General features: G+C 47.8%; 6 protein-coding genes and 1 pseudogene across 17 annotated transcripts in view; 5 read left to right on the forward strand and 2 right to left on the reverse strand.

Moving 5' to 3' along the window:
• The first annotated feature begins 1609 nt into the window (after positions 1 to 1609).
• Positions 1610 to 63318, forward strand: SVOP (SV2 related protein). The gene is made up of 16 exons (XM_010963558.3): positions 1610 to 1809; positions 15524 to 15684; positions 17888 to 17973; positions 19058 to 19156; positions 21864 to 21935; positions 30744 to 30868; positions 38968 to 39031; positions 40943 to 41068; positions 42920 to 43048; positions 45401 to 45474; positions 48490 to 48566; positions 52361 to 52468; positions 55039 to 55150; positions 56041 to 56122; positions 59409 to 59498; positions 60806 to 63318. Exons 1-16 carry the CDS (start codon positions 1775 to 1777, stop codon positions 61010 to 61012), a joined length of 1647 nt encoding a protein of 548 aa, XP_010961860.2. The 5' UTR covers positions 1610 to 1774; the 3' UTR covers positions 61013 to 63318.
• Positions 63319 to 65005: 1687 nt separating this feature from the next.
• On the reverse strand, positions 65006 to 80537 carry DAO (D-amino acid oxidase). Of its 4 annotated transcripts, XM_074356053.1 has the most exons (12): positions 80397 to 80465; positions 78820 to 78924; positions 76434 to 76636; positions 75232 to 75346; positions 73880 to 73956; positions 73174 to 73239; positions 71754 to 71808; positions 70399 to 70503; positions 69431 to 69513; positions 68147 to 68264; positions 67389 to 67487; positions 65006 to 66275 (listed from the first exon to the last, which is right to left on the reverse strand). In XM_074356053.1, the coding sequence occupies exons 3-12, from the start codon at positions 76625 to 76627 to the stop codon at positions 66144 to 66146; spliced, it is 1044 nt and encodes a 347-aa protein (XP_074212154.1). In that variant the 5' UTR covers positions 76628 to 76636; positions 78820 to 78924; positions 80397 to 80465; the 3' UTR covers positions 65006 to 66143. The 4 variants fall into 4 exon arrangements, with proteins under 4 accessions (XP_074212154.1, XP_010961856.1, XP_045379040.1 ...); XM_010963554.3 differs by lacking the exon at positions 78820 to 78924 and having other exon boundaries at positions 80397 to 80537; XM_045523084.2 differs by lacking the exon at positions 78820 to 78924 and having other exon boundaries at positions 80406 to 80514.
• An 11770-nt stretch (positions 80538 to 92307) lies between these two features.
• SSH1 (slingshot protein phosphatase 1) lies at positions 92308 to 150590 on the forward strand. Of its 5 annotated transcripts, XM_074356591.1 has the most exons (15): positions 92308 to 92507; positions 96897 to 96937; positions 119141 to 119244; positions 122714 to 122778; positions 123233 to 123354; positions 127266 to 127334; positions 128336 to 128401; positions 130933 to 131127; positions 132223 to 132316; positions 133027 to 133155; positions 135597 to 135643; positions 137131 to 137277; positions 138808 to 139008; positions 141001 to 141568; positions 144790 to 150590. In XM_074356591.1, exons 1-15 carry the CDS (start codon positions 92442 to 92444, stop codon positions 146038 to 146040), a joined length of 3165 nt encoding a protein of 1054 aa, XP_074212692.1. In that variant the 5' UTR covers positions 92308 to 92441; the 3' UTR covers positions 146041 to 150590. The 5 variants fall into 5 exon arrangements, with proteins under 5 accessions (XP_074212692.1, XP_010961922.2, XP_074212693.1 ...); XM_010963620.3 differs by lacking the exons at positions 92308 to 92507; positions 96897 to 96937 and adding an exon at positions 112793 to 115992; XM_074356592.1 differs by lacking the exons at positions 92308 to 92507; positions 96897 to 96937 and adding an exon at positions 116071 to 117306.
• On the reverse strand, positions 97237 to 98653 carry LOC105075660 (transmembrane protein 126A pseudogene; annotated as a pseudogene).
• A 26314-nt stretch (positions 150591 to 176904) lies between the features above and the next one.
• Positions 176905 to 244560, forward strand: CORO1C (coronin 1C). Of its 2 annotated transcripts, none has more exons than XM_074356657.1 (11): positions 176905 to 177038; positions 204080 to 204279; positions 222718 to 222840; positions 232626 to 232755; positions 235312 to 235493; positions 236658 to 236777; positions 237666 to 237770; positions 239712 to 239857; positions 241948 to 242005; positions 242109 to 242354; positions 243632 to 244560. In XM_074356657.1, the coding sequence occupies exons 2-11, from the start codon at positions 204085 to 204087 to the stop codon at positions 243749 to 243751; spliced, it is 1425 nt and encodes a 474-aa protein (XP_074212758.1). In that variant the 5' UTR covers positions 176905 to 177038; positions 204080 to 204084; the 3' UTR covers positions 243752 to 244560. The 2 variants fall into 2 exon arrangements, with proteins under 2 accessions (XP_074212758.1, XP_074212759.1); XM_074356658.1 differs by lacking the exon at positions 176905 to 177038 and adding an exon at positions 177241 to 177384.
• Positions 244561 to 256769: 12209 nt separating this feature from the next.
• SELPLG (selectin P ligand) lies at positions 256770 to 265964 on the forward strand. Of its 4 annotated transcripts, XM_074356082.1 has the most exons (4): positions 256794 to 256923; positions 258620 to 258725; positions 261597 to 261707; positions 264228 to 265964. In XM_074356082.1, exons 2-4 carry the CDS (start codon positions 258671 to 258673, stop codon positions 265460 to 265462), a joined length of 1401 nt encoding a protein of 466 aa, XP_074212183.1. In that variant the 5' UTR covers positions 256794 to 256923; positions 258620 to 258670; the 3' UTR covers positions 265463 to 265964. The 4 variants fall into 4 exon arrangements, with proteins under 4 accessions (XP_010961852.2, XP_074212183.1, XP_010961851.2 ...); XM_010963549.3 differs by lacking the exon at positions 261597 to 261707; XM_074356083.1 differs by lacking the exon at positions 258620 to 258725 and having other exon boundaries at positions 256798 to 256923.
• Positions 265965 to 279963: 13999 nt separating this feature from the next.
• The window catches only part of TMEM119 (transmembrane protein 119), a 6301-nt gene continuing 2465 nt past the window's right edge, over positions 279964 to 283799 (forward strand). Inside the window, exon 1 of the mRNA XM_074356072.1 lies at positions 279964 to 280087. The gene's annotated coding sequence lies outside the window, so the exon portion shown is untranslated. The remainder of the gene's footprint in view (positions 280088 to 283799) is intronic.

A 283799-nucleotide genomic window follows, 5' to 3' on the forward strand; every position in this document is an offset into this window, starting at 1 on the left:
ATGAGGGTTCCAATTTCTCCATATCCTCACCAACACTATTGTCTGTCTTTTTGAGTCTAGCCATTCTGGTGGGTGTGAAGTGGTATCTCATTGTGGTTTCGATTTGCATTTCCCTAATGACTAGTAACATTATGCATCTTTTCAATTGCATATTGGCTATTTATATAACTTTTTTGAAGAAATGCCTACTCATATCATTTGCCCATTTTTTAAACTGGGTTATTTGTCTTTTTATCATTGAGTTGTAAGAGTCCTTTACATATTTTGAATGTAAGTCTCTTATTCGTTATATGATTTTCAAATACTTTCTCTCATTCCGTGGGTTGTATTTTCACTTTCTTGATGGTATCATTTGCAGCATAAAAGCTTTTAACTTTGATATAGTCCAATGTATCTTTTTTTGTTGTTGTTGTTACTTCTGCTTTTCATGTTGTGTCTACAAAACCATTGCCTAACTTAAGGTCATGAAGAATTACTCCTATGAGTCTTATGCTTTTATCTAAGAGTTTTATAGTTTTAAATCTTGCACTTCAAAGTATTCTTGTAAACCTTTAGGCTACTCAAAACCCTCAGGCATCTTTATGTTGGATCTGGCTTGTGGTTGTAGAGTAACCGACTGTCAAAGTTTGCTTGGGACTCAGCACTGTCTAGGACATGGAACTTTCAGCATTAAAACTCAAGTCGGATACTTTACCAATAGACCTCCAACTTGCCAACTCTGATATAAATCATAATCCGTACTGTCCATGGCTTAAAATAGATAGTGAATCTCCTCATTTGAATGAAAGATGTTTGTTTTCAGTTTAATGAGCATTTATGAGTGCCCACAATGCAAAGCCCCAGGGTTGAGTGTAGTGGGGAATATTAAGTTCCAATTTCAGTGTCCATAAATAAAGTTTTATTGTTTCAGGCCCTTGGGGGCACATAAGCAAACCTTTATGGAGCTTAAGTTCTAAAGAGGAGCAGACATTCTAGTGGAAGGGGAATGGGGGAGTCATTGAGCTAGATGAAGAGGATTTTGAAGGAAGGGATTTGATTTTGTTAATCTTTGATTCCCCAGGACTGCAGAAATCACTCAACAACGCTTGTTGAATGAGTGAATGAATGATTTTGGCTTTCTCCTACTCAACGTATAGTTTTTTTCTTGATTCATTTCACAAGAGACCTTTAGCTCTGTGATGACAGCGTCATGTCTAACTTGTTCTCTGTCATATTCCCATTGCCTATTACAGTGCCTGGCACACAGTAGGTGCACAATAAACAATGTTTCAATGCATGAATACATTTAAATTTTTTCATTTCCTGCGTTTATAACAACAGCCTGGGTTTCAAGAATATTATGCTCGTAAGAACCTTAATGAATCCCTACAAATAAACATTTAGAGAGGCGTCGTCAACCAAAAGAGTGCTCACTGGTACCTGCAGAGCCATTTCCCAGGCTGGTGTGCCCTATAGGCACCCCAGTAAAACACCACCGGCCACAGAGAGCCTATAAATTCCTCTAACCAGAAGGGCTCTCCCCGCCCCCTCTCCCCGCGCAGCTTGCTCTGCCCTCCGCCTCCTCTTCTCCGCCCACTCTCGCCGCGGTCTCCTGGCGGCGGCGGCTTTGTCTCGTGGGCTGGTCCCTGGCGGCTCCCTCCCCCGAACAGCTGCCACCGAGGGAGGAAGCGGCGCGGGAGCTGTCCAGCACCCCGGTGCTGAAACCCCGAGCGCTCGTCATCCACCACCACCATGTAAGGGCCATGAAAAGGGCTCGTCCTGGCGCAGCGCGGACATGGAGGAGGACTTATTCCAGCTAAGGCAGCTGCCGTGAGTATCCTGGGGGCGAATGAGAGGCAGACAGGCGTTCCTTTAAAAAAATGAAAACCTGCAGGGGGGCATCTCTGCATGACTTCTTAAATTTAAAGAGAACTGTTTCAGAGAAGAGAATTAGGCCTGGAGGAGACAAGCCATTTTCCTACCCCACCAGCTCTGCCTCTGTATCTCTGACTCAGTTCGATTTTTCAGATCCGTCAGAATCTTATGGGGACATACCCGTGTTATGTTTTCTCTTTGAATTGCTCTCAATCCTAAAGGGATTTCGAGGTCTGTGTTTTAAGAAAGCGTTAGCTGCTGTTTTGAAATGTGGACTGAATTGATGGGTCCATGCAATGACATCGGTCCTTTCCAGTCCTTCTCCTATGCTGTGAAATCCCTAATTTTTTTTTTTTCTGCAAGGTCTTTTAGAACAGAATGATACTGATACTGCAAACTGGTTTCTAAAAAGCTGGGATTCCTTCCTAGAGAGGAGGCTTGGGCAAAGTCTTGTTTACGAAGTGTGTGAATGGAGAACTGTGCATCATCGCTGAAACCTTTTGCCTTCTTCTGAATGAAAGGCTATTGTAACAGCTAGCTAGAGTGAGACTCACTGTCAACCGCTATCCTTGGGAACTCAGGAATACACTTCTTAGAGGACTGGAATTTTTCAGGGATGTCAAATGTGCTCTGAAAATCTTGCGAGAATGCAATCAAGCAATGGAAAGGACAGGGGCCTTGTAGAGGAGCTTACACATTTCTCCCACCACAAGCTGATAGTGATTTTGTTAAGCAAATTCCAAGAATTGAGATGGGACATTAAAAAGAACATTAATGGGGATTTTTTGTTCTAATTTTTAGAAGCACTAGCCATTTGGATGGTAAAAGTAGACACCATTTGGAATTTTTGGAAAGGATACATTATTGTTAGAATGTGTGTATTTTCTTGACTTAATTTTTTTTTCTCTCTAAGCCACTGAGGCATTTTCCCTAGTGACTTTTAGTGTGACTGATACAGCTCTCTGAGGCTCTGAGTACTGAAGGATATTGTAATGTTTACTTCTCAATCAGTGTAAAATTAATTTTCATTAAAATGTTTAATTAATTAAATGTTTACTTTTAAGCTTTTATTAATTGATCAACAAATAGCATATCTTATGTAATACAGCATGTATTCTCACAAATGCTGAAGAATGATCAGCTATGCTATCTAGAGTTTGATCTATGACTACATAAAAATGTACAAATCTGAGTGCAAATCTCCCAAGGAAAACATACCACTTTCATTGAAAATAAATACCACATTCAAAAACCAACCTATTATCTCAAAATAAAAAATAACTCAGAAACTAAAATATGAAATATGAGACTCAGTACAAGAATGCAACACATTTTGGAACTGAAACTGAGATAAATTTTCAAATGATGTCAGAGCATGTAAACTTGGCAAATTATTCAAAGATTCATGTATACTTAATCTACATGAATATAGTGACAATTCTTTCCTTAATTAAAAGAGAGTAAGACTATTAAGAGGTTTTTACTTAAGTTTTTAAATTAATTTAGTTTTTATACAAGTCTATAATATATACATAGGGTAAATAAATTTCAAAAGGAAGCACAAGAATAAAAGTAAGTCTCCCTTCCCAAACCCCAGTGTAAATTTCTTGATTATTTTTTCTGATATTTTATACACATAAATAAATATAGTATCTATTACAGAGGACAAATTGTGTACTGGTTAAGAGCACTGGCTCTTGAGTAAGACAGACTTGGGTTCAAATCCTGATTCTGCTGCTTCCTGGCTGTGTTACTTTGAGCAAGTGACTTAACCTTTTTGAGACTCAGTTTCCCCAGCCATAAAATAGGAATCATAATAATATTTGATTCATAGGGTTACTGGGGAGATCAAATGAGACAACATATGCTAAATGCCTGGCAGATACAAAGAACTCAACATACGTTAACTATTATTCTTATTTCATCTGAAAAATAATTTATGAAAACAAAATATGTATGCTCCTCATGCTGGATGCCTCAAAAAATGTAGTCTCCAAAAGCCAAATTACATTTGAAGGATGTCAAAATTAACCATGAAACGTGCTGACCTCAATTTATTAAAAACAGTAAAATAAAATCAACAGCTGTGTGACTCTGAGTGGGTTACAAATCACGACTTGGGTATTTTTTAAGCCATGCTTTGTATGTATATTATTCAGAGATTGCTGGCAGCAGATTTCCTGAGAGCAATATGTTTTTTTTTTTAAAAAATCAGTGTGCCTTGCAGAGGATTGACAAAAGTGGACTTTGAAACAGGCTCAGTCCTGTGGGAAGCCAAGTGTTAATAGGTTATAAGCCACTAAGTAGTTTACAGGGTCAGGGGAGGGGGAAAGGAATGAGAGTGTCTAAGAAAATAGTCCTTTCTTGCATTTGGGGGCACCTTCACGCACCTCTAAGATGGATCATTTGAGACTACAGACAACCTCTGCCTTTCACCTGCTGTCCGCTCAGGCACAGCACCATACACAGGAGATTCAGGAGGCTGGGATTTTGTATCTAGTCTTGCCCTATTGTGTGACCTCGTGCAAGTCAGACTTTTCTGGGTTTCTCTTTTCTAGGATGATTTTTTGAAAGCAAGTTTTGCAGACTGCATTGACTGACTGATTCATTCATTCATTCAGCCATTTTCCCGGGCCCCATCCTAGGTAAAAGGGATTCTACAAAAATGAGATACATGGTCTTTGCCCTCAAGGAGCTCACAGTCTAAAGCTTCAATGGCCAGTACAGTGGTCACTGGTCACGTGTGGCTATTTAAATTTAAACTTGAACTATGTGATTTATGTATGAAATAATTTCTATAGTATAATATACAGTATGAAATATGATTTATAAATAAAATAGGTAATAATTGAAAAATCAGTTCCTTAGTTAACACTAGCTACATTTCAAGTGCTCAGTAGCTGTATGTGGTTAGTGGCTGCTGTACTGGTCAGCATAGGTCCAAAACATTCCCACAACTGCAGAAGGTTCTATTGGACAGCACTGGTCTGATGGGAGAGGTGGACATTGAACACATTATTGCACAGTAATTATGAGAATTGAATAAGGGCCACAAAGGACAAGCACAGGGTGTGACAAGACTAGTTCTAGATGGGGAGGGGACGACCAGAGAAGGCTTCCTTGAAGAAGTGACGTTGGAGCTGAACCCCCAGACATGCGTAGGAGCCAGCCAGGAAGAGAGATAGGCTGGAGCCTTTTAAACAAAGGGACTTATGCGGGGGGAAAAGCTCAAAATCAGGCCAGTGGAGCATAAGGGGTAAGTGGCTTGAGGGAAGGATGCAGAGGATGGCAGGGACTAGGTCAAACAGGACCCTGTAGTACGTAGACGAGAAATGGAAATCTCATCCTGTGTTTCCTCAGTCTACTCTGTCTCCTTTCTTACAAACTCTGTCTTTCAAGATTGAGTTTAAGTCCATCACCTCAATGAATCTTTTGACTTCTCCTGGGCTTAATCGGCAGCAGAGGTAAAAATGCGGGCTCTGAGTCAGGCAGATCTGGGTCCAATCTCCGGCTCTGCCATTTGCTACCTGGGTGGCCTTCGACCAGTGACTTCATCTCTCCAAGGTCGGAGGTTCATCTGTAAAGTCGGGATAATGGCAGAATCTGCACGGCAGGGCTGTTGTGAGGATCAGGGAGGTCATCACGGGGAAGCTCTCAGCACAGTGTCTGGCTCCACTTAAGGGCGCAATGAATGGTGCTGGTGTTATTGTCTTCCTCCACTTTGGACTTGTTTCCCTTGTCCTCCAACTTGTTCAGGCAGCAAAGCACCCAGAAGCCACAGTGTCCTTTTCTGAATCCTAATGGAAGCGCGTGTCCAGACTTGAACTCTTGATCCTTCCTCCTCCCTGCTCCTCCTTCAGCCTCACCTATCCCAGCTGATGGTACCTGCACCCGTCCCATTTGGGCCAAAAACTTTGGAGTCAGCTTCGACTCCTCTTTCCCTCATATTCCACTTCAATCCATCAGGAAATCCTTCTGGTCCTGTCTTTAAGTTGCATCCAGACTCCAACCACTTCTCTCCACTTCTGCTCCCATTCCTTGGTTCAGTTCCTCATCATCACTCACCTGAGTTGACTGCAGTGGTCATCTTGCTGGTCTCCGTGATCCCACTCTTGTCTCTCTGCAGCCCCTTCTCAACACAGCAGCCAGAGGGAGTCTTTAGAAGTCAGATCACATCCCTCCTCTGTTCAAACCCCTCCCAGGGCTCCCATCTCACATCATCTCTTCCACCCACTCATGCTGAGGCAGCCATTCTAGCCTCTTGTTGTCCCTCAAAACACGCCCGGTAGGCTTCTGCCTTGGGACCCACTGTTCCCTCTGCCTATAAAGCTCTTCCCCAAGGTATCTGTTTCACCTTTGTCAAGTCTCAAATGCCATCATCTACCAAAGCATACCTTGATCATCTCCTTAGAATTCCAGTCCTCTCTCACAGCCATTAGCCATAAATTAAAATAAAAGCTATTGGTGAGGATGTGAAGAAATTAGAATTTTTGTTTTTGTTTTTTTTTTGGGGGGGTGGGAATTAGGTTTATTTGTTTATTTATTTTTAGAAGAGGTACTGGGGACTGAACCCAGGACCTCGTGCATGCTAAGCACACACTCTATCACTGAGCTGTACCCTCCCCCTGAGAAATTAGAATTCTTATACACTGTTAGGGAAAATGCAAATTGGTGCAGCTTCCATGGAAAACAGTATGGCAGTTCTTCAAAAAATTAAAAATAGGATTGCCATATGATCCAGCATTTCCACTTCTGGGTGTATATCCACAAAAGAATAGAAAGCAGAGTCCTGGAGAGATATTTGTCCACCCACGTTCATAGCAGCATTATTTGCAATAGCCAAAAGGTAGAAGCCATCCAAGGGTCCCTCGCTGAGTGAGTGGATAAAGAAAATGTGGTTGATCCATACAATGGGATATTATTTAGCCTTAAAAAGGAAGGAAATCCTGACACATGCTACAACTTAGATTAACCTCGAGGACGTTATGCTAAGTGAAATAAGCCAGTCACCAAAGGACAACTCCTATATGATTCCATTTATATCAGGTTCCTAAAGTAGTTAAATTCATAGAGAGAGAAAACAGAATGACAGTTGCCAGGGACTGGGGGAGGGGGGTATGGGGATCTGTGTACACATCTGGGTGCAGAGTTTCAGTTCTGCAAGATGGAAAGTGTTCTGTGGATGGATAGTGGTGAGGGTTGCCCAACACTGTGAATGTACTTAATGCCACTGAACTTGGACTCTTAAAAATGGTTAAAATGGTTAAGCTTTATCTTACATGAAAAAAAAAAGGAAAAAAATTATCTTATGTGTATTTTTCCACAATTGAAAAAAATTGCAGCCCTCTTTTCCTTTTTTTCATACACTTAACCACCTTCCAACATACCGTGTAATTTATTTATTTATTGTTTTTAATGTTTATTTGTTTTTCTTTTTTTTTAAATGGAGGTACTGGGGATTGAACCCAGGACCTCTTGCATGCTAAGCACACACTCTACAACTGAGCTATACCCTCCCTGCCACTTATTTATTGTTGAGTATCTATCTTCAAGTACTAGTATGGAAGCTTCACGTGGCAGGGGTCTGATGTATCCCAGGGAAGTCTATCCTTCCTCCAATCATTCTTTATCTACTGTCCCACCGTATTTATTTCCGTCTCAGGATTCATTCATTTGCAAATGTATATTGATCTCTTTGATTACTTAGATATTAAACGTCTTCCCAACCAGGGCATCCACTTCAGAAGGGCAAGTGTGTTTTGTCCCCCTTTGTATCCCAACCCTCAGCACATCGTCAACACTCAATAAACACTTACTGAAATACTGAAGGATGGTGCCAGGCTCTTTGAGATGCTCTGTCTATTGACTCCTTTCATCTCCATGGCAACCCCGTGAAGTAGAAATTACCATCTCCATTCAGTCAGCAGGAAACTGAGACCCAGTGAGGCAAAGTAACCTAACCTCATAGCTACTAAATAATGTGGGCAGGGGATCCAAACCCCAATCAGTCTGTTTGCAGAGTTGAGCTCTTCTTTCTATGACCTCTCTTCATGCAGGACATTAAATACTCCCCAGTGGTAATCACAGTTAGGTATAAGCTTCCTTTTCAGTCTGATAGATACATGAACTTAGGGAATATAGGTCCAGAAGCTCAGATGAGAAGAGAAAAAAAATATATTCCTTATCTAAAATACCCTCATCAAGTCTCAGACCCTCATTTAGGTACCGAGTTGAATTACATGATGGTACAAGCAAGATCTTTAGGTTGACAGCTATTTCCTCAAGCTCTTCTCTTCCTTCAATAGCAAAATTATTTAAAATAAATGTTCCCTGCTATTTTGGTAAATTATATGCTATCTTTACACACAACAAATGCCAAGAAATTGAGAGCCAGCCCATTCTGAAACCCTCATCTATTTAACATATGCCACTGCTACTTTTCTTTTTCTTTCATATTACATCTTTTTTCCTTGGGAAATCTTGGCTCGTGTAGTTGGTAACTGTTTTTAGGAACCCAACTGATTCAAAATGCAGTCTGGTTATCTGAGTGTAATTTAATGTCAGAGGTCTCTCTTTATGTCGGTCTTAAAACAAGTTTTAATAAACAAGGAGCCCTGGCTTCTAGTGGATTGCCGGGGAAGGAATATGAACAGATCCTGGTTTAAAACTCCGGGGAGCTAAGCCATTTTCTCAAAAGTCGAATTTCACAAAGGTCAGTATACTCCACGCTCAAGGCAGAAAGGTGACTTGAACGAGGCTGGACTGGAGGGAAGTCAATATTTACTCAACGCCTGGCACTTTCCCGTTCATTAAGCTCAGTTAATCTTCTCAGTGATCGTGCAAGCCTGTTGTCATCCCGTTTCACAGATGAAAGTGTCTGTAACGTGCTTAGCACACGTTAATGATCAACAAGAGCTCTGTAAATAGTCATTATTGTAATTTATATTTATTCGTTGAGTAATAGATGGGCAGGTTAAAAAAATTCAAATATTATGAAATGAAAAAAAAATTTTAATGTCTTTCCCTCAAAACTTCCTGTTCCCATCCTGTCCTTCCCAGAAGCAACCAATCTTAGGCATTTTAGGTATCTGAATATTATTCGATTGTATGGATAGACTATAATTTGCTTATCCATTCATCCACTGATGGACACTTAAGTTGTTTCCATCTTTGGCTATCGTGATACAGGTGAACATAAATAAAAATTTTTGTAACGTTTTCTTTAGTGCGTGTGCCGTGCATCCATTTAGTGACGATCCATTTCGTCCAATGATGGTTTCTAGTTTTGCATTATCGCAGCAAAGCTGCAACATGCATGCTAGAACCAGAAGAGAATACCGCAGAGGGGCTGAGAGTGGGGACACTGAAGTCAGATGGCTTTGCCAAGGCCCAGCTTGGACACCTACTGTGTGACCTTGGACAAGCTCCCAGCCCCTCTGTGCTTGAATGTCCTCATCTGTAAAATGGGACTAAGGAAAATGAATAAGAGAATTGATGCAAAATGCAAACACTGGGCTGGATGCATGGGGAGTTGATAATCAATATCCTCCCTCATTGGGAGGGTGGATCATTAACTACCATGTCTGTAACTTCTGGATATATATTCCCCAAGTTCATGTATCTATCAGACTGAAAAGGAAGCTTATACCTAACTGTGATTATCACTGGGGATCATTTAATGTCCTGCACGTTGAATTCCCAGCACAACAATTCTGGGTAGGAACACAGGGCTCTTAAAATTCTGAAAGCTGTCACAGATTACCTTTTCCAAAGGTTGCGGTGGTCGCTGTTAATCACAGAAGGAAGTACAGAGCCCCGGATGGTCCTGGAGGAGAGGATGTGTTGAAAGGGAGGGTATGAGGCCATGTAGCCATTTCCTTCTGCGATGTGACCCTCAGAGTAAAGGGCGAGCCATCGACCTTCCCTTCACCCTGGAGAGGAATTGATAATGCACGTAAATGTTCATGTCCTTCCTTCGCCTAATAATTCTCTATATTTTTATCTTCTGCGAACACCTTGGGGGACTCTATGTTTTTGACTTTGGGGTTGCTTCTTGGGGCCAGGGAGTCCTCCTCCTTTGTTGCTCCCTCCCTGGAACCCACTTCACTCTGCCCCTTGGTGGGTTACAGAGGTGAAATGTCACATCCCGGCTACCCTCTCACTGTACCCAGTCTATTTGCAGCATTTCTCACAATGTGCCAGATGTCTATGCAGTGATATGTGTGTCCACATGTATTATATGTATCAACATTTCTTTATATTTATAAATATCATATATAAATTAATAAATAATAAAATATATAATTGTTTACATATCTAAATATATATTTATACATAACTTTATGTAAATATACTTATATATTTATGTGATTATATACAATTATATATAAATAAATATATAATTATGTATATGTGGATATATACATACAATTTTTCAATTGAGGTGTAGTTTATATACAATATTATATAAGTTTCAGGTGTACAACACTGTGATTCACAATTTTTAAAGCTTACACTGCACTTATAGTTATTACAAAATATTAGCTATATTCCTTGTGCTGTACAATATACCCTTGTTGCTCATTTATTTTATATCTTGTGGTTTATAGGTCTTTTTAAAAAATATTTAATGCCTTTTTTTTTTTTTGGTGGAGGGGAGGTAATTAGGTTTATTTATTTATTATTTTTAGAAGAGGTACTGGGGATTGAACCTGGGACCTTGTGCACGCTAAGCATGTGCTCCACCACCCACTTAAGCTATACCTTCCCCCGCTGTATAGCTCTTAATCCTATACCCCGATTTTGCCCCTCCCCCGTTTCCCCTCCCCACTGGTAGCCAGTGGTTTGCTTTGTCTGTCAGTGAGTCTATTTCTTTTTTGTTATATTCACTAGTTTGTTTCATTTTTTAGATTCCCCATGTAAGTGATAACATACAGTATTTATCTTTCTCTGTCTGACTTACTTCACTGAGAAGTACCATCCATGGCAGTGTTCAGGGTTGAGGGTTTTGGTGGTTTTTTGGGGGGAGAGGGATGGCAAAATACACATAACATAAAAGTTACCATTTTAACCATTTTTAAGAGTACAGCTTTACAGCATTAAGTACATTCACCTTGTTGTGCAACCATCATCACCATCCAGCTCCCGAACTTTCTCATCTTCCCAAACTGAAACTCTGTACCTAGTAAACACTGAAGTCCTTATTCCTTCCTCTCCCAGCCCCTAGTAACCACCATTCTACTTCCCGTCTCTATAAATCTGACTCATGCAGTATTTGTCTTTTGGTGACTGCCATATTTCACTTAGCATTGCATCTTCAAGGCTCTTCCATATTATAGCATGTGTCAGAATTTCCTTCCCCTCCTTTTAAAAAAAATTTTTTTTAATTGAAATATAGTCAGTTGACAGTGTTATGTTAATTTCTGGTGTCCAGCATAATGCTTCAGTCATACATATACATGCATATATTCCTTTTCATATTCTTTTTCATTATAGGTTACTACAAGGTACTGAATACGTTCCCCACCTTCCCTTCCTTTTTGAAGTTGGATGATATTCCATTGTATGTTTAGACCACATTTTGCTTATTGATGGACACTGGGGTTGTTTTCAGCTTTGCGCTACCGTGAATCGTGCTGCTGTGAACATGGGTGCACATTCACAATGTTGTACCAGCCTCACCTCTATCTAGTTCCAGAACATTTTACATCACCCTGAAAGGAAATTCTGGTCCCCTTAGGCAGTCAATCCCCGTTCCTCTTTCCCCAGCCCCTGGCAAACACTCATCTGCTTTCCGTCTCTATGAAGTTGCTTCCCATAGATGGAATCATACACATGTGACTCTCTGTGTCTGGCTCCTTTCACTCAGCATCATGTTTCAAGGTTCGTCTGTGCTGTAGCTTGTGACAGTGATTTGAGGACTTTTCACAGTGGTTGTGCTACAGACCGCTGGTACCAGCTCTAGAGAGAGCAGGTTGATTGGTAAATAGTCAGTCTCAGAGCCTGTTATTTAACCATTGAGAGATTAAAATTGGTCGTGGTGGGAGTATTTACCCACCGGATACTGGCAAATGTTACGTGTCAGCATGGGGGGTTTGTGTGAGATTCAGTTTGTAGGCATGTTGCTGGCTTTAGAGCAGCCTCTTAATCTCCACGAACATCTCCCCAAAGCTACCCCCAGGAAATACACACTCTGGATAACAAATGGTGCTTGCGTGCATGCTGGGCAAGTGTTGATTAAACGAAGCTCCAGATTCCCACTGTTCCCCAGGTTTCCAAGCCTAAAGCAGTCTGTCTCCCAGCTTTTGCTCCCCAGTGACATCTGCCTTCCACCTGCAAGGGATGCCCCAGCTCTGGACTGCAGGGGCGTTTGCCTGAGTCCTGTGTCACAGGGGGTCTGGGCTACTAGGGGGGAGGTGGGTAAGCTGCAGGCAACCAGCAGAGTCGGGGGCCCTGTCCCCCAGCATGACGGCTTCGTGATGAGGGATGGGGAAGGCGGGGACAGCAGAGTCTTTCTACTGCCTCTGACGCACTAAATCAGTCCCCGGATCAGCAAGAGCAGCAGCACCTGGGAACGTGTTAGAAATGCAAAATCTCAGTCTCTGATGGAGATGGAGGCCTTCTGAATCAGACCCCCTTGGAATGGGGCCCAGACTTCTGTGTTGTCCCAGCCCCTCATGGGTTTTGAGGCTCCATCCAGTTCAAGAACCCCTGCACAAACCTGCAGAGCTGTCTGCCAGGCTGGAACCGAGCTACGTCTTTTGATGCCTGCTCCAGATCACATCATTATCCGCTCTTTGGCAAACCCACCCATACAGGACAGCTGAGTTTGGGCTTCATTCATTCCCCAGACACACATGAATGCTCGGGAGAGGCACTGATGCTCAGTGATTGGGACCCAGGACTCTAATACCAGAGACAACCGGGCTGAAGCCTCAGTTCTTTCAAGCTGTGTCCATCAGCAGATGAATGGATAAATAAAATGTGGTCTATCCATACAGTGGGATATTATTCAGCCTTTAAAAAAGAAGGAAATACTGACACATGCTACAACATGACTGAACCTTGAGGACATGACGCTAAGTGAAATAAGCCAATCACAAAAAGACAAATACTGAATGATTCCACTTCCTTGAGATTTCTAGAGTAGTCAGATTCATAGAGACAGAAATCAGCATGGTGCTTTCCAGGGGCCGGTGGTGGGGGGGGAGTGTTTAATGGGTACTGAATTTCAGTTTGGGACGATGAAAAATCATGGAAATGGCTAGTTGTGATAGTTGCACAACGTTGTGAATATATGTGACGCCACAGAACTCTGCACTTAAACATGGGTGAAATGTTGAATTTTGGGTTATGTGTATTTTACCACTGTTGAAAAAAGAATCCCATTTGAGACTCTGCTTCTAAGGAATTCGATCTATGACCAAATTATTACACCCAACTTATAGACAAGGTAAACTGAGGCTCAGCGAGACTATAGGTGTATCTTATCCAGTGGGGACAGTAATGGTCTCCCTCTTTGATTTAATCCAGTGAGGGTTAAATCAAATAACAATGATTGTAAAGACTCCTGATCAAGGAAGTGTATTTCCTATGAAGATCTGAGAGATGGAGATTGAAAAGGAGGCACGGTGGCTTCGACTGAATTATGGTCAAATGTTGGTGATTTCATGTGGTTCAACCTAATAGTTGTATCTAGTCCTTCAGCTGGACTGTGGAAGTTTAGATATTTCTCTCATTGGTACCTATTTAATTTTAGATGCTTTAAACATTTCAAAATAAAATATTTTTATGGAGAAAAAAATGGAATAAATGGGCAGTAATGGAAGAATCTGAGTGGTTTCCCATCTTTGGCCAGAAACATAAGGTTTTGATCAGACAGAAGTGGGGTTGAAACCTGGCTCCATGCCTCTTTGGCTCCGTGACCACGGGTAAGTCCTGAGACTTCCGGAGCCTCAGTTTTCTTGTCTGTAAAATGGTGATAATAATGCCAACCTCACAGAGCTGTAGTGCAGACAGAGCGTATGGAAAACAACACCTAGAATGAGGCACAGAGCACTGGCTCGACACTGCTAGACAGTGGTGGTGATGGTGGGAGACGGGATGGAGTGTTAGATCTAAGCTTCGGATTTCCCAGGGGGTCTGCCTGCAAACTCTGTGTCCTGCCCCAACATTTCCAGCCCTTGACAACAGCTGGAGGTTTCCGAGCCGAGCCCTGCCACCCAATGGTGTTTCAGGTATTTACAAAACTTCTGTGATTTCATCTGTCTTTTCTCCAAATTCACAAGCAGGGAATCTTCCCCCAGGCTTCTGGAATCGGAAGATTTACCCTTCCTATGCCAGACCATCAGGTGTTCTTTGGTGAAATATATGGAATGACACGATAGTTGATTGGTAATGATGGTGAGGGTGATGATATCAATATTTTTTATGTAGGAATGTCTCCATTTTTAACTTTTAAAAACGATGCTCACATTTGCCCTCCAGTCCCTCATTAGCCCTCCGCCATTCACACCCATGTCACCACAGACTTCTTTTTTCAAAGCCCTGGTAGAAATGGGCGTTACTCATTCAGTATGGCTGTCCGCTGTGAGGGCAGGGACACATCTCTCCTGTCACTGCCATGACCCTGAAATCCACCACCGGGCTGGCAGTTAGCAGGAGTTTTGCATTTAGGGGTGAGGAAGTTGGAAGGAGACAGGTAATTTTGCCTGAGTCCCAGATGAAGAAGATGGTGCTCAGAAAAACCAAGGCGTTTCCCAGAGTCGCAAGAGACAGCCCAGTGTGAGGGAGTGTATTGCATGGAGAGCGGCGTCCATGGGGTCTCAAACTCAAATGTCTGCAGGGCCAGAAGAAGGGGGCCAAGGGAGAGGAACTCAGAGCAGGTGTAAAGATAAGTGGCAGGAGACCATCAGGGCGGAGGTTATTTGGAGAGAATGAGGGTGTCGTCGGCTCTGATTATGTGTCCCATCTATAGGGGGCACACAGCCCGAGTATAGCCACATTGGTCCCTTGTAGGAATGTGGGCCCTGATGGCCAGATATTCTATTTTTCTTTTCTTTTCTTTTTTTTTCAGTGGAGGTACTGGTGATTGAACCCAAGACTAGTGCATGCTAAGCATGCACTCTACCGCTGAGCTCTGCCTGCCCCCCAGATAGTCTATTTTTTTAAGAGACATCAGGAATCTGGATTTTTATGTGAATTGTCCTAATTAAAAAACTTTGGCATCCACTTTAAATTAAAAAAACAAAACAAAATTCCGTGGGCAACTTTTTGTGGGTATAAGATAACCCTTAGATGACCAAATTGTTAATTCCATAGGATACAGACTGAGTCTAAATTCTGAAACACACATGCTTCCAAACAGTATTTAGGTCTAGAACAAAAGTCTCCTCAGTCACAGAGCCTACCATGTGAATAGGGTTCTGCCTGGAATTGTGCAGTGTCCAACCTGTCCAACTGTATGTGGCAACCCTGATACATAACTCTTAAAGTTGTCACCCACCCGATGGTCCAACTCAGCAGAAATGCCAAGTTCTCCCTCCCCCACCACCCATTCAACTTTCCAGACCATAAGAGAAAGCTTTTCACCTGTCTTGGGCACAAGAGCTATAGTGCAAGGCCGTCAAGGAGTTCTAGCCATCATGACCAGATTTGCTCTGTCCTCTAGGGTGGTGAAATTCCGTCGCACAGGCGAGAGTGCAAGGTCAGAGGACGACACGGCTTCGGGAGAGCATGAGGTCCAGATTGAAGGGGTCCGTGCAGGCCTAGAGGCCGTCGAGCTGGATGATGGGGCGGCTGTGCCCAAGGAGTTTGCCAATCCCACTGACGGTGAGGGGTCCCTGTAGTTGGGGCATCAGCCCAGAGCACAGTCAGGGGCTCTGAGGTGCCAGGGTTGCCCCTCCAGGTGGCGTGCTCAGAGGGATCTTGTGAAGGGGCAGGGAGGAGGGCCTGGAGGACCCAAGGATGACACTGGAAGTTGGGACTGGACCTACATGGCTTTCTTCAGCCAGCAAGGTTACATCACAATCCCTGCCAGTCAACATTATTGAGTAACACTTGGCTGAGGACAGCAGCCACCATGATGATGATGGTGGCGATAGAGATGATGGTGGTGGTAATGATGATGGTGGTAGTGATGATGGTAATGCTGACAATGGTGGTGTTGACAATGGTGGTGATGACAATTGTGGTGGTGATGATGATGGTGATAATGATGATGATGAGGGGGTGGTGATGGTGGTGGTGATGATGATGGTGAGGGGGGTGGTGATGATGAGGGGGGGTAGTGATGATGATGGTGGTGATCGTGATGGTGGTGGTGATGATGATGGTGATGATGATGATGAGGGGGTGGTGATGGTGATGGTGGTGGTGATGATGAGGGGGTTGGTGATGATGGTGGTGGTGGTGATGGTGGTGGTGGTGATTGTGAAGATGAAAATAGTGATTAGAGCAGCTGACACAGGCTGAGAATTTTCTCTGTGCCAGGCACTGGTCTAAGCACTTTACGCATATCACACATGTAATCCTCACAACTGTTCCAACTGGAACTATTATGATCACCTTCTCCGTTTTGCAGGGGAGGACACTGAAGCACAGAAAGGTTAAATACACTGCCCAGGGTCACACAGCTAGAACTTAGCCAAGCTGGATTTACACCTAGGACATCTGGCCTCAGAGCCCATGCTCCTTACCCATGATCTTGTGCTCTCTCTGAACCGAGAGGGTCAAACAAGAGATTTGAGGCAGTCCTGGGGGACCTGATCTCCCCTCACCACCTGATGCTGATGGACGAAAACATTCCATGCATTCCTGAAAGGCCCCAGATTCCCAACTTGAGAGAGGATTAATGTCTTGAGCCCAAAGCCTGTTGTTGGCAGATCTAAGGAGGCAATGACTGGGGAGGGAGGGGAGGCAGAGGTTAGAAGCAGGAGCTGATCTGGACTCAACTCCCATATCTACAATATACCAGCTGCATTGACACCATGTCCTCCTCTGTAAAATGGGGCTAAGACTGAGCCTTAACTAACAGTTGTGATAGGGACTCAATGAGATAATGTCCGTCAAGCCCTGAGCGCAGTGCCTGATACACAGTATGCACTAAATAAACACACCATTATATTATTACTCTTACTTTCTTATTACTGATGTTGTTATAGGACTCATGCTGGTTAAATAAATTATTGGGGAAGCTGCATGAAGAATATACGAGAACTCTCTGTACTATCTTTGCAACTTTTCTGTAAATTGAAAATATCCCAGAATAAAAAGTTAACTGAAAAATGAAAGTACTAAAGGAGCGTGCTGGGTGGCCCTCCCATGAGCTGTGTCCGAGGATCTCATCAGCACTTGTCAAAATTAGGAAATTGACACGGATGGAACACTATTCGATAAACTCCAGACTTTATGCAGATTTCACCAGTTTTCCCAGCAGTGCTGTCGCAGGAACCAATCCAGCACACCACATTGTATTTAGCCTTTTAGGCTTTTTTCAAAACACTTATAAGCTTATAAATTATCTCCTTATTTTTTTTCTGAGCATACAAATAACATGTGTTTATTTGGAAAGTATCCAGATATGATCGACATGTACAAAAAAGTGAGGGCTATCCTCAAAGATGACCCTGTCGACAGTCTGCGGAAACTCAACCTTACTTCCCCTGGTCCATCTTGCTTTGTTTTCTAAAAATTAATTAACAAGGTATTGTTATACCTGCATTTTTTTTAACAGACGGGTTGCATTTCATCATGTGGGTATATAATATTTTATGTATAATTTATGAAATAATTTATTTAACCAATTCACTGTTAGACATTCTAGGTTGTCCAATTTTTCCTTTTGTAAAAACAATGGTGCAGTGGACTTTGTAGCAAGATAAACCTTCACACTCGTTGGGTGAGATCTAGAAGCAGAGTGTGTGCCTTTAAAGAGCTTGGCCAGGGATGTGCCCAGACGTCCCTCCCCACCACATCCTAGGACAACTGCTAAATGCCCTGACCCCTTCCTCCACTTTCCCCTTTTCCTTCCCAGATACTTTCATGGTGGAGGATGCGGTGGAAGCTATTGGATTTGGAAAATTTCAATGGAAGCTGTCTGTTCTCACCGGCTTGGCTTGGGCAAGTATTTCCGGGCTCCCCTTCACTCTCCAAGAAGCACCCTTGCTGCTCAACGCAACTGGGTTTCCATGGTTTACAAGGAAGGACACAGTACCCTCCACACAGATCCGTTGCTTTAATCAAGTTAATTTTGAGTGACCCTGGGTGAGAATGGTCTGCTTTCGGGGAGTTGGGCGTGGTTGGCAATTGTCCTCCAGGAGGAGTTAAAGCTTCTGGCGAATTAAGTGGTTCTCAACCCTTTGAGGCTCAGGACCACTAGGAGATGATGACATCATCTATGAGATTCACCTTTGAAAAATACGCACAGATCAAAATGTGCCTCCTGCTTCAAGGGCCTCGTGATCCCTGCCAAAATCCCCTAATGTACCCACGGCAAATAACGCATCTAAACTGTTGATACAACTGAAATGGATTTTTATGAATAGTGCGAGACTGCGATTTAAGTATGTATTTTTCCAAATAGATTGTCAATCCCCTGCCCCATCATTTTCCCCCCAGCAATTAGCAAAGCCTCCTTTATCGTCCACCACATTCCCACGGCCACATGAGTTTGCTTCTGGACTCTCGTTTCTGTTGCATTGCTCTGTCTGTTTAATCCTGTAAAGGTACCACAATGTTTAATGACTGGGACTTCCTAGTATGTTTTAATACATTAAAAGGTCACATTTATTAACTCTCCTGACAATTCTACGTGAACAATGACGTATGAACCAAAGACAAACTAGTCTTTAATTGAGCTTTAGGAAAAAAGATCACTGTCTCTCTACCTCTATAAAAACGCTTTTCTCAGATTTTCAAAATACAACATTTTCCCACTTCATTCAGGGAACACCCTTATTTTATTTCCACCACAGAAACATATACACACAAAGAATGTTACATGTCTAGTTGTCAGTTCCCGTGTTTGAATTCACTGTTTGAACCACTGAGGTTTTCAGCGTGTTGGATGTGTGGTAGGGCACTCGGCAGGAGGTGAAGAGGGATTTCCTACATGCTCGCTTGGGGTTGTGGAGTTGGTGAGGGGCCGGCCGTCCCCAGCACCGGGCAGCATCCTGGCCTCATTATGTGTGCTTTCTCCCTGCAGATGGCCGACGCCATGGAGATGATGATCCTGAGCATCCTGGCACCGCAGCTGCACTGCGAGTGGCGGCTCCCCAGCTGGCAGGTGGCGTTGCTGACCTCGGTAGGCAGACTGGCGGCAGCTCTCTCCTGTTATTGCACGGTTCTGGTCCCCCGGGGTGTACTGTAGGATGTCCCCCTCCTCCTGCTGCTGCCAAGGGCTCAGCAGAAGACAATTAAGCCCTGAATGGAAACGCCATGACCTCAGCTTGCCTTCTCCCCTCTCCACCTCACACATCTCGTTTGCAGCCAGATTTACCCCATCCAGGGGTTCCAACTACCTGGGGATCCCAGACATCCTGCTCATTGGCTGGGAGGTTGGAACCCACCTGAGCATATCAGTGAAACCTTATAAGTCTCGCTTTCCCAAAAAGGAGATGCCAGTTCCTCCCACGTGAAGGTGACGTGAGGATTGGAAACAACATAGCACCTCGCACACAGAATATGTTCAATACATGGTAGGAGCTGCTGCTCCCTGGAACTGAGGCTTGAAGGAGGGTGAGGCAGAACACTTAATTTTTGCCAGAGGTAGTTCAATGGTGATCTTCTAACAGGGAGGGGAATGGCCAGGCTGGATAAGAGGGTAATAATAATAATACTCACAAAAACTAACATTTATTGAGCATTTACTATGAAAATGGCTTTATATACATTGCTATAATATATGCATATATACATTGTGCTCTTTAAACCTCAGATAGGTACTATTATGAGCTGAGAAAAAAAATGAGCACAGAGAGGTTAATTCACTTAGGAAAGGTCACACAGCCTAGCTAGTGGCAGTTATTGCTAACTAGGAACACCTACCCGAATGCTGTTTTCTATGGATAATTGTTCTGGAATGGCCTGAGTGCCTCTGGCAACAAGACCTGGTCTGATATTAGCAAGAAGGTGATGCAGCTCAGGAACTTCACAAGCACATAGATCTGGAATTTTGTAGTTTAGTTACCTTGAGATGTGTGATCTTGACTGAGGCACTTTCTGGCTCTATTTCATCATCTGCATAATGAGAGTGATGACGCCTGTTTTTCTTCAGATGGTCAATTTGATTCAAAATAATAAAATGGGGGGTGCAGGGTATAGCTCAGTGGTAAAACCCATGCTTAGCATGCACAAGGTCCTGGGTTCAATCCCTAGTACCTCCGTTTAAAACAGAATAATAATAATAATAAAATGGAATTGGAATTTAGATGACTTGCCAAAGGATTTATAACTATGTCATTGGTATTCTTTTGAAGGCATCCTGGAGGGTAACCTCAGAACAATGCACTGTGATGTGCTCTTGAAGGACTGGGCAGTGACAAGTGAGGGTGGGGTGGTTGAGGAAGGGAACGCAGGGCAGGTGTTACGGAAACGACAGGCCAGTCAAGAAACAAGCACCACTCGGAGGGTTGGAGTACTCAGATGTATTACGCCGGCGGGCTCAGAGGGGCTTCTGCTCCAAAGCTCTGAGCACCTTCAAGATGTGCACATGAGGTTTTATAGGGTAAAGTACAAGTTTGGGGTATTCAGCCAATAGGCATGGAACAGCTTTAGCATCATTATCATCACAAAAGTGGAGGCGGGGAGGCAGCAAGCCAACATTCCAAAGCCAGATATGTATCTTTGAAAATCCAGCTGGCTAGCAAAAACACATAAACAGCAAACCAACACTAATTAACCTAGATTTACAAGTTAGTCTAGCAGAACTCAGATCAGTATTCCAATACTTAGATTTGTGAGTTATCTTGTTAAACCAGCCCAGCCTCTCCTTCACATTCCTAGACTTGTGAGTTATCTTGTTAGACCAGCCCAGCTTTTCCTTCACACAGGGAACAGGTGAGACCCCTAACCTGTTCTCTGGAAAGAGTCTATATGGAAATTGAGGACCTGGAAATTAATTCCTTTAAAATTATCCAAATCTGCTTCCCCCTTGGAACTCCTCAGTGTAACTAGCTAATTTGGAGCCTGCCACCTTAGGATGTGTCTGGAGAAATGCTTGTAGTTCCTCTTTGGGCTTCAGTTGCCTTATCTGTAAAATGGGCATAATAATGGCACCCACTCTTACCGGGTGGGCTGCTGTGAGTGTGCTCATTAGGTAAGACCAAAAGCATGCGGCATGGTATCCGGCACGTGGTGAGTGCCCTGCAAAGAATACGACTGTAATGAACGCTCAGGTCATCCTGTCTGGGTTGAAGACCTGTCTCCACCCTCACGTCTCTAGGATAATGAGCAGGTTTCTTAACCCTCCTAAGCCTCGAGCTACCCATCTACAAAATGGGTATGATCATTCATACCTCATCAGCTCTGTTCCAGGGTTAACAACGGAACAAGGACTTTGCCCAGCGCACAGTGAGCGCTCCATGAGTGCTTCCTCTTGCTGACACCTTACAGCTCCCATCCCAATTGCACGTCTTCTGTTTTCATATCCTCCAAACTGTACTTTGCAACCTTTAACATTTTTTTAAGCCATAGGGCAAGACATTTCTTGGGTTTGGTGAGAAATTGGTATAATACTAGCTCTTCAGCCACATGACCTCCCCTCTCTGAGTCTCCGTTCCTCCTCACTTGTGAAATGGGGATAATGGTAACACCTGCCCCATAGGATTGTTGTGAGGCTTAAACAGTAACACAAAGCGCAGAGCATGGTGTTTGCATCTGAACAAGATCTCAGTAAGCGTGGGTTCATTCTTATTACTAGAGTGTGACATCACGGGTTGGACTTGGCATTCCCTTTCCCTGCGGTGCTCTGTGTCACAGTCTAACAGAAACCGTCTTTCCTCCCCTCACAGGTGGTCTTTGTCGGCATGATGTCCAGCTCCACCCTCTGGGGGAACATCTCAGACCAGTATGGCAGGAAAACAGTAAGGCGACCTCTCCTGTGCATGTGTCCTCTGGGTCATCTCCGTGATGACCTTGACAAAGTAACAAAATTTACGCTGCTTGAGAACTTGGTAGGGGTCTAATTCTGAGCTGTGCTGACGGGCATAGAGAAGAGATTGCTCTGAGGCTGCAGACTCTTGAAATCTTACATTTCTAGTGAAGCCTAGGCATGTGCATTTCAGATCGTCGAAGATGCTGGTGGTGCCCACCCCAATCCCTTTGGTGCCCACCCCTCCTGGGATCACCACCTAAAGCAACTATTTGCACTAGATCCCCTCTCTCAAGGCTTTGGGGGAAGCCTAGCCTAAGATAGGACATGAAACAGGTTTGCAAACAAGAAGGAAGAAGGGAACTTACAGGTCTGTAATTGCATTGAGCATTCACTGTTTTATCTGTTTGTTACTTCGGGGCTTTGAGGGTCCCCTTTGTGTTTTACGTTGCTCTCAATTCCCTAGACTGCACCTGGGCTATTTGATTCTTTCCACGTGTGAAGCCATGGTCCTTCAAACTCTAAATGTGGGCCTTAAAGGAGACAAGATCTCTGTAGATCCAGGCAAGCTTTTGCTGGTTAAGTGCCCTATTCAGGAAGAGTCACTGTTCCAGTGGGGCACATTCTGAGCTATCGCACAACCTGACTGCTCTATTGTTCTTGGACTCTCCTCATCAGTCTTCAGTTTCTCCAGAGGCAGGATGGTGTAGTGGTTACATGCTTGGGCTCTAAAGTCCAGTGGACCTGGATTCAGTCCCGACTCTGCCACTCCTGGCTGTGTGACCTTGGGCGAGTGAATTGACCTCTCTGAGCATCAACTTTTTCACACGTAGAAAGAGGAAGATCACAGAATCTACACTGGAGGGTTAATTGAGATGAATCACTTGGGACAGTGCAAGGCACATCCTAGGCACAGGACACGTGAGCCGACGTTGCAATTATTGCATTTCTGACAAGTTCCCAGGTGATCCTGATGCGGCTGGTCTGGGGACCACAGTTTGAGAACCATTGGCTTAGACTAGTAAAAGCCTACTCCTGGATCCGGGGAGTGGGTAGATACCTAAACAACCTTAGAATTCTGTTAGGAAGGAAGAAGGAAGATATGGAGGCTGGGTAGGTAACAGGCGAGGTCCACAGCAATCAGCATGCCACGAAATAAAAGTAAAACAGTGCCTGGTACGGCAGGCATTGTACTAAGCAAGACAACACGCATGGGCTCATCCAACGGCCATAACAACCACTGAAGTAGGTACTACTTCAGCCTGATCTTGCAGAAGGGGAAACTGAGGCACAGAGAGTGTGTGCCTTGCCCGAGGCCACACAGTTTGTATGTCCCAGAGCCAGGTCTCGTCCCTTCTAACTCTACGTCCTTATTTTAACCGCAATGGTTGTGGCTGGACTCTGTAGGTGCTCAATACACGTATCTTGGCTCAGTGAATGAATGAGTGTTCAAACAGTGCTTTCCAGGAAGTAGACCCCAGCTGCAGCCCCTCCTCCTGAGAGATAGGAAACAACGTGGACCAACATTGACAACTAAAACCTCCAGGAAGTGGCTGGGACAGGGCCAGAGAAGGCAGGGTTGGGAAACTGACGGCAGCCATTGTAGCCCAGGGGATCTTGGTTGGTTTCAGGGGCTGGAGAGGTCAGTTGGAAAGACTCCCCAGTCACCCAAAGTGAATAGAAGTTGGATTACTTGGATCTTCAGATTGGCAGCCTTGTAGACTCTGCCCCCAACCACCCATTTCTTGTTTCTGGAGGGGATGAGTCACTGCTGTACTGACTTTCTGGTTGAAACAAAGAGCAGAGTGAGAGAGCTGGAAGGGAGGGAGGGAGAAAGGCAGGGAGGGAGGGAGAAAGGGAGGGAGGGAGGGAGGGAGAAAGGAAGGGAGGGATGGAGGGAGAAAGGAAGGGAGGGAGGGAGGGAGAAAGGGAGGGAGGGAGAAAGAAAGGAAGGGAGGGAGGGAGAAAGGAAGGGAGGGATGGAGGGAGAAAGGAGGGAGGGATGTAGGGAGAAAGGGGGGAGGGAGAAAGGAAGGGAGGGAGGGAGGGAGAAAGGAAAAGAGGGAGGGAGGGAGGGAGGGAAGCACCTCTTAACATAAAAAGGAGCCATGTCTTTGGTGGAGCTAGCAGCGTTTAAAGAAACTGTGAAACTGCAGCTGTCTGAGACTGGACCTCATTAATCATCAGATAATCAAAGGAAGCAGCTCTCATAGGGTCTCAGTGTGGCTTCTTCCTGAGCGAACTGTGCCGGGGTGGGTGGGCAACCCCTTCCTCTGTCTCTGGCTAAAAACATCTTATTATTTACTTGCCCTTGAGGCAAAGAGACAAATGCACAAAAAAAATGCGGGCACCCATAATAAGGAATTCTGCTGCGCCCTCAGTTCTGTTATCCAGTTGGTGAGCCTTGAAGCCATGAGGAACACAGCGGGGAAAGACATAAAAATACCTTAATTTGGGGCCTGTATCTGCAACTGTGTGTCTAAAGCAAGTCACTCCCCACGCATGGGCCTCAGGTTCCTTCTTTATAGTGAAGGAGGCTGAGGTGGGATTGGACACTAGCTGATATTAAGAGCTACCGTTTATTGAATTCCCCAAATGAAAGGGCAAGTGGGTTTTTGTCCCTTGGGTCTGTTCTAATCAGTTAGCAGGCACATGGATGTGAGGAGTCCGAAGGCCCAGTGGGACAGCACTGTGATCGATTAGTGATGTCTGCCACGGACACAGGCAGCAGGGTGGCCAGGTGAGCCTAGCACACTCCACGAGGAAGGGGGCTGAGGTGGCCCCAGGCACCAGACACAGCACCTGGCCTATCGCAGACACTCAATAAATATTTCTTGAGTGGCTGAGCTGGATGGATGAGGATAAAACCTCCCTGTTTCCAGTTCTGCAACTCTCGCATCTGGTCTCCAGACCAGCAACTGATTTTACTGATAAACGTTCTTTGTTTGCCCCAAAAGTCAACGAAGGTCGTTAGCTTAGGATCCTGACTCCCCTTGGAAGAGGATGTTATCCTGCCACCAAGGGCAGTCATTCTTACGGGGTTCCCAGGAGGTAGCCCTGTAGAACGTAGATGTCTTCGTGTTTATAATGGATCTCAGAAGAGAAAGCTATGGATTTTAAACAGATTCATACATGGGTGTTCAGCCATTAGTGAATCTTGTGAAGTCTAAAGACATTTAGGCACCTTCTAGAATAGTGGTTCTCAATGCAGAGGAGGTAGTGGGGAGGATGTTGCCTCAACTCCACCCAGGGGACACATAGCAATGTCTGGAGACATTTTTGGTTGTCATGACGACGGGGAGGGTTGCCACTGATATCTACTAAGTAGAGGTCAGAGATTCTGCTCGATAACCCGCAGGACAGAGGACAGTCCCCATCATGAAGAATGACCAGTTCCAATGTGTACCTAGTGCCAAGGCTGAGAAACTAGGAACCCAGAATAAACACACAGACCGTGCCAAGTTGCAGTATTGTGAACAGTGAGTTTTTCAGCCTCTTCCTCCATCAACAGGGATCACTCAATACTCATTTTGATACTTACCTAAGGGGTCGTTTGGACAAATGAAATATTAATACAGCACCATTGGTACAGCATGGGCTCTGAGGCCTGTCTGCTTGGGTTCAAATCCCAGCTTCTCCACTTAGGGGCTGCATGACCTTGGGCAAGTTACTCAACCTCTCTGTGCCTCAGTTTCCTCATCCGTAAATGGGATAACAATAGCCTTCCCCACGGGGCTGTTGTGAGGAGGAAATGACCTTTGTAAAGAAATGTTGGCACAGAGAACATGTTTCATCAGTTTCCTTTTTTTTTTTTTAATTATTGTTTTGGGGGAAGGTAATTAGGTTTATTTATTAATTTATTTTTAAAGAGGTACTGGGGATTGAACCCAGGACCTCAAGCATGCCAAGCATGCACTCTACCGCTAAGTTTTACCCTCCCCCTACAGTTTCCATTATTAATCCTATGATTCGCCAAGCTCATGGTGCCAACAAATGGCAATGCCAGTGTTAAAATGCAGGTGTGTATGGTGCCTGAGTTCACATCCTTCTTCCTGACTTTGGCTGCTGGGAGACATAACCGAATGATTTCCTAGAATTCAGTGGGTCAGTTGAACATTCATCCGCCCCAAACAGATGAAGCCTGGGGCGGGGGCTGCCTGCTCTCTTGACCAGCTTGCTAAATTCCACATCCAGTGTAAAGCTGGCATGGCCATGACTGGAGAGAGAGGGAGACAGCCCCCCTCCTCCTCCACCAGATTGCAGAGCCTCCTTCTCCCCAGCATGGAATTCTGGCTCCACCTTAGGGAGCGTGGATCCGGCTCTGATTATAAAGCCTCCCCAGATCCCCTCCAGGACCAGCAGTCGAGCCAGACAGCCGGCGAGCCTTGGCAAACTCCGAGAACCTCCTCTTAGCTCCTTGCTCTGCCTCGGCCCAGCTGCAAGGTTTCTGAGGACGTCCACTGCGTGACTTTGCAGGAGAATCACATAAGGGGTTAGGACTCAGCGGGCCACTGGGATTCCTACGAAAGTTTCTTCAGCCTGGGGACTTGTGGCAGCCCCGGAAGGGAAGGGCGCCAGTGGGTGTGCGGTCTTGCAGGGATGGAGATAAATGCATCCAGGTTCATAGCCTAGTCCCTCCCTCCCCCATCAAGCAACGTAAACTTGGGCAGATTGCTTTGCCTCGCTGAGCCTCAGTTTTCCTATCTGCAAAATAGGACTGACAACAGTAGGAGCTCAAAGGATTGTTGGGAGGATTAAATAAGAAAATGTATATGGGGGAGGGAACTAGAGTGCAAGATCCTGGGTTCAATCCCTAGTACCTCCATTAAAAAAAAAAAAGATGGAGGAGGGTATTGCTTAGTGATAGAGCATGTGCTTAGCATGCACGAGGTCCTGGGTTCAATCCTCGGTACCTCCATTAAAATAAATAAGTAAATAAATAAACTGAATTACCTCCCCCTCAAACAAAACCCAAAATGAACAAACAAAAAACACCAAAAACCTAAATAAATAAATAATATTTTTTAAAAAGGAGAAAACGTATATAATACACCTAGAACAGTATTCACTGATACGTGGATAGCCCAAGATCAATGGTAACTACTACTGGTTGGGACTCAAAAAAAAAAAAATTCGGAAAATGATCAGGTCACCATCTAGTTCAAAGGCTATATGTCCATGTTATCTCGAAGGGGGAGAAGGAGGTGGGTGGCAGGCACTTGACCTCTCATTCCAATATCTGAAAATCCTCGGATTTCCTTGCCCTGTGACTCTCTTCTTGGTACTTGAGCATCATTGGAGAGGTGCAGGGGGCTTGAGTCAGACAGCCCTGCAGGTGACTGAGCAACGCTCGTAGCAGTGAGGTCAGCACACTTCTTTGGGGTTGCCCGCCCGGCACCCAAGTGGCAGCAAGACTCTCTGCTTCTTGGAGCAGAAGCTTGGAGCCTTTCCAGGTGACAGGTTGCAAACTGCTGAGCCCTGAGCCAAATGAGGCCCCCAGGTGTGTTTCATTTAACCCCATGCAATGCTTCCTAGGGTTTTGAATCAGTTGCCTCCGTTTCAAAAGTGACATATTTTGCATCAAAATGAAAAGAGTTAAGGGTTTTTGAAAAGCTCAGTGCATGCGTGGATATTCTCTGCCAGAGGTAATGGGGAGCCATTGAAGGCCCTGGAGGAGGAGAGTGGCTCATTCCAAGTGTAGCTTTTAGGGTAGGGAATCTTGGCTTCAGTTTTGACTCTGCTGATCCTGAACAAATCGCTCACCTCCTTCGACCTTCCCTGTGCTGATTTGTAAAGTGGACCTGAAAATAACCACCTCTTCCCACAGGCCACTGTGAGGACCCAGTGTAAGGATGGGACAACAATTTTTAAAATGCAAATGAAAGTTCCATGAAGTCAGTGACTCTGGCTGTCACGTTTGCTAAGCACAGAACAAAGCCAAGTGCTTAGCAAACCGCAGGCCGTCAATAGGTGCATAGTAAATGGATGAATGAATGAATAACGTGTATTATTCAACTGGCAGGCACACAACAGGTGCTTGATACATGCATGGTGAACAAATGAATGAAGGGTACTTATCAGTACCTCTAGTGCCAGGCACACAACAGGTATTCAGTACATGTATATTGAATGAATGTATAATATATATCCATATCTCGAGTGTCTGGCATACTGCAGGCACTCAATACATGCATATTGTTGAATGAATAATTGATGAGCAAATTAATGAATTATAATGTCTATGTGTCTATCTCTAAAGCCTGGTATACAGGGGATGCTTAATGAATATTGGAGGAAGGAAGGACAGAGGGAGGAAGGCAGGGGAGGGAGGGGTAACAATCTAAAAGACAGAATGGATATTAGGCAGAATGACAAGTGTAGTTAATGAGAAGCTGGAAGGACATTTCTGCCGAGTCCCTGAGCAGTGGTTGGACGAGGTTTCCTGGAAGTGCTCATCCCTTTGCGATAGCCATGACAGTACTTCCAAATGGTTGCTGAGTCCTCATTTTCTGGGCAGCTGGAAAGCCCTGGCATCAGCGGGCAAATGCAGAGCCAGCTGCAGTCTGCTGTGACTGACAGGACAGGCATGGGGACACCCGGTGACCTCACCAGGATAACCCAGCTCCCAGGCAGCTTAGCTCCCATGCGCCAGTCTGGGCGCCCTCCTCTCTCCCCTCTCCTCCCCTGCTCTGTTTTCCTTCCTTCCTTTTATGGTCTCTGCTGCTAATGATGTCTGGTTTCTGATTCAAGACTCTTTGGGTTCCAAAGAAGAAAGCCCCTATTAAGTTAGCTTAAGCCAAAAAAAATAGGAACTCAGTATATATGTGGCTGGTACCAATTTCATAGCCACGGGTTTAGGGGAACAGAAAAGTTGCTTTGTTATTGCAATAGATCCAGAGCTTCCTAGACTTTAATAATTCCTCCCCTACCTGGTCTCTTATGTGCTTAATAATCTTTCTTTATATCAGCATGTTTTCCTTTAAAAAAAAATCTTAAATGCATGTTTTTGGAAAAGAAAACTTGACAAAGAGTCTCAAATGGGAAATCAATAGCAATTGCCCCTAAGTAGAAATCACTTGCAAAAATAAACACAATGAAAAACATTGTTATAGAATTCTAGCGGGTATGGTTGCCCCACTGCCCTCTCTGTTAAAGAGAAATTAGCAGGTGTTTAAAAGGTGGATATTTCCTCGTGGATATTATCAGCAGGATGAAAATTGAAAGGAAAAAGAAATCACTTTCTCACAAGGTGATGCAAAGTTATTTAAAATATTCTCTCACCTGAAATCATTTTCCAAAAGACCTGAAATCGTCTGGTAGACCTCCAAACTTCCTCTCTGGTCCCTTCTTCATTTTCACTTTAAAGCTGAAATTAGTATGTCTCACCTTCTCCCTGAAACATCTCTGGGTGGGCAGGCAGGAGGGTGAACTCTGGAGCTCTGGGAAGCGTGCTGCAGAGGGAGTGCTGCCAAGACCTCACGTGGCAGGTCTAAAATTCACATTAAATCTGCATTTTACTCCTGATACATTTGGTATTGGTTGTGATATAAAAACTATTTTTTAACTCCATTCGCCCTTGATTTTTTTTCTCAGTCTCTAAGGGTAATGAACACTCCAGGACTATGCACCATAGTTTTTCCTGCAGTATTGTATCCTAGGTGGTTCTCAACCCCATCAAATACAATGTCCCCTTTATTTAAAAAAAAATTATTAAATTTTTTATTGTGCCCCTCCTAATCCAGAAATAATTTCAAAGATAAAATAACCTAGCCACTTACACAATTAAAGAAAAAAAAAGAAATCAGAGGAGGAAAGATGTAGCTCAGTAGTAGAGTGCATGCTTAGCACGCACCAGATCCTGGATTCCATCCCTAGTACCTCCATTAAAAATGAATAAATAAACCTAATTACTCCCCCTCCCCAAAAAAGCAAACAAACAAGAAACCAAAACAAAATTAAAAACAAATAAACAAACAAAAAGAAATCAGTTATAATGCCCTAGCTAGGACATGAGGGAGAAATGTTTTAAAGGAGGTAATTAATAAAATAAGATTTACTTTCAATATGCAGATATTCACCCACAACTCTGCCTAGATACTAAAAGGAAGCCGTGAATATTTGCCCTGATGATAAATAAGTTTGGATTTAATGGAATCTCGCTGATGCTTCTTCTTTAGATCTGACATTTTGAAATAAGATTCAGATCAGTTTATTCATAGATACATATAGAAGCCCCATGAAGGAAACTGACGTGTTCCCTCAGTCACTCCAGTATCACATGGTATCACGGTTTTCTGAAATGATGAACAATTTTTTAAAATTCTGGATAAAACAAAGTGTGCCTTCCTTTAATTTCCCTAGAAGTTGCATTCCTGAAAAAATAGTGTATTCAAACTATACCCACCCCCCAAAATCCTGTTCATCTGTAAACTAGAGTGCAGGTCTGGATGCAGATAATCACAAACCGTGTTCAGGTGCACGGTGGTCCAGCGGGAAGTTTGATCTGAGTCAGTACAGGACACAGGATAAGTCTTGATTGGGTTTCATGCGCTATGGGACATCTAAATTTCCTGGGACCTGTCTATTAAATGCCAATCACTGGGGCAACCAAGAATGCCCCACAATTTCCCCAGACACCCCCTAGGGGTTGGCACCACCCACACAGAGAACCCCAGGCACCCCCTTGGCTGAGTGGGTTACCCTCTAACATGACCCTCTTGGCGACTTTAAACAGGTGCAGGGGGCGTGTGCCCTGGAGGTGCTGAGAAGCCCTGTGACTAGATGTCTTCCTTCTCCGCAGGGGCTGAAGATCAGCGTGCTCTGGACTCTGTACTACGGCATCCTCAGTGCTTTCGCACCCGTGTACAGCTGGATACTGGTGCTCCGGGGCCTGGTGGGCTTCGGAATCGGAGGGGTCCCCCAGTCGTAAGTAAATACCCAGCTCTGGCCACCCAGCCAGGCAGCAGGTCAGCTATGTTCATGGCCTCAGAGGGATGCAAAGATGGTGCCTACCCACACTAGGGCCTCTAGCCATGGTGTAGCCAGAGTATAGCATCATTGTCGGGATTGTAACAACGAACAGCCACCAAAGCAACACAAGAGCTGGAAGGTCATAGATGTAAAATAATAATAAAAATAACAGATCTAGCATTGATGGGACATTTATCTTTGACACAGCACAGCAGCTCCAGGATTTTGTGTCGTCAAATGATTGCAATCTCCATTTTACAGGTGAGGAAACTGAGGCTCAGAGGGTAAAATCATTTGTCCAAGCCACACAGAGTGCAGGTGGAACTAAGAAACTGACCTTGTCTACCTATAACATCTGTGTTCTTAACTGTCATGCTCTCTGCTCCTTCGTCCTTTCTCACCTGACCACGAATGAGACAGGGGATGGGGCTAATTACCTGTAAGTTACGTGTTATTTTGCTGTTGCTGATGTTCAGGTAGTGAGAGCAGCCGGACTTGCAGGAAGAAGTCACTGTCTCCTGGGAGACTGGGGAATTCTTTTTTTTCTTTTTTAAAGTGTAGTTGATTGACAATGTTAGTTTCAGGTGTCCATGTACATACATATATTTTTTTTTCAGACTCTTTTCCATTATAGCTTATTACAAGAAATTGAATATAGTTCCCTGTCCTATACCGTAGGTCCTTGTTGTTTATCTACTTTATACACAGTAGTGTGTATCTGTTCATCCCAAACTCCTAATTTATCCCGCCCCCTACTTTCCAACTGGGGAATTCTAAAACAGAGACTGGCAGATGGTGGCAGGTGGGCCGAATCTGACCTGCTCACTGGTTCTCTAAATAAAATTTTATTGATTGGGGGGGTGGGGGGTATAGCTCAGTGGTAGAGCACGTGCTTAGCATGCACGAGGTCCTGGGTTCAATCCCCAGTACTTCTGCTAAGTAAATAAATAAACATAATTACACCCCTACCAAAAAATGTTATTAGAAAACCACCACCCAATGCACTGACAGATTATCTATGTCTGTTTCCATGCTACAGCCATTGAGTTGGGTAGTCTTGGTAGAGAATCTCTGGCCTGCAAATCTGAAATATTTACTGTTGGGTTGTTTATGGGAAAAGAGAGTGGACCCCACCCTAAAGGATGATGATTAAAGGCAATATTTAGTGTTTTAATAATTAACAGTGGCAGGTGCTATTCTAAAGAGTTTGCCCAGATTATCTCCTCTACTTCAGATTTCCACCCCTACTTCCAGTGGGTCACAGGGAGTGATGGCAGTGAACACTGTTCCTACTTCAGCCCTTTGATTTCCACAACCATGTGTTCTTTCTACAGAGCACCATATAATGGTCATTGATTGAAGAATGTATTTGGGGCACTGGGGGAGGAAGTTAGGTTTATTTATTTATTTTTTTAAATGGAGATACTAGGAATTGAACCCAGGACCTCGTGCATGCTAAGCACGTGCTCTACCACTGAGCTATACTCTCCCCACTAAAGAGTGTATTGTGTCCTGGAAAACAGTGCCCTGTCCTCACAAGGCATCATCTCCAGGCTAATACCTCTGCAGGACCTACAAAAGGCTCTTCCATCTCTCAGGCCAGCAGCTCCAGGGTGGCATGTTATGTGAAAGGACCAGTGGATTCCATGGTCAGATGTTCACTGCCGCATCTCCTTTGTTTCATATCGGCTCCCTTGGTCCCATGCGCTGTGGGATCATGGGTCAATACATCAAATACTTTGAAAACCCTTGGCTAATAGTGCTGCCTGAAACCCTATGGGCAGGAAAGGCAAACCAATTCCCAGAAGATGTACCAGTTCTGTTCAAGTTGATTCACTGCTCCTTCCAAAATGGAAGATGTCCAATGTAAACAACTTGGTTTCATCCTGGGGGCTCCATGTTGGTCTCTGCTGCTGGCAGACTGGCTCTTTGGCAACAGAAATGGTGAGATTGGCTTTGGTGGGTGAGGACTAGGGTGTCGCACCGCAGCACCCCTGCCCTCCGAGGGTCAACAGTTCGGTAATTGACTTCTTGAGCTTCTGGAGTGTCAGGATTGCGGAGGGCTGGGAGAAGTGACCTCGAAGGAGAATGCTAATGCAGAAGCAGGGTGTTTAAATCCTGGGCTCTGAAACCAGGCTCCCTGGGTTCGAATCCTGGCTCTGTCACATAATAGCTGTGCATCCCTAGGCAAGTCACTAAGCCTTTCAACGCCATTTCCCCATCTCTAAAATGGGGATAATAGCATACCTACCTCACAGGTCTCTTAGAATATTAAATGGAAACACATATGAAGTGCCCAGGATAGCGTCCGGCAGGGCACTCAATATATGGTAGCATATGGTCTGCCAAAGTCTTTGACAAGAGGGTCAGGCGTCAGCGAGATGGACAATGGACTCGGTATGGAGGAAGGGAGATGTGACCACTTGGACGAATCACAGGAACAAATCCAGTCTCTTTCCGCCACTTTAAAGGCTGGAAGGACAGTGAGTGGCTTTCAGTTCAACTCAGTCCTTCCCTCCTGTTTTCGTTATCGATCTTCCAGGGCTGTGAAGAGTAGGCATTTGACTGGTACTCCTGGATCTGGGATGAGATTATAAACCACTGGAGCTTAAAGAAGAGGCCACTAAGCCAAGTCGATTAATCTGGGCTGGCAGGGGCTGTGGCCAATGTGGTCAGTCCACTGCTGCTGGCCCAATGCCAGGAATTCCTGCAGATACAGCCACTGCCCCATTCATGAGCCACTCATTGACGAGGGGACAGTTTTCCCCTTGTGGCTGGAAGGCGTGAGCTCACAGAAGTACACATTCAATTTCCTTCCCAGGGATGCCCAGGTAGACAGCAGCAGAACCAGCTTCTAAACAGCCACCTGGATTTTCTTTCCATATGAGGGAAGGGAAAGGAACCAGGTATTCAGAATGTCCCCAGTGATTCTTTTTTCTTTCTCTCTTATTTTTAAAAGGAGATTTTTGTGTATTATTATTAATGGGAAATTTTTTTTTATTGAAGTATAGTTGATTTACAATGTTTTAGTTTCCGGTGACAGAATATATTATTCTGTACATATATATTCTTTATATATACAGTTATGCATCTATATATTCTTTTTCATATTCTTTTTCATTATAGGTTATTACAGGGTATTGAATATAGTTCCCTGTGCTCTACAGCTGGACTTTGTTGTTTATCTATTTTATATACAGTAGTTAGTATCTGAAAATCCCAAACTCCTAATTTATTCCTCCCACACCACTTTGGTAACCATAAGTTTGTTTCCTATGTCTATGAGTCTCTTTCTGCTTTGTAAATAAGTTCAATGTGTCATTTGCACATATAAGTGATATCATATGATATTTGTCTTTCTGTCTGACGTATTTCACTTAGGATGATAATTTCTATGTCCATCCATGTTGCTACAAATGGCATTATTTCATTCTTTTGTATGGCTGAGTAGTATTCCATTGTATATATATACCACAACTTCTTTATCCAGTCATCTGTCGATGGATATTTAGATTGCTTCCATGTCTTGGCTATTGTATATAGTGCTGCCATGAACATTGGGGTGCATGTATCTTTTCGAGTTAGTTTTCTCCGGATATATGCCCAGGAGTGGGATTGCTCTGTTTTTAGGTTTTTAAGGAATCTCTGTACTGTTGTCCACAGTGGCTGCACCAAACTGCATTCCCACCGGCAGTGAAAGAGGGTTCCCTTCTCTCCACACCCTCTCCAGCATTTATCATTGGTGGACTTTTGAACGATGGCCATGCTGACCGGTGTGAGGTGATACCTCACTGTAGCTTTGCTTTGCCTTTGTCTGATAATTAGCAATATTGAGTATTTCTTCATGTGCCTGTTGGCCGTCTCCACGGTGACTCTTGTTCAAGACGGTGGCCTGCAAAGCACTGTGTTCCCCTCCCTCTTCCACATTTTCTGGAAATGACATAAAAGGCATAAAAAATAAAATAAATCTTACACAGTGCTGGAAAGCAAGAGAAAGGTGCCATTAGCTGAAGAGAAATTTCAAGGGACCTCTAGAAGATTGTAAGCAGATGGGATTCTAATGGCAGAGTAACTAGAGGAGAGAAAAAAACAGCTCCTAAAACCACAAAGGGAAGCGATCTTCAGGGAAAGAGGACAGGTCATCAGGGAAATAAAATGAAGGAAACAGGGCAGCTGGGAGGGCCTTTCCCCCTTTTTCTATGTCGTGAGGGTCCTCAAATTGCCTACCTGCCCCCACACCCCAAATGTCATGCCTCTCCATTTAGCTGTTCATCTGTTTAATGCCGCTGTAGACCTTCTGCCTGATAATTGAGCTATTACTACATTCCAGGCACCAGATCACGTGCTTTATACACTTGACCACTTAAAACCTCACCAAATCTTAAGACATAGATTTTATTACCTCAATTTCACAAGTGAGAAAACTGAAGCTTTAAAGAAGCCCCGTGTCTAAGGTCTCATAGTAAGTGGTTCAGATTTAAGCATCACTTGACCCTCCAAATGTGTTCTCTTAATGACTCCATTTGGTAGCTCTTTTGTCCGTGCAGAGGGCAAATAAAAACCACAAACAAAATTACAGAAGAAATATTTAGCCACTCAAGAGAATCGCTGGTTTCCCAGTACTTTCCCTCCAGCGATTTACATAAAAATAATTGTCTTAATTGTGCCATGCTCTTATCTAGTTATAAAAATGGCTCCCCTAAGTTCATGAATCAGAAACATTTAATTGAATATATCTTTTATGTAATTAAATAACTAAGAGTTTCCATTCATTTGGAAGGATTTTACCCAATTGTACCATCTCACAAAAATAAATGAATACTATCTTGCTGTATAGTTTTTAAAAGCTCAACAATCAGAAGTCCTTATAAAGGACTCTGAATTTTTAGTGTAAATTCAGATCATGTTATTTAAAACATTTTAACTGAGAAAAATGTCTTTCTTTCACTTTAATTGAGATGTAATTGACACTCAGTACTGTGTGCGTTTAAGGCATACAGTGTTAAGACTTGACTTGCGTATCTTGTAAATTGATTACCACAGTAAATTACAGCTACCGATCATCAATTCATATGCAAATTAATAAGGAACCCATCCATCTGCCCTAATTTTTGCCTAACTCCTTGTCTCCCACTATTTCCTCTTTCTTTTCCTCTTCCCTTCCAAAGTAGGGGTTCACACCGGTTCTTAGTAATAACAACAACATTAATAGTGATGATAATAGTAATGTCAGTGGAGTGCTTCCCAAGTGCAGGTGCCGTGCTAGGCCCTCTCTTCACACTACCTCATCCTGTCCATTGAACAAGCCTACTGCTCCCATTTTACAGATGATAAAACTGAGGCTCAGAGATCCTGAGTGACTTGCCTAAGGTCAGATGGTTATTCAGTGGAGTGTAGCGTTACCTTTTGCTTTGTAACAAACCACCCCAACACTCACGGCTTAAAACGACAACAATTTATTGAATTCATGATTTTGTAGTTCGGTGATTCAGTTGTTCTGGTCTTGACGAGGCTGACTCGTGTCTCTCGTCAGCTGGTGAGTTGGATGGGGACTGGCGACAGCTGAGTCATCTCTGTTCCACAAGCCTCTGATGCTCCAGCTGGCTAGCCGGGCCCCCAGGTCAGATGGCATCTGGGCAGGAGTCCAAGAGAACAAGCAGAAGCCACAGAGTCTCCTGAGGCCCAAGCTTGGAACTGGCACTCCTACAACATTCTCTTGATCAAAAGCAAGTCATGAGGCCAGATTCAAGGGATGGGGAAATGGACTCTGGATGGAGTGAGCAGCCAGCTCGCAGGCAGCACAACAGTGGGGCAACTTTTGCAAACCATTCCCCGCGTGGAGAGACTGGGTTCACACCCAGCTCTGCCTAAGGCCAGAGCACTTTTATCTGAACAAATACCATGAAAGTGTTCTGAGCTTTTAAAGTCCGGCTAAATCACTCATGTCCGCTGGGTCCCTGGTCCTGATTCAGAGATGATTCTGGGAATGTAGAACTGGTGGTTCTGGAAGGGTTCTGTTCCCTTTCATTGAAACAGGAAAGAGGAATCACACTTAGGAGGCCAAATAATTACATTTTCTGCCTCTGGGGTACATCAAGAAAGAACACACTTTAATCCAAGCAAGGGATCAAAAGTGGGTTGAATGTAACTTTATTTTTATCATTACAAACAATACATTTTTGTTTGAGAAAATTTAAAAAATGCAAATAGGCACCCCCCAAAATGATAATCACCTCTAATTGCATGTACTGCCTCACAAAAATATACCAAATACAGGTTGGCACCAGAGCAAATGGTTTATTTCCAGTAGAGAGTCTGTGTATTTCAGCAGAAATGCCACTTACCTGAGGGGCTGAGATGGACGCTGGCCTTCACTGGTATCCTATGGGTGTTTTAGCCGCTCTTAAAGAGGAATAGCCCAGGTGGCTGCCCCCCTGTTCCAAACGGAGATCACAGGTCACTTTTTCCAAGCAGTTGATCCAAATGGCAAATCTCTAATTGCCAAATGCTGTCAGTGCGATTATTTGCAATGGGAATTTATTTACAGCAGGAAAGCTGCTTCTTGGCATCGCTCATTTCATTGCTCATTCTTGTGGTCTTCAGTGTGATTGTAACAATCACCGTACTTTGGATGAAGATCAAATTGCTCATTTTCATAATGAACCACTATAAATAATGACCAAATGTGGGGCAAGCCAATTCCAGGAAAAGATGTTTCTTGTGGCATATGTTGCGAAAACGAGAAACTGAAAACAATCTAAGTAATCGTCAATAGGGTTACAGCTGTTAAAAATCATGTGGTAAATTAAAAAAAATAATAATAATGTGGTAGATCGAGATATATTACTATGGAAAGATTTCCAAACTGTCTTTTCGGAAGCAGACCATGACCCAGAGACTTAAGAGCAGGTAGTTTCCTCTGGGAGACGCTGCAGCACATTCTCCAACGTTCGAGGGATGAGGGAACTGTCATTGGTTGAGAGCTGCTCCTGGGAAGTTTAAATTCCTCGGTTGCTTCTGGTCTGCCACACAGGTTGGCGAAGCAAGCTTTAATGACCAGAGAAAACACTCAGGGAAGGGTTGCAGGTGCTGGCGATTGGAAGTTGGGCTGGCATGCCCAGAGTGGTAAGAGTTGGAACACTTATGTGGAAGGATCGCTGGCAGGATGCTGCATGTGTGAAGAAATGGAAGGAAGGAAGGGAGGGAGGAAGGGAGGGAGGAAGGAAGGAAGCTCTTCCTTACAGTGGAATGTCAACTTATAAATGTAGAAGGAGTTATGGAAATAATAAATACCATTTGCCATCAGAGTAGTGTTGATTCAGGCAGAAATAGTCAATGGATAGAAAGCTAAAACTGGTGATTAGAGGTTCTCCTGGGAGCAGGATATTGACATAATCTCTGAGTGTTCCCCCACAGAGTACTTAATCACAAATGGAAAATGATAACTTTAGGAGAGAACTATCTGTCAGACAACTTGATCTGGTGATGAAAGTTCATATCACCAGTGATGGAATGAGATGACATCGTGTCCCTGGTGTGAGAACCTGGAAAGAGTTCAGCATCATTTCTGTGGGGTTCCTGCCAAGAAGACATGGGCTGAGTCTGGTCACCAGGAGACGTCAGATGGACCCCGGATGAGGGGCACCCCACAGAATGAAAGGCCTCTAACTCCAAGTTGATTCAGGACTTGGGCGATAGGGAAAACCTGAGAAATGGTTCTAGATGGAAGTTACCCATACTCCCACCACTCTTTTTTCATGTCGATTCACTGGGTTGTGAGGAATGCTCAAGGATGGGTAGCTACTGAATGTAAGAATCATATGGGGAATTCGTTAAAAATGCAGATGCCCGGACGCCCCCCACCCGAGGGTCTGTTTCTGAAGGTCTAGGGTGGAGCCTGGGGATCTACATATTTAGCCATCATCCCCAGAAATCCTGATGTAAGTGGTCTACAGACTACCCTTGGGGGATATTGGCCAAGAAGTTCAGAAAACTGTAGCAATCTTCTCACTCAGTCCTGACCTTCACCTTCTTTCTGTCTTTTGCCTTCCCAGGGTGACCCTGTATGCTGAGTTCCTTCCCATGAAAGCCAGAGCTAAGTGTATTTTGCTGATTGAGGTAAGGAGGTTGGTCTGGGTTTCTGGAGAATACCCATTTTCTGAGCAGGAGGTTCCCAGGCGTCTTGAACCATAAGACATGGAAAAGGGAGCTTGGGGAAAATAACAGACTCAGTACACAAGGATTTGAATGGATCAGTTATGTTGATTTCAATATGGTGGTCTTGCAAAATGGATAAATTTTTCCATTGACAAGAATATTCAGTTTATCATCGCTTAAAAAAAAGAGGGAGGCAGGCAGGTAATATGTCCTTCTTGAAATAGCGTTTCTCTGAGACTTGGTGATGAGCAGTGTAGCTTGAGTGGACCAAACTCCTGCCCTTCACCCATATCATCACTCGTTACCTCTGTTTGCATCCAGACTCACCTGTGTCTCGTGTGAGATCTCGATTTGCGGCCACTTCTGTGGCCAATAGGCTGCCCTAAAACTCTCTTGGACCAGCCAGTCCCTTTCAAGCTCTCCCTCTGCCAGGGTCCTGTGACCCATTTTTCAACCATGATCCAGAAGGTCTCAGGGCAAATACATGACTGCCCAGTGGCCCTCCTCCATGCAGTGTTTATTTGTCCCTGCAGGACACTGAGGTCCACAGTGATGACTGTGATGCCACTCTGACCTCCCTAATCACCGTGACTATATTGACAATCTTGATCACGTTGACCCCACAGCCCAGCTTAACCATCCTGACTGCATCTACCCCTGACCAATCAGGGTGGTGGTCAGCAGGTCCACACTGGTTGTTTCATTATTGAAATGCGTCCGTGCCAGCTGATCCTGAACACTGATTGGCTCTCATTGCCTGACACCCTGTCCTTTCTAAGGACTCCCTAGAACTCCCCATGATCCAGCAGCTGAAGAGTTAACTCCTGGCACACAATCATGAAGGGGGGGAGTTGTGTGACCAATGTTCATTCTGATTGGTCAGTGCTATATGGTGTCCCTTCTGATTGGCCAGTGCTATAAGTTGTTAGACATTTTGACTGTCCCTCTGGTTGTCAGCAACTGGAAGGGACTGTGGTTCCTTTAAGAAAAAGGGGATTTAGGAAGGGTCTTGGGGCTCCCAAACTGGGAAGATGAAGGACGATGTTATGAAATGGACCATAGTTGTAGATTCAGGGTTGCAGCAGGAAACAGCGTACTCAAATTAGGATAATTTGAAGAGGGTTTCATAAAGGGACTATTTATAAAGACCCTGAAGGGGTAAAGGGAAGGAGTAATTAGCAGCCCAGAAAGAGAGAGAGAGAGAGAGAGACAGGGAGGGTGTGGATCAGCAAAGGCTGCTGGACAGGAGCTGTGACCTTCAGCTGAGGGATGCAGCCAGCCTGTCTCCACCCTGCAGAGAAAGAGCCAGAGGAATAGGCACCCCAATCTCTCCTCCTTCCCATCTCCTGTGGGGCTCCCCTTTGGCTGCACCCAATGTGAAGCCAGGGAACAGGGAGCCCGTTGATGCAGTCCATACAAAGAGCAAGGTGGAGAAGGATGAAGAGTGACACAGAGAAGCAGAAGCAGATATTCAGCCCTATGAGGGAGAGGCAATTCTGATAAAGGATACTGGGGCGCTACTGGGCAAAGGGGGTGGACGTCAGTACACGAAAGTCAATGTGTCCACTGCTGTACTGACCTCACACAGTTTGATCATATTGATCTCCTTAATCAGAGCTGCCACATTGCCCACTCCAGTGGGCACCATACAAATACTGTACAGTGGGCGGTACCCTCGGGAGATGGACAACATGGAGGCTCTGGTCCAACCATGTGGACCATAGTAAAAGTGATGGCCAGTCTGACTTTCCTGATCATGCCCCCCCCAAAGGACCCCTTACCCATGTGGATAACCTTGTCTACAATGATCCAGAACTTGCTCACTGTGTTGACCAATGCTGCCCATTACTGACCCCCATTCTCCTGTGCCAGGTGTTCTGGGCCATCGGGACAGTGTTCGAGGTCATCCTGGCTGTGTTCGTGATGCCCAGCCTGGGCTGGCGTTGGCTGCTCATCCTCTCGGCTGTCCCGCTCCTCCTCTTTGCTGTCCTGTGTTTTGTAGGTATCTTTGTTTACGAGATCTCAGCCTTTGCTAGTTGGTCTCCTGCCATTCACTATATTTTGGTAGGTAGAGTGAGGAGGAGGGCACCAAAGCCACCTCTTAAGATTATCGTTTTAATCAGGTAATGAGATAAAGGAACAGGGTCTGGTTTTGGCCCAATATGGGGTGTCTGGTTTTCTCCAGATTCTGCTGGGATGTTCTTTAGGGAGATAGCAAGAGGGTGGGGAGTACCTTGCCCACCCACTGAAGGATCTACACTTAAGGTGACTGTATTTGGAATAGTTGGGATTCTTACATTGCAAGTGACAAAAACCCAGTTCAGACTGGCTTGAGTGAAAGAGATACATGATAGAAAATTAAACATGGCTTCAGGCATGGCTGGGTCCAGGGGTTCAAATGCTCTCTCCATCTCAGCTCTGCATAAATTAACGCCCCTACACACACACACACACACACACACACACACAGAGTGAGATCAAACCATACACTTACCATTTCATGTGTAGACCACACTCATGAAATGCTTTCTAACCAGTGGGCCCCAAAATAGGCCTATGGGTGGAAGGATGGATCTCATCGATGGTAAATAACGTAATAATTTCTGGTAATGATAGTAGGTAGTAATAATTACAGAGTATAACATTGTAGCAGGCTCTGTACAGGCTCTTTACATGCATTATCATATTTATTCCTCCCAATAACCACGGGAGGTGGGACATGATGAACCCGATATTAGTTAGGATGATACCAGCTGCTATAACAAACAAAGCCTACACATTCAGTAACTTAACATGATAGGAGTTTATTTCTCACTCACATAAGAGCGCAGAATGGATGCTCCTTTTGGCAGGTGTGATTCCGGACCCAGGTTCCTTCCAGCTTGTAGCTCTGCCATTGTCCAGGGCTTTGGAGTCTTCTACACGCAGACTGAAGAAGGGCAGGTAGAGACAGCCAGGAATATTCGTCTCATATGCCATTGGTGAAAGCATGTCACATGGCCTCACTGGGATGCAAGGGGTGCTGGGAAATGTAGTTCCTGGCTGGGCAGCCATATCCGAGTACAACTCTATGCTATGGAAAGGGAGGCATGAATTTTAATGGACATGAGCAATCTCTGCTACAGTCTCATTTTACTAATGAGGCAACTGAGGCCCAGAGAGGTTGATTGACTTGTCAAAAGGCACACAGCAAATAAACAGCAGAACTTATTTGAACCAGATTTTCTGACTCCCAGCCTTACCTTCTGTTATTTCACAGATTGCTGTTGCTTTGTTTTATGAAGATATCTTTATCTAGTCACTTGGGGTTGGGCCTCTGTTAGGTCTAAAGGTCTTTCTGATTTCTTTCTGTCTCTTTGAGTTTGCAAGGTGATGCTGAACACAGGTGAGGTGTAGTTTCTTGAGAGATGATGATGATGGTGAGAGTGGTGGACTTTTATATTTTTTCCTTTTCTAGTGTCAGTCAATTTAATTCAGCCATCACCTGGAACTCAGCAGTACCAAATTATAGTCATAGCAATGGCAACAGTAACACCTCCATTAACCCATTCCAGGCACTGTGCTAAGCGCTTTGACTGGAATATCCCATTTGATCCTCTCAACAACCCTAAGAAGGGTGATCCATTATTATCCCCATTCTATGGATGAGGAAATGGAGGCACAGAGAGATCAAGTTATCGCTCAAGGTCACAGAGCACATAATCAATGGCAGTGCCAGGATTTGAAGCCAGTCTTCTGGCTCCGGAGCCTCCACTCTTTAGGACTCTACACACAGATAAGAGTGTATGTTTGGGACCGAGCATTCTGTTCTGCCCTAACTGGCCACATCTGGGTCTCCTGTCCCCATAGTGGCTGCCAGAGAGTGCAAGATATGATGTACTGTCCGGGAACCAGGAGAAGGCTATCGCCACCTTAAAGAGGATAGCCACAGAAAACGGAGCCCCCATGCCTCTGGGGAAACTCATCATCTCCAGACAGGTTGGTGACTGGCAGACTGATTCAATGCATGTCCCTGCATGCACTGGGGAGCGTGTGTACATGATGGGGGCGGGGGGTGTCCCCGTGCTTGTGGGTATACAGCGAGTGGCTGGGGCAGGGCGCCATTGACAGGACCTGCAAGGGGAATTTGGCAGCTGCAGTCTGTGTATTTTCACTTCCAAGTCCTTAAAGTGCCACTTGGAGAACTTAGCCAGTGACTAGAGAAATGGAATATAATGTCCCTTAATGGGTCCTGTAACTACTACTGCTTCAGTTTCATCTGTCAGCACCCATGAAGTCTGATTAGCAAATGTGATTGATTGTCAAAGGCTTGACAATAAAACCACATTAGAAAGTGCAGGGATAGGCTTAGATCCAAGGCGCCATACTGCGCCATCCTGCGTGCCCGTGTAGCCTGTCCGTAATGGATGGTGCATCGCTCCCCATGGCAACACCATCAGGGAATACGCTTCAGTGAGTATTTATGAGCACCTAGCACAGGTACAAATGGGAAGAAAGGAGCTGGATTAAAGGCAGCAGTTCCTGCCCTCAAGAATCATCCAAGCACCTTAGAGAAACATCACAAATGCACGTAAGCAAACAACAGACCCGACAAGGAAATAGTATTTCTGATTATTTCTATACTATGCAAAAAGAACTGAGTGGAATTTCATCTGATTGAGAGGTAGTGTTAGGCAGGGGTCTCACAACGTGGAAGCCAGGAGACCCCCGATCCACTTTGGGAGGCACAGTGGTGGGGTAGGGGGGCATCCCAAAGAACCTGGGGTGCAGAAGCCGCCTTTAGTTGCCTTTGCGGAGAGGCCACGTTCTCCTCCCTGCCTCCTGGTTGAAGTTGCTCCGGGTGGAGAAAGCACACAGTGGTTTGAAGTGTGTTTTGCGAAGTGAAAGTGTCAAACGTGGATGCTCCAGTTGTGGTCTTCACCTTGGAAGGGGGCTGCTGCTGTGGGGGGCCTCACTGTGTTTCAGAGTGCCCTGCTGTGGGCCCCTTTTTCTTTTAATGGAGGTGCTGGGGGATTGAACCCAGGACCTCCTGCAGGCGAAGCATGCACTCTAGCACTGTGCTATACCCCACTCCCAGCCCTGGGTTTTTGTTTTTTGGGGGGTTTTTTGATGGAGGTCATGCGGACAGGTGCATAGCTGATGCAGCCAGGGGCAGCCAAGCCCACAGAGAGAGAGCTCTCTCAGGTCCAGGAAGGCTCCAAGGAGGTGGTGAATCTCCCACCACCAAAAAGAGGAGAGAAGGGCTTTCCAGAAGCAGACCAGTTCTCCAAAAGCCAATTTTCCTGAACTGACTTGCCAGTGTAACCATTTACCAAAAACTTATTTTAAGGGTTATTCTTTTTGAATATATTTAGTAAATAGGAATATATTTTTCCCATGTATGTATGAATACATCTATTCCTCAATATATTCCCTCTAAAACTATATTAATGAATACATCCCTAAATATATCAATGAATGAATCCATTCTAAAATATATTCAATAACTACTAACATTCACGGTAAGCATATTAATGAGTATTGCTTTTTTTTTATTCACGAATATATTGAGGCGGGCGTGGGTAAGAGCTCAGTGGCAGAGCACGTGCTGAGCATGCCTGAGGTCCTAGGTTCAGTCCCCAGGACCTCCATTAAAAAAAAGGCTTGAAAAAGTTAAGAAACAAATAAATACATTACAAATATATTCTATTCACAAAGACAATATTCATAGATTAAACCACCTATAACCCATAATCTTAAAAAAAATTTTTTTAGCATGTTTAGATAAGTGAGCACTACTCAAATTGCTATGAAGAAAAATACATTCATTAAATATATTGAAGAAGAAGATAATCACAATCATAGAATATGTATATATTTTTAAACAGAACATTGCAAAGCAAAGATCTGGTAAGTTACTAAGTTATATAAAATCAGCAAATGGGTCATTTAGTTAATCGATCTTTTGGCAAGTGGGCTTTTGGCGAATTGATTTTCAGCACATTCATTTTGATCATCTTGACCAGCAGCTGGCTTTGGGTGGGGAAGGCATGAAATGGTCTGAGACATCTTGGACTAATTGTTTGCTCCCCGGGTCCATGGAATCGCCCAAGAGGGCTCAAAGGGGCCACACCGGAGGGGGTCTGCCTCCCGGCTCCAGGATTCCAGGTTGGAGTGGGGATGAGGTCTGTCTCCATCCTTCAGGAATCCCCTGGGTTCTCGGGTATTGAATGTCCAGCCCAGCAGAAATCCTGCCTCCCAGCCGCGGGTGTTCACTTGTCTCAGGCCACCAGCCGGTGTCCACACATCTGCAGGGGCGGAGAGTAAATGGCATTCTTTGTCTTGCAACAGGAAGACCGAGGCAAAATGAGGGACCTTTTCACACCCCATTTTAGATGGACGACCTTGTTGCTGTGGTTTATATGGTAAGAACCATTTGTTGATGCTTTGGTCCTCATCTGCGCCCTGTTTTGGGTTTTGTTCTAACTCGGAGCACAGAGAACTTTTCCATCTAGGGCAACATTTACAAAATTGAGCATCAATTTCCTGACTTCTGTGTTATGCAGAGATCGCCTGTACTATTATTTTCTTTGTCTTTTTCTTTAATGTGACTCACTTTTTACTCCGATAAATGTCTTTTCAAAGGGAACTTTGTATATCTGCTTTAAGGAAAATCTTTAATTGCAGGCCACAGATAGAAGTCGCTTTTAAAGATAAATATAGTCGATCCTCTCTAGCCACACATTTCACATCCAAGGATTCAACCAACTGCAGATGGAAAATATTCAGAAAGGGGGAAAAAATCTGAGAAGTTCTAAAAAGCAAAATTTGAATTTGCTGTGCATTGATGGCTATTTACATAACGTTTATATTGTAGTTACAACTCTTTACATAGTACTTACATTGTATTGGGTGTTCTAAGTAGTCTAGAGATGATCTGAAGTATATGAGAGGATGTGTGTAGGTTATATGCAAATACTATGTATGCCATCTTATATAAGGGACTTGAGCATCCAAGGATTTTGGTATTCACAGGGCACCCTGGAACTAACCCCCTACGGATACCAACGGATGCCAGTACAGTAACAAGTAGCTAGATTGATGATATGCCAAGGCACTGAGCTGCTGTGTTTAAGAGACTGGGAGAGAGAGGAGGTGTTAAGGACTCATTAGCACCTAAGTTAAGACTGAGATATGAAACTTAAAGGGATTTTTTTTTAATTGACGTATAGTTGATTCATAATATTGAGTTAGTCTCTGGTGCACAGCAAAGTGATTCAGTTACATATACATATATATTCCTTTTCATATTATTTTTCATTATAGGCTCTTACAAGTTATTGAAGCTAGTTGCCTGTGCTGTACAGTAGGACCTTGTTGTTTATCCATTCCGTATATAGTTGTTTGCACCTGCTAATCCCAGACTCCCAATTTATCCCTTCCCTGCCCCTTTCCCAAAAGGGAATTTTTTTTCCGCAATGAGATTTACTATCTTTGCTGTATCGGTCCCCTCTCCTCTCATATTACCATGGGGACCACCAGTGGTACAGGGCCCATATTTGGGGAACCACTGATTTGGTCAACTTGGGCATTCTTTTCACTTTCAGTTCTCATCTTGTTCCGCTTTTTCTTATAAAAGCAACCAGGGCGATGGCTGGAGTGCATCTGCCGAGAGTCATGACCTTACGAGCCACAACTAGTCACATTTCAGCCACGCTTTCAACTCTTTCTACCAAATTGTGTACACAGCATTAACAGTGTGCAAAACTGGCCCCGCTAAGGCTCTGTATTCTGTTTTGAACTTTTCCTGTTCACCTTCGAGCAGAGGTGCTAATCAGCAAGGGGAGGGTCCTCAAAGAGGTCGATTGCAGGCAAGGGGAAGGGAAAGCTTTGATAATAGGCAGCACCAGGCTCCACCTCTGCCCCTGCATTGTCCCTGAGACCTTAATCAACTCACCAAGCATCAATTAAACACCTGCTGTGTGCCCAGGACAAAGATGGAGTCTGCAGGATATTTTAAAAGATGAGGAAATAGAACTGAGAGTATCTGTCTTTGAGTGCATGTGATTCTGTTGAGCTGACACTTCTCGAATGCTAAGCAATTAATTAGAGGCTAATTTTAGAAGACTGTAGAAATCACTAGATTTGCTAGCATGTACCATCACCCAAGGAAGTTAATCATCAGCTTCTGATTATGACTGAGTTCTATGTAACTGTACTATAGGACGAGAATGTTCTGGCTCAGGCAACGGTCGAGAATTAATTAACTGTGTCATTCTGCTTTGAGATGCTCGTGAAGCCTGCAGACTCCACAGTTGACTGGGCACACAGCAGGCGTTTAATAAATGCCTGGTGACTTGATTCAGCTCTCAGGAATACCTGGGCAGAGCTGGAGCCCAGTTCTGCGCACAGGTTTCCACCCCCCACTATTCAAAAAGAGAGAAAGATTCTGGGGGGAGGGTACAGCTCAGGTGGTAGATTGCATGCTTAGCACGCACGAGGTCCTGGGTTCAATCTCCAGCACTTCCATTAAAAATAAATAGATAAATGATAAATAATAAAACTTAACTACTCTCCCTTGCCAAAAAAAAAGTTAAAAAAAGAAAAAAGTAGAGAAAGATTCCAGTGAAACCTTTCATATGCTGAAATGGCATAAAGCGAAGAAGTAATTACTGGAGGACATATCTTGCTAATAAAGGAAACAAAATAAATGGAGATAAACCACAGATGCTGGCAGACACAGTTCAGGGCTCTGGCAGCTTGGAGGCTGAGATGCTGAGATGCTGAGTGTAGTTCCCGGGGTAGGCGCTGGGTGGCGTCACTCTGGCTGCTTGGGGCCTTGCTTCCTCTACAAAATGAACACAATGCTATTTTCACTTTTCATCCTTTTTTAGTGAAAGTCGAAATCCTCTTCGGATTTCTTCCGGTTAGCGAAAAGACGTACTAATGTAGGGCTTCCTTAAAAAAAGAGAAGTGGAGTAAAGCAAACTTTCAAAAACTGGGGCATACCTAGGTTATCAAAGCTTTCCCTCGCTCTTCCCTATCCAGGTGGACCAGCTCAACCCAGAAGCCTTGGCGTCTGTTGACATGGGTCAACGATGACTGTTTTCAACAAAATTTTGGTCCCCCCATTTTTTCCCTCCTTTTGTCAGTTGAGTAAACAGCCTTGAGGGTGGCATGTCTGTGATATAGTGCTGTTCCTGATCTTTCACAGGACACAGGATCACTTCCTATGTCCTTTGTTTATCACATCACTGTGCTTTGTACCTGCCACCCTCCTGCCCAAGGGTCCAGGAAAGCCCCCAAAGGCCGAGTGTGGCCTGAGCCCAAGGACTAGTCTCTGCTGCCACTGTAGATGCACATCCTTCCCGAACGGATGGGGAACGGGGACTTTCATTCCTCCGATCACTTCCTTACCATTCTTGCATCCTTCCTGGCAGGTTTTCCAATGCGTTTTCTTACTACGGATTAGTTCTGCTCACCACTGAGCTCTTCCAGGCGGGAGATGTTTGCAGCAGTAAGTATCACTGCCCTTTACCAGTTAACGAGCCCCACTTCCAACGCACAAGGTCATGCACACACTCCCACCCCAGGTTCTGCCCTTCCAGAGCCTGGCCTTGCGCAAAGTCTGGTGAATTTATCCCCACCAACTCTAGGGGGAATGTTTCAGAAAAAAAATCTGTGTAGGAGAAAGCTGGGCTGCGGTTTCCAAGGTGCTGTGGTAGCAACCTGGACCATCTTGTCATGATGTTGCAGGGAAACAGATGTGGGGCATGAGGAGGGCTGTGTCCTAGGTCTCGGTTGAGCCCCTGGGATGTGGGTCCTTAGTCGCGCAGGAAAGAATTCAAGAGCGAGCCACAGTTGAGTGAAGGTAGATTTATTCAGAGAGATACATTGAAAGGCAAGAGAAAGGCCATGAGGTGTGGGGGTTGGGTGCTCAGATTAAAAGTAGGTACACACTCCATAGACAGAGTGTGGGCCGTCTCCGAAGAGGGAGAGAGAGGGGTGGCCCCGAGGCACCGTGTTACTGATTTTTATGGGCTCGGTGGCTTCATGTGCTAGTAAGTGGAAGGACTAGTCTAAGGGGAAGGGGCTGGGATTCCCAGGAAGTTGGCCATTGTCCTCTCTTTGACCTTTTGTGGCTAGCCTTGAGACTGCCATGGTGCCTGTGGGCGTGTTATTCACCATGTTGATATATCACAGTGAGCGTATAATGAAGCTCAAGACCTGCTAGAAGTTAAGTCTCTCATCATCTTGAGCCTCAAGGCCTCCTGGGGGTTGAATCTTACACCATTTTGATGTTAACTGCTGTAACATTTTTTGAATGGCTGTGCCCTGCCCCCTTCCTGTCTCATTGATAGAGGTGATATTATCATGGAGTCACATTTAATGTCCCCTAAAGGGCTCCATGAAGTACAGCACTGAGTTCTACAGCTGTGACTCCGGGTAGCAATCCTGATGTGTGCAGTAAGTCTGAGAACCAGACTGGAGCTCAATGCTGGCCACACGACAGAAACACCTGGGGGAGATTTTAAACCAGGGTTGCGACCTTTAAACAATACCCAGACCAATTTAACCCGCATCTTTGAGGGGTGGGGCCCCGACATTAGTGAGTTTTAAAAGGTCCCCCGGTAATTCTATTGTAAAACTGGAGGACTGAATAAAAAGCAAAGTCTATCTATGATGTCTGGGCTTTCAAAGCATTGTCTTTAAGAGGATCCCAGATTCCTAGCACTGAACTCAGGCTGGGGGATCAAGCGATCAAGTCCTTGCCTGTTGGCAGGATTTGTCCAATTCTCTTTTTCATGGTAAGCCTCTGTAATCTTAGTTAATAGTTTTGCTTATTGGTATAAGGATTTAACGAGATAGCAGAGTCATAGCTCACAGGGAAGGGGTGGGACAGACAGTCTTCAGTGAACTGCCCTGAGGAAGCATCTCAGTTGTAGATTCGAGGTTTGGTATTCATTGAGCCTAAATCATGCGCCCCGAACAGTGGACATGCTTAAGCAAAGCAGGGGGTCCAGTGGCATGTTATAAAGCAAGGGTTGGCAGAGTTTTTCTGTAAAGGGCCAGAGAGTAAATATTTTGGGCTTTGTGGACCAAAGGACTCTGCGCTTGTAGCAGAAAAGCAGTTGTGGACAAATATATAAACCAACAAGCCTTGCGTGTGTTCCAAGAAGACCTCTTTTATGACCACAAATTTGAATTTCATATCATTTTTATGTCCTGAAAGGTGGTTCTTCTTTTGATTTTAAAAATCATTTAAAAAAATGCAAGAAGCATCTTTAGCCTGCCGGCCTGGCAGAAATAGGCAGGAGACCAGATGTGGCCTGCAGGCAGCGGTTTTGCCAATCCGTGTTCAAAGTGCCCTCTGGGAGGGGAAGGGGGAACGGGAGAACTCAGCGGCAGAGTGGTTCAACCCCCAGTACAGTCCCTCCTTTAAAATAATTAAGTAAACATCAGGGAGCCTGGTTTCCAGCACCAAATCACTGTGAGACCTTGGGCAAGTCATTCATTCAATTCAATTGCAAAGAAATTCAGTTTCTACATGCCAGGTGCTGGTCTAGGTGTTTGATATAGCAGTGAAAACAAAACACAAATATCCCCACTCCATGAGTTTATATTTTTAGTGAGGGCAGAGAGAGAGAGAGAGAAAGAATAGCATAGTAAGTAAGGAAATTATACAGTCTGTTGAAAGGTGATAGGTACGTTAAAGGAAAAAATTTGAAGGTCAGATCATGCCTCTCCTACCAATATGAAATGAACACATATCAAAGGCTTTATTTTGTTTAACTCATCAATGAATGAATGAACTGGTTGTTAAGAACTGTGGAAAGTCTGAGATCTTACCTATTTGCCAGCTAACGAGCTAGCCTTTCCCAGTTTCCAGAGATGCTAGCGGAAGATGCGGCCTTCCTGGGTCAGAGACAAAGGACCGTTACTCACAGTAATAGCACTTGCTAGGGTATCAGCAGTTTCTGACACTTGTTCCTTGAGCCCCAATTCCTACTGGGCGATGTGAAGAGGGCAGGTGACACAAAAAGCAGGGGGTTGTGTTACAGTAGAGGAACCCTGAGCTTAGGGCACCCAGACCTTTTCTACCATATGCTAAGCCCGCCTGCTCCTTGTTCTGCAGAAAGATGCTGTATCTTCAAAGACCGTAAGCAAACCTGCCCTTTGCACCAAAGAGAAATCCTCCCTATCTTTCAATGCTGTTTGCTAAACTAAAATCCTTGAAAAGATAGTCCAGAACAAAAGTAGCCAGTGCTTCTGCTTACAAAACATGCGAAAAATGTGAGAGCTGCTTGGAGAATTATCTAACACCAGCAAGAGGTTACAACTGGTTCAAAGGAGAATTCAAAAAACACATGTATGTAGGAAATCAGAAAGGCTGAAATGGATTTACACCTAGAGGCAAAAGTCAGCTGTGTGCAGAAGGCAATAGTCAATTGCATCACCACCGGACACAATCTGCATTTTGATGGACAAGAATCATTTGCATTAGGATTACTGTGAAGAGTTGTAAACTAGCTTACAGATAATTGAAGATGAGAAAACCAATAAGGGTTCACCAGACAGGACATTTTGCCCATTTGAAAGTCCTTCACTCTGTTTCCTAACAAATGATATGGAGGGAAAAAAAGATAAAGCAGAGTAAGAGAGATCGGGAGTGTGGGGCACAGTAAGGGGCCATGGGTAGGTCAAAGTTTTACATGGGGTGGTCAGGGTGGCCTCAATGAGAAGGTGAGATTTAAAGAAAGGCTTGAAGGAGGTGAGAAAATTAGTCATGGGATATATAAAGTGCAGCTGAGGGAGAGAGCAGATGATGTAAGGTCCTGAGGCAGGAATGTGCCTTACTTCACAAAGGAACAGCGAGGAAAAGAGTGTGACTGGAGTAAAGTGAGCAGAGGGAGGGAGAGAGAAGGTGGGATCAGGGAAGTAATGGGGGCCAGATAATATAGGTGGGGGCACAGAAGCCACCCTAGAGTCTGTCTGCCACCAAAGCACCTAGTCTGTGCCATTTCTGGGCTAAGCACATTCATGTGCACAGCCTGGTTTCATTCCCTTGACCACCTTGCCCAGTGGTTTTATTAGCCCCAGTTTAGGAAGGAAACTGAGGCTCAGTGAGATGAAGCTGTAAGACCGCTGGGTAGGATTCACACCTGAGTCCGTCTCACTCCCGAGCCTGTGCTCCTTCGATGGCACCCCAGCCAAATCATCCTCAGGGAAGGAGGTGTGGGGGAGCGGGAGGGTGTGATTCAAGAGGGCGCATGGCTCTTCCTCCTTTTCTCTCTGTCTCTCACCTCCCAGTCTCCAGCCGGAAGAAGGCAGTAGAGGCAAAATGCAGCCTGGCCTGCGAGTATCTGAGCAAGGAGGATTACATGGACTTGCTGTGGACCACCCTCTCTGAGTTCCCAGGTGAGGGACCTGTGCAAGGTGGGGCTGGGGCAGGGCAGCCTGAGAGCATGGCATCCGCTCAGCTGATGGCTCTAGCTGGTGCCGCCTGGAAGCAAATCCCATTTCTAGGGGAAGCCAGGGATTTCTTTCCCCCAATCCTTAGCTACAAGTTGTCAAGGGGGTGACGTTTTACTCTACTGAAAAGCTAACACGTTAAGCTGCCCACTTTGGGGCATGCTGGCTGAAGACATGAGACCCCTGGGTCAGGGACAAAAGACTATTACCCCACAGCACAGCAAGCCACCTGAGTAGTACATTAGCTCTGGCTCCCCGTGCCCCCAAGTCCCATGGGGATGACGAGGAAGGGTCCCGGTGAATCTTACACATGCAGTGGATTTGCAACACAGCTGAGGCATCTCAGCCGAATCTTTTATAATAGGCAGCCAGAAACCTGTTTAGCCTTTGCTCCAGAGAGAATCATCTTTATTATATTGGAGAGTAAACAGACCGTCCCCAGGCTCTAAGAGGAGACGGTATCTCTACCTCCCAAGGCTGTTGGCTCTACAAACAACCTTGAAATGCTAGCGTAGAACAAAAGGGCAGCTAGTGCCTCTGCTCACAAGATGTGCAGGAATACAAGAGACCCATGGAGAATTGTTCCCCGACACCAGTCACGCTGGAAAGGATCAGTGGGATGTTAAAACTCCAAACCTGCACCTAAAGCAAAGGTGATCTTTTTCCTTTAAAAATAATAATTATTACAACAATCATCATATCTGGCATTTATCAAGTGCTTACTGTATGCATGCATGTATACTGTGCTGTGTATTTTGCAGATATGGTCTCTTTTAATCTTGTGAAGTAGTCTAATTATTTCCATTTTACATCTGAAGAAACTGAGCTTGGAGAGATGTAGCAAAAATTGTTCCTGCCTCTTGCAGCTGCCAATGTCTGCATCTCTGTGCCTGAGGGCTCTCTCAGGAGGAGTGGAAAGAGTCGGTGTCTAAAAGCAAGGTGGCTGCAAGTGCCAGGGAGTTAACACCTGGGAACAGCCTTCAAACAGTAACTGTGGGAGTTGGGGGTATAAATACCCCAGCTTCCTCACCCATCAGGGAGGAGAATTTAAGGTGCATGTTCCACACTGGCTCCCAGAGTCCTCCAGTGGAATTCAGCAGCAATTGCCCACAGTGGTAACTTGCTTGATATGCACCCTGATTAGTTGTTCCCCTTTTCTGTTTCACTTCTCCACTCTCCTACTGGTACCTTCTCAGATGACCTCCCAAGTAAACACCTTGCACTTGAACCCTTGTCACAGGGTCTACATCTGGTAAAACCCAACTAAGACAGTGAGTGTCCTACAGCTGACAGAGCTAGGACCTGTGTTCCTATCCCAGAGCCCAGAATCCACCCTTGTACTCCACTTCTGTCTTTCTTCTAAAACCCTTTCCCCATATAGTTTATCAGGTAACACTAAAGGTGTTCAACTCAGCATAACAGCCACCATTTCCACAATGTCAAGTGCTCACCATTTCCAGCCATGATTTTACCTTTCTGAAACTCAGATTCTTCTTCCTCATTTATTACACATATTCTTTTGTTGTTCTGTTCACTGATATACCCCAAGATCCTAGAACAGCCCCTGACACACAGTGTAGGCACTCAGTGTATTTATTGAATAAATGTGAAAAATGGGCTATTTGCATTTCTTTTAGAGGTTTTGTTTTGATGACTGAACAAGATAATAGATGTAAAAGTGCTTGGCCCAGATATGATTATTATTATTAAGCAATATGCTAAACCACCTCTACTGAGGTAGAGAGTTTTATTTTTATTTAGTCCTACTTTATCAGTAAAGAAATTGAGGTTCAGAGAAGGCCAGGGACTAACCTAAGACCACATGGCAAGTTAGAGGCAAGAATAGGCTTTATAACCCACATGTTTCTGACTCCCAGCCCAGGGATCTGCTACTTAGTTTTAGAGAATGCCCCTATTCAGGTCTCCTTGGTGCCTGTATTGGTTATCCATTGCTGTGTAACAAATTATCCCAAATTTTAGTGGCTTAAAACAACACATACTTAATTACAGTTTCCCAGGGTCAGGAGTCTGGGAGTGGCTTACTGGGTCCTCTGCTTCAGTGCATCTCACAAGGCTGCTATGGAGGTGTTGGCCCCGGGTCTGTGGTCTCATCTGAAAGCTCAAATAGGACAGGGCCTGTTTCAAACTCACTTCCCTGGTTGTTGATGGGATTCGATTCCACAAGGGTCGCTGAACCAAGGGCCTCAGTTCCCCATTGCCTATTGGCCAGAGGCCACCTTCCATTTCTTGCCAGGTGGCCTTCTCCATCAAGGCAAGCCCATGAGAAGAGCCAGGGAGAGAGAGAATGCCAACAAGACCCAAGTCAGTCATGTATTAAGTTCATCTCAGAACTGACATCTCATCATTTCTGCTGTGTTCTAGTCATTAGAAGCGGGTCATAAGGTCCAGCCCACCCTCAAGGGGAGGAGATTATACAGGGTGTGAATACCAGGAGGTGGGGGTCATTGGGGGCCACGTCAGACGCTGCCTCCCATGGCGCCCCTGCTCCCTTGCAGGTGTCCTTGTGACTCTCTGGATTATCGACCGCTTGGGCCGCAAGAAGACCATGGCCCTGTGCTTCGTCATTTTCTCCTTCTGCAGCCTCCTGCTGTTTATCTGTGTTGGAAGGTGGGTCGGGAATCAGCTCTCTCCAGCCAGCAGGCTAGTTTCTCCAGCTGTGGCCAGTGGCTCTTTGGGCCTGCAGGCTGTGGATGACATCCCCTGGGGTCACCCACCCCTCACTAGGACCGAGACTCTTGGCTGCCTCATAACTGATCAAAAGATCGGGCTCAATGGTGGGGTCTCTGATGAGGGTGGGGGTAGGAGGGCACTTGAGTCCAAGTTTTGCCCAAACACGACCACATTTAGACTTTGGGCGTCTTGTCCCAATGACGTCATGCGGATAACGCTTCAATTCCTCTATGGGTTTCTTCCCTGGCAATATTTCAGGGTCCTGTTTCTAACCCCCTTTATACATTCCTCTATTTTTCCCATCCATCAAGAGCTTTAGAACGTGCGATCGGCCTGTGCCTCTCTTGACCTCTGAAAGGCCCCAGAACAAACCACAGATGAGAAATCTGTAGAAGGTCTGGAGATACAGCTTAGATTCAGAAATGCTGACATCCAAAGACATGATGGGAACAGTGGAACAGAGGATTGGGGATCAGGATTACCCCAAAAACACTGAATAGAAGTTACTTTCCCCGAATCAGCTGCTTCCTGCCCCGACTGGGTCCTTTCTGGATTTGGGATTACTCATCCCACTTCTCCGCAAACTTGCCCCCTCTCTGGACACCACAGATATTTCCATCTCAGCCTGGAGCTTTGGAGAATGATGAACTTTTAAAAGCAGGCGTCTGGGGAGGGCACTGCATGCTGGCATGAACGTGAGTGGGGCGGAGGTAGCCGTTGCCCATTTTAGGATGTAAACTCCACCCCGGCAGATGAGACTTTGCTGAAACAAGCCGACAGAAAAAATACACCTGCTCATTTGATTTTTTTTTTTTTCCTTTCCCTAGAAACATGCTCACTCTGTTACTCTTCGTTGCAAGAGCCTTTATTTCTGGAGGTTTCCAAGCAGCCTATGTTTACACACCTGAGGTAGGATGGATGTCTGGGAGCGGTGGGGGCAGGGAGGGAGGAAGCTTTGCCGCCAGAAATACCCACCCACGGCTCCTTGGAATGAAATTTGTCCTGGAGCCTGAGTGGCGACTTTGAAGCCCTTCCAGGCTTTCCCCTCCTTTTTTTTTTTTTTAAATTGAAGTATATAGTCAGTTTACAATGTTGTGTCATTTTCTGGTGTAATTCAGGCTTTCTTTCAATCATTGTTTCCTGCTTATAAAAGCTTATGTTCAATGTACTAGTTCCCAGTATTCTAGAACTGTATTAAAACCCCCAAACCAAAGGGCCCTTTGTTCCACCCTCCTAGAGGCAAGCCTCTTGACTGGTTCAATGTGTCTTCTTCCAGATTTTTCCCAAGCAGACGCGAACGTATGTTAGTGCATGTATCAAATTGGGTATCGGAGCAACTGAGATGAGTTTAATAAAGGAGCTAATTACAAAGGTGTTGGGTAAGGCTTAGGGAAACCAGAAAGTGATGGAGCAGAGCCCCAGAGCTCACGAGGGGGTGGAGGTGGCTGGGGACATGGCTAACCCCCAAGGCCTGTGGGGTGAGCAGAGGGGGTGTTACAGGGTCCCAGAGGGAACTGTGCAGAGAAAAGCTGTGACCTTTAGCTGAGAGTCATATGGATCTACTTTGTTCTTTTTAACAGCTGCTATCCTGTACAATACTGTTCTGTATTACATGCACACTATATTATTATATAGAACTCTTTACTGTATAATATATATGGTATATATTATATACTGTACTTTATTACGCTATATAATATAATGTATCATACTATATATTATGTACTATATGATACTATATCCATATATATACTATGTATATTATATACTATACTTTACTACACTGTGTAACATAGTATGGGCAAATTATAATTTTCTAACAGTTCTCCTCTCAATGGATATTTGAATTGTTTTCAAACTTTTCACTATTACAGTGCAGAGGTAAACAGCTTAACATATTCCTGTGTGCTTCCTTTAGAATAAATAAGATGTGGAATTGCTGAGTTAAAGCCTGTGATAAACATTACAAACATTGAGAGAGCCTGCAAAAGTCATCCTCTAAAACGCTGCATGAATTTTGTACTCCACTCGACAGCGTCTGAGCCTTGTCCATTTTCCCACACTCAGAGATGGTAGATTATTCGTTTTGTATTTATTGTATTTTGTCTCATCTTATTTTAGAGAGGGGCAAAGGGAGGGAGAGAAGAGTATGTACCAGGTTGTGTGCCGGGGTCGGGGCTGTCTAGATCGTCTGTCATGCCCTCTGGTCTGGACAGCCCTCCAGAGCCCTCACTCTGAGTCATCGTCCTGAGCCCTCCTTCTTCCACCCCACCTTCCAGGCCCAGCACCAACTCTGCCTCCTCCAGGAAGCCCTCCTGGATCTTCCCTCTCCCCTGACTTCATTTCACCCCCAGCGTCTGTGCCCCTCTTTGGTATTTTTAGGCATGCCACATAACCTGTCCCCCAAGGAGACCCCTCCTAACACTTCCTGTAGGCAGGGCCTGGGTCTCCTACTCTCTGTCCCGTCTGGCCTAGTGTCCCCTCAACAAAGGCTTATGGATTGAGTGCTGGAGCCTCTCAGATGGCATCAGTTGAAACTAGAAAGCTGCCTGCCCTGTGAGGACTCGGAGGCCCCTGGTCTACAGCGCCATACACCAGGGCCCAGCATACTATGACCCGCAGGCCATATCCAGCCCAAAAGCTAAGAATGGTTTTTATGTTTTTAAATGGTTGAAAGCAAAATCAAAAGCACATTTCTTGACACGTGAAAAAGATATGAAATTCAAAGGTCAGTGTTCACTCACAGAGCTTTATGGGAACAGGCCACACCCCTTCACATGCTGCCATTGTCCACGACTGCTTTTGTGTTAAAGCGGCCGAGCTGAGTAGTTGCTGGAGATCATGTGTCTCGCAGAGCCCAAATTATTTACTCTCTGGCCCTTTAAGAGAAAGTCTGCTGACTCCTGACTTAAACTAATCCAGCTGGCTATTCCCAACAATGAAGAATTGGTTAAATAAATGATGATTGATCCAAAGGATAGAATTTTGTACAGCCAGTAAAAATCACGCTATTGTGGGGAGGGTAGAGCTCAGTGGTAGAGTGCGTCCTGGATTCAATCCCTACAAAAAATAAATAAGTAAATAAACCTAATTACCCCCCAAAAACAAACAAAAATCACACTATTGTAATATTACTGCATGGGTAGCTTTTCAGTTAACTTCTGAATCCTCCTAAATTCCCCTAATTGCCACTTTCTAGGCCCTAAAAAAATCTCAAAAGAGATCACTTTTTGCTAAAACTTCAATAAATGTCACTTCTCTATATAGTATATTTTCCTCATGTGCTTTAATTCATGGTTTAAACTGTAGGGGTGGAAAAAAGGAAATATTATTCAATTGTGTCATTTGGACTTAAGAAACTCCAGCTCTGACCATAATACTAGAAGAGTCTTTGTAAATTCTAAGATGCTAAGACTGATGACGCCAGTCCAATGTATTTTTAATGAAAGTAGAATAAAATATATTCTCCTAAAATGAAAAAAAAAAAAATCACGCTGTGGTAGAAGACAGAATCTGGACATGGGAAATGCCCGCCACCTTTTTCTAAGAGGAAAAAAAACAGTCTGCATGTATAGAAATAGCTAACAGATAAAGTTATATCACCTCTAGGATCTGCCTTCATATAATTTAGGAGGGGAAGGAAGTGAGAAAGGGTGATTGAAACAAACACGGGGGCTGGGGGATGGTATAGCTGAGTGGTAGAGGGTGTGCTTAGCGCCTACGGGTTCAATCCCCAGCACCCCGTAAATCAATTGATCGATCAAATTACCCCCCCTGAAAACAATTTTTGAAAAAGAAACAAACACAGGGTATTATGTTTGGTCCTGGAAGATTGGTTATAATTGTATTTTAGTCTGTGCTCGAAATTCTCTATGATGGAAACAAACAAAGAAACAGGAATCAATTACTTACTCATTTATCTGCTTGGACATAACCACCCAGGGCAGGCAGGACCCCCTTATGGGGTTCCCACCCCCAGCCTGGCCTCGTGCCCTCTTTCTCAGTTGAGTTTCCTCATCCCGTTTAGGGTGAGACTCTCCACCTGGCTCTCCCACCCCCCCTAACGGGATCACCAACACCTGAGGGGCTGAGACTGACTCAGGCCCGCCCACAGGGCTGATTCCCATCATTCCTGAGTCTGAGAGGTGGGAAGGGCCTGCTTTTTCTCGAGCCTTCTTTGGCGGCTGTGTTTCAGGTCTACCCCACGGCGACCCGAGCGCTGGGCCTGGGCACCTGCAGCGGCATGGCGAGGGTGGGCGCTCTCATCACCCCGTTCATTGCTCAGGTAGGTGTCACCCCCAATATGGGGCCGGTGGGGAGGTGTTGGGGGGGGTGACAAAAGCCAATGAGCGTGCCACACCATTACTATACCCCACCGAGCCTCTGCACTGCCCTCGGTGTGCATTATCTTAGCAACTCATCCTGGAGAGAAGCTGTATTACTTGCAAATGAGAAAACTGAGGCTCAGAGGAGTAAAGGGACTTGCCCAAGGTCACACAGCTGGGAAGCAGAGGAGCCGGGAATCAAACCCAATGATTTGGCTGAAAACAATTTGAATGAGAACAAACAAGCCACCATGCTTTCGTGGAAAATAAATATCCTGGTCCCCGCTTTCCGAGTTGGATAATTAGGTGCAGTTGCAGAATTTTATAGCTCATTGGGTCTTGACGCATTTCTATCCTTTGACAGGGGTTGGGGGAGGTTCTTACTATGAAATCTTTTTGCTTTTTTAATACCCATTTCCTTTTCTTATCGCCTTATTTTATTGAGTAAAAGTCGCACGACATAAAATGCACTGTTTTACTTACAGTGAATGATTCAGTGGCGTGAAGCGCGTTCACAACCTTGTCCAGCTGCCACCTCAATCTAGTTCCAAACCTCTTCCTCATCCCAAAATAAAACTCCGTATCCATTAAGCGGTCACTCCCCATCTCCCCATCCTCCAGCCCCTGGCAACCATCGGTCTGCATGCTGTCTGTATGAATTTTACCTCTTATGGGCATTTCGTGTAAATAAAATTGCAACACACGTTTTAGCCAAGTAGTTCCGTTCCGAGCCATTGCGTTTGGCCATTGTAGGTCCCTGTTCACTAGCACTGGTTGACAGCTTGCCATGTGCCTGCCTGGCGCCAAGTGATCCTGAGTTTAATAATAAGTATCCTCTCATTAGGAGGTGGCTTCTGCCCTTCTGCCCATGCGGCAGATGAGGAAATGAGGGTTAGCTCTGTGGCATAATTTGCCCCGGGGTCATAAAACCAGGAAGCCAGCTGGTGTACTGCTCTGGGAGAGAATGTTGTTATAAGGAGTACAGACTCCTGAGGCTGATGGGGTCTGCGTTCAAATCCCAGTCCCATCCTTAGTCCTTGTAAGAACTTGGGTATGCTACTTAACCCTCTTTAAGCCTCAGTTTTTCCCTCTGTAAGTTGGGGGTGGAGTAGGTAGCTCATACAGCTGTTGTAAGGATGAGGACTCCGTGGGACAGTGACAAAGAGGGCTTACAAGAGGGTCTGGCATTATCAATAGGATCTGAATGGTCAGTGGTGCCAGTGCTTCAGAAGCGATGCTCTCACCCGCATGCATCTCTCTTCCCCAGGTGATGTTGGAATCCTCCGTGTACCTGACGCTGGCAGTTTATAGTGGCTGCTGCCTCCTGGCTGCCCTGGCCTCCTGCTTTTTGCCCATCGAGACCAAAGGCCGCGGACTGCAGGAGTCCAGCCACCGGGAGTGGGGCCAGGAGATGGTCGGCCGAGGGACGCACGGCACAGGTGTCGCCAGGTCAAACTCAGGCTCTCAGGAGTAGTGACCAAGGGGGGGACTGAGGCTGTAGAGCGTGGGGAGCTGGTGGCGCCTGGCTGGGGCATCGACAGTCACTGCCGACACCAAGGACTCACCCAAGAGTACCACCTGGACCAGGGAGGCTTTTTGTCCAGACTCTGCTCATGTTTATTGAGATCCACCCGGGGATGGGGAGGCGATTGCTCTGGGGGGTTCTCTGTACACGTGGGGGAGGTTTGTTAATAACCTGTGGATCTGCATGGGACAACTGCCACATCGGGAGTGCCCAGTGATGCCGGTAGCCAGCCGGACACCAGCCAGGGTCAGTCGGTCACACCCTCGGTGAACGACCACCAAAAGATCTGTAGATACAATCCAGGCCCGGACCCCTGTGAGACCCGCTGCCCAGTAAGGTGACACCTGCCATCTACTATCTGGACCGGTTCTTAGGTTTCTTCTGCACGCCCAGCCCCAGGCTTTCTTCCTGGAAATGGCAGGTGACTTGGGTGTGGCCTGAGCAGCTTTTTCTTGGGTCTGAGAAACGCTCCCTTGGAAGGGGCCCCTCGGTTTGCCTCCCCAGGGTCTGAATAGTCCTGGCAGATGGACATGCCTTTGAACCTGAGCCACATGCCTCCAGCTGGCCCCCTCTGGGAGTGGCTGTCCCTGGCTCCGGGGAATCCCAGTGGGTCCATGGGGACAGCTGGGCTTGTACCCAATGACAACCTCAGAAAGCTGTTACCCCCAGGAACTGGGGATGGAGATGAAAACCAAGCCCACAGCCAAAGCAGGGGACTCCCCTGCGGAAGCAGTGAAGGCCAAGCCAGGGGCTACTTTTCCAGCCCCCTCCTTGGTCAGGCTGATTGGCAGCTCTCGGGGCAAGAAAACAGTTAACTCAGGTTTCAGCGCCTTGGATTTTGAGCGTGGCGGGTGGCCGAATGGACAGAGTAATGGAAAGACACTAAACCACCCACCCGCTCCCATCGGGGCCAGGGGACCGGAAGTCCTTCCTCCCTGGGATTCTCTGCAGGCCCTGCTGACCTGGCCTTTCAGCAGAGGCGGCTCCGGGGATTCCAGTAACAGGCCCCACAGCAGGGATGCCGTGGGTAGGGAGGAACGGGAGGGCCCAGATGTGTGAAACATGGACATTTTAAAAAGGAAGAGAAGGGAAGTCAACTGGGTTTGGGGGGTGACCTCAGAAGGAAAGGCTGACACCGTGTCTCAGCCAACAACATCCATCTCCAGGATCTGATTTCTGCAAGCCTTTTCCCCACCGTGGAGGCAGAGAAGGATGGAGGAAGCTACCAGATCCCATCAAAGGCCAAAGAAGACTGACCCTCTGCTCGGACATATCTGCTGGAAGTGAACACTGCGGGAAGCCAAATGTGTACGTTCATCTCTTATTAAAACATGTTGGTGATGGACCTCGCAGGGGTTGAAGTTTGTCTGTTTGTCCTAATGTCCTAATGACAGGTCCTAGCTTGACTGCAAATAATCCCACATCCCTGAGTATATGGGCTGCAGCCTCCTTGGCCTCAGGAGTCGGGGGGGCGGCTTGCCAGAACTTCCTCTCCCTGACACCCACGCTTCCTTGAACCCCGAGCGGCTAAAGCTCTAATTATTTCTGGTCTGCTGAGCTCTCCTGGGTAACACAGAATGTTTGCTTGTCTTTTTTGCCTTCCAGCTGGCCAGACACTGCCAGATGAGCAAGTCCACTGGCTTCACCCTCAAATAACCCGGAGGAGCTGGGGACCGCGGTCAGGAGAGGGTGCAGAAATGTTTTCCAGGGGCTGGAGTCAAAAGGCTCATGGTCGAGGGCTTTCTCTTCTTGAGAAAATGAAAGTTGAAAAATTCTTTGGCTTCTCACTTGCCTGCCCTTTTAGAAAATCGGTATTATTGAATGATCTGAGGGCCGCCACAAAAATTCCCCAAGCATCTGAAATGCACAAGCAGCAGACCTTTGTATCTAATTTTGAATTATCTAAAAGTTCCCCTTTCCATTAATGGAAATGTCATCTGTTTCTCTCAGTCTTAAGAAGGATTTTAGAAAAATGACCCAACACGTTTAATGTAGCCAGAGCCATGTGGTTTCCTTTTTCCCCTCACTTCAAGTATTCTCAGGAATCCGTAAATGAGATGTGTTGGCTGTGAGATAAGAGTGTCTTAGAGATGGCCTTTTAAGTGAATATGGATATTCATTATTTTTTAATAATGTTAAGCAACAGAGAGCCTTGAAAGATGACACCGAGAGTCTCCTTTGGTTACTACTAATAAAAATAAAAAGATTGGGATAACCTCGGGCTGCAAACAACAGTGAAACCAACCAATGGTAGCTTAGCCCATTAGAATATTAATTGTCCCTTTAACAACAAGCCCAAAGTCAGACAGTTCCAGGGAAGGTCAGCAGCTCAACAATATCAAGGACCCAGCTTCCTTTTGCTTTTCCTCTTCACCATCTTTTGACCCTGTGTGTGAAACCTCATGGTTGCAAGATGGCTGCCAAAGTGCCTGCCATCATGTTTATTTTCAAAGGAGGTTGAATGGGGAAGGAGCAGTCACAAAAGCTTTTCTCTCTAAAGGGTCTATTGGTTTTGGATGGAAAGGGAAGTCCTCCAGCAGATGGACCATTGCTTGGCATCGGGCAGACCTAGGTCACATGCCCATCCCAGCCTGAGTCCTCCCCTCCGGCTGGAGAAGGAAGGGCCTCCCTCCCACAGGATCGAGCAATACCCATAGCCTCTTGAACACAAAATTGGGGTTCTGTTAGCACAAAGAAGAAAGGCGATGACGGTGAGATGGGAGATGGTTGAGAGAAGCCCTTGACAGAGTTCTCCTCAAGGCTGTTTTAGGTGCAAGGAATAGAAATCATACTCAGACTAATTCAAAATAAGTACAGCTCTCTTACAAGGCTGGGAATAGCAGTTAATTCCTGGGATATGAATGTGCGAAATGGAGGTGTAAAGAGCAGCAGGACGAGGGGAGGACTGTGGCAGAGTAAGGGAGTCAAGCCTACTGCAAAGCCACAGTCATCAAGAGAGGGTGGTACTAGCATAAGGACTGATACGTAGATGAACAGAATAGAATAGAATTGAGTGTCCAAAAATAAACTCGTGCATTTATGGCCAACTGAATTTTGACCAAAGGGCCAAGATAATTCAACGAAGAAAGATAAACTTCTGTAAACTCAGCAAGCGGCCAAGAATTCGTGGAAAATTTGGTTGTAGATCGCCTTCAGGGAAGGAGGAGGAATGTTAGGTCAAGGGAAGTGAAGAAATCAAGCCAAATGTCACACATGCATACACATCTATGTGGACTGCGGAATTTCCCTACGCACCTTGCATTCTGAATTTTAGAACAGAATCAAGAGGAAATCACATTGCAAAGAGGTCCTTACTATTTTCGAAAGGGAGGGTCACTTTTTGTCTGAATGTGGACTTTCCTGGCTCTCTAAATTTTTTTCGAGTTCACCGTGTTGCCATTTAGGTTTCCTGCTGACAACTAAACTTGACTGGTAGGGGTCGTTGTCCCTGGAGAGTATGAGGTTGGGTAATCACCTTGGTCAAAAATTAAATGTTGTGTTTCATTCGAAGCACCAGGAAGCGCCCCCAGCTGCAACCTGGTGGGAGTCCCCCGGTATTGGTCCAAATGTGGCTGTGAGGAGGAGAGAGCTGGTTCTTTTCCAGTGTGTTTGCAGAAAGAGTTGGGGAGGAAGCCACCTGATTCCTTCATAACTGTATATTTCCCCCAACCCCCGCCACCCGCCCAGCCTGGAACCCAGTGTTGCATGGTGGTTGAAAGTAAGGCACTGGGATCACATAATTTCTTGCCCCAAATCTCCAGTCCACCCCTTCCCAGCTGTTGACCTCTGTTGCTTCTCTGTGCCTTGGTCTTCCCAGCTACGAAATGGGGATAATTAGCTACTTCATGAGAGGGTGGGGGTAGGTTGTAAGGATTAAATGAGTAATGTATGCAAGAGTTTAGCACTGGTACCCAGTTAGCATGCAACAAATTATAGCTGTCATGATAATTACAATCATTATTATTAGGACAGGAATTTTGAGATCTTGGACTGCTTCACCCCACTTAGATTAGTGCCAGCCAAAATCATGGCAGATGCTTCACAAAGAACCCATTGGTTGAAACGACATGGAAAGAAACAGACAGTAATGGCATGGACATAGATGGTGTGGGTCAACCAAGACCTCTTCACAGCACTTAGGGTGCCACTGGTCCCAGACACAGGAAGACTTCTCCAATCTGATCTTTCACAATAACCCCAGACAGATGAAAGTTCAACCTCAGAGGTGGAGGCAGATAATTAGGGATGAAGATGCTAAGGTGCCTACTGGGCTCATTCATAATCATCTGGAAGCCAGTCGGCCATCTCAGAGGGTTCCCGCCAAAAGATAAAGAAGATGTTACATCGACCCTCCATTGCCCTCTCAAGCATGGAGATGCTTGGTGAGTTTAGTTCTCTATGAAGGGGATCCTTGTGGGATCAGCCCTCCCGGGACCCCTTCTCAACGGTCACAGGGGCCACTCAGTGGGCAGCTGATGCCACTAGGAGTCCTGGATGTGGAAGAGACGTCACGTGTGGCTAGTTCAATGCCTCACCTCTTCTCCCTCCTCTACCTTCTGGTCCTACCTGTAACTTATCGTGATGAAATTGGTTACAGCGTTGCCTCAAGTGCATTCTGTGGTCATGGTGCTCTGGGCAAAAGGGTTTCCATAGCCAGATCTGTTTAGGAAGACCAGACTAAACAGCATAGGTTAGGTGTCTTTGCTGCAGGACTTTTCAGAGCCTTTAATGTGTTAGTGTGACTTGTCATCAGGTTTCTTAACCTCAACTATCCTCAGTTTTCTGCTCACCTCTTGGATTTTCTGAGCTTTCCTTCCTTCTGAGGACCCATAGGACCACAGCCTCCAGCTGTTCTTGGTAATGTCGGGCCCAGAGAGGGTGGAGAGACCTCAACCATCATAGGGGCCCCCAAGTAGAGCCAGACTCGCCTCCAGGAGTTGACCTTGTGTTTTCCACTCATCTTGGGCTTCTTGCGGAAAGGAGCCAGGATAGGGGTGGGGAGTAAGCAAAGGAGCACCTTGATTAGTTGGCCGAGGGGAGCAGGGGGTTTCGGTCAGGGGAGTGGTGGTCACTGGTGTCTTCAGAGGTGGGATGGTGGCATTTTGAGCAAACTCCTTTCTTCCAGGACTTTCCCAAAGAGCTTGGCCACCTCCAGGGCACAGCCCCAGTGGATGGTGAGCCCGTAGCCTCCATGGCCGTAGTTGTGGATGACCTGGGAGAGGCAAGAGAGAAGGTGGCTGGGTCTGCACTGGAAGACTCAGGAGCTTCCTAAAGAATCCTGGGCCAAGCCCAGTGGTACCAGAGCTCCTCTGGGTACCCTGGTGGGGATCCTGGGAACAGCAGTAAGGGGGGTGTTTGGGGAGCTGGAGGTCAATACCCTAGACTCCCCTTCTGCTTAGGAGATGGACTTGCGTTAAGTACTCAGCACAGGAAAAGTAGAATCATCTAGAACTTGAGGTCAGATATTTCCCCCTCATCCCAGCATCAAACTATCTGAAGTTCCCTAAATCCCCTTCCTGGTTCCCATCCAGCTGAACCTCCTGTGTTAATAGACAGCCCCTTCTCCCCACCTTGGGAGGGAAGAGCAGGGGCCACAGTATGGGTGGACTCTGGAGAGAGGCAAGACCCCAGGGACCTTTTTCAAAGCTGAAACCATCAGCAGGCAGTTAAACTCTGTATGTGACTCTCCCCCCAGCACCACCACACACACATATGACCTCTATATACACACATCACATACACAAAACTCCTCTATACACACACCTCACTATTTGACCAGAATAAGGGAGGAAAAGTGACCTAGACTCCTTCAGCCATTTCGATAAGCCCAATCCGTACCCTATGAGAGAGGACAAGAGAGGGGACTCCAGAGAGATGATGGGGCAGCCACAAAATGGACATCTGGGAAATGGCTTTGGACTCAAATTCAAACCACATCCCAGCCTTGGCCCTTGCCAGTGATCTGATTTAGCCAAGTGACTTCTACTTCTGGGAATCCCAGTTTGCTCATCTGAAGCATGGGGAGAATCTATCCCAAAGAGCTGTAGAGGAGATTCAATAAGGTCATTCACATCATAGACACAAAGCAGATGCTCAATAAATGCCCTCTTTCCTTCTACTGGACCAGAGGGTCTAGCAAATTGAGGTGTTTCCTTCTATATAACCTTGAGCAGGTCCGTTACTTTTACTGAGCCTCAGTTTCCCCATTTATAGAGGAGGGGATACCAGCCACTGCTGCTCCTGCCTGAGGTCAGACATGATGTTTCCCTGGAAATAACTGAGCCCTCTCAGGAGTCGGGAGAGTCTCCTTGCTAGGAGACCATACCTCTGTGTTTGAAGATCCAAAGTGAAGTTGTTCTCTTTCTAGTCGAACCTGGGGGCGTGCTGGCCGGAAGCCAGTCCATTCACCAACAATTTCTGCATCCTGGAAAGAAGAGTGTTAGTGATTCATATCTGAATTTTTTTTTCTAATGCCATTTTTAGGTGATAGAGAGATAGCTTTTGGAACCTCATTACCATCACCGCCGCCACCACCACCACCACCACCATCATCACAGTCACTTTTCTTAATGACCACTACACTCTCTACCGACATCCTTACTACCATCTCACTACCAATGCTATCAACTATCCCATCTTTATTGGCCACCAACACCACCAGCCACCACCATAATATCACCTCATCAAATCATTATCATCACCCTCCGTGTTTTCGTCACCGCCAACACCAACCACTACTTTCATCCCCACCCTTACCACCATTACTATCATCATCACCATTAGCAGGCAAATGTGAAAACTGAGATTTCTGCACCCAATACATCTGCTCCTTGTGAAGACAGATTAAGGTGTTTGGGAGATGCCACCTCAAGAGAAATCAATTCTGAGTCATGACCAGATAGGTTTCACCAGCTCACAGTAGGACTTCCCTGTACATGGTCAGATTCTAGTGTCTTCCACTGTCCCTTGTTGGAATTATTTTGCCCAATTACCCCAGTCATGATATCTTCCCATCCTCAAGTGTCCTTATGATCAAGCTGCCAGGATCCTGGTCTAGGGCACTGATGTCTCTCCCCACCTGACCTTCAGTGTGGGCTCCAATCTGCAGCAACCTTCCCAGATGGTGTTGTGGTCCTGGATATTGTTTGTCTCACTCCAGTTCCCCAGCTGGAAGATGCCTCCAAGAGTCACTGCCTGGATCCTAGATAAAAGTGAGCGGGATGACAGATGAGGGAAAATGAAGACTTTGAGATGAAGCGGGGCGGGGGATCATTGCTATGCTCACCCTTAACACCATGTCTACCTAAAACACTAAACATTGACATTACCATCCTTGCTAACAATACCATCAACATTACTGCAATAGATGTCATCATCCCCATCAACAGCCACCTCCACCATCACCACTAAGATCACTGTCCACATTGTCATTCCTTCTATGGACAACATGGTAATGACAGTTAACAACACTGTATTATACTCTTGAAAGTTGCTGAGAGTAGATCTTAAATGTTCTCCCCCCGACCCCCACCACCCCCACACATACAAACTGTGATTATATGAGTTGTTGGATGTGTTAACTAAATTTATGTGGTCATCATTTCACAGTATATACATATATCAAATCATGTCATATATCTTTTTTTTTTATCATGTTGTATATCTTAAATGTACACAATGTTATATATCAATTATATCTCAGTAAATCTGGGGAAATATTGTCATCTCCAACAACAACATTATCTTTACTACTGTCTTCCTTGCTACCATTAATATGTCATCACCATCGCCCTCACTCCCCATTTCCACCACCACCATTAGCATCACCATTGATACTGTCACCTCCACCACGCCACTAACATCGCCATTGAGACAGTCAGCACAGTCACACCATTAACATTGCCGTCTCTGCCAGCTCTGCCACGCTATCAACATCACCATTGATGGTGTCATCTCCAGTAGCACCAACTACCACCCCCACTCCCAGTCACTACCCTCATCCACACGGATCTCATCTACAACAATCCTATCTCTACTACCACCGCTATTCTGTCAATAGTTAGCATCGTCAGCTCCACCACCACCCCATTATTGCCACTCACAACACTGCTGGTCTCACTGCCTGATATCATATCAGCTACCTTTGTCTCTAGCATCACAAGTACTGTCACCCAAAAGCATGTTCAAGATAGAGCCGGGTTAAGGCTGAGTCCTGCTTTCCCAGAGATTTAATGGCTCAACCTCATTTAACAACATTGGAAGAACAAACCTGAAAAGACTAAGCAAGGGACCTGGGGCAGACAGTGGCGGTGCATAAAGAGGGCAGGAAGGTGCCCCCACGTCTGCCCTAGGATGTCAGATTTTTACCCCGGGATGATGTACGGGGACTTGTAGATGCCTCTCTCTGGGTCATGGGTGATGATGAAGTGCTTCATCCAAGGAGCATCCACCTGTGGATTGAGGATACAGAAGTTTCGTCAAGAGGGTTAGATCAGTGGGTTCCCCTCCCCTGCACCCCTCTATCACCAGATGTTCTGACAAGAGTGGCAAAGCTGATTCCTTAACCCTCCCAAGTCTGCACCTCCCTGCTTGCTTTTGCAGGAAGAGCTGCCCTAACTGAGAGCCACCCCTGCTTCCCAAAGCATCACACATTCTCATCCACAGAAAAGCTCAGCGTACGTGTGTAAACACACACACACACACACACACAAGAGCCCCCTCTCAGGAACACGCACCTATGAATGCACTCATGTACACTCAGTTTGGGCATACATGTAAGGCACACCCACAAATAGGCACACAGGAAGAGGTGGTGTGAAACGATGTATGAATCACGCAAGCTCTTAAACCAGGTTGCCTGGGTTATAATCCCAGTTCCATCACTTAACTGCGATGAGAACTTGTGCATGTTACTTAATTTCTCTGTGCCTCCGTTTCTCCATCTGTAAGATGGCAATAGTGAGATGATGGATAGTATTCATCTCAAAGGGTGACAGTAAGGGTCAAATTAATTAACACAACAAAGTGCTCAGGCTTGTGTCTGGCACTTAGTAGACACTCCATAAATGTCTGCTCTTTTGTGCGATACAGGCCTAGGCAGCTCCTACATATGGACAGACACACACACGATTTACTATTAAGAAGAACCCCGCCCAGAAGAAGAGCACATTTGGAAGGGTCGTTTGGTTCTTGTTTCTTTGACATGTCCGTTCCATGAAGGCTAGGGGGTTCCTCTAACAGATGTCCCCGATTCATCCTCCATCTCTGGAGATGAAATAAGCAGGCAGAAACAACCTTTCTATCAACAAAAGCTCATCCCTCACCTTCAGACTCACCTTAATGATCTGCCCCCGGCCTGGCTGCAGCAGGGGGTCTGGTTGCAACGCCCCAGCCCACACCCCAGTGCAGTTGATAATCACATCGGCGCCTCCTCTTGCCACCTGGTAAAACCAAGAGGGCATATGGGATGAGAGGAGGTGAGGACCCTAAAATCCCTTGCCTCCTCCTCCTACCCTGCAGCTCTCTGCTCTCTGTGGAGCAGCTGGGAGGAGGCTCAGTGAGGAAACCATGGGCCTGCCTCCAAATCTCCCTCTGCCGTTTACCCACGTTGTGACCTCAGAACTGTCCCATCACCTCCTTAAGGCTCAGCTTCCTTAGCTATAAAATGGGCCTGGTAATACTTGTTCATAGGCTGCTGGGAGGCTCCAGTGGGACTCTGCATGTAAAAGAGTTTGGAAAGGAGTAGTGCAGAAGAAGGAAACCTTCTTGGAAACTTCCAGAAGAAGTTAGAAAGGATGCAGAGATATTTTCTGCCCTCCTGCCGTCTCCTTTTTATTTCATTCTCTTGACTCCTACTCAGCCAAGACATCTGCGGAAGGCATGTTGGAAGCCCCAGCTCCGTGCATTGTATGGGATGTTCCACAGCTCAAGGATGTGGCATCAGGGGTACCAAACTCCCAGCCCAGCCCCCGTGCTCCTTCTACAGGTCAGTCCTGGGACGCACACACACCCATCACAAGGCATTGCTATTGTTCATGAGCCAGCGTTTGCCACACTGACTGTGAACCCCTTGAGGATGAGAGCTGTGTCTAAGTCAACTATGTATATCAAGTGCCCACCGGGGCTTGACCTAGAGTAGATGTTCATATATGTTAATGGCTGCAGGTGCCAAGCGTCTTCCATGTGCCGAGCACTGTTCTAAGGGCTGGGCTGGAGTGAAGTCATACAGCACAGCCCCCAGTACATAGACAGTGCCTGATGACGGTAGCTGCTAGCATCATCATTACTGGGGGTGGTGTTTCTCTGGAGGTAAGTCAGTTGAGGGCCTTGACTTTGTAGGAACATCAACTCAGATGTTGGTAAGAAGCAACCAAGTGTCAGGAACTTGGGGTCAGGTGCAGCTGACATTGAGAAGGGACAGCCAGCTCTCTGGCCCTAAAACTCACACATAGCCCCTAATGGCCACCGTGATCCCACTGTCTTTTTGCTCCTGCCACCAACATCGAGGCAGAATGCCTGAGTCCTTCTGAGATTTAAAAAAAGAAAAGGTCTAGAATCTGGAGCAGGACTCAAAGGGAACCTGGAAGCCTGAAAAGCACCCCCCCCAACCCTGCAACTGGAAGCAAAGGCCTCCCCTCTGCTCCTCTGTCCTACCTCCAGCTCCTCCAGCCCCTCTAGCCCTTCAGCTCACCTCCTCAAAAGACTCCACCTTCCGCAGGAAGAATTTCACTCCCCTCTCAGTTAACCTGGGATAATCAAAAACATTGAAAAGTCCAGTATTCAGTTCTCTGTCCCATCCTTCCAAGAGGATGGCCTGGGGGACATTTCCCAAAGAATCTTCTGTGGATGTTAGTCCCCCAGGATGCTCCTCGAGCATATGGCTGTACAGTCCAATGAGCTCATGAGCACCTTGAGGGACTAGTGGTCCATGAAATGTCTCTTGGGAAACCTGAGATGGTCCAAGCCCCTCACTGGGCAGATGGAGATGGAAGAAGGGCCTTTCTGAAGGTCATACAGTGAGTTGATGATGGAATTGGGACTCTTACTACCACCATGCTGATTTGTAATATCAAAGGGGATGAGATGCTGGGCGGAGGAAGGATGGGCTTGGACCAATGCCAAATGCTCTTTTGGAAGAAGCAGAGCATGAGGAAGGAAGTGGGCTGGACACACCCACACTTCCCCCTAAATTTCACAGAGGGAAAATATAGGTCACTATTATGAATATAATAGAAACATTAAAAGAACAGGAAGTAAACCATATACAAGCTGAAGCATAATCTCAGGATTATTTCATCTGCATGGTTTCCTCAAGGTAGAAAAACTGGGAGCATTCTTTTCTGGGTGAGACTGGACAGGAGTCATAAGTGTCCCAAAGTTAGGAGAAATAACCATGTTTTAATACAGTGGTTTCCAAACCTGGCTGATTATTATAATCCCTCAGAGAACCTCTTAAAATACAAATTTATGAGCCTCACTCCAGAGAATCTGATTCAGTAGATATAAAGTGGGGTCCTGAAATCTACATTTTAAATCCCAAGTCACTTGATAAAAGCCACTGTCCACTCCAGAGTTTTAAAAATCTTTATAAAATAATAATATGTAGGAAATATATGGAGTATTCCTTAATAGAAATATATGTGACTGTAAATACAAATGTATCTCTCAAGCTAATGTTTGCTAATTTAGAACACTACAAGATTCCTATCAACGTAAGAAACAAGACAGGGTCATCCACTATCATCTTTTAATTTTCTGGAGGTACTGGCCACAGCAGTTGGACAAGAAAAAAAATGAAGTTCAAAATAAAAGCCAACTTAGGTTTTGTAGATGATGTAAACATATCTGGAAAAATTAAGAGAATCTATCTAAAACTATTACACAAACATCACAGATTTTAGTGAGGCCAACAATAAATGCCACATGTAAAAAGTTCCCAGGTAGTTTCAACCAGGTGTGGGAACCATTGTCAGTGCACAGGGGTGATCAGGACCAAGGATAGTTCCCACCAGACTTAAAGGTTTTCACCATCATTTGGATTTGGTCAATATATCCACTATACCCCTGGTCCCTGGGAGGTGCTTTCCTCAAAGTGAAGCTGGAAATCTCACCTTTCAGTCAGCCACTGCAGATACCTCCTCCCCTCCAGAATCAGGCTTGTGTTGAACCAGCCATAGCTAGAATCACCATGAGCAAAAGGTAGGAATAAAGGATCAGAACCAGAGTAATATTTGAAGGCTATCAAATGCAGGTGGGAGTTGTCACATTCTTGGGCTTCACCAAAGGGGAGAGCAAGGACCACTGGGTGACATTCAAGGGGGAAGTGGTGTTCAGCTCAAAACAAGGAAACATTTTCTATCAGACAAAGCCATCCTGGCATTGCGATGTGCAAGTGGAGATTTAGGTGCATTTGTAGAGGGGATTCAGACATGGGATGAGGTGAGGAGAGGGCCAGAGAGGCATCAGGCTGTAGAGAAAGGAATAGAGGGGTTTGAGCTGGGTTGGAATCCCATTCTGATCAATTGGCTGTGTGACCTGAGCAAGTGACTTGGCCTCTCTGAAGCTCAATTTCCTCATCTACAAAATAGGATAGTGGTATGGAGCTTGAGATCCATCATCCTGTATGCCCTGCCTCCCTAGCCTAAGGTGCAGTTTGGGATGGTAGGCTCTCCAAAGGAGCTGGTTAGAGCAGTGAGAGACCAGGGTCCCAGGGCCTCTAGGACTGGGATGGAACAGAAAATTTGGTGCCTCCATCTTCTGGACAAGTCTATCTGAACTATGGGGCCTCAGCCCCTTCACCTGTACCAATACCCTTACCTATAATCGGGAAAGTTGTCCAGTTCTCTGGGAGTCAGCTTCCGAAATCCCAGAACTATGTCCTTCCAGTAAGGATCCTTTAGAGGAAGGAGAGAAGAAGGCACAGAGGTGGATGAACATGAATAAGAATGATATAACCAAAACCCACGTAATGTTTTCTGTGTGTAAGGCATTGTTCCAAGCATTTTACTTGTGCCAATCCATTTAATTTGCACAACAACCCATTGAGGTAGATACTATTTTTATTCCCATTTTACAGATGGATCTATTGAGGCTCACAGAGGTTAAGCAACTTGTCTAAGGTCATACAGCTAATAAATGGTGGAACTGAGATTTGAACCTACAGAGTTTGGCTTCAGAGTCCATGTTTTTAACCATGATGCTATATTAAGGGTAAGAACAAGGCTGCAGATAAGTAAGGCTGTCACAGGTAGGGAAGGAAAAATGGGGTGAGGATCACCAAGGGATAAGAATGGGAGATAACAGAATGTAGCTTCAGACAACCCGGGGGAAGATTTTGGCCTCGCCACTGACCACCTTGAATTCTCTGAGACTCAATTTTCTTGTCTGTATAATGGGGTTAATAATCACTCTTGGGGGGCTATAGCTGATGAAAGTAAGGCCCTTTGCATGTGCTAAACATTGGACAAATCTTGGAGAGCTGACATGGGGTTCTGGGCACCCCTAGACCACCCTTTCCAAGAAACCCGAGAACACTCCCGCTTGGCTCCGCCTTTCATAACACATTGGGCACCCTGTGGTCACAGACTGCCTGGGCTCAAATTCCAGCTCTGCCAATTAGAGCTTTGTGAGCTCAAGGAAGTCACTCCATTTCTCTGAGTCTCTTAGATTCTCATCTGCAAAAGGAGGACAATGATAGCCCTTAACTTTCCGATTATGATGAGAACTGAACGAATCGCTAGTTAAAAAGTAGTCAGGACAGGGCCTGGCACGTAATAAGCACTCAGAAGTCTGTGCCATGGTGAGTGTTTTAGTCCATCTTGATGGAAAGTCCTGGAAGCCCCAGGGGAGCAGGAAAACTTTTGGCTTCAGCATCAAGGGCGCACCACTATAGGATGTGTCTCAGTTTGACCTGTACCACTCAAAAAAGGGCTACACACACACACACACACATAAAAGGGGCTACCTCCCCCTGTTCATCAGAAGCTTCTTTGGTGTCTGCCAACTTAATAACAAAGTTGAAAACAAGCAAAAAAAAAAAAAATTTTAAGGAAAAATAAAATTTAAAAGAAATCTGTTTTGAATGCGGGAGTCTTTGCCTAAGAGGCTCAAAGGACTCCCCAGACTGGGGGCCCCAGCCCTGGTTTGTGGTCAAGGACCCTGTCACTCACCGGAACAGCTTCACGGAAGAGGTTGTAGCCTGAGACTAGGGCCAGGCCCATGTTTGCAGCATTGGGAGAATTGATGTGGCTCAGGAGATAGTTGAAGGTCTGCTGGTTCCAAAGCCTGGAAGGACGGTCCAGAGTCTAGGTCACCTAATTCCCTGGGCTGGATGAGAAATCTCTAAGGGTCGGCTTGTGTGGGGCTGTGAGTCGGTTGGTGGGATGTACCCAGATCCAGAAATCCACCACATTCACTCTGCAGTGTCCCAAATACTACGGCTCTCCCTACTCCCCAACTTTCCACCATTTCCCCACTCATAGGATAGAGAAGACCGGAAGCAAAGGATGTGCCATCACAGCCATTAGAAGCTCACATCTGGCTTGGGATCATGTAGCCGCTCATTTAAATAAAAGCTTTGACCTGCTTTGGGGACTGTGAGCCACGTAGTTCAGGCTCACTCTGGGCACCCCGACTGTAAGTGCCAGGGGCAGACATCACTTACTGCTTCCAAATGCTTCCTCTGCCTCCTGGGCACACAGCTCAACATTTCCCAGGCTCCCTTGCAGCTCAGGGTGGCCAGGTGGCTGCATCCTGGCCAACTGACCATAAAGATTCCACCCACGTGGTCTTCATGCTGTGCTCCTTCTGTGGACGCTGGCCCATGAGAATGGCAATGTTAGAAGCCACATAGGAGGATGGCAGAGCCACACGATGGAAGGAGCCCAGGCCCCTGAATTGCCACCCACTGATCAGGAATATTGGTTGTGGCATTGATGGGAGTGAGAATGAAACTTCTGTTCCAGCCATTATTCACTTGAAGGTTCCTTTTTTGCAGCAGCTGGTGGTTTCAAAACTAACAGAATGACCTCTGCAACTTCTTTGCTAAACCTGAATATCGATCCACCCATTTAGAGGTCTTCCTGATTGGCGGATGAATAGGGCTTCGGCAGCCAGCCACTTTAGGGGAGGAATGGACACAAAGTCTCTGTTTGTCAGGCACACATGGTGTCTCAACTTTTGGCCAAGATCAAGTGTAGCATTTATCTTGGCCACAGTAGGGACTTAATATTTATTACTATTTTCATCACAGCATGTCAGACCAGAGCCTCCATGAGGGGTTGTTCTTGGTGATGGGAACCCTGAGAGGGGACATCCTCCATGCAGACGCAGCCCCTCCAGCCCTGGACCACCCTCTGGGACCCTTACTCACGCCTCCTGGGGGTGGCTGGGATCGGAGATGTACGGCTGCCAGAGGCCAGCAGCCACATCGGTGCTAGTGAGCGGGGTAAAGCGGTCCGCGTAGACCTTCACATCCAGTGACTGCAGGACTGGGCGGTAGCGCTCATGGATGCAGAGGGCAGTGGACAGCCCGATGACACCTGCTCCGATCACCACCACGCGCATTGTGCCAGCCTGCAGGAAGGGAGGTTGGAGGCACACCATCATATCTTCATCATCACCACCATTGCCACATCCACTGGCGGCTTAGAAAATGCCAGACACTTGATCCTCTCAGTGACATGGGAAAATTGAAGCATGAGGAGGCAAAGCAATTTGCCCAAAGTCACACAGCTGGTGAGTGATGCGGCTTTCTCTGGGGAGCCTCCCTGAATGCCCTGTCCCCAGGCCAGGAAAATGCAAAGGACCTAGCAGAGTGCCTGGCCAGCTGTGGTCTAGTGGTTAGGGCTTCAAATCTCAGATCTCAGCTCTGCTGCCTGCTGGCCATTGACCTTGGGCAAGATGCTTCTCAAGCCTCAAATTCTTCTTCCAGAAAATGAGAAAAATAACTCATGCCTCAGAGAGTAGATGGGAGTTTTCACAAGATGGCAAATGTCAAAACTTAACAAACTGTCTTAACAGTACCAAAGCAGTGACTTACTGACATTTCTGGAGTGCCTGCCATGTGCCAGCCCCCGTGCTCAGTGCTTCCCATTTCATCTAAGTCTCCCAACATTCTTACAAGACAGGGGCTGGTGTTAGTGGCCCCATTCTACAGATGAGGAAACAAAGGCTCAGAGAGGTCAAGTAAGCTACCTGAAGTCACACAGCCAGTAAATATTATTGCTGCTGGGATTTAATTTTAATTCAAGTCAACTTGACATACACTAACTGCACACCTACTGTGTGCCACGCTGGCAGCTGGTGGATATAGCTGTGAGCATGTTGGACGCAATGCCTGGCCTCAGAACTCAGGTCTTCCAGGGCATCCCCTCCAGGCCGGCCTCAAGGTACTAGGCCGGCTGGGTCCTCAGAAGTTTCGAAGACATAGGAGATTTTGACCTTGAAGCAGCTTGGGCCCCGCACAGCAGGGACATATTCTGCCGGCTCCTGCTGAGGCAGAACAAGGGGACTTTTTGTGCCCGGAAGGGCCAAATTCAACTTTCCCTCCTCTCTGCACACAGCTCTCCTCCCACAGACCTCGCCTCCTGGCAACTGCAGCCTGTGGCCCTGAACGGCAGGACATTCTCAATACGGCCTAGTTTTGTAAAGGGGAACGCGGCTCCAGCCCACAAGAACTGGACTCCGTTGGGTTTTCAGCAGCCAAGTTGGAGATAAAACCCCCAAAGGGAAAAGCATCATTCCTCTGGGTGATTCTTCTTTCAGCTGCGAGCCTGGGCTTGGGTGCTGGGGCGGACCCTCTCAGGGACCCCCCACCTCTTCCTCCATCCTTTGCCTTGGGAGATGCAACCTCCTCAGCTGTACAATAGGGTTAACCCCATCTCATGGGGTCATCCTGGAGGTTAAATGACTAGCTTGGTGAAAGTTCTGGTACAGGGTCCAGCCTCTTGTAGTGGCCTCCTATCCCCCAGCACCTTGAAAATAGCAATGGAAAGAACATCGGATGTGGAAGAAGAGACACAGAAGTCAGACCTGGCTCGACTTCTGGCTTGCTGTGTGACCTTGGCCAAGTGACTTCCCTCTCTGGGCTTTCTGACTGTCTCTGTATAACCTCTGGAGACTTGACCACTTTTGGACACTGACAAGAAGAAGGCATGGATAGAGGGCTTCATTTTCCAAATTCCCTGTAATGAAGCCAGGAGGTGGTATGGCATGGGGAGGTGGCAGTAACAGCCCAGGTGGGGAGGGGGAGGGGGCAGACCTGCTCACACGCACAGTCTGGCTCTAGCACACGCCCGCTGTGTGACCCTGGGTAAGTCACTTAACTTGACTGAGCGAGAGAAAGAGCCTTCACATGATGCGTCTCTGATGACAAGGCTGGTCAGGCATGGCAAAACCTCTGATTAGGAGCAGTGGCTCGTGCCCGAGAAAAGAGCATGAGGGTAGAGGGGGAAAGAGACTCAGAGAAAGTTCTATAACCAACTGGCCAAGATCAAGAGGGATGTGTAACAGCGTGGGGCTCAGTTCCTCCAGCGTGTAAAATTCTAAAGATGCAAGACGGCATCGTGCAGAAGGGGAAATGGAGGCGCGGAGAAGCGGGACAGGTCTGCCCAAGTCACGTTTGTCATCAACGGATTTGCAGAGCCTTAGGGTTAAAGGGTTAAAAAGTCTCTGCGAAAGAAAAGACCTGATAACTAGTAACGTGGGGATAACAGCAGGAGCTGCTAGCGTTTCATCTCCTAGTAAGTGTCACTCACTGTGCTGAGAATCTGACACGCATCCTCTTCTTCAATCTTCTAACCATACTCGGGGATCTCATGATGCCCATTTCACAGATGAGGCAACTGAGGTTCAGACACCAACTGGTGAGAAGCAGAGCCCAGGCTAGCCTGCCTCCCAAGGCTGTGTGCTTACACACTGTGCTCTCCCACTGGCAAATCCCATGACTTGGCAAAAAAAAAAATAAATCAGATCAAGCAGATGAAGAGAAACAGCCAATGCTTCAGGGTCTCGCATTGAAAAAAATAAATAAATAAAATAAAATAAAATAAAATAAAATAAAATACAATAAAATACGAGTGTAGGAATTTTTAGTACGTTGCTGGTAGGCATAGAATTGAAAAGGAAAAATGTGTGTCCTAAGTCGATTATCTTAGTAAACTACATGAATCAAACTTGATACTGATTATATCAACTCTGTGTGTGTGTGTGTGTGTGTGTATTAAAATGCAATATAAATGCGTAAGGTTCTTATAAGAATCGGCAGCCAGACTGTAGGATCTGACAGACCCAGCCTCGGGTAAAATCATCCATGCATGCAGGGCATGAGCTCCTGGACTCGTGTGCACACCGGCGTTATCATCAACCATTCTCTTCTTGCTGACTTTTTTTTATTAGTGTTGCAGCTTTCTGTTTTACGCCATTACTCCAACCAAGCATGCTTGGAGTGTTGCATTCAGGAAGATGCATACAGCTGGGGCTATTACGTGTGTGTATGTGTAATTATAATGTCTACGTACACGTGGAGCAGGAAGGGAATTCTGGCCGTCTGCCACTTGCTAGACACATATAGATACAGTGCAGACGCCCTCTTACTTAATCCTCTCACCTGCTCTTAGAGGGTCTATAGATGTGAGACTGAGGTTCAGGGAGAGGAAGTCACTCCCCCAAAGTCACATAGCCAGTGTGCGACAGTGTGCCCATCTGGGCTCAGTTCTATTTGAGCTTTCTGCACTGTGCCATAGAACTATTTAGACAGCCGGCAATAAACTGGCAAATGACACTTTCTGCTTACTTTTCAGTCTTGGCATTTGTTTGCTTGTAACCTCCCTTCTCCCCAGAACGGAACTTGAGGCAGCTCACGTCTCTGATTGCTACATGCGTACAAAATAGGAAAGGCTTGTTTTTAAAAAGAAAATCAACAAGTCACAAGTGAGGCATTTGAATGAATATAATCAGCTTCTCCAGTTCCTCCGTGTGGCTAACTCTTACGAAGTTTCAGAATTGATCTTTAAAATGAAACATATTCTATAAATACTTGATAACCAGGCTATGAGTTCCCCACTCCCCAAAATAATAACAATTACCATCTATGGAGTACTAGCTTTGTGCCCAGTTCTGTGCTAAGCCGTTTATAGTCATTATCTCATTTGATACTCAGATTAGCCCTGTAAGAGATGAGTTATGAGCCCTGTCTTCCAGATGAAGAAACTGAGGCTTGGAGAGGTGAAGGTACTTACCTGTGGTCCGAGTGTCAGGTTCTAACGTGGACCTTCTCTGTTGACAATGGGAGGATGCTCAGATGTGCTGTGCCATCATCCCCACCCCCACTCACCTGGCGTACCAAATTTTTGAAGAAAAAAGGCAGTTGCTGTGGACCCAGGGTCCTATCTCCTGAAAGGAGGCTCCTGGTTCTAGGGCCTCCTGTCCTCAGCTGGGACTGAAGTGCAGGGTCAAAGTCTGGAGTTACAGACAGGGCAGCGAGGGGTGGGGCTGGCCCCAGGCCAGGCTGGGAGACCTCACCTCCCCTCGCTCCAGTCCCTGAAAAGTTGCCTGACTTTTCTGGCTGATCCCAAGTCCCTGTGGACAGGCCTCAGGGGAGGAAGGGAGGGACTGAGGGAGGGAGGATGGGTGTTCTTGGAGGGCTAATGGGCACAAGGAGGTCTGTCTCCTGGGCCAGCTGGAGAGGATTCTCTTTCTTTCCTCGTCCTGCTGCCACCCTGGGGGAGGGGAGGGTGGCTCCCTGAGCTACTGTGAGTCTGGCCGGCAGGGTGGGGGTGGACAGCCTGGAAGCCTCCGAGGGGAGGCCAGAGGTATAGGACAGGGGCTCCTGGGGTCAGCTGGCCAGACTAATGCCATTCTGGGATGTTGAGTGGATGAGGCCAAGGAGAGACGCAAGGCGATGCTTGTCTAGACCATAAGGATGTGTGGCTCTTTGCTCCTGTATCCCAGAGACACGAATGGCTGGATGCCAGATCCTTCCTCTGCTAGATTAGACCCGGAGCTATGATGTTAGAGCCCAGAGACCACCAGGCGCCTCACTGTGTGGATGGGGAGACTGTGGCTCAGAGAGAGGAACCAACCAGCCCTGGGTGAGGTATCTTTTGGGTCAGCCTCTAGCCCCCTACTTTTGACGTCATTAAATAAAAACGTGCAGATGACATAAGAAAATGCATGCAGAACACTTAGTGCGTAGTATTTTTCCTCAGTCATTTTAAAAAAAGATGGATGAACTCCACTTTTTACTTATTGCTTCCATTTTATTTGAATTTTTTTGCAATAGTCACATGTCATTTTTATATCCCATAACCTTAAGGAAATTCCTTATGCCTCTTATTCATCACGGGAACACTTAAAAGTTAACAAAAGTTAGCCAGATATCTTCACATTCCCCGCATTCTCTTTCTAGCAATGATTTCTGTATCCACTAAAGGTAAACATGTCAATTCTAAAACCCAGGAGCCCTTCTTTTATGTACATACCCATTAGGAATGAAGATATACATCAACCAAACGGCTTGTACAAGCACATTCCATAGCCCCAAGCCAGAAACAACCTAAATGTCCATCAGCTAGAGAATGGACAAACAAATTGTGATGTTGTCAAACAATTCACACCATAGAATATTATACGGCAATGAAAAAGGAAATATTGTCACCCACAATAACTGGGTGAATCTCACAGTCATTGTGTTGAGTGGAAGGAGACAGGCAGGGGGAGCCCAGACTGCATGCTTCCAATATAGGAAATCCAAGAAAAGGTCAAGCTAATCGATGGTGAAAGAAGCTATAGGAAGAATGATTACCTCTGGGGCACGAGGAAATTTTCTGGGATGCTGGAAACTTGCCCCTTCCTCTGGGTGATGGTTACAGAGCATATGCCTAGGTGAAAAGTCATCAAGCTGCCCTTTTAGGATTAAGATTAATGTACTTGACACAGTTAGAAAAAGTGGTTGGGGAGAGGGAGAAAGAATGAAAGAAAGAAGGAGGGAAGGAAGGGGGCAAGGAGGGAGGAAGTAAGGAGAGAGAAAGAGAAAGAGAAAAAGAGAGAACCTGCCATAATAACACAGCCTACAAGCCGAGGTCCAAATCTAAACCCAGGCGAGGGTTCCCAGATCTAGCAAATAAAAATACAGGATACCCGGGGAGGGTACAGTTCAGTGGTAGAGTGTGTGCTTAGCATGCACGAGGTCCTGGGTTCAATCCCCAGTACCTCGGTCGAAATGAATAAATAAATAAACCTAATTACCTCCCCCCTAAAACTAAAATAAAAAATTTAAAAATATACAGGATACCCGGTGTTATATCTGGTGAGCCTTACCCGGGCAGTCTGTGTCCAGAGCTGGAACCCTCAGCCACCACCACCCTGGAGAGCTTTACTGAGAGCTGAGAAGGACCCCGGGCACCCAGAACTCCAACACCACAGGGCCAGAGGTGGGCCAGGACTTCAGAGAGTCCTGTGCTGGGTGTAAAAAGAAAACTCAGTGCAGTATTTAACTTTAGAAAATGACGTGGGAGCGGGGTGACACCTATTGTTTCCATGATACAAACTATAGGAAGTCAAGTTCCATAGAATATTCTTGGCTTTTGGAATAAGTAGAAGATATCCCTCAGAAAGGGTGTGAGATTTTTATCTTAACCAGAAGGGAGTATGAGTTTTGGCTTCGGGGGGGGGAGGAAAAGTGTTGAGAAACTCTGACCTGGTTGAATCTGCCCATTTTACAGTTGGGTAAACTGAGGCCCAAAGAGAGGACAGGATGTGCCCTTAGTCCCACAGGGGTATGGGGCTTACTCAGTCTCTTGATCATAAGGACATTGAGAAACTACTCTGAAGTCCAAAGTTCACTGATCATAATAATGGGAGGCTGCAGAAGGCCTCCAAAGGACCTTTGGAAGCAACTTCTGTTTATTTGGCCCAAGCTATTGGACTTGATGATTTTTCTGACCCACCAGCTGGTTGATAACAACGTGACCTTCTAGCACCACTGAAATACACTCGAGCCAGGGTGAAAGGACCGTTGACTGGGAGATTTCTCTGCAGGAGGCAACACTCTGTAGGGGGCCAGGTGAAGTTAGAGAAGTTAAGAGAATAACCAGTTAACCCTCCCCCTACTCTTTCTCTCTTCGATTAAATTAGCTTTATTATAACTTTTCTAAGTACTAGCATCATTCTAACCTCTGTAAATTTATATAATACAGAAGGTAGGAAGGAGGAAGTAATAATCACCTGCCACCAATCCCACCACCAAGAAACAAGGGCCATTAACATTTTGGGTGAATATCCCCAAACATAACATAAACAGTGGGGAGGGAAATAGCTCAGTGCTAGAGCTGGGCATGCTTAGCATGCACAAGGTCCTGGGTTCAGTCCCCAGTACCTCCGTTAAAACAAAGCAAAACAAAATATAAACACATCCAGGTGATGTTATATGTGCTATTTTGACTCCCATTCTGTTCGTCACCGATATGGCACGTCCTGAACACCTTTCTGTACGACTGTAGAATGGTGGGTCCATTTCACACAGGATCCCTTTGGAGGTGGGTGTAACAATTTTTAAAGTCAATCCCTATGGTGACCATCCCTGTCACTTTTTTAATGGTACAAATATCCTAGATGCATTTTTTGGCGTATTTGTCTGTTTCCTTAGGTTCAACTCCTAAAAATGGAATCATGGTGCCGAAGAGTTTGTACATTTAAAATATTGATCCATTTTGCCAGACAGCCCTCCAGAAGGACTCTATCAGTTGACAAGTTTAAGGAGGTGCCAACTCCCCAGTGTCCACTCTGTACTTCCACCATCCTGAGATTGAGAGCCTCCTTAAATTTTGCAAACCTCCCTCACTGGCCCTACCCTAGCTCCAGCCCTGTTAATAAAACTGAAAATCTTTTCACACATTGATTGACTTTGAGATTTATTTCTTTATAAAGTGCCTTTTCCCCCCTTCTCATTTTCCTCTTGAAGTGTGTTGGCTACTTTTCTCATTAATTTGTAAGAACTCTATCTTTTGTTGCAAAGATTTCCCCCAATTTGTCTGTCATACAAAGGTTTTACAACTTTTTGGGAGTCAAATTTCTTTGCCTTTTTTTCCACTTTATGATTTTGGCATCCTTTCCCCTCTCTGCCCCCTATTATAAATTACTTACACAGATTTTCTAGAACTTTTGAGGGTTTTTGTTTTTTTTTTACATTTAAATACCTGATTCATTTGGAATTAATTTGGGAGAATGGAAGAGGGTAGGGATCCAGCTTGACCTACTAGCCAATGGCACCAAAACTGATGGTTGAATCACTCGCTTTTTCCCCCACTGATACCTTTGTGCTTTTATCATTCACTAAACTTTGCTGTGTATTTGGGTCTATTCCTGGAATCTCCATTGTTCTCTGTCTGTGGCTTTCTAAACCAGTGCCCATTCTGTTTTAATTTCTGCAGCTCTGTCACATGTTTTAATGTCTGGTAGAACAGATCACTTCTCTTTACCCTTCTTTTTTTGGTGGTTAGTGATTAAGGCCAGGGACTCTGGAGTCAGGCAGGCAGACTCAGCTGGTACCCTAACCATGCTCTCTCTACCTATGCGGTCTCAGGCTGGTACTTAAGGAAACCAGGGAACAATCAGGAAGCCACTTGGCAGGAGGTCCAAGAGTACACACTTTAGTGTCAAACATGCCTGAGGTCAACCCCAGCTTCACCCCTCACTGTCCCCAGAATCTCAGACAAGTCCCTTCTTGAAGTTTTATTTGTAGAATTTGGCATGGGGGAGGGACGCTAATAACATTTCCTTGCGATTGGAAAAATTCAGTAACTAGAGTCTTTGCCCTATTGTGGAATTAAGATGAAATCGTGATTGAAAAGGACAATGTATGTCCAATAAGTGTGTCGGAAAACAAAATTCAACTGAATAGAATTTTAAAGCTCTAACTGGCTTTAGTCAATGATCTATGAATTGGGTTGCATCCAGTCTAGCAGACAGAAAGGAGCTCCGAGGAGCTGTAAAAAGTGAAAGGCTTGCGTAGGCAGGAGGGAACAGAATAAGGACATTGTATTAGGCAAAAAAAAAAAAAAAAAAAAAAAAAACAGATTGGATATTGCAAGGTTACGCTCCTTTAGGGGATGGCAGAGGTCTAGATAACCTAATGAAAGTTGATCAGGTGATTCCTGGGTAACTGGTTTAAGATTCCATCCCTGGGAAAAATAAAATCATAATTAAGGCTCGGTTTAGTGACATGGGGCTTAGCATAAGTGACTCCATTCAGGGTCTGTTGTCCTGCTTTTAATAATTATCATTTCATTCAGTTATCTCTAATCAAGACCCCTCCCACCCAAAAACCTCAGGTGGGACTTTCCAAGGGGATTTCATTGAATTTAATTTAGAGTGATTGATAATTCTACTATAAAGAGTCTTCCCATGCAAAAACAAATTCTCTCCATCTCACCATTATATCTTCTCTTTTGTTCTTTGTAAGAGTTTTATAACTCTTCACATTTTTCTTCCAAAACTGGGATCCTCCAGACATATAGTGTTTGGTGACCTGCTTTATTTCCCACCCCCTCCCAGAACCTATACATGGGCCCTGGTGTTACTGAAAAATCAGCCTCGGCAACCCAAAAAGCAAATTCAAACTCAGAGGCCAAGTTTTGGAAGCAAGGAGCAGCTTTGTTGCTTTGCCCAGCAAAGCGAGTCACAGCAGACTAATGCCTTAAAGACTGAGAGCCCATCTTGGGGTTGGAGCCTTGAGGTTTTATAGAAAAACTGAGTGGAACAGAAAAGGTGATCACCATCAGGGCATTTTACAGGGCGCTCCATTTCTCTTAACCTCAATGAATCTTTAGGAGGAAGTCCGGAGGGTCTGTCCAATCTTCTGAGATTATCAGCCTGTTTTATCCTTCCTGGAGCGTAGCCTCTGGCTTAAAGTTATTCTCGGTAAAGAATGAATCAGACAACAGTTTTGCTTCAGGGAAGTCAGCTTGTTTGCTTTATACTCCTTCACTGGGGTCTGATCAGCCTGGGTTCAAATCTTAGCTGTGCTCTGAGCCTCAGTTCCAACAATCAAGGAAATGATAATATTAGGTGTATTGGCTTCCTAGGGCTGCTGTCACAAAGTACCACAAACCAAGTGGTTTAAAACCACAGAAACTTGTTGTCTCACAGTTCTGGAGGCCGGACGTCCAAAATCAAGCTGTTGGCAAGGTTGGTTCCTTCTGAGGGCTGTGAAAATCTGTTCAGTGCTTCTCTCCTAGTTCCTGGTGATTCGCTGGCCATGTGAAGTGCGTTTGGCTTGCGGCAGCATAACTCCACTGTTCACATCTCTGAGTCTAAATTTCCCCTTTTTGTAAAGACACAGTCATTTGGATTAGGACCCACCCTAATGGTTGGGCCCACTGACGTCTTTCAAAGTCCAACGACCCCCCATTTCCGGGCTCTTCGGAAGCCTGCCTTTGATCCCTCAACAGATCAAGTGCATTCTTTACTGGGCGTGTTTCCCCTAACAAACTAACAGCCCTAGGGAATGCCTAATCTCACAATAGCTCGGGCTCAGGCTGGCTTGGTTCAGCCCACCTTATCAGAGTCACAAACCCCACTGCCCTTCACGGACCCTAAACCTCTTGCCTCACCTATAACCAATCAGACACTTGCACATTAGCTGGTCAGGCACCTTGTGAAACACACCACACAGGCACCTCTTGTCTGTGTGGCCCACTGTTGCCCATGACAATGTACCCTAATAAATCCTTTCTCTTCCCATACTTTCTGTCTGGTAAATTCTTTTACGAACACACATGCGTCACTCTGTCACTGACAGGCCTCGCGGGCATTATGTCCCACAACACTAATCTCCTCATCTTAAACTTGATTATCTGCACAGTCCCTGTTTCCAAATAATGTCACATTTGCAGGTCCTGGGGGGGTTAGGACTTCAACATCTTTGGGAAGAACGCAGATCAACCCACTGAGCCAGGAGGGCAGGGAGCAGGGCACAACCACGAAAAGAATGACACAGTAATTAGCACCAAGATGGCGGAAGATTCAACTCCCAATGGGAAGTTTCCTCCCAAAAAGGTGGAAGATTTGACTTCCAGTAGACCTTGCCCTTCCTTATATGCTTATTGTAATATATTAGCGTGCTAAGTGGCACTCCCTCAGGCTCCGTAAAAGATCAAAAAGTGGGCGGTAGCCCAATTCCTGGGAATCCCCGTCCCTTCTCCAAAGTAGTTGGAATGATCCTCCCACAGTAGCATATGAAGTTACTGAGCCCACAAAAAATGGTAACCCCGCACCTCGTGGCCGGCACTCTGTCTATGGGGTGTGTATCTCTCTGAATAAATCTACCTTCACTCCACTGTTGCTACCTCTTGAATTCTTTCCTGTGGGAAGCCACAGACCTTCACTTGTCGGGGAGCATCCCAGGGCCTCAGCTGAGATCTGGGACACAGCCATCCTCTCGCACCCCACTTGCCTGTATCACCATGGCATTGGGTAACCGTAAAGATCTAACTGGCTTTATTGAATAATTCATAAACCGGTAGCATCCCAGCTAGCAAGGAGAAGAGAGCTCTAAGGAGCTGTACAAAATGAAAGGCCTTCATAGGCAGAAGTGGGGAGAGGATTGTTTCAGGCTTAAGTAACTTACAGATGGGCGACAGAAGGGGGTTATGTGGCAAATTGCCTCTTGGGTGCTAACCAGAAAATTCCAGACTGACCAGTTAAGACTACATTCCCCAGGGAGGTTGCAACTGCAATTAGGTTAGGTCTCAAGTCTTAAGTTTGCTGATGTGGGTCTTAGCGCAAGCGACTCCATTTGGGGTCTGTTGTTTCTTTTCTAACACAGTGTATGAGTAGTTTCGTTTTTAGATTCATTTTCTATGGTGGCTGCAATCAAGTACCAGAAATGCAGTGACTTACGACAACAGGAACTTAATCACTTGTAGTTCTGGAGGTCAGAAGTGTAAAATCAAGGTGACGGTGTTCTTTCTGGAGACTATGAGAGGGGAGTTCACTCCCTTGCCTTCTGCTTCTAGAGGCCACCGCATCCCTTGGCTCACAGCCTTCTTCGCATCACTCCAGCCTCTTGCTTGTGTTTTCACATCTCCTACTTCTCATTCTGATCCTTCTGCCTCCTTCTTACAAAGACCCTTGGGTTTATATCAGGCCCACCTAGATAATCCAGGATAATCTCCCCATCTCAACACCCTTAATTTAATCATACCTGCAAAGTCCTTCTTACCACCAGGAAACACAGTCACCAGTTCCTAGCATTGAAACATGGACATCTTTGTGAGACCCTTATTCTGTCTACCAGACCTCTACTACCTCTAAATTGCAAATTAGTTGGTCTAAAAAGGGAACTATCTGTAGAGTTCTCTTCCCATCTCCCAGAGGGGAGAAATTGCCTTTTGTCTGAGTTCCACAGTATATAAAAAAAAATGTGTCCAAATGCCAGTGTCACCACTCCCTAGCTATGTGACCTTGGGTGTGTAACTAAACCACTCTGCATCTACTTCCTCAGCCATGAAATGAGAACCACACCAATGTGGTGAGAAATAAATGAAGATGCTCAACCCAGGAGGGAGCAGAGGGGCTGCAGAAGCACAGATAAGGGGCGCCTCATCCAGCCTCGGGTCAGGGAAGGCTTCCTGGAGGAGGTGGCCCTAGAGCCAGAGTTGGGGAACATTCACATGTGAATAAACCCAAGTTCCCAACACGTTTGCAAGTCACTTTGCCTACCACCTAGCAGACAGCAAATAACTCAATAACTTGCTCTTTTTTAATAGTTGCAAAACTGAGCTGAGACTGCAAGGACAAGGTCAAAGATAATTAGATAAATTACAAAGAAAAAATAATGATGGTGACACAGAATGGAAAGGGCTCTACCAGATGCAAGAAAACTTTGGAGCTGCCTCTTACAGCTGGTTCCCCTCCTCCACTCCTTGGGGTTTCCTGTAGCCTACAGACCAGGGGGTTCTCTCTTCTCTTTTTGCCTCCCCACCCCGCCTTGCAGGCCACAAAGCAAGCCCACAGGGTGTTTTCACAGAAGGGGTTAGAATGATCAAAATTTTAAATAAAGACAGGGTCAAATCAAGACGGGATCAGGAAAAGTGCCTTGTTGTGCTGCATCGGAGGCCAAGGCACTAGAAAAAAATCAGTAATATACGGAACTCATAGTTATTTAAAATGTTGACATTTTGTTCATTGCAGGTGTTTTGCATAACTTTTGATTCTTTAAAATACAGTCCTCTTGGTTACTGGGGTTTCTGTTGTTGGTGTATTTTTGGTGGCCCCCTTACATTTTGTGCCCTCACCCTGGTCCCAGACCAGCTCCTGAGGTTTTTCTTAGAAACTATGTGACAAGGCAGAGCCATAGCTGTGACAACACTGAGGGACACTTGCTATGTGTCTGGGGTAGAAGGGGGGAGAGCTATGAAATTCTGGGAAGGATGCTGCATCCAGCCTAGGGGACAGGGAGAGCTCTTTGGAGGTGGTATCTGGCAAGAGTAAATTGTGAGAGGAAGAGGCCCCTCAGCTATAAGAGGAAGTGAGAAGGGGAGGGGAGGCCCTCTGGACAGTGGGGGTGAGTAGAAAGGTGAGTAGGGCCAGGGTAGGGGAATTAGGGCTTGCTGCTCTCTGGGAGGCAGGATCAGAGCTTGGTACAGATTTCTTGATGAATTGGAGAGGACCAGTAAGGAGGCCTTGGCATTTGTACAGGGAGCGGTTCTCAAACTGCAGTCCCCAGACCTGGACCGTCAGTGTCACTAGGGCCTGATTAGAAATGCAAAATTTCTAGCCTCCTTGAAAACTGCGAGAATCAGAAACTCTGGAGGGTGGGCCTTCAAGTCTGCGTTGACTCCAGGGGATTCTCAAACCTTACATTTGAGAACCACCAGCCTAAGGTTCTCAACCATAAAACCCCACACCCCTTTTGCAGCTAGCTTGTGATGATGACTTCACTAACCAGCAACAAATACATAGATAATAAAGGTGACCTCCAAGCATAATCTGAAAAAAAACCCCAAAATCTTTAGTGCCCTAACATACAAGAATTCATCACAATGAAACAAACATCCATTTCATTATGTAAAATCTTGGGCACAAGGAGGACACAGGGAAGTCTCAGAAGTGTGTCTCGTTTTTTGTTTTTTTGTTTTTAAATTTAAGTATGGTTGATTTACAACGTTCTGTTGAAGTGTGTCTGTTTTTTAAAAACTGTTTTGACCATTCTAGGTCCTTTGTGTTTCTATATGCATTTTATTTTCATTTTTAAAAATTTATTTACTTATTTATTTATCCCTTAGCAGAGGCACTGGGGATTGAACCCAGGACTTCATGCACACTGCCAAGCACGTGCTCTACCAATGAGCTATACCCTCTACCTTCTGTGTGTCTGTTCTTAATAAATGAGTTCGGCTTTGACAAGTAAGATATTCACTAGTCAACTAAATACTGCCTGTAATTTTGTCTTATACTTGACATTTTAAAATAAGTGCTGAAAAAGTACAGGAGTCTGTCCACCACGAGCCCAGCTATAGATGCCGGCGTGTTGGGTTGACTTCTCCAGTATTACGAGTAGTGTTTCCCTCTATAAACCCTTTTTCCCAAATGATGAACAGCTCCTGACAAAGCTCTCACACAATGCAAAGTATATCCATCGCTCTATTTGAACATAGTTGCATTTCTGAAAATTCAGCAGAAAAAGACTTTATGCTGATGTGTAAAAATGGAGTTAGGTTCTGGCTGCAGATAATTATGAACGTTTTTTTCACCCACACAGGAGTCTGATGAAATGGAGCAATTTTTCTTGGTGGGGGGGAAAGGGGCACTGTCCAGTGCGTTGCAGGATTTTTAGCATTCCTGGCTTCTGTCCTCTAAATCCCCAAAACGCCAATAGCTCTCCCCTCCTCATCTGCATGAGAACCAAAAATATTCCCACAAATTAAAAAAACAAAACCCAAACCCTACAACACTCTGTAACGCTCCATAGGGGCTGTGGTGGCCCCATTGAGAACCACCTTTGAGATGAAGGATGCTGAGGGAATATGCAGATGGTCCCAGTCCCTGGATCTGGGGTAAGGGGGAGGGATCCAGGAGGCTGCCTAGGTTGCTGGTTGGACAGTAAGATGGATAGTGGAGCCCTTGGCTGAGATGGGGAGCAGGGCTGGACCAGTAAATCTGTGGATGCTTGTACAATGAGCGTGTGGAGACAGAGGTGAGGGAGGGGATCTGGATGAAAGTGAAGATTTCCATTAGGGAGTCAAGCCAGTACCACCTTCTTAGTATCTTACTCCAGGTCCCTCTCTCCATACCCATATCAGTCACGTCCCCTCAGGACGACAGCAGCAGCCGGTGCCTGGTCTCCCTTCACCCCTCTACCCCGTCGTCCATTCTCCAGGCGGCAGCCAGAGCTTTCTAGAGGGCACTCCGACTCTCACCACTTTCCCTCTCCTCCATCCCTAGGATCCGGTTTCTGACGGACAACCTCCCCAGCCAGTTTCCGGGCCTTTGTGCAGGCCCTCCCCCACCCCCTCCCTAGAGCAGTATCCTCTCCCTTCACCCGTTAATCCTGCTCATCTGTTAGTCCTCAGAGCAAATGCCCCTTTTTCTAAGAAGCGCTCCTTGACTTCCCAAGGAGTTGGCTGGATTTCTGGACGCATATAAGAAATTCACTTTAAAAAACTGGCAACATACTTTTTAAAATGTGCCTGGTAATTTGATTCACCTCTATGGAATCCCTGAAAAGAGGGCCTAATCTGTGTTGCTCTCTGTTGGATACTCCATGCCCGGCACTTAGTAGGTCCTAAATAAATATTTCATAAAGAATGAATGAAGGAAGGAATTTGTGCAGACTGCCTGTTGGGGTTCAGGGCGCAGGCACCAGGAGGTTTTTATTTCCCGGTCCCTGTGCCTCCCCGCCCGGCGCATTCCAGGCGGCAGGGCCTCCGAGTCTCAGTTTCCCCTCCTGCGCAGGGGTTGGGCCTCCGGGACCGACTCACTAGCCAGCGCACGCGCTCCCGGTCCCTAGGCTGGAGGTTCGGGGGCGCGGGCTGGGCGCCGGGAGCCGAGCGCGCGCACCGGGCGCGCGGGGGACGTGACTGGCCGGCCCGGGCTTCCCGCGCCGCGCACGCGCGCCGCCCCTCGCCCCGCCCCGGCCGCTCCCCCCCTCCGCGCCCCCCTCTCCCCGCGCTCAGGCCCGGCGCGCGCCGGCGCGGGAGGCGGGGGGCGGGGGCGGCGGCGGACGCCTAGGGGGAGGGGCGGGCCCGGCCCGGCTCGGCCCGGCCGCCCGCGCGCGGCTCCTGGAGCGCCCCGGGCCCGGCCCGGGCGGCAGTGGCGGCGGCGGCGGCGGCGGCTCTCGTCCGAGGCCTCGGTGGCGCCCGTGCGCCGCGCCGCAGCCATGGCCCTGGTGACCCTGCAGCGCTCGCCCACGCCCAGCGCCGCCTCCTCCGCCAGCAACAGCGAGGTGAGCCCCGGGCCCGCGGCCCCGGCCCTGCCCAGCCGCCGCCGCCGCCGCTCCAGGCCTGGGCCGCGAGTGCGGGGCGATGGGTGCCGGGGCAGCTTCAAGGGGTCCCTGGTCTGCGGGGTCCCCGCTGGACGACCCCGCCTGGGCAGCCGGACTGGGGTGACTGTGCAGGAGGCTGTGTGCCGGTGTGAGGGGGTGTGACCCCCGGGTGGGGGTGACTGCATGAGGCTGTGTGTGTGACAGGGACCCCCGTCGGGGCGGGGTGACTGTGCGGGATACTGGGATGTGGGATCCGGACTCCTGATTGGGTGACTGTGTGTGAGATGCCGGTTCTGAGATGCTCCTGTGGCTGCTCTAGTCCCTTCCCCTGTGTGCTGGGCTGTGTGTGTGCTGGGCCGTGTGCCTGTCCCTGTGTGTGACTCTTTGGCCTGTCTGCTGGGAACCGTGCCTGAGTGATGCTGTGGGAGAGGCACCGGGGTGCCCGTGTGAATGTGTGAGATTGTTTCCCCAACCGCATGCCCCTGGAGTTCTGGCTCTGGGCGTTAGTGGCTGTGCCTCTCAGGGGTCCATGTCAGTGTGTGACAGTGGCCGAATGAGCTCAGACTCAGCCCCTGTGACTATGTGTCTTACATGTGCAGCTGAGTCTGGGTTTTTCCTTTTTGTGCTGTAGTTCCCGGCTGCATGTTTATGTGTATCTGGCTGTGTGCCTGAGGTCGATTCTAGGGTTTCTGCGTTTGCACGAATGCTTTCTGGTGCTGAGAGTGCCTCCATGCGGGTTTCTGTGGGTCTGCGTGCGACCTGGCCTGTGTGGGGCCGGCTCTTCTGTGCTCTTGGGTCAACTGGGGAATTGGTCCTTCGAGTGCACAGTTGGGCTGGACTGCGCTAGTCTGGGCCTGAGGCCTCTGAGCAGGAGAACCGGTTAAGGCCTCTGGTCTAAACTCACATGCATGGCCAGGCCGAGTGTTGACCTGCAGACGCAGCAGCTGGAGGAGGAGATGGGGAACTGTTTAGAGAAGGGAAAGGAGGTTGGAGGAGGGGCCCTGCAGACCCAGGAAGTGGCCCCGCCAGCATCAGGGCAATTCAAGCCCCTTCTCCTTGGAGGAAGTTAAGTGATAACACGGAGAGGTTTGTGTGTGTCTGGGGGAGAGGAGGACCTGTCTGGGGTTTAGCAGCCCTGTCTGTCCTGCCGGCTCCTGGTGGGGCAGCTCGTGGGCCTGTTTTGCTGGGACTGGCAGGGACATTCTCCGAGTGGCTGCAAGGTTGAACCTCACAACCCCTTCCTCTCCAGGAGAGGCCGTTAATGAGTTACCTTGCCTGCAAATGGATGATTCCAACAGCCTGTCCTCTGCATGGTGGCCAGCAGCCTGCAGCTGGGAAGTTAGGCTGCAGTAGCTTCTCCTCCCCCCAGAAATATCTCTTCTCCCACATCATTCCTACTCTACTGCCTTGCAGTTAACAGTACTTCCCTGCATTAATCTCACGGTCCTTTCTCAGAAATGATGTAAGGTGAGTGAAAAGTTAAGCTGCAGGAAGGGGTTAGACAGAGAGCCTCTCGGCCTAGGTCTCTGATTCTAAACCCCACTCGTTGCCTCCGTTACCTTACACCTGATCTATTCCTGCCTTAGACACATTGTAAAATTTTATTTTGTTATTTTATTTTCTAGCTGAGAGATAATTCACATCCCATACATCCACCGTTTTAAAGTACGCAGCTCAGTGGGTTTTAGGATGTGCACAAAGTTGGGCAGTCGTCACCGTGAATTCCAGAACATTTTCATCACCCCAAAAAGAAACCTCACCCCTTAGCCATCCATCACCCACAGCCTCCCTCCCACCCATCCCTGCCCTGCTCTCACCAACTCTAGGCAACCACTAATGTGTTTTCTGTCTCTGTGGGTTTGCCTGTTCTGGGCATTTCATATAAGTGGAATCAGACACTGTGTGGCCTTTCGTGTCAGGCTTATTTCACTCAGCATCATGTTTCCAAGGCCCAGCTGTGTTGTGGCACGTGTTAGTACTTCATTCCCTTTTATGGCCAAGTAATATTCCACTCTATGGATTTTTTTTTTTGGGGGGGGGTGACATTGGGGTTGTTTCCACTGGATACATTTTAAATTATTATATAAAGTATTATTTTCACCAGGTGCCAGTGACCTGCTACATACAGAATAAAACTCAACCAGCTTTTATTTGACCCAAGTAAGTCAGCGGCATTAGTGGCCCAGGGAATGAGCGGAGGCTGGGATGTTCCTGAGAAGGTGGGGCTTTCTTCCAGGTGGGGTGAGGCATGAAGATGCAAGAAGGAACGGAGAGGGCAGGTGTGTGCACACAGAGTCAGGAAACGTGGGCCAGGCCGGCTCCGCCTCTGGTCTCGCCTTCCTCGGGTTGCTTCTCTCTGGGGCTCAGCTCCTCCGAAAGGGCTGGCTTCCCTCTTACGTGTGTTCTTGGGCATCTGTAGCTTTCTTCTCTGGAATCACTGACCTTCCATTGCCCTTCATCCTGAGACTCTCTGTGAGCAAGAATTAAATGGTTTTGAAGTCTGTATCCTCAGATCACTTCCTCACTCCTTGAAATGTGTCCCCTTCATTGAGTCAGAGACACTCAGGGCATTTCTTTTCCTTTCCCAGCCCGTGGTCCTGCTGTACCACTTGGGCAGTTGAGGGAAGTCACAGCCTGACCTGCCCAACAGTGCTTCCCTCCCTTTTAATTTTGTACACCTCCCCACCTGTCCATTCTAAATTATTTCATTTAGGTCATTTTACTGTTAGCCTATCGCATTCTTTTGTGAGAACAGGCAGAGAGCCCAAGAATAGATAAATCAATAAGTTTCAGGAATGGGTTGTAACACTGTGATTTTTGACAAACGTTCGAGGTGACTCATTTTTTGTGGGCAGCCCTCCAGTCCTTTTTGGGGGGGTTGGATCAGGGTTTCTTAACCTCAGCATTGCTGACATGGGGGCCAGCAAGTCCTCTGTTGTGGGTGTCCTGTCTTGAGTCTTGGAGGAGGTAGAGCTGCACGCTGACCTCTGTGCACTGGATGCCAGGAGCACCCTCCCAACATCGCCTGGTTCCTGTGGTTGTGCGAGTTGTACTGTGTGTGTTTCACGTTGGGAACGAAGTCGGGGGCCCTGTGGTCAGCAGAGCCTTCCCTGGTTTTTCCAATTCTCCTTCAGCGTGGGTTAGGGAGCGTGAGAACTGTCTGATTATTCCCCAGTGTCTTCCTCTGCACAGTATGATGCCCACGTTATCTTTCTACAGCACAGGAATTCCAGGACCCTCTGCTGGACGCAATCCTTGGTGAAGTTAACACTCTGGCGAGTGTCCCTGCTGCCCAGACCCCTACCTGCATTATCTCCCTACCCTCTACCCCCCCCCCCAACCTCCGGCTTCTGTCTGGTTTCTGTCCTCAGTCAGCCTTACATCTCTCCCAGCTGTCACTGCTTTCCAGGTTTCCCATTCAGTGGGCTCCTCCGTGGAACGTACCAAACATGCCAAATATCAGCCATGTGTAGTTTTTTTTTTGGAGAGGGTTGAATTTGGAGGGCTGTTTTCTTCTCATTTGAGTTTTCTCCTTGAAAAATAAAATTGCAGTCAAAGCTTAAATCATGGTTACTTTTGGAGTAACCCTTTGGCCTTGTAACTTTTGGAAAATATTAAATGTCCCTTTCTTTCATGTATATAAATAAACCAATAGCCTCAAAAATTTTATATTAAACTTTTTTTTAAAAATGGAGGTCCTGGGGATTGAACTCAGGACCTTGTGCGTGCTGGGCATGCACTCTACCACTGAGCTATACCCTCCCCTCCTCTATTAAACTTTTAAGCCTTTCTGAGTACCATCAAGAGCTTTCGAGACCCACAGACACCCTGATCCTGGCCACCTTCCATTATCAAAAGAATGGTGGGTTTTTTTGTTTTTTGTTTTTTTAAACTTGCGTGTTGTGGCTTAAAGCGGTGTTGATCACTCAGCTGGTGCTGAGCTTCACAGAGGAAACAGACTCTCTTAAGACGTTGCCCCCCCCCCCGAAAAAAAAGGGAAACAGGATAAGCTCCAAAGCAACCTTGGAAAATAGAAAACTCGGGGCTGAACGAGCCTGTGGAGTGACAGTGCCAGGTAGGAACACCCTGTTAACAGGCATCGAGCTGCAATTCCGGGGAAAACGTGTGGGGCAACATCAGGAAACCTGAATATTCCTCCAAGGAAATTACTCAAAGGAACAGCAGAGCAGGCCTGGGAAGGAACGGGTGCGGCTTTTTAGAAGGAGCCAGGTTTCCTGGACATCTGTATCTTTTTTCAGACACCAGAGCAGAAAATGTGAGCCTTGTGTCTGAGGCTTGTTGATAGCGGTGTCTGAGCTGTGACATCCTTTCTCTCTTCTTTCTCTGCAGTTGGAGGCTGGCAGCGATGAGGAACGCAAGTTAAACCTCAGGTAAGCAGACTGAGAGCGTTCATTCTGAAGTCTTTCTCCCAAGCAGGTAGGAAATACTCTTGTTCCTTTCCTAAAGGGAGAAGCCTCGAGAAAGAGAACACCGGCTTTTTAGTAGGGCCTTCAAAATGGTACAGAACACAGAGACAAAAAGAACGGCTTTAAAAATGATACAAACCTTTAACCATAAGCAGCTTTGCTAACATTATGCAATGTTTAGACGAGAAGGAAAATCACTGCCAGTATTCCAACCACCCTGGCTTTACCGTGATGAGTATGTTGGTATCCTTCCTTCCAGATTTTACCTCTGCTTAAAAAAAAAAATCATTATAATTGGCTATCACTTTCCCATCCTGCAGCAAGCACACTGCTGATTTGAAACATTCACCCCCTTTTTTTTTAACAATTTTATTTTTGTGTATGCATTTGCTTAACAATCACTGAATTTCTCGGCTGGGTTTGGGTAACTGAAGGGCCTTTATAAGTACTTTATATTGTCTAGACCCAAGGTATGCTGCAAACCCAGTCTGGAGCAAAATGGGAAATAACATCTTTCTAAAGACAGGCTTAGAAATTCTAACCCAGTAATTTAAGATGTTTCCTTTCTCTGGCAGCAGGACTGAGTTATACCTGGCTGCTAGGCCACCATTCACAGGTATAGCCAAGAAAGCAGGGTACAGACCACCAAAAATAAGACCAACTAATCCACCTCATGTGATGGTACAAGTTTCACATTGCAGATCACCTGTATTCAAAGGTAAACTTACAAAACCTTTGTAAGATATGTGTGCTGTCAAAAATGGGATCACTGCCATTGGTAATCCAGCAGCTATACGAGCCTGTGTCACATGTAAGATGTGTCGAAAAAGACTATTTGCTAGTAGGCCACAGAGAGCAGCACTAAGTCCAAAATATGTTGATCCATTTTCAAGCAGATTCCTGTCTGCTTCTGGAAGTTGGTTAATTTTTCTGGTTATGATATCAATTAAGTTTTCCTTGATAGTATCATCTGGTTCATGATTTTCCATCTTGAGCCTTAAATTAAAAGATCATTTTTCAATAACGTGGATCTTAACACTCTGCTCCCAGCAGGCGCTGCCTCCTCGGTCTTCCTCCGCCACACGGGGGCTCACTCCAACCTTTGCTCCCTTTTGTTTATTAATTCAGGGTGTGTGTGTGTGTGTGCATGCGTGCGCGTGCTGGTGAGAAATCTTTAGGTGTGCTCATTTGAAAGGCTCCCCTAGTTGTCCTCAGTTACTGTACTCACAAGCAGGTGCATTTTTATTTGCCAAAAATTAGGTGTTTTGTTGGTTTACAGAAGATTTAGCCCTTCACTGGATAATGTATTCTTCTGCACCAGGAAGCCAGTCTCAAACTCTGACTCTTAGAGTTTAAAAAAGTAAACAGAATTTCAAAGGTGCAGTTTTGGTTTTTTTTTTTTTTTTAATGTCTGCTTCATCTTGGGAGGTTTGAGGAAAATTAACTGGAAAAGGAAACAGGTGTTGAGAAACTGGGGTCATTACCGAGAGCGGGGTGTTCTCCTGGTTCCACTCACATGCAGAAGCGGTGGGCCTCTGCCTCACCCATCTTTGAAGTTGTCTGTGTGTTTGAGGGAAGGGAGGGAGAACAGTCACTTTTATCGTGGCACCGTTATTTCCAAAGCTCACGTGTGTCGGGAAATAACAGCCTGCGGAAGTCAAAGAGATGTCTTCTTACAGTTGCCGGGGCTTTGTTTTCACGGTTTGCTGGAGGGAGGACCAGCGGCAGTGACACGTGTACTGGTCAACCCCGGGGGGTTTTGGTTGCTCAGGGTTCCGAGGCTGGAATCAACCGGACTCCCAAGTGGGGGCAGTAATGGGCCGTGTTGTAGATGAGTTTGGCTCTCCAGGTGGAGGCAGGGAGGGGGAGAAGTGGAGGTCGGCTCTTGGAGACTGTTGGGGTAGGGAGAGCTGGGAGGAGGGCTTGCTGACCGCCTTGGCGGGGCGGGGGGAGGGTCGTCCCTGCGCCCTGAGCTTCTCTCTAGCCCTTACCAGAAGTTGGACTCTCTTCTCCCCCTCAAGCTCATCCCTTTCTTTCGGGACTCTTGCCCGAGAGGTAGTATTTAGTTCTTTCTTAGCTAGTCTTTGGGGCAAAGAACTATGTTTTGTTTTGTTTTATTCCAATTGCCCTTCCTTGGCTGACAGCATAGTGTTTTGAATTGTTTCCATTAATAAAGAACTTACAAATAGCAGTACTAGGAAAATGTGTATGTGCTGCTGGCCAGTCAAAGGCCCCTTTCTCTGCACAGTTTGGCGCTGGAGAGGACCTTACAGAGGGAAGGAAAGTGGCGTGGCAGCAGCTCTCCGTGTTGCCAAGTTGAATCCTCACAGCAGCCCTATGAGGGGGTATTCCCCCAGTTCACAGGGGAGGAACGTGAGGCCCAAGGTTGCACTCAAAGCTGAGCCTTGGTGCCCTGTAACGCCTGAGGATATCATGTGACGCCGCCTCTCTGGGGACCAGTTGGGTGGCTCAGCTGAACAGCTGTCTTGGACGTACAGGTGTGGGGACTTGCTCAGGTCGCCCAGGTAACGGTTAGAGGCAGCACCGGGGCTGGAACCCAGGACCCCTGCTAACCTGTGGTGGTGCCTTGCCTCCCAGGACGTCATACCACCCTGATGACCACCATGAGTCCCATCCCTCCCAGCAGGTCCCCAGCGCCACCGTGAACCCCGAGAGACCCAGGCTGGAGTCGGGGATCTGGGCTCATCCTTGCAGGCACCCCTTTCATTGAGTCACCTTGATGTCCACTCCTTGTTTTAGGCAGAGGGCACCAGCCTGCTTTCCAACCTGCTCACCAAACAGCGCAGGTTCTGGTGTCCTGGTTTAAGTGTTGACTGAAACTCGTTCACCTCCACGTGTAGATTTCCATTTTCAGCCCTGTGCTTTCTGAGTTTCTCCAAGAGAGAAACTCTTGGAAGGGTCGGTCTTTTGTTTTTCTTTTCTTTTTTTTTGCTCCTCTGAGGGGAAGGAGAGTTGGGGAGAGATTTCTCTTTCCTTCATGTTGATCCTGAAGATAAAAGGACCTGATTTGGGTGCTGGGGAAGGAGAAGAAGTGGGGCCAGTAGGCTGTTCGTCTCTCCTCTTCTCGCCCCTCTGTTTACCGTTAATTGATAGTTTCATCTTTTGGGTCCTCTGAGAAGTTATCTTGGACTCGCCCAGAGCCAGTAAATTGCTGTGTCCGTGGATTGGGTCTTTTTTAATTGAAGTATAGTTGATTTACAATGTTGTGCTGGTTCCAGGTGTACAGCATTTTGATCCAGTTATATATGTATGTGCTTTTTCATATTCTTTATCAATATAGGTTATTACAAGATACTGAATATAGTTTGCTGTGCTAAGCAGTGAGACCTTGTCGTTTTCCTGTGGTTCGGATCTTCTATCTCACCTGTGCTCTTCCTCCCTGGTGCCCCCTGGTGGCATCATCTGTCAGGTCCTTGTACCTCCCCTGTTCCACTGAGGGGCCACCCATCAACCCTTCCCTCTGTGCCCACTGTCAGGGACACCAGTCTGGAAGTGCCCCATGCTTCTACCTCCTGGTCCCCACGCTCTTTTCCTCCTTCACCCTTGTTGCTGGCCTTGCCTCTCACACACGTGCTGTTTCTCAGTCCCACCCCCTGCTCCCTGACCATCCTGTTTCTCTAAGCCAGTTCCTTGTCCAGTTGGCTGCAGTCCTCATGGCCAGCTCAGCGTGCTCCCACCCCAAACTTTTGTGGCCTCCCTCTCCTCGGCAGGTGGCTCTCGGTCTCTCTGTGTGCCGGGTGCCCTGCCACCCACTGCCTTCCTTGGCAGGTCCCTGTGCTCTTGTCCCTAACTGATAGGGTCTTAGTTCTCTGCCTGCACGCAGCACTTCCACAGTTTAAAGTATTGACTTTGTTTTGATTCTGCGTTTAATTGCATTCGTGTAAGAGAAAGAGCAAGGCGTAGAGGAAAGACGTGGGATGTGGAGTCAGGCAGATGTAGGTTGGAAAACTGGCTCCTGCCCTGGTAGCCGGGTTCTTTTACTTCTGGGAGTTACTGTGCCTCTGTGGGTCTCCGTTGTTCTGTCTGTAAAATGGATAAAACGGCAGCCTTTCGGGGTTGGCAAGCAGGTTGTGGGGACTCCTTGCACAGAACCAGGTTCACGATGGGCTATGCTTGGTCTTCAGAAGAGGGGGTTCCTATTAGTGTTGGTTTCATGGCCCAGGAGTAGAGGGTCCGGCTCCCTGCAGGTGCTGCATCTAGTGCGTCGGGCTGGACCAGCCCTGGGAGGACCACTCCCGTGGATGCCCTGTGAAGTGGACCAGCCTTCATCCTCTACCTGGCGACATCCCTGTAAGATGTAAATAGGAATGCATCCTTTGCAGACCCAGTGCTGTAATCTAGATGGTTTCTCTGAAGGCCTTCTGGGAGACCTCTTGAGAACTGATCACCGCCTGCCCAGAGGGAAGCTGAGTGGTGCAGAGCAATGTAGATCAGTCCTCACTCCCCTCTCCCCTGCTCTCCGGGAGTGCAGACTGCAGCAGTCCCCTTTGGGAAGCCATGCTGTTCAGACTGTGGGAATCGGTAAGCAGATGGCCCCGCTGGCAGCGGCTCCTGGCTCCCTTGCTGTCCTGGGAGCTGCCTCAGTCTGGCATGAGACATTAAGTGGTTGTGTGCCAGGCAGATCCCTGGGGAGAGAATATGGTTGCGTTGCTTCCAGAGTGTGACTCAGGAGTGAATATTTTGTTTTGTTTTGTTTTTTTATCCAGTGTTTCCAAGTCAAGCACGTGAAAATGTTCATTAGTGTTCTTTTAATTTCTTTGCTTGCCTACCCAAGCAGCAGGATTTTGTCTTCTCTGTTTATCTGGTTTCCATGGTAAACTGTGGACTTACCCCTCTGCCTTTCCCTCTACCCTCCCTCTGCCTTCTGGTCTTGACCTAGAATTCCCTAGACCCGATCTCCAGATAACCTTCTGAAATGTGGTTGTGACTTCTTTCCTTCTCGACAGCGTCAGGGTGGAGTGGGGATTGGTGTGCCCTTACTCTGCAGACCACATTTTCCCAACTCCATTCAGAACCTCTTCTTCACCCTTAGGGGTTCTTCTCTGCCTTTCTTTCCAGTTTCCTAGCCTACACTTGACTATTCGTTTTGAGAGTCTGTCCGGTTAAGTCCAGCCAAGAGATGTCGAGCACCTGCCATATCAGGCTGTGTGCAGCAGCCTGCTGTGTCAGTTACCTACTGCTGCGTAACAAGCTACCACAAGCTCAGTGGTCCAAAATGATACACAGTTATTACCTTGCAGCTCCTGTGGGCCAGGAATCCAACACAGTTGAGCTGGGTCTTCTGCTGGGGGTCTCTTGTGACTGCAGTCAAGGTGTTGGCCTGGGATGGGGTCTCATCAGCGGCATGGGCCCTCGTCCAAGCTCACACTGGTTCTTGGCAGAGTGCACTGTCTTGCAGCTGAGGAGCCATGGCTGGCAACTTGCTTCTTTGAGGCCAACAGGAGAATCTGCTGCTACAGACAGTCTTGTGTTTGAATGCCGTCGGTGGGGGGACATCCCATCCCCTTTGCCTCAGGGTATAACGTAATGAAGGGAGCACCTCTCCCATCTGGTTCTCGGGCCCCCCATACTCAGCATAGGGGGCTCACCCAGGGCGCCCGTACCAGGGGCCGGGGTCTTGGGCCATCTCACCATCTGCCCACCAGTCTCAGTCCGTGTGAGTTCTTGAGATGCCCCATTCTAAAGCAGAGAAAACAGCAAACGAGTAGGGTTCCGTTTGGTGTTACAGACATGTCTGATGTAGAGGTGATGCCGGCTGGAGGGGTGTTGGGTCCTGTGAGAAGAGGCCAGGAGCCCCAGGAGCCTGCAGACGTGGCCAGAGACTGTCCATTCACTCCTCTCAGCACCCGCATGCTCGTCCACACCCGGAGGCTTGGCGTCTCTTGCGTTCGTCCCCACGTTGCATATTTGGCCTCTGAAATATCACCTCTGTTGACCCGTAGACCTTTTCTTCCCATGAGTTTGGCCTTGGGGACGGGTAGGTCTGGGTTTGGCTTCCACTTCTGTCGCCTGTCGCCTCACCTGGCTGTCACATGACCTTGGACAGACCTCACTTACCAACAGCCAAAATTATCTGCGGCTGACAGTGTTGCTGTCGGAGTTAAACGTGATCTCTTCTCCCGTCGTAGACAGTTCTCAAGTGCCCTGCTGGTACCTCCTTCAGCTCACTTCCCTGTAGCCGCTTCTCCCGAGTCTTTCTCTTTTTTCCCCCACCAGGCATTTGTCTCTCCTTAGTGTTTCCCTTGGGCTTGGGACTTTTTTGTAGCATTTACCGAAGTACATAAATGATCCCCACTAGGAGGACCAGCTGTATACTTTGTGGAACTCGGTGCAAAATGAAAATAGTGCAGCCCGTTTTTATAGAGTCATCTGCTGATGGGCACTGAGGTTGCTTCCATGTCTTGGCCATTGTGAATAGTGCTGCCATGAACACTGGGGTGCACGTGTCTTTTCAAATTAGAGTCTCCTCCGGTCCCAGGGGTGGGATTGCTGTGTGGCATGTGGTCATACGGTAGTTCGATTTTTAGTTTTTTGAGGAACCTCCAGACTGTCCTCTATAGTGGCTGCACCGAATTACATTCCCGCCAGCAGGGTAGGCGGGTCCCCCTTTCTCCACACCCTCTCCAGCATGTATTATTTGTAGATGTCTTGATGATGGCCGTTCTGATCGGTGTGAGGTGATACCTCATTATAGTTTGGATTTGCATTTCTCTGAGAATTAGCGATGTTGAGCATCTTTTCATGTGCCCGTTGGCCATCTGTATGTCTTCTTTGGAGGAATGTCTATTTAGGTCTTCTGTCCATTTTTTGATTGGGTTGTTTTTTGTTGTTGTTATTGTTACTGAGTTGTATGAACTGTCTATATATTTTGGAGTTTAACTCCTTGTCTGTCACATGACTTGCAGATACGTTCTCCCAGTCCATAGGTTGTCTTTCATTTTGTTTATGGTTTCCTTTGCTGTGCAGAAGCTTATAAGTTTGATTAGATCCCATCTGATTATTTTTCCTTTTATTTATTCTGCCTTGGGAGATTGACCTAAGGAAATATTATTATAATTTATGTCAAAGAATGTTTTGCCTATATTCTCTTCTAAGAGATTTATGGTGTCATGTCTTATATTTAAGTCTTTAAGCTATTTTGAGTTTATTTTTGTGCATGGAGTGAGGGAGTGTATTGATTGATTTACATGCTGCTGTCCTGTTTTCCCAGCACCACTTGCCGAAGGGACTATCTTTTCTCCGTTGCATATTTTTGCCCGCTTTGTCAAAGGTTAATTGACCGTAGGTGTGTAGATTTATTTCTGAGCTCTCTATTCTGTTCCATTGATCCATATGTCTGATTTTGTGCCAATCCATGCAGTTTTGATTACTGTAGCTCTATAGTATTGTCTGAAGTCTGGGAGGTTTATGACTCTGGTTTTGTTCTTTTTCCTCAGGATTGCTTTGGTGATTCTGGGTCTTTCGTGGCTCCACGTAAATTTTGGGATTACTTGTTCTAGTTCTCTGAAAAATGTCATAGGTAATTTGATAGGGGTTGCATTAAATCTGTAGGAATTGGGGTAGTATGGCCATGTTAACAATATTAGTTCTTGTAATCCAAGAGCAGGGGCTATCTTCCCATTTCTTTGTAATCACTTTGAGTTTCCTTTATCGGTGTTTTATAGTTACCGTGTAGGTCTTTCACATCCTTGGTTAGGTTTATTTCTAAGGTTTTTTTTTGGTGCAGTTTTAAGCAGGATTGTTTTCTTAACTTTCTCTTTCTGGTATATTATTGTTAGTGTAGGAGCCCCTTTTTAAAAAAATAGATTAAGATTTTCAGTGGAGTGTTAACCCAGCTCGGGGCCCTTCTGAACATGGGGCCGTGAGCCACTGCCCAGGGTGCCTGCCCACGCTGAGGACAGAGCCTTCCTGGCCTCTCCCCGCACGGTGCCTGGTGTGCATTGGATGGACTGTCGAGGTCTCATAAACTGAATTTTCCAAGCTCTGTTCCACTTTGAGGAACTCAGTGAAAGGAAGGGAAGGACGGAGAGATTTTTCCTGCGATTTCCCCCTGCAGCTTGGCGGCCCAGGCACGGTGAGACCACCTCAGTACCCCATCCGAATCTCCTCATGAGCCTGGTCTTTACTGAGTGCTTACCACGTGCCAGGCACCATTCTAGGAGCCGGGAATGTAGCAGTGAGCAAACGCAGAAACCACTACCCTTGTGGCTGACACCCTGCTGGGGAAGGCAAGACCGTAAGATGAGCGGGTACGTTAACAGCGTGTGAGCAGGTGCAAAGGACAAAAAGTAAACCAGCGAGCCCCTCGGACAGGCTCTGCTTGGTGAGTGGCCTCAGGTGTGTTCTTTCACGTAGTCTGTGCACAGATCCTGCAAGGATGGCACCAGGTCTGTTCCCATTCCCTGGATGGGAAGACAGAGCCTCTGAGAGGTCCCCAGCCTCATTCTGCTTCGCAGCCGCCTCTGCAGCCCTCCTCCCGGCTCCTCCCAGAGGGCCCGTGGCTTCGCCGTCCAAGCTTGCAGCCTGAGCCTCAGAGGCCCTACCGCCGTTGGTGAGCTTTAGGCCAGGCCTGCCTCCTGACCCCCGCACCCCACTTAGACGGACAGTTGCAGTCAACGCCCCTTCCTGCATACCCAGGGACAACAGTACCAGCTCATTTACTGGGGGCCTGTGGGTACAGGCACTGGGATTCGTGCACCTGGGCACGTTTTTGTCATCACCATGACCCTCCAGAGCAGGTGTCTGCCTCATTGTGGGGCACTGTCCTTCTGAGGGGCCCGAGCCAGGGTTTAAACATGGGTCACTGGGACTTAGAAACCTGTGTCCCTTCCTTTCTGCTCCAGTCCTTCCCAGGGGACCTGTGAGCTTGTGTTCAGCTCATCCCTTGCTGTCTGCCCCCCCCCACCCTCCCTGCGCTCCCCCATGGCTTTATAGGCAGCTGGTGCATGAACTTTCAACATCCTGGGGCCGCCGTCCTGTTTTGCTATCCCTTATCGGTTTAACTCAGGGATTATTCCTGGCAGTTTGTTGGAACATTTGATTTTAAAATCAGAATATGCCTTCAGGATGAGTTAACTATTTTTTGTTGGTGTTGGAAAACTCACCCCAGAGCAGGGACATGTGAGGACAGAAGTGAAGAGTTAATTTGATTCTGTTGGAACGTAATTAAACTTATTAAGGTTAACTTAAAATGAATTTTGCTCAGAGTCTAGTAGGTTTCATTAAACTTTCCAAATACCAGTACTTAGACTTCAAAAGATTGCCCCGAGGCCCTGGTCTCATTCTTCCTGTGTACTTAGCACACCAGGGGAGCATGTGTGCACACCAAGAATGCTCGTGCGAGCTCTTTCTTCAAAGGCGACAGGGGTACCCGTGAGCACCCTCGTGGTAAGTGGAGCAGAGCTATGGGAGGGGGTCAGAAGCCCAGGTTCTGTCCTGAGATGTGTCATCTGCTGTGCCGCCTTAGATCAGGGCTCTGGGCCCCCACTTCCTTCTTTGTAAAGAGATCGGGTTGTGGCTCCCAAATCCAGGAATGAGAGTCCTCACCCCGTCAGACTAGTTCTGTGTGCATTGTTACCACTTCTCATCATTCCCTGTAGATCTGTAACAGACTATCCAGAGTCTCTCCCTTATTCTGGTGCAGAGAGCAAGGTCAGACTGTGTGGGGGGCGTCTCGCCGAGTCACCCTGAGATGGCGAGAAGTGGTGTGGCCTCCGAGAGGAAGTGGACCCTCTGCTCAGACCCACTTCCCCTCAGCGAGCGTGGGGCCAGGCACGCTTCGCCCGAGGAGCAGGGCCACACGCAGGGAGAGGCCGTCTAGAAAGAAGGGACTCCCGCCTTGCAAGGTGGTCTTTGGCATATGTTGTGCTGCAGTCAGGTCTTTGGATTTGGACAGCTTGTTAGGACATTCCTAAGACTAGGAGGACATTCACAGGCCTCTTTCTGCTTTGAGGAAGGCTGCACGAAGAAAACAGGATTAATCAAAATAGGATTAATCAGAGGCAGGAGGAGCCACTTTGAGGGTGAGCTGAGTGATTGGGCGGGGTGGGGTGGAGGGCCAGGACTGGAGTCTGGCCTGCGAGGCTCCCACTCTGGGGCGTGGTGAGCACTGGTGATGGTTCGCTCGCAGAGGTGAAATGCTGATGGGAAAACTTGCCCTGCGGCGTGGGGGTGAGTCTCAGTGATGCGGGAGACGTCCATGTAAATTACTGAGACCTGCGGGTGGGCTGTGCCTGGACGAGCAGGGCCTCTGCATCCAGTCCATACCGCACCCCATGATTGTGACTGTGACCTCGGGCCAGCCACCGGGCCTCCCCAAACCAGGAAAAGTCCTCAATTCAGGGTGCTTTGGTGAGGCTGAGAGGGAGTCTCATGCCGTGAGTAAGTGTCTGGTCCTCGCCCAGGACATGGCAGGTACTCTTGTTCGTGGTGAGGAGCGAGAGTCCCTTCTGCTGCCTTCCTGACCGTCTTCCCCTTTGGAGAGGGATTCCAGACCAGCGACCAAAATGTCGACACATGGATCCCAAGGGAAAAAACAGCCAATGCTTGACCTATTTCCCTCCAAGTTACACTGAGCCTGGTACTAGACTTCTGTCTGGGAAGCACCATGTCTTGTGTGATTTATTTATTTTATTTTACTTTTTTACAGATTTTTAAAATATTTTCTTTTTCCTCCCCTTGAATGGCTACTTCTGAAGCTCGTTTTAAAAAGACTTTGTTTCAAAGAAGGAAATTCTGGGACTCTCCATGCTGGGGGCCGCCCTGCGCTAGAGTGATTCCCGGTCAGCCTCAGCACGTCCTTGCCAAGATCACTCAAGGTGCGATTCCCCATGTTGGGACCCAGTAAGAATCCCACAAGGGAGGATTGGTGTGGTTTGGAAAGAGGCAGGCAGGCTGCCGTCTCTGGAAGTCGCTTGTCACTTCCTCCCAGAGGTCCAGGCCCGGTGTTCTGCATGGCGTCTGATCAGGTGGAAGTTGGGAGTGGCTATTTGGGTCTGGAATGGAGGCCACTGAACCACGTGATGAGAGGGTTCCCCAAGCCCTGTGCACCCCCGTGCAAGTCCCACCACCTGCACGTGGTGGGAGGGAGAAGTGTCCCATGAAGCCACCTGGTAACCGAGGCAGTTTTTTTTAGTTATTTGCTTCTGCAATTCAGCCAGTGTAAATTTGGTGCCTCTATCTGTGTTGGGTTCTGGGCGGAATGCTGGGAATTTGGGGGATTCCATGTTAAGTAAAAAAAGAATTCTTACCCTCCAGAGGTAACATGTGCGTGCTGTGCCTACCATATAACTCTGTCCAAAAGGGATTTGAAACAGTCTATAAAACTTATAGAAAACAATAGAATTTAAAATTGGAAAAGTGGGACATGGAGAACATAGGGGAAAATAAGATGAAGTCGGGGAAGGTTTGTATGTCGCATGCATGGCATAGCATTGGTATAGTTGCTGGAGTTTGACTACACATCTGACTTTGAGCTTCCTAGGAGTCAAAGCAAAGAGAGAAACAAGATCAGTTGCATGATTCATGGTGTCCTTAAAATTCCTGGTAGATGCCGTGGGTGGGTGTTTTTGAGGAGACCCAGTGTGATGGGCGGACGAGCAGGTTGTCTTAGGTTTGGGCCTGCAGCCCACAGGGGGAGCTGATGCTGTGGCCAATTAACCTGAGTATTTTGTGGTCTTGAGAGGTGAAGTCAGCGGCAGCGCTTGGTGCCAACACTGCCGGCCGCCCCAGCCGTTGCAAACAGGATGCTGAGTCACATCCTGACGGCCTGCCGCATCCTGACTTCGCATGCCTGTCACAATGGGAGGCTCGCCCGGGCAGGTCGGCCCCCTGCTTTTCCAAAAGTGTGGTCTCAGAGCAGGAAAACGCTAAAATTAGGTCTTACGTGGGCCGGGGCTGTGTGTGTGGAAAGCCTTCAAAATCGGGACACACATAGACCGAGAAGGACCAGGAGAGTGGAGTTTCCCATCATCCTCCACTGCCTCACCCTCACGCACAAAGTGAGGCTGCCGCTGTTCTGGAAACACAGAGGGAGGTGGTCCTAAGGCAAGGAGAGATCTTGGGTGGTGAGGGTGAGAGTGTCCAGGAGAGGGAAGGGGAAAGCCACAACGTGTGCCAGTGATGATGTTGAGTTAAGTGGGTCTTAAGCGTTTATCACTGGCCAATGAAGAAAAATTTCAAGGAGTGCTTTGCCAAAATCCATTTAAGTGGAATTTTAAAAAAGTAATTTGAATACAGGCAAGGAGGTTCTACAGAGGGGGCCATTGACCCTTGACCCTGACACATCACTACCACCTGATCCTCATCCCAGCAAGATCCTTCATAGTAAAGGACCCAGGTCAGGATCACCTGCTGCGTGTACTTGTCCTGTGTCCCAAGTCTCCTTCAGTCTGAGACATCCTTAGACTTTCTTTGACTCTCGTGATCTGGACACTTTTGAAGGGACAGTCTCATCATTTTGTAGAAAGTCCATCACTTTGGGTTTGTCTTATGTTCCCTTGTGATTAGATTTGGGTTGTGCAATGCTGTCCTCATCAGATCCCACCAGGTGGCAGATGACTTCGATGTGTCCCATCACCAGTGATGGTCACTGTTGTCATCAGGTGGGTTTTGCCTGGCTTCTTTGCTGCACAATTATTCTTTTCCCTTCTATCATTAAGAAGTGTTTCTTGGGGGAGGGTATGGCTCAGTGGTAGAGCACCCGCTTAGCGTGCCTGAGGTCCTGGGTTCCATCCCCAGTACCTCCATTAAAAATAAACAAACCTAATTACCTTCCCCCGCCTAAAAAAAAAAGTGTTTCTTGAGGGGTACTTTGAAATAAGGTCAGTATCCTTTCTCCCTCAGTTTTTCTGTTTATTTATATCTGTGTGGACTCAGGTTTGTCTGCTTCGTGCAGCGGTTCATAGTCTGTTAATTATATTCTTGACTTCAAGATTCAAATTGTCCCCAGTTTGGCCAGTGGGGATCTCATTCAAGCTGGCTTCCCTGTCCCTGGATGTGTCCACATTAAGCACTGCCTCATTTTCTGACACCAGATGGCAGACCTCATCGCATACTTTCCTAACCCCATCTCTGGAATCTATCATTTCTCCACGGAGCCCTAGTTCTTTTTAGTTGGAGACTGGAATTTTGAAACCAAGGCGGGTGGTGATCATCTGGCAATGCATGGAAACAGCAAATTGCTCTGTTGTGTGCCTGAAACTAACAGTGTTGTAGGTCAGTTTCAATTTTTAAAGAATTTAAATGAGGTGTTTACCAAGCAATTTAACCCAGGTGAACAATAATTGGAAGGAATGATTGATCGATGGGACTAGAAGCTGTGCAGGACCTAAAAATCTGACAGCTGAATGCAGAGCTTGGGAAGTGTGCTGTCCTGTATCATAGCTGCTAGCCGCACGTGGCTAATTCAGGTTTAATTAAAATGAAATAAAGTGACAAATTCAGCTCATCGGTCACACTCACCACATTTATTTCAGGTGTTCAGAACATAGGCCCCTGTGGCTAGTGGATGCCATATTGGATGGTGAAGGTGGAGAGTCCTTTGTCCTGGACAGCACTGCCCCTCAGGGACACTGAGTACCCATCACAGAGCCGGGCACACAGTGAGTGGGTGTTGCCTGGCTTACGGGGATGGGGGACCAGGAAGGAAGGGGCACTCTGGAAACAGCAGGACTTGGTGACTCTTGAATATGGGAGGGGACTACATCCCAAAGACAGGGCTAAGAACCTGGGACAATTGAGACAATCAGTCTGTTCTTGGAATTTTTGACTTGTTGCAAAAATATTTCCTTCATGTGCCTGTTGTTTCTGGCAGGCTAGATTGTCGTGGCTGCCATCATATCTCTTGTACAAGGCAGGCAGCCTTCCTCCCTCTGCCTCCACGAAGAGGGCTTCGGTCCTGGTGTACCAGCTGTACAGCGTCCAGGTATACCAGCTGTACAGAGGGAGACGGCACTGGCTCCAGCTCCTCAGCTGGGGCCTGAAGGTCAAGGATCTCCTAAGGTGTGTGGAGCCATGTCAAGGCATGGGATTTGCTGGCTTATTTATGCAGGGAGTGAGTGTGAATCCTGCTTTTGCAGGCTTGCTGGTGCTTTCAGCTGGTTGCTCCCACCCGTCGGTGTGAAGGAGAGCTGGGTAGCTGGCTCCAGAGAATGCCTCTGACTGTCCGAAATACTTCTGGACATTCCTTCTCTCTGAGCGAAGCCTACGCCTTCTAGCCAAACAATACATGCCCCAGCAGCACAGACGTTTGTAATGAGCCCCGCCAGCATTTCTTGCCCGTGACCCCGTTCCCTGAGTCTCACGTCCTGCAGAGCTGGAATTTCCCCGTTCTCAGCATTATGTGTGGAGGGGAGTGCTGGTGGGGCTCCGGCCGATAGGCCTGTCAGGTGAGTTGTTTGTTTGCTGAGGCCCGGAGGACAGTGTTTGGGATAAGGCCTTGCTGAATCAGCCTGTAAAGCACAAAATTAAAATAAGAAGGCCTTGGTACAGCTTGGGGTCTTTGGACCTTGTGACCTCAAATTCAAAATGAGGGATGCACCCATGGGAGAGCAGTGGAGAGAGTTTCCCGTCTCCACTGAGACTGCTGAGCTGCTGAGCTGCTGAGCTGACTCCAGATAGTAAGTCTTCGCTCTCCTTTCCATCCTTATCAGAACCAGGAGTGGGGTTTTGAATCCCCCTCAGCCATCACCAGTGGCGGTTTTGAGGTAGACCTGCATCCGTCCAGCTTTACCTGCTGCTTCTGGTCCCGCAAGTCAGACCATCCTATCCTCTGACCTCAGGATTCTGGAGGGAGAGCCCTGAACTTGGAGCCTGTCCATCCTGTCCTGCCCCTTATTAGCCAAGTGACCACAGACACACCATTTATCTTTGTTTCGGTTCTTCCATCCAAAGAGTGGAGTTGTAAGAATTAAGTGAAGAAACGTAGGGGCAAGCTGTCTGTCAGTTATAAAGCTCCATTCAGATTAGAGGTACCATTGACTTATTTAAAACAACACTCATTGAGTGCCTATGGGGCACCAGGCATTTGGGTGCCAAGAACTTATGGCTCAACCACAAGCCCAAGGTTTGGTGCTCAGCTCTCACATTCTGAAACTTGAGCATTAGTTCACCCAAGGATGAGCGAGCTCTGAGGAATCAACTCCTATTAACCAGACTTATAAGGAACTGACTTATAAACCCAAATAGACATTGATAAATTGCCAGTGGGGCCTCTTACAACAGAGACCAAATCCTCCTGTTTGCTGTAGAGTACACGTACATAATCTTCCTACTCTCCTGCTCACCGTTCTCTTTGTCTCTGTTTACTGGTCCTTCAAGGCCCAGCTTGGTGGGGTTTCTTTCAGGGGGATCTCCCTGGACCCCCAGGCCAGGCTGGGCATCTCTCCTGAGTGTGTCTCTGTGTGTGTGCATCTCCGGTACCCTGTACCCTCCTGCATCTTGGGGCCTGCTGCGTTACCCTGCATCACTGCCCTGTGTCTGTAATGTTGCTCCAGGGCAGAAACCGGGTCTGTTTTGTTTCTGAATCCCCAGGGCTTAGCATTGACCCGGCGCGGTGGAGGCACAGTCAGTATTTGTTAACCTAAATGAAATTACTGGAACATCCTCTTGGGAGTGTTCATGGGCACCACCTTTTCTGTAGTGACAGCTTTACGTGCATTCCATTTTTTTTTCCCTAGAGTTATCGTCAGGTCCACTGGACCAACCACAGTCTACTCAGTAATCACTGTGCAGATTGAAGATTAATTCTGTCCATGCAAGAGTCGTTCAGTTCGTTTCAACCAGTCCAGTCAGTTTGGACCCTTTTTAGAACCTATAATATAGGCTGATATTCTCTGTGGGTTTTTTCTTCTCTCTCTTTTTTGTGAGATGTAGTGTCAGAAATCCTAACATCATAACCAGTTAAGTAACTTCCTGTTTCCTCATCTGTAAAATGAGTATAATAGTGCCTACTCAGTCCACATTGAAGAGTTTTGTGACGAGCACGTGGGCTGACAGTAACCAGAGTGCTTTGTCAGCAGTGGAACTTAGCAGAGGTATCGCTGTCACCCCCTATTGTTGTAACTCAGGGCTGCCTTTCAAGGGCAGGAACACCTGTGAGTCTGAAAGTCTTTGGTAGAAGATGGGCCCGTGCAGTTACCTGCTAACCGGCTTTGCTGCTTCCAAGGAGGGTATTGGTTTTTTTTTTTTTTTTTTGACCCAACCTGACCTCCTGTCATTGCACCTAATTCTGTTAATTTCCTTCCAAGGGATCGCGTGTTTTTATTGTTGTCTTTCACCAGCAAAAACATTTATCGTGTACCTACTGTGTGTAAGGTATCCTTGTGAAGGCCACGAGGGGAGCCAGTTTTCTCTGTGTCTTCTGTCATTGTTAAGTTCAGGGCTTCTTAACAATAACTGGGCATCAGAAGCACTTGTGGAACTTTTCAAAAAGCAGATGCTCAAGACTCATTGCCGACCCTCCAAGTTAGTATCGGCCGACGTGAGACCTGGGCATGAATATGTTTTAGGAGTCTTGTAGGTTCTTCAGATGTATAGCCAGTTGGAGATGAGGGGCGTCAGCATAGTATTCTGTAGCGTGATGTTTCTGCACCTCGTATTTCCCTTTCCCGAGGAGTTATGTTTCTAAGTGGCACAGCACACACCCAAACTGCCCCGACATATACCCATCCTTTAAAGAGGATCAGATCATTATCTTTGCCCTGTCGACGCTTGGGCAGGCTTGGCTTAGCACGGTCCTCCTTAGTCTGCAAATAACTTGGCTGTTAGATTGAATGAACAGAATCTTGTAAGTGAATATCACAAAATGTGTATAAATAGACGATCCATTAGAACCCAGAAACAGGGATTCCCAGACCAGTGTATTTTCTTTTCTTTTTTTAGAGGGCAGGCAGTATTTAAAATTTCATTTCAAAGTCCTGGCAGCCACTCATAAACGTTAGGAATGTGATGATGACATTTTATTTTATTTGTTTCTTTTTTAATTGAAGTAGAGTTGATTTACTACGTTGTGTTAGTTTCTGGTGTACAGCAGAGTAATTTGATTATACATTTGTATATTCTCTTTCATATTCTTTTCCATTATAGGTTATTACAAGCTATTGAATATAGTTCCCTGTGCTGTACAGTAGGGCCTTGTTTATTCATTCTGTGTGTAGTAGTTTGTATCTGCTGATCTCAGACTGCCAATTTATCTCCCCCCACCACTGTTTTCTTAAACTTTGATGTGCACTAGAGTCACTAAGGGAGTTTGTTAAAAAGGAGGTTCCCTGGGATGCTCTTAGGAGCTGGACTGGCTTCCTTCATTTGTCAGGGAGAGGGAAGAAGGCCTTCCCCGCAGGGCTGGGGAGTTCGATGCTGTGGCATGGCTGAGAGCCCGGTCCCGCCTCTGCCACGGGGCCGGTGCTCGGTCAGCAGCGGAGCTGTCGGTGAGAAGCAGCTCCTTGACCAGCGTGGCTGTGCCGCTCCAAGAACTAACCCCCGGGCGTCCCGTTCAGTCCAGAAAGACCGAGTGATGTGTCCTGTTCCTTAACTGATGGTGGCAGTGGGCGGGTGGTGGCGGTGGTCCCCCCAGCCCTCTGCTTGTCCCCAGGGCTCACGCCAGGGCTTCTCCTCCTGAGCGTGTCTCACTGCATCCTTCCTTCTCTCTGTCCTGTGCATGATGCATTCGCACTCTGGGACGAAGGACCGAGGACGGGGCCGTGTCCCTACTTCTCAGCCGTCAGGGTGGGCACGGGCAGAGGTGGCCGCAGGGTCTCCTCTCTCAATTTTACTCTGGACGGGCAGGGGCGAGTCCATCCCAGGGGTTAAGGAGGGGGGCGTCGGCCCGAGATGGGGGTCTTGTCCCATCTCGTACAGACCACACTCCTGTGACTGTAGTTTGCTCAGCTGCAATATAAGAATATTTGTAGTATGTGTTTCACTTAATCCTCTTATGGGGATTAATCAGTCATTTGGGAGCTGGAGGAACCTTCCAGACGAGGCCCTCCCAGAAGTCTCCTCAGTGCCCCTCTCTTCACAGAATGTTCCAGAACCCACCAGTTAGTCGCTCTCTCTGCCCTCTTCTGAACCCTACAGGGTTCCTCTCTTAGGGTTCTCATCCCATCCTGCCCTGCGTGATGGTTAGTAGCATCCTTAGTTTATTTCATCTGCAGAAAGAATCATGAAAGCACAGCCTGCTCTCAGCTTGGTGGGTTTCGGGGTGGGTTCTGGGGCCTTGTCCCAGGTCCTCCCAGTCCTGCACCTGCTTCCCCTCAGCAGCCCGCCCTGGGGCCCTTGCATGAGGTTCTCAGTGCACCTTCCGTGTGTGTGCACACTCGCACAAGGTTCCCTCTACCTGGAGTGCCATCCCCCGCCCAACCTCAGATTTGCCTCCTCGGGGGGCGATTAGCATGACAGAAACATTTCCAGAATGTAACTGTGCTTCTGAAAATACCGAATAACCGTGGCAGCTGCCCACGGTCACTGTTGGGTGAATGGATGGTGATTTGAAAGAAATAGAAATCGTTCAGTATGTCGATTTGAACAAGAATGGGGTTCTCGTTGCTCGGGGCTGGTTACTGGGCCGCCAGCTGTTTCTCCTCGCAATTTCTAATACACACCCTATTGCCTGTTCCTGGGGCCTACAGAAAAGCCGTAGGAGGAAAGTGATTAGAGGAACTTCAGCTGTTTTGCTCCCTCTGAATGGCCCCCTTTCATCGGGATATGCAAGCACAAGGGCCTTTTTAAACCCACGTATCGGGGGAAGACAAGAGTTCCACCAGAGCCGTTTGCTGTCCGGGTGGGCACGCCACCCGGAGGAGGGCACATCCCCGCTGGAGGGCTCCAGCCTCTTTCTCAAACTTTCCTCCTTCTCTGGAGGGCAGGCGTGGAAGGCAGGAGCCGGGGGCCGTTCAAGATGTGACCACGGCAGTCATGGACCTTTTCTGCTTGACTGATTTCTGCATCTCCCTCCGGCCAGCTCACTACTTCTGCTCTTCAGAGGTTCCCAGGCCAAATTCGTATGTATCGCCACCCGCAGTTTCTCTTTGCCTCCCGGGTGTGGGTTTCCAGGTGACACTGGCTGTTTCTGCTCTGAGGGCTGGGGTTTTCTTGAGGATCCTGTCTGTCTGCAGTGCCCTGTAGAAGTGACAGTCGTGGGTCATCTGAAACGGCCGTCACCCGAATCTGAGGCATGTCTGTTCTGCAGAGATAAAAGTGGTGAGGACGGGAGTGATGGGGGGCAGGGGCTGACCTTGTTCTTAATCCCCCGTCACGATTTTTCCTGAAGCGACAATTGTGGAAAACATTTGCGTTTTGTTTGCCTGGGTTAGACCTTCTGGCATCTCGGTGGCTCTCTTTGGGACACCAGCATCTTTGGGGAGAAGGCTGATTTGGTTGTTGCTGGGATGGGTGGTTTGTGGGTTGGTTCCCTTGGCCCAAGAACCTAGTAAAGTACCAGTGCCATCCCCGAAGTGGATTTATAAAGACCTTCCTTCCCCCGCGGGGTTTTCGTGAGACCCCAATGCGTTGAGTTCCCGTACCTCTCAGTATCAGAAGCCTGGCAAAGAGAACCCCCTGGAGCCCTGGCAGCAGGAGAGAGTGTTCACATTGGCTGCCCAGAGGGCACATGGGGCTCTGGACCCAGAGTGAGCTCAGAACAGAGGAAACAGGCTCACCAAGAGTGTCTGCGTCTTGTTTTCATCAATCCCATGACTGCCGCGCTCTGGTCGCTTGGCCCCAAGTCATTGAGCACTGTTACCCTGCTGCTGGATTCGTCTCCCCAGACGCAGGGCCATCCCATGGGCCTGGGATACCGTGCTGTCTGGGCTTCCCCGCAGCGTCAGATCTGGTCCTTTACAGTAAACGACTTCGGGAGGGGGCACAGAGGCAGTGTTCCCAGGCCCCCGCCCACACTGCCCCCGACTTCGTGTGTAGCCTAGAGGCTCTGATTCTGCGTCAGCCTCAGGAACACCAAGGAACTCTGACCTTGGAAGTGATCACAGGGTAAAACCAGCCTATCCCTTTGCATTGTTCCCTTTTTGTTTCTCCCCCAAAGGAAGTGTAAGGGAAACCAGGGGGGATTTTTGCCCGTGATTTCCAAGGCAAAGGTCACCCCCGTTAGTGGCTGGCTGTTTCCAGAGGGCTCGGGTTTCTGGTCGGTATGGATTTGTTTTTTCCCTTTTTTTTTTTTTTTTTCAAACTCAAACAAAAAGAGGTTGACGATGCTTTGCAAAAGGTTTTTTTCCCCCAGCTGCTTCGATGAACTCAATGTCGTTTGTAGTTTCATGAATTCTTGGGATCCCTTGGGCAGCTCTCTCCAGTGGCGATAAGTAGTAAGTGATCTGTGTGTGTCTAAAACAGCATAGTTCAAAAAACAGACTCGGCTGTAAGATTTTAAGGAAGGGGTGGGTGATATGTTTAGGGGTAGAAAAGCGTTGGGTGATTCTGCAGTTTGCTGAAAGTAGACAGCCTGGATTTTCAATGGGCCAGTGGATGCTAAGGAGCTTTCTGCCTCCCGTGGGTGAGTGCAACTCAGAGAAAAAAGATGCTTTTCATTTTCCCCATTATTTATCATCCTGGGCTCCTTGGCACTTGAAATTTGCCGCACAGATACACGGTTCACAGAGTGGAAAGGATGGCTTGGCAGAACTCATACAATAAGAGATGAAGAAGTGCTGGTCGGACGTCAGGTGTCCGTGTGGGGAGCAGATAAAACTGGTCGTCAGTGATTCAAAGGCGGATCTAAAACCTCATTAGTTGACATTTGAACCGTCATGATGTTTTACCCTGAGAATTCAACCAGAAAAGTGAACAGATTTTTATTGTAGACTCAGTAGTAGAGAAGATAACCGGTTTTTCTGATTCCAGGAGCTGCTGACTTAAATGCTAGTCCACGTGGTGAGTTTTCTTAGCCCTAGAGTTAGATTTTTTTTTTTAGACTCAGCTGAGTTTTTTTTATTGCAAGATGAGAACATTTTAGCTACTAACATTAGCTGTCGGGGCAGAGGTGACCTTGCTGTTTTATATTACAGAAAACATCCTTGTCTGTCAGAAATTGATTTGTTTTCTATTTTAAAAAAAAGGGGGGGGCTGCTTTTTCTTAGAGATTTTCCCTTCAAATCATTATCTGTTCATTGGTTGCTCGAGAGAGTGAATGAACACTCTGCCTCTCTATCGTTCTATCATTTGAACTTTGATCTTCTTTCCACAAAATTAATAAAAATGAAATGTCTTTTCCTGGATAAGGTGTAGTACCTGTTTTATATTACTTCAGAAATTAAAAAATCATTTACAAAAGCTAATATGTGCTCAAGAGAGTAAATTGGGAAGAGGCTAAGAAGTAGAAAGAAGATAATTAGAGGTGATACAACCCTTCAAAAAACTGTGAATAATCTCGGTATGTCTTATGGGCAGTTTTCAGAGTTGATGATATTTTTAAATAATTGGTAGTAGTTCATAGCTAATACAGTTTCTCAATTTATAGGGCCTTAATTTCTACATAAACTAAAGATTTTTTTGATAGCCAAATTGTGAAAATGAAAATTTTCTCGTAATTTTTAAATTATAGGTTGGATATACATGTTATTGCTAGTTAAAAAATAACAAAGGTTCATTCTGCTGAGAAATTGATTGATTTCCTGAGGTTTGCCACAGCAACCCTGACCGAGTTATTGGTCAGCAGCCACCCACTCTTCTTAAGTTGCAAATAGTGAACGTGTAATTTCATCTTCCTTCTGTAAAGGGAAGACACCAAGAAGCAGTGAGATTTGGTTAAGGGTTCAGAGACTTAGAAACAAAGAGCAAGAGTATGAAAAATTCACAGTGGGAACCACCCTCTCCTCAGCAGAGAGCTGGTCTCTGTTTCTGGAAGATGTTGTGTTACAGGGAGGTCCCTTCACAGTGTCCTGCAGGATGGGGCTCTTGGCTCTGGAGGAGCCCACACGGACCCTGGCGTGTTTTCATTCGAAGCGTTAGTTTATCGCAGACTCCCCGGGCTTGTTTGTTGCAGAGGTGTGGGGAGAGTACCGTGTGAATTTCCCATGAAAGCTCTTTGATCCACCATTTGCATTTTCCATGCCACTCCCCCGCTTTTCCTTTGCAGCCCGTCTATGCCTGTTTTCCTCTGAACGCCCGCCTAACTGTGCTCTGGTTTTTGTTCTTCCCCAGCTTAAGTGAGAGCTTTTTCATGGTGAAAGGAGCGGCCCTCTTCTTACAACAGGGGAGCAGCCCTCAAGGCCAGCGAAGTCTTCAGCATCCCCACAAGCATGCAGGTGATGGCTCTAAATTGACGCTCTAACCCTGGGACTTGTTTTCTGTGCAACAGAGGAACCTTCCGTGACTGGTGGTGAGCACCCTGCTGGTTTTCAAGGCCAGAGAAAGTAGTGGAGCCCAGGTTTGTCATGACAGGTGCAGGTCAAGGCTCTTTTCTTGAGCAGGCAGGCCACACGTGTTTTCCCAATAGTGCTGGGAGCGCGTGGCCCTTGGACCACGTGTGTCTGTGTGAGAAGGTCAGAAGCGCTCTGTTCAGATGTAAAGATCTCCTACTCTGTTCACTACAGACTTTCAGTTACAGGATGACTTTCTAACAAATGCACCAGAACGCCTTAGAGCCAGCTGTTGTGCCCTGGAAAATAACCACCTTGGGGTGCTGTATACCTAGTCTGTCATTTCTCCGAGCATTTGGAAGACTCATTTGGGGAATTTCTTTGCGAGCCCTGGGCAGGTACCGGAGTAGGAAGTCTTTATTCTTGAATGGTGGATTTGGGTTTTGGAAGTAGACAGAGGTGATAAAGTGGAGATCAAACCGAGTATTCATGGAGGTCCAAAAGCAAACAAACAAGAGATGCCTACACAGTAATAAGACAGGTTTTCTTAGATGACTTGACTCTGAAACTGAAGGCTGTTTGGAAAGAGGAAGCTCCTGCGTACAAGTGCATCTTTGTAGTTGGTGGGTCGCCTTTCCGGGCATTTCTTGGACAGGCAGCCCAGGTCTGAATAGGAGCTGGAAAGGCCTCTGACTCAGAACAACAGGTCAAAGCAACTAGCAGTTGGGGCCAGGTTTTTTTTGTTACTTTGGTCATCTTGTTTGTCTAACCTTAAGTCATCCAGACTCATGTTGGATCTGAGTGCCTAGGTTAGAATTTCCTATCTTACAGTTCATAGCAAACACCAAGACTCAATCAGTATTTTCACATACTGATACTTATCAAGATTTGGGTCTGTTTTAAGCTAAGAAAATAATCATCCTGCACCAGGAGGCAGTGCATTTTATGGAAAGAATATTTGCTTTGGAGCCAGATAGACCTGGCTTCTGAACCCAGTTCAGCAACTTTACTGAGAACCTTCACCGTCAACTTCCAAGCCTCAGTTTCCTAGTCTTGACAATGGGCATCACATGCCCCCTAATCTTTATAATGGGCATCAAATATTGGTACCGCTGACAGTGTGGAATTTAAAATTTACGTGCAGAGCATACCTACCTCCTCACAGGTGCTCAGCGCGTGGTAGCTATAATTATTGCTGCGGTGTCTTCCTGTACAATAAAGCTATAAACAGCAAACTTGCATTTGCCAATGGTTCTGCCCTGCTAGGAATTTAACTGTTGTTTGTGTCTTAACTGTAACACATACAGCACCACCAGTGCTCACCTCTGTTATTAAGTGTACAATGACTCCTTCCTCTAATTCAGAGTGTTGTCCTATGGTGTGCGAGCTTGGGGAAGTGATTGCAAAGCCATTCTGTAAGAACCCTGTGTCCCGCTGGTCCACGCATCTCTGGAGCACACGCAAGAGTAGGAAGGAAGACACTGGTGTGTGGGCTTTTCTGCCTCTGGGGTCTGGAATGGCCGGTGAGCTCAGAAAGGCAGGGGGGCTGCCGACCATCCACAGATGCTCAGTAAACAACCCTGGGGCAGGCACACCCTGGATTCCATGTCAGGTCCCCTGGGTGACCCAGAGTCCCCAAAGTCAGTACCGTGCCGAGCTGAGTACAGTTGAGGGTTAAGTCTGTCCGTGTAGAAGTGATTCTGTTCACGTCAGCCAGTCCAGTCAGGCTGAGACTCTTTCCTTCCAGGGCCTGCCCGTACTGTAGGCTCAGACTGCCTGCTTCCTTGTGCAAGTGCAGACTGCTTCAACTCGCAGAGCCTGTCTGTGGATGCCAGGCCGGGGCGGGGATTTTCTCTCTGTCAGCAATTCCACGTCTCAGCTGACAGTCCCACTGAAAGGGGTCTGTCTGTGTGGGAAACGTCTCTTTCACTGAGCCACTCATCAGACAAGGGGCTTATTTTTGCTTTTATCTCTGTGCTGCCTCTGTGACTCGGGAGTGGATGGTGGTGGGGCCCGGGTGAACCAAGAACCAGCCACGGGGGCTGTGCCCTCCTGACAGTGGAGACAGGACAGGTGAGGGCGCTGTAAGGTACAAGAAGGGAACAGGTTGCTCCATGTCCTGCTTTAATGCGAACCGTCACCTCCAAGTCATCCCCTGTAGGACGTGAAGCCAGTGTAGGTGTTTTCCACTGTGGGATCCTGTGTGAGGGTAGACAGCAGGGCATGTTCCTAACGACCTGGTTCCTTTTTGAGGCCAGAAATGCAGTTTGGGCATCATATGTCAATCTCCCCTAAAATTAAAAAGCTCCTTTTGCAAAAGGAACAAATCCAATATACTGATCCCTCTAGAGTTGTAATTGTGATCTGTAGGGTAATTTAAAAAAAAAAAGATAATTCTGTTCGAGGTGTGGCACAAATTGAAATGAACACAGATTTTCCATGAGTCACTTGTAACTTGCACTTTCTTCTAGACCAGCATTTGACAAATGAATCTTTTTTTCAGAAAGAAACCCATGCAGATGTTTTAAAAATAGATATAAGCTAGGAAAAAAAGGTGGCATTAGAACCACCCTTGCTGCTTGCTAACTTTGAAGCTCAGTTCCGGGGGCCCCTCTGCCCGGGACACGCAGCCCTTCTCTGGATAGGTTGATCCCTCGTGGCTGTGGAAACTCACCGCCGCTGAGAAACTCACCTCCCCTCCCTCCAGCACAGAGGCACCCCTGGGACCCTGGGGCTGCTCAGAGAAGTTCAGAAGCCGACTCCGGATTCCTGCCTCTTTTAAATAACCAAGGGGAACCCCCAAAAAAGAGTACACAATTTTTAGCAAGAAAAAAATGACAGATTGTTGTTTATGTCTTTGGGTACCCAGCGCGTACCTTCTCTCCGTAGGGTCACTGGGACACTTCCCTGCCTGGTGATAGAGGTCACTGCTTTCTCTTACGGGAAATGCAGATGAGTTTAAAGTGGGAAAAAATGACACCCAGCCCTTTTTGTTTCAGACCGACCCTTAGCAAATCCCTTTTTTCAGCCACGTCTGTAATTTCTGCTGCCCCACCATGCAAAGTCACGTTTGCTTGGATTTAATAACATTTTTTTCCTGCCTTGTCTGTGTTTTTCAGATTTTGTATTAAAAAAAAAAAAACAAAAAAAACCCCGTGTTGCAATTATTTCAGAAAATAAAAGCAACTTTTAAAAACCTGGCAGTAAACTGTGTATCTGACTCATCCTCATCATGTAATGTTCAGGAACAGAGTAAAAGAAATCGAGACTTTAAGTTTTTGTGATGTTTCTCTCACAGGTAGAGGAATTTTAACCTCTGTGTCTTCTTCCAGACCCTTAAAATCAGCCTCTCCTAGGCTTCTGCCTAGAAGGTAGGTGGGTGACCTCTTTAAAACTTTCTTCATCCATCCAACAGGGGACTTGCCTCAACATCTTCAAGTAATGATCAACCTTCTGCGCTGTGAAGATAGAATCAAGCTGGTAAGAAGAGACGAGAGTGGCAAGTTTTAATTTTTCATTGTGAAATTTGGCAGGGGATTACTCATGAGCAAGGGGTTGGGGGTGACTGGGGCCGGGGGAGAGCTCTTACGTTACAGCAGATTCTCCCGAACTGTTTACAAAAGCTGGAGCTCAGTCTGCTCCTCAGAACCCAGGAGGTGCAGAGAAAGGGTGTATCGGGTCTCTGCGTCCATCTGTGCTAAGTTGGAGTCGTCATTCCCTGGATCTTATTTGTTCTCCCATTTAGCAGACTTTGGGAGTTGCTCTGAGCCAGGCACTGTCCCTCGTGCTGGGGATGTAAACGAGACTTAAGAATTTCATGTTAATTCCTAAACTCTCAGGGGAAAGTTAAAAACAAAAGTCTTTGGTGTCCGTTTGGTGAAGGAAGGGGCCGCCACCTGGGAGGGCAGGCGGTGAGAGCATGTCTGCTGTCTAGGCCGTGCGCTTGGAGAGTGCCTGGGCGGAGCGGGTGCGGTACATGGTGGTGGTGGACAGCAGCGGGCGCCAGGACACGGAGGAGAGTATCTTGCTGGGAGTCGACTTTTCCAGTAAGGAAAGGTGAGTCTGCTGGGACAGTGGTTCCCTTCTGCGACGGGGACAGGAGTCACGGCTGGGAAAAGGTTTCCGGGGCTCCGTATCCATGGAGGTGACGATGGGATGGATGACAGTCGAGCGCTGGGAATTGTGGGGCACACGGTCTCAGCTCCTGCGTGCGGGTGTGTGCTAGATCAGTCTCTGCTCAGGGTCTGCTAGAGGGTAGAGCAGTTAACACCACGCTTAGAGGTTTACCCCTGGGTCCTATCTGGGGTACTCTAGAGGAAAGCACCTTAACCAGGAGGGCTTCCTGAAGGAGGTGACATCTGTAGTGAACACCCCAGGACACGCAGGAGCCAGCCCGGTAAAGCAGGAAGGACGCCCTCCAGGCAGACAGCTCATACAGCATGTGATTGACAGGCGTTCTCTCAATCGTCTTGTGCAGTGTTAACATCCCCTGGATTCCCAAGTGCTTATTGATGGCTCTTGGGTCAGAGACTCGAAGAGAGGTTTGGAATTTCCCAGTAACTGGGGGCCGTGTTCTATCATAGACTATTATGTGTGTGAAGCCAAGGTGAACGACTCTCTTACAGTCGAGGGTAACATAATGTGTGAGATCATTGCAGAGCCTGAAACTAGATTAAAGTGGACTCCCTGTGTCCGTCATTCATTCATTCATCTGCTCATCCATTAAGCAGACCGTTCATTTGCATTCTCTGGGGTCTGCAGCAGTAGGCTCGGCCCAGGTGAGCAGAGAACCAGCGGTACCCACGGTTAGTTCTCGGCCTCAGAGAGCCTGTAAGCTCAGGGAGGGGGTGCATCTGGAGAGCATTTTGGGCAGAACCGACAGCAAAAAGCAAAAGCCATGGAGGCGATGCACAACGTGGCCGCCGTGCAGTATCATCTTGCTTCTGCAAGAGGGCTGGTGTTGGTCACATGCTGTGACCAAGCTCCATGGCTTGTGACAAGTAAATGACCTGAAAGGGAGGGCGTTTCTTCTATGCACTCCTTCCCCGTCCGTAAGAGCATTCTGAGCAGATTTTCTGCCGCACGCTTGGGGAGGTAAGTGCGAGCTGGCACGTGTGGCCTTCGACTGGTGCAGAAGTCTGGGTCGGGAAGAACATGTAGCCAGGACATGCCTTGGGAGGTGAGCTCTGAAGGGCCCCTGGGAGACCAGGGGGCTCCGTGCTGTGGGTTGGGGTGCCTCAGGCAGGTGCTCTCAGAAACGGCCAGAGCTCCGTCTGTCTGGTTGTGAGGCAGAGGCATTTGGCACTCCACAGCTCTGCGGTTATGTTTGTTCTCCGAATGCTTAGCCCGGCTTTCTGAAGTCCTACCGGGGCAGGGACCGGCCTCGATGTGTGTGATCCATCCCAGTCGTACTTACTGGCCCTGAGCTGAGATCTGCCTCCCTGCAGGATGTGCCCTTTGACTCAGCCTCGTGGAAGGCTGACCCTCTTCCCCGTCAACTCTCTGGCTTCCGTCGGAGAGCACAGTGCAATGAACCCGATCTTTATAAACATCTCGCTTGACCCTTTCCTCCCGCCATGGGGTTGGCGGCCCTAACTTGCACTGTACAAATGAGGACTCAGAAGCCCAGGATGTTGGAGTGGTTATACGAAGGCTGTCCTTCCTGGTAGCAGAGCCGGGACTCAGAATCGGGCTTTTATTGTAGACCTGTGGTATAGACCACTGATTCCTCTCCCAATCACCACCCTGCTGCAGCCGCCTCCTTCACCCACTTGTTCACTGGGCTACTCGCAGCTTCGCCGTATGTGCGTGTGTCTGCACTTCCTGTGTGCCGGGTATGGGGGGCCACATCCGTGGGAGAGACCTGGCCTCTGCTCCCTCCGGGCTCACAGTCTGAAGGTCATGGATGAACCGTTGGACCCGCACACACACTCCAAGGTCATTCTTGACCAGCTGGAGTACACGGGCCTGTGTGCCCCTCCTCACCCGCCTTTGCCACCCCCAGGCACCCAGCTTTGGTTCTCAACACCTCCCCTCTCCCTGGGTCCCCTCGCCTCCTCTGCATGCTCTTCTCTCAGGCCAGTGTCCCCTCCACTGTCCCAGCCCAAGCCATGGTCCGAGTGTGGGCGCCAACCCCAAAGCCAGTGCCGGTCTCCTGTGTTTGGGGAGGTGGGTCAAGGGGCTTTTTGGTTCAGGTTCGGGGACACCCTGGGTGCTGGGAGCATGTCCTCCACTTGTTAGTGTTTTGCAGCCCGTGAAGGACAGGACTGTCTCCTGCCCGCACCTCTGGCCCCGACACAGGCCCTGCTGGCTTCTCTGTCTGTGCTGTGCTGACCCCGGCAACATGGGACTGCTTTCTTCCCCTCCCGCTTTATCCTTTGAGGTCATTCCTCCCCTGAAAAGACCCAGTCCTCCTGACCACGTGTCCCATCCCTGCCTCCCACTTCTGTAAACCCACAGGCCCTCCTTCGTTGTAGAAATTCTACCATCAGTCAGAATTGGCAGAGCGGTTAAGTCGCGTAGGGTCTGTGCTCTTGACTCTGGGTGGAGACCCTGAGCGGAAGTCTTTCTCCCATGGGCTTCTGCCCCCTGCGTGTGGCTCACTGGACTCTTCCCCGTCTCTGCGCTAAACGGGGGTTTAGGTGCCGCCCTGGTTTCAGAAGGACAGTTTCATCTCTGCCCGCGGCCTGGGCCTCCGGCTCCCAGTCTGTGCTCCTTGTAGGTCTCAGTGCTGTTTTCTGTCCTCATTCTCAGTCCCTGGCGGGGGTCCTTGGTGCTGGAAGTTCCCAGGTCTGCCCACACTTTCCCAGGGAACCCCCTTCCCTGGGCTTTCTGCACGTCAGTCTTGGGCTCTGAGGGGCCCCCTCCTCGCCTCTCGCCAGCACAACACAGCCAGGTAACCCCAGCAGCTCTGAGCCTCAGTGCACATTTGATTTTGCAGCTCTACAAAGGAAATATAATTAGCCCATCAAGAATGGGTAGGACTGCAGGGTGGGACCTGACAATCTGCCCAACGCAACAGGCTTAGCTTGGTTTGACCCAAAGGGCTTGAAGCGACCTTCCACACAGATGCAGAAGCAGAGGGTGGGGAAGTTCCCCCGTGGCTGCTCTGGAGGAAGAGTGGGTTCTGTGCGCTCCAGAGCCGCCGGTGCGCACAGCCGCACGTGGGTAACCTGGGCTCCCTGGGGGCTGTTAGGTGGTAGCAGAGATGGCGGCTCAGGATCCCTGAGGTCGTTGGAGCTGGCCTTGGCAGTGACAGCTGTTTCTCACAAGCAGACTTTTTCAAATGCCTGAGCAGTTTTCATTGTGATCCGAGGAGACCCTCTGATAAAGCATTTTCTTTCCCTCTGTGTTTTCCCGTGGCACCAGGCTGGTATCATTTCACTGTGAGGATGCATGAAACAAAAGCAGGTTAAGCTAGTCTTTAAAATAGCAGCTGCATGGAAGGTCCAGAGACAGAGGTGCAGAAGTGAGCTCCAGTCGTGGTGTTGGCAGTCTCCCCTCCCCCGTCACCCCAGGATGGGAGGCTGGGGGTGGCCACCGCTGCCTGGGGTGCGTCTGGCCCCGTGCCAGGGGTGTGCCAGCCGTCAGCACTTCACCCCCCTACAGTGCGGGCATGTGGTCAACCGGTTGCTCCCGGTGTCCGAGAACCGCAGCGGGGACCTGGTGTTAGTGGAGCTGCGTCCACACCAGGATGGTGGGGGTCAGAGGACCATGTGACTGTCTCCACGCGGAGGTCACAGGTAACTCCCTGTAGTGGGACCATACTGACCCACATCTTCTGGAATTTAATGTCGAGCGGTCCCTACAGATAGCCTTCGAGCTTCTCCCAGAGACACACACCTAGGCAGCCGGACCCAGGCCAGTGGTGGTTCCCCCATGAGCTGGACAGGCTGGACAGAGACCAAGGACAGGGAGGTCACGTGTGGGCAGGTGGCCCCCTAACTCTCCTCTTTCCTCCCGTGTAGCAAAAGCTGTACCATCGGGATGGTTCTCCGACTGTGGAGTGATACAAAAATCCACCTCGACGGAGATGGGTAAGGAGATCTCCTCAAAGGCTTCTTTCGCTGTCGGCTTTGAAACACAAGTTGGTTTGGGCATCATTGGATGATCATTAACAGCAGAATCACGTGTGTGGCTTGTTTATCACATCAGGAGAAACCACACTGCCCTCCCAGGAGCCACGACAGGAAGGGTACCTCTGGGATATGATAGGAGGGAGTTTGGGTTATGCAGTGTCAGCGCAGACATTTTACGGGACCTCTGCTACCTTACGAAGTTCGAGAGCAGCAGGAAGCAGACGTTCACGCATTTGTCTGGGTTAGTTAGAGGGGTCTTCGCTCTGTGCCCTCCAGGGGCCGGTCCCTCAAGTGACAACACAGGAAATGATGACTGTGGCCCAGCAGGAGCTCAGGGTCCCTAAGGGCTGTAGAGGGGGAGCCCTCCTGCTGGGCCTGGGCAGCCAGACCAGGGCCAGCAGGCCGTCCGGGTTCCACAGGTGTTCACTCCCCAGGGGGGATCACGCAGGTACTGTTGTGAGCGGAAAGAAGCCAGGTAGGAAATTATCTCTACGTGAGGTTCCAGCAGTTTGCCTTGTGGATAGACCCAGGAGGGGAAAATAATTTGATTTACTAAAGACGTGGGACTGTGGTTATATTTTTCTTTTTGAACTTTTTTTGTCTTCCATTAATGTATTTTTAACATAACTATAAAAAACACAGATGGAGTTGATGGGGCCGGAAGTGGGTGGGACGGTCTCAGGCTGACAGTGTCCAGTGCTGATGTTGCCTCGCATCCTTTGCTGGGGTTTCAGTTTTTGGCTGACTTTGCATTGCTGGGTTAAAAACAAGTCTTCTGGGTTTGAAAACCTATCTTTTTTTTTTTTTTTTTTTTTGTGGCCTGTAGTCCCTCATCAGACAGCGTGAGACACACTTGTCCTCAGAGTGTCCACGGTGGGTCTGCCCCCACTGTCTGGCAGTGATGTGGTCAGAAGGTCTGGCTTCTCACCACATCGCTGTCTTTTGTTTTTCATTCTCAGTGGATTCAGTGTCAGCACAGCAGGAAGGATGCACGTCTTCAAGCCCGTGTCTGTCCAGGCCATGTGGTAAGTGTGGTTTTAGGGACTCCTGACTCCCGAGAAGTATGTTGCTAGCTGACCACACAAATAGAAAAACCCCCCTTCTACTTAGAAGCACATTTAGATATGTTTGTTTTGTGTGCATGGCAAAATATACATAATGTGAAATTTACCGCTTTAAGCATTTTTAAACGTACGTTTCAGTGATGTTAAAAGTACATTCAGTGTTGTGTCCACCACCACTGTCCATTTCCAGAACTTTTTCGTCAGTCTGGACAGAAACCCTGTACTCGTTAAAAAAAATAACTCTCCATTGCCTCTCCCCCAGGCCCCTGGTCACCTTTGTTCTGCTCCCTCTGTATGAATTGGCCTGTTCTAGGTACCTCGTCTAAGTGGGAATCACACAGTATTTGTTCTTTTCCGTCTGGCTTCTTTCACGTAGCATCCTGCTTTCAGGCTTCCTCCATGCTGTAGGACTTCATTTCTTTTAAAGCTGAATGATAATTCACTACACGGGCGTACTACTTTTGTTCGTCCATTCATCTCTTGATGAACATTTGTGTTTTTTCCGCCTTTCGGCAGCTGTGAGTAGAACTCTGTGAAACGTTGGAGAACAAAATCTGTTTGAGTCCCCTGCTTTCAGTTCTTTTGGAGTCTATACCTACAGGTGGAATTCCTCCATCAGATGGTAATTCTGTTTAACTTTTTGAGGAACCGTCAAACCGTTTTCCACAGCAGCTGCCCCATTTTACATTCCCACCAGGAAGACACAGGGGTTCCAGTTCCTCCACATCCTAGTCAACACTTACTATTCTGTGGGGTTTTGTTTTTGTTTTTTGTTTTTCAGGAAAAACCATCCTGATGGGTGTCAAGTGGTATCTCATGGTTTTATTTCCCCAACTAATTAACCTTCAGCACCTTTTCATGTGCTTATTGGCCATTTGTATATCTTCTTTGGAGAAATGTCTGTTCAGGTCCTTTGGCCAGCTTTTGATTGGGTGGTATGTCCAGTCCTGCTGACAGAATGGCATTTGGACATAAATTCACTTCCTCCTTGTCCCAGGCACACAGCAGGCGCTCGGTTTGCTCCATGAAGCATCTGGGGAGGCATAAAACGGACATAATTCTTGTCCTCATGAGGTTTAAAGTCGGTGGAGGGAGGTGGCCACAAACACACGAGTGAAGTCACATGTACAGAGGGTCAGGTGCCAGGCTGTGGGATACATGGTGCAGGGTGCAGGGGCCCGGGTAGGGTAGGGCCTCCCTGGATACCTGTGTGGGGGTGAGGCAGCTGCGGGTGAAGTCAGTCAGCTTCCAGACCTTCCCCCACCCTGACACACGTCTTAGAGCGCCCTGGTCCTTGGAGGGCCGCGCTGACCACTCCTGCAGCAGACTCAACACAACAGTCCCTCTTGAATAATCTAGAAAAGACTCGGGAGAAAGCTAGTGGCGTCTGATGAGAAGGAGTCTGCCCAGTGTTTCAGAGTAAGTCCTCCTTTCTCCAGGACAGTGAAAGTAATGCCGAATTCTCCCATGGGCCACAGGTTAACACTGTAGCTTTGTTTTTGCCTCTTCTGTTCCTGCAGTCGATCCAGGATCACTTGGGGGGGAAATCATGAACTCATCAGTTTCTGGGTGCCCCAGATGTTTCTCTGTGTCCCTGAATAATGTGTTATCTCTTTCTCTACAGGCACGTTAAAAACAAGCCCATGTGTTTTTCTTAAAACTTCAGAACCAGAACTAAATTTAGTAAATATTCAGCTCCAGTTTCTTCCGTCCACCGGCCTAGAGATAGGACAGATGTGGGCCTTTGGGGAAAGTGGTGTGGGTCACCGCGGTTTTTACACCCCTGGTGAGCTGTTCTCTGAAAGCTCCCTCCATCCAGGGCCCCACTCGCCCACCCTTCGGTGACACCCGAGTCACCCCTTTCCCTGAGAATTGCTCAGCCTGTATTTTTTGTAAAAAGAAGTGAGAAAAGGATAATTGACTGTTACCATGTATGTTTTCTATATTGTTTTTTCTGCCCCACTCTGCCTTTCCAAACCTTTTCTTTCGTTAGTTCCAGTATTAAAATGAGTTTCTAGAGCTGATTTCCTTAGAAAATGTAAGCACCGAAGCTGTTAGGACCGTGATGGGAGGGGGCTAGACATGAAGTTCCTGAGAACGCAGCCAGGTAGCTCCGCTGCGTGTTGAGGACTCTCTCCTTCCCGCTTCTGGGCTAGAGTGCGGTTCCTATGTCCAAGGTACCCACCAGCCCAGGAGTGCATCTCAGCTCTGGAGTTCATCGGTGGGCGTGAAATGCCCTGGGAACTGGCCTGGCTGGGAGAGTTAGGAAGTGTGTCGGGGACGGTGACAGGTGTTCTCGCTGCTCTTGGGGTCACTGGCTGTGTCCCAGAGACCCACTGTCTCCCCGACGTAACCTCACGTGTAAAAGCGACTCTGGCCCCCAGGCCTTTCTGAACTGCACCCCCGCGCCCTGGGTTGAGCCCTCTGTCCAGGGGGGAAGCCCAGCTCTCCTCGTGCGTCCCCGGGCCTGACCCTCTGCCCCCTCACCCCAGGTCTGCCCTGCAGGTCCTCCACAAGGCCTGCGAGGTGGCACGAAGGCACAACTACTTCCCCGGGGGTGTGGCGCTCATCTGGGCCACCTACTACGAGAGCTGCATCAGCTCCGAGCAGAGCTGCATCAATGAGTGGAACGCCATGCAGGACCTGGAGTCCACACGGCCTGACTCCCCGGCGCTGTTTGTGGACAAGTGAGTGCGGGTGTCCCGGCTGGCGCCTCGTCCCCCACCCCACCCAGTGCCCCAGCCCCCAGCCCCCACGTCGTCCACCTCTCCAAAACTGGCATTTCCTATGGGCTCCTCACCTGCAGCCCGTGGGTATCTCTCGCTGGGGGAAGGGTCTATAATCACCCCCCACCCTTTAAAATCATAGACAGATTCAAGTGTGAATGCATTTCTGGGGAGTGGCCCAGTGACGTCCGTTAGATTCCCGACGGAACGTGTGGCCCGTGTCCTTCCCGGCTCTTAGATGGTGCTCTGGCCCCTCCTCCTCAGGTTGCCAAAGACTTGGTTTCCAAAGCCTCTTCCTCCACTCTTAGGGTAGGATGGATGCGACGTCTGGTTCCTTGGACCCCAGAACACAGCTACACCCGCACAGGCCAAGGGCAGCCATCCCAGAGGCAGCCAAGCCTCACGTGGCCTGAGGTCACACTCTGATCATCTAAGTGTAGTGCCAGGAGGCAAAAGCGACTCTGCCCTTCTCTCCTGGTTAAGACCCTCCTGCCCCAGGGCGTCGTGTTCCTCTAGGACACTGCGTGTAAAAGGGCTGTGGGCAGAGGGGAGCCACCCTAATGAGAGGGGCCCGGAAGTCACATTGTATGAGGCCTCCGAGAAATTACCAGAGGGTTGGAGAGGACGTCTGACCTTGGACACTTGAAGGGGCATCACGTGGAGGAAGGATTAGCCTGGCCTGTGTGGCCCCAGGGTCGGAACCAGGCTGATGTGTACACGTTGCAGGGAAACACACAGATTTTGGTTCCATGTAAGAAGGACGCAGTGAGGTCCTCAGCAGAGACTGGAGGGCCCAGGGGTGTGGGGGTGTCACAGGGCAGTTCCAGAATCCTGTCTCAAGAGCCTGAGGCCCTGCAGACCTGCACGGGGACTGCGCTTCCCAACCGCCCTTTGCCCCTCTGGTGGCCCCTGGGGGACTTCACTGTCCCTCTTCCCTTCTCACTGAGAACGCGCCCAAGCGACGTGCCATGTAGCGTGGGAGCGGCTGGTGTTTCTGTAGGTGCCTGCCTCAGGCTTCCATGGTTCTGCGCTTTCCTGATTGGGCTTTCTCTCCAGGCCGACCGAAGGGGAAAGGACCGAGCGCCTCATCAAAGCCAAGCTCCGGAGCATCATGATGAGTCAGGACCTGGAGAACGTGACTTCCAAAGAAGTAAGAGAGCTCTTCCCTGCTTGGCCGGCCAGAGGCCGCGGGCATCCCAGTGTCCTGTCGCCCTGAGCTCACCTGAAGTTGGGTAGACCTAAGAGGTCAAAATTGCCATTTTAAAAAGTCATATACAATCTTTTTATTAATTAGTGCAAGTGAAAAAAAAAATCCTACTGTGAAACCTAAAACAAGATGAAACTTCCTTTTAATGTTTCTCTCGAGCACTTTTTTTTCTTTCTGTTGCGTTTTGTCCCAGGAATTCAATGAATTATAATAACGGCTTAAACTAAGTCGATCTAAGAGGTCGAAATTACCATTTTAAAAAGTCATATACAGTCTTTTTATTAATTAAAAGACACAATAAATCCTATTGTGATACCTTCCAAAGCAAGAGGAGGCTGATTTTAGGTTTTCATGGTGATAGATTTGATCACTGTAAAAGCATCAATGCTTTCAGCGCAGTAGATCCCATGAGAATCAGATTCCTTCTTTGAAATAACAAACGTCCCCCGATCAGATTCAGCCTGAGGCAGAGTAGCCTGCATCCCATGCGTGTGTGTTGGCGTGTCTGATGCATGTGTGCTTACTCTGGAGGGGAAAAAAACCCAATGAAATACCTATTTTGAGAACAGCCACAGTTCATGTTGTGACTTGACTTCTCTGGAGGAACTGTTTGCTTTAACAAGTCCCCTTTCCTAATATTTCCCGCTCCTCAGATCCGTAACGAATTAGAGAAACAGATGAACTGTAACTTGAAAGAGTTCAAGGAATTCATAGACAACGAGATGCTCCTCATCTTGGGACAGATGGACAAGCCCTCCCTTATCTTCGACCATCTCTATCTCGTAAGAGGCGCAGCGCACAACTGGGTCTGGTTTGGGGAACGGAGATCAGATCTTGATTCGTTTGGAGTTTGCAGCAAGTCATAGATGGGGAGAAACTTACGTTACTGGAGCCTCCGTCCTGACTTTTACAGGAACTCCCCTACTGACCCCTTTCTCTGGCCTGTGGCCTACGGGCTTGCTCTGAGCCAGATGTTTGAGCTGCGGCTCCTGGCTGAGCCGTGGGGAGTGGTTGGAAAGCTCTTTGGCACAGTCAGCTGGCCGCCTTCTTCAGACGTGCACCACCCTCTGCCTTCTTCAGTCACTAACACAGAAACCCCCTCCAGATGGTCCGCAGGCTTAAAAAAAAAAAAAACCCTGTTACTAAAGGGCATGCTTGCACCTAAGCCCGGAATTGTGCCTGGGCCAGGAGAGGAGGCAGACTCAGCCCCAACACCTGAGACGCAGCATTGTCCCCTCCCCAACCCCTGCTCCCAGAACCCGTGGAGCAAACAGGCCCTGCTCATACGGCTACTGCGTCCTGCGTTCTCCCTCTTCACCTCCATCCCTGGTAGATCTCCACAGAAGGCATCTGGCAAATTTTCAGAGTCAGAGGGACCCTAGGGGAAGGCACGTTACTCCAGGTAGTCAGGCAGCATGCCGTGATGAAAGTCAGACCCGCCCGGCCGGGGCCCCCTCCCCAGCCTGACCAGCATGCCCCCGGGAGCGAGTCTCTGGGCCTGTTTCTCCCTTCGTCCTGAACCGTCAGGGGATGAGTGTGAGGATCAGTTAATACATGTTTAAAGCACCGAGTGCTGTTTCTGTAAGCACTCGTAAATGGTAACCATCCTTAGAGCAGAAATCACACTTCCTTGGGAAAGTTCAGGAAGTGTATTTGCTGCTGGGGGCGTGAACGGTTTGTGTTTTCTGCCTGTAGGAAGTAATTACCTATTCCCCAGGTGTGTATGTCTTGATATATATTTAATACATTACATTTATAAATATATAATAGATAAACATATATTTATAAGTGTCTGTATAATGTATTTATGTATATCCATCTATATGCACATTTAATATATAGATATTTAAATGTATATAGATGTGTGAATTTGAAGCCTCAGTCTTGAAAGCTGTCGGGCACCCCTGGGCCCTCTCCCGTCTTCTCTCTGGGAGGGTGACTGCTTCTCCTGGTGGACCCAGCACGGAAGGCACCTCCGGCCTGTCTCTCCACTAGGTGGTGATCACGGCAAGAGGGTGCTCACAGCCTTAGTGGAGCTTTTGTTATTTTTTCGGTGTGGTTTGATGCTTTATGTCACTTTTTCCATGAGAGATACTAAAGGAATTTTTATGTTTGAGCCTCTCCCTCCAGTACGAAAATCCAGCTAGTGCCCACGCACCGCCACCTCCCTGGGGCCCCTGCCGCCCCTGCCACCCCTGCCTCCGGAGGGGTCCACCCTCTTGGGAAAGGAAGTTTATAGGGAGACTCCAAGAGGGAACTTCTGCTTTTTGTGACTCTATGTCGATTGGATTTCCTAAGAGCAGAGAGTTGTTTTTCCCCTGCTCAGAAAGGGAGGGTTTGTTTTTTCAAATACTGTTTTTAAAGTTTGAAGTTAAAACGTGTTATGGAAAGTTAGGAAACAGAAGTCTAAAGAAGAAAATTAAAAGCATTCCAATTTCACAGATCTAGAGGTAGTCACTGTTAACCCTTTGGGAGACATTTATTTTTCTATCTTCGGGGTTTTCTTTTATTTTAATGTGTTCGTAGCTGCTTTAAAAAAGAAAGAGAAAGAAAAGGAAAGAACCATCCTGTTAGTTGACAGTTTTTTGTCCTGCTTTAAAAAATTCTTTTTCATGATATGATATTGCCCTGTGTCATTAAATATCCCCCAAAGCTAAGATTTGTTTTGATGGCCCCCTCGTATGGACCCATCATCACTTATGTTGCTAATTTCTTCTGGTCGGACCTTTGGGTTGTTCCTGCTGTTTTGTTATTATAAATAATCGTAAATACCCTTGCACAAAATTCTGGATGTTTCCTTAGGGTAGCTCTTCAAAAGTGGAATTTCTAGGTCAGAGGGTGGGAACTTTTTAAATATTGCCAAAATACCTCCCAGAAGAGGTAGGTCGAGTCCCACTCTAGTTAGTTGTACGTGGAAGCACCCTGTCCCGAGTGGGTGTTCAGAGGTCGCTGCCTCTGGTGACAGGACACTGCCGGAGTCTTAGGAAATAGAGCGGTGAGAGGAGGGCAGAGTTTCCCCGACCGGCTTTTTCCCGGTTCCGCTGACGATGCCACAAACACCTCAGGAACCTGCTTGGATAACGGCCTCTTTCAGTTTTCTGTCCTATGAGGCCAGGGGCCCGTGAAATACCCGCCTGTCAGGGCCAGGGCACACTGTATATCCCGCAAGCAGCTCTGAGCTGACGTGTGACACTCACGGGGGTTTGTGTGATCTGTCCCCCAGGGCTCTGAATGGAATGCATCCAATCTGGAGGAACTGCAGGGCTCAGGGTGAGTCTGCTCCCCTTGTCTTCCCTTGTCCTTCCAGGCGGCTCAGAAACCCTCAGCTCAGCCGTCGGGGTCGGGTTGAGGCTGAGCCCTGGTGCTGCCCGCCCGGCCACCCCCACCCCAGTCTCCAGATCAGGCTGCCGGCCTGATTTGCATGGCTAAACAGAGTGCTTCAGAATGCCACCTCCTGAATAACTCACGGGTTTTAGATTTTACTGGGGTTTGGGATGGTGGGTGTCACAGAGAGTGTTTCTAAGCCACCCTCAAATGGCACAGGATAGCCTGGGTGCAGCTGGAGCCATGAGCCCCCTCCCACTGCCCAGGTGAGATGCTGAGAGCCCCGGTGTGGACACACTTCCCTGTGGGCCACTCAGCAGCCCTGCTCCCCGGACCACTCCTGGTTCTATCTGAGCTTGTACTTTTGAGCCTGGTGGGAATCTTGCAGCTCAATACTCAGTGTTGGCTGGAAGCATATGCCTGTCTTGGTCTGAGAAATACTCAGCAGCAGAAATGAAAAATGTTTAAACCTAGACCTTCAAGAACAGATGTCTGGACATTTTTTTTAAAAACAACACAACCACAAAATCACCATCCTGTGGGTCTGACATGATGGCGTTTTTTGAATTACTGCATTTAAAAGTCAAGACTAAACAAATCTGAAAATGTATCTTTAGAACTACTGGTTAAGATACGTTCTTTCAACAGAAAGTGATCTAAAGTTGTAGGGTGATTCTGTCTCTGCTTTCTACCTTTCTGGGAATAAATAAATGATTTTAAAGGTTTTTCTTTTTTTTCAAAGCATTTGTACGTATTCTCTTGTGAAATCTATTTGAGATGTTTTCAAACTCGTGAAATTATTTTGGTCTTCCTGGAATGTAAGTATTAAGTTTAGAGAGCTATAGAACCTGGGTTTAGCTAGGTTAGCAGACCCTCCCAACTGCTTATTTATTTATAGCCTCCCTTGCTTCAAGAAGGATTTAAGGCACTTCCCAAGGACATAAACAATGGACGGATATATTCAGCTTTTTAACTATTTAAAATTGGAGACTTTGGGTGTTTTTTTTTTTTTTTTTTCAATTTTTTTTCCCAAAGCTTCTGTATCCCCATAATAGTTTTTTTCCCAAAGTTTCTGTATCCCCATAGAATTTTGAAACTTTAAGAGTTTAAAAATGTGTTTAAGTAACACATATGTCTACTTCCCAGAATTAACATGGCTTAGCATTGCTTTGGACTGAATTTTCTTTTTATAAGTTTTTAATACAGAAATTTGTTTTTTACTGTAAATATTATATATTCTCATCAAATAGAAAGCATTTAGAAGATACCAAAAAAAAAAAAAAATCCACAACGAAGGAAAAACAAAAGTCCCACCATAGAAACACACAACCTTTATTAGTATTTAATGTTTTCTCTGTGAGGTTTCTTGTTCTTTTTTTGGTCAGTCCTCATTCTGATTCTCCAAATTTGTTCTTTATTTTTTCTCATTGCAGTGTTGACTACATTTTAAATGTCACTAGAGAAATAGATAATTTTTTCCCTGGCTTATTTGCCTATCATAACATCCGAGTCTACGATGAAGAGACCACAGACCTCCTCGCCCACTGGAACGAGGCGTACCACTTTATCAACAAAGCAAAGTAAGTGAGCAGAGAAGCCGAAGAAACCAGGCTGAGGAAGAAGCAGACTGGCAGGCACAGGGTGGGCAGACACTAATGGCGGTCCCAGACACAGCTGCCTCCTGGCTGGTGGGGCCTGTGAGCTCTGATAGGCCTCTGGTTTTAGACCACAGACCCCCAGGCTCTGAAGGGGCCCGGTCGTCCATCTCCAGGGGGTCCCGAGTGAGCTCATTCTCACCCACCTGTCATGCATCTGACCCTCTGTTTCATAGGCAGCACTGGCCCAGGCCTGGCTCCTGTACCAAGTGGACACTTAGGAGCTCTGCCCACGGGGAGTCACTGAGCCAGCGCAGGGAAGAGGGGAGTGGGTCGTACGAGACTCAGGGCACCTTTGGGGCTGCTTCCCTGGAGAAATCTACCCAGGCAGCTGCCCTGAGCTGTGGCCCACCTCCACCAGTGTTGGTGCGACTTCTGTGTGTGTGTAAAATGGGGTAGACCATCAGCAGTCCCCACCGCCCCGAGGCTGTCACCCATCTTCTGTCCTTACCTTATTCTCTCCCACAGAACAACTCTGTCTTACTGAAGTCAGGACCAGAAAGACACAGCCCCACTCCTGCTGTGCACCCGTCTAGGTCAGAGCTTCACCACGTAGGACCCAATCTGAGTTCCCTTGGGTTCCCGGGAGATGGACTCTAGCAGTCAAAAAAAAAACACACAAAAAAAAACCCCACTGAAATTTGAGGATGAATTTTAAGCCCAGAGTATAAGAAATGAGCCTGCTCTCCCCATCACAGGTGGGCTGCCTCTGATGTAAACCAGCAGGCTGGCCGGCCTACCTTCCATACAAATAAAGTTTCACAGGTGCAGCCCTCCAGCCTGGTGGCCCCCCTGCATTTTTGAGCAGGCAGTATCTAGGGAAATGCTGTTCCCGGCCTTGTCGTGCCTGGTCAGGCAGCCCCGCCAGGGCCGCCACCGCCTCTTTACAAAAAGTCGATCAGCCCCATCTATTTCCTTTGGCTCCCTTCACTCGTGGCTAAGTCGGCTGCCACCGCGGTCCTCATGCCAGCTCCGAAGACCTCTGTCTCCCAAAGGCCCTGCGGCTTTCAGCTCACTGACCCCACGTTTCCTCAGTAACCCATTCCCTGTCTCCATCTGCTCTAAAGCAGCTGAGTAGCTTTTGTGGTTACCCCTTCCTCTGCCCGGTTGCTTCCCGCCAAAAGGGGGCTCTGGTCTTCTGACCTATCCCAGCCATGTGGGGGGACTCCCCCTTTGTCCCTAAGGCGGCCTGACTGGGGAGCGCTCTCCTTGCAAAACTTGGCCAGGCCAGGATGGATTTATCTCAGTTTCCCATTGTGTGAGAATTGATTTTGCAGTGGAGTTATTTCCTTTTGAGGGTGTATGGACGCCTGCTGCATAAACACCAGGACCTCGGACGGTTTGGGCAATAAGATAACTTCAGGGTTTTTAAAAAAAATCTGTTGCTCCAGACCTGAGAGACTGCGGTTGCGTAAGGTTTGGCGCTCTCCCCCCACCCCGCCCCCGCCGCTGCAGGAGGAACCGGTCCAAGTGCCTGGTGCACTGTAAGATGGGCGTGAGCCGCTCGGCCTCCACGGTCATAGCCTATGCCATGAAGGAGTTCGGCTGGCCCCTGGAGAAGGCGTACAACTATGTGAAGGAGAAACGCAGTGTCACGCGCCCCAACGCCGGCTTTATGAGGCAGCTGTCTGAGTACGAAGGCATCCTGGACGCCAGGTGGGTGACTGTCTGCACAGAAGAATTGGCAGAGCTGAGTCCCAGGAGCCCGGCCGGCGTCCAAGCGAGCTCCCGCCGGGCCTGGCAGCGGCTTCCGCAGCCAAAAATCCCCACCTCTCAGAGGTGGAGGGAGCCAGTTTGAGAAAAACAACTATTGTTTGGGGTTTGATTAGTGGTTTCCAGGAGGGATCTGTTTTGATTGTGTTGGCACACGCATAAAGCTACTCTGCAGCCAGAGGGAACGGTGCATGGCTTCCCATCCAAGGCACGACTCCGCATGCCGCTCCGGCCGTGGCTGTCCATTTCCCAAGCGTCTGCTGTGTGCCCAGCCCCGGGCCAGGCTTCACCGCAGGGCCGTTCCAAGGACTGCAGACGCAGACCCGGCCCCACCACCGATGAGCTGGCAGCTTCTCCCCCAGCCTCAGTCTTCTAAGTTAAGAACCAGTAACCCCGACTAAGGATGTTGTGAAATTTCCATGAGTACCATTCAGATGCTTCACTGGTCCCATCTCGAAGTAAATGATGACAGAGCTTCTTTCTGTGTCTCTGCCTTCCCCCCACTGCCAGGGAAAAGGTCTGCAAAGGACTGGTAATTCCCCCATTTATAGGGGAGTGAGGAACTGTCGCTGGAGGTTAACGTGCCCGACGTCACATAGCCAGTGAGGGGGTGAGGAGGGAGGAGGGGTGGAACACACGCCTGGGTTTCTCAGCCTCCAGGGCTCCAGTGCAGGGATGTCTCCAGGGGATCCCAGGCAGATCCCTCCTGGACTCCGGGACTCACTCTCTCCCTGTTCCTTTTCTGTTCTGAGACCTCCCTAGATTTTTTCTGGTGGGTGGTATTAAGCCACAGGCTAAGCCCACTGGCTTCTTGGCCACGTTTGAGGAAACAGGAGTGTCCTGAGGGGCTGGAGAACAGCTCTGGACATCTCTGAATGCCTTCACTGTCAGTCAAGAGCAACTGGGCAGATAGGCAGGCAGGCAGGGCCGAGTGGGAAGGAGACGGGGAAGGGGAGGAGGTCCGGGGAGGGGGAAGCAGGGAGGACAGCCTGCTCCCCCCTCCCTTAGCCCTTCAGTCACTTGCTGCCATCAGGGGTTTGCAGCCTAACCAGGGGTTTCAAGGCCAGGTTCACAGCAGCACAGCATTGACCTTGAATTACAGCTCCATCCGAGGGCCCTCTTGGCCTTCCCTGGAGGATGCACACAACTCAGATGGCAGAGAATGACCCTGATACTCCCTCGTTGAAGAACATCAGCAAATCCTTAGCTTGCACATCCTTTTAAACTACCTCTCTCTCCTCTTAGCCCTCACCACCCCATGATGTTGGTGATTCTCTAAGGTTCACAGAGGTGACTCATTTACCTTGTCACTATAAGCTCCCCTTTTTTATCCCTTACATTTAAAAAAATGTATTATAAGAACAATACCACACACAGTATTAGAAGACATAGTTTCAAAACTGACCTGTAATCTCTCTGATCTTCACAAATATTTCCCATTTTCTGGCACCATCCCAACTTTATTCAGGTGCAGTATGTGTTTTCGTGGTCACATTACTGTTGGATAAACCTTTACCGGCGCTCTGCTTTGATCCAGGTTGCTTCCTATGTCAGAGTAGGAGGGGGTTCTTATTTTTCTTTGACAGATGGGGAAGCAGAGAGGGGACGTAAGTGGTGTGACCAGGTTCACCAGGTGAGCTGGGACACTAGGACTGTGACAGGATCTCAGGTCCAGACTCTCTTTGTGTGTCTGCCACGTCATCACGGGACAAAGCCGTTTACGGTTTCTCATTCGGGGATGACTTAGGGTCCTAGGGCCATTTCATCCTTGAGTTTCTTGGGGACAAACGAACAGAGAGAGGCTTTACCTAGGTGACCCTGGGGTCCACCTGCACCTCGGGCTGCCCCTTGATGGCTCCCCGCCCAGCCCTCTTCCCAGGACCACCCCAGGGCACTGGCCTCTGCTGACCTTCCTCCGCCCTCCTTCCCCCTCAGCAAACAGCGGCACAACAAGCTCTGGCGCCAGCAGCCCGACAGCTGCCTCCAGCAGCCCGTGGATGACCCTGCGGGGCCCGGGGACTTCCTGCCGGACACCCTGGACGACACCCCGGAAGCCCAGCTGCCCTGCCTGGACGATGCTGCCCAGCCTGGGTTCCCGGGCGGTGGGGCCCCGGAGGGACCTGCTCTCCCCTGCTGTTTCCGGCGACTCTCGGACCCCCTCCTCCCCTCCCCCGGTGACGAGACCGGCGGCATGGTCCACCTGGAAGACCTGGAGAGGGATGCCCTGTTGGAGGAGGTCACTCAGCCGGCAGAAGAGTGCAAGCCAGCCAGACGTCCCCAGGAAGGTCCTGGACTCTGCGAGAAGGAAGCGAAAAAGCAGCTAGAGTTCGGAAGCCCCCCGGGGGCCAGGGGCGACACCTCCCCGCAGGTGGACGAGATGGAGCGGGAAGAGGCCCTGGGAGCAGGGAGGTGGGGGCAGCCCGCAACCCAGCTTGATAACCTGCTCAACCGGGAAAACCTAAATAACAACAACAGCAAGAGGAGCTGTCCCGACGACTTCGAGGTAGGCACTCCCCAACCCATGCCATCTCGGGCTCCGCCCCCGCCCCGCCCCGCCCCTCTGCCGGCCCCGCCCCCGCCCCACCACTGCCGGCTCCGCTGGGGGGGGGGGGCAGGGACCCACGTGGAACAGCGGTCATGCCCACGTGCCCTCTTCACCCCGGCGCCTCATTTGTGTCTTAGGCAGGGCTTGGAAGTCCTTTTTTCTTTTTTGTTATGTAAAATGGAAAGCAACTTATCACCCAGCTTCAGCCTTTACCAGTAGTACGCGGCTGTTTTTTATTTGGTCACACCCCATCCAGTTCCCCGCACCCTGGATTATCCTGAAACGAATCAAATACAAGATTTATCATTTCCATCCTAGATGCTTCCGTATGTAATATAACCACAGTACCATTGCCACCTTGAAGAAATTGTTTTTGATGGAGGGAGGTAATTAGGTTATTTACGTATTTTAATGGAGGCGCTGGGGATTGAACCCAGGACCTCGTGCGTGCTAAGCATACACTCTACCACTGAGCTATACCCTCCCGCCACCATCTTGAAGAAATTGATTGTGATTCCCTAACATCATCAAATATCTAGTCTTGCAATTCGGATTCTAATGCTTAACTCCATCGGCCCCCTGTAGCTGTCATATTTAGTGGATTCTCTGCAACAGGACTTCACCTTCCCTCTGGCGCTTGCTTGGAAAATCAGGAATTCCTCCAGCCTTTTTCCTCCTCCAAGTGGCCCCAGAGTGGAGACTGGTTTGGGGGAGGGGTGTGCCCTGTTACCTGGTCTTGAGTTCTGCCCTCGCTCTGCTGCTGGCTGGCCCCACCAGGGACAGAGAGCTTCATTCCCCCTGGCCTCACCGCCCAGCTCCCCCGACAGCGGTGATTCTCCAATGAGAGCACTTGGAGGCTGACAGGTGCGTTCCCATGCACAGAGAGTTGGCCACGCTCATGTTATAATGCAAATGAGACAGGGAAGTTAGCTCCCCCATGCTCCAAATCATGGAGCGAGTTCCAAACTGAACATTAATTACTCACGAATTTCCTCCACTGTTCACTCTCCCTTTAAAGAGCAAATACCCATTAAGACAGACAATATAAAACCTCTCTGTCCAGGACAGTGGTGCCTCGGTTAGTCCGAAATGGCGTGGTGGTGAGTCATAGAAGGAGGAACACGAGAGAACTTGGATGAGAAGATGGATGCAGGGCCCAGCCTTCCTGTCCTGGCTGGAGTCTGGGTGGGTGATGTCATCTAGGGACAAGGACCTAGAGACAAGCGTTCATTCATGTTTGTTGACTCTGAGGCCTGGTTGGTGGGGGGGGGGGGGGGACAGCCGTGAGCTGACTCAGCACACAGGGTCTTCTGGGGAGCTGGATGGTGAACACTTAAGGATGTCATGGAGAAAAGCCCTTGGTGCTTGGTGTGATGATGCAGGTGAACCTTGGAGTGGAGGACAGTAAGGAAGGGATGGGGTGAGAAGGAGCTGGACGGGCAGAGCCAGGTGGAGAGTCTTCTGGGACCCAGGCCCCTGAGGGCGGACAGCTTGGCGTGGTTCAGGGGCAGTGGTCTGAGGTGCAGTTGGACAGGTGGCCAGGCCCACGTGGGGCCTCGGGACATGATGACAGGGCCCTGCACATGGCTCTGGGGGTGCTGGGAAGCACAGGAGGGCATTAGGCAGCAGATATGAGGCCCTTCTGGCTGTGGGCTGCAGGCAGGCTTGACAGGGTGAGTTGGAAACCAGGAACCTGAGATGGGGGTGGCTCAGAGGATGAGGCGAGGACTGAACTACACAGCCCAGGAGGCGTTCAGAGTCAGAGCCCTGCTGCTGAGCTGTCCAACCCTCTGGGAAGGATGTGCCCTCTCTTTCTGGGCACTTTGCACAGTTCCCTGGTCATGTCCACAGTGGACAGCAGGCCCTTGGAGGGCAGGGACTGTCTTGCAGCCCCTGTGCCTAATACAAGGCCTGGCACAGGACAGACACTCCCTAAGCATGAGTCGAAGGAATGAATTCCCTTCTACCCTGTCGCCCCGTGAGCTCCGAAAGGTGCTCTCAAATCTCCCACCGTGGCAGATTTTACCACATTCTAGAACATTAGGTTTTAGAAGAAATGAGCACATGGGCTCTTGGGTCAGAGCTTCAGGAACATGTCTGTGTTCAGGCTTCACCATGGGGGTGACCAGGTCTCACTGGCTGAGCCAGAAGCCAGCCCCAGAAATCCTGAGTAGGAGAGGCTCCTGTAGGAGACCCGGCCTCCCCCCTCTGCCCCACCATGTACTCTCCGCACACCCCTCTGCAACCTTAAGGAATCAGGGCTGAGTTTCCTCTTGACTCCTCTAGGACGGAACCAGCCCTGACTTCTTGGGTTGTGGGGACCTCAGTCTGCCACACAGGATGGCATGAGTCCCTGAAGTGACAGAGGGGCAGGGAGAAACCTTTTGCCAAGAAAGCTCAGTTTTCAACCAGCTTAGGAATCTGACAGCTGAACAACTCTCTTCGAGGGGAGAGAGTCACTCCCTTGCCTCCTCTTCTGCCTTTCTCAGCCGGGTCTTGGCTCAGGAGAGCAGCGCTGGCGCCTGTCACTGGTTGGGTCAGGGAGGACGGGATGGAGACTCCCACATGGAGTTCACGTCGATCCCTAGTGACCAGGGGCAGGGGTTTTCCTTGGGAAGCAATGCATACGTGCTTCCCACTGGTGTCTAAAACCCTCCTCCGCTTGGCGTCTTCATCAGGACTGTAGCACCCTGTGTGGGGCTGTGTTAGGGTCTCTCCCAAACCGTCTTGCCCTCTGTTACCTGTCCGTGAAGACCACAGCCAGATGGTGGTTCCTTGGAGCCACGGTACGTTCGTGCCAGACTCCGGGCCCTTTCACAGTCACTCTGCCAGAAACATTATTTCACTTAATTCTCAACGATACCGCAAGGGCAGAGTTCCCCCGATTCCAGGTGAGGCCAAGGCTCCGGATATGGTGCAGGTGGCAGAGATGGGGTTGAGAAGGGAGGCCCTTGGAGGCCCTGCTCCTGGCCGCCTGGCCGAAGGTTTATCCAGGCTCTTGGGCTGATAGCTTCCAGGAAGTTTGGTTTAGATCCCTAACCTGCATTAGTGACAGTCCAGTGGGGTCAGAGAGGTCTCTGTTCTGACACCAACTGAAGTGACAGCCTTGTCCCCAGCCCTGCCTCCCACCCCAGTCTTCAGCTTGTGTTGTGCCCTCACGATGTTCTTGTCCCTTTCAGCACGATGCTATCTTTGGGATCCTTAACAAAGTGAAGCCTTCCTACCAATCCTGCGCTGAATGCATGTACCCTCCAGCCAGCGGGAATCCCGAGGCCTTCGGGGAGCGATGCAAGAACCCTGGAGCTCCCGCCATCTGCACCCAGCCCGCCTTCCTGCCCCCCCTCACATCTTCCCCCGTGGCCCACGTGCCCAGCAGGCCCCGCGCTTTGGAGAAATTGTCCTCTGGTCCAGTTGAAACCCCCCCATTCCTGCCACCAGCTGGCTCAAGGAGGCCAGACACCGGTGGCCCTGGGGCCGGGGCTGCCCCCGAGCTGCCAGCTAGCCTTTTGGAACCTTCCAGAGAGACTCAAAAAGTCCTGCCAAAGTCCCTCCTTCTGAAGAATTCTCACTGTGATAGGAACCCCCCCAGCACAGAAGTAGCCAAGGAAGAATCTCCACCCAGGAAAGATCTGAAGCCGGCCAAGGACCTGCGGCGCCTGTTCAGTAAGGAATCCGCGAAGCCGACGACCAGCAGCTACCTGATGCAGCACCAGGAGTCCATCCTCCAGCTGCAGAAGGCGGGCTTGGTCCGCAAGCACACCAAAGAACTAGAGAGGATGAAGGGCGCGCCCTTGGACCCGGCGGTTCCCCTCAGGGACGGCCCCGCCTGCAGGCTGGAGGCCAGCATCCCCGAAGAGAACCAGGACCTGGCTCCTGTCCCTCCAGTGGGGGCCCTGGCCCTGCCCGGCCAGGCGGGGGTCAATGAGAAGTCTGAGGCCAGCCCTCTGCCAGACGGAGCCCTGCTGAAGAGCCCCACGCCCTTCCTCTGCCGCCCGGACCACACCAGCCACTTCTCGAAAGACTTTCTGAAGACCATCTGCTACACCCCCACCTCGTCCTCCATGAGCTCCAACCTGACCCGGAGCTCCAGCAGCGACAGCATCCACAGCGTCCGTGGGAAGCCCGGGCTGGTGAAGCAGCGGACGCAGGAGATCGAGACCCGGCTCCGGCTGGCGGGCCTCACCGTCTCGTCCCCACTCAAGCGCTCGCACTCGCTGGCCAAGCTCGGGAGCCTCAACCTCTCCACCGAGGACCTGTCCGGCGAGGCCGACGCGTCCACCATCGCCAACCCCCAGGACGCCAGGCTGAGCGAGTCTCCCTTCTGGCGTGAGTCCCAGGCTGCCCCACGGGACCCAGCCGCCACCTCCACACTGTCAGGGAAACCTGCCCCAGGAAACTTGAAAAGCCCTTCATGGACGAGCAAGAGCTGACCCACCCGCCTTTTGCTGCGTTTGGACTCCACGTGGTCCCTCCCTTAGCATCCCTGTGGATCTGCGTCCGCCCCTTACATCTTAATTTCCCTTCACCAGTTGGCTTTCTCCTCCCTTTTCCTCTCCTCTGGCTGCAGAGGGGAAAGGCGAAACAAAAGTCACCAACATCCAGCACAAGAAGAAAGGGGCACATTGGTTGTGTGGCCTGGGAGAAACCAAAGCTGTCGGCCAGTAGACTCCGTCCGACCCCAGACCGGGTGTTTCGAAGCAGGCTCATGTTTTAAGAAGAGCATCGATGGATATGCACACACAACAAGATACTCCATGCACAACCTGCAGAGGAAGGGCCCTGTTCTGGCTCAGTCAGGCCCCCGGGGGAAACTCTCGGATGGCAGTAGAAGTCCTACCTCTCTTCCTGCTGTGCTTTTTACTTTTAAAATCGAGTAATGACCAAGGCTCATTCCAGGGGAAAATACTGTGTCTGAAAAGGTGTTTCCAAAAGAGAACTTTCTGTTTTTGTTCTGGGGACCCCAAGAAGTGTTAAGACTCTTACATCAACAGCGCCAAGCGCTGCTCGTTAAAAGTGACATGAAGGTGTGGAGTGTGGTCGTCGGACCGACTTTGGGGCGTGCGGGGGTCCTGGGTGCGGTTGAATTCCCTGTCCTGGTGTGGTGTTACAGCTGAGTGATGCGTGTCGGGCCAGCCCTGGGGTGAGGTGGGGGGAAGTGTGTGTGGTGTCCTCAGTTGTCGCTAAAGGTCAGATTTCAGTTGCCCCCCATCTGGGGAGAAGGACCCACATAGTACTGAGTCTCACCTGCGGATCCGGATGTGGTTGTGTTGATTTCCAAGGCGCTCGAGTGTCCGGTGGGGCCGGTAGTTCGGAGACGTGGGTCGCCCTGCCAGGAGCCCCGGCACTCACTCACATTAGATCACGTCTGCTTGTGTCTGGGGAGGAAAAGGAGATTCCAGCAGCAGCTCCCCAGGGATGGGAGCCTGGCGGAAAGCTTCACAGATGTTTGCAGCCGCCCCTTCCTGCTTCCTGTTTCTCGGGAGCGTTTCCCAGAGGACAGTGTGCAGTCCCACCTGGCTCTGCGGGGAGCCCCTCCAAGAATCGGGTGAGCTCTGCAGGTCATGTGGCCACAGGCTCTGGGCTTGAGTTGGGGGACTCCTATGTCAGCTGGCAGGACAGGGTGTTAAGATACTTTGGAGAGGGAGAGGAGGCTTGGTGAGGTTTAAGTCAGGGCACAGCAAACCACAGTGCGTGGCCCCCGGAGCGAAGGTGGTTTTTTACATTTTTAACGGGTTATTAAAAAATTTAACAAATAGATGACAGGGAATTGGCAGCTTGCAAAGCCTAAGATATTTTACTGTCCAGCCCTTTATAGAAAATGCTGGCCGAGCCCTGGTTTTACTTAACAACACAGGGCTGCCCGAGGCCCTCCAGGAAGAAAGCGGGCAAGTCGGAAAGCCTCTCTGCTGCTTCCACACCTTAGGCCAAACCCTCCCCTGCCCACCTCCCAGCCCTGGCCAGCCCAGCCCCAACGTCTCTCCTGTGCTGGGGGAGTGGGGCTGTGCACGTGGAGGGGCGCCGCCGGCCGAGGCTTTCCTGCAGTTTCAGCTTGCCCTCTGGTGAGCCAGCCGGATTAATTCAGTGAAGCTAGACAGCCTTCCAGGGCCAGCCAGATCCTGAAAATGGGTGAGTCACTGTCGCAAGCTGGTCAGAACGAGGCCCCTAAGAGCAGCCCAGGCAGGGTCTTCAGGAACAAGGCTAGTTCGTCAGTATTTCAACTAGTGGGTAGAGTTTTTGCAAAATCTCTCTGGAAATTTTTTCTCCTTCTTTTTTTTTATTTTTCACTTTAAGTATGTTATTTTACTTTATAGGAATTTGTTTTCCCACCGCTGTCAATTGAAATCTGACCTTAAAAGGTGATTATCCACTTATTCCTGAAAACCCAGTCAGGTTTCCCCCTCTCTCTCAGCCAACAAGAACCATAGTCTCAAAAAAATACATCAGATTCAATGTCTTGCCGAATTAAATTTCACGTGGTGGGTCAATTTTTGTATCAAAATAATCCTTTAGGTTTGGTGATGGCAGGCTTCTGTTGGTTTTGTTTGTTTGTTTGTTTGACCATGCCTGTGTATGAGAGATGTATTTTTGAAAAGCCGAATTTTGAAAGCCATAATTTTTCACATCCAGTTAAGGGTGGGAGGAGGATTATGAATAAGAGTGGGTCTTTGGCTTTTGGCAAACTTCTCCATTCACTTTCGGAAGCTTACTACACCAACCTCTAAACAGACCAAGGCCCAGGGCCCCGTCCTTGGAGCACAAGGAAGCACTCCTCGTGGGGGACTCTCTAGCCTGCAGAAAAGGATGGAGGTTTTTCTCTGAGACCCAGGTCAGCTGCATGTAAACCTATAGGAGATCACTGTTTTAAATGTTAATACTGACAAGACACGAGCATTGTACCAACCCGGGGGCACCTTGGCAAAGACAAATTCATGCTGGTCTCTGAGAAGAAAGTTTGCACTATAAACTGCCCCATCTTGACCAGTGCTTCGTCTGTAATCTTAGCAGACGGGGGACATTCCGAAGGAGAGTGGCAGGGGTTTATGCTGTGAAAGTCATTGATTCCGGTGACTGCCGTCTTCATGGAATGCCCTTGTCAAATCAGACGAGAACAAAAACTTTCTCAATCAGCGCCATACTCTGAATTCAGGTGCATTTCATCTGCCAACTCAGCTCTCCCTCATTTTCACTCTAGTTCGTAGGGCACGCCAAAACTAAATGGAGCTTTTCTAGGGCTTCCTCTTGCATGGACACAGGGGGCTCTGCTTGCCCAGTTTTGTTGAGTCTGAGCAGGGAACTGGTTACAGAGAGGTGGGGAGACGGCGCTGTCCTCTGGTGATGAGTCCCAGTTCTTTGTCTCGAAGCTTCTTGTGGGCCTTGGAGCAATGTGCATCACCGCATGAGCATCTTAAGAACAAGGCTCTTGCTCTCGGCCTTCCCTGCCTCCTCGGTCTCATTGCGGATGGGCACCCGTGCCGACCCCCCGGGCTGCCAGACAGCTCTCTGCTGGGTAGTGGCACCCTGTCCATCAGGCAGGCAGATTACCCACCAGGTGCTCACAGGTGGCTGTCTAACTCCCTTCTGCTCCATTCCACCCTCTCCAGCTAAAAGGCATTTGTTCCAGCCCTTTCTAAAGCCTTTTCCTTCCTGGATAAGCCCAGAGGATGGAGACAGAGCTGCCACAGAATTATCATCAGGACAACCCTATATGCGGGCACTCGGCCCAGGCCCCATCCCTGAAGGTTGATGGATCCCACCCAGCAGGGCTTCCTCTGACCCACGTGGTGCATGAAGGCAACCCTTCACCTCTGGCAGGGGAGCTCGGCTGGTCAGGAGACTTGTGACAGCCGGGTCACCTGCTCTAGTCCTCCCCCTGCAGCATCTCGCCACCTCGGCCTGCCGGACCAAGGTGGTTAGGGATCCCCGTGCTCAGCTACCCTAATTGCTAATCTGCTGTGCCATTGAGCACCTATGTGTAGGAGTTCACTCTGCATATATAAATATACATATATATATTTGACTGTATATACATCACTTGAATCAAAGCATCACATGCACGCATGCTGTGTCCCCCGAGCTATGAAGCCAATCGCCTTGAATGGTCTGGAGCAGCACTGGGCTGCGCTGCCCCCAGTGGATCTGGACGTGACCGCCTTGTCTCTGTCCTGTGGTCGGTGCTGCAGCCCCAGCTCCTGTCAGTGTCTCAGGCAGGAGTCTTTAGAACCAGACCACCAGTCCTCTGCTGTCCTTTCTGCGTGAGAAGGTGGCTGCTCCCTCCCTCCTTTCCGACACTGTAATTATTTTACAATCGAGTGCCTTAATAATAGTTTACAAATACTGTGTATTTATGGGAAACTGTTAAGCTCTCACGTTCTGTGATTGGATGCTTTGCTTGTCAGTGGTGGTTGGCGTGGGGGCCGGAGGTGGCCGTGCCCCACGGCCGGGCCGGGAGCATGCTGGACCGGCGCTGGCTCAGCCGTGTCCCGCAGGAGTGAGGGAAGTCCGGAAGCGGCTTGCTGGCCAGCTGGGGGTTGGCGCAGCCCAGCCCCTCCCCTGCTCCCCTATCGCACACTTGTACTCCTGTCCAGTAGAGTTTTTATGACCACCAAGGCCACCCTGTTTTCCTCCCCATTGGAGTCCTGAGCTCTTTGCGACAAAATGCAGGTACAGACCGCCCCCCCGCCCCAAAATCAGGAGCTCCACGAGGCGGCCTGCCCTCTGGTTTTCAGAAGCTGCCAGTGGGTTCCACTGTGTTGCGTTAGGATATCAGTAATTTTTTTATTATATTGTTTTTCTTCTTGGTTTTTTTTATATTATATATTTAAAAGGCAGTGTCTTTTGTACTGTGAAGTTGCAGTAGAAGATGCAGAATGCACTTTTTTTTTTTTTACTTCTGTTGGTGTGTACTGTATATATATATAGTCTGTGTGCTTCTCGTGATGAAAATAAACTTTTTCTTTATAAATGCCTGATGACTTCTGAACTTGTGCCAAAAAGAGGCCTCTTCAGTCCTCCCTGGGAGAGTCGGGCGCATCTTTGTCATCGTGATGGCCGGTTTTGAGTGAGCACCTGGGCCCCGTGCTAAAGACTCGGACAGGTGAGACCAAAGGAAGAACCAGGGGAAGGGTGGTTGGCTCCTGCAGGAATCGTCTCTGTTCCTCCTAATCTTGCCAGTAAAGGAGCAAGCCTGCTTGTGTGTGGTCATTTGTATACCAGAAAAAAACTCATCCACCAGGGTGGGGCTTGGACTTGGGGTTACGTCTCTTTCTGCAGAAGCAGGAAATGTAAAGCTGAGTTGTGCTCAAGGGAACCACCTTCACTGCTCGCAGCACAGCCCATGGGAGAGGGGACGGTGGGGGCTAATCACGGCTAATGGCCGAGGCAGGAACCCCAGGGAATCCCAGGCGCTGGACCCATCTCGCGCTCAGGTCCCAGTCCATGAAGGTCAGAGCTTCTGGCGGCTCTCCTTCCTCCCTTGGTGACCAGCGAAGCCAGGCTGCTTCCAGCAGAAAACCCTGTCTTCTTGGAGTTCCGTGAGTTGTGTGTCAAGGTGTGTAGTTGGGGCAGAGAGCGTGGGGACTCCCCGCCCCTCCTCACCACCTTTGGATGCGACGGGTCATGTCGACTCACCACGTGGGCGAGCGCTGACTGTCCACCACAAATTCCTCAATCTGGAAAATACTTCATTTAATTCACCTCGACTAGTCCTGCCCCTCCCCTGGACTCCCAGGTGGAGACTGGTGGATAAACCGGAATGCAAAGTTTTCTTTCACTTTACAACCAGAGTTATAACTGTCAAGCAGAGCAGATTACTCTCATTTGCCAATTAGCACACTGAGTCCTTCTAGGAAAATCTACACGAGAAGCCAAATCAGGGTTAGGAATTGCTTATTCAGTAGGAAATGGAAGCAAAAGGTTAGCGGGGTGATTCTGACGGTTGGTGCTCTCAGGCTGTAACGCAGCCCTCCGTCTAAGATGTTTCTGGAACTGAGGGTCATGGTTCGGGACACTTCCTTGGCAAGGCTGGAGACACACCTGACAGATTGTCTTCAGGCTCCAAAGGTGAATCAGAGCCTGAGGCTGGGGTCCAGCACTCTTTCCCGTGGATTCCCTGGGAATTCTGATGGCCTGGCCTGGGTTTAGAAACCATCGAAGTAAGAATGGGATGCAGTTGAGTGAGTAGGCTTTCCCTTTGCTAGTCACAGTCACATTCCACACATGCTTTCCGGAGACAACACCCACCCTCATCGCCCTACCGGAATATGGGTGTTCCCAGAACCGGTCAGATACACTTTTACTCTGGCCCTGGGAGCACATTTCTGATTTCAATCTCAGAGTAGCAATTCTGAGGTTGAGTGTGAGCCCAGGTCTCACCTCCCCCAGGGGAAGTGGTTTTGCAGGGGAGGAGCTGCAAGGCCCTCTTGGCGAGATGCTTGGAAGAGGCTCCAGAAGGCAGAACTCGGAGGGTGACTTGGCCTTTGAGAAGGATTCACTTCTTGGTAGGGAAGCTCTTTCCAGAGATATCCACCAACAGCGTACCAAGTGAGCCCTGCCCAGGAAACCCCGCCCACCCATCCCTGTGCCCCGACACGAGGGAGCAGAACTATTGAGCCTTCCTTGTACCCAGCACTTTAAAGAATCCCCTTGAATCCTCCAGAGGCCCTGTTGACGTAGTCCTCAGTTTACAGTTGAAGAATCAGTCCTTGCAGAGTGTAAGCCGTTTGCTCAAGGTTACATCTAAAAAGTGGTGAAGCTGAGAGGTACTGCTTCTTCCCCACCTGACGCCCTCTGAGATGCCCCCCCCATTCCAGAATTGGAAAGGAGCAAGCTGAAGTTGCATCTGATCTCCCTTTAGGTACCAGCAAGAAGATATTCAAGTCAGAAATGTAGCCTCCAGCCCCTGGGAAATTGACCCACTTCGTGCTCCAAAGCCTGTCTGGGCGGCACAAGGTGTGTTTCCTTCCCCCAAATCGAATTCACTATATTTTGCCTTTAAAGGGAAATTGCTCATGCATCCTGCAAAGGGTCCCATTTCAGCCTGTAATTCCTTTCTTTGGAAACTGTTTCAGCAAGTAAAGTGGCAGCATTTGCATGAGCGGAACTCCCAGCACAGAAAAGGATGCACGGGAATCTGATGCTTAGAGACAGATTCTCCCAGGAACAGTTGGAGGTGCAGAGCTCCCTCTGGTTTTGATATTGGATATCACAAGGACAGCGCTACCTACCTCATGGGGCCAATAATTTGAGAATTAGCTGATAATGTGTGTCAACCTCTTCTGCCTGGCACCAGCGTCCTTGCTGAGTTAGTGGTGGGTGTTAACTTGATACTGGTGGGAGGGATGGAGGGCAGGGAGGGGAGACGGTAAACTACACTGAGCATTTACTACTTGAGTGTTTCATGTATATTACTGCATTGATCCTTACGCAGATGTGACCTTGTTTTACAAATGAAGAGGTGGAAGCTCAGAGAGGTTAGGTCACCCAGGTCAGGGTCACACAGCCAGGAAGGGACAGAAGCCTGGGATGCCTGACTCCAAATTCATACACTTTCTACCCCACCATCTTCTCCCCAAAGAAGATAGCCCTTACTTTGTGCAAAGCTTAGCTCATAGTAGTCCCTCAATAAATATTGGATGAAAGTAAATGAATGAAATTTATGCTGTGAAAAATGAGTCCCAAATTTCATTCACCAAGTCTTGGAAAGTTTGGGGACAGCCATGACTGCCTAAATCATGTTCTTCCAGGACAGGGACGTGTCTCAGTCACCTCTGGGGCCCCAGCACACTGGGCTTGGCACACTGGACTGAACCCCAGGTCAACACCAGGCATTTGCTACGCATGAATCAACGAATCCTGGGTTTTTAGAGTCCAGGAGCATCTGAAAGTTCATCCAGACCAGAAGCCTTTATAACATCCATCCATTCGGCATCCTCCCGCATTCATGGTGCTCCTGCCTCGTGTCAGCCCCTGGGGACAAAGGAGCCCATCTGGTTCACCCCTGGGGGGCCTGGCAGAAAGCCCATCTGTGAAAGTCAGGAAGGAAACACAGCACCTGCCAACGGCAATGAGGTTAGGTGAGTGGGATTCGAGGTGGATGTTTTTCCTTTCGTCTATTCCAAAATCTCTGCAGTGGGACTGTTACTTTTATACCTAAAAAGGAAAATGTAAAGATTTAATAAAAAGATACTTTGTATGGAATGAAAATCTGTACCCCAAGCTCCCCAAGCTTGTGGTTCTAGGGAATTCAGCACAGCATTTGGGGCAAGTGGTGTCTCTTCTCCCCTCTGTTCCAGGGACTCCCTGGAACAGAGATTGCTCTCAGATTGCTGCACCTCAGGGGTGCAGGCGGGGCTCGCCATCCTGGTCCACGAGCATCTCTGGGCTGCCTGTGCCCAGCCTCTGAGCCCGCGGGGGCTGGCTTCACGGGCAGCTGCACGGGACTCTGCACCTTAAAGCGCCCTGCGATCGGTCTGATGCTCTGCTGTCGCCGTCTTTACTTCTCTAAGGAGGGCCAGGCCTTTTCATTTCCCACTGGGCCCTGCCAATTATGCAGCCAGTCCTGGCAGTGTCACCACGCGTCGGAGCAAGACAGCCCAGGGTCTTGCGCCCTAACTTACCCACTTTGTGACCCCCGGAGCACTGACTTAACCTCTCTGTGCCTCCCTCTTCTCATCGGAGAAATAGGAGTGACCTCGTAGTGCTGTTATACAGGTTAGCACTGTGTCATAAGCACAAAGTGATGTTATCTGCTGGGTGTAGATGCTATTTGCTGTGTGAAACACTTAGCACAGGTCCTCCCTCCCCGGGTAGCCGCTGTAATCGTGGGAAAGACAGTGATCGGTCGCCTACAGACCAGCCCTGTTGATGGGCAGCTCCTCTTCCCACGCCGCTTCCGCAGCATCCTCGGGAGGGCAGAGGGACGCAAGCTCCCTGGAGGAGGGGCTTGGCAGGATGTTCACATGCATCCCCCGCCCTCCTCCCCTGCCGTTGACCCCTCGGAGGACACCGGCTCTGCCTTCTCCTGGTACAAACACCATTTGTCCCCGACCTGGACCCAAGTGGTTCTTCCCAACAAGCCTTTGGGGAGGGGAACGGTTGTGGGCGGCCTGTGAGCGTGGGCTTGTCCCTGCTGCAACCCAGAGGCACATCCTGTGCTGGCGTTGCCATGGCACAGCCAAACATCTGCCACAACAGACGCTGGGGCCGGAGGCTGGGCATCCCTCCACACACACAGTCACACACACAGACACACATGCACGAACGCACACCCAAATGCAGGCACACACACGCACACATGCAAGCTGGCCTTCCAGGACAGATTTCCCAGAGGGAGGAGTTCCCAATTCTCAACTTTCGTCCTGGAGGTCCTGGAGAATAGCCCTGGCAGGACTGGGCGGTCCTGAATTCTCATCCTGGTCTAGCTCACAGCCGGGCTCCCAGAGCCGCCCTCCGCCCCAGCCGTTCCCGCAATGGAATTCGCTTTCCTGGTTGTTAGTATTGTCACCACCCCCGCCCCGCCCCATTAGAAAGTAAACCGCTACCGTCATTGTAGCACGATCACATGATGTAGCGGGGTGACAATAGCTGCACTCGTGGCATCAGAGCCAGCGCTGTGCTGCGCACCTCTCATTAAAAACACACACGCACGCAGTGCCAGAAACAGCGCCTGACCCACGGCACGTGCTGTACATGTGTTTAAATAAAACAGTCGTTAAAATGGTCTGATTCCATCTGGCCGTGCAGGTATCAGAAACACATTTTCTAGAGGAGGAAATGGAGGCTGAGAGCTGACACCACCTGGCAAAGGTCACATAATGAGTGCCCGACAGATGTGAACCCGGGTCCCACCGACACTAGAGCTTTAAGCCCAGAATCTTACACACACACACACACCCCCCACAATGCCCCACCCTTTGCTGCCTCTCTTAGTTCTTGAACGTCTCCCAGGGTCCTTTCCTCTCCTCAGACCATAGGCCCCCAGCCCTGACCTCAGTCCAGCTGAAGGCCCCAGGGGTCCAGCTGAGGTCGCAGATGTGGCCCTAGACTCCCTGTAACCACTCCCTGCCTTTGGGGATTCTTTTCATTGGTTTGCTCTGTGTCCCCAGGCTCCCAGGGTCTCGACACTGTCCCTTCCAGGGCCTAGACCTTGGTGGCATTTCACCTCTCCCCTCCCTGCCTACTTCCTCTGCCCTGCAGTGGGGGCTCGGTGGGGACCATAATGTTAGTGCCAACAGGTGACATTTATTGAGCCACATGGGACAAGGTGGGCTTTGTTATCACCATTTTCCAGTGGAAGAGACTCAGAAGTTAGATGACTTTTGGGCCAGGTGGTAGACACAACTCCAGAGCCAACTCCAGGAAGCCCTCCTTGGCAGCACCTCCTCCAGCACCAATTCTGGAAGAGATGGCTCATCAGTCTGGGTACGCCATGGGCACACTCGAGACCATGAACCCCAGAGGGCAGGGCCTGGGGCACGTTAATTGTGGTCCTTCCTGTGCCCGCACCTGACATTGTAGGTGCTCAGTAAATATCTGTTGAATGTATAAACAAACAAATGAATGAATGATGGAGCTGATCTCTTTTTCCCTCTCCAGCCAGGAGAAGTTTGGGAGAATCAGGGTTGAGTTTGAATCATTCCTCTGCCACTTCCTGGCTGTGCGACTTTGGAGCAGTTACCTAACCTCTCTGAGCCTCTGTTTCCCTCTGTGGGGAGGGTTAGAGATGACCTACAATGACTGCACATAGGAGATGCTCAATAAACAGCACTATAGAGAGACAGTTTGGGCCCGAAATCAGGCTGCGAGGGTTCAAATTGCAGCTCGCAGACCAAAACAGACCAGCTGTGTGACCTCGGACAAATCACTCGCCTTCTCTAGACCTCATTTTCCAGATATGTGTCTTGGGAATGATAACAGCACCCACAGCTCAGCTGTGGTGAGACTGAAGGGACATAGTAAGTTTCCTATAGTAAGTCCCCCTAAACAGGGGCTAGTGTGATGAGGATGAGCTCTTCGAAGGCAGGGAGGGCTCCCATTTCTGCCACCCGCTTCTGAGACCCCACTCAGTGCTGGACACACAGTAGGTGCTTGGATGGCTGAAGGAACTGAATCTCATTTCAGTTCTGTTGGGCTACAGACCCAGAGAGCCAGTGCCAGCTCCTGGACGCTCTCCCCTCCCAAGCCTACCCTCCTGTGTTTTTCCATCTCATTTCCCGAAGAGGTGGAGACAGAGCCCTGGCCCTGCCACTGCCTTTGTGCTGAGCCTGGAGGTGGTGGGGTGGCAGCTGCTCCTCCAAGGAGCATGTCTCAGTGGAGGCTGGGAAGGAGGTGGGTGGGGGTGTTGGAGGGGGAGCAGAAGCCCCTCCGAAGCCCAGCTTTCCCAGGGGCCCAGGCTCCTCAGACAGGAGAATGGGGCTTCAAGCCCAGCATCCCTGCTCCTAGCTGTGTGACTGTGGACATGTCACCCCACCTCTCTGAGCCTCCTTTCCTTCTTTCCTTCCCCCCAGATGGGGAAACTGAGGCCCAGAGAGGGCCAGTGACTTGTCCAAGGTCCCAGAGCCTACATCTTGCTGGTTGCAGCTCTGGCCTTAGCCATTTTCCCTGCTCGACCCCCAGATAACCAGCAGGGCTGGGTCTCTGGGTAGACCAGGCGGGGTACACCTGGGCTGAGGGGGTGAGCTGGGCAGGGTGGAGGACAGCATCAACAGGAACAGCCTCCCTTGCTGAGGGCCTTACTTGTTTTCTCATTAAATCCAGAAAAAGTTATGAAAGCGCTATTATTGTCATCCCCATTTTACAGATGAGGACTGAGGCTTAGGCGCAGTCACTCACTCAAAACACACGGTGGTGGGAGGAAGGGCCTTGACCCTAGTCCCAGATCTGTTTGTTGAAGAAAGGAAAGAACAGAGGACAATCGACGGACGCCGAGTTCTGTGGTTTGCGGAGTTCAGTCGCCTCCCCACCCTGGGAAGAGAGTTTGTGGGGAGACATATCAGCAGGGTCTCGGGTTGGGGTGTTAGAAGCTACCAAAATATGGGGAGCAGGAAGCCCTGTCACCCTTACCCTCCTCCTGCCGGGGTCCCAGAAGCCTCCCAAGGGTGGCAAATGGGCAAATGGGCGCCCAGAAGGCTGCCACAGCCCCAGGGGGCGGGCGGGGCGGGGGTGGGGAAGAGGTGGGGGCGGAGCGCTGCCCCGCCGCCCCACCCATGGGGTGTGGCCTACGCAGCTCCGCCCAGGCCCACGCAGGCGCCCACCCGGCCTCCTTCCCGGGACTCCCGGGACTCGCCCGGCCCTTCGTGCGCAGACCCGCGGGGCATGCGCGCTGCCTGTGCCTCCCAGAGCACCTGCTGCACGGCCCCCAGCGTGTCCCGCAGGGGACACAGGGAAGCCTCTCAGCCTCTGATTCCCCCAGGGAGGACCCGCTAGTACCAGGGTGCGACAGGTAGAAGGCAGAACCCTCTGACCCAAAACGGTGAGCACCGGTCACCCTGGGCACCTGCTCCTAATTCCACACAGAGGCCCCGTCTAGACCAACGGGGTCTGGTAGTCAATCCATTTTTTCTGGTTCTGGCTCCAGGGTGCGGCCCCGACACTCTTCCTCCTTTGGGGGTAAACGAACCACAAAAGCGATAAACAAGGACCACAATTCCCAAGAGGGGATAATTTAGCCAGAAAGAACAAGGGCTGCCGCTCTTTTACTGCTGGTATTTCCAAACTTACTACACACGTGTCCTGTCGTCACCCATGGCGAATATGGTGTCCTGTGCACCTGCCGTGGTATAAACCTGACAACGGTCACCATCTTCTCATTGTGGGCCCTACACTTTGCTAAGCGTTTAAATGTGATCTCGTTAAACCTCACAGCCCCCATGAGAGGTAGGTCCTTATTATGCTACCCTTTTGAAGGTGAGGGAAGAGAGGCACAGAGAGACAGTGACTTGCCTGAGGTCACACAGCACGTCTTTGGCAGAGATGGAAATCAAAACGGGGTCTGTTTGTTGCCAAAATCTGTACTCATCTGCCAAGCTGCTTCATCTGTGTTCAGACTATAGCAGGAGGACTTCTTTCTCCCTGGCTCGCAGACTGAGGCAGAGGAAGAGCTGTCATCCAACTCTCCAACCCTGTCAGCCTCTTCTCCCTTAGGGATGTCATTGTCCCAGGTTCTGGGACAGCACTCGGTTTGATCTGCAGGGACACTGGGAGAAACCTGTATTTGCATCCACTAAAAGCTTCTTGAGATCCAGGAGCCTTAGGGAAAGGACAGGTGGGGCCATAGATTTCTTCCAGAATCTGCCTGGTTTTCTTTGCAATCCTTGGATGATTAATGGGGTGGGGTGGGGGTGGGGGGTCAGAAAGAAAAATGGCTGGTCATTTTCCACTGAAGTGGTGGAGGGGAAGGGGACAGGGGATTGACATCTGTTTGTAATTAACAAGAGGAGGAGTGTCTCGTGGCCCTTCCTTGCCCTGAGTCCTGGAGGACCTCAGTGTCCTAATCAGTGTAGGTGACAGAGCAGATTAGAGACTTGGTTGACCCCTGACATTTAGCTGGGCAGTCAGTCTACTACTGCAAGCTGGCTGCTGAACCTCTGTTTGGAAAGACAGCCAGTGAAGGGGATGTCTCAGCCACCCGGGCACTCGGAAACCAAAGTGCTCAGCTTCAGTTTTCTGGAATGTTGAGAAGAAAGAACCCAGTAGGATGGGTTTATCAATGAAGCGCCAGCTTCCTTCCTCCTTCATTCGATCTCACACTGGGGCACCGTGCACCTCAATTTTCTACCCATACTACTCAAGCACGTGCCTGCCCCCAGAAGTAACCATCGCTCAAAGTGGGAGGATGTCTTCCCAGTTTTTCTCAGGGCATCTGCATGTGTATAATCGTTCCGTTGTGTGGCGCTGCTGGAGTTGACTCAGCCAATCTCACGCAGAAGGACGCACAGGTGGTTCCCAGTTTCGTGCTATTGTTAACAACACGGTGATGAACATTTTTGTGCCTGTAGCATTTGTAGCACCTGCTGTCTTTTCTTAGCCCTGATTAGCAGAAATGGTAGCCTGGTTCCAAGGGAGCCCCCAGCCATCCTCACCTCCTAATACTTACTCCCTTATTTATATTACCTTCTATAATGAATTAGGGCTGGCCCTGATTGGACGGACGTGACAGTGTGTGACTTTCAGGGTTGAATTATAAAAGGCATTGCAGCCTCTGTCTTGGTCTCTGGAATCTCTCAATCTGGGGATGCCAACAGCCAAACTCAAACAGACCTGAGGAGGAACTGAAGCCTCCCACCAACAGGCAACTTGTCGATCACACGGTGGGGGGGCAACTTGCGAATGGGAGCGGTGTCTCAGGCAAGCCTTCTGCAGGCTGCAGGCCTCGCTTTCATCGCATTGCAGGCTCACGAGAAGCCCTGAGCCCAAACCATGCGGTGAGACTGCTTCCAAATTCCCAGCCTACAAGAGATGATAAACGATTTTGCTGTTTTAAGCCAGTACGTTCTGGGTGATTCGTTTCACCGCTGTAGGTAACTAATATCCTGAACCAAAGACCAGAGCATTCCTAAGATTCATGATGGAGAATGCCGTTTTTTTTCTTTCCTTTTTATATTCCCAGATGGTCAGTGCTTCCTTTGACATGTAACTGACCTGATGGTCTAAAATGACCTCTTGATAGGAGTTCCTATCAGCCCTGGGGATGCAGAGTGTATTTGGCAAGCCCCGTATGTGACCAACAGCCCTTTCCACGCTGGTCCCACATGCAGATTGGTTTTTGATTTGTGGCCGTGAGCCGTTCCAGGGAGAGGTGTTCACAGCTTGTTTTCTGTGCCCAGCAAAACCAGCTCATGGTCCGAGCCGGGCAGCAGAGAGAGCCCAGTCTTTTGTCAACTCATTGCTTCTTTCTTTCTCTGGATTCTCAAAAGCTTTTTAAGGAATGTAAGCAAAAACATCCGGCTTTCAAAGGAATATTTTATCAGAGGCCGTACAACCAGAGTAAGGGTTGTCATGAACAGGTCCTCTTCTATTTCTCTGGCTCATGTGCTCAAAAGATCCCCTACATGACACCCAGACCTGGGGAACCTGCATGGGCACTTGGAGAAATACCAAAGGGCTCTGCTCCTTCAGTCATTAATATGTTCAGTAAATATTTATTTAGCATTTCAGACGCTGTTGAGAAAATTCAAAGGACTGTAAATCATGGTTTTGGTGCTCGAAGTTGTTCATGGAGGCAGCACATGGAGTAACAAGCCCATAGATGTAGTTAGTACTGCGTTCAGATCCCAGCTGTCCTGTCTACAAGCTGTGTGACCTTGGACCAGTTTCTGCACCTCTCTGAACATCAGTTTCCTCTACTAAAAGGAGAGGATAATAACAGTATCCATCTATCTGCAATAGGATTAAATGAGCTATGCCTATGAAATGATTAGTACTGAAACCAGAGCACGGCGTCTGTTCACAACTGCTGACTTTATTACTGTCAGTAGTGAGGGGTCCCACAGTGCCTTGAATGAGCCCACATCACAAAATAAGGCAGACTCATTTTTTTCAAATTGAAGCTTAGTTGATTTTTAATGGTGTGTTAGTTTCTCGTGTACAACATAGTGTTCCGTTAAACATTTATATACATTATTTTTCATCTTCTTTTTCATTATAGGTTATTATAAGCTAGTGAATATAGTTCCCTGTGCTATACAGTAGGACCTTGTTGTTTATCTCTTTTGTATATAATAGTTTGTACCTGATAATCCAAACTCCTAATTTATCCCTCCCCACCTTCCCCTTTTAGTAACCGTAAGTTTGTTTTCCACATCTATGAGTCTGTTTCCGTTTTTTTGTTTTTTGGGTTTTGTTTGTATTTTTTAATATAGTCAGTTTATAATGTTGTGTCAGTTTCTGGTGTACAGCATAATGTTTACTCATATATATACATACATATATTTGTTTTCATTGTAGGTTACTACAAGATACTGAATATAGTTCCCTGTGCTGTACAGAAGAAGCTTGTTGTTTACCTGTTTTATATAGTAGTTAGTATCTGCAAATTTTGAACTCCTAGTTTATCCCTTCTCATCCCTTTGCCCCTGGCCTCGTAACAGTAAGTTTATTTTGTATGTCTGTGAGTCTGTTTCTGTTTTATAAATAAGTTCATTTGTGTCTTTTTGTTTCTGTTTTGTAATAAGTTCATTTGTGTCATTTTTTTTAGATTCTACATGTAAGTGATATCATATGGTATTTTTCTTTCTCTTTCTGGCTTATTTCATGTACTCTGATAATCTCTAGGTCCATCCATATTGCTTCAAATGGCATTATTTGATTCTTTTTTATGGCTGAATAGTATTCCACTGTATATATATAAAATACATCTTCTTTATCCAGTCACCTGTCAGGCAACATTTAAGCTCCTTCCATGTCTTGGCTATTGGATATAGTGCTGATATGAACATTGGGGTGCATTTATCTTTTCAAATTATAGTTTTCTCCAGATATATGCTCAGGAGTGGGATTGCTGGATCATAGGGTAACTCTGTTTTTAGTTTCTTAAGAAATCTCCATACTGTTTTCCATAGTGGCTGTACTAAATCACATTCCCACCAACAGGGCAGGAGGGTTCCCTTTTCTCCACACCCTCTCTAGCATTTATCGTTTGTAGACTTTTTGATGATGGCCATTCTGACCAGTGTGAGGTGATACTTCATTGTAGTTTTGATTTGCATTTCTCTGATAATTAGCGATATTGAGCATCTTTTCATCTGCCTGTTGGCCATCTCTGTGTCTTCATTGGAGAAATGAAGACAGACTCATATATGAATCCCGACTGTGTGCTGTGGATCAAAGACTTGCTCTGCTCTGAGCCTCAGTTTCTCCATCTGTACAATAGGTCTAATCATTGTACCTTGCTGGGTTGTTGTGCAGATTAAATAAGGCAACATGTGCATGTGGATACTCAGCACAGAGGAGACCTATCATATATGGTAGCTGTTTCTGCCAGGAAAGATGATCAGAAAAGCACATAATTGTAATACAGTGTAACAAATGTGTTAACAAGTTCTTTCCCTTGGATTTCCAGGGCTAGGTGTGGATTTTGGAGAAACCATCCTGCAATCCATTTATGTAGTTGGGACCTTAAAGAGCAAGTCCTCATTTGACTTTGGGGCAGGAACTCTGGCTGCAGAGGCAGGACCCTGTGTGGTGGGCAGAAGTTCCAGATGGTCCTGGAACTTCCAGGAGCAATGGGGTTGTTATTAGCATCCGTCAGACCAGGGGCCACAGTTCGGCTCACCATCAGCTTAGCTAAGTGAAATGAATCAGTGCAGTGACCTCTCTGAAGTCCCAGTGTCTTCACCCCTAAAAAAGTGTTAATGATGACAGCTGGCGTGCACTGGGTGTCAGACCTTGTTTTAAGTACTTTATATTCATTAACTCACTTTGTCCTCATAACAGCCCCAAAGTAGCCACTGTTATCACACCCCCATTTTACAGATGGGGAAGGCGTGGCACAGGGATGTTAGATCATTTGCTAGTAAACGGTCCAGCCAGGATTTAAATCCAGGCAGTCTGAGTCCTCAGCCAGTGCCCTGAACTTTTTAATCTGTATCCTTATATCCACATGATGGCATTTGGGGGAGGAGAAAATTAGATGACCCGTGTACAGTTCTGTACCCAGACTTTACACAGTGACAGAGGTTGTGCTCTGTAAAGGGAGCTTCTGGGTAGTTTTTGCTGTTTTATTCCATCTTCTGCAAGGAAAGTGTTTTTTTCATTCCTACTTATTTAGAGAGTTCATACATCATCCCCCTGCCCCCAGTGCTGGCCATCAGATACCCAGAGCAGGTGGCCAGGACACAGAGGGGACTGGTGAATATTTGAGGGTCCCCCAGTGAATGGTGGGCTCTCAAAGAGCCTGCATCCTCTAGCTCACAATGTGGGTCTCCACCCCATGCACCAGGCTGGACATATCTCTCCAGAGCTTCTGAGCAGCAGATTACAGGTCTTCCAGGTTAATGAGGCTAAAGGCATGACCCAGGTTTCCCAGTGGGCCACTGAACTGAGAAATTGAGCCCAGCCCTCTCTCCGGCAGCTGTCTTCTCAATAACTGGCCCTGCATCAGAGGGCTGCAGATGTCAGAAAGGGCCTCACTGCATGGTGTAGGGGAAAGAGACTGAGTGTTGGCTCTGTAGCTCTGGCAAGCCTTGTTGAGCCTCAATTTCTTGGTCCAGAAAGTGGGAGGATAAGGGCTATGTATCAGTTACCTACTGCTGTGTAACAAACCACCCCAAAGTGTTAGTGGCCTAAAACAATATATATTATTTAGCTCACCATTCTGGGGACTGGCTTGGCTGTGGGTTTGCTCTGCATCTGTAATCAGATGGGAGGTTGGCTCATGGCTGGATCACCTAGGATGTCCCCACTCATATGTCTGGTGGGTGGTGGCGGCTGGCTGGGGTGATGAGGTGCTACTGGGCCATGGACTGTCATCATCCAGCAGGATAGCCCAGGCTTTTTCACATGGTAGATGGGATCCAAGTACAGCGAAAAAGCATAATCTCTGCCCACACACGGTTTTCAAGTCTTTGCATGTGTGCATGTTTGTTCATGTGCCGTTGGCTAAGGCCAGTCGCCTGGTCAAGGCCAGAGTCAGGGTGAAGGGCAGCCCTATAGGGCATGGATGGATAAAGGAGAATAATTCATGGCTGATTTTACAATCCACCAGAGTGGCCCTGGCCGAGGTATTGGGAAGAACAGAGGAAAAATGATAGGATTCTGAATAGTAATTAAGAGAATAGAAATCACTTCTTGGCATGTCGCAGGGGCTCAAAACATGTTGAATGAACAGTTTTTCCAATTGAGGGAACTGTGGTTCAGAGAGCCTGATAACTTACCTAGAGTCACACAGCCAGTTAGGGCTCTGAACCCAGTGCTGTCTGATTCCAAAGCTCACGTTCATAGCTGCCTCTTCTGCTGCTTTTTCCCAACACCTGTAGTTCATTCAGTTCAAACATAAGGAGGGACTCATAAAAGCCTCTATCTGGATTACAAACCCAGTTTCTCCCCACCCACCTTGAAGGTCTGGCCTCATCTGCAAGAAGCCTGCGGACTATTGCTGCCTGGCACAAAGTAGAAACCAGAAAGCATTTGTTTGAATAAAAGCTATGGCCACCTATTCCCGGAAGAATTTCTGCATCCCGCAGACGCGGAGGGAGAGCTACTTAGACGCCCACGTCACACATAGTTCCTTCCTGCTACTAGCAATTTGGGTGGCGGGAGCGTCTGTGTTTCAGAGCATCCGTTCTCCCAGCTCAGTTTCCCTTTGGGAAAAGCCATTTTCTCGCCTCTCAGAAGAGGAGGTGCACTTCCTTGGGGAGACAGCAGATGATCTGACACTCAACTCGTCTGCTAGAAAAGGTAGCCGCTGATGGAGGCTGCGATCAAAACCCGTAAAAGGAAAAGTGGACAAACTCCAAACCACCTGACCGAGGGACTCTGGTGGCCTTGAGGTCTCCGGTCTGGTGTGGTTTCTGTCGGCACGTTCGGGGTTCCTGATTCTGCAGGAGAGCGCGGTGTCCTTGAAGTCCCACGTGCGGCCCTGGCCCTGGAGAGTGGGAGCATGGGGGCTGGGCGAGTGATTTCTTTACTTTAGTTTCTATCTGAAAGTTTCCATAATTAAAAAAAAAATCCCAAATAGTAGTAATAAACTATAATGAAAAAGAACATATATATGTATAACCGAATCACTATGTTGTACACCAGAAACTAACACAACTTTGTAAATCAAATATACTTCAGTAAGGTGTGGAGGGAATTGCTCAGTGGTAGGGCACGTGCCTAGCATGCATGAGGTTCTGGGTTCAATCCCCAGTACCTCCATTAAAATAAATAATTACCTCCCCCACCAAAAAAAATGTATATTTCAATAAAAATCAAACAAAAATAACTCAGCAATTTGGGTGCAGGGGGTGGGAGACAGCAGGTTCTAAAGTCAGAAATGCCATGTGATTCTTTTTTTTTGGCGGGGGGTGTAATTAGGTTAATTTGTTTATTTTTAATGGAGGTCCTGGGGATTGAACCCAGGGCCTCATGCATGCTAAGCATGAACTCTGCCACTGAGCTCTGCTCTCCCCTTGTGATGTGATTCTTGATTCTGCAAGATCTGGTTATGTCATCTGAAGTTCCTTCCCCCTACAAAGCCTCAGTTCCTCCTTCTGTAAAATGGGCGTGTAATAGGCTATATCTCCTAGGATGGCTGTGAGGATGAAATAAGCTCTTTCCTGTGAAGCCCTTCACCCACCTAGACTTAATAAGACTCCTTATATCTGAGCCAGGGTTTCTCAGCTGACCCCTGGGGCCTAAGCCTCTTTTGGTGTGGGATGGGATGGAGGTTGGCCTGGGTTTTGCAGGATATTAAGCAACATCCGTGGTCTACACACTAGATGCCAGTAGCACCTTCTTAGTTGTGACAACCAAAAATGTCTCCAGACATTGGCAGATGTCTCCTTGCAGGGAGGTGGGGAGCAAAATTGCCCCCCTGGTCCTAAGTCTTTACTGTTGTTTCTCATGAACGATGCTCCCCTTTCCCTGTGAGGCTGAGGCATCTGATTTGCCAGGGCAGCGCGGGTCCAGTTTAGCTCTGGCAGCTGCAGCCCGCGCTGCTGTGGATGGCAGAGTTGCAAGGTTTATTACCTCAATGATGAGGTTTATGTGGATGAGTGAGCACTTTGTGTGCCAAGATCCATGTTTAAATTTTGAAAAATCTTCACAGGAGCGTTGTCTGTCTGGTCATTCTTCTAGCTGTGGTTCTGCTGAGGTTGTGAAAGGTGCTGGGGTCTGGCTCGAACACCTTGAATTTATAGAATGCCTTCTCCCCCTTTCAAAAAGATAATTTCCCCCCCCCCCAAATTTTATACTGTTGCATGCCCTTTGCAAAAGAAGTAGAAAATACAGCACAGGAAGTGTAAAAAGGAAACTCACCCATAACTGGAATCCTGTCACTCAGAGATAATTTCAATTACAGTGTGTGTGTACGCATGTGTTTTATAAAACTGGGACGTGCTGTTTTCCAACCTGCCTTTTTCATCTCCCAGCACATCCGGAACATTTCTACATATTGTTAAGCACCAAATATTCTTCCATAAAATTATTTTCTTTTTCCTGCTTAAAAACCTCCTGTGGCTCCCAGTGGCCTGGGAATAGTCAGGCTTCACAAGGGGAAAAGGATGTGTCCACACTCCATGGTTCATGTTGTCCAGCTGTTACCAGGACATGTGGAGACTGGAGACCACAGACCCCAAGAAAGGAGACGGCCGTGGTTGGGTTCCGGAAGTGACTTTTGGCTGCTGTGCATTCTCCCCAGTGCCTACCCCACTCTGTTTTTCTGATCAGATCCCTCATTCAGAGCATTCTGTCCAGTTCCTACCCTGGAATGTTTTGACCCATTTCCTCTCATTGTTTCCATCGAAGGTCTGTTTCCCTAGCAAATGGGGGTGTGCTAAACATCTTTCCACATATACAGTGGATCCTCATTTTTCATGGACACCGTATTTGCAAATTCAATTCATCATTAAAATTTATTTGTGACCCCCAGAGCCATTTCTGCAGTCCCTTTGTAGTCATTTGTGGGCGTGCTTATGCACAGAGCGGTAACAAATTTGAGTCACCCAGTGCGTACATCGCCAGCTGGGGTTGAACGGGACGATGCTCTAGCTTCTTATTTGAACTCGTACTGTGAACAAGTATCCTTTCACGGTATGTTGAGTGCCACATTTTTAGCATTTGTGTGTTCTGGCGTGCTTTTGCTACTTCACATGGCCCCCAAGTGTAGTGATAAAGTGCTGTCTAGGGTTCCTAAGCCCAGGAAGGCCGTATGGAGAAAATATATGTGTTAGATTAGCTTCATTCAGACATGAGTTATAGTGCTATTGGCTATGCATTCAGTGTTAATGAATCAAATATATATATTTATGTTTATATATATATATATATATGTCATCAGTGTATATATTAAATAAAGTGTCTTTAAACAGAAACACACACAAAACCAGGTTATATATTGGTTGGTTGATGAAAATGTGACCACAGGCCTGCAGGAACCTAACCCTGTGCTTCCTCTAGGAGCCATGATTCAGTATTTGTTAATTCAGTGTTTGTGGTGACTTTATAGGATATAGCTACAGTGAATAATGAGAATTGATTGTATCTTTGCATGTGACCAGGACTGTTGCCTTAGGATAAATCTCTGAGAATGGAATTACTGAGCCGAAGCAGAATACCTCTTCTGTGGTCTTTTGAGTTTGTATCAGTTAGCACTTGCTATGTAACAAATGTTTGTTTCCTTCTCTGTAAAAGGGGGATTTTAAAAAGCCATATTATTTTTCATCAGCTTAGTGTGAGGATTCATTGAGTTAGTGCCTGTCAAGTTGGTAACACTGGGCCTGGTAAGCAGTAAGTGCTTAATAAGTACAAGCTCCATCATAGCGTTTGTTTGTAGTAAAGCTATGTGGCAGGTAACTCTGACAAACATAATCATAGGTTAGTGTTATTTCTCCCTGCTGAGAGCTGAGGAAACTGAAGCCCAGGGAGGTAACGTGACTTGTTCAAGATCTCAGGGCCAGGAAGGGGCAGGGCCAGTCATTACATCAGGGATTCTACCATCAGCTCAATCCAGCATGGCTGTCATGCATGGACTCAACCTCCAGCACATGCCAGGCCCTAAGCCAAGCATGCGACTTGCATTTTTCTCATGGATGCTCCCAGAACACCAGTAGGTGGTGTCAGAGAAGGCTGAGTTAGGGAGCAGGGACTTACATCTCCATCACGTGGTCATGAGGCCCTCCCCTTGTTGGTGTCAGTGGAGACCATGGGAGGAGTCTGGATTTCCACCCCCACCTGACGGAAATGACAAGCCCCTGTCTCCGTCCTCTACGGTGGGGTCAGAGGAGGCATAATAGAGAGTCAGGACTTTCACCCCTGTCTGCCAATATATTCTTATGCTGTCAGAAGAGGATACATGGGAATGATTGATTTCTGAAGCAAAAATGGTAACAGCGTCTGATATGGTTCTAAATGTATACAGAGGAAATCTTTAAGACAATTATATTGTAAACAAAAGGGACATTTTTGTTTATAAGCTTCTCTTGAACTGGTAAAATGATGACACCATTAGACTGTGACAATAGCCATAGATGCCAATAGATTCAGATAGATAGGCTTATCTAGTCTGTATTTGTAATGCAGTACTTAGAGCAACCACTAAAAGAGCTGTGCAAAGAGATACAGTCAAAAACACTGCAGATAAATCAAAATGGAACTCTAAATAAAAAGTTCAAGTAACCCACAAGAAAGCAGGAAAAAGAAAACAGAAAAAGGAAAAAGAGAACAAGCACAAAACAAAATGTCAGACTGAAGCTCAAACATATCAATAATTACCCTAAATGTAAGTGGTCTAAATACACCAATTAAAAGACAAGAGATTGGCAGAGTGGATTAAAAAATATGAACTAAGTATATGCAATCTATAGGAAGTACTTCAAATATGCTGATATAAGCAAGTTGAAAGTAGAAGGGAGGGGAAAAGATGTATCATGGAAACATTAAGCAAAAAAATGGAGGAGTGGCTATGTTAATATTAGATAAAGTAGATTTCAGAGCAAAAAAAATTGCCAGAGAGACACATTCTAAAATGATAAAAGGGCAATCCACCAAGAAGACCTAACAATCCTAAACATACATACACTGAACAACAGGGCTGCAGAATCTGTGAAGCAAAAACTGATAGAACTGAAAGGAGAAACAGACAAATCCATCATTACAGTTTAAGATTTCAACACTCCTCTCTCGAAGACTGGAAGAACAACTTGGCAGAAAATCAGCAAGGATGCCATCAACCAACAGGATCTGAGCACCATTTACAGAACACTCCGCTGAACAACAATGGAATACACGTTCTTTTCAACTGCCCACGGAACATATGCCAAGGTAGACTATTTCTTGGGCCATAAAACAAAGAGGACATCACAAGGGAAATTTAAAAATACATTGCACTGAATGAAAATGACAATGTAAGATCAAAATTTGTGGCACACAGCTAAAGCTGTGCCAAGAGGAAAATTTATAGCACTAAAATGCATATATTAGAAAAGAAGAAAAGTCTCACTTTAGTAATCTAAGCTCCCACTTCGAGAACCTAGAACAAGAAGAGCAAAATAAACCCAAGACAAACAGAAAGAAGGAAATAATAAAGATAAGAACACAAATTAATGAAACTGAAATCAGGAAAACAATAGAGTAAATCAATGAAACAAAGAGCAGTTAATTGAAAAGATCAGTACAGTTGACAAATCTCTAAGACTGACTAACAAAAAAAAGGGAAAGAAAAAATAAGGTACAAATTACCGTATGAGGAATGAAACAGGAGCTATCACTAAAGACTCTGTAGACATCAGAAAATTCTACAAAAAACTCTACATGCATATATTTGTCAATTTAAGTGAAACGGACCAATTCCTTAAAAAAACACAAACTATTAAAACTCAATATGGAAAAGATAAATTGAATACCCATTTAACTATTAAAGAAATTTAATTTGTAATTCCCTAGAAAGAAATCTCTAGGTCTAGATGGTTTCCCTGGACAAGCCTACCAAACATTTAAAGAATTAACAGTCCATACAGTCTATCCCAGAAAATAGAAGGGGAGAAAACACATCCCAGCTCCTTACTTTGATATCACAACTGGACAAAGACAGTACGAAAAAGGGAAAACTACAGACCACTATCCCTTATTAGTTTAGAAGCGAAAATGTTTAATGATGCATTAGCAAATAGAATTCAATATATAAAAAGAATTATACATCATGACCTTGAGGGCTTTATGCCAGGGATGCAAAGCTGGCTCAGAATTCAAAAATCAATCACGATAATTCACCATATTCACATGATCATATCATTGATGTAGAAAAAGTATTTAACAATATACAACATGCATTCATGATAAAAATTCTTAAAAAATAGGAAATAAATAGAAAAATAAAGGAAAAATAGAAAAATAAAGGGATGAATGGGAACTTCCACAACCTGATCAGGAGCATCCACAAAAAAATCTGTCACATTATCGTTAATGATGAAAGACTGGATGATTCCCCACCATTAGGTGGGGAACAAGGCAAGGATGTTTGCTCTCACTACTTAATAAATACAGTGCTGGAGGTTCTAGCCAGTGCAATAAGGCAAGAAAAGGAAATAAAAGGAATACAGATCAGAAAGAAAGAAAGAAAATTATCCTTATTTACAGATGACCTGATTGTTCACATAAATCCCAATGACTCTATAAAACACCTCTTAGAACTAATAAGTAGGTTCAGCAGAGTTGCAGGATACAAGATAAACATACAAACAAGCAAACATACTAGCAATGAATTCATGGGCACCAAAATTTAAAAATATAATTCTATTTACAATTGCTAAAAAAATTACTTAGGTGTAAATCTAACAAAACATGTACAGGACTTGTATACTGCAACTTCATAGCACAGAAATCAAAAAGAATCTTTCAAAGAAGATCTAAACAGATACAAGATGTTCATGGATTGGAAGACAGCATAATAAAGCTGGCATTTCCACCCAAACTGATATTCAGGTTTAACACAATTCCTACAAAATCCTAGGAAGATTTTTTTGCAGATACAGATAAGATTATTTTAAAATTTATGTGGAAAGGCAAAGAAGCTAGAATAGCTAAAACGACTTTTAAAAAGAAAAATAAAGTGGAAGAAACATTCTACCCAATTCCAAGTTTTCGTATATAGCTATAGTAATCACAAGTGCATGGTAATGGCAGAAGATAGATATATAGATCAATGCAATGGGATAGAGAACCCAGAAATAGACCCACATAAATCTACCCAACTAATTTTTGACAAAAATATGAAATTAATTCAATGGAGAAAAGAGAGCCTTTTCAATAAATGATACTGGAGCAATTGCAGACAAATATATGCACCTCAACCTAAAGTCTCAAACTTCACACAAAAATTAATTCAACGTGGATCCCAGACTTAGATGTGAAATGTTAAACTATAAAACTTTTAGTAAAAGCATAGGAGAAAATCTTTGGGATATATGTAAAGGCTTCTTAGATCTAATACCAAAACTATGATTTCCTAAAAGGAAACAGTGATAAATTGGACTTCATCAAAATTGAAAACATTTTTTTTTGTGTGAAAGATTCTATTAAGAGGATTAAAAAAATAACAGCTACAGACTAGGAGAAAATATTTGCAAACCACATATTCAGCAAAGGACTAGCATGTAGTGTGTGTGTGTACACACACTCGACAATAAAAAAACAGTCTTTAAAAAATGGCAGAAGACATGAAGAGATATACAGATCGCAAATATACACATGAAAAGATTTTCAACATCCTTAGCCAGTAGGGAAATGCAATAAAACCACAGTGATGTATCACTATATGCCTATCAGAAAGGCTAAAATTAAAAATAGGCACATCACCAAATGCTGGTGAAAATGTGGAGAAACTGGATCCCTTATAGATTGCTGGTGGGTAGGGATGTAACACGCTGTGGTCACTTTGGAGAAGAGTTTGGCGGTTGTTTAAAATACTCATCATACAACTACAGCCATACTTCATTTTCTTGTGCTTCACTTTATTGCAGTTTTTACAAACTGAAGGTTTGTGGCAACCTTGCATTGAGCAAGTCTCTGGTGACATTCTTCCAATAGCATTTGTTCACTTCATGTCTCTGTGTCACTTTTTGGTAATTCTTGCAGTATTTCAAGCATTTCATCATCTTTGTTATGGTGATCTGTGATCAGTGATCTTTGATGTGACTATTGCAAAAAGATTGTTAGTTGTTGAAGGCTCAGATATGCTTAGCATTTTTTAGCAATAAAGTATTTTTAAATTAAGGTATGCACATTGTTTTTTAGACATAATGCTATTATTGTACATTTAACAGATCATAGTACAGTGTAAACATAATTTTATATGCACTGGGAAACCCAAAAGTTCATGTGACTCATCTTATTGCGGTATTTTCTTTGTTGTGGTGGTGGTGGTGGTCTGGAACTGAACCCACAATATCGCTGAGGTCTGCCTGTATCATATGACCGAGCAATTGTATCCCTGGGCATTTTTCGTAGAAAAATGAGGGCTTATGTTCACACAAAAACCTGTACATGAATGTGTACAACATTCACAGATGTTTTATTCATACTAAACTGCCCCAAACTGGAAACAACCCAGATGTCCTTCAGTGAGTGAAGGGTTAAACTAACTCTGCTGTCTCTATGGAATACTACTTAACAATCATGAGGAACAAAAGAAAAATGAAAAGATAACAACAACAAAAAAGAAAGAAACAAACATTTACCAACCTGGATGCATCTCCAGAGATTTACACTGAGTGAAAAAAGCCAATCCCCAAAGGTTGCACACTATATGATTTCATTTTTCATTCTTGAAATGACAAAATTACAGAAATTGAGAACAGATGAATAGTTGCCTGAGGTTTAGGAGGGGATGGGGGCAAGAGGGAAGTGGGTATGGCTATAAAAGGGCAATGTGAGGAGTCCTTGTGGTGATGGAAATGTTCTGTGTCTAGACTGTGTCAAGATACCAATATCTAGGGTGTGATATTGTACTACAGTTTTGCAAGCTGTTACGTCTGGGGGAAACTGGACAAGGATACACGAGCACTCTTTGTATAATTTCTTATTTTTGCATCTGAACCTACAGTTATCTCAAAATCAAACATTTGATTAAACAAAAAAAGGCGTCCCGTCTGTAGCCAATCAATCTTTTCAAGTTCCTATTTTGCAGAAAGAAGCACTCAAAAGCAGTGAGAATCAAGGTTAATCAATGTCAGGTGAATCTGAATATTCCCTGATCTTTGTCCTCTTCTGTTACTCCATCAGAGGTCTTGCCTACTGAGATTACGCCAGGAATCTGAGATTACTTCCTGTCTCTCATTTAATTAATATTGTCATTTGTTAAGGCTTCCACGGGGCTAATCCACTCTGCTTCCGTGTTGCCTTGGCAACCTAAGACTAAGGTCTCCATTTGCTACTCAGAGAAGCTAAAACATGATTTGCTCAGGAGCTTCCAAATGCAGGTCCCACGATGCTTTCTTCTTCATTCATGAGCTGGCTTTTGTATTATGTGGGATATGGAATCACTCTTCCTTTTCCTGATCATTAAATTCCTCTTCATTTCACATCTATGTTTTAAGGCTACTTCAGAAATCACCAGCTTTTGAGAGCAGGAAAAGACTCTCAAATCCAGTATCTTACCTGGACCTGAATCTCTCCATTTAGGGCCAGCTTGGACAGAACCAAGGTTTCCTTCGGGCTCTTGATGGGGTTGCTGTGGATTCAAGAGCAGTGGGATGATGGGGGGTTTCTCCCAGCAAGGAGCTGGACAAGTTTCTGGCTGCTTCTGTGTGTAGCAGCTCTCTGATGATGACCACATTTGGGGCAGGTGTGGGGTGGGCTGGTGAGGTGGCATTGCTCTGGCTTCAGATGCTTTCTGTGGAAGGATCACCTCCCCCACCCTAGGGGTAAAACTGGAAGGCAAAGGCCTTGGGGTGTTCCTCAGTGTATTCCATGGCTGCTGTATGGTGGTGACATCTCCGCAGGGTGGTGGGTAGAATTGGTGTCCTCGGAAGTTTTTCTTCTAATTTTACCATTTAAAGAACTGAGAGATGGAAATCAACATGTTTTCTTTTCTTGTTGTTGTTAACTGAAGTATAGTTAGTTACAATGTGTCAGTTTTGGTGTGCAGCATAATGTTTCAGTCATACATATACATACATAATCGTTTTTGTATTTTCATTATAGGTTACTACAAGATATTGAGTATAGTTCCCTGTTCTATACAGAAGAAATTTTTTAAAATCTATTTTATATATACTAGTTAATATTTGCAAATGTCAAATTCCCAGTTTATCCCTTCCCACTCCCCCCTTCCCCAGTAACCATAAAACATGCTTTCAATACCTACTGTATCCCAGACACAGTGCTGGGTGATTTGCCCTTCCTTAACTCATTGAGTCTAAACTCCTGAATCTTCAAAACCACTCTCGGAAGTAAGCATTTAGATGAACTGCATTGTATAGTGGAGAAGAGTAGAGATCAGAGAGGGGAAGTGACTTGCCCAAGGTCACACAATGGGTAAGAAGTGGAGCCTGAATTTAAAACCAAGTCTGTCAGAATTCAAAGTCTTTTTTTTCTATTCTGTCAAGCTGCCAGAGAGACATTTTATTTATTTTTATTCATTTATTTTTTCCAGAGAGACATTTTAGTGTTTCCTGTAATGACTAGCTGGCTAAGAGTGTAGAGTCTGCCGTTAGAGGGATGTGGGTTTTATCATTAGCTCCTCCTGGTTCAAGCTGTATGGCCCTGGGCAAGTAATTTAACTTCTCATTTTATTCACTTTTCTAGACAGGGATTAAGAATTGTTTTTATGAGCATAGGATTCTCAAAGGGATTTCAAGAGACTTTGCGCTTAGAGCACCCAGCACCTAGCATCTATAAGCAGTGGAAAATGTTAGCAGTAATCTATTTCCCAAGAGTAAACCAGCTTGGTTCCCGGCTCCATCTCAAAGCACTTTGTCAACCTTAATTATCCCCAAACCACTCAGAACTCACTGCAGTCAATGCCCTGATTTCATTAAAGAGAGGAATCATCATAGCCAATCTTCTTTATTATTTTTTTGTACATCAGCAAATTCCTGGCGCTGCCCTAGGTCCCTCATCACCTTTATCTCACTTAAGTGAAGTGAGTGGCAAAGTCTGGCTGCAAAAAGGGCCTTCAGTCCCTCCTCTTAGCAGTGGCTGCTCGAAAGAAAGCAAAGTGAAACTCAGCCCTCCATCCTATTGAGATACAGCGGTAGCAGCAACAGGTAGGTACCATTTGCTGAGAGCTTATGCCAAGTCAGGCACTCTGCTCAGTGCATTACTCACCGTGAGTTCATGGACTCCTTCCCAAGGTGGGTCTGCTGATATCCCTATTTTTCTAATAAAGAAATGGAGGTTTGAGAGGAGTAAAATTTGCTGTGATAGCTGTTTTGGTTCAGGTGGACCTTGATTTACATAACACATATTTCTAAGGCTGATGTTTAAAATGAAAAATTCCGCCTGTGAATTGCAAAGATGCCTTACTTTGGGAGGTAAAAAGCCCTAATCCATCAGCACGTCTGCTTTGGTAATTCAGTTCATCAGGCCCAGTTTCCCCAAACCTTGGCATTTCAGTGCTTGGTATTTGAGAAAGAATCTCTAGCTATAAAGAGGACAACATCACCCTACAGATCAGGAAATTCAGGTCTAGAGAGATGAAGGGAACTGCCCCAGGACACGCAGTCCGACAGCAGCAGAGACAGACTCAGTCCTGGGCTTTTAGGACTGGGCCGCCCAGTTATTAAGTGAGGGTCTCTGGCCAGAAAAAGGAAAGGAAGGACTCTGTATCCTTCCTTTCGTCACCTGCGAAATGGGGTCAAGACAGCCCTCCTGCGTAGTGGTGGGGGATATGTGGGTGTGGCCCAGCCCAGGGGCCGCCACCTTGTGCTAGCAAGGTGACAATGTATAGTGGAAGGACGATCTTAGCCTCCAGAGTCCCCAGAAGTGGTAGTGGGAGGGTGTAAAGGGAGCAGAGGCGGAGCTTCGGGAGCCAGAGGCGGGGATTCGAGAATTCTGGGCGGGGCTTGGAGTTTTAAAGCGGTTAGATGACACCGGGCGGGGCTGGCAACGCAGCGAATAGGGTTGCTGGCCCCTGGGCGGGGCTTCTAGAAGTTGGGGCAGGGTTTGTGACGCCAAAGGGCCAGTTCTGAAGTAATGGGAGGGGAGCTGAGCTTAGGGAGCCGGGAGGCTGGTGAAGGGTTTGGATGGGGCTGTGGGCGGGGTTCAGAGGAACTGATGTTCCAGGTTGAAGGGACTCGGGGGGAATTTTTGAGGAGCCAGAGGATGTGGTCCTGCAGAGCCAAGCAGGTCAGTGGGCGGAGCTCTAAGGACGCCGCTCCCGGTTTGGAGGAGCAGTGGGTGTGGCTCGGAGGCGCCTGTGGGCGGTGGCCCTCCGGCCTCTCAGATGACTAGTAGGCGGTGCGTGCGCTTGGGCACCGCCTTTCCCCGCGGCCCACCTGCATCCCTCAGCGCGACCAGAGGAGGCGCTAGGGAGATTGAGGCGTGGAACGCAGGGTGAGAAGCGGGCTTCCCCTCCCGGAAGTGGGCGTGGCGCGCCGCAGCCCCGCGGCCCCGGTTGGGCGCGGCGCGGCGCGGGGGCGGGGCCTGCGTGCGGCGGCAGGGGTGGCGGCGGCTGTCCGCGCCCCTCCCCCGCGAGGCTCTCAGTGCCAGGCGGGAGGCGGTAGCGGTTGGAAGGTTCGCCGGGCTTTGCGGCGGGGACTTCGGCGGCGGCGGCGCCTCAGGCACCTCGGCCCTGGTGAGCAGCGCGCGCCGGGCGGGGCCGCTGGGGAGCGAGCCGGGCGGGCGGGCGGACCTGTCCTTTCCGCATGTGCCGGCGCCTGCTGACAGGAGCCGGCAGGGCGTGGGGCAGGGCCGGGTGGAGGGGACACAGGCGCGCGGGGCGCGGATCCTTGAGCCGGCAGGGGGGCCGCCCTGGCCGCTGTGCAGGGGGGCAGGGGTCGGGGCTGCTGCCGGAGGCTTGGGATACGGTGGGAAAGGGGAGTTGAGGACCGAACCGCTTGGCCTGGCGACAGTGAACCCGGGTCCCTGTGGGAGGAGGCTGCCCAGGGGAGACTTGTAGGGGCCGGAGCCTTCCTTTCAGGGTGAGGAGCCGAGTGGGGACGGGCTGCCCGGGGAAGGTTTTCGGGGGTCGGGGATCCGCCTGGTTGGGTGGGGTCCGGGGTGGGGAGGGGCTTCTAGAGGCTCGGGGAGCAGAGCCCGAGGGCGCCAGGCCTGAGGGAGGGGCTTGAGCCGCCCTGGGGAGCGAGTGGGTGGGGGGTGGTCAGGGGCCGGGCTCACGTGGGTCTGGGGCGAGCTGGGCCCTGCTTGGTGGGGGCGGGTGGCGAGGGCGGCGGCCTGGCCTGGGGGTTGCCTGTTTTGGGTTGCGAGGCCGGCTCTGGGCCCTAAAGAGCTGGGCTAGGGGTCGGGAAGGGCGGGGCAGGGCTGGAGCTGGAGGCTATGGGCGGGGGTGTCTTGGGAGGAGGATGAGCCCGGCTTTGGGAGCGGAGGGGTGGGACTGGCGGGGCGGGGGTCGAGGGGTTGGGAGAGGAAGAACGAGGCCGGCACGCTGCTGAGTCGGGGGCCTGGAGCGTCAGCGTGAACTGGGGGATTCATCAGAGATACGCTCCCCAGTAACGGAGCAGCTGGCGAGGGACGCAGTCGAAAGGAGCGAGGTGCAGGTGGGGCTCCGCTGCGCCTAAATGACTGAGGATGAGGTCAGATATGGAAGGTGGAAATGCAGGAACCGAGCCCTCCCGCCTGTCCACACAGGCGCGCACACACCAGCTCTCCATCCCTCAAAAAATTTGAATGTGTTGAGGGAAGTGGCAGGCTGCGGGAGAGCCGAGAAGAAAGGGGCTTCCTCTTGGGAGGGAGGCGCTGGCCCTGCCGTCCTTTTTTGGGAGTGTTCAAAGGGTTTTGATCGCTGGAAAAGGAAACGTAGGCTTTACTGCATCGTGGTTTAGAATCACATCCTATATTTGGCCTTAATGTAGGCTGTCCTTGTTTTGCGGTGTCTGAAGTCCTTGCTCTACATGTTGCAAATGTGGGATTCAGTGTGAGAAGCAAATTGCAAGTTGCTCGTCTCCCCCAGGATACCGAGATACAAAGGCCTTTCTTTCCTGTAAGAATTTAAACAGAATTGAACGTCGTGCGTGTTTGTAAACTGGTCCTGGGTGGCGAATGTATTTACTTTTGGAAATAGTTATCACAAAATATTAGGCCCTCTCACCGCAGCCTTCCTGCCTGGGATTATGTTCTAAAACAGGACTTGTAGGGCTCTTCGTCACTCTATATAATAATGCGTTTCATTGTCTTTATCTGGCAGAACTCTTCTGACACCAGGGCCTGCTAGAATAGACAGAAACATAATTTAAGTATGAGCAGTTGCTTTGTACCGTCTGTTCAGTTGTGAAGGCAAATAGATACCTGTTTATTACTTCACTTGCTCCAATAAAACTGAAGAAATGGGAAAAAGTCTATTTTGGACTTGATTCTGTATATAGCAGAAAACTAAGGAAACTAAATTTTTTTTGGCTTGGGAGGTACATTTCAGATTCGAAATGTTTGGATATGAAGCCTATTGGGTCTGAGAGGTTGTATAAATAAATAGTGGGGGAGAGTGAAATAAACCTGGGAATTGTGTTGTGATTTAGGCCTTAGTGCAGTGTTCTGTTGTGGGTCTTAGTCATGCGTACTGAGGATTGATGAACCCAGAAGATGCCTTTTCTGTTTTTGATTATTTGTGGAAGGTATGTTAAAGCCTGATGGATCCTAATAGACACATACCAATGAGCTATTACTGCACACAGTATTGAATTTTTCATGATCATTTGTTACTTTGCCTGCAGATTGTATTAATCACCAGTTATGTCTACTACTTTATATATAATTTGGCATTAGATTCAGGACTGACAAATAGGACTTTCTGTGTGTGCTACTTTATTAGTATTACTTTTGAATCGAGGTATAATTGACATGTAACATTATATTAGTTTCAGGTATATAACATAATAATTTGATGTTTGTATATACTGTGAAATGATCCCCACAGTCAATCTAGTTACCATCCGTCACCATACAGAGTTACAATTTTTTTTTCTTTAAGGTGAGAACTTTTAAGATTTAGTCTCTTGGCAACTTTTTTTTTTTTTTTTTCAGGGGAGAGATAATTAGGTTTATTTACTTAGTTCTTTGATGGAGGTACTGGGCATTGAATCCAGGACCTTGTGCATGCTAAGCATGCACTCTACCACTGAGCTATACCCTCCCCCTTCTTGACAACTTTCAAACATGCGCTATATGATTATTGATTATCATCACCATGCTTTCCTTACTTCCCATGACATATTTATTTAATAACTGGAGGTTTGTACTTTCTTACTCTCTTCACCCATGACAAATAGCACTTTTAAGATTCTTGGATATTTTTTGGTTTAAGTTTTATGCTTAACACATCTATCACTTGAGGTTCACTCTGACCACAGGGAGAGTCACTTTAAGACCTATGAAATGGGATGTTCAAAAGGATAAATGATCAGTTCTTAGTTATGTCACTGAGGATATGCAAATTCAGTTCTGTATGATGGCAGATGATTTCTTCATACTTTGATTTGTCACAAACAGTGCTTTAGAAGCGTGATATTAACTAGGCTGTTTTGCCTTTAACTTCTTTTTCAGAGGCGGAACGGTAATAAATTTGGGTGTCACTTTCATATGCAGGGTATGAATCCATGTTTTCCTTTTGATAACTTCCCTGTGTTATCCTATTCCTGAGTTATGAAAACTCTTTTCTGACACTTGTGAGTATGTCTTTTTAAACGAAAGATGCCTTTTCTCTATTAAAACGTGGAAATCCTCATGAATATTTCACTATGACCTAGTACCTAGAATGTTAAGTAATAGAATCTCTCTGGGTTTTCATTGCCCTAGTTCAGATCCTTTAAAATGAGTGAACAAGATTCTGTGCTCCTTTTGAGAGCTTATTTTGTATTTCAGTAGCACATAATGGAATCTTTTTTGTTTTATAACCACTTTATTGAGATATAATTCACATACTGTACAAGTCACTCATTTAAAGTGTAGAATTCAGTGATTTTTTTAGTATGTTCACAGAGTTGAGCAGTCATCACCACAATTTTAGGACATTTTCATCAGCTGCAAAAGAAACCCCATGCCTATTAACAGCCATCCCTCCACCCCCAGTTCTCCAGCCCCTGCCCTAGGCAACCACTAATCTACTTTTTGTCTCTATTGATTTCCCAGTTTTGGACATTTCAATGGTATCATACAGTATGTGGTCTTTTGTGTCTGTCTTTCATTACACGTAATGTTTTCAAGGTTTGTCTATGTTGTAGCATGTATTAGTACTTCATTCTTTTTTTAATGGTTGAAAAAATACTCCATTGTATGAATAGACCACATTTTGGTTATCCATTCATCAGCTGATGGGCATTTGGGTGTTTCTCCTTTTTGGCTATTATGAATAATGCTGTTATGAACATTTGTGTCCAAGTTTCTGTGTGGATATGTTTTCCTTGGGAATTGCTGGGTCATATTGGTTACTCTGTGTTTAACTGTTAGAGGAACTGACAGACTTTCCAAAGCAGCTGCACCATTTTACAGTCCCACCGGCAGTGTATAAAGGTTTCAGTTTCTCTACATCCTTGCCAACACTTGTTATTCCCTGACTTTTTGATTCTAGCCATCCTAGTGTGTGTGAAGTGGTATCTCATTGTGGTTTTGATTTGCATTTCCCTGATGGCCAGTGATGTCCAGCATCTTCTCAAGTGATCAGTGGACATTTGTCTGTTTTCTTTGGAGAAATCTCTGTTTAGATGCTTTACTCATTTTTAAATTGGGTTATCTTTCTGTTGTGAGTTATTTATATATTCCAAATACAAGTGCCTTCTCAGAGAGATGATTTGCAAAAATTTCCTCCATCTCTGTGAGTTGTCTTTTCACTTTGCTGATGGTGTCCTTTGAAGTACAAAAGTTTTAATTTTGGTGAAGTCCAGTTCATGTGTAACGGAGTCAGAATTGATGATGAGTTAGAAATTATTTAGACCTTAATTCACATCGTCATCAATATTTTGATTGTATAAATTAAAAGCCAAATGTGGAAGGATTAGGGAAGAATTTGAATTAGGTCTAGATCAGAAAAGGTTCTTCAGGGAGCGTGTTATTCTCTGTTTGAATCCTCTGGTGGTCTCCCACCTCATGGGCTGTGGCTCAAGTTCAGACTTCTTAATGTGGTTTGTGGATCAGGACGGCTCTGATTTCAGCCTCCCTCATCTCGCACTGCTCCTCCTGCCATGTTTTCATATCCGTTGCCACGCCCTGAAACTTCCAGTCTTCAGATCTTCTTGTGATGTGCTTCCTACCCCGCTTTCTTTCCACCTGGTGAATCCCACGTGTCCTTTGGGATCCTCCATGAAACCTTCCTCATCCTCGCTGGCACACGTTGCCCCTGCCCTCGTGCATTCATCACTCCTCTCTGCTGCAGGGAGCTGCGTCTAAATTGGCGCTTACTGCCCGAAAGGCACCTTCGCATAGAAGGCAGAATGTGAGAGAGAAATTCACGTGGAAGGCAGGCAGAGATTCTCTTGCTCACAGAGCCTACTGGATATTTGCTGAATGAAGGCTTGTTTATTGAAGTTAACTAGAAAGATCCTGAGGTCAGTGGGTTTCTCTGGTTAGTCTTTACACCTGTGCTGCCTGTGTTAAAATAACATGAAGTACAGGGGTGATTTTTCTCTCTTTCTGATACCGAAGTCCAGCCCTTAAAAATTGCTCAGATGTAATCCGAGAGTTTGAAACATTTTCCTAAGGGCAGAACATTATCATCCAGGTTCTTTCCCCCCTAATAAACAGTGATGACTTGTGCATGGCCTTCTCAGCAGGGCAGATGGCCAGGGAACACATTTGGTTTGGTATGATTTAGCCACACCAAAGGCATTGGGCCAGCCCTGATGGTGCTCAGTCAGTCAGCGCTGGAACTACCCCTGTGCACTCGAGGTGCTGGGTGTAAACCGGGTGTTAAGGGTGCATGCTTCCTTCCTTCTCATTCTTTTGTTCATGCTCTTGCTTCTCTCTAAGCATCTGATTAATACTTGTAAATACTCCGCTTAGCATCGTCTGAGAATTGGAAGAAACCAGTTGGCCATTTGGGGTACTTCCTTTTTTTGTGTTCACTGAAGTGGCTGGATTGTGGCAAGGTAGTTAAGAAGAAAAATGAATTTCAGGTTTCTTCTTTGTATCATTAGGCTCAGTGAGAGCTGCCTGTGCCTGATGTAGTTTCTTGCTCTAAGAGTCTGGTCTTTCGAGAGACTGAGGCAGTGAAGGGTGCAGGCCTTTAGAGCCAGACCGAGCTGGGTTTCACCCTTGGCTCCCTTTTTAACAGCTGTGGCTTTGTCGATTACGCTGCCTCCCTGAGCCTCAGTTTCCTCTTGTGTAACATGGAGATCCTCATGGTGCCTTGCTGGGGTTTGAGTGGACACTGAATACATTTGTGTTCCCTCCGTTGTCACTCTTTTTTTTTTTTTTTTTTAAATGGAACCCAGGACCCTGAACATGCCAAGCGTGCACTCTGCCACTGAGCTGTTTCCCTCCCCCTCTGTCTTCACTCTTAAATGTATGTCTGTTAATGAATGGAACTGGGGAGAATCAAATAGAGTAAGTTTAACACATTTTATTTCTGATGTTAAGCTATTACTGTGTGTATGCCCACTCCTACCTCACCATTTAGAGTTTGAATCAAAGTTGAATCATTAGAGAGGAAAAAAGGGTCTAATTTTAGGATAGGAAGGTGGTGTTAGACATGAGGCTGTCCAGATGAACTGGAGATGTCTGTTCAGACAAGCTTCTCTTCTTTAGGGCTTATGCTTGTATTCTGTCTGTCTATTTTAGGGGAAACAGCTTAGTCCATGGCAAAAGATTGATCTTTGGGGAGTTTGGAAGGCAACTGCTGCTGTGTGAGGGGCTCCTGGGATGGGGTGTGGTGGGAGTGGCAGCGTTGTGCCGAAGCATAACAGTCTGGGTGAGAAAAGAGCCTCGTAGTTTCCTGGGAAGTTAGGTTAGGCCTGTCATTTGTATCTTACATAAATAACAAAAATCGTTCCTCTTGTTTGCCAGAGTAAAGAGAAATCCAGTTAATGCACAGGATCGGACTGAGGCAGGGAAACTGGACTGTACCTGGGAGTAGGAAGGCTTGTGTTTTGTATGTCTGAGGGTGGTAATTTCACAGTATGCATTTCCCCTGTCTTGGGTCATGCAATTATCTACATTTCTTTTTGAAAATTTACTAATAACGGACCATACTTGTAGCACCAGTATCCCCGCCTTTTTAAGAATAGATGATGTTGGGAGCTGAGAGATTATTTCTCGGTGCCAGAGGTCCTCACTCCTGACTGCCGGTGAGGATCAGCTGTGGACCTTGGTGGGTCCAGCTGCCTGGGCTCCAGCTCCTTGTGACTTTGAATCACAGCTGGAGCGGAAAATAAACCAGTGGACCGGTTTAGTCCTCCTCTTACAGACGAGGGGACTGTGGTCACGGCACTTGAGGGACTTGCCCAAGATCAGGAACTTGACTATGCCTTCCCCCTGCCCCCCACCTCCTTCCATGGGTAGTAGTTGAATTCATTTTTACAGTTGGTGGTGTGGATTTATACTATAGTGTGGGTTTTGGTTTTTGTTTGTTTGTTTGTTTTTGGACAGTATGAACCTGATGTGCTTTCCCTGATTTTCAGTCCTTGACCCAATGCAGCGGTTCCCTCCTAAACTTCCACCATGGTCTTTTGCCAGATTTACAGCGGAGCCTACTCACTGTTTATCCTTTGAGTTCATCATCGCAGTTGGTGGTTAATACCAATGTTCCCCCCACCACCTCACATCTTCAGATTGTGCATATATTAAACTCTGAAGCTGGGTCCAGATTTTTAGGGTTTTTTTTTTTATGCAGTTTTGGGAAACTTGAAAATACACGGACTCTTGGGTCCAAGTCTTCAGTGGATTAGATTTCCTAGTTTTAGTGTAAAGTTCCTTGTATTTTATTGATCCCTTTCTGCTTCCTCGATCCTGTAAGCTGACCATTAGTATGCAGTCATCGTAAGGATTTATCTCAGATGTTTCGGAGGCCAATTAGTATTGCAAAGGTCAGCAGCGTCAGGCCATCTGTATGTGAAAACGCTAATTTTGACAGGGGCAACACATGTCCAGTGCTGGAACTACAGATGGGCGTAATGAACACCGCTAGGATTAGCAGGGGTTGGCCGTTACTTCACAGTGTGGTCATTCTGTCTCTGGGGAGCCAAAATCCACTGGGAATCTGGGCACATGGCAGTTTGGTGTAAGAGCCCTTTTCCCTCATTGTGCACTTGGAGGTGTGTCCCCGTGTTCTGACAGCTGCAGAAGTCTTCATTCTGGATGAAGAAGCCGTAGCTTTCCAGCTTTGTGAGAGGCCGAAAACACGTGGGAAAGGAAGTGTTGGGAGAGTGAAGCCTTTGAGGGTGTATTTTCCATCCTTGACATTGCCGGGGTTCTTGGCAAAATTCACAAGCTCCCCCACTGAAGGACAAATGTTTACTCGCCATTATTTGCTTACTTCATATGAAAGATACTTAAATTCCTTTTCATAATGGTCAAGCATTCTTTTCTAGTTAAAGGCTCTAATTCCTTTCATTCTTGGGAACTTAAAGAATTGAGGCTGATTCATGAATATAAAAATTCAAATGCTGCCTGAGCAGTGACTGAGAAACACATGTAAGCTTGAGCTATCATCTCCCTTAAGCAGAAGGATTTATTAGGAGACTAGTCACTTTACAAGCTAGATGGTGAATTAATTTTGCGGTTAGTGGTGTCTTTAGCTTAACATTGTCATCCTAGTTTTTCTTGGCAAGCAAGCAAGAGGCCAGAGCCAACAAGTGCTGGCCACAGCTCTTTGGGTGATTTAATAAGATGCAAGTTGTCTGTTTTAGAAATAGAGTAACTGTCCCTTAGGCGCTGTCTCTGATAGGAACCACTGTTGCTTTACAGTGTCACAGAGGAAAAGAGAAGTTGGAAGTCTTTTTTTTTTTTTTTTTTTACTCTGAGACTTCCCTGATCTTACGCAGTATGGAGATGTCTTGCAGGCACTAGGCTGGGATTACATTGTCAAGTGGAACAAATGATACATCTTCCCTGCAAAGGACAGTTGTGAGTCACATGGTTCTCTAAAAGTGAATGGTTGAGAGCCCAGATGCAGCTTCTGTTTCGGAGGCAGTGTGTACATTCAGTCCCCACCCCAGGACTGGCTTGTGTTCCAAAATCTCAGTTACTTGGAACTCAGAAGGCATTTTGGGTATAGATTTAGTGTTACAGTGGTGGGTAAGTTCCCAGCCTAGACTGAAGAAATCTGTTTAATTCACTGCACAGCTTTTTAAACTGTTGATGATACTAGCCAAGTCCTGGATCTTGGGAGCTGGGAGTCATGTGAGAAAGAAGGAACCGTGCTCCGCCCCAGATGCCTCTCTGTGCAGGCTGCGTGGCACCAAGCAGCCTCTGGCCACAGCCATCCTCCTTAACTTCATCCTCCTCTCTTAACTGGAAGCTTCCACTCCCCTGGTTAAGCTGATCTCCCTTAAATGGTAGTCACCAAGCAGATGGTTCCAGCTCGTTTCTACTAACGTGCTCCTGGACAGCCACGGTTACTTCTATACCGCTGCTGTTAAGCGCTAGGCTGGCAGTGGGCTTCATTTGTAGCATCTTATTTCACTCATGTCTTACCCCTTTCAGACACACAGTATTAATAATTCTACAAAGGCGGTTCCTTATTGATAAGCATCACCTCTCTGAAATTTTGGCATGCAGTCAGTGTAACAAGGTTTCAGGGGGAAAGTTGAGGGAAGAGGAAAGATAGGAGGCCAGCCCTGGTACCTGGAATGGGGAAGGAGCCTGGCTGCTTTAGAAAGGTTCTTCCTGTTATCTGTGAAACAGTGAATCTGCTCGGCTATTTTCTTTTCTTTCTTTATTTTTTTAAATTTTTTTGGGGGGTGGGTATTAGGTTATTTATTTGTTTGTTTTTTAATAGAGTTACTGCGGATCGAACCTAGGACCTTGTGCATACTAAGCACAGGCTCTACTACTGAGCTGTACCCTCTCCATGCTTGGCTGTTTTGAAAATACTCATAATCTCTTTTGGGAACCGTGGCTTAAAAGGGTCCTAGGTTTTAGCAGTGACTTGGTTTCTGTGACCTTTGAGAAGTAGATCAGGGCAGGGTGATGGGTGTAAGTTGGGGCAGCTTGTATGCCCTAACTCTGTGCTGGTCTCCATGTGTATTTCTGTTCCCTTATAAACTCTTACCAAAAAGCTCCTTTCCTTGAACAGGGGGAAATCATTTATCTTTCCTTTTTGTTACCGCCTCTTTGAAGGGTTTGGATTATCTGGTTTCCAAGAATGTCTCAGTCAAACTTTTTGATGCTAAGTGTCTTAAGGATTAGGGACTTGATTTTTTCAGTGCAGTTAGAAAAAGTCTTATTTACAAAGTGTTAATGGTGGGTTTCATTTTAAAAAAAAGAAGTATAGTTGATTTACAGTGTTGTGTTTCAAGTGTGCAGAGTGATTCAGTTATACATGCTTATGTACATATATATTTTTCAGATTTTTTTCTATTATCAGTTATTACAAGATGTTGAACATATAGTTCCCTGTGCTGCACAGTAGGTCCTCGTTTATCAAGGCTCGATGTTTTGTTTTACTTTAAAAATGTGCAGTAGTTTAAAAAAATATGTTATAAGCTTCCTCCAGCCCTCAAATATATAATTCTTGATGCTGGATTCTCTGTGTGGGGATTGAGTTCCATGAGAGTTGAGAGGCCAGGGCGTTGGAGAGTCAGCGTCTGTGGTACACAGGGTTGAGTCCCTGACTGGGGATTATGAAATAGCACCGGGCTGACTCAGAGCAGGTATAGTTGGGGAAGAGGAGTGTGAAATGGGTAGGAGAGATGGCCCAGGTTGTGGACGGTCACCGTAACAGAACATGCGTTATGTGATGCATTTGAGTAAGACGTAAATGTGGTTTCGATGCAGAGTTATAAAGGTAGATGAAAGTGAAATCGTGGGTGTTGCTAATGGTGTTGATTTCTGTGCTAATATTAGTTACATTTTGGGTTAAATGAGTAGAGATTTTTAAAATTAATGCAAGTATGGAATGATCCTTTCCCAGATTGTAAACGTGAACACTACTAGTGCCACTATATTCCACGTTTCTTGAAGGCAGAGACAGTCTGAGCTTTTCTGTGCCTTCGTTTTCCAGCACTCTGCCTGGCGCACAGCAGATGCTCCATAGATGTCAGCTGGGTAACTGAATTCCAGTTTTACATGACACACTCATGATAGTGATTGTTAGACTTTTTATTTTCCTAGAAGATGAAAGGAATAAAGGAAATTTCCTACAGGTGTAGGACTGCTGATTGTAAACATTTGCTTATTAAATTATCTTACGATAAGCTACCATCATTATCATTTAAATCAATGTGTTAGCATACACACATTTATTGAAACATGAATCTGTAAAGCAAAATTTTGGAGTTCTGGTTACTTAAAGCATGAATTCTGATGAAAAACAGGGTGACATCACATATCGCTACTTTATTGCAAATTTCCTTAACTAACTTCTTGAATAAATTGAAAATATTGGTAGCGTGGAGTTCTTAGGGCTTTGCTTTGTGGGCTGGTTAGCAACTTTGACTTTAGAAAGAATCCATGAAGTAACAGCTTCATGGAAGTATGCCTTCAATTTGAGAATTTCTGTCAAAAATATGAGAACCCTCATTTGTATGAAGATGAGGACTTAAAGTTAGGGCAGCCACTGAAAAGAACCGAGTTTCCCTTTCTTCTCTTTCTCCCTGCTCGAGTTTCTTACCCTTTAGTGCATGGACTGACTGTAAAGTGTGCACACATAGTGGATCCTGAGGGGCCCCAGGCCCAGCCCCAGGGGAATCACAGGGCAGGTCTCAGCTCATTTTAGTGGTTCCTGGATCTCCAAGGATGTACTGTGCTTGGATTCAGTTGCCTTGAGAAATTGACCAGAACTGAGTATGTTAAGATAGGGCGAATTGGGCACCATTTCAACTGTTGAATCATTTCAGAGTTCATTTGTGCAATATTAAAATTTGAAAATCAGTAGGCTTTGGTTTATATATATATTAGTAATACGTGATCACAAAAAAAGAATTGTTCTGTAGTTGTGTTTTTGTGTTGTTTCTGGAGGTTTTTAGAGATTACTACAAACCATAAATGTAGTTTGCTATAAATGTAGTGTTTTAGAAGAGTACTGTTAGGAATAGGAAGCCCCGTGATCTTTGTGCTAGCCTTCTTACCCAGAATGCTTAGAAAAGAATTCTTCTTGCTTTCATTTGAGACGTGGAATTTCTCTTTTAGTTACTATTATGAAGTCCAGTTAATTTAACATAAAGGATTCAGGATTGAGTTTTTCAAATCTTCATGCAGTTTGGAAGGAAAATGGATTGGGGGTGGTTAGGGTTTCAGTTTTACCAGCTAAGGTTGGTAAAAGCTTCTAGTAATAGAGAAGTCACTCCCAAAATACTTAGTCCAAGTGTTTTCCTCGTGAAAGTGGGCTTTGTCTCCACTTCGCCAGAGGTATTTTCATTTTTTTTGGTGAAAAGAGGTGTGGTATTTTCCTCCTAAAGAGCTGAGACCTTTGGAAGGTGTCATGTGGAGGTGAAGTGTTTATTTGGTAGTTAAGTCCATTCTCCCCAGTGATGTTACATTCTTACAGTTTCTTGTGCTCTGTTGTAGGTATTGATACTCTGTTTTTTGTCCCCCCTCCGTTTAGAAGAGAGGTGTGTTGATAAGGAAATAGTTTGTAATTTTACCAAAAAGGGTCAAAATGATTTGTCTGAAGTGGCAGTAAGATTTCAAGAGGTACCGGCGCACCTCATTTTACTGTGCTTCACAGATGTTGGTTTGTTTGGTTTTTTTCACGAATGGAAGGTTTGTGGCAACCCTGCAAGTCCAGCAGGTCTGTCAGTGCCATTTTTTCCAACATTTGCTCATGTCTTGTCTGTCATATTTTGGTAATTCTCACAATATTCCCAGCTTTTCCATTATATTTGGTACAGTGATCAGTGATCTTTGATGTTACTGTTGCAGTTGTTTTGGGGCGTCACGAGCTACACCCATAGAAGATGATGAACTTAACCAGTATGTGTTTCCTGACTGCTCCGCCGTCAGGCCATTCCCCTCTCGCTCTCCCTCTCCTCGGGCCTCCCTCTTCCCTGGGACACAATAGTATTGAAATTAGTCCAATTAACAACCCTCCAATGACTTCTCTAAGTGTTCAAGTGAAAGGAAGAGTCTTATGTATCTCACTTTAAATAAAAAGCTAGAAATGATTAAGCGTAATGAGGAAGGCATGTTGAAAACTGAGACAGGCTGAAAGCTAGGCTTCTTGGGCCAGTTAGCCAACTTGTGAAGGCAAAGGGAAAGTTCTTGAAGGAAGTTAAAAGTGCTCCTCCAGTGAACACACGGACGATAAGAAAGCAGTGCAGCCTTAATGCTGAGATGGAGAAAGTGTGAGTGGTCTGGAGAGAAGATCAAGCCAGCCCCAGCATTCCCTTAAGCCAGAGCCTGATCCAGAGCCAGGCCCAACTCTCTCTCATTCCATGAAGGCTGAGAGAGGTGAGGAAGCTGCAGAAGAAAAGTTTGAAGCCAGCAGAGGTTGGTTTATGAGGCTGAAGGAAAACAGAGGTGTCTCCGTAACATGAAAGTGTGAGGTAGAACAGCCAGTGTGGGTGTAGAGGCTGCAGCAAGTCGTCCAGAAGGTCCAGCTCACATCACTCAGGGAGGTGCTGCTGCACTAGGGGACAGATCTGCGTAGACGAAACAGCCTGATGTTGGAAGAAGATGCCATCTAGGGCTTTGATAGTTAGGAGAAGTCAATGCCTGGCTTCAAAGCCTCCAAGGACAGGCTGACTCTCTTGTTGGGGACTAATGCAGCTGGTGACTTAAAGTTGAAGCCAGTGCTCATTTATCATTCTGAAGATCCTGGAGCCATTAAGAATTATGCTAAATTCACTCTGCCTGTGCTCTGTAAATGGACCCACAGAGCCTGGATGACAGCACGTCTGCTTACAACGTGGTTTACTGAACGTTTAAAGCCCACTGTTGAGACCTACTGCTTAGGAGGAAAGATTCCTTTCAAAATAACACCGCTTGTTGATAATGTGCCTGGTTGCTTTAGAGCTCCGATGTCAACGTCTGCTGACATTCATGGTGTTTTCATGCCTGCTAACACAACATCCATTCCGCAGCAAGTCGTTTCAACCTTCAAGTCTTATTACTTAAGAAATCCATTCTGTAAGGCTGTAGCTGACTTAGATGGTGATTCCTCTGATGGGTCTGGGCAAAGTCCATTAAAGACCTTCTGGGCAGAATTCACCATTCTAGATGCCACTAAGACCGCTCATGATTCATGAGAAGAGGTCAGAATATTAACTTTTAACAGGAGTTTGGAAGAAGTTAATTCCAGCCGTCAGGGATGACTTTAGGGGAGGGAGTGACTGCAGATGTGATGGAAATAGCAAGAGATGGAATTAGAGCTGGAGCCTGAAGGTGTGGCTGAACAGCTGCCGTCTCATGGTAGAACTTGAATGGATGAGGAGCTGCTTCTTACGGGTGAGCAAAGAAGGTGGTCTCTTGAGGTGGAATCTACTAGTGAAGATGCTACGAAGATGGTTGAAGTGACGACAGAGGATTTAGACTATCACATAATTTCATGGATAAAGCCACACCAGGGCTTGAGAGGATCGACTCCAATTTTAAAAGAAGTTCCACTGTGGGTAAAATGCTATCACTGCGTGCTACAGAGAAATCTTTCATGAAAGGAAGAGTCAGTCTATATGGCAGTTTGTTGTTGTCTTATTTTAAGAAATTGCCACAGCCACCCCAGTCTTCAGCAGCCACCACCCTGATCAGTCAGCAGCCACCGCCATCAAGGCGGGGCCCTCCACCAGCAGAAGAGCACGGCTCACTGAGATTCAGACGGTTGTTGACTTTTTTTTTTTTTTTAGCAATAAAATATTTTTTGAAATAAGATATATACTTTTTTTAGGCATAATGCTGTTGCACACTTAATAGACTTCTATATAGTGTAAACATAACTTTTGTATGCACTGGGAAACCAAAAAATTCATGTGAGCCACTTCATTTTGATTATTTACTTTCCGACAGTGGTCTGGAACCGACCCTGCAGCATCTTGGAGCTCTGTGTGCCTGTATACTTCCCTGTGTCTACAGGATATCTGAAAATTCTGAAAACATAGGGAGAGTTTTATTTTAAACAGTGTTAGTTTCATTTTCAGATAGCCTATTCAATATGTTTACCTTCACACTCTGGGCTCTCTGGCTCTCTGAGCACACTACCTTAATTTTTAAAGCTGCAGATCCAGTTATTAATCTGAAAAGGCACAATAAGTAATTTAAATATTTCTCTCATGTTTTTGTGGTCCGAGGTTACCTTTTCAGACACCATACTTGTAAAGAGAAGGCTCTTTGGAGCTGCTCCCAAGAGGTGGTCCTTCACCCTGGTTATTGACTCCCTGCCCCTGTGTACTTCTGCATCCCAGCCTTGGTCCCGGCAGCACAGTAACACGTGTGTGAATATCTGATTGTGGTGTCTCCTCCTGGAGAGACTGTAAGCTCCATGAGAGCCGGGGCATCTCCTAGCTCACCGTTGCATCTGCAATGTCTTAGCATCAAGCCAGGTGCATGGTCAAAGCTCAATAAATAGTTGTTGAATAAATGAACGAGGAATGAATGGGATTAAAGACCTACTCAGCATTCACAGTTGAGCATGTGTGCGTCTTGAATTGTGTGTGCTTTTTGGGATGTGGACTGGATCCTGGTGAAAGAAACATTTTTGTGCAGATTTGTAGGCTTTAGATGAATACATTTAATCATAATTTAAATTAATAATATGACCCAGAAATAATTGATTTTAGTTTTCCCATTTTATAGATGAAGAAACAAACATAGGACCAAAATGATTTAGTGGTTAGGTGACTGTCAGGATAAGCTGGTGTCTTGTATCCAAGCCAGAGGTATTCCTACTCTACCTCCCCTTGAAACACCGTCAGCAGTATGTTTATTTAATCACTGCTTGCCCAGGGTATAGGGTATTAAAAAGCAAAGACTAAAATTTTTCCATTGAGGGTGATTACTTTGTTTTTTTGAGATGGCTTGTTTTGCCTGTGTCTAGCCTTATGAGGGTCTTCATAAAAATGCCTTTTAAAAAGACGTGAAAAGATCTGGGCGTCCAGTAATTTCGTTTCCCAGCGCATTGCCAGAGAATTATTAAAATTTTATTCCAAGAGAAACTCCATCTGCCTAAGTGGTGGAAACCGACTTAGCGAGTTTGAACAGTCATATACTGTGTGCTTTTCCTCCAGTTGTTGATAAGAAAAGTAGGCCATCAGTATAGAAAGAGTATTTTGAAACACATTCATCATTAATTTTTTAGTGAGATTGCTGGGTCAATCGTGTCTGTAAAAGTTCTGCAGTTGGGATGAGAACTCTTGGGATTAATTTGGCTCTTTGAAGAGCGAGGCGGAGTTAAGCGTCTGTGTCTCCCGTGGGGCACTTTAGGGAGCCGCCTGCCGGCTCGGGTGACTTTTGGTTCCACGGTGAGCTCTGGGCAGGCGGTGCCTGCTGCTCTCTGCCATGGTGGTTTCTTCAGCAGTGCTTTTTCAAAGCTCCAGGGACGGGTCGAGTGGATGTGTTTATAAAGGTGCTGGTGATAAGCAGAAAATTGGGAGCAACAACAGACTGTAAACATGTCATCCTTGCACTTGATCTTGGGGAGAATCTGCTCTTACTTTGATAACATAATAAAAAGAATTTTGCCATTGAAGAGCTGGAGATGACCCCTAAAAATCTCATGTTTTAGTAACTGAAGTTTACGTCATGGCATTCTTATTTACTTTAAGGGAGTTACAGGCCCTGTTAGGGCACCTTTTACTTGGTAAAGGGTCTCTCTTTATAAAAGTGTGAGAGACTTAATTTGAGGATTTGGGGGTTTTGTATTTAGGATCTTTGTTGCTGTTTTGCTGTTCATGTCATGTTAATTTCTTTTTTTTTTTTCATCACAGCCTTGGTGAGTATAACTGACAGACACAATTGTAAGATGTTTAACGTGTATGTGGTGGTGATTTGGTTTATGTACAGAGCTTGTTTCACTGCTTGTCAGACTGCATCTTTACCAGTCATTTTCATCGCTGCACAGTCCACTGCGAAGCATCTGTGAGTGCTTATGGGGACATCAAGTGTCCCCCACCTCTCTTTGTAACAAGTTCCTAAAAGGAGTACCAAACTGTACAGTGTAAAAGCAGGTGTTCTTTTCTTAGAAAGCTTTAGAAAGTATACCGCCGTTCATTGTACGTCACCTTTTAGGCATTGTTCTTGATTTGTAGGTTTCCAGCTTCTTACGTGTGTCCTGTCGATCTCTTCTCTTGGACAGTGGAGCACACAGTCCTCTGGCTGAAGCCCAAGGGTTTTCAGTTAGAAGCAAAGATTTGTTTCCTTTGCTCTGTTGTTTGTCTCAGGATATTTGAATGCTCACAGCCCGTTTCTGTAATTTTTAAAAAATTTTTTCAGTTTTTATTTATTTATTTTTTTGGTTGGGGGAAGTAATCAGGTTTATTTATTTGTTTATTTTTAATGGAGGGACTGGGGATTGAACCCAGGACCTTGTGCATGCTAGGCATGCACTCTACCACTGAGCTATACCCTCCCCACCCCGTTTCTTTATTTTATCAAGTGTGAGCCAAGTGCAGCTGCATATTTAAAAATGGCACCAACAGGCCAGGGGAAGGGTGAGCAGTGGAGGCAGCAGCCCTGGAAAGAGCTTTGGGAGGCATCCATGGCTGACGTGGGAAGGCAGATTGGCTGTGTGATGGGCAGTTTATCTCTGGAAAAGTATGAAAGTTCACGGGGTGAGAAGTTTAACTGCCCTGTACTTTGTGGTCCGAGGTCATCGTCTCTCTCTCCAAAGTCCTTTATCTTTGGGTGAGTCACACAGTGTCTCTGGGCTGAAGATGAAAGGCCTGGATCTGATGGCCCTTCCCATTGTGGGCTCCTGTGAGGACCCAGCCTGGACGCCTCTTGGTAGGTCTTGGTTTTCGTTCCAAGAAATGTTTAGAAACCAAACTGATAATGGGTTCTTGAATTGAAACAAAGTGCATTTTTAGATAGTATGCCTGATTCTTGGCATTTTACCTGATCCCTGGGGAGGGTAATGGGGTGAAATTGTTTGGAAGGCTATAAAACAGTGTGAGTTTTCCCCCTTTATTTTCCCCATTCTTGGTGTCATGATAAATTGAAGCAACCTGAAGACCATTCCATACTTACAGTCAGCTGTTTTAAGTGGTCAGCAGTTTTGCTAAAAAAGAATTTCCAACACCTCAGTGTCATCAGTGGAGAGCAGACCGCTCAGCCACCGCTGCTGTGGACCACGCCTGTTGTGTGTCTGACTGCCACACTTGTGCTTTAGGTAAAGCACACTGTCGCATGTGGTCTTTTTTCCTTTCTTTTTAAAATAACTTCTACTGAAGTAGGTGAATTAGGCATATATTTTCTTGAGTGTCTCATAGAAGAATCTGTTAAGGAATTGGATGCAGTGAAAATGATTGGTCAGGTGAACTCTTGAAGTGTCACTGGTGGGTTTTGTTTAAGAAAATTTAGAAGAGCTCAGCCGTCTCATATCCAGAAATGATGAATGTTGAATTTTTGTGTTTAATCAGAGTACCTCCCATATTTGCTTTGGGGATCAGCTTCCCTGTGAATGTGTACTTTACATAGGCTTTCATAATACATTTCCAGCTTAAAAGGAACTTTTAACTGTTGGCAGTGCCATTTAAATAGCTGGTTTGGGGACATTTGTTTCCTCCTCTACTATCCTTGCCACTTTCTATTAAATAACACATCTGATCTCTCCCGTATTAAATAAAAAGTGTCTGCTGTAAAAGCAGCAACTCAGAGGGAATGTGTTCTTTCCCCTTTGGGACATTCTGGAGTCTTCCTGCGGTTGCTGCTGGTGAGGGCGCATTCTCAGCCTGCTGAGCGCTTGGGTGACTGACGCCTCGGAATGGTCTCAGCACATGTGCCGAGCAGGATTTTGCTTCTCATACGGGTTTTCCTGTATGTGTTCCGAGCAGGATGTGTTTCCTTTCATATGAACCATAGAAGTGCATCTGCTGGAATCTTTAAACAGATAACTTCTCAATAAACAGGAAAATGTCAAAATTGCGGTCATTTTTTATGAGATTGATGGAAGTAGACAGAATAGAGAAAATGTAGTAACATTTACTCAGGTGTTTTGAATGTGTTTTATTTGATGCTGTTACAGTATTAGAAACACCCTGCCTTGTCTACATTTTTTTCCTCCTAATGCCCATTTCTTGTATGGCCTGTGAAATACATTTTCTACGTATGACTTAGTAGCCAGTACCACGAGAAGCGTGCCTTTACACTCTCCTACAGGTTGAGAATTATCAACTGACTGTAAGAGGAAAGTTTTATTCTGTGAATGATGTTTACCAAACTTTCCTGTGACGCTTATAAAATAAGTCTTAAACCATAGAGGTAGACTTTATTTTTATAGCTTGTTCTTGGTTAAGGTGTTTACCTGTAAAGAAAATTTTAATCTTTTTTTTTTTTGATGCCTTAGATGAGCTGTTAAATATTGTGCGTATTGGTAGTCAGCTTTTAGATTTTCTTTATTTGAAGCTAAGAGCAGGAATATTTTATATGCTAATTAGAAATTAACATGAGAATGTACATTGGTGCAACCACTATGGAAAATAGTATGGATGTTCCTTAAAAAATTAAAAATAGGACTACCATATGATCCAGCAGTTCCTCTTGTGAGTATTTATCCAAATGAACCTAAATCACTATCTTGTAAAGATATCTGCTCCCCCCATGTTCACTGCAGTATTATTTACAGTAGCCAAGATAGTGGAAACAACCTAAGTGGCCATCAGCAGATAAATGGAAAAGAAAATGTGGTACAGTGGAATATTATCCAGCCATAAAAAGGAAAATCCTGCCATTTGTGACAACATGGATGGATCTTGAGGGCATTATGCTAAGTCAGAGAAAGACAAACACTATTTGTCACTTACATGTTGAATCTTCAAAAAAGAAAACAAAACCAAAGCAAAACAAGGCCCAAACTCAGGGAAGCAGCACAGATTGGTGGTTGCCAGAGATGGTGGGTAGGGGGGAGGGTGAAATGGGTGAAGGAGTCAAAAAGTACAAGCTTCTAGTTACAAGATAAATAGTCCCGGGGATATAATTTACAGCATATTGACTATAAAAAAGAAATTTCAGAGAAATTTACTATGATGGCTGCTGGACAATCAAGACTCTACTCTTAATCCTTGTGCTTGGCCTTCAGTGTCACCTGGAAATTTGGGCAGAGGACACATGTGTCAGTGTTTCTAAAATAGAAGTTTCACCAAATCCCAGAGAGTGTTTCACGATTGGGTCTGCACTCAACCTGCTCTCACATTGTCTTTCAAAGATATGTCAGTTTTTATTACAATGAAAACCATTCTAGAATAGTCCTAGTCTTACTGGAAATATGGATGGAATGATAAATTGCATATTTTAAGGCCTTGGATAAGGTTTGTAATTCCCAACATTTTGTGGAAATTAAAAACCACGTTGCATTTTCTTCTATCTAAAGTAAGTTTATTTTGAAATTTGTAAACATTTCCTTGGTTTGCCTAGTAAATGACTTATCACTACATTGTCTCCCTCCTATGACCACGAGGGTCCTTTATTACTGCAATAATTGCAAAGAAAAGGCCGTGCAGTTTTAAGAACTGGTACTTGAAAGACCTAATAAGCAGACCGCTTCTCCAAGGTTGAACTCAGACAAGACGTTTAAAATAGTATTTCCTTGGACTTCTGGCTGTGTATTAGTTCAGGATTCCTTCATTTATTCTTTTTTAATATAACTGAACATTAGATTTCTTTACAAAATGCTTTAGTTTTGGGGGGCATGTAATTTGGTTGAAGATATTGAATAAAAGAACTCCTAAGTTTGATGAAATGACAATTTGGAAATTTATCACTGAACATTAAAAAAAATTGGTGAAACACTGATACCATTTGATAATGCAGGCATCTTTCTTGAGAGGAGGAGATTTTTCTGTTTGAGATAGTTTTTTGTTTGTTTGTTTTGGTTTTTTTTTTTTTTTTTTTTTGGAAATTAAAGTGTAGTACATACCATGCTGAGGTGGGACAGCATAAGACTTTGTAAAGGTTCCTTGATAACTGATGCTAGTTCATAAACCGGAAAATTATGCTTTTGGCTCATAATCAGTAGGAAATTGATTTGGGTCTTCCCTTTGGGTGGGGAAACCTATTAGTAGGCTCTTAGATGATAATTGCTGGCATAAATTTATTGGACAGTGCTTACTGTGCTTCAGATTCTATGCTAGGCACTTGTTAAAGAAACAGCTTTATTGAGATATAATTCACATGCCATACAACTCACCTACTTAAAGTGTACAGTTCAATGGTTTTTAGTGTATTCACAGATACATGCAACTGTCACCACAACTGGAGAATATTTTCATCACTTCAAAGAGAAACCCTATACTCTTAAGCTGTAATGTCCTATTCCCCTGCACCCCCACCCCCACACAAGCAACCACTAATTTACTTTGTGTCTATAGATTTGCCTATTCTGGACTTTCATATGAATGGGAATCATAATATGTACTTTTGTAATTTGCTTCTTTCACTTAGCGTAGTATTTTCAAGGTTCATCCAAGTTGTAGCACGTATTAGTAAGTATTCCTTTTTATTGCCAAATAATATTCCACTTTGTGGGTGTATCACATTCTGTTTTTCCATTCATCCAATAGATACCCAACATATGGGTTGTTTTCACCCTTTGGCTATTGTGAATATGCTGCTATGAAAATTCGTGTATTTGTCTGAATACCTGTTTTCAGTTCTTTTGGGTATATTCCTAGTTGTGGAATTTCTGGGTCATGTCATAACTCTATGTTTAATCATTTCAGAACTGCCAGACTGTGTTCCAGAGCAGCTACACCATTTTACATTCCCACTACCAGTGTATGAGGGTTCTGATTTCTCTGCATCCTTGCCAGCACTTGTTATTCTCTGGCCTGATTCTAGCCATCCTAGTGGGTATTTCATTGTGATTTGGATTTACATTTCTCCAGTGACTGAAGATGTCCAGCATGTTTTCATGTGCTTATTGGGCATTTGTATATCTGTTTTGGAAAGACACCTGTTCAAGTCCTTTGCTCATTTTTAAACTGGATTGTTTGTCTTTTTATTATTGAGTTATAGGAATTCTTTGGAATTTGGAGTTATAGGAGTTACAGGAAACCAGATATATGTTTTGCAAAAATTTTGTCCCATTCTGTGGGTTGTCTTTTCACTTTCTTGCTGGTAACTTTTGAATCTGTACGAGGGTTTGTAATTTTGATGAAGTTCAATGTATATATGTATATACTTTCCATTTTGTTGCTTGTGCTTTTGGTGTCATACCTAAGAATTCTTTGCCAGATCCAAAGTCATGAAGATTTACTTCTGTGTTTTCTTCTAAGAGTTTTAGTCTTTGATCCATTTTGAGTTAATTATCTTATATGATGTGAGGTTGGGGTACAGCTTCTTTTGTATGTGGCTATCCTGTGGTCCCTGCACCATTTGTTGCAAAGACTCTTTTTGCCCCCCATTGAATAGTTTTGGTACCCTTGTCAAAAATCACTTGACAAAAGATGTGTGAATTTATATCTGGACTTTCAGTTCTAGTCCATTGATTTATATGTCTATCCTTGTTCTGACACCTCACTTTCTTGATTTCCATTGCCTTGTAGTAAGTTTTGCAACCAAGAGTATGAATCTTCCTAATTTGTTATTTTTTCAAGGTTATTTTGCCTATTTTGGGGTCCCTTGCAATTGCATATGAATTTTAGAATAAGTTTGTCAGTTTCTACAAAATTATCTGGAAATCTGATAGGAATTGCATTAACTCTGGACCTCAGTTTGGGCAGTATTGCCATCTTCATTTTAAGCCTTTTGATCAATGAACATGGGATGTCTTTCTGTTTAACACGTTGATCGCCACATCACCCAAATCTGGGTGACAATTGTGTTTCCTCAGGGGTCTCCTCACCCAGATATGGGCGATGCTTTCCTTCATCCAATCATGCAGAATTTATTCCAAATTTATTCTATACAGAATAATGACATCCCAAGAAGAAATAAAACTGTAAAGAGTTTGAAAATTGAAAATAAGAAAAGAATTTTTTTAACAATTCCAATTATACTGGAAAAACAAACAGATTAAGTATAAGCACATGTATTGTTAGTGTATCACATTGCAGTGAAGTGTGAATTTGGTCCCTGCAGGAAACAACCGATCCACCGTGAGCAATCAGCGTGTTAATTGTGTCTTCTTTAATTTCTTTCAGCAATGTTTTGAAGTTTTTAGTATACATGTCTTTCACCTTCTTGCTTAGGTTTGTTCCTAAGTTTTTTATTCTTTTTGATGCCATTGTAAGTGGAATTGTTTTCTTAATGTCACTTTCAGATAGTTTGTTATGAGTGTACAGAAATACAGTTGATTCTTGTATATTGGTCTCTTACCCTGGATCCCTGTTGAACTTGTTTATCAGTGTTAATAAATTTTTAGTAGATTCCTTAGGATTTTCTATGTGTAAATCAAGTCATCTGCATTCAGAGATAGTTTTACTTCTTCCTCTCCAATGTAAATACTTTTTCTTTTTTTGTCTGATTGCCCTGGCTAGAACTGGTAGAACATTGATAAATAGAAATGGCAAGAGTAGACATCCTTGTCTGATACCTAGTGTCAGGGAGAAAGCGTCTTTCACCACTGAATATTGCTTTAAAAATCAGTTTGAAGAAGTTGCCTTCTATTCCTAGTTTGTTGAGTGTTTTTATCCTGAAAGGGTGTTGGATTTTGTCATATACTTTTTCTGTGAGATAGTCATGTGATTTTTGATTTTTGTTTGATTGATGTATGTTACATTAATTGGTTTTCAGATGTCATACCAACCTTGCATTGTGGAATAAGTCCCACTTGGTCATGATATATGATCTTCTTCAGATGTTGCTAAATTTGGTCTGCCAGAATTTTGTTGAGGACTTTTGCATCTATATTCATAAAAGATACTAGTCTGGTTTTCTTGTGCTGTGTTTGTTTGATCTTGGTATCATAGTAATACTGGTCTCATAAAATTTGTTTGGAAATATTCCCTTTTTTGTAAGAATTTGTTAAGAATTCATATTCATTTTTTAAATATTTGGTAGACTTCAGCATTGAGGGCATCTGGACCTGGGCTTTGTCAGGTTATGTCTTTAATTCTTATTAATAGCTATCATTACCTTCATCTTATAGATGAGGAAACTGAGGCTCAGGAAGATTAGTGGCAGAGCTGGGATTTGAATCCGGATTACCTTATGTCAAGTACTAGGATGCTAACAACAGCTGGCATTTATTGTGCAGTTAGTTGTTTCTGACCATCCAGGGTACTTTAACAAAATAATCGGGTACAATCCCATCAGCAGGTGCTCATTTAGTGATCTCTTCAGATTTATATGTATTGTACCCATTTCCAGATAGAGAACCTGACATTTAAGAAGTCAGTGACTCGCCCTGGTGAACCATGGCCTAGAAGTCAATGGTACACTGTGCTCCTCACTCACAAGGCTGTCTGACTCTCAGTTGCTTTTCTCTATTGTGTGGAGAAGTAGCCGTGCCACGTGTGGACAGCAGAGCCCAGATCAGGTTTGACCTTGGATTTGAATGGCCTGGCCCAGTCAGCACAGCACTGCGAGCCCTGGCTTTTCTCTCTCTCTGCTCCGTAGCTAACAGTGTGCTCCATGGTTGTAGCGAAAGAACCTGTATATCACTGACTTCATGTAGTTGGGATGGAAGCATGTTTAGCATATGTCACTACGTACAACAGGGAAGTGACTTTGAAAGGTATTTTAGTGTGTGAGCCAGCCAGCAGATTTGTGTGATAGCTATCAATGAAGACGTGCAAAAGTACTTATTTATATTAATGTTCACATTATTGGTGAGATTATATGGTATTCTAGTCTATTTGGGTGAAGAGGAAAAAAAAATCTTGATTTTTCAAGGTAGAGGCTTCCTCAAATATCCATTCTCATTGAATAGTGAGGCACACACACACAAAAGGCTGGCCTGATGGTGCCTGTGTGCGCTGGGGGGCTGGCTGAGGGCCGTGAGGGCTGACCTCCTGCAGGGTGGGGCAGGTGCTGTCTTGGCCTGGCAGCCAGTGTCCTGGGAGCCCCCGGAACGAGGGGCTGGAGGCGCCACCGTACAGAACCAGGTTGTCAGCGTGGCACCTGCTCGTACCTGCGCTCACCTGTGCTGGTGTCCCGTCCAGGTCATGCTGCGTGGCCTCCTGGGGCAAGTGGGGGGCGGGCCTCAGATTGTGCAGCACTGGAGGGGCAGGGCTGGGTGTCTGGCTGCCCCTGATGAGGCTTTTAGACAGTTTTCTCTGCAGCCCTTCTCCCATATCCCTGTCTTTGGAGACACAGCTTCCTTTCTGAGCGCTCGGCGGTTTCACAGTGGGCCTGGCGTCCTTTTGTGAGCCTCCCCTCCCGAGACTCAGCTGAATGGAGGAACCCCCACGTCAGTCAGTTACACGTGCACGACAGCCTCCCATCTTCTGCGGTTTCATTGTCACCTTTGCTCTCTTGTGGGCTCCTTTCCAGTGTCCTTTCTCTTGTCCTTTGGTGTTTATACCTGCTTTTATTCCTTTACTGTCATTTTATTAGGACTTCAGGAAAGAGTAGAGGTCAGTGCCATTTCTGTTTCTTTTGTAAATTACCTCTTCATGTCCTCTGTGTAATTTCCTATTGGGATTTTCATGTTTGGACTCTAAGAACTTCATGTATGAAGGGTATTAACTCTTGGACAGATGGTGCAGTTCTCCCTTCTTCTGCGTTAACTGACTTCTAAAACGCTTGCTGGAAGGTGATGGCAGGGATTCCAGCCTCTGCTGACTTGTGCAGATGGCCGGGTAGGGAGGTGGATCCTGAGACCAGCCGGTGGTGCGCTGGCTGTTGTGTGGATGTGCTTTTCTTTTGGTTTTCATCACCTCATGGACGCTGTCTCATCTCCTCCAGCTTGAGCAGTGTTCAGCTGTTTCACAGATGAGGGAACCTGGCCAAGGGGAAGCGAATTGTTTGCCATCTCCTCTCCCGAGTCCTCTGTGTCTGGTCCCGGTGGTCAGCTGGAGAGGGCCGGCAGCCGCGGGCTGAGGAACACACGTCCTCACCGGCCCGCCGAGGCTTTGTAGCCTCGGCCCAGCCACATGCCCTAGGCTTGGAGAGAGGCCACTTTTGCACATGCCTCAAAAGGGTAGGAGGAGGTGCTGGCAAAACTGACTTCTCTCCTTCTGCACTTAGCAGTGGGCCCAGAGCCACAAAGAAGAGAGTTCGGGGGAAGCAGTTAGCAGCAGCCCGACACGTGTCACCTGCTTGGCCTGATTGGACAGGTGTTAGCTCTCCTCTATCCTTGGGGATCAGGGGACTGATTTTCAGCTGAGTTGTGAAGGTTTGACCGTGTTCCGTTTCCTCCTGTGTTTTTGGGTGCCTTCTGTCCTCACTAGCATGAACAGTGTGTCCTGCGTTAGCAGACGGGAGAATCGCATCGCCGTGTAGCCGGGGAAGCTGCAGTCAGGTGGGGCCTGCTGAGCCTAAAGCCTGACGCTCTCAGTGCGCATGTCTGGTGGACAACCTAGTGGAGTTTGGAGTCAGGGACGACCCCTGACAAAGCCCAGGAACACTAGCTTGGTGTCACTTCCTGTCCCCTAGGTCTTCTGGTTTGCTTGGGAAGCGGCTGTGGTGAGTGATCACTTCTGACATGAAAACTCATCCCAGTTTTGTTCCCCTCCCTGAGTTTTCCTTTTCCTCTGTGTCACTGCTAGCGCCATGATCACTCCAGGCCTTTCTCAGGCCCAGCTCACTGGCACAGCTGCTTCCCTAGCCCCTCGCTCTTAGTGTCTAAAATTTCTGTTACTCTTTTCCAAGACCTGACTTTTGACCCATGAGCTCCCTTTAGTGAGCCTCCTAGTAGCAGTCAGCTCTGGGGGTTTGGTTCTGAGTTGCTCTGATCATCCTGCCCACGTTGGAAGGCTCTCGAAGACAAGGGTGGTTTGCTTGTGTTGAATTCTCCACTGCACAGAGTTGGTCTGGTGGAAACCCTCGTGAGCAGGCACCATTCTCAGACACCAGAGTGCTGATGTCTGGGGAAAATGCTCAAGAACGGAAAAATTACCTTGGCAGACGGAGAAGAAAGCCACTGTGTCATGTTTGGGGAGGGGGGGTGGTTTCTTCAGCTTCAGATCCAGCAAATAACTTCATATCTATAAAAGGGGAGGGTCAGAGTGGATTATTTTTCCATTTCCACCCGACTACTTTTCCTTCATTCTTTACCTTTATCTTTTGAAATTAAAACGGATGCACTGTTTCTGGATCTTAAATTAGGAATTTTTCATTTCTTTGTCATTCCCTCCGTGACGCATTTTGCAGCTTTCTCTGGGTATGTGCTGCTAAAGGAAATTCGGATTTGCCATTTGGCTATTTTTTAGGCGAGCAGACAGGATGCCATACCATTCTGCTTTCTTCTGCTTGGAGCGTTTTGTTTGTAAAAGTAAAACTTTCCCCTCTGTGCATGAGTTCAACATAATTTTTGTTCATCCACAGACACAATGAGGCGAGTGGTACGACAGAGCAAGTTTCGGCATGTATTTGGACAAGCGGTGAAAAACGACCAGTGTTACGACGACATCCGGGTTTCTCGAGTGACCTGGGACAGTTCCTTCTGCGCTGTCAACCCCAGATTTGTTGCCATAATCATAGAAGCGAGCGGGGGAGGAGCGTTCCTTGTGCTCCCTTTACACAAGGTGAGTCATCTGACTTTCCATCCTGTGGAACACCCCCTGGTAATCGCTGCTTGTTCCATGATAAATTGATTTTGGAGATTGATAGTTCACCGAGAATTGTGTGATTGCTGGGACCATTAGACTGATGTAATTGAAGTTAAGTTCCACATGCTTTACTAACCGCATCCGTCTCTTTCTGACAGAGAATCATTAAACAGAATGGTGAACTCTGTTCTGGGCGTGCCCTCTATGGATGAAAAAGTCTTTTAATGATGCTGTGCACATGGGCAGGCACAGGAATTTTATGATTTGGCTAGTAGTCACCCACTTTTCATAAATGTTTTTCCAAAAAGCGTAATTTTAAAAACAGTTATATTTTTTAATGAGCAGAAATGTTAAAGATTATAAGATGATCTCTTTTGTCTGTGAAGTCATGAGGACTGAGACTTTCTGTTTTTCTTTGTGTCTGTTTTTGAATGGTAAATGGGATGAGAGCTCAAGAGAATGTCCCCAAACAATGCAGATTTCAAGTCTGGGCAGTAGCAAGTTTCAGCCTAGGATCTAAGCTGTGTTAACAAGCAGTGGAAATAAAAGGATCTTTACTGAAAGTGTTTCCGTGTGACCTTCAGCCTTGGTGGGCTTCCTAGTTCTCCCTTCTCCTGACTTGATCCTTCCAGATAGACCCTCTCCAGTGTGGGGGAGAAGATAGGAGATTTGTGATTTTTCTGACCGTTCTTGAAAATGGTAGATGAAAACCTGCAGTAGCTTTAACAGGAAAGCCCAGAATTGCAAACAACAGTGGTGGTGGGGTGGGGGACACTGACGAGAGAGAGACTGGAACGAGTCACTTTCTAGTTAGTGTTTAGGAGGAAAATAAGTTGAGTGAGTCCTGAGCCCGAGTGATGAGGGCCCGGTGCCGACGAGGATGCAGTGTTGGATCACGTTACAGCTGTTTCCACTCTGCTGAGAACGGTGGGTCTTCCCGAGTTCTCGCCGTGCGTGTTAGGGCATGTCTCATCATAATGGACCATGGGATTCTCAAAGTGGTTACAGTAATGTGGATTTCTGTCAAGGTACTGTTTCCTATTGCATTTTGGTGTTTTTTCCTTGTGAAAACTTCCAGTTCTCTTAAACTTTTCACTCTCTCAGATGCTCGTGACGGACTTGTTTTCTTTGTACATCGGATTTGTACGTCAGTGGCTGAATTGATGTGATATTACACAATAGGACCATCTCACGACAGAAATAGGAAGTGGATGCCTTTGGGTAATGAACTTAATATGTGTTTCCAAATGTACCCGCCTATGGCACAGTTGTTGATTATATTTTAAAGGAGGAACTTTTCACTACATTGAAATTAAAATTTCTAGTCAGATACTTTTATTTTTCTGGAGAAGATTGCTGTTTAGTGGCAAATAACACATTACACTGTTCTAGCTCTACTTACCTGGTTTTGGAGCGGGCGGTTTGAATTTAAGGCTAGTTGCATTTGGTCTCCACGACTTTTTGGTTGATTTGTTCAGCAAGAGCTTGGAGCACTGCAAACTGGACTTTACAGTGGTGGGTTTCATGGTGGCCAGCTGAGAAACTGCCTCAGCTTGTCAGCCAGGATCGGGCACAGAAGCACCATCATCTCTTTCGGAGTTAAAGAGCGATAAATTTAAGGCATTTTTTTGCTTCAAAAAAATGGATCAAGCCAATTAAGAAACCCAAAATAAACTGCCGAATGGCTAATCTTCTGATTTCAGACAGTTCTCTTCCAAAGGCTCCACATCCCCAAAAGGCCCTGTGAGTCCTTTTTTACTTTTAGAAACCAGGGAAACAGAGTTCCATTTATTACCATTTCAGGGAGACCTGTATGCAGTTCCTAAGCTAATTGGATCCTTTTTTTTTTCTTTTACTGCAGGTACTGGGGATTGAACCCAGGACCTCGTGCATGCTAAGCGTGTGCTCTACCACTGAGCTAACTGGATCTTATGCTTTGGTTTCCCCTTGCATTAAGTGGCCTACAGCTAATACGTAGATTTGGTGTTTTGTTCTTTAATTAGTGTGTAGGAATTAGGACAGGATAAGTTGCTTCAGAAATTATCATGTTTGAACAAAGTATTGGTTTTCGGAGGAGCCTGCAGGGTCTCTCCCAGGCTTATAATTCATTCTGTGTGGCTTTGTTCCTTGAATGTTAATTTTTGTTGGAGGAGGTGACAATGACATCAGCCCAGTGGCAGCCATTGGAAATAAGGTCAGTACTTGGGGTTGTTGACTTTTATAATTGACAGTTTCACCCTTACTCTGAGGGATTTTCGGGTATTAAAGTGTGTGTGTTGAGCTCTTAGGGTTAGTGTGGTGGCGAGGAAAGAACACAGGTCTGGGAGCCGGGGATTCAGTCCTGACTGGGTCACTGGCTTGTGGTGGGACCTGAATGTGTCACTCTGTCCTGCTCTTCTGTTTCTCTGTCTGTAACATGAGGGGCTGCATATAAAAGTGATTTTTTGCCTTGGCAATTCTAGGTGATCTCAGAAGTACTTTGCCTCTCCTGTGGTTCTCAGTTTCAGCATGATTTCTAGTGCAACCCAAAACTCAGCAAAGGAAACACTGTTGTTCCCTTTTTCCCCTCCCTGGTGCCAGCACATAACTTTGGGAAGTAGATGCCTTTTTACTTGTGGCTGCGTTTCCGCCAAGGCTGAGCCTAGCAAAGTGGTCTGTGGCCCCTGTAGACAGTTCTGTGTCTCGGGAGCTCCTGTGGCATCCGCTGTGGTGGCAGCGCCTAGCTAGGTACCCTGGAGTGTCAGGTTGCACCCCTGTTTTCTTTTCTTCCTAAGGCCCTGTCCCTTGACTACCTAGGCTGCTGGAAAATAGAACTATGTTCCATGTTGTCAGGAAACCTACATTTCTTCCTGCTTTATAGGGCTGACTGCCCTCTTGATACCTCTTTCCTTATAACTTTGGTATAATAATGAATATTTGAATAAGGATCGTAAGTTTTACGTTTTTACAGATGCTATCTCACTGTTTATACAATACAAAGTCTTCATTGTTCGTTGATGGTTCACATGCAGTCGGTTGGTTTGATCATCTGTAAGCTGAGTGTCTGCTGGGTGCAGGCATCTCTGCCCTCCAGGGGCACCGCGTCTCGTTTTCACTGTGCTCACTCTCCTAATCCCCAGAAGCTTGCTGGTACTTCGTCTCCCCATTAGAAGTGCAGCCTTGAGAAATATGTTGGGGACCCTGAGTACCTAGTGAACCCAGTAATCCTAATACAGGACTTTGCCCCGGAGAAGAGGTCCTACAACTTCAGTGTCTTGGCAGCTATGAAATTGTTTTATAATGAGGTGCTGCTTCTGTTTAAAAGCAAAGAAGAACCCAGGGAGGGGATAGCTCAAGTGGTAGAGCGCATGCTTAGCAAGCATGGGGTCCTGAGTTCAACCCCCAGAACCTCCTCTAAAAATAAATAAACCTAATTACTCCCCCCCACCAAAATAAAATAATTAATACAATAATTAATAAATAAAATATTTTTTAAAAAGTGAAGAACCAAATTCCCACATAGAACATGAAGTGATGCTGGAAATGCAGACTGCAGAAAGTGATGCTCTAGGTATGTTTTCGGCTTCTGTGTGTGTTGATAGCAGTCCGGGATTTCTCTAAACGTGAACTTTAGGAGATGGGTATGGTGTTTAATAACTATCTCAGAGACTTCTGGTAATGTTCCCTCCCACCGCCCCACCTTCTTTTCCTGGCTTTAGTCAGCCAGGTTGGTTTTGGTGATGCTTTGGAGGCTTTCTGTACATATTAATATTGAATATGTGTGAATTTTTTTTTTTTTTGAAATACAGTTTACAATGTTGTGTCAATTTCTGGTGTACAGCACAGTGCTTCAGTCATATAGGAACATACATATATTTGTTTTCATATTCTTTTTCACCATAAGTTACTACGAGATATTGAATATAGTTCCCTGAGCTATACTAAATATGTGTGTATGATTTTAAGATATATTGTGACTTTTTCTGCAAGGCTCCCATTTGAAACATGACCTTCCATGAATTTCTCTTCAAAGCTAGTTAGCGCCAGCAGTAAATAGGATTTACTGCAACCTCATGAGGCTTGTGGTTAGATTCTGGGAGAGTCGTGGTCTCTGTCTTCCAGGACTTATAAATGGAAAGAGTAGTAGAGACAAACGCATTAGAACACGTACGCAGCAAGAGGTAGGCTTAGGGATGAGTATATGTTTATTTAAGCATATGGATTATAAGGGTTCTGTTTGGGAGGTTCTGTTAGAGAAAATGGGGTGTCACTGGAAGAGGAATAGGGAAAGTGCTGAGCCCCGAGGTGGGGCGACTGAGATTAGCACACCTGATTCAGGAGTTCTTTTGTAATGCTCCCACAAGCCGGGGCACACCGCTCTGTCATGACTTTTCAAGGTGTGGCTTAGTACATTTTCTTATTCTTTGGTCTTTTGGAGGATGAATAATCGCAGTCTTGCCTAGCAGAAATTGGCTTTGTAATTCTGGCTGTAAGGGTTTCCCCCTACAACCGAACAAGGTACCTTGTCATGGGCACACAGGTCTCGGCCCCCGTGCCCTCCACCACGCGGGCACAAACAAGTGTCGCCATGCTCGTGGTGTGGGGCTGAGCGTTCCCAGCCCCGCTGTGGACCACGGAGGCGCATACCAAGGGCAGCATCTGCGGGTGGGCGCATGCACGTGCCTGCCTGGATGCGCTGAAACTTCAGATCACAGTGGCCCTGGGTTCAGCGGTTCAGGGAATTGGTTAGAATTCTGTGCTCTTGAGCTCTTAACACCCACTTGGGTTGGAAATTGGAGGCTCCTGTCTTCCGTAATCTCTTTTTCCCTTCCTCTCTTGAGTGCTCTTACTTGGGAGTACTGGAGTGATGGCTAATTTCATCTTCCCGATAATTACCTCGGAGAGCCGCTCTGCTCTGGGCCATGACGGGGCAGGTGTGGCCAGGTCTCTCTTACCCTTTTGGGTCACTGTCTCCTCTCCTTCTTGGTGTAGCTGTGCAGTGCCTTCTCATACACAATTATGTTTCTCACTTAGATTTTGGATACTGTGTGTGGGAATGTTTGGGATCTTGCTTTATTTATGTCTGTGAACTATCCTTTCAACTCATTTTGCTTTCTCAACTAGGGTTTTGTGAAAGCATTCAGCGCTACAGAAAATCATGTCAGTGAATATTTTCTTAGTTCTCTTAAGGAGGGGGACATAGCTATGCCTTCTAGATGCATGGGAAATTAATTCATCACGTACAGTAGCTGCCAGAACTCAGGTTGAGAGTGTTTTTTGGTCATATTTATTGAGAAAGAAATCTTGATTCATTTCAGTCAGTATTCTAAGTGCTGTTTCTTACTGTTCAGTGTCCAGCTTAGATTTTACCTCTGATTCATTAAGACAGTGGAAGTCATCCTTTGGATTCCCTTTAGCTGCTTGTCTCATGCCTCCAGTAGCACAGGCTGCATGATCACATTGTGATACAGTTATTTTCTTAGCTGTGTAACAGATCAAGGCAGAGTGGTTGGAATTACATGCTTTTGATCTCTTGACATTCACTTGAATGGAGGGTGCAAACTGGATGGCTGTTTGTATGGTAGCCCTTGATTAAGGTTCTGCAAGATCTTGCCTTGCTCTTAGGGTGGCAGCCTCCAAGACGGCCTCCTGTGGTTCTGACCTCCTTGTATTCATGCCGTTGTGTGGTTCCCTCCCACATTAACTAGGGCTGACCTGTGTAACCACTAATATGGAGGAAATGATGAAGTGTGGCTTCTGAGACTTGGTCATAAAAGCATATTGGCTTCCACTTTGCTTCTATTTGGAGCCTCCATGTTGTGAGGACAGCTCTGTGGAGAGGTCCATGGGGTCCATGCTCCAGTAGTCAGCAGGAACTTACCGACCGCGTGAGTGTGCCGTCTTGAAGGGGGATCCCGTGGTCCTGGCTGACACCCTGACTAGCCAGAAACACCCAGATAAGCTGCTCTTGATCTTCTGACCCACAGAGACTGAGTGAGATAAGAAATGTTTATTGTTTTGGGTAGCTAAGTTGTGGGGTGACTTATGAAGCAGCAGTTGATAACTAAAACATGTATAGTTGACCTTTGAATGACACAGGGGTTAGGGGCGCAGACCCCCACACAATCAACAGTCCGTGTGTGAGTTTACTGTTGGCCCTCTGTATCCGTGGTTCTGCGTTCTTGGATTCAACCAGCCTCTGACCCTGTACTGCTTATTTATTGGAAGAAATTTGCACTTAGTTCAAACCTGTGTTATTCTAGGGTCCACTGTATTCTCAGATTATAGTGCCTGATTTGTAATGCTAGATCACACAATGCATAAATAAATAATTCAAACCCGATTCTAACCTAAATTGTAACCTAAAAGGCCTTTGGGTACTTTTAAGCACCCTTTCCACCTCTCCTTAAAAAAAAAATTTTTTTTATATAAATAGATAAATACATGTAGATATATAACATTCTTTAATAAATCTTAAGTGAATAATCGAAGATTCAGTATAGTAGCAAGAGAAAGTTACGTTGTACAGCAGGGTTTGGTTATCCTGTGTTCTATGATATTGTCATATAACCTAAAAATGTGTTACAAGGTTAGAGTCATGGTCGTCTATGTAACTTCAAATTATGTTATTGATTTTTGAGGGAAAGTCTGGAATCTTAACGTTGATGTTGGGACCAAAGTGATTTTTATTTTCTTCTTCATAATTAATGACCTGTACTTTACTCAAAATATTTTACAATGAATTTATTACATGTAAAGATTATTTTTGAGAAGTATCATCAGTAATATTACCAGAGCACATATAAAGGGCTAATTGTTGCTGAAGTAAAATCTAAAACAGTACTTTAAAAAATCCTGTCCATTCATTTACATCTTAAGACGTTTGAGCTCCTGCTCTGTGCCAGCAGCTGTGTTTGGAGTCTTCCTCTTTAAAAGCTTTGCTAACAGTTGACCTTGATCTCCTCAATAGGGAGTTTTGTCTGCTAAGCTCCTCTGGCACAGCGATGAGAGATGGGTTCTAAGATGAGAGATGGGTTCTAACGGAGGCTCATGTCAAGGAAGACACTGGGGAGAAGGTTCTATAGGAAGTTGGGTTTCTCCGGCATGTAGGAGCCAGGGGTGAAAAGCAGAGGAGGAGCCCAGCCGGCTCACTAAACCGATGGGTTAGAAGAGGGGCTCTGTTCCCAGGAGGGCGCAGGATGTGGTGGGAACCGCGCCGCCTCCCGACCCCTGGACCCCTGGGTCTTGGAAAGGGCTCATTTGGTGTTGGAGAAACAAAATGTGTGGCTGGACGGGGACTAGGAGGAGCTGAAGGACAGCTTTTTGGTAGAAGAGACACATACTTCTTGGCTCTTTTTTTTCCTTCACCTCCAGAGGTAAATAGTGCGGAATTGGTGTTTTCCTTCACCGTTATGTGGAGAAGAACAGGATAAGCACTGCTCTTCAGGATTATTGTTAAAACTGGATCCACATAGAGTCTCTCTGCTGTTTCATCGTCAGGAAAAGGCAGTCACTTCGTGTCATATTCGTAAAAATGAGACTCCACAGTGACATCAGAATGTGCTTGGAGGGTCCCCTTCATAAACAGTGTCGGTTTTTGCAGGTGGGGGTTTGCCGTCAGAGCCCTGTTATCCAGTCACAGGAGTGGACTGAGTGGTCGCCCAGAGCTGTGGGGTCCTTCGTGGATTAGAACCTAGGCCTCTGAGTCTTTATTTGATTTGTATGTGTATATTTTTGATTAATATTTTTTCCCTGAGTGTAAAAGTTTTTTGTTTTTTGTTTTTTTAATCGAAACTGTGGTCTAACTGACACTTAATCCTTCGCATTCTTTCTCTGGGATTAGAAGGCTTAATAACAAAAACACTGGCTTGTCCAGGCTCTGATTCTGGCAGCTTGGAGAATTGTCTTTAAGGTTTGGAAAGTCCTTGGTCCCTGCCGCGCCTTGCGAGGAGACAGTGAGAAGGATGGAGGCTCAGCGGCTCACGACGCTGGGGCCTCCTGTGAGTGGCTGGCTCTGCAGCTGGGCCTTCTCTCGCGGACTCGTTCAGAAGAAATGGCAGCCTCCCGACCGTGCTTTTCTCCAACCCCCAGGCACTGCCAGCACCTGCCGGAGCTGCATTGGCTGCGCCTCCCCCTTACTGTACGCTGCTGACAGGCAGTTTCCCTTCCCACAGATAGTGCTGCCCCATTTTGGGCAAGGGTGTCAAGGCCAGTAGCCTTGGTACAGATGTGGATGTTTAGCGCAGGGTAGCTTTGGGGTGATGGGCAGCGGCTTTTATTCAGTGCCAGTGTCCCGGAGTGCCCTGGGACGCCCATTCCCTCCCTCCTGAAATAGATGCTGTCTGCTGCCCAAGCACCTTAGCTGTCCATTGTATGGGCCGTGAAAGGCTGGGAGGCAGGGGGGCGATGGTGGAGGATGCAGGGGAGGGCACCAGGTGCAGAACAATGACTCCCAAATTATGTCACGAGCTGAGCTGCCAGCCCCACGAGCACTGCTCGGCCTCATTACCACATGAAGTGCCACAGAAGGGCCTTTTCATTTTCTCCCCAGACTGTTTTCCCCAGTCTTACTGGGGGTGGGCTGGGGAGGGGGACACCCTCCTCACTCACCCCTAGTTAACAATGGAGCACAAAGTCCCGGCAGAAGGAACCTCACAATGTACCCTGGGGCTATTTTTGATTACAGTGAGAGGCTGTGACTCAGAGTGTGCCCTGGCAGATGACGGCTCCCCCCGCCCCCCCCCCCCCCCGCCCTTCCCCTCCCCCGCCCCTGGAGATGAGCAGGCAGCCTGTCCTTTGTGCGTTTCCTTGGCCGGCCTCTCCCGCTGCTGCAGTTCACTGATGTGTCCACAGCAGCCGGCCCACAGGCCTGACAGGGCTCTGACAGTGGTTTTTACCATATATGGCCATCAGAGCTCTGGGCTGTCAGCCGGCCAGGATAATTTCCTTCCTCTGCTTTGATTGGCTGCATGGCGGCTCAGAGAATGGTGGGGTCTGGGAGTGTGTGCTGAAGGGAAGCCACTGAGTCAAGTGCAAAGAACGTTTAACTCTTTCCTGGTTTTCTGGAGCGTGAGTCCGAGCTGAGCACACAGGCAGGTACTGCTGGCAAAAGCCCTCTGTGTATAAACATGCTGACACCCCAAGTAGGGGAAAGCGGCAAAGAGCAGGTTTCTGAGTACTAGTTACTGTAAAATAGACTCAAGCTTCAGTGGACAAATTTCTGCTGCCCTAGTTTGTCCAGGAGCCTGTTTATGACCATAAGTAGTAAACGTTCTGCTCTCGCCAGGTTGGGTACCTTGCTAGTTAGGGGTGGGGCCTGGGCTGAGTCCAGGGAAGGCAGAGCCAGGAGGACAAGTGATGGAGCACAGGTTGGCTTGCTCAGAGGAGCGGGGACTTGGGTTTCCATTCTGGCTGAGCTTTTAAGTCCTGGGTAAGTGATACGGGCTACTGAATTGGGTCTCTACACTGGTCCTCCTGCTTGTTTACAGCCATTGCAAGATGTGAGCTGCCTCGGCCATACATCCCAAGGCATTAACCTAACAACACAACAACAAAAAACAGACTTGTAATATTTTTCTGTTTTTCATCCCCACTACAGACAGGGAGGGTGGGTTTTGGTTCTGAGGCCTGTGGGTAGAGCAGTGCAGAGCTGAGATTGGAAGGGGTAACCTTGGAGCTCCCTTGTCATTCATGGTGAGTCCCATGGGCAGCGTCTCCAGTGTCACTGGAGATGACCCTCAGTGCAAGGGGCTAGGCAGCAGTCACTCTCCTTTCTGATTTGGGTACTGAATGCTTTGTTTTAATTTCCTGTATTTGCATTTACATTAATAGTTCTTTTGCTTTCCAGCTTTTCCCTTCAAGCAGAATTTTATTTTGACTAGGTTATACCTCATCTTGGGTTCCTAGTTTTTGTTTGTTCTCAGACCAGACGGATCATGTGGAATTACTTGTCTGCAATGATGAGGTTTCTGCTTTGTAAATGTTTTGTTAAGTCAGGAAGTTAGGAAATAGAGCCTCTCCATTCGCTGTTGCATATTTAGGCATGATTGAATAAGGGAATGCCAACTCTTCCACTTTTTTGCTTTCTGATAATAAAATACCCATAGTTTTATAGTAGCTTTTTCAAGTTCTTAATAGACTTTTTAAATGGTCTATTCAATATTAAACCCAGCTTTTAGAGAGGAACTGTGATGCCGAAATGGTTGGCTTGGTGTTTTCTCTTGTGCCCATAAAGACTGTTCCCTTTCGCCCCCAGGCAGCTCAGGGCCCTGCACAGCCACATTGCCTCTGCCTGGCAGCTTTGGTTGCTAGCCTGCTTTACAGGCCCGGGTAACTCAATCTGTATGTCCTGTTCCAGGGCGCCTCCTCTTACCCTCAAGGGTGGCGTTTCTGGTTCCCTTAAAGTAAAACCTCCTCAGAATGTTTTATTCTTGGGTCACGAGCTGTCACTGTCAGTGACCGGCCTGTCAACAGGTCCTGTATTGTGTGCATCAGTCTTCTGGTCTGCTGCAGGAGTCACGATAGCTCCTCCCCGTGGAGGAACAGGGCCTTCAGAGGTTTCAACAGAACATGTATCCACATAAATAATACTGTTCCAAGAAGCAGGAAGTTGGGGGAAAAAAGGAAAACCCACTTCAATAGATATCCTTTTCAGGCTCCTTTGAACTCTGCACAATGTGAATGGAGCCCTTATGCCTGGGCTGCAAACTTTTCCTTTGCTTCCAAGCACGTGTTTGACTTACCCATTCTTCTTGCTGAGAGTTCAAGAATTTTCAGGCCAGTAATAAATTATTATCCATGCCTTTGAAAAGATCTTTTAATGTACGGACAGTATGATAAGTTGTTGAACTTTGGGCACGTAAGGTGATTTTGATCAGCATTTTTTCCTACAATGAAAATGTGTCTGAATAGAAAGTAGGCATGAACAGTCTGGAAAATCTTTGTTCCTTGAGTCAGAATGGGGTGGGGGGCGGTTTGGGCCTTACATCTAAGGGTAGTGTAGCCATTCTGGATAATAATCATAGGTTATAATAGTGGATTATAAGGTGACTAGATAATGAGAAGACTACAGATTAGAAGTTTGGAAAAAAGTTCTGGGAGCTGCCTGTGCTGGACTAGCTAAGGGAGACGGCATAGCCAGCAGAACGCAGCTCCCGGAACAGTTTACGAGTATGTGATTGAACTCCAGAGTGTACACTAGAAAGACATTGTGCGTGGGATACCTTGAGCATCTTAAACGGAAATATATGATTTTGGCTGATGAAATTAACGGGTGTCACCTTTTGACACCTTGGGAGTTTGAACTTTGTGGAATCATATGTTAGTCGGGAGGAGAAAGCCTGCCAGGTAAGTGTTAACATGGCTTTAACCAAATTTTACTTTTGGAAGAAACTGGTAATCATTAGACTGTTCCTGCTCAGCACCAGTTTGGTAGCCTCTTCAGCCTAATACTGAGCAGGCTAATGTGTAGATCAAACAAGTATCGTGTGAGGGCTCGGACATCCATTAAGAATAACCATTCGGATGATCTTTTATACAATGTGTAGGTCATGTTGGAAGCATCCCACTGTTGTATTTTGAGAGTGTGGGAGGGTGAAAATGTCTGCGGGTACACCCACAAATACACCATGAGCTCCTTGAAAAACACATCCCATAAATGCTGGAGAGGGTGTGGAGAAAAGGGAACCCTCCTACATTGTTGGTGGGAAGGTAGTCTGGCCCAGCCATTATGGAACACAGTATTGAGATTCCTCAAAAAACTAAAAATAGACTTACCATATGATCTAGCAACCCCACTCCTGAGCATATACCTGGAGCAAATTCTAATTCAAAAAGATACATGTACCCCTGTGTTCATAGCAGCAGTATATACAATAGCCAAGACAAAGAAGCAACCTAAATGTCCATCGACAGGTGACTGGATAAAGAAGCTGTGGTGTATTTATACAATGGAATACTACTCAGCTATAAAAAATAATGAAATAATGCCATTTGCAGCAACATGGATGGACCTGGAGATTGTCATTCTAAGTGAAGTAAGCCAGAAAGAGAAAGAAAAATACCATATGATATCACTTATATGTGGAATCTTAAAAAAGGAAAAAGAAGACACTAATGAACTCATCTACAAAACAGAAACACACTCACAGACATAGTAAACAATGTTATGGTTACCAGGGGAATAGGAGTGGTAAGGATAAATTTGGGAGTTTGAGATTTGCAGATATTAACTACTATATATAAAAATGGATAAAAAACAAATTTCTTCTGTATAGCACAGGGAACTGTATTCAATATCTTACAATAACCTTTAATGAAAAAGAATATGAAAACGAATATATATATGTATGTATGTGTATGTATATATATATATATGACTGGGACATTATACTGTACCACAGAAATGGACACATTATAACTGACTATACTTCAATAAAAACAAACAAATAAATAAAATAAAAACACATCCCAGAGTGGAACTCCCTTATAGAAACATTTGTGAGGAGATTTCTATACATGTCTGTCTGTATATATTTAGAATTTCTTTTGATTGTGCATACTGTTCTCAGCATGTAAGATGAGTTCACTTCTTAAATACGAATTCTTTTTTGTAAAGCAGTATGGCAAATAAGTAAGATCCACTATTTGATGTAAGTGGAAGCAGTTGTGGTTTCCCATTGAAATTAGTGAGAAATACCCTTAAAACTGGAAATATTATTTCGTAAGAGTCACATTGAATTTTGTATGCCTGAGGAGGAATGCTTTTGCAAACTTATTTAAAATTACGAACATTCCTTCTTAGAGCAGTTATACAAAAATATGTATTTACTGATGCTTAAATTTTTATTTATTTATTTATTTATTTATTTTTACACCCCCTTACTCCAAAAGCTTCTAGGAGGAAAAGTACTGCCTAACTCTGAGTTTAGTTCCAGCATCAGTCTGCAGGAGCTCTGCTGAGTCTTTTGGCCGCTTTGAAATTTTTGAGGACTCTCCCCAAACCCAAAGTAAATGACAGTGCTGGTGTCTAGGTGGCTTTCTGCCACCGTGACGGTTGCTGGCTGGAATGTGTCAGGGCCATCGGCCTCAGCTTGGCCTGCCACATGGAAACTGTGCCGTCAACCTCCCTCTCCCACGTGCCAGCTGTACACATACTTTGGAGGCTGGATCGTCCCTGGAACCCATGTTGCTGGGCCTCTGGCAGGCCAGCAGAACTTTTAGACAATAGTGTGTAAGGAAGCCGGTGCCCTGCCCTATTTCACTCTGGTCCGATGAGCGTAAGGACTGGAGTCTGGGCCAGGGCCTTTGGGACCTTGGTGTTGGCCATTTCATCACTTGAGTTGACTTGCTGGTAATTCCCATCACTTGGAGTTTTAGCTAGAGAGGTACAATTAATCTCTTCTATGTCATGTGATTGGGATAACTAGTAAGTAATCAATAACTTTAAATAATTATTTAAAGCAGGAAGTCTAATGTCTGACTAACTATTCTCAGCTGAACTTCCAATTCCATGCTAGCAAAGTAGTAGTCTAGTAACTAAGGGGATGCGTCCCCAACACAACAGTGGACTGATTTGTTAGTAAATGAAATTATTCTGTATTTAAGCCTTGGGAAATCAATGGATAGTTCTTAAATCACTCTAAAGAAGATACGTAAAAGCTGGCGCTCGGTCTCGTCAGCCTTCCTTCCTGTGTCAGCATTCACGTAAGCTTGCTGCTTAGAGACGCAGGTAAGCTGCGTAGTCACAGTGACTCGCAGTGGCTGTCTTTCTGAATGGTGCTTCACACTTGAGCGAATTAGACATGGATTCCTTGGTTTATTCACTGGATGATAAATGAGGATGTGTCATGATTATGAATGAGAAATGCATTCTCATTAGATCCCAGCGCAAAATGACTTTCAGAAGTGATGCGCCCTCATCTTTACCATATAAGGCCATTATCGTATGGTTTCCTTCAGTTTCCATGGACTTGAGCTCTCAGCCGTTTATAATTGCCCAGATCCGCCCTGTTAAAAACGCATACTGATTGGGTGAAATATGTTGTTGTGCTTTTGATTAGATTTTGTTATGGGTAGGAACATATTTGGAGGTACACACCCTTGTAATCAAGGCAGCTGATAGTTGACTATTGTTGTGAACACCCTGCATGAAAAACCGTCAGTGCACGTTTACAACGGCAGTTTTTCTCACACTTTCTCCTTTTTGTTCCTTTATCGCTATCAGGCGTTTAGTCGATTCCCTTGCTGTTGGTCTGCAATATGGTGCTACTTCCCCTGTTTCATTTGCTGTAAGGATTTATGATGATGTTAAAACCAGAGGAAGCAGCTGTTTGCAGGGTATCATTTTTTTTTTAGTGAACTTTGTGTTTCTGATGACCAGCTGCCAATAATTTCGGCAGTGCTTCCATGGCATTGCAGAAATTTTCTTTCCCTGGAGAAATCTATTAGGATTGCCAGTAATGTTTTAGATCTGCTTCTTAGTTTGTTTTCGTCTGCCTCTTGACCTTCTCTGCTCCTGTTTCTTTAGTTAGAGCAGGGGTGATATTGTTGCTGTGCCATAAAGGTAGTTGTGCTAATGCAGATGAAAGATCTTCGTGCAGTTGTTGGCATGTACCATAAGGACTCTAAAAGCGTTAGCTATTTTTGTTACTAATTATTTGTTTTTGGTAGAAAGGAGGGAAATAAATGGCAGTTGTCCTTTAAATGACATTCAGGTTCCCATGAAAATGTTGGGCTTTTAGTACTTGTATTCCATAGACTAGTTGGGCTGAATTGAGAATGGCAGAAATGCTTGTTACTGTTTTCAAACATCCTAGTTGGCTGAGAGTACTGCTGAATAGCTATTCATTTTTGGCCAGGGCTGTGTAATTTTAACCTAAAAAAGAAAAATCATCTAGTAAGCTTTTCAGTATAATTAAGAACATCTAGTATTAATGTACTTTCAGATTCCCCTCAAAATTTCTTTATACCTGAGCAAAAGCTCTTCTTAGCCCAGATTGGAAAAAAAAATTTTTGGTGTCTTTAGATGTTCAGAGGTCAGTGACTGTATATACTTTGCCATCGAGAATGCCAAATGGGGTTCTCTGGGGGAGAACTTAAGAATGCAAAGACCTTGAGATAAAATAAAACAATTCAGATGGAAAAATTTTTTCCTTGGGAGTAGTCTTTTGGGGGGGGTGGGATTAGGTTTATTTATTTATTTATTGTTTTCAAATTTTATTTGTTTATTTATTTAATGGAGGTCCCGGGGATTGAACCCATGCATGCGAAGCACGCACTCTGACACTGAGCTATATCCTTCTCCAAAGATTTTTTTAATGTAAAATTAATAACAATATGTTGGTGTGTTTCTCAACTTCATTATACTTTAATTATTTTTTAAAAATAGGAAACAAGTCAAACAAATAAAATAATAGGACAGTCATCATGTACTCAGTCACCCACAAGATTAAACAGATGTTAATATTTTGCCGTGTTTGTTTCATATCTCCCCTTTTTGAAAAACAGGGAAGCATAACAGATGTAGCTAGAATACCGTTTTCCTTTCCATCTTTTCTCCTTCCCCAGAAGTAATCATTTCCTTAAAGCCGGCATGTTATCCTGTGTTTGTACTTTTATTACATGTGTACATACCTATAACATAGCCTGTTATTTTGTGTGGGTTAAACTTGTATGTAAGTGATGTTTATTCTCATACCAAAGACAGTTAAATTGGTTCTGCTTTTTTCACTGTTCCCAACAGTGCTGCAGTGAATACCCTTCTCGTGCAAAATACGGGAGCGTCTCTCTGACACAGACCATCTAGAAGTGGTATTGCCGAGGGGCGGGCATCTCCAGCTCCAGTTGTTTCCACATTGCTCTCAAAAGAAACCGTAGCAGGATATTCTCCTGCGAGCAGTTTTTATGAGTTCCTCTCTCCCCGCATCTTTGCCAGCACTTGTATTTAGGCTTCTAAATTGTTGCCAATTTTAATAGGTGTCCAGTGTTACCTAATTGTTTCAATTTGCAGTTTCCTGGTTATCCCAGTTACCAGTGAGAATGAGTACTTTGCATACACCTGTTGGCTTTTCAGGCTTCCTTCCCTCTGGATCCCCTGCTCATATCATTTGCCCATCGTTCTGCCAAGTTGTTGATTTTGTCAGGTATATGTTTTAAATATACATATGCACACATATACACATACATGTACTTTTCCCAGTCTGTACCTTGTCTTTTCACTTTATTTTTTTGTTTGTCTGTTTTTTGTTTGTTTTTTTTTTGTTTGTTTGTTAGATGGGGAAAGGTAATTAGGTTTATTAACTTAATTTATTTTTTAATAGAGGTGCTGGGGATTGAACCCAGGACCTTATGCATGCTAAGCACATGCTCTACTACTGAGCTATGCCCTCCCCCGCACTTTACTTTTTTGAGAACAGCCCACACTGCTAACATTGGTTTACTTTTTATTTTTCCTTCTTTTGAGTGGAATTTTCATCAATATTTATAAGTCACGTGGGCTGCAGTTTCTCTTCCTTATACTGTCCTTCGTATCAAGGTGGTACATTACTTATGCAATGAGGTCAGAAGCATCTCTGTTCTCCGGGAATGTTGGTTTGGGTTGATTTCTAACTTGAATGTTTGGTAAAACTCAATAAAACCATCTGGGCCTATTATTTCTGGTATTTAGTGATTGATTGATTTGTGGGGGGGCTGGGGGTGATGCGTGGAGTTACACTACTGGTTATTTTATGGTTACCGGTCTCTTTAGGCTTTCTATTTATTGAGAAAGTTTTGATGCATTTATTTTTTTCCTGGGAGATTGCTTATTTCATCTGGAATTTTAAGATTTCTTTTAGATATATCCCACAAGTTTTGCTATGGCATGAATTTACTGATCAGTTATAACTTTCTTTTTATTGGCCATTATAATTTTCTCTGTGAATTTATTAGTAAATTAAAATTTTCTCAGATGCATTGGATATATTTTGGGTTTTTTTTTTGTATTAATTTTTAATTGTATTGCGTTGTACTCAGATCATGCTCTACAGAAAATTGATTCCTTGGTAGCTTTTGAGATTTGCTTTGAGGTGTCTTAATTGACCATTTAAAAAAATAAATGTTTAATGTGTGCTTGGAAAAAAATGTGTTTTAAAATGTTGGCTACAAGTTTGTCTATATTCACTAGATCAAGCGTGTTACTTCTGTTAAAGTCGTCTTTATTCATACTGATTTTTGTCTGATCTCTTAAATCTTTATTAAAATCTCTTAAGATTATGGTTTTGTCATTTTCTCCTTAGAGTTCTGTCAGTTTCCGCTTTCGAAGTTACGTAGTTAGAGGAGTTAAAGTTCCTGGTGACTTTAGCTTCCCCTTGAATCACTTCTTTAAACGTTGAAATGTGATCTTTAATAATGCATCTCACCTCAAAATCTGTTTGTTCTAGTAGAGCGACCTGGTATATATTTATATATCTCCTCCCTCCTGTAGTTGTCTTTTGTTTTCTTATTTTTTTAAATGTGTCTTGTAGCTGATTTTAATCTGATTTGAGACACTCTTTTAGCTGGTGAGTTTAAGTCATTCATATTTACCACAATTCATGATTTATGGTTGGTTTTATTTCTACCATCTTATTTTATGCTTTCTAGTTTTCATTCTTTTTTCTTTTTATTTCCTCTTTCTCTTGGATTGAATGAGCTTTTTTAATTCCAGTAACCTCCCTCCCACTCTATACACTTTGAAAGTTATATATTCTCTTTCCTTTCTGTGTTTACCCTTAATTTTAACATACTTACAAGACGTAAAGTCTAAAACTAGTCAATTTTTCTGCCTTTTTCTAGAGAAGACCCTGAAACCTCTGAACTCTGATTGACTCTTTCTGTCTCACGTGATAGTTTATCTGGGTATGGAACACATAGTTGATTGTTTTCCTTAGCATTTCCCAGGTACTTTCCCATGTTTTTGTTTCTGAGCTTGCTTTAAGCCTGCCCGCAGTGAGTCTCATTACTCTCTCTGTAGGTAACTTGTCTTTTCTCTGTATTCAAAGGTATTAGCCTATTATATAAAAGGTTATATTTTACATTTTGAGTAATTCCAAAATGCATTCATTTTAAATGGTAAAAACACAGCTATAATCTACAGTTTGGGGATCGTTAGAATTGTATTTTGATTAAAAGACGCTGGTATTCTCTTTTGCTACGTCTGTTAATGCCATTGATTAGATAAAATCTTTGTAGTTCTGGAAATTTAGATCCTTCATCTGGGGAGGGTCCTCGGTAGTGGCAGGTTGGCAGTTGTTACTGGTTGATGTTGACTGATGTGAACGTCATCGTATGTATATTGTGGGGAGTTTGGGGTAGCAGTGATGAAGGAGAAATGGGTCTGAGAGAACAAACCAACTCTGTGGCGCTGATGTTACTTAACGGTCTCTCTCCCCCCACCCCCTCTCCCTCTCCTTTCAGACTGGTCGAATTGACAAATCCTACCCGACAGTATGTGGCCACACAGGACCAGTGTTGGACATAGACTGGTGCCCACATAATGATCAGGTCATCGCCAGCGGATCCGAGGACTGCACGGTGATGGTAAGCTCCTGGGACTCACTGCTGCTTTCAGAGTGTATGTGTGGGGGGACTCAAAATGCAGACAGTCGGTAGTTTTGAATGTCCATTGGCTCATGGAAGAATTTAGTACACTAAAATTCAACTACAGGTAAGCTATCTGCAAGCCCTTCTATCAAGAAGTGAGACCCTAATGTTTTTTTTCTTCTTTTGTGTGAGTGTGTGTGCACGCACATCCTTGTTAACAGTTGGCACATCTGCTTGGTGGGAGGATTTTCCGGAAAGTAAAATGACTTTCCAGGAATTCTGTGAAAGTCATTGGACCACATGACCTCCCTCCCCCTCAAAAAGGAGAGAAAAAATCACTAGCATTAATTCTATGTTACAGTGAAATATGAGGCCAGAGATAATACGTGTAAATGGGTTATGAAACAGATATGGAGAGATAGCAAAGAGTTTTTGCAAAAGTGCTTATTTCCAAGCTGATGTCTAGTGGACCCTGGATAAGAAGGTCCTTTTTTTGCAGATCTACAGACAGCCAACTTGAAACGTTTTTAAAGTGAGTTCTTTCCATTACCTAGTTTAGATTCCAAAAGGAGGTTATGTATGAAACCAGGGTGTGGGGTCCTTGTTACTGTAAAGCTTCTTGTTCTCGATTATGTTCTTCTCAGCCTGAAAAGGTAACTGTGGGTTTGGATCAGTTTGTAATCCTGGCCCAGCATCTGTTGGAAAGGCTAGGTGTGAGCACGGCCTGGGGAGCTGGAGCACGTGCTGCGGTGAGTGAGGGAAGGTGCAGCCCCCGGTAGGACCGGCAGCCGGTCTCCCACGCCAGGTGGACGGCTTGGAGGTGAACCGTGCTGCTTTCATTTCCTTCCCTCTTCCTTTCCTGTGCACCAAACCAGACTGAGAAACATTGTTTGGAAGGCTTTATTAATTAAAATTATTTTATACAAACACAAACTAATTCTTGAACTGTGCCGTTTTAAACATTTACCCATTTTTCCTCGTGGACTTTTGGCTGAGGATAACTCCTCCTGTGATCTCATGATTTTGGCAGCCAATGCATATTAAAGAAACATGCTGCTGTTAAAAGGAATTGTTTCATTTAACGTGCCTTGCTAGCTTGATCATTTTAATGGCTGCAGACACATTTTGCAAGGAGAAAGGAACAGTATTTAGACCCGATGCCAAAATCTTGAACTAAGAGTCTTAACCTCTCTTGAAGAAGCAGGTTTGATCCCTCTCTCCATCTCCAGCATTGTTGGTCGTGTTGCCCTTTTTAAAAAAACTCACTAAACAAACTGTTCAGTGAATTCAGTTAAGTGAAAAAGTGAATCGAGTTAAGGGATTTATTACAAAGTGAACATTCTGTAACCACCACCCAGGTCAAGAAATGGAACTTTCCCAGCCTCTCAGACTTTCCCTGAGCCCCATCCCAATCACGAGCCCCCTTCCCTCTGCAAGTACCAGTTATTCTTCCTTGCTGTTTCTTTATGGTTTTAATCACACACACACACACACACACGTGTATCTCTAGATGCTGTAGCTTAGTCTTTCAAGTTGTAAAAACTTGATATGTCTTTTAAGTCTCTCCTAATCTACAGGTTCCTCCTCCATCCTTCCATTTTCTTGTTGAGGAAAAGCCTGACCTTTGACCTGTAGCTTCCAGCAGTGCAGATTTTGCTGCCTGCACCCTAGTGGTCCAGCTCCCCCGGCTTCCCCGGCCTCTGGATTCCGTGCAAGTTGGCAGCAGGATCCCGGAGTGTGGTTAGATTCAGACTTTATCCCTTTGACAAGACTGGAGCTCATGGCACCTTACTTTTGAGTTTTTCAGGTTCTGATTTGTAGTGTTTCCTGTCTTGTATTGTTTTCTTAATAATGTCTTTTCTCTTGCTTTGGAATGTGTACGGTAGTTTTTATCTTTTTTTGGAGCTGTTTTTAGCACTATTGTATTATCTGTAGGGATCCTATTCTGTACCTTATTCTTATCCTTTTTTTCTCATAGTAATTTTGGAACCTTCATTTTCTTTTTCCCTCTCTCATATTTTTATTTGTGTGTCGTTTTCCTGAGCTCTTGGAAGGCAGCTTGGTTCTGACCTGGCAGAGCTCCCTCTTCTGTCGTTGTCAGGTAGTGTTCAGAGCGTGGTGGCTTCCTCCCCGAGACTTCCTGACCTGCTTTTCTTTGGCCTTTCTGATTCCTTTGTCCATCCTATTTCTGCCCTGCTTAGATGTGATTCCGTTTCTGGGAATTTCTGCTCCGTGTGGGCCTGTCTCAGAAGGGAGTCCTCTGGTTGGCTTCTAGAGCACGGGGGTCTGGACTGCTGCAGCCCCTTCAGGCCTTTTTATTTCAGGTCCCTGTTCTCAAGTGCTGTTGGAGGAGGCAGAGCCCCTCCGGGTCCCACCGTGAGCTCATTTTGGCCTGCTCTTATCAGGCCTGTGGGGCGCCCCATTGCTGCCCCCTAGTTTTTTCCACGCAGAAGCCAGTGACACACAGGTCAGGGGCTGGCAGTGGTTCTCCTCCGCCCACTTGCGTTTGGGCTGTCACTTAGTTTTCTATAAATATTGTCCCTGTGATTTTGTTTTGTTATCTGCCTGCTCTGTGCTTTTATGAAGGGGCTTGGGAAGATCCCAAACTGGTGCTGCCACTGACGCCACCGTCTTCCCAGAATCCTTTGACGTTGCCCCTTTACTGGTGTTGCCAGAGTGAACATTTTGTAAATTAAATAATGCCTTGGGATAAATTTTCCTCCTACTTTTTTTTTTAAGCTCTTAAGTGTGGCACTGATATTTTAATCACTTAATGGCCCCCCAATCATTTGTTATCATTGTTGGGGGAATGACAAGAAGCGTTAGTAACTCAGCAGTTGAAAAGAAATTTTAACTGCCCCATCTGCTTCTTATACCTCATTTTCCTCTTTGTTCTCCTGATGGTGAAAGAACACCATCCGATAGATCGAATGGTTTCAAACGGCACCATTTATTATTACTTTTTTTAAAAGCACAGAACAGTTCTGTGTAGTTTCCTAAGCGTAAGCTCTTGGTAGTAGCCCCTGAGCTGGAAGTGCAGAGAGCGCACCAAGGCGCAGCTCTGAGAGAGGAGGGCGCTGGGAGAAGCCCAGGACTGGGGTTCTGAGCACCTGCAGGTCGCTCACGTGCTCTCAGCCTCAGTTTAAAAATAAGTAAATAAATAAATCAATAATGAAGCCAATCGCGAGAGGATCAAGGAAGGTATAAATGTGTAATGAGTTTTTTTTTGCAGTGAGTTTTGATGTATAACTATCGTGGATTCATAGCAGTAAGAATACATTTAGCAAATAATCCAGTAGAAAAAAATGCAATACAACCAGTTTACCCAATGAACTGTAAAAGGATTAAATCGATTTTAAAAACTGCTTTCGTATTTCTAGTATAATTCCATTAAGTCTTCCGCATTTAAGCCGTACTTTGTTAGTCTTGTGAGCATCGATTGCATGGCAGTGATGTCATGTTGACCGCAGATTTAGAGAAGGATGGCCAGCCCTGTGGTACATCCCTCCATCTTTCAGAGGTGGCTCCCTTAAGCAGCCTAAAAGTAAATTGTAATGGCATAGTTTGCCTTTGGTGTATTACTTTTTGAAGTGATGTTTTTATACCAGCAGATAGCAATGATATAAACCCTCTTCCCAGAGACTATTCTCTGCTCCTACGTTTTCCAGGTTTTTGGTACTGTGAGTTCTTTTCTCTAACAATATCTTCTCATAGAGAGTTTAAGACATTGTAGCCGTTGAGTATTTCACTTGGGAAAATTGTAGCTCCAAGAAAATAACAGTGCTTTGAATGGTACAAAGAACAGCCAAGGTGAGTTTAGAGAATGATGTGGATTAAACACTGTCCCTTCTCTGCAGGGTAGTAACCAAACACAAATGCAAAAACAAACAAACAAAAAGGTCAATTCAGACAAGTGGGGTTGCATAATTGGTTCTTCCAGAGTCTGGGAGAGGGAAAGATCTTGCAGGCAGAGCGTTCTTATTTGTCTTCACCTAGATGTTCTGACTGGTCCCAAATGGTTAAGTTTAAATAGACACTTTCCCCCCTCCCAAATCAGTGTTACACTCCTGTGGAAATCAACAAGATCAGACCCCCTTTACCCACTTTTGCTTCTATTGTAAATTTTCCTAGTGCGGTTTTTGCCTTGGAATAAACAGGGAGGTGGTGTAGTTGGAGATGAGAGTACGTTCCTCGGGGCTCCTGTCACCAGTCATTCCGCAGGACTTCCAGTTATTTCCTTTCTGTGCAGTTTGCCTCTGGGCCATTTGCCAGCAGGCATTGTAACCTGGGCACATTGGAACCTGCCTTCCAGGTCCTGACTTCTCAAGACCAGTGTTGTTCTCGGCGTCATGGTGCATTTAGGGCTGCCCCGACTCTGCCTCCTACCCCTTGGGGTGGTTGCATCAGTGGCTTCTGGAAGGGGTTGTGCTGCTCTGCAGCTGCTGTAGAATCTCCACTTCTTCCTGTCCCTTCAGAGCATCACCTCCTTCTTTCTCTAGTTGGAACTGGTTTCCTTAGCATTTAAAAAATACGGCCTTTGGGAGGAATAGCCCTTTTTATAGCTGTAACTCTAGTGCCTGGCCCAGTAGCAAGTTCATGATGGGTGATTAAAATAGGGAAGCAGTGTCTGGAACACTTTGGGTTTGCTTTAAATTTGCGCTGCATTTGGGAAATAAAACCATCAAACAAATGCACTTAAAAATTACTCTTTGAGAGAAACGCATGTTTCTTAATTTCTTCCACGTTTTTATTAGAACAGTTCTCTTGAGCTGTTCTTTTTCCATACTCAGAATTTCACATGCCAGCCATTTAGTAGTTCCTGAACTTGTGACTAAAGTGGTTTTTTTTCCAGAACCATGTTGGGTTTTCACTCGTATTGATTCCCTTTTTCATCTGGAAGCTCTTGGGACTGATTGTGTTTTTTTTTTCCTTTCTCTCAAAACAAAAGAAAACATTACCATAGTAATGTGTTGTCCACGTAGAACATGTCAGGAATACACGGTATTATTCAAAAAAGAAAAGGAAAGGAAACAGCCACAGCCGCGGGGAGAGCGGGAGGTCCCCGCTGGGCCGGGCGCCCAGGCAGGCGCCGCAGAGCGTGCTGGCCGCCGCCTCTTCTCTCCTCTCACCGCGTGTGTTTTTGAAAAAGCTGATTGGTGTTAGAGGACTTGCCGCAGCCATGGAACAGAAGAAAGCTAACCGACCAGCCTAGAGATCGGGGCCGACCTCCCCCGCGCTGACTGGCCCGGGCACGAGCCAGAGCCTTCACGCGTGTCGTGTCATGGACGTGAATATAGGGCTGAATTAACGGAAGACAAATTAATTTCATTCCACAAAATCCTGATGTTCAGACTTAAAAACCCGTGTTGGGGTCACAGTGGGCACAGTGACAGCAATAAAAATAACCATGGACATGGAGTAGATCTGCTTTTTTCTTTTTTTTTGCCAACCGCTTCTGAAGCGTGTACCTGCTGGTTGCGTCTCAGCAGCAGCAGCAGCAGCCGCAGCAGCACAGCCAGGCAGGAGTCCGTCTCGTTTTACCTCAGGAAACACAGGCCCAGGAGTGAGTGCCAGTGCTGCCAGAGGTCTCCGTGTTTGCCATATTTCATGTTCGGGTAGCGCTTCGCCATGCAGAATGCTTCAGCTCGTTTGGCCTTTCCAGTCACCCCTGAGGAAGCAGAGCACTGCTGTCCCCAGTATCAGGGAAACTGAGGCTCCCGGAAGTGAAGTCCCTCCTTAAGGCTGACGTGGCCAGTCAGTGTCCTAGCCCTGGCAGGAGCCCGTGTCTCCTGACATCCAGGCCAGCATCTTTTCTGCCACCTCAGGCTGCGTCCCAGGTTATGCACGAGAAAACCGAGCAGGTCCCGGATGAGACTCCTGCCCTTTGTTGTCCCTGCCCTGCAGGAGGCAAGCCCTCTTCAGTCCAGACTGGTAGGTGGCCGGAGCAGCGGAGAGCCCTGCGGAGATGTGTCCGCACGGCGTGGGAAAGACTGACAGACGTGTCGGCTCTCTGCACAGCCCGCCAGCCGCACTTCCCAGCAGAGGCCTGAGCGCTGCTGTCTTCTCATTTCCTTGCACGGACATTTCCCATCACTGTCTCCTCCTGCTGGAAATCCGTGTTATCTTTTCACCCGGGGGCCTTTTCCCTGTCAGCCCCTCAGCCAGCCTCTTTGGAGCATCTGCTCTTTAGAAAAATGGCTCTCGGCACCTGTGCTTTTTATTTGGAAACTCGATACTTGAATTCCTTCCTTCTCCACTTCCTTCCTTCCCCGCTTCCACCTGTCACCTCGCTCCTCTTCACCCTTAGAGGGCATCTCCTCGGGAGGTCTTCCTGGACCCACCAGACTTGGGTAGCAAGAAGGTAACCTCGTGACACTTAATTTTCACTCGGCACTCAGCTTACACAAGCATTGCATTGGTGACGTAGCCTGTGTGGCATCCTGGTGAAGAGGACAGGTAGTGACCGTCGCTGACACTTACCAGAGCCTCCCTCATGTCAGGCATTACTCTAAGTGCTCCCCATTCTTGTTCCCATGTTGGTCTCAAAACAAGCCGTGGGAGGGCAGGGTCATTATTGTTCCCATCTGATAGACTAGGGGAGTCAAAGCCCGGATAGCTTAAGTGACTGCCCCCAAAGTCAGTACCGCTGATACAGACAGAATCAGTTGAAGTCTGCTCTAGGGCCAGAGCCGCGTTCTTCACTGCACTGTACTGTCTCTGCGTTTTGGGGGCACTGACTCTGTGCAACGCACTGTGCTGGGACTTTCTCAACTTGCTTAACCCTCACAGCAGCTCTGGGAAGTACAGTATTGCTGCTTCCCTGTGCGGTGATGTGAGCCGTTTGCCTCGGTCCATTACAGCGAGAGGCCCGGGCGGGATTTGAACCAGGATCCGTTTGGCTCCAGAGCTCCTGCTCCAGGCATCTGCTTGTCTTTGCTGTCTCGCAGCTGACCCTGCTTTCTGCAGACCGTCGCCCCTCCAGAGCGCGGCCTGTGCTGTCGCTCTTCCCCCTTGCCCGGCACCGGCCCGCGGTACCGGGACCCCGCAAGGGAAGCGCTGCGCGACGGCATGAGCAGGGGGCGATGTGGGTGAGGGCCTGGTGGAGTGCGCAGGCCTCGCTGACGGAGCCACTGAATCTGCTGAAAGTGAGAGAGAGAAGGGACAGAGTTTCCTGATTTTAAAAATCACACAATAAACGTTTTGCCCCATCATTAAGATCTCGCCATCCAAGGAAAAGGTGGAGGGAGCAGCTAGAGGAAGGAAAAGGTGAAGTCCTGTCGTGAGCTCTGCTTTGCCCTTGGATCTAAGACCGGAAATGCTGATCATAACCAAAGCCTCCATCACTTCACGCCTCACTGGGGATTTAGAACATAGAAAGCGCACTGTTTAATTGTGGTCCGTCAGGCACTGAAGGTTTTAGGACCCCAGTAGGAGGCCCGGCAGCCTGTGGTCACAGTGCCACCTGGAGCTGGCAGCTGGTATTACCACTGTTTCGGTTCTAAGCGTGGGTCAGAATTCATCTTGCAAAACACATTTCCTGTTGAGTCACCAAAATCCCATGTCATAATTGCTTCTCTGCTGACTTCTCTGCTTTGAGCAAATCAGCAGTTGCTGTCTGTTACTTCAGTTCAAATTTCAGCCCTGCTTTACATTCAGAGAGCCAGGTTCAATTTCAAGCTGTTTTACTGATCATAAACCCTTGAATAAAAACAGTGCTTATCAGGATGGAGCAAACACGATGATGGAGGGTGACAGGTGCCCAGAGTCCCAGAAGAGCGGCCCGTGTCAGAGTCTGCTCTGTTGGGTGGAGGCTGTGGTCTGGGTGGGGGGTAGGGAGCAGCCAGGTGGACTCCCTCATGCCTTCCGTGCTTGTTTGCATCTGCCTTGTTTAAAATGTGCTGAGTGATGAAATTCAGGGGGAATTAGGTGATGTCCTAACCTCAGACCCTTGAAAGACAGGTTTATAATTGACCACTTAATTCATGACTGTTCCCCATTTTAGAATGGCAGACTTTTTGTTTCATTTTTTGCAGGACAGGAGAACTGAGCTGAACCTTAACCACCCCGCCGATCCAGATCCCTGCCTGCCACTAAGTGATCGAAACAGGCAGTTGTTTGTCTCCTCCTTAAAAGTCCCCAACAAAGGAAAATTCCATCTCTCACTTGTTCCAGTGTTGAGCATGACTTTTTCACTGGCCAGCTGTAAATTTGTTATGAACTAGTCTCATAAAATCTTTTTTGGTAGAAAATGTGCTTGTTTAATCTTCATATAGAAGGAGATAATTGTTTTAAACTTTAGCCCTTTCACAGACTTCAGTATTACTTAATTTCTGGTTTTAAAGCCTTACTGAGATAAAATGCACATACACTTCACTCATTAAAGTGTACAATTCATGATCTTGAGTGTTTTCACCACCTCAAAAAAGAACCACATATTCTTCAGCTGTCGTTCCCCTCCCCACCACCAAACACTAAGAACCATCAATCTACTGTGTCTATATTTTCCTTTCTGGACATCTCATACATACGGAATCCTACACTCTGTGGACTTTCATTGCTGGTTTCTTTTCCTTAACCTTACATCTTCAGGCTCCATCCATCCTGTCCACATGTCAGTACTTCACTCCTTTCTGTGGTCAAATACTTCTTTGTGTATCACATTTTGTTTATCCGTTTGTTGGTTGCCAGACATTTGGGTGGTTCCCACCTTTCGGCTATTATGAATATTGCTGCTATAAAATTTGTGCACAACTTTTTGTGTGGACGTATGTTTTTGGTTCTCTTGGGTAGATGCCTACAAGTGGAATTGCTGGGTCATATGGTGACTCTGTGTTTGATCATTTGAGGAACTTCCAAACTGATTCCCACGGTGGCTGCACCATTTTCCATTCCCAGCAGCAGCGCGTGAGAGCTCTGAATTCTTTACATGTCTTTGATTGCAAACTTTTAGTGGGTGTGAAGTGCTGTTTTATTGTGGTTTTGATTTGCATTTTCCTGATGACGAATAATGTTGAGCATCGTTTTATGTGCGTTTTTACCATTTACGTATCTTCCTTTAAGGAATATCTGTTTAGATTCCTTGCCCATTTAAAAAACTGGGTTCTTTTCCTTTTATTGTTGAGTTGTAAGTGCTCTTTATATATTCTAGATAAAAGTTCCTTATCACACAGATGACTTCCACGTTATTTTCTCTCATTTGTGTGTTGTTGATTGTCACTTCCTTGATAGTGTCCTTTGAAACATGAAAATTTTTAATTTTGATGAGGTCCAATTAATTTTTCTCTTTTGTAAGTTTTCTATACTACTTGTTACAAAACTATTAGGTATCTTTTCATTTCCCAAATGTAAAATTACAGAAAATATGTTTGAAAAACTGCGCCATGCCCCAAGAACCTTTAGTGGGTGAACAGACTTCGCTGCAGGCTTCATCCCAACTCTTCTCTTCACGGGTGCTTTGACTGTTTTGCATTTTCCTTTCAATTTTTTGCATGCTTTCTAACTGGAGAGTTTTGAGCTTAACAGGGAATTTAAAGTGAAATCTCCACTAATACTAAATAAAAGCAGAGAGGTAACATTTTGTAGCCCTTATGGATACTCTGATCTTTGATATCCTGTTATGTTTGAAAAACAACTGCATGTGTTTCACCACATCTGCCTTTCATCCCAAGGCATCGTGTGTTCCGTCTGTGCAGAGCAAAGGCTCCAAACTGGGTGGCCACGGTGACTGTGGTGACGAAAGCCCATCTCTTTCATCTGGATCGTCTTTCTTCCTTTCCCAACAGGTGTGGCAGATCCCAGAGAATGGACTCACCCTTTCCCTGACCGAGCCCGTGGTCATTTTAGAAGGCCACTCAAAGAGAGTTGGCATCGTGGCCTGGCACCCGACGGCCCGCAACGTGCTTCTCAGCGCAGGTAGGAGCCGAGCAGGCCCATCCTTTCCCCTCGCCCTCACCTTCCCAGCCCTCTGTGGAGGGAGTAGCCACTGCGCTGTGACTGTGGACTCACTGCTTTGAAGCAGATCATTAGGGATCTGTGGTGGGTGCTGAGATGGGGAGCCCCCAGCCCGCATGCGCGTGAGCGTAGCGGCCACTTGGGCGGTTCCGTGGAAGCTGTGGACGTCCTGCTTAGGACGCTTGCTTGCTGGAAAGGTCAGCAGGCTCGTGGTTCCCGCCAAGGCCTCCACGGACCACAGCTGGTCTTGTCCCTGAGGTAGACGGAGCCCGAGCGGGAGCCAGGAGCCTGGGTTCCAGCTCTGGTGTTGCTGCCAGCTCTGGGGTGATCCTGTGAATCAAATATCCGTTTGAAAAATACTTTGATGTGTCTCCTTATACACATAGTCCATTTATATTACAGAGAATATATATAAACAAAAGCAAGAAAATAAGAATCACTTATAATTCCACCACCCGGAGGGAGCGTCATCATTACCGTTTTACTCTTCTTTCCAGGAGGTATTTCTGTGCCCAGAAGTGATTTTACACACAAAGATGGGTTTAGACACTTTACCCATGACCTGCTTTCTGCACTCAATGGCACACTGTGGTCCTTTTCATGTGCTATTAAATGTCCTATGATCTTTTTAATGACTCCATTAATAGTCCATTGTCTGGGTACCTCCGTTTATTTAATTAGTCCCCTCTTTTTGGACACTGAGGTTGTTTCTGACTTTTCACTGTTAAACAGCACTGCAGTGAACGCTTGTGACCTAACCTTAGTGTTCCTACTGGTTTCCCACTCGTGGTTTCCAAGTGTCATCTTACCGAAATGTTTTTCTTTGTCTAAAATTTGAGATTTTATCTTCTCTTATAGAATAAGCAATACAGAGAACAGGAGGGAGCTTTGTGGGGTGATGAAAATGTTCTAGATCTTGAATGTGATGGTTGCTCACATGAATATACACGTTTGTCAAAACTTAGCGAGTATATACTTTAAATGGGAGGAGCATTGTGTTCTGTGCAAACTATACCATAATAAAATTGGCTTATAAAAAAAAGCAGTGCTAATGTTAGTGGTAGAATTTTACAGATCTTTCTCCTCACCAGTAAAAAGGAAGGGAGCAGTTCCGTTTTTAACTGGGAATGAAAGGTATTTATGATATAGGGCATTAAGCTGAAAATCTAATGCCCGGTACCTATTGAAACCAAGAGCTACTTTTCTTAAAAAAAAAAAAAAGAAAAGTAGGATTCTGTTTTTAAATCACAGTTGACTATAACTAGGAACCCTTCCCGTGTTCTACTCAGACCCTCAGTCTGCTGAGACGAGAGAACAGTTCCAAGGGTGGAATTCCGTGATGGGGACGCCCTGCTGCCGCCTCCTTGAGGTCAGACTTGGCCGTCAGCCGCGGACCGAGCCCCAGTCTCCCTTTTACAAGCAAAGGGGAATGCCTGATTGCAGCGCCGTGCGTTTTTTTTTAAGACTGTATGATCCATGCACAGTGGCTGAAAGTTACCTGCTTGCCTGTGATGAACGAGGCAGAGGAAGGGCCGCATCTCCGTCCCAGAGCTCAGCCCCAGCTCTTCATACTGTTGTGCAGTTCTCCCCCCCCATTGCCTCCCTCTGACCCTTAGGTCACTTGGGTGTCCTGGCTGTTGATGGCTAATTTTCCTAAGTGCTTGCACAACTAGCTTATGGATAGGAGTCCACCTTCAGGAGGGGCCAGCCCTTATTTTGCTTCATCCTTGATCTCCTGTTCCAGAAGCAGCAAATGGTGCCTGTTTTGAAAGGGGCCGGGGGCTCTTGGGGCCAGCTCAGGAACGGAGGGTGGAGTTGGTGAGCTGAGGGGCTGTGGCTGGGTCGACCTTGTGGCCTCTTCAGGGATCAGTTTCTGAGTTCACGTGCCTTCTTGATTACAGTTTGGGCTTCTCAAATCAGGCCAGTCTTGGCCTATTTTTCTCCCCCTTTAAAGATAAGATCTGCTGTGAGCAGGTGGCTAGGTCAGTCCTTGGGTTCCCTTCGCTTACTGTAATTTACATGCTTTCATCCATGACCGCGTCTTACAGCATCAGTGATCGGAATAACCTATCCAGCCTTTTTCTTGAGCATCTGAAACCGTTATTTAAACCCTTTATTTTTAGATCCTCTGGGGAAGAAATGAGCTGTATTAATTTTGATGCTTATTTTACTAGAAAAGGAAACTTACAATCACTCAGGGTCCACCATCCCAGTTAGGTCTTAAAAAAAAAAGGATTCGATTTTCTTGTAGTTCTTTGTTTTTTGTGTCGTTGGTGTTTTTGTTTGTTTCATGTGAACCCAAACTTAAGCTCTGTTTTTCCTTGAACATCTTTCTTTTATACAAAATTTTTTTCTTGGTCACTGCAGTTTTTAACTCCCAGTAAGTAGGGCTTTGTACAGTTCACATCTTCGTTTCGATACACGTGTATTTAGCCTCACTGCACTTTTGGTTTTCACAAACGTGCTGCTGTTCAGGTGTTTCTCATCTCCCAGGGGTGTGGTTTTGCTTGCTTTCAGGTTGCGACAATGCCATCATCATCTGGAACGTGGGGACGGGAGAAGCCCTTATAAACCTGGACGACATGCACTCGGACATGATCTACAACGTGAGCTGGAACCGGAACGGCAGCCTGATCTGCACAGCTTCCAAGGACAAGAAAGTCAGAGTGATTGATCCCCGGAAACAGGAGATCGTCGCTGTATGTATTCTTCGGACGAAAGCCCCGGTGTTGGGCGCGCTTCAGTGAGCGAGAACGCCTGCTTTTCAGGGCAGGTGGGGAGGCTGCACTCCTGGTCAGCTGACCCTTGCCGTGTGCCAGCGCCAGACCGAGAATCAGAAAAGGCTCGTCCAGCCCCCCTTCTCTTCAGAGTTGCACCTTTCCCAGCTTTTCCCTACGCCTTCCCTCTCTTCCTGGTGACCCTTTTTCACAAAGAAACAAAGGTTCTAACAGCATGCTAGAGTCCTCAAGAGCTTGGGGGCCTAGAGCAGCTCCCCACACGGTCTGCCGCTGGCTGGCTGAGGGCTAAAGGCTGGCAGGTTGATTCCCTGCCCTGTTCCCCAGTCGGTCATTAAAGGGCCTCACAGGACACAGCCTGGTCTCTGGGTAGTGCTGCGTGCTAGCTCTGCCCCCTGAGCTAGGCCTCAGGAGAATGACAAAAGGTGAACATTCGGCACCTGAGTCCGGTTGAAATGGCCTGTGTTGGATCCAGAGATGCCTCTCTTCCGCCCACTCTGTTCCCCTGTGATTGTCCTTCTCTGAGACACATGACTCTTTGCCCGTGTTTCTTCTCAAGAGTCGGGCTACAGTCGTGGCTAGTGCTTACCGAGCGCTGGGGACTTGTCCGGCCTCATGCAGCGAGCGTGCTTTCTCCTCTAGAACCTTCCAAGGGCGGGGCTAGTGCAGTCCCACTGAACAGACGAGGTTAAGGAAGGGGTTTGCCAGGCTAGGCTTTGTGTCCTGTGAAGTGACTAGAAGCTGCAGGGTGGGTCCACCCTTCAGGTTATTATCCTCTTGAGAAACGGACATTTGGCAGAGCCTTTTTGTGTGTTTTATTTTGCGGTGCTGCATGGACTTGGGTTGGCAGCAGGGCATGGGGAAGGACCAAGGCTTTTCAGTCCAATCCTGGCACTCTTACTTGGCAACTTGCTGAGGGACCTTGGCCAGAGGGCTTCGTGTCACTGTGTTTTGTCCTCCTTCAGGAAGGGGAGGTGGTTAATACGGACACACGCACGTGAGCACACCCCTTTGATGTGAATTGCATGTGGGGTGTGGTTAGGTTCACTGTCTGAGCCCCCACCCTCCCACCCATTTTTCCTTCTTCAGTCTGCATGTGTGTGAGGTGCCCGTCTGCTCTCTCCCCAGGAGAAGGAGAGAGCGCATGAAGGAGCACGTCCCATGAGAGCCATCTTTCTGGCCGACGGCAACGTCTTCACCACTGGTTTCAGCCGCATGAGCGAGCGGCAGCTGGCCCTCTGGAATCCGGTACGGCCCTCCCCAGCCCGTCCCCAGCCTCGCCCCTACTGCGCAGGCCTGCAGGCCTGCGCATTCTCGCTGCTGAGCCGGGGTTTGGGTTGGTCAGTGGATCCTAGGATTCTTCCTGTCGGTTGCTGACCTCCCGCTTGTCTTAAATTGGATGTGAAATTCTCATCCTCACTGGAGACTTACTGCTAAATGTATTTTAAAAATGCGTTCTTGAGACTCCCAAAGAGTCTGTGTTGACTGTGTTTTTTAGAAAGAATGCATGAAGAATCCAGTGTTTTAGACTTGGGAAATAAAGTTCTAAACTTAGTTAAAATATTTTGTAAGAACATGATCTGATGTCTAAGTCAAAAAAGTCCTGCTTGGGAAAGTGTTCCTAACAGCACAAGTGGGAAATACGTGCTGAGCTGCAGGTACGCCATGACCCCACTCTGTGCGTCTGTGTGTTGGAAGGAAATAGGCCGAAGCGGTCATTGTTTCTGCCACCCACTGGGCTGTGGGATTATGGGGTATGGGAGGATTTTTCTAATGCTTTTTTCCTTGTACCTTTTAACTTTGTAAAGACCATAAGTTTATTTTTTAATAATAAAAAAAAGTACTTCAAAAAAAGCAAGTAGTCTCAGAGGAAAAGGGCTTCTTGTCTTTGTTGTGGACGCACACTGACGTGTGCGGTAATCATGTCAGACCAACACGGTTTCCAGGGGGGTTGGATTCCATTTAGTGCTCCTATTGGCAATTACACGTATGGGCATTATACGTGCATTGTTTAAACTTTCATTATTTCAGGGAAGTAGCTAACTTAATTAGGGAAGAAAGAATGTATGCTCTTAAAAAGTTTATCTTTTAAAAATGTGTGTGTGTGTATATGTATGTATTTTTTTTCCTTTTCAGAAAAATATGGAGGAACCAATTGCTCTTCATGAAATGGACACTAGCAATGGGGTGTTGCTGCCTTTCTATGACCCCGACACCAGTATCATTTACTTATGTGGGAAGGTAAGCAGTAATTTTGCTGTTTGATATTAAATGTAATCCTGTAAGAAGAGTTTATCCTTCAGAGACTTAGTCAGTGGGCAGTTGTGTAGAGAACAGGGCTTCGTGGGTCCGAGCTCTTGAGGGCCTCAGAGACCCCCCAGAGGTTCTCCTTCCTGGAGCCCAGTGCTCAGGCCCAGGCCTTGAGGTCATGTGGTCAGACCCAAGTGTAGAAGGTGACAGTTATTATAGGAAGACCCCACACTGAGCTCCGAAAACCCTCCTCCTGCCTGATGACCTCTGCCTGGCCGCAGGGATGGTAGCTTTATTACGTGCTATTCCTTCATTTTAGGAGGTGGTGACTCCAGTATTCCTGATTCTTTTGTAGGCTCAATCTTCCTTAGAATGTTTGTGGTTGAAATAAATGCATGAGTAACACTGGAGCTGTTGTGCGTTATGTGTTCCCTTCCCCAAACCTGTTAGTCCCTCGCTGGGTAAAGCAGCGGCTGCTTCACTTTTGTTCAAGCTGCTGGAGCGAACTGCAGGCCTGCCTGACATTTTTATCGGTCAGCTTCTGAGAAACTGAGATCTTATCTGTTTCCTTGAACATTATTTCACTTGAGATGTTAATAGCTGCCGCAGACTGCATCCTTACCCAGATGTTAGGCACTGGGTGGAAGGTTATTGTGAGCATGTAGATACAAATAGTGTGTGATGAGCTTCTCTTCGCTGGATTAGATGGTTACATCACTGAACACATGGAAATGATGAGAAAGGAGAGGGTTGTTAGGGCAGAGGCCCGCCTTGCTGCTTGTCACTTCTTCTTACACGTGTGCCTCTCCCCTCTGCCGGGCAGGACTCCCTTCGTTGTTCAGGGTCCTGAAACTGTGTGGTGGTTATTTACTCTCAAGAGGGACTAGCGTATGCTGCAGGTCTTCAAAAAAAACTCTGACCATTCTAAGCAAAATTATCACAGAACTGGACACATTGCAGTGGGATGGCGTTACTGTCTGGAGTTAAAGGGTACTTGCTAAAACTAATGTTTCCTAATTAGAAAAATCTTACTTCTTATCATCTGATAGTCCGGGTGAGTGTCCTCAGGTCTGTGAACACTGCTGTGCGCCAGTGAAGGGATGCTGAAATCAGCAATTGCCCTCTAGGTCCTCCTGGGCTTTTGTTTTGTTGGTTGGTTGGTTAAAGCTGAGTTGTGGAGCAGTTGTTGGGCAGAGGTGTTAATCTTTCTGCCCTGACTCTGACTTGGTTGTTGAGACCCAGTGCAGTAAAATCAGGGCCTTCAGGAAGGGGCATACAGTGCTGTTTTTAAAAGGTGTGAGAAAGAAAAATACCATATGATATCGCTCATATGTGGTATCTAAAAAAAAAAAGCGACACTATGAACTCATCTACAGAACAGAACCAGACTTGCAGACTTAGTAAACAATCATGGTTACTGGGGAAAGGGAGAGGGAGGGGATAAATTCAGGACTTTGAGATTTACATGTGTTAGCCATTGTATATAAAAATAGATTTAAAAGAAAGTTTAATCTGTAAAGCACAGGGAACTATGTTCTATATCTTGTAATAACCTTTAATAGAAAAAAAATAATATAACAAATATATGTATGTACATACATGACTGGGATATTGTGCTGTGCACCAGAGATAGACACGTTGTAACTGACTGTACTTCAATAAAAAATATATCTATAAAATAAAATTAAAATAAAAACAAAAAATATGGTTTAAAAAGGGGGGGGAGGTGTGCTCTCATTTCGTAAGTGAGGACTTGCTCTGCCAGGAAGAGAGACCGTCGTGTGCTTTCGGCAAGCCTCTTGGGGGAAGAAGAGCTCAGTCACGGGGTGGAGTCCCAGTCAGTCCCGGGTTTACACAAGAGGGGAGAGACACCCACCCAAGCTGGGTGTTTCGATTCACGTTAAGCACTAACTAGTCTCCGATTTCTCGCAGGGCGACAGCAGCATTCGCTATTTTGAGATCACGGATGAATCCCCATACGTCCACTACCTCAACACCTTCAGCAGCAAGGAGCCTCAGAGAGGGATGGGGTACATGCCCAAGAGGGGGCTTGACGTTAACAAGTGCGAGATCGCCAGGTAAAGAGTTGGTGTGTAAAGTGCTCAGGTTGCTGTCCCCGCGCGAGTTCCCCACGTGGCTCTCCCTGTGAGCGCGCCGTCGAGGTGTAGAATTCCTCTCTCCTTTCCTGCCCGTTCTTAGAAATGTGGAATTTTAGAGCAGGAAGGAACCATTCAAAATCATTCAAACCAACTTTGCCCTCCCCGTTCTTCAGATTATAAACTTGAAATGCAGCAGTTTAAGTGGCTTAGCTGGGGTGTATCACACGCTGATTTAAGTAGTGAAACCTTCATCTCTTGTCTTCAGGCTGCAGCTGGGCCAGTGTCCCCAGGGAGGCAGCCAGGGGCGAGCCTGGCCCTGGGAGGGAAATGAGGGATGGGTTTCCTGCCCTGTGTAGGGACCAGCCAGGTTCCAAACTGGGCTGTGGACCCCACGGATCCAAAACTAGAGGAGCAAAGCTCTGTGGCGGGTGTTAGGTTAGCCTGACTGAGGGCGCCGAGCCGGGTTATAGAACTTCTGCCTCTCCGTACTGCTCTGGAATTTTAAAAAATTTATGTTGTGTAATGCCAGTGGCCTTCCTAAGGGGCAGGCTTTTTTCTCAATACTAGTCAGCAAAAGATAATCAGTGAGATTTGCTGACTGCTGGCCATTTTAAACAACAGAATAACTTAGTATTACGTAGTCAGGCATCAAATCACACCACACATTCTTATAACACTACATTTATATGGACATTTGTCTAAATATGCTGTGCTGGTCACGCAAATCATTGACACTTGACATCTTTAAAAATAAGTAGGTAAGACATTTTTATGAGCCCTTTTTTATATTAATCACTCCAGGGATTTTTCTTGAAAAATACATTCAACTCTATAGCTAGAATAAAGAAGGAAAGCTGTCACAGATCATTGTAAACTGTGGTTTAAACCAAGCTAATCAAAATGTGGTTCAGAAGAGATGGAACCTGAACTTAAAAATAACATTGAGTATTTGGGAACACATTTGTCCTACTGTCATCTAAAAGTTTGAAAGACTGAAGTCGGCACTTTGTATTTGCAAGTTCCAAATCCATGGGATTGAAAATAATTCAGAAATAAAAATTCCAGAAGGTTCCAAAAAGCAGAACTTGAATTTGCGGCCCATGGGAAACTACTTACGTGGCATGTGCAGCTGTTTACGTGGCATTTACGTCGTACCTGGGCGTTGTAGGTAACCCAGAGGTGATTTAGAGTCCGAAATGCCGGGCCACTTTATTATACAAGGGACTTGCACCTCCACGCGCCTCTGTGTCTGTGAACCAGCCCCCCGCGGGTACCGAGTGGAAGCAGGCCTTCAGGGCGCTCCCTGTTGACTCAGTGTTCCCGCAGCTGCGCCACGTGTTGGGCACTGCGCTGACCACGCGGCTCGGACCACCTCTCCCGCTCCTGACCACGCTGTGAGGTGGGGGCTGGTTTTACCTACCCCGTGGATGAGGAACCCGGGCTGGGTGAGGTGGGCACGCACCCAGGCCTGGTGGGCCAGTCTCTCCGCCACTCTGCCAACTGCAGGGTTTTGTGCTTTGTGTTTCCATGTTTTGGATAATTGCAACTTTTTCTCGAGTGTTAATGCATGATGTGGTTTGCTTAGATGCCAACATTTAATTCAGAGCATTGTTTTCGTTTCCTTTTTAAAATCCTCTTTGTACTGACAGATGTTCAGCCAGCTCAGATTGGCAGAAGGCCTGGCCCCCAGGCCGCAGATGCGAGCTGATACGTGGGTGTCTGTCGTCTCCTGGCTGTTGACTTGGTGATTTTCTCACCAGCGCATCCTTGTCGGTCATCGTCTCCCCACAGTTGATCTGCCCCCAGATAACTGGAATTTGACTGTCACTGTAATGCAGAGACCTCCACTCCTGGTTCCTGTCTCCCATCTGCCATTTCCTGGCATAGCTACTCTGGGCTTTCGCCTTTTCATCTGTGACATGGGAGCGCTGAGCTCTGCGCACTGCCCAGGGTGCGTGGGGTGAGGCCCCGGGGAACGCAGCGCGCCCAGGAGTGGTCGTCGTCAAGCCTGTTGCTTGACCTCCTGTTTCACTTAATGAATGCAACTTTGCCTTTTTTCTCCCTTGAAGATTCTTCAAGCTCCATGAGAGAAAGTGTGAGCCTATTATCATGACTGTCCCCAGGAAGGTAAGCGCCCGGTTTTCTAGGCAGTCCATGTTTAAAAAAGATCTTAAAACCCGAGGCCTTTCTCCTTCCTTACCTGAGGGTTTCTCCACAATGTCTCGTGCAGTCTGACCTTTTCCAAGATGACCTGTACCCTGACACGGCGGGGCCCGAGGCAGCACTGGAGGCCGAGGAGTGGTTCGAGGGGAGGAATGCAGACCCCATCCTCATCTCCTTGAAGCACGGGTATATTCCAGGCAAAAACAGGGATCTCAAGGTGGTCAAGAAGAACATTCTGGACAGCAAGCCCACGGCAAACAAGAAGTGTGACCTGATCACTGCCCCCAAGAAAACCGCAGACGCAGCCGGCGTGGTAAGGGCCGCAGGACCCCAGGGTGCCCTGGGCCTGGTCCTCTTGGAAGTGCCTTCCAGCCCAGGCGTCTGTGAGCACTGTCCCAACCGGACAGACAGGGTTCAGTCAGTGGTAACAGGCACTATTTACGGAAGCCTCCCTGTCACGCAGCGTTTATGACTTTGGCCCCATTAGCTCTGTTTTTTATGATGACCAGGATAGAAGTCAGTCTGTCACCGTCTCCAAGAGTGAACAGGAGCCTCTTGGGGATTTTTTTTTTTTAAACTATCTTTCCCCAAACTTTTTACACCCATCTCTGATTTGGGTAGAAACGAAACATGAGGGCATGGGGTCCCAGGTACTGGGAAGAGGAGGCCTTGGGAAGGAGAAGCTTTAGAAGTTGCTGAGTGTTCGAGCAGCATAAGGAGCTGGCAGTGAGTGGGACCTGGCGGCACAGATGATCCGGGACAGGTACAGTTCAGTGGTAGAGCGTGTACATGGTGCGCTCGAGGTCCTGGGTTCCATCCCCAGCACCTCTGTTAAGAGGCGGGGGTGGTGAGATGATCTTGGGCATCTTGGCAAGAATTCTTTCCGTGGCTTGAAGGAGACCAGGGTCTGACATTGAAAACCCGTGTGGCCACAGGAGGGAGCAGCTGCTGGGAGAGTGGGGTCAAGACAGGGAAGACAGGGGAGGAGCGTCGGCAGGCTGTGGAGTGGAGTTTGGGCGCCAGGGGTCTGTGAATGAGGAGGGAGTGGAAAGAAAAGGCACTGTGCCCTCAGGAGCTGGTGTTTTGGCCATGACCGTGGAAGCCGTGTGAGGCACCATGACCTTGGGTCTGCGACGTTTGTGGATGAATCAGCTCTGGAGGGAGAAGCTCAGGCTCTTTAGAGGAGCAGACAGGGCTAGGGACTTGGCTCCCAAGAAGGACCCTCTCTAGGAGCCGATAAGAACGCTGTAGCCCTCACCCTGGTCATAGAGGTGACTCCGGATGGAGGTGATGGGGCTGTGGGCTGGGCGGCCCTGCAGGAGCCAGTCTTCTCCTGCAGCTCAGTTGTATCCCGGGGGTCCCTGTCCAGGCAAGTGCACAGGCGCGGGGCCAGAAGCTGCGCCTGGTGCCCGGCCGCTCTGCTCCGGTGTCAGGTGGGCGGGCCCGCACACGTGGTGTTGGTACAGGGCCCCACCTGCGGCCGCGGCCTGCCGCTTCCAGGCTAGAAAGTCGCACTCACACCTCGTACCTGGGCTGAGCTCTGCTGCTTTTTAGTCACCCTCTTCCCCCTCTCCCCCTTTGTTTCCTCAGCAAAATGAAGCCAAGTTGGATGAGATTTTAAAAGAGATCAAATCCATAAAAGACACAATCTGCAATCAAGACGAGCGCATTTCCAAGTTAGAACAGCAGATGGCGAAGATAGCAGCCTGAAGGTGCGCCCCCGCCCCAGGGGAGCAGGACGGCGCTGGCTGGCGGTCGGTGTGGTCCCAGGGAGGGCGAGAGGGAGGCACTGCCGTTCAGGCTGGCTGCCAGCCATAGGCCACATTCCAGTAAGACTCAATTCGTCTCCCAAATTTGCAGAAACAAAATGTGATTTAAAAGCTGAGCTTTTTACCAGAAAGCTTTTTTGATGTTTTAAGTGTTCTGTGACTTATCGAAACTTTAAAAGACAAAAGTGCTACTTTGGAAATCCCAGATATTCTGAATTTTAGAAAACCAGTCGATCCTGATGCAGTGTCCTGCCCGAGTACCTTTTTTTCCCAAACAAACAGGGACCAATGCCACATTGCTTTTTTACATTTCTTTTTTTTTTAACGTTGCCAAAACCAAAAGTAGCTTTTTTTTCCCCTTTGTATTTTGCTACTTTGCAGTATTTGTGCGTGGAGTTTTTTTTTCTTAATTTGAAAGGGACAGCACTGTGTATGTTTATAAACTAAATGAAGATAAGATATTATTTTGTATAAACATTCATCTGAGAACAATCAGAGCAGTCGCCATGTCGTGCGGGCTTCTTTGCAGCACAAACCTGGTCATCAGAATGACTGCGCAAAAGGAAGACTTGAAAAATCACGTGGATTTGTGTCACCACCTCTCTCCTTTCGTTGAGTCTTCTGATCAAAAAAAGCTCACATCGAATTGTTTCCTTTCTCTTTTCTAGAAATTGGGTGGTTGTACCAGAATGGAATTTTGCCTCTTGGTTTTATCCTGTGCTTCAGATGATTATAATCTAACCTAAACTAGCATGTGTTTCTCTGCGGTTTTGTTACACACGTAGAATCTATGGCATTCATCACTTTAAGGTCATGTTTCAGGTTTTGGTCAATACTTGACAGGGGTGCCCAGGACAAGAAGCCACCCGTGCTTGGAGTGTGCCTTCTTGTCCGTTTCAGCAGCTTGCCTGGCCCCCGAGTAACTGGGGGGCTGCGGACTAGGGCTTGGAGGGGAGCGTTGGCCCCTCTGCTTTCCAGCGTATCCCGTGCTGTACCCACACTGTCCCCGAGCTGTGCTGGGGGCAGAACCCCACCCCTACCCCCACCCCTGCACCGCTGGAGCTCCCGCCCTTCCTTCCCTCCCCTCAGTGTGCAGCCCCATCTCTCAGGGCTCCCCCTGGCCGTCCCTCCCTCCTCCTGCCTTTCAGTTCTAGCTGCATTCTGCTTAAACGAGGCCAGCGGGTGCTACTGAATGCTGAGTCTACGGAGAAGGGTCAAGTAGGAGGCAGGACCAGGAGGGCAGATGTCTGCTGTGGCTTTCGTGGTGCAGCTTGTCCCTGTGTGGCCTCCACACAAACCCACCCACTCGCCCCGCAGCTGCACCGTGCTGGGTCCAAGCACAGTGGTTCCCTGGACTGGGGCTCAACACTGAGCCCCGACGGCCTGTCCCGCTCCCGGGTCAGCTAGAACTTCTCTCCATATCCATTTCCTCAGAGTGCATGCTCGAGAAACCAGAACTAAGGGAGCCTCTGCTTTGGAAGGGCTGAGTGTCTAACAGGATGGGAATCATGTCATGCCATTGGGACCACGGCAGGGACGCTTGCACACGCTTGTGCTGGTGTGGGGACGGGTCGGGCCTGGCTGGGCGCGACTGTGTGCGGGAGCCAGGATGAGGCTGAGTGTGGTGACGGTGGGTGGGCTGGGGTGCACTGGGGGTGACGTCCACGTACAAAAGGTACCGTGTTCTTAACCAATCCTGGGATTGCCGTCTCCACAGTTTCAGGGCGTCTGAATGTGGTTTTGTGTGTGTGTGTGTGTGTGTGTGTGTGTGTGTGTGTGTTTTAAATATTAAAGTGGATAATGAGATGTAAAGAAAACAGTAATTACAGTGATTTATATTCAAATGTGTATGTATTTCTTTATCAACGTAAATCTGCTGAGGACCTTCATTTTTAAGATTCAGAAATATTTTAAGGTTCTGATATCCAGTTAATTAAGTAAACAAAATTGTTGTTGATGGTGGTAAAACACCAGAGGGATTGTGGTTCAGAGACAAGAGGTGGTCAAGGGAGAGCTACCCTGATCTTAGTGTGGAGCTTAGGGCTTATTTAATGAACGGGTGCCCCGCCAGGCACAGAGTTGGCGCTCTGTGGATTATCGTTCCTGTTTTGTATTTTTTTTTTTTTAAGCCGTGCTATCCCGGAGGAGAACCAGCGAATTACTCCTAGATCGGCTCTTATAGAGCAGCCGTCGTGTTCTGTCAAAACACTTGCTTCCATTTTTCAAAGATAAAAAAAAATCATTGATTACAAAACAGTGTCTGTGTTTATTTCACACCTTGGCTGTCTGGGCGGCACCCCTCGGCCCAGTAAGGCCTCTCTGACCCCCAGAAGCCTCCCCCCTTGGGTAAGTACGGAGGCGGGGGCACTCGTGGGAGGGAGATGGAGAGGGGTCTGCCCTGCCTCCAGTCTTCGCCAGGGATGGATCTGGGGCAGGTGGCCTCGTCTTGATGAGTCCCTCCCCACATTTTGAAGGAGGGACAAGACTTTCATAGAGTTCAGCCCAGCCACACACGGAGCCCTCACTGCGCGGCCACCGTGTTTCCTACGACGAGCTGATAGCCTGGGACTCGGGGCCTTGGAAAGCATCTCTTTCTTCAGTAGGAGCGCAGTTCTCTTGGCTTGGCTGAAATTTTTATTCCAGCAGAAGGTTTCTGGGGTCATCTGAATTTCACGGTCCTCTCTCAGCTTCCCTCTTTGCACTGAAACCTCGTCCCATGACATTTCAGAGATCACAGCCGAGAACTTCCCTCCACTCGGTTTCTCTAAGTGTTTGTAATGATGACAAGTAGTCAGCCCAGAGCTTCCCATCCTCAGATACCCTCTCCTGAAGTTGCTGGGGTCTGAGCAGCCCGGCGGCTGGGTTCACAGTCAGCCTGCCCTAGGCTTCAGGAAGTGGAAGTTGGCAGATGCCCTGTGCAGGGCTGCCCCTCAGCGCCGCCGGTCAGGGGGCGGGTGCGTGGCCCTGGGGTGTTTTCGACTGACTGGTTTTCTCACCTCTGCCGCCTGGCTGCTTTGCCAGGAGACCCGAGATCACTGTGTTAGCCCCAAGCGGTCAGCCAGGCCCTGGCGAGGGAAGGCTACTTCCTCGCTGGACTTGGTGGTGTTTGTCCAAAAGAACGTCTGTTGCCTCTTAAGACCCTGTTAACTCTGGCCCTTTTCTTTCTGTCAGCACCTCCATGTGTCCTGAGGCCAGCATCGGGACACACACCTTTCCTCCTGCACATGGGCAGCTGCGCAGGGCCGTCTTCCTTTTTCCTTTTTTTAATGTTAAAAGTGATTTATTTGGTCTGTTCAGTCCCATACGTGATCCGTATGCTGCTGCCATGTTGCACATTTTCCGTACATATCCATTGGCTAATTTTGTTTGTTGTTGTTTTGTTTTTCTTTTTAACAGAGGTACTGGGAGTTGAACCCAGGACCTCATGCATGCTAATCACATGCTCTACCACTGAGGTATACCCACCCCTCCACTTTTTCTTTTTTAAATTAAAAAAGAGGCCCTTTCCTGCAGGAAAGGAGGGAGTGTATGCAAATCAGTTCCCCTTGCAGAGGGCAGGGTGGCAGGGTGTATCAGAAGATTTCAACATTCTTACCTTTTAGCTCAGGATTTTCACCTCCAGGAATTTTGGCCTAAGGACGCGAGTGGGAGGCATATTTGGGAATTAGAAGGTTAACAATGAGCCCAGCAGGGCTGGTTAATTATCAGCCACCCCAGAATAGGGATATATGCGTATACAATGTATATTTACATGTAAGATAAAGGCCACAGATGTTGCTATGTGGAGGTAGCAGTCGTGGGTAATGTTTAATTAATCGGATTTTTCTGAATGTCTAACCTTCCTGTAAATGTCTTTATTCCCAGGAAGAACTTAACTAAACTTGATGGATGAGTGATAAATTGATACCGCATTAAAGCAGGCATCATAATCGGCGGTGGGGAAGGAAGTGGCGGGATGACATTAAGTAGCTCTGGAGGCAGGAGCTCCTTAGCGCCTCCCAGCGACACCAGTGCTTGTGCTTAATGGAGCCAGTAGTCAAAGGAAACTTCAGTTTTCAAATTTAGCAGAAAAAAATAAGCCCCTTTTTATCTCTAATTCAGACTGGGGAAAAGATTTTAAATCCCAAAGCAATGAATCACAAGGGAAGAGGTAGGTTGGCTACGTAAAAGTCCAATTACGTATTCAGTATGTCCGAAAAATGAAGGCCATGGAAACCGGGAAATATATTTTCAGCCAAAAGTGCTATGGGATAGCACATTTTAATATGCTTAACCTCAGTTTCAGCTGCTGCCTCTATTTGAATGCGGGTGGTATCACCTGGGTGGGGTGTGTCCAATTTTAAGTCCCAGAGAGTCTTGAGGTGCAGACGGCAACATTCCTCATCCTGCCCCCAGGAATTCAGTCCACCAGCAAGCGTTGTAACACAAACTTAGAAACGGAAGGAGTTTGCTAGGAGACACTAGTCATAGTGTGCTTGGTGCAAGTGTCTGGAAAAGGCGGGATGAGAAGTGGCCAAAGAAATTTCTCTAGATCCAAAGATACGGGTTAGGTGGCTGCCAAGTTTGGGAGAGGGGTTGCAGTGTTGAGCAGGGTGAGTTGAGAGAGGCTGGTGGGATCTCTGAGATGGAGTGTAGTTTCATGTTATTGCGTAGAAACGAAACTGGGTGAGAACGCTGATTTTCGGAGCCTGAGTTCATGAATGGGGTGGGGTGCGTTTGGGTGAGGAACCTAGCTCCCGTGGCAGGAGAGCAGTTTAGTCCCATTGCCTAGGGGGCCGGGGCCAGAGGACCAGAAGTTAATCCATTAAAGCGCTCAACTCCAGAGGCTGGGAGGCAGTTAAAAAGCAAGTGGACAGGTCTGTTACCCAAACCGCTAGGTGCTGAGGTTTTTAAATTTTTTTTTAATGGAGGCTTCCTCACGCTGATCTGAAAGACTGAGTATTTTTGGAAAGGATGACGTGGTGGGTTTGGAGCTGCACCGGGGAGAAATGATTTAGACGAAGGCCCAACAGATGGTTGCGGGTGTAGGGAAAATTCTGGGTCGAAAGAGACGGGCAGTCACGGGGCCTGAAACGGGAAGAGTGAGGAGCCCGCCTGGTGTCAGGTGCTGTGTGCGCCAGGCTTCACGTACAAATAAGATGCCTTCCCCACATTCACGGCCAGCTGGTCCAGGTGATGCAGATACGTCATCCCAGTGTGAAGGGAGCTGCCGAGGCTGAGGGGCAGGGCAGCCCTCACCTTCATCATAGCCCTGCGGTCTGCTCAGCCCTCATCTGTGACCTCCCTTCCCCACCCCCATTCCATTCATCTCGGTGCTCGCTGGGTGAATTCATATTTTCACAGTGAGATGTTAAGGGACCTGGGGGGAAATGCAGTGGAGCAAATGCCCAAATGGTCCAGCCAGTAAAGGTGCTGGGCTGCGAAATCACCCCTCAGGGTTTCAGCAGCAAAAATCCAAGCTTTGGGGCGAGGTCTGAGAACTGGGAAGTTGCCCCAGGGATAACAGGAAGTTGCAGGTTCACTTCTGTGCCAAGATGGTATCTGCGTTGTAGAAATCACACAAAGCACCTCAAGGTTAACAAGCTGCCACCCTCAGCTACAGTTCCCAAAGCGATCAGTGAGTTTTTACCACCCTGGCCAGCTTTTCCAGGGCAATGGATTAAAATGTCACAAAAGATTGCAAGGTAGAGACTCCCAAGTGAGCACCTGGGCACCTGCCAGAAGCCCCTCCTCCTTGTGGAGCGACCAGACCATGGTTTGAACAGCCTTGTAGCTGGTTCCTCCTCCTCTGCCCGTCTCTTCCCTTTTTTGTTTCCAAAGTGATGTTTCCTGGAACAGAATCTGTCAAAATCTCTGTGAAGGAGACACAGGTGGTTCCCCTCTTGGGTCCAGCTCTTCAGCCTCCCATGTGGGCGCCCCCTTGACTTGTCGCTGCTCCCACCCCACCTGATTCCTCTCCCATAAGCGGGCTCTCAGCCATTCAAGTCACGGCTTTGAAATCCATCCATATTCCAGCTACTTCTCATACTGCCACAGTAACCCTGCCAGTTCATTCCCCCGTCATCTCTGATGTGGACAGAGCTTCTGTATTGTCTTCTCCAGGAAAATGGAACTGATATGATGTGTGCACATATGTAGTGAGAGAGTCAGTGTGAGGAACGGGCTCATAACGATTATGGAAGCCATGTCCCACTATCCCCAGTCAGCAAACTGGACACCCAGGAGGACCAGTGTTTCAGTTTCAGTCTAAAGGCAGCCAAAACAAAACAAAACAAAAAACCAAAAAACCTATGCTCAGAGGCAGCCAGGTTACTAACTTCTCTGTTCTCCTCTGGTCTTCAACTGATTGGGCGAGGCCCACCCACATGGGGGAGGGCAATCTGCTTTCCTCAGTCCACCAATTCAAATGTTAATCTCACCCAGAAACACCCTCACAGACACATTCAGAATAATACTTGGCCAAATACCTAGGTACCCCATGGTGCAGTCAAGTTGACTGTAAAAGTTAACTACCACGTCTTCCAAACCAAGCTTCCTGTTGTCCTCTGCTTTCATCTGTTCTCAGCATAGCAGCCAGAGTAACCTTTTCAGGTATTAAGGCAGGGGTGGGCAAGCTAAGGCCCACAGGCCGAATCCAGCCCTCTGGAAGTTTCTGTACAACCCCCAAGCTAAGAAGAGTGGTTTTCATTTTTAAATGGTTGGAGAAAACCCTCAAAGAGCAGTGACAAGTGAAAATAACATAAAATTCAAGTTTTACTGTCCATAGATTTTCCTGGAACACAGCCACGCGCATTTGTTTAAGCAGCATCCATAGCTGCTCTCACTCTGCACCTCCAGAGGTGAGTAGTCAGAGGTGAGACCCCACGGCCACAAAACCTAGAATAGTTACAGTCTGGCCCTCTAAGAAAAAGTTTGTTGACCCCTGCATTTAGGCTCAAAACCCGCCATGGCTTTTCATCCCACTAAGAATAAAAGCTAAGATCCCCACTATAGGTCGATGCTGGCCCCATCACCTTCCTGACCTCTCCTGACATCCCTTTGTCACAAGACCTCATACCTCTGAGCTTTCACATGTGCTGTTCCCTCTGGCCCACCCATCCTCCCCCCAACCCCTGACCCCAAATATCTGCAGGGCTCATAACACCTATTTTCACCAGATCTGCCAACTCATTGAGTTTCTGTCTCCCCCAGATTGAATGAGAACAGGACCAGAAGTTGGCCATGGTATCCCTAGGGTCTGGCATAATTGTATTCATAAATATTTGTCGAATGAGTGAACTGAAAATATAGCCATTTTCTGGGATGCGAGTACCTACTGGATCATCTGCAACAGTGCTTTGCTTTCAGATTATGACCTTCCCATGGCCACAGTCCACCCCAGGCTGGGCCAATGAGCCCCCTGGAACCACCTTCAGTGGCATCAGATCTGAGTTTCCCTTTACAAGGCCTGGGATTTGGGGATGCAGGGAGCAAGTAGGCAGGGCAGGTGCAAAGTGATGGAGAAAGGGCCCTGGGTTGCCATCTGCTCCCTAAGGCTGTGCCTGAGATCCAGCTGCATTTCCGACTTTAATTCCACAAGATTCCCCAGGAATCCGATAGCCACCAAAGCCGGTTTGAGTTGAGTTTCTCTGCAGCCAAGACTCGTTCCTTGTGCAGCTCTGTCTCTGCTATCAGAGCCCCTTGCGGTCCAAGGTACGGAATTCTCTATCTGTGTACCTTCAGGGCCAAGCCCAGGCCCGGTGCTTGGAGTGGCCCGTGGGAGGCACTGATTCCTTCAGCAGCTACGCTCCTTGGGAAAATCACGGAGTCTGGAGAACCTTTCTAGATTGGATTGCCATCCGGCCTTCCAGGTCTGGGACCAGCTCCTGCCCAGATCGTGGTCCAGCCTAAGCTGACCCAGTCAGCCCGGGGGAGCCCTTGTTGGCTCCAGAGGAACGGCTCCCTCAGTAGGCTCCCACCCTAGAACTGGGGGCTGAATGTGAACTCCCCAAAGTTCTGTTCCTGTTTGAGAAGGGGAAGGATGTCCTGGGTCTGGCGGGCCCCACAGTGGTCATTTTCCCTCCAGATACTCAAATCAGCAAGCTGCAGGCCTTCCTGGAGCAGAGAGGATGTGGGGGGTGGGGAGGGGAAAGGGGAGGACAGACATTTGGGTGTGGTTCCCCCCTCCTCCTCTCCAGGGCTGGTCCTTTTGTGAGATTATCTCCGTTCTCTGTTTTCTGAGATCTCTGCTTTCTTTTGAAGAGGCCCTGTGGCAGGTAAATTAAAAAACCCCACTGCCTTGTAGAACCGGCTACACCCTCAGCTGGACTCCTGTTTGTTAGACAGGAAGCCACAGGCTTTGCGGTCTGACAGACCTGGGCTCAGACCCACTGGGCCCTTCCTGAGCCCCAGCTTCCTAGGAGGCACAACAGTCACTTTCGGAGGGAGGTGTCACCCCCAATTTCCTGCAGTTTTTCCCATTTTCAGGGGAATGGGCAGAGGGTCACACAGGAAGTGGACATCTAGTTGGGGAGGGGCAGCAGTGAGTCCCCAGCAGATTATAGAGATGCTCATGTCTCAGCCACACTCCGCCTGTCAGCTATAGCCCTTGCCCATCCACGTATTTCCAGAATTTCACAAGCATCTCTTCCCGCCCTTCCCTTCCCTTCCCTTCCCTTCCCTTCCCTTCCCTTCCCTTCTCTTTCTCTCTTCCTCTCTTTCATCGTTTTCCTCAATACCTGACCAGCTTATGCCTGGTAAATACCAGCTCGAAACTTGGCTTTGGCCACCTTATTCTTCCTCTCTTTGTCTCTTTGGTAGTAAGTGTCCTAAGTGTTGCAGCAAAGTGTGTTACAGCTCAGTGTTATAGCTCAGTTGTGAAAGCAACCTGGGTCCAGGCAAGAGACCAAGCAGCACTCGGAGGGTCGGAGAATTCAGGTTTATTTATTAAGCCAGCCAGACCAGAGGAGTTAACACTCCAAGCTCTGGATCCCCTCTGTAGGTTTACACAGGCTTTTACAGGATACCAGTCTAGACTTTGCAACATTTTGTAACATCATATGCAAATAAGGTATAACAAAGGTGACTAATTAGGAACAAGCTTTGTAGAAACGGACCAATCAGGAGTGAGCTCCATGCAAATAAAGCACTACAAATGGACCAATCAGGAGTTAGCTCAGGGAACCAATAGAATCTTAGGGGTAAGTTTTGCTTTCCTAGAAGTAAGCCATTTCAGAGTTTAAAAAGTGAGATAATGCCACCAGGCCAGGGAACCGGATGGTGCCGGCAAAAGAGTAGTGACCCTGCCTTGGGGTCCTGCTGGTCTTTTTCATGGGGCTTCCCACCTCATAAGAACAGTTCCCACCCCACTCCCCACCCAGAAACAACTAAGGAAGCGAGCGTAACCAAATAGGTTTCGCGCACAGCAGAGCTTAACAAGCAGTGGTGAGGTGGCTGGGACCCGGTGCCCACCGTGCAGCTGTGTGAGCCCCACCACGTGGTGGCTGCTAGCACTTCCCCCATCGCTGATGGAAAGGAGACTGCATTTGGCTCACAGACGATCACATAGGAGTGTTCGTGCACAAGCAGGTCAAAGAGGTCTGGATATCAAATCTTTATTTCGTTGGAGCCCAAGGAGCCTCGCCATTCACTTTAAGATGGGGCTGCCCAGCTATAACAGGCTTTAGTGAAAACCCAGGACCACATTTTCCCCAAAAGGCCCATAAATGGGGTTTGGTTTCCGGGCTAGCCCACCACTGGACTTGGATATAGGGAGGAAATGAACACCTTTGGCTTTGCTGATTGCAACTCCCGCTCTACACCGCAGCCACGCATGTGGAGTTGGAGAGTGGTGGCGAGCATGGCATCCGCTGGGACCAATCAGAGCAGACAGGGGCAGCCAAGAGAAGCTGGGATAACTTACATTTATTCAACAAATATATATTGTGGTTGAATGCAAGCTCTGTCATCAGACAGCCTGTGTTTTAACCCTCGCTCTGCCACTTACTAGCTGTGTGACCTTAGGCAAGTTACTTAGTTTCTCCGGGCCTTGGTTTTTTCATCTATAAAATGGGAATATGAATAGTACGTACCTCTTGGGGCAACTGTGATGATTAGACAGATTCGAATATATCAAGAGCCTAGGACGTGGCCTGGCACAAAGAAGCACCTGATAAACATTAGCAGTTTTTATTCCTATGAGCCAGGTTGTGCTTGGCCCAGGAGATGGCACTGTGAACAAAACAGACGTGGTGTTCTCCGGCAGCTTCCAGGGAACTAGGCTTTTATCAGACAACCACATGCACGTTGGAGAAGAGCACAGTGTTCTGAGATCACAGAACGGGGCAGGGGTGGTCAGGATGGGCTTTTCCTGAGGAAGTGGCATATGAACTGGGTCGAAAGAGTGAGGAGGGGCTACCCTGGGGCTGACGGAACCGCACATCCAAAGGCCCTGTATCGGGAGGAAACATAAGAGGAGACAAAAGAAGGAGCTGGAGCAGAAAACCAGGAGGCATGAGAATGAGATGAGGCTGGAAAGGGAGAGGAGGAAGTCAGGGCATTGCCGGCCATGTTGGAGATTTGAGTCTTTATTCCTTTTTTTTTTAAAATATATTTTTATTGAAGTATAGTCAGTTTACAATGTTGTGTCAATTTCTGGTGTACAGCACAGTGCTTCAGTCATATAGGAACACAACATACATTTGTTTTCCTATTCTTTTTCACCACAAGCTACTACAAGATTTTGAATATAGTTCCCTGAGCACCAGGGTCCTCCCCTCCACACAGGCTGCTCTGAGCCCAGGAGCTGATAGATGCGGGGGTCTGGCGCCTAGCAGAGCCCAAGGAGATGTTAAGTGTATCGCAAGGCTTTGCAGGCAGGGAATCTGAGGCTCCCAAGAAGTGACTTGCCTAAGGTCACATAGGTTGTAAAAGGTCACTTATCGGGTCCCTGGTCTTGTGAGTTGTCCCCCACCCCAGGGCACTGCTCCTGGAGGGTTTTCAAAGCTCACAGAGATATAAGGGGCTGGAGGTGGGTCTGTGGCAGAATTACCTTTTTCCCGGGCTGCACCCGTCTCCTGAGAAGCAGCTTGTGGCTGCATCGGGGCCAGGGAGGAAAAGAGGCATCTGGGGGATGCCGGGCTCTGCTTCTGCTTGCTCCGAACTCCCCTGGCCGGTACCCTCATCCCAGAGCTGCAGTTGAGGCTCACAGCCTCCAAAACCCCATTCAGAATTGAACAAATAAGCAGCTTGCCTGGCCCTATGACCTGGAAGGGGCTGGTCTCCACTGGAGGGCGACCAACTCATGCCGATTTACCCAGAGCTGACCCAGTTTTAGTCCTGAAGTGTCCCGCATCCCAGGAAGGCCTGTCCCACGCAGGCTGGGATGCTAGGTCGCCCTCGGTGTAAATTGTCTGTCCAGAGCTGGACTCTCACTGGGTCTTTCCTGCTGCAAAGTCAGGGCTGCTCCCCTCCCCACCCCGACAGGTGGGCGATGGCACCCTGTGTCTCTCTGACTTGACCACCAGCATCCTCCCCAGTTCTTGGAGAACCTTCCATCTTTGGAGACTTCCTGTTCTACAGGTAGAGAACCAAGGCCTGGATTGGGGAAGGCGCCCCAGGGTCACACAGGTCCCTGACCCCTGGCCAAGCCCTCTACCCTTGTCCTCTGCATCTTCACCTGTGTCAGCCTCACACCTGTGGGCTGGTGATGGGTTCTGGTTCAGGGTGAGCTGGGTTCCGGGGTGCTCACCGGGGCAGATCCTAGCAGAGGGACAGCCCTTCATTTAGTGTGCTTGTGACCCCAGGCTAGAAGCAACTTATCTGGAATGATTCTGATGGGGAGTGGCGCTCTTCCCTGGGTCAGTCCTTGAGAGTTTCTCAGTTCCCCCCACCCCCCGCCCCACTGGCCCTGAGGGCTGGCTATCCCCACACCTGCTGGGGAGGAGCGGGAAGCTCTGAGTCTCTCTTCCTCTCTGGGGACTTCAGTGTCCCTGTGTGTACAGACTGGATGAGTTCAGGGCCCCCTCCAGCTGCAGCTTCGTAAGGTGACCCAGGTGCTGTCATGTGAACACCCGCTGGGGCTCTGATTTCAGTTTTAAACAACCTGTGTGCACGGCAGGATGTGAACCTCTATTTGCCTGTGTCCTGAGCCCCACCTTGTGCAAAGCCACAGGCCAGACCCTGGGAGATGCCCCTTGAATTCATGGAGAATCTGTGCACCGCCAGGCCTCTCGCCTTGTTCCCGGGATGTCTTCCTGCTGCCCTGCCCACCCTGCTCTTCTGAAATACCACTTTCCCGTGGCAGAGTCTCCTGACAGCTCCCTCCCCAACCCAGGGCCCAGGGTTAGGGGCCCCTCCCCCGCTCTGTCCTATTGTCCTTTTTATGTGTTTACATTACTTGCTGGCTTCCCCACCAGGTGAGGAGCTATAGGAATTACCTGCCTTAGAATCTCAGAGCTGGGGGGTCAGAGTCGGCTAAATGAGGGAGAAATAAGACAAGCAGGACTCGCCCTCGTGGAATTTGAAGTCTGCCTCCCCAGAGAGGGTTCTGGAAGGCAGCGAAAAGGATCACTTGTGCACCCTAGAGAAACTGTTTGGATCACAAAAGAGTTGCTCCACTGGATTTGCAAAGCTCATGAAGGTCTGTGTTTTGTGACCCCCACCCCACCCCTCAGCCACTTCCTTCTTGGCCAAGAATCAAGAACCCTCCTCCTTCGCATCTGGTCACTCCATCCCTTCCAGGGTGGGGTCCCCTCTCACCCCGACTCTCTGTGGTCTTTCCAGGCTTGGGGCCCTCAACCCCCCCTCCCCAGAGACCATCCATGTGGTTCTAGGTGTTCTTGTAGTTACAGGAACTCAAGAGTGACCTTAGGCTCTGCGGGACTCTGTCTCTCACTACCCACCCAGTCTTAATCAATGTTGTCCCCGAAGCTGTCACAAACAAGGCGGTGTGGCCTATCACGTGGCCGTCTGAGTAACCACATTCTCGCTTCCTTCTTTGACACACAGCAGTTGGGGGTTGATGCAGTCTGAGCCCAGGGCACGGGTGCTGCCCAGGCTGGGTCACTGTCGCTAAAGCAGAGCAGTGCTTCTCCTGGGCCTGCGGGGCAGCTGTCGCATGCTCTGCTGAACACGGTGAGTACCAGCTTGCAAAACCGAAGGGAGAGGCTGGGTTGGAGTGGAGGAGTCTCAAGGGACCAGCGGGCCTGCCTGACAGCCGAGGGCAGGCTGGGGGCAGCCCCTGGGCAGGACCTGAGCTGCAGCTTCTAGAAAGGGCACCCCAAGGCTCTGGGCTCTCGGGATGGGGTCTGCCTGGAGTTTGTGGCCTTATCCACTGCCTCTTCCGCATCCTGCTTCCCTCAGCTTCCATCCCGCCCTTCCTGTCAGGCTGGCCAGCGGCTGCCGGCTTGGGGATTATTCTGAATTTAAAAAACTGGAGAAATCAGCAGTGTTTCCCTCAAAATCACCCTACTCCCTTCTTTCATGGGTGGGAAACCAAGGCCCAGAGAGGTGAAGGGATTTGCTCAGGCTGTGAATCCAGAAGTCTGTCACTTCCAAAGTTACTTTTTTTCCCCACATTTTTAGGAGATGGAGAGCGACACTTGTCCATAGCAAATTATTAAAATATACTATTGCTAGCAAAAGAGGAAATAATAATAATAGTAATTAGGATACTCTTATTAAGTTGTATCTGGGGTGCTTTAGGGGTGTAAAGGAGAACGGTGAGGGGCCGGTGGCAAAGCAGTGCCACTGTTCACGCCCACACCCACACCCACACCCATACGCACGCACGCACGCACGCACGCACGCACACACACACGCACCGCCATAGGCAAGGACCAGGAGGGGCTCCTGTCACCTGAAATTCTCTTTTCTCAGGAGGTGGTTCCCTGGGCCTGGGCAGGCCGCACCCTAAGGGCAGACACTCCCTCACCAGGCTTGGAGGGCAGACAGGGAGACTGAGACAGCAGAAGGCTGGGGGGGGGGGCCAGGCTGAGCGCCCCCTGGGAACTTGAGCCTTCAGAAGGCCGGGGAATCATCCGGGAACCCTGCAACCCCTTTTTACAGATGAGAAAACCAAGACTCAGAGGGGAGAAGCAGCTGCCCCTGGCCGCACGGCTGGGAGGTGGCCGGGCCTGGATTGCGGTGGTCCCATCTGGCCGCAGGACCCTCGTGGAACCCACAGAGAACTCAGGCCTCGGTCCCTCTGTTGCCTTTCTGAGCTGGAGCAGGGAGACGGCGGGGGTGGCCTCTGGCTGGAAGGAAGTAGGATTTTATAGGTCACACTGCTCGCCTCAGGACAAGGGAAAGATGAGGTGTTGGGGCAAGGAATAGTGACTTGATTCAGAGAGCCAGCAGACTGTGAAGATGGCCCACCGTTGTCCCAAAGACCCATCTTACCCGAGTTAGAACTCAGATTGTTACACTGAAAGGGGAGGGGGTGTGGCTGGTCGTTGCAAACTTCTTGGTGCCAAATCCTTTGTTCTCTCAGCTGTCAGCGTTGGTCTGGTCACCACGTTCCTATAAGCCTCCAACAAGACCAGTGTTGCCTTCTGTCCTGCACCGTTTTCTGTCTCTATGGATGGAGAAGTGTTACACCTTTAAAGGTCTGGCCTGGAGGCAGAGCCTTGAGAAAGGGCATTGTGTGCATTTCAGGCTCTAGGCGACATTCTTTGACAAAGGTGCAGAGCCAGCAGGACCAAGCCCAGACGACAGAGCCGAGGCATAGAGTCAGGACAGAGTCAGGCTTGTTCTCTGTTACAGGATGGCCGGGTACATCTGTGTGCGCGTGCGCGCGTGTGTATGCTGGTCCATCTGTCTGTCTACGCAAGTATCCTCAGAAAACCATCAGTTGTGAAACTAAAACCAGGTGCGAGGCTCCATGAATGCGTTTGTGAGAGTGCCTCACCTCCTCTGTACCAGGCCAGCAACATCAGGTAGGATAAGTGAGAGCTGGGTTTTTTCAGAAGGGGAGGCAAACAAAACAAAACAAAACAAAACAAAACAACTTAGATGCCACTATGGTTTGTGTCCGTGTAAAAGGGCCACAGAACATTAAACACGGATTATCTGCAGTGTTAAAATTTCATGGGGCGGGTGGTAATTAGGAAAGTAAAGTCTGAACAGGCTCCTTGATGGGGTCTGGGGTAACTGATGAGAAGAGGCTGGGAAGTACAGGATGACAAACGTGAGGCCGGGAGCCTGCAGATGGCGCGTGCTGTGCGTTCATGTGCCGGCTGCCCTGCCTCGCTCGTGTGTCCACTCCTGAGACGGGCCTATAATGAGTCCCCCAGGACAGCAGGCCTGTGGGGGCTGAGGATCCAGTGGAGACTCTGCCCTCCAAAAGCGTGTGGTCTGGTGGGGGCCATGGGACAGCCACAGTGCCTGCGCCTCAGTGGACCAGTATCGCGACAGACACCCACTAAGTGCCTGCCTGTCTGCTCAGCCCCGGACGTGTAGCGTGAGCCACAAGACTTCTGTGGTTTCTGTCCTTTTAGTCTTCATGGAAGGAAATGAATGTTTAGAACATTAACACTTAAAAAAAAAAAGGTTTAACCAACTGGAACAGCTAATCATGCCTGGGCAATCTGGGAAGGCTTCCTGGAGGAGGCAGTGTTTGCTCTGGCTCCAGAGAATGGCCTGGCCTTGTTCACTGGTGATAGGGAGCTGTGACTGTGAGGTGGGCTCTGGAGCCAGATCACCCAAGTTCAGGTTCCTGCTTCCTCTCTTACCGGCTGTGTAACTCCCGGTGCCAAGTGAGCTTCAGTTTCTCCATCTTTCACGTGGGATTAATACGAGGAGGTTGTGGGGCCCGAGTGAGCTAGAACCTCATGCGTAGCTCTTAGAACTGTGCCCAGCACGTCGTCTACACTTGAGACACGTGATTCCCAAACCAGGGGAGGCCCAGGCTGTGTATAGTGCCCAGGGCTTGGTTTCTCCCAGCCCCAGCTCTCTCTGACCAACAAGGCCAGAGGTGTGTCAAAGTTGTCCCAGGGTTGGCAATTTTTCAGGGACGTGGCCCTACATGCAGAATGACAGTGACAACAGCTGGCTTTTACCGAGCACTTCCTATGTGCTGAACACGCAACCTGGACCAGCTCCCTTTAACCCTCAACAACCCCAGGAAGGGTGGGCACTACTAGGGTCTTGTGTTCTAGGCCAGGAACCGGTGGCTCAGAGAGGTGTATTCAGTTGCCCAAGGTCACCCAGCTGGTAAGTGACAGAGCTGGGACTGGATCTGGTTTGATACTGGATTTGATCCTGAGTTGGGCAGGCAGGGCCTGTCTCTTTCGGTCCCCTCGCCCGTGCACAGTAAAGCCGATCTACTTACACGGCTTGGTGGTGGTGGAGGAAAGTGCGGCCTGTATTTTCAGGCACCGGACGAGGAGTCCAGGGCAGCTAGTGCTCAAAAGGCCCGAACTCCCTGGTGAATTTCAGCAAAGCATTTTTAACGGCTGGTTGAGCCAGGGGCATCCCAGGGCCTGTGATCAGCGTGTGCACAATTCTTTGATTGGTTGATGGTAAGTTACCCGGGGCAATGCCACAGGGGTTAACATTACCCATCTTTCTTGAATCTGGTAGGGTTTTAGCATCTGGAAATCAACTCAGGAAATGTGCTACCGTTATCTGGGTACTTCAGAGAGGGAGGAGCTACAGCAGAGGGTGTCGGGGGAGAGGTCTTCCGGGGAAGGCTGCACAGGGTCCTGCTCGGTTCCATGTCCAGTCCACCAGGACTCAGACCTGCACTGGGATCTGGGAGGACATCTGGGCCTCCGATGGATCTGCTCATCGACTTGGAGCCTTCCCCTCTCTGGAGGCTGTCCAAGCCCCACCCTGAGATTCTCAGTCTTTCGGATCCTGATTCTAAGCTCTTGCACACTGGGACTCCTGAGATTCCAGGTTCCGAATGGGAGGTCCCAAGCTTTGTGGAATCTTCCCTGGGCATCCTTCCTCTGTATCCCGGGGGCAGCCGCCACCGCACCGTCTGCGGAGCTAGGGTGTGGCCTCGGGCTGCTCACACCTCTGCCCGGGTTTGCGGTGACAGACAGGAAATGCTGACCTACTCGGTTAGGCCCCTCCTTCTCAGCCCCACCCACTCCACTGCTGTGGTAACTCTTTTCCTGGAGGAGGGAGGAGGTGAAAGGCGGGGCCCGGAGGATGACTTCACCTCTCTGAGCCTTGCTTCCCTCATCAGTATAACGGGAACCGTCCCAGCCAGTGCTGGAGTGGAGACGAAGCAGTCCTCCCCCTACGATGGGGAGATAATGAAATAATCCACCCCCAGCAGGGGCTCTATAATGCATCGTTCGTTGCGGTGCAACACGTTTGTTGCAGCAGACATTAAAGTTGTAATCTACCTGCCCCACCCAGCGCTCGCCCTCCGCTCTGCTCCTCGTTACCTGTCTGGCTCCTTGGAGCCACGAGCCTGGTTTCTCCCTGTCACGTGGGCTGATGCCTGCCTAGCCGCAGCCTGGCTGGAGGCTGCCGGGTCCCTGGTCCCTTCCCCTCGAAGCCCCATGATACTGCAGGCACCAGGCACGCGGATTGCCTGAGACTGACGGGGATGAGGATTTCATGTGCTGACACTGGCTGTCCAGGCTGAGCTGGTCGCCCTAGACAGGCCCAGGCAGGGAGATCTGGGCTTTTCCAGTGGACCCTGTTATCATCTCCCAAAAAGGCAGGGAGGTCTCTGTTCTCACACAGGTCCCTGCAGCTTTCCTAACCGCCCACGGGGAAGGTAGGGAACTCACCATCTCTGTAGGCTCTCGGTGAGTCAGAGACCTCCCTCTCTTCTTCTCTGCCCACAGCCTCCTGCTGGATGCCAGGCTCAGGGACCTTCCCTGCAGCATCTCCATCCGGTCTCATCTTTGAGACAGTATGGCCCATTTCACAGATGAGGAAACTGAGGCTCAGAGAAGGTGAAGGGACCCGCTTGGGTTACGTGGCAGCTAAGTGGTCTCTCCTCCATCCCAGGCTGCCTCTGTGTGCAGGGGACCATGGGGATGGGCGCAGGGGGAGGGCCCACCTTGGGGAACACAACCTGGCCCCCTCCACAGTACCTTCCCAGCCTCCCAGCAGCAGAAAGCCAGCCCCTGACTCGCCCAGATGCCTCCCAGACCCAGGAACTGGTGCACTGGGTCTTCTGTTTCTGTTCCTCCCTCTCTACTTCCAGGAAGTGGCTGAGGGATCTGCCTTCCAAAAACCGAGAACTGCCCAAGTTCGGGTGGTGGGTGTGAGTCCTTTCACAATTATGCAATATTTCCCTGAGCTGGTGACTTCTTCCTAAATTTACCACCCCTAGGAAAGTGGGGCCAAGGTTCCCCCAAGTAGGAACACCACCCCCTGTGCACAGGTCTGCCTCCTGAAGGCAGGTTCAGAGACAGAGTGTGTTTGTGTGTGTGCATGCGTGTGTGTGTGACACATTTATTAAGCACCTACTGTGAGCCTGGAACTTTTGAATCCATCATCTCATTACATTCTCCCCACAGCCCTATGAGATAGGTGCTATTTGTTGTTCCCATTTTACAGATGAGAAAACAGAGGCTCTGAAAGGCAAAGATCTGGGTCAAGGTCATCCCACTTGTAAGGGACGGAGCTGGGACTCGAACATCCTTTTGTTAGCCCCCGCAATCTGTGCTCTCCACCCTGTGCCCCACATAGCAGAGGGGGCTGACCTTTCTGGGTGATGTGGCCTTCAGGGTCCTCCTTACTCTTACTCTGCCCTTGCTCTCCCCAACCACAGCCACAAACCCAGCAAGTGAAGCTCTCTTCTAAGCCTTTCCTCCTTCTGCCTCCTCAGCTAGGTCAGGCCTCTCTGCAAAGCCTTCCTGAGTCCTCACTGGCTTCGAATCCCATCTCTGCCATTCAGCAGCTGTGTGTCTTGGGGCAAGTTGCTCCACCTTTCTGAGCTTCATCCCTCCTCTGTAAAATGAGAATAACTGTGAGAGCTGGATGGATCTTGTGCAAATAAAAAGTTTGGTTTAAGAGAGCATTTTTAAATGTGATCAGACTGGCATTTCAGAAACCATCATAATTCTAGCTGACATGTGAAAGGTTAGATTGAGTTTGGAAGCTGAGGGGTCTGTGAGGGGGTTACAGTCAGTCAAGGGATGATGGGCAACTACCCTCTGCTCCTAATTACATGAAATACAAGGGAAGGTACAGGAGATTATCCAGGCTCTGCCCCAGACACTGCCTGGAATCGCATACCGAAGGGAACTATGTCCTGGGAATCCAGGAATACCTGAATCCTGCCTCAGAACACGGCCATTGTCTACCACACGATTCTCAGATGCAAGGTTTCAAATTCCACAAACACCAGCCAGTGTCAGGGTGGGGTCGGGGGGGTGCGGAGTGTAAAGAGAGAGAGAGAACCAGAAGGCACGAATGTTCGCAAGGCCAAGAAGAAATGGGCCAGCAAAGGGAGAGGCACTGCCCTTTCCGGCCTCCTGGTTTGGAGGCTGAGAGGTAATATGAGGCTGGACAGTGGCCCTCCTGCCCACAGGCAAACGAGATGACTGTCAGCTTGCTGAGAGCAGGGCTGTTCGGAAAAGATCTGAGTTTTCTCCTGGCCTCAGATAGTGTGGTTGATGGCTCTGGGCCCTTGAGGACTTACGGGATACGTTTACTGAAAGAACCAACGTCGCTGCTCTTTGCTGGAGCTTGAGGTGGGAGCAGAGTGCTAAGGGTATCACCTCTTTTTATCCTCACAAGAGCCTCAAGATAGGTGCTGTCATCCCCATGGGGCAAGCAGGGACCCAGCCAAAGGGAACTGGACCAAGCGGAAACACCAAGAAAGGATTAGAGAACTGAGAATCTGGGGGACAGGCTGGGGCTGTGTGGGGTGGGAGCAAAGACAGGGAACGTGCAACAGAGGGACATGGAGGGAGGACTCAGCTTCGGCTCTAAGAGGCCTCGAAGGTCCCAATGAACAGCTTTATCCTGTGGCCCTGCAGCCTCCCAACTCTTGCTCGTGGACCTCACCAGTGGATAATATATGTAGACCCATCTGTTTATGACTTGTCTACAGGTGCCACTGTTCTCATGGCATATTATACACATATACAACAGTAGAAATTAAGAAGCAATGACATGAAAGTTAATACAATGAGACGATCTAACATTTTCTTTCTACATTCCAGTAGATGGTCTTGCCCACAAATGAAAGGTTTTAATCAGAAAGGATAAGGAGGCAAATATAGTTTCTACACGCTATATAGAAGGAGTTGAAGCCCCCCCCGATGGATTCCGTGATATTGATCAGTAATATTAGCTGCTGTTTGCTGAGGGTCCACTGTGCACTGGGCATGTACTGGGTCAGGAGGGTACCCTGGACCAGATGTGCTCCCAGTGTGGCCATCCAGGGTCATGGTCGAGGGTGCTTGGCAGGCGCAGGGGTGCAGCCGTCCTGATGTCGCTCTGTCCATGTCCCCCTCCAGGTGCCATGTTTCTGCAACTCCTCCTGCTGCTGACCCTGCTGGGCCCTGGGAGCAGCCTGCAGCTAATCACCCACTCAGAGGTCGTGTGGGACTACGATGGGTCTGACTATTATTCACATGGCACAGACTTTCCAGGAGTGCTTGAAACCAGGACTGAGGACCCATCCCTGAGCCTCAAGCTTCTGAATGTGACGGGAACATCAGGACAGAGAGATTTTGCAGGGCCTGAAACATCTGAGTCTGCCACTCTGGGGGTGGCCACAAGGGACTCTGCTGTCCTGTATGCAGGTGCGGCAGCCACTGGGATTCTGAGCACAGAACTGGCCACGCAGGGAATTTTCATCACACGGGGCCCTCTGACCACAGAACCCCTCACTGTAACCCCTCCCATCACAGAGGGTCCATCCACAGAAGGAGTGCCATCCACAGAGTTGGCCACAGTGCAGGCCCTGTCCACAGGGCCAGCAGGCACATTGGCACCAACCACAGAACCTGCAGCCACCGAGGCTCTGTCCACGGGTCTGGGAAGTGTGGTGGCACTGACCACAGAACCTGCAGCCACCGAGGCTCTGACCACAGGGCCAGCAAGTATGGTGGCACCGACCACAGAACCTGCAGCCACCGAGGCTCTGACCACAGGGCCAGCAAGTATGGTGGCACTGACCACAGAACCTGCAGCCACTGAGGCTCTGTCCACGGGGACGGCAAGTACAGTGGCACTGACCACAGAACCTGCAGCCACTGAAGCTCTGACCACGGGGCTGGCAAGCATGGTGGCACCAACCACAGAACCTGCAGCCACCGATGCCCAGTCCACGGAGGCCCTGTCCACAGAATCCACTTCCACTGAGGCCCTGACCACAGAACACATAATTGTAAAGTCTCCGTCCAGAGCACCAACTGTGAGCCCCAGTCCCACAGAGGGCCCGCTGGACCACAACCCAGTGAAGCAGTGCCTGCTGGCCATCCTCATCCTGGCCCTGGTGGCCACCGTCTTCCTTGTGTGCACCGTGGTGCTGGCCATCCGCCTCTCCCGCAAGAACCACACATACCCTGTACGCAACTACTCCCCTACCGAGATGGTCTGCATCTCGTCCCTGCTGCCTGAGGGGGCCGAGGGGTCCACTGCCACGGCCAATGGGGGCCTGTCCAAGGCCAAGAGCCAGGGCCTGAAGGCGGAGACTGGGGAGGACCGCGAGGGGGATGACCTCACCCTCCACAGCTTCCTCCCTTAGCTGCCTGGGCTCCATGTTCCCCTCCTACCCCAATCCTGGAGGTGGGGATCTTTAGGGCGGGAACCCTGGCCGCCCTCCGCAGGCCTGAGAGCAGCCAAAGTCCAGGAATCCAAGTGAGACTGGCAAACAGAACCTCCAGTGGAGAGTGGAGATGCCCCTCCACCTCTCTGTCTCCTGTCTGTTCTGGAATCCCTCTGATGGCCTCCCTCTGATGGCCTCCCACGCCTGTCCTTCCCCTCCCCCAACCCAGGAAGACTCAGAGTTCCCTGTCCCCAACCCCACCACCATTCTCTTCTGGTTGCCATGATCACCTCACAGGAAGGGGGCATTTTGGGGAGGAGAGCTTCCATCTGGTGCCAGAGTTACCCCCATCCTGCCCTCCCTCGATTTCCCCTATGGCCACGTTTCAGGATGGCCTCTATCTTTCATGGACATCTGCCCCGGCCCAGCCCCGGGGCCGGGAACAGCATAGATCCTCAATAAATATTCGGGGCACAGATGATGGCTGAGTAAATCCTTCAGGGCATTTCTTCAGAGGAGAGATTGGGGCAATGCAAGAGGGGTCGGGACAGGCAGCAGGGTCGTGGGGACAGAGCCAGGGAGAAGTGCAGGAACGTCTCCTCCTTCCCCCTGACCCTCTAGAACAAGGGTGACACCCAGGAAGATGTGTTCAGGGTGTTTTGGTGGGGGCGCTGGTGGGAGCAGGGCATCCGCCGTGGGCTGGAGCAGCGGACCCTGGAGAAGGCCAGCTCCTGGGGGAGCAACAGGGGTTCACTTCCTCTTTGGCAGTGATCAGAAAAGCCAGCTGGGGAGCTTATCACTGGGTTAGGGAGCCAAGGGCTGAAGGACTTGGAGGACATTTGAGCCGTCCCTCCAGGGTCTTGTTACCCTCTCTGTATGGGCAGGGATCAGGTCTCCGCACTCCCCCGAGGGCCTGCAGAGCCCCTCTGCTCCAGGATGCTGTGTGTGTGGGCACAGCTCTCTAATGGAAGTGGGCCACCCCTCTGTAGCCCTCTCTCCAAAGTGCAGGATTCAAGTCAGCAGCCGGGATGGTGGGTGCTCGAAGCAGCCACCAGGGGGCGCCCGCCACCAGCTCTTGGAGCAGCTGGCAGCCTGGCGCTTCCATCCGTCCAGTCTGGGGATGAGGGAGGGACCGTTCAGCCACGATTGCTCCCCAAGCCCACAGCGGTGCTGGTGTATAGTTGACAACTGGCCTCTTGCGTGGACTAGTGCCCAAGGGGTGATTTGTATAGCTTGCCAATTTCCCTGCTGTAAATATTCCCATGGCCGATTTTGAGCAACCAACCACTTATCTGTAGATGTTCCAGAAATGCAAATAATGCCAACAGCGTAGTTAATAGTAGGATGTAGTGAAATCACAAGGAACTGTTGAGTTTTGAGTATCGAGGGCCTTGGTTTTTAATATAACATAATTTAACTTTATGGAACAATTGACTCACAACTTTCTGAAAATTTGACAGTTGGCTCTCGGAGGCTGGTGTAGGCTGGTTCCTGCATCCCACTGTGCCCTGCCCCTGCATGGACCTCCCCTCGCCCGCGAGCATCACCCCCTGGATGGCCCGTCTCCACTGGGCACGAACACCTGCCACGTCTCCATGGAACCCCTCAAATGGCCTAGGAAGGAGGAACTAGGACTCTCCCCATTTTACAGAAGAGGAAACTGAGGTTCAGAAGTCACTTGTCCTGGGTCAGGCCTGAGGATCTGAGATTGGAACCCAGGCCTGAATCTGAAAGCCACGTTCTTACTAATAGGTCACGCTGTCCTTGAGATCACAGCGGAGTTCTAGGGGAACCCCATGCCCCTAATTCCCACCACTGCTGACCTGCCCTGGTGTTTGGAAGTCCCCCATCAGCCACCCTTTGTGGCTTCTGGTTGCTGAGGGAAGGCATTGGCACTTGAGAGGGTGAGAAAGTCGAACCCAGCTCCCTCCTTGCAGAGAGTGGGACACAGCAGAGCTGGGGCCCAGGACAGACAGGGATGGCTGAGAACAAGGAGCTGGCATTTACTGGGTGCTCAGTGCGTGCTCAGCCCCCTGCCAAACACTTTATCTGCCTAATCTCATTCCAGCCTCATGACAACGGATGTGGGGACATTGATTATCCCATTTTACTGCTGGGGACACTGACGTTTGGAAAGCTGGACTGGCGTCTCCAGCAGGTCGCACTGCTAAGAAACCAGACTCTGCTGACTTCAGCTCTGGCGGCAGGGAAGGAAGGAGGGTAGACAGGAAATGGGGGGCAGGGGGTGGCATGCTAAGTTTACCCTAGCCCCTTGTCCGTTTGGAGGTGGGCCGCCAGCCTTGCGGGTGTTTCATCCGGCAGCTGATCTGGGCACAGGCTCCCCAAACCCTCCCCCCTATATTCCACCCCCATCTGCCCCTCTGCCAAACCATATAACTCCGTGCCGGGTGGCGTGCTAGGTCCTGGAAATCCACCTGAGCTGGACAGGCCTGGTGATGCCCTTTGGGGCTCATGGTCTAGAGGGAGAGAGAGGTGAATCAAATGATCATGCAGAAAAATATCAGATTATGGCTGGGCCCAGAGCCCCAGAGGAGCGGTGCTCTGGGGTTGGGGAGGGCAGGCTCTGAGCATGCAGAGCGCGGCCAGGCTGTGGGGGTGGGATGGGGAGGAGTCAGGAAAGTGTCTGAGACTTGAAAGATGAATCTATTGACTTGAGAGGGTGGGTGTAGAGAGAAAAAATGCCCCAGCCATTGAGAACAGCGTGGAGAACGAAGTGCGGGGGGTGCGTTGCATATTGCCCAGGCACTGAGGACCAACAAGAGGGCCATTCACCTTAATGAGAGCAAGAGAATAGTGGCAGCCCTGTCCTGTGTACTGACCATGCCTTCACCCTCTGCTAAGCTCGCTGCCTGCATTTTCCCATTTATTCTCACGCCGTGACATAGGTCCCATTTGTAACCCCATTTTACAGATGAGCACATTGAGGCTCAGAGAGGTTCAGTGACTTGCCTAAGGCCACACAGCTTGAAAAATCACAGATCTGGGACTTTTAAACTCGGCTTTCTAGGGACACCAGCCACCAGAGACTGGCTCCTTGAGGAGGGGCTGGGAACTCCCCAGATTTCCAAGACTCAGAGCCACACCCTTGGCCTGACTTCCTATTAGCAATAGAGTCTTTCCTGGAGGCTGCTCTGTGTCCATGCCATCCCTCACTGGATGGGAGGCAGCCCCTGGGCCCTGCCCATCCTTGATGCCCATATAGTGCTGGAGGCTGGGGAGGAGGTGGTACTAGAGGGTGCCGTGGGGGCAGGGTATCACCTAATCTCTGGACTCAACTGTGGGACCTCTCTCCCAGGTCCTGATTTTCCCTTCTGTAAAGTGGGAATATCTGTATTAACTCCCTGCTGTAGGGATAGCTCCAAAGGGAAGAAAGCAGATCTAAGGTGGGGAGGCTCGCGGATGACGTGGTGGGCAGTGAGGCACCCACCAGGCACCATAAGACGGCAGCTTGGGAGAGAGAGAAGGTCTGGGGCTGTGGGGACGTCTGCTCAGAGGTGGGACTGAAGCCCTGGATAGGGATGGGACTTACCAGAAGAGGGCGTGCGAGTGATTTCCAATGTGGAGGCAAAGATACTCTCAGTCCCCAAAAGGTGGGCGTCTTCACACCCGTGGGGGGAGAAGACATGACAAACGGGTCCTGTGTGAGCGGTCCTTTCCAGTGCATTTCACCAGATGTAGTTCAGCTGCATCTAGAGACGGTTAACAAAGGATCAGACCCCTGTGGGGGACGTGTCGGGTGATTTCAGGGTCCAAACGTGATGGGTTTGGAGGCCATGAGTGCTGCCCACCTGCTCTGCCCTCCCCCAGCAGTAGAGATGGGCAGAGTCCCCACTGCTGGGCTCTTGAGGGCACCGTCCGCTCAGCTCAGTCTCTCCCTCTGTACTCACTCCACACGCGGTCCCCACACATGAGAGGGTGCGTGCTCACAGGCAGGAATTATGGCTTGGCCCCTAGTCCGATCCTGGCTCCTGGCACAGAGCAGGTGACTGGGAAATGCTTGCGGAATATTCCACCATCTGGAAATAGGTAAAGAAGAGTAAGGTGGCCCCAGTTGTCTGATCAACAGAATGTTATTCAGCACCTGAAGATGATGTTTTTGAGCAGGAACGTGGGAAGATGCCCATGATGTAATGTTCAGTGGACGCTGAGCCTCAGTTTCCTCCTCTGCGGAATGGGATAATGGTCGCATCACATCATGGGGGTGGCGGAAGGCTTCAGGAGACAAGGTACAGAAAGCACAGAGCCCCGTGCCTGGCCCAGGGTTAGTGCTTAGTGAAGCGTAGCTGTGGGATTGTCAAATGTAGAAAAAAAAAAAATGGCGGGATGTACACCAGATTGTTCAGAGAGATTAGCCACTGAGTATGGAATTATAGGTGAATTTTATTTGCTTCCTTCAAATTTCCTGTGTTTAACTAGTATTTTTCAGTGGACAGAACAAAACCGTAGGTGTTAGGAAGTCCCAGGCGTTTGCAGGTGGTGAGTAAAACACTGTCCTTTAGCTGCTAACATCCACACAGGAAGACTCTGAGCCAGTCACCTGGGGGTGACTTTGCCCCCCAGGGGACATCTGGCAATGTCAGGAGGTACTTTTGATTGTCAGTGCTTAAGGGAGCATGGCTGGCATCTGGCAGGTGGTCAGGAACCCTGCTAACCATCCTGCAGAGAACAGGACAGCCCCCATCCTCCCCGCCAACCCCAGCAAAGAAGTGTCTGGTCCAAACATCTGTGGTGCTGAGATGGAGAAACCTTGCTTTTCCCCGTCAGCAGTGAGAGAGCCATGGAGCTCCCCTTCCTAGAGGTGTTTGGAAACGCAGTGGGGCCTCTGTGTGGTGTGAACTTGGTTGTCAAGCGTCCTGCTGGGGGCTGGAAGGCTAAAGCCATAGCCGCCCTGCCTTTTGCCCCCCGGGGGCCTGCAGGGCTGGCGCCCCAGCGCTCGGCAGAATAAGGCTGCTGTCCCCGAGTGTGCAGGGGGACAGCCCTGGAGCTGCTTTTCCCAGCAAAGGAGAGAGGAATGGGCTCCGGGCAGGAGATGGGACATCAAAGGGGCAAAGACACAGTTCTTTTTCCAGGCACGTGAACCCTGCCGGGGGAGCACGGTCCCCGTCTGCCTCAGCACTGCTTCTGGGCTGACCCCTCCCCGGGGGCAGTCCTTCCAAGAGACCTTGTTCTTCTGCCTCATGTCTGGCCTCTGGGCCCCCTAGAGGGACAGGCGTCAAGTGATTTCCCCCAGAGTTTCAGTGGCCCCTCAGCAAATCGCTGAATACAAATGCAGGACAGTGGGGTCCCCTAATCCAGCCAGCTGAAGCTTCTGGAACCCCTGCTTTGCTTAGACCCCCATCCCACCTCTTGACAAACGTGTTGGTTGGATGAGTGCAGGACAGCTCCTGTGACCTCTCACTCTCGCTCTGCTCTGGCCCCATGAGCCTTCGTGCTCTTTCTTCCTCACATGCGCCTGCCTCGGGACCTTTGCACTTGCTGTTCCTCTGCCTGGTCTCTGCTTCCCAGATGTTTGCGCGGCTGGCATCTTCTCATCCTTTACATCTCAGCTTGAATGTCACCTCCTCAGAGGGCCCCTCTCTGCAGCCCTGCCCCCAGTTTTTCTTTAGGACAGTTTCCTTTTCCTGGTCAAGGACTGGTGACCATCTGGAGTGATGCTGTTGATATAGGACTTTCACTGTGTGAGGGCGGGGCCTCTGTCCCTGGCATTCAATCTCTCCTTTCACTGCACAGCGCCCGGCGCAGAGTAGGGGTTCAGGAAATATTTACTGAATGAAGAAACGCGCAAGGGAGGTTGGCAAGGGCGTGAGGATGCAGGCAAAGCGATGGGACTGGCAAAAATCTAAGTGCCAAAGGCAGAGATCAAGGGAGCCTCAGGTTTAAGGCTTAGAGTCAGGCGGACCTGGTTCGAATCCCCGCTCTCCTGCTTACTAGTTGCAAGACATTGGGCAGCTCTGATCTCTGGGAGGCCCAGCTGCCACCCCTGTGAAATGGGGAGAGAAGTCCTTGCTGTTCAGATGGCTGTGACATGCCTGACACACGGCAGGCGCCCAGCTAGACAGTCCCTGGCCACCGGGCAGGTGTGGACCCTATGAGGGGCACTGTGGGGTGGGGGCCCCCTTGTCCCCCCCAAGCCTGGAAGCGTTGCCTCTGTGGTTTGGGGAGCAAACCCCCACCCTGCTAAGCTCGCCGTCTTTTGGCCTAAAATTAGCTCACAAATTCCTTGGCTGCCTGGCCGGTGCTTCCAACCGACAATTCAAACCAGATGTTTCCAGCTGTTGGGGCCCATCCCCCTGGCCAGAGCCTGCGTGTGTCCCGGGGAGGTCTGAGCCCAGGGGATGTCAATCTGCTGCAGGCACTTGGGGGGCCCCGGTGGCGGGGTGGGTGCTGGGGAAGCGAGCTTGGGCCTGCAGGATCACCCCTCCAAGGATGAGGGGCCCTTGCTGGCTGACCTGCTGGCGGGTGGGGGCTGGGGTGGGTAACTGCTCAGCTCTTTTCTGTCCAGTAGCTTTATGGAGTGCCTACTGTATGCCAGGCCTCTGTGTTCACCCATGTCCAGATGGTATGAGAAAAATTCTCAGTCCGAGGTGCCACGTGTGTCTCTGTGGTTATTGTTAGCGTGTGTATTTAGTGCCAGGTAGCAAGACTCATTACATTTTCACAATAACCCAGGGAAGCAGGTGTTACTATTGCCCCCATTTTACAGACAAGGAAACCAAGGCTCAGAGTCAGGGAGTAATTTAGCCCAAGGTTGAAAGCAGCAGAAGCCAGAGGTCCCTGAAGGGCAGGTGGTCCTCGCTCCCTTGGGGTGGGTTTTGCCTCCTCTCTGTCACCCCTACATGGCCCTTTCCCCCCTGGTGGGTGGATCTGGGGGTTGTGGAAGACCCTCTCGTGAGGCTGTCCCTGGGCCCAGGTGCAGAAGGCTGACTCATGGCAGGTGCCAGGAAAAGGTGGGTCTTCAGGTGCCTCTGGGAGGCAAGCTTCTGGTCCCAGCTGAGCCGGAAGCCAGTGGCCAGGGGAGCACTGGGGATCTGTGTGGGCTTCGAGGGGCCCTTACGTGCAGCCCCTTCCACTCCCCAGAGACGGGACCCTGAGCCCTCTCTTGGTGAGGGTCCTTGACAGAAAGGATACATGTGTGTATGGCATCGGGGATAAAGGGTAGAGGGGCTTGATGCAGGGAGAGAAGAAGAATGGGGAAGGGTTTTGACCTACAGGGATCATGGTTGGCCTTTGCTCATTGTGAGAACCAAATCCCGGGCAAATGTCTGCAGAGGCCCAGCATGATGTGGTCCTGGTGCCCCCTGACCTCACTTCCCCCCACTAGCCCCCTTGCTCTCTCTGCTCCAGCCACACCAGACAATTTTCTACGACTTGAAAGTGCCAGGCAACCCCCCCCCCACCGCCCACCTCAGGACCTTTGCACGTGCTCTTCCCTCTGCCTGGACCGCTCTTTCTCTGATCATCTGCCTGACTCTGTCTCTCACATCCTTCAGGTCTTTGCTTGAACGTCACCCTAACCCTGCTTTATTTTCCTTCGGACTCCTTGCCACCATCTGCCGTACTGTATATAATTACTAAGTTATCGTCTTAATCATCTTCCTGTCCCACTAGAATGAAAGCTCCAGGAGGACAGGGTTTTTCATCCATGTTGTTCTCTTCTGTCGCCCCCGTGCTTAGAAGGTGTCTGGCACATGGTATGTGTTCAATAAGTATTTGTTGCCAGAGAGAAGGGTGAAAGGGAAGGGAAGGGTGGGAAGGGAAGGGTGGGAAGGGAGAAAGGCAGGAGGGAGGGGAGAAGAGGAAAGATGGGAGAGGGAGGGAAGATGGGACAGAGGGTCCTAGTGTAAAGTGAGGGGGCGGAGAGCAGGAGACACATGAGATGATGTACTGAATGTCTGGGTGACTCAGGGGCCCTGAAGTCCAGCTCCAAGCCCTCCCCACTTCCCCCCTCTGCTCAGACAGGCGGGGCCCCCCTCCATTTCCAACCGTGCTGCAAAGGAAGTTCAGAAGCATCATCTCAACTCCTTCTCATGATGGTGGGGGCCGCGGGGTAGGCAGTGGGGGCTCCTGGGCAGCGGCTGGCCCCGAGGACACTGGTGGGCAGCTGGCGGAGCGGGAGAGCAGGGCCAGGTCTGCAGCGCGGTGCGTGTTTACATTCCTGCCCTCGGAGATGGCTTCCACTTGGGGTGCACGGGGCCTTAACGTAATGTACTGTAAATGTTTACAAGGCAGCATGCAGCTGGCCCGGCCACCACGGCCACAGGAAGCCAGGGGTCCTACCGGTTCTGGTGCCCCCCTCCCGTAAAAAGAGGAATGCAGGGTTCTTAATATTTTTTTAGGAGACATAGGTAATTAGGTTATTTACTTATGTATTTTAACGGAGGGGCTGGGGATTGAGCCCAGGACCTCATGCACGCTAAGCACGTGCTCTGCCATTAAGCTCTGTCCTCGCCTCCGGGGTTCTTAATTTCTTAAGAAAACTTTTAGTTGCATCACAACCCACGTAAAGCACAACCACTTTAAAGCGTGCAGCCTGACTTTTCTCTACGCACACACCCACGTGACCGCCCCCCCAGAGAGCGTACATCTCCCGCCCCAGAAGTCTCCCTTGTGACCCCTTCCAGCCGATACCCCACAAGGGTAACTGCTTTTCTGACTTCTGGCGCCAGAGCTTAATTTTTGCCTTTGGTCTAGAACTTCCTATAAATGGAATCACCCAGCCTAGGTTCTGCTGGGTCTATTTCTTTTGCTCGGCAGCGTGTCTGTGAGATTCATCCAAATCGTCCGCCTCCCAGCCCTTCCTTCTGGACGGGGTGGGGACGCGTCCGCTGCGTGGACGTACCGCAGTCTGTTCATATATGCTTCTGCTGGTGGCCCTTGGGGTGGTTGCCGGTGTTTCTGCTGTGATGGATAAAGTGACTGTGGACATTTCTGTCTGTGGGGAAGTCTGTTTTCATTTCTCCTGGGGAAACACCGCGGGGAGAGACTGCTGTCTCATCCAGGAAGCGCATGGTTAACTCACTGAGCCTGCCAGACTGTTTTCTAAAGTGGTTGCGCTATTTTTCTCTCCCCTCCATGAGGGGCTGTTGGCTGGAAAATTCACTTAGAAGCACAGAGCGGCAGAGCTCAGAGGAGACTCCTCTGGCCCTTCCTAAAGCAGGAAGGGAAACTGAGGCTCGGGTCACACCTTGTGAGGCACAGAGCCAGGAGCTAAGGCAGGTTTCCTGGTTTCCAAGCTCTAATGACTCCCTGGGGAGAATGCATCAACACACCGTCTGCTTTCCCTGGAAGAGGCTTCATGTCAAGCCCTTTCCCACTGCAGGGCCTTTGCACTTGCTGTCTGTTTCCTTGGCCCAGGAAGCTGTTCGTCCTGCTCCTTGAGTGCCTGGTTCCTCTTATCCTGCAGATGTCAGACCTGCCACCTCTTCCGGAAGGCCGTCTCTGACCACAGTGGCTAAAATAGCTGCCCCTGCCCCTTTCCAAGCTTCCTGTCCCCTCAGCCTTTTTATCTCCCTGGTAGCATTTTACAGGGTTGGGTTGTTTTCCTGCATTGCCACGTGACTTGCTTCTCATCTGTCTCCCCTGCTAGGAGCTCCCTGGGGCTGAGGTCTGTCTTCTTCCTAGGTAAGTGCTGGTGCAGAGGAAAATCATGTCAGTGACTCCCCTCACTGGGCCTCAGTCTCCCCATCTGTGATATGGGCAGATTGGACTAGCGTCATTCAGCCAGTAGAGAGGCATTTCCTGAGCACCTGCCATGTTCCAGGCACTGGTGCTGGGGATGCAGTGACAGAAAAAGCCCTCATTCCAGACCTGAGAAGCTGACAGTCTAGAGACACGTGGGAACAGGACCTACAGGCTAGCGTAATCAGCACTCTGGGTGGGGAGCCGGGGGTGCAGGAATATGAGGGATACTGCTATTCTCTCTCAGCAAAGGTTGGGGTTCAGGGAGGGCTTCCTGGAGGTGGTGATGATAAGAGATGCAAGCAGGTGGTCAGGCAAGGGGGCACTTGGAGGACAGTACTTCCAGTGGACGGAAGAGCCCGAGCGAAGGTGTGTTAGTATCTGTGTCATTCACAGCTCTCGGGACCCTGCATAGTTCCGGGCACAGGGAGGGGCTCAGTAAAGTCGGGGAGGTTGGTTTCACGGCACATCTGGGCCCCGCCTGCCCAGAGATGCCCACTCTGCCGCCTTGGGGCGTCTGCTCCACGGTGTCCCTCTGTCCGCGGTGTCCCTCTGCCGGCCAGGCCTGCGCTGGGCTGGGGCCGCGGCCCAGGCCTCTCCAGCCACATGAAAGGCTTGGGATATTTTTGCCCAGAGGACAGGCCCCAGTGGCCTCAGGGGTTGTGTAATTAGAAGTGGTTCTGAGCCCACGAGAGACTGGAGCTGGGGGCTGCGGTGGGCCAGGCAGCCCATTCCAGGCCCAACCGGGGAGGACCCTGGCAGAGACTCAAGTCAGGGTCAGGTTTTCCTCCCCATCTCCCTGCCTCCTTGGCCAAGGCTACCCAGCAGGGCGGAGGTCACAGCTACTAATTGCATGGTGGGCACAGGGTGGGGTCTCTAAATCACTTCGAGTCGGTGCAGAGGACCCATTGCTCTCTGCCTCTGAAATTACAGGTTGCTAGCGAGTGGCCGGGCCTGCTCCATACCACAGGCCTGCCCGTGCCCCTCAGAGCCGTGGCGGTGTGGGCCGTGGGGATCACCCTGGGCCAAGCCCCACAGCATGTCCTGGAGCTGGAGAATGTGGAATGGGAGGCCCTCAGGACGGATGATGAGTGGCTGGAGCCTGGGAATGAGAGAGTGGAGGGCAGAGTAGTCATTGACATGGCAACAAGCATTTACGGAGCCCCTACGGTGCTCCAGGCACTGTCCGAGATGCTGGAGCTGCAGCAGAGCACAAAACAGGCCAAGTTCCCCGCAAACCTGGTTTATCGACTTTTACTCAGTAATAATCTTCAGGAACTGCTCTGAAGGTGCTGGGGTCCTGTCTACCTCAGGGCCTTTGCACGTACTGTTCTCACTGCTAGGAATCCTCTTACATCCTTGCCTTCCTAAATACCTCCTCCTTATCTTCATGAGGAACTCCACTTTCCCTTCCTTGTGGAGGCCCTCATGAGCTCCGGGACCAGACTAATCTCCCAGACTGGCCTCCCACAGCCTGGGAAATGCCTCATCCCAACTCTTAGCCCAGTTTGCAGTTAGATATTCATTTCTTTGTTTACTTGCTTATTGCAGGCCTCCTCTCTCTGTGCCAGTGTTTGCTCATCACTGTCTCCCAGGACCTGAACCTGGGCTGGGTGTAAAGTAAATGCTCCAGAAATGTTTGTAAAATGAATAAAATTTAGAATGTTGGAGCATTGGAATATTAGTGCTGGCAGGCTTGTGGTGGGCATTTAGACCAACCCCATATTTAGCTGCAGCCCAGAGAGGGGCAGAGATTTGCCCAGCCACCCACTGTTGATGTGTGAATGGGGGCTGGAACTCAAGGACCCTTTTTTCTCCCATCTATAACAGATATTTTTGTTGTTCTGTGCTCAGATTGTGGGTTGGGGTGTTTGGCCTCAGGAGACTCTCTCTGTGTGTGTGTGTGTGTGTGTGTGTGTGTGTGTGTGTGTGTGTGTGTGTGTGTGTGTGTGTGTAAGACATGGTCTGAAAACCTTTAACAGGGCCACTGGCCTGGCAATTTCATTTCCAGATCAGACACAGGGGCCGGAGGCTTCTGATCCCCAACACCCTGTTGGATCCTGAGTAGGTCACGCTGCCGTGAACCTCAGTTTTCACATCTGTCAAATGGGCTTTGCTCACCCATTCACTTCTTTCTCCCCAAGCACTTATGGAACCCCACTGGGTTTGAGGATCCGAGACAGGCTCTATGTTGGGAGGAAAACCCAGTGCTTTGGAGGGTGGAGGATTCCAGCCAGATCTACGAGGAACAAATAATAATATTCAACCGCGGTGTGCGAGACAGAATGACCCCTCTCCCAAAGATGCCCACGTCCTAATCCCTGGAACTATGAATACATCACCTTACCTGGCAGAAGGGATTTGCAGGTGTGATTAAGTTAAGGCTCTCAGGTGGGGAGCTGGTCCCGGATTATCCAGGTGAGCCCAATGCCATGCCAAGGGTCCTTAAAAGTGGAAGAGGGATTAGAAGAGTGAACCAGAGAGATGGCATCGTGGAAGGACTCAGCCCCTGCAGCTGGCTCTGAAGGTGCAAGAAGAGGCCTGTGAGCTGAGGAATGCAGGCAGCTTCTAGAAGCTTGAAAAGGCAGCGATGATAAAAACTATAAGATGATAAGGGTTTTGTTTTGTTTTGTTTTGTTAATGGAGGTACTGGGCATTGAACCATGCCAAGCACGTGCTCTACCACTGAGCTATGCCCCTCCCACCCCACCCCACCCTACCCCTGTGTGTTGTTTTAAGCCACTAAGTTTTCAGTACTTTGTTACAGCAGCAGGCGGAAACTCATACTTTGGCATCTGGCCACTGCTTTTATATTGACCAGCACGGTCACCTGCCCTGGCTCCACTGATTCTCCCCAGCAGCCTGATGAACAGAAGAAATTCTGTCCTTGTTTTACAGGTCATGAAGCAGAGGCTCCGTTGGGGGCAGGACCTGGTGAAGCTGGGATTTGAACCCAGGTCTGTCTGCCTCTAGGTCTGGGGCTCCTTGTGGGGGTTGCTCTGGCCCCAAAGGAGGAACACAGAACAGAACCCCACCTTAGGCTGGGACCTCTGGGCCACCGTGCTGGGAGAAGTCCCTGTTCAGGTTGGCTGTGCCCCTGCTCCTTGATTCCCCAAAGCCTTCAGACTGTTGGGGCAGGGGTTTCTGCCCCAGCGGCGGGCTCTGGGGCAGGTCTGGCCGCTCCTGCCGCCTGCTGTCTGGTCCGAGGCAGGGTAGGTGGGGCTGGGACACCCCCTGGCCATCTTGAAGTGGGCTCTTCTGCTACAATATGTCTGTGGGGGGCCACTTGCTCCTGGGGGCATGTGTGTGCATAAGTGTGTGTGTGTCCATTGGTAGATGGTCCCCTGTTCCCTTAGGATGCAAGGTTTGGGGTGATCTCAGGAGAAGAGGGGAAATCCTCTGGTTTTATTTTCCAAGCTGCCCCCTCTTTTGGGAGATGAGTAGGGACTGCTGGGACCATTGAAGGGAACAGCTACAACCTAAGGCCCTGGTCCCTAAAGGTGGGGTATGGTCTGGTCCTTTGTGCACTCCCCCTGCTCTGAACCTTCACTGGCTCCCTATGGCCTTCTGGATGAATGCCATTCTGAGACTTTAGCCTGGCTCCCATGACCTTTCCCATCTTCATCATCTGCTCCTCCTTCTTGTCCACCTCGTGCTCCAGCCCAGTTTAATTACAGCCGCTTGTCCGTGTGTGGCATTCCCAGCCACCCTGCCTTTACTAACCACGCTGGTCCTTCCTCTGGGATGCCTTTCCTGGGTCTCCTCTTGTTGGGACTCTGCTCATCTACAGCCACGTCCTCTAGCATGACTCCCCTGCCTCTTTCTCTCAGTGGACCCCTCTCCATCCTGGGGGTTCCCCCAGCCCTTGGCCTGGCCTCTCTCCTGCCACAGACCTGTTTCTGTTTTGTAAAAAGGTAATTTACACATGTGTAAATTACTTCTCCTTGGAAGTCTGCAACCTCCTTGAGGGCTGGGCTGTGTCTGATTCACCTCTGCAACCAGCCTTGTGTAGTGCCTGGGGCACTAGAGGTGTTCATTAAGCATGTGATGAATGAATGAATGAATGCAAAGGGCTACTGACCCATGGGATTCCGCAGGTCATCCAGAGCCCGGTTCTCAGTCCCCTGGTTGAACCTCTTGAATTCATCCTGCCTCACTTTCCCCATCTGTGAAATGGGGCCACAACTCCTGCTCTGGCCTTTCCATCTGGGGTCTTGCAAGGCCACAGATCTCAGCACGTCAGAGCCAGAGGGAACTCAGAAAGCTTCCCACCCACCCCTGCCATTGGGGAATCTGAGGCCTGGAGAAGGGAAGGGCCTGACTAGGGCCAGAAAGCAGACACCAGAACTCACTCTCTGCCTTAGGCCTGACCCTCCATGAGATCCCTGAAACACAGCCCGGCTCCCACTCTGCTCCCTGAGCCTAGGAAAACCTGAGTCACAGCTGGAACTGAGCGCAGGGAATTTTCCTCTTCACTTCCAAGGGTCTCGGAACCTCCCCGACCTCGTCCCTTTTGGAAGCGGGGGGCAGGACCCCAGCTCACGGGGCCTGGGTATGTGGCAGGACAGCCCTGTCAATGTGCCTGCCGGCCTCAGCCTGCCCCAGGGACCTGCGGTCAATGGGGAAATGCCCCACTGAGTGTACCCCGCGGCGTGGAGGGGGCGCCTGCAGGGCGTGAGTGAGGGGGGGATTGTGTGTGGCCGAGCGAGGCCCCGCCCCTCCCCCTGTCCCCACCCCAAACCCACTTAATGAAATCAAGCTGGCCCCGCGGAGCTGGGAGGGAAGAAGGAGGCGGGCGGGCGGGAGGGAGGCGGGAGGGCGGCAGCCCAGAGCTGCAGCCACCGGGCACTGCCACAGACCCTCTCGGCTCCACCTGGCTGGAGCACCCTGTGTGCGGAGGGACTGGTAAGTCTTGGGAGACGCTCCTTTCTCCAGGGAGCTAGGGGGGAGTCTTGGAATTTAGGGGGTCAGTGTGAGTGCTTTGGGGAACTTCTCTAAGTATGTGTGAGCACTGAGTGTGTGTTGGATGCTGTGTACTGATGTGATCTGTGCTAAGGTGGTGAGTGGCGGGACGTGTGTGTGCCTGGGACGCGACCTGAGTATGGAGCTGGATTGGCTGGAGTGTGGTGTGTGTGTGTGGTTGTGTATATGTGGTAGAGGCCTTGATGTCGGGGATGTGTTGTTCCTGGAAGGTGGGTGCTGGGGTGGATGGTCCCAGGGTCCTCGGGAGGGTGGTGTGGCTGGGGGTGGTCTGGTCTGTGGGGGTCCACGGAGTGTCAGGGGGTGCGATGTGCTCACGTTGTCACACAACCAGCTCGTTGTGTATCTGTGTGTTCTCTGTGCCCAAGGGCCTCGTAGCCCTCCGGGGTACCGGTTTGTTGTGTGTCTGGGTATTTTGTGCCTGTGTTTTGTGTCCCTTCTGCTGCTGCCCTCTGTGTGTGTGTGGATTTCGAGCCCTCGGGACCCCCGTCCCTCCCCAGGCCTCCCCTCCGAGGGGCCAGGTCCCTGTCCTCCGGTGCCCCGGAGCAGGGGTGCAGTGCTTCAGCCAGAACCCCTCCTCCAAAGGCCACTAATTGAAGCCAGGTTTTTGTGGGCCTCCCCTCCCCCTCTGGCCACCAGTCTCTGGGTGGGGGTGGGGCAGCTGCTCAGGCCCCTCAGCCTCAGGTCTTGGGGTGCCTTGGCCCTAGGGATGGAGCTGCACGTTCCTGACCCCAAGCGGAGCCCTCACATTTTAAAACAATAAACCCTGAGTGAGACTGGCTCCAAAAAGAGGTCCTGCTCCAAGCTGGGCGCCCTGGCCTATCACGTGATGCCACTGACTGACATCTACAATGTGCCGGCCCCGCTATTTCTTGACCTAACAATGGTCCAGGGAGGTGGCCTTATCCCCATTGTACAGATGTGGAAACCGAGGCTCTGAGAAGTGATATGCCCAGCCTCAGGACACACAGCTGGGAAGTGACCTCCCCCGGGGTATTCTGAGCCGCCTCTCCAGTCAGCCTCTGCCCTGACTGACTGTGTGTCACTAGGCAGGGCTTTCCCAGTCTCGGGCCTGGGTTTCCTCTTGGGTAAAAATGAGAGGAGTTGGCCTGACCCCACCTCCTAATGGGCTGTGAGTTTCTGAGTCCTGGCAAAAATGAGGACCCAGGGAGGAGGTGGGGGCAGCTGAAGGGTAGAATAATCATTTCAGAGCTGCCCTGGCCAGGGTGCCCATTCTACAGATGGGAAACTGAGGCCCAGAGAAGTCGGGGGGCTTGTCAAGCAGGGTCACATAGCCATCTCCTGCGAAGCCTGGCTGGCTGCTCACACGATGCCGCACCTTTCCCGGGGAGACCCAAGGGGTTTTGGGGGGTGAGGGGGACTCTAAGAGTTAAGGGTCTCAATCTTTAAGAGCCAGAGGTGGTTTGTGTGGCCTCTTTACTTATCCCATGCCCCTGACCCCAAGTCCCCAAAGGAAAGGAGCCCTTTTTTCTGTCCAACTCACTGTACCGCATGCGTGCGTGCGTGCGTGCGTGCGTGTGTGTGTGTCTGGTCCTGGATCTCTCATTGGCCAGAACTCAGGAGATTTCACTCAACAAGGTAAAAAAAAGTTGGTCTTTCCTGGAGAATGAGGGGAGACCGGGAGCCAATTTACACATCAGGCAAGGATAATCATTATTTGTTGACTTGGGGTGGCCACACGTTGGCTGGACCTGGATGTGTGCCGGGGTAGCAATTCCGCCTCTCCTAAAATTCACCTTCCCTGGGGGAGGGCTGCGCCAGGCACTTGGTCCCATCCGGCCCTAACAGCGCACCTCCCCACCCCACCCCCAGTTTACAGATGGGGACAGTGAGGCCCAGAGAGGCCTAGCAGCAGAGCCAGACCCAGATGGAGCCAGGATGTTAATCCTGGCCTTACCGAGCTCATCATTTGGCTGCCTGCAGAGCCTCAGTGCAGAAACTTCACAGCCGTCTCCCCCAGGGAAGGCCCCTGGGGACACCACTGTCAGAGGTGTCTGTGGTGAGAAGTTTTAGCCTCCACCGTGAAGGCTCTCTCCCAGGCTTGACTGGAGGCAGAAGGCAGGGAGGTGGTTGGCGAGAGACAAAAGCCCCAAACATCAAAGCTGTCTGCAGAACTGTTGCTAATAAGTCCCAGAGAGGAGAGGGCCCAGGAAGTCTCCTGAAATTCAGGGAACATCTCAAATCCTGGTTCCAGCTGACAAGTGGGGTTCCAGCCAGAGGGGTGCGAGCCCACTCCTGGGCCAGCCCCGGGCACGTGAGAGTGTGAGGGGTGTGTGTGAGTGAGTGTGTGGACTCAGAGTCCCAAAGAAGAAGGGTCAAATCCCAGCTCTGACACCATCTGTGTGTCCTTGGGCAGGTCACTGTCTGTCTCTGAACCTGTTTCCTCATCTAAAAAAACGGAGACAGTGCTGGCGTCCCGGGCTTCTCTGGGCTTGCAGCCACGAGAGGGGCTCAGATGAGTAACTGGTGATGAAAGTACACGGTGACCGGCTCATTTAAAATGAACCCCTGGGCGGCGTTGCCTCGGTTAATGTCCTTGGACTTACATGTTTTTTGCCATCTGAGCCAGTTTGTCCAAATTCATGTCAGTGCAATTGATTTCAATTAATGACACTTTACGGGAGGCCTCAGGTCACTTGGAACAAGCCACTCAGTGGTCCCTCGTCATCCCTACCTCATCTGAATCCTTGTGTCACCATGAGGTTGGTACTGTCACCTGTTTTACAGAGCAGGCCCTGAGGTCTGGGAAATTAAGGGGACCTGCAGTCAAGGTGCTGGGCCTCCTCCTCCAGCCCAAGGACTTGCTGTGTGGCCTGGAGCCTGCCCCTTGCCTTCTCTGGGCCTCTGTCACCCCATCTCCATCCCCTGAGCGCAAGCACCTCAGACAGGGGACCTGAAGGCTTTTCAGTCTTGGAACTTCCAGGCCCACCCAGCGTCAGGGTCCTGGGCCCTCTGCTGGGCCGGGATGGGGCTCTCATGGGGCAGAATGAGGGGCACAGGAAGGGGTCCCTGGATTTGTCTGAGAGCCCAGGCCGACTCACACAGGCTGGGAGAATCAGTGTTTTAGAAGCCAGGCTCCTCCGTGAAGCTGAGCCATAAGGAATTTATTAGTCAGCTGGGCCGTCTGGGCCAGAGAGGGTCTGGGGGTTCACGTGGGGAGCAGCTTTCCAACAGAGGGAGGGAGGCACGGGGTGCATCTGGATGCCATCCAGTAGTGGCCACGGGACTCAGTCTCCAGCTTTGTTTCAGGTACGAGGGTTCCCCCGGGGCCTCCAGGCCCTGCTTTGAGCCTTGAGGTGGGGGTTCGCCATGGGTTTGGGGCCTATGCTCACACAGGCCTCTGCTGAGCTCAAAGATTGTGGACACTTTGTAACCAATGAATCTTCTGAGGACGGGAATGGGACCACAGGAGGGCAGGGGGCTGCTGGGGAGGGCCCCCCGGAGGAGGGGGGCCAGCTCTCTCAGTTACTCACTCAGATCCTCACTGAGCCCTCCCAGCATCTCTCCCTTGGTGCCTGCATCCAAACCCCAGGCAGCTCTTCCTTAGCAAGGCACTTAAGCCCTCTGAGCCTCAGTTTCCTCACCTGGAAAATGGGGAGAATGTACTACCTCCCTG

The sequence above is a fragment of the Camelus bactrianus genome, chromosome 32 (assembly GCF_048773025.1).
Source record: "Camelus bactrianus isolate YW-2024 breed Bactrian camel chromosome 32, ASM4877302v1, whole genome shotgun sequence".
Taxonomy (NCBI): domain Eukaryota; kingdom Metazoa; phylum Chordata; class Mammalia; order Artiodactyla; family Camelidae; genus Camelus; species Camelus bactrianus.

What these genes read in the sequence shown, in the direction of transcription:
- SVOP (XM_010963558.3), top strand. Translation starts at nt 1,775, where the DNA reads ATGGAGGAGGACTTATTCCAGCTAAGGCAGCTGCC. An exon ending in TCTTTGCTGTCCTGTGTTTT is followed by an intron (nt 41,069 to 42,919) that starts GTAGGTATCTTT and finishes CTGTCCCCATAG; the next exon opens with TGGCTGCCAGAGAGTGCAAG. An exon ending in TTGTTGCTGTGGTTTATATG is followed by an intron (nt 45,475 to 48,489) that starts GTAAGAACCATT and finishes CCTTCCTGGCAG; the next exon opens with GTTTTCCAATGCGTTTTCTT.
- DAO (XM_010963554.3), bottom strand. Translation starts at nt 76,627, where the DNA reads ATGCGCGTGGTGGTGATCGGAGCAGGTGTCATCGGGCTGTCCACTGCC. An exon ending in CCCAGCCACCCCCAGGAGGC is followed by an intron (nt 75,347 to 76,433) that starts GTGAGTAAGGGT and finishes CCGTCCTTCCAG; the next exon opens with GCTTTGGAACCAGCAGACCT. An exon ending in TCCCCGTACATCATCCCGGG is followed by an intron (nt 68,265 to 69,430) that starts GTAAAAATCTGA and finishes ACTTTTATCTAG; the next exon opens with GATCCAGGCAGTGACTCTTG.
- SSH1 (XM_074356591.1), top strand. Translation starts at nt 92,442, where the DNA reads ATGGCCCTGGTGACCCTGCAGCGCTCGCCCACGCCCAGCGCCGCCTCC. An exon ending in GTGAAGATAGAATCAAGCTG is followed by an intron (nt 122,779 to 123,232) that starts GTAAGAAGAGAC and finishes TCTGCTGTCTAG; the next exon opens with GCCGTGCGCTTGGAGAGTGC. An exon ending in CACTTTATCAACAAAGCAAA is followed by an intron (nt 137,278 to 138,807) that starts GTAAGTGAGCAG and finishes CCGCCGCTGCAG; the next exon opens with GAGGAACCGGTCCAAGTGCC.
- CORO1C (XM_074356657.1), top strand. Translation starts at nt 204,085, where the DNA reads ATGAGGCGAGTGGTACGACAGAGCAAGTTTCGGCATGTATTTGGACAA. An exon ending in CCGAGGACTGCACGGTGATG is followed by an intron (nt 222,841 to 232,625) that starts GTAAGCTCCTGG and finishes CTTTCCCAACAG; the next exon opens with GTGTGGCAGATCCCAGAGAA. An exon ending in AACAAGTGCGAGATCGCCAG is followed by an intron (nt 239,858 to 241,947) that starts GTAAAGAGTTGG and finishes TCTCCCTTGAAG; the next exon opens with ATTCTTCAAGCTCCATGAGA.
- SELPLG (XM_074356082.1), top strand. Translation starts at nt 258,671, where the DNA reads ATGAATGCGTTTGTGAGAGTGCCTCACCTCCTCTGTACCAGGCCAGCA. An exon ending in TACCAGGCCAGCAACATCAG is followed by an intron (nt 258,726 to 261,596) that starts GTAGGATAAGTG and finishes CTCTGCCCACAG; the next exon opens with CCTCCTGCTGGATGCCAGGC. An exon ending in GAAACTGAGGCTCAGAGAAG is followed by an intron (nt 261,708 to 264,227) that starts GTGAAGGGACCC and finishes GTCCCCCTCCAG; the next exon opens with GTGCCATGTTTCTGCAACTC.